We start from the raw sequence: 288358 nt of genomic DNA, 5'->3' as shown, positions 1-288358 counted from the left end.
AAACCATCTAATCTGGCCTTACATCCATTACCATACTTTCCTTTAACTTTTCTTCAAACTTCTCTGACACTCCATGTTTTTTACTCTGACATATTTTCTTCCTCTCATTTGGGATAGATTTTTCTGAAAATTAACCCAAGCTTCCTCCCAAACTGTCCTGAATTACCCAACAGGATATTCTCAAATGATACAATGCCCAAAGAGCTGTCTAGATTATGGGCTGGTAAATAACAGGAATACAAACATGTAACTTTTTGAACCCTAATAGAAGATTATTTGAATCTTTCTATGGTACTTGTTATATTTTACCTTTATTATAATAATTAGTATAATTTTCCTATTTAAGATTATAAACTTTCAGAAGACAAATATTTTAAGAGGTTTTCAATTATGGAGTAGCTATTGAAAAATATTTTTATTTCACTTTAATTGAAACAGTTGTATTTTTCTGACCTACCTTTAAACTAATAATGTATTTTTGTCCCCAGCATTTAAAGAAGTTGGGAGGTAATACTTTTAATTGTGATCATATTTGGGTCTGTAGTACAGTCCTGTGGCTATTGCCCATGAGAATACAGCTTCTGGGAAAGCATTTTGATTTCTGCTTTGTGAGGCCCTCTTTTCAGCTAAGTGTTCCTGAGCAACAGGTGCAGGTGCTGTCAGTACAAGTGACCTAGGCTGGTCACCAGGGGTGTTTGAGTCCAGATCTATTGGTCTGCTCTGGTCATGTGACTCAACTTTATCCAACCAGATCTAAATCTGAGGGTCTGTGGTGATGGGAAAAGGCATTCTTTTGATACATTTTACTGAAAGGATCTGGCATAAACCTAAAATCTTCTTGTTAACTCAGTGGGAGGTTCTGACAAAACAATTCACAGCACAGTGAAAAGCAAAAGAACAACAACAAAAAAACAATTTGAGGCCTAATCCTGATAACCTGTGTGAGTTCCTGGGTGAGCCATTCCTGAGTTTGTCATCCTTGGATTTCTCAAAAATAAGAAACGTTGTTATTATCTAGGCCAGTTTTAATTCATTTTCTATTACCTGAAAATAAAAAGCTTTAGCCAACTGTAAGCTGAAATTTAGAACACTTACAAATGCATTCCCAAGTCTAGTCATATATCACTTATTTTTAAGTTATAGAAATATGCTTCTGGTATCTAAAGAGTTAAATTCAGAGTATTACATGACTTTAAAAATAAAACTATAAAATAATTGATAATGTTAAATATTTTCAAAGTGTAAATATCCAAAAATTATAAAAAATAATATCAAAAATTATTATAAAAATAATATCAAAAATTCAAATATCTAAATTCAAAGTGTAGTGCAATTATTTTTCACCTGCACTATGAAAGTTTATATTTCTTCAGAAATATGTTAGAGAAATGTAAACTCTCTGTTGAGTCCTTCGTGGAGACACTCTCAACTCTCTTTAAATACTACAGGCAGATCCAATGGTGATAAAACACTCTACCAGCTGAGTGAGGTGGTGCACACCAGTAATCCCAGTGGCTTGGGAGCTGAGGTAAAGAATCACGAGTTCAAAGCCAGCCTCAGCAAAAGCGAGGCACTAAGAAACTCAGTGAGACCCTGTCTCTAAATAAAATACTAAATAGGGCTGGGGATGTGGCTCAGTGGTTGAGTACTCCTGAGTTCAATCCCTGGTACACACACACACAAAAAAAAAACAAAAAAAAAAACTCTGTCACAAAATATCTCTCCTCCACTATTTGCCATGGCATCAGAGTCTTCTCTTGAAACTAAAATGCTGGGGGTGGGGTGGGGGTGGGTGCTGGGATTGTGGCTCAGCAGTAGAATGCTTGTCTGGCACGTGCTTCAGCACTACATGTAAATCAATAATATAAAGGTATTGCGTCCAACTACAGCTAAAAAATAAATATTAAAAAAAAAAAGAAACTAAAATGCTGGAGTTTAATCCATAATTTGTGTCCTGTCTGTTAAGAGAAACTGTTGAGATTCTACTGGGAGCATAAGGCAAGGCCTGACAAGGATGCCAAGGCTCTACAGCCTTCTGTGAGAGTGGGTTGTTTGTATCAAATTTCCTAAGTGCTGGAAGATGGGACAAGCACATTTTAGAGGCAATGGGAGTGGAATAGAAGGAGCAAACTGGGTGTACACTTCAAAGTACCAAAGCTATGGCCCTCTAAACCATTGACAGTGCAGGCAGCTCTACACAGAGCACTGAAGACAAGCACAAGCACAAATATCACAGACAGGCTTTCTCCTTTTTGAGTCTTGCTGAATGCTAGCAAAAGCTTGATATTCTTTTAACAAATCAGCTTTAAAATGACTTTCCAATTGAAATTGTTCTCTATTGTTTTATTTCCCCAAAACTTGGTTCCTGTTTACCCATGTAAAAGTATTATGATCTAATAATCTACAGTAACTCATTTATGTTGACAATCTTAACCCATTTTGTCTCATCAGTCCAGATATGAAACACCAATGACTTAAATATAGTACATAATATAAAATATAATTATATAATATAAATTATTATATATACTAAAAAATAATATGTAATATATAATTATAATATATAAATATTATTATATAAAAATATAACTGTATTATAATGTAATATTAATTCATATTAAATTACAGGATATTGATAATCAATATGCTAATATTAATTTTATTGTGTTAATTAATATTAATTTAATAATATACAAGTTCTAGATTATGACTTTTAAACCATTTCAATAAGCCTGTGTCACTGAAATATTAATAGAATTACAAACTTGGGACTTATTGGGTTAAGATTACATCTGAACACTCAGGAGATTATTTACCACTTGCATTTAAAACAATTCAGAAAATATCATAGTTTACCTGTTACCCCAATCATTGCTTTCTCCAATCCATTCCAAGCAATTCAATTTATGCCTAATTTTATGCCCTATTATATATATATATATACATACACACACACATATATATGTGTGTATATATATATTTTTTTAATTTTATAATTTCTTTAGGAAATACTTATTTTTACAAAGAATTTGGTTCTTAAAAGTATTAACAGTTTTAAGAACTTTATGGACTTTTTGTTCATGTCAGATGATTATCAAGATATTCATTCTTATAATGTGTAAGTACCACATGTGTTTATTCATGTGGTGTTCTTTCATAATACAATGAAATAAAGTAATAACATATCAACCAAAATTATCTGAATTATACAGCTTCTATAGATGCAGAGGTTCAGAACCGCAATATTGAAGACAGATTCAAATAGTGCTTTCCATTGTGAGGAAATGCAACAAATTGAAATTCTAATCAGAATATCAAAGCAAATACATATTACCAGGGTCTTCTAATACTCTAGCAATAAAAATCAGTGTTGGACACTATGTCCTAATCTCTATTTTTCCATAAGCATTTGAATAGTCAACAAGTAGCTATCTTCAGTATTGACAATTGAAGAGTTCTTAAAATGGAGTGTGCTAGTATGCCTAATAATTTCCTACTAAATTGACCATGTCAAAAAACATTTATATGTGTCTTTCAATAGAAGACAATAAAAAAAGAAACTGTTGTGACTTATCAATCCTATAGCCATTTTTTAATAATACAAAAATATCAGTGTTGTGGGGCCATCATTTCTTCCATCTAACAGCACAATAAAAATAATATTAGGGAGGAGTGGATTATATCTTGAGCTTTTATTAAAATTCTTTTCAAAATCTATATTCAAATTCATTTGAGACATTTTCCTTTTAAATTGGCAGTAGTTAGAGTTTCTGCACATAGAGCACATAAAATATTTCATAAAAGCAAATACTCAATAAAAATAAAAATTTTTGCTATTTTATGATTAACAAATCCTCTAAATTTCTAAGGTTCATTATTTTTTAGTATCTCAAATAAGGGAAATTATATAATTACTTTTAAAAACAAAAGTACATCTCTAATTTGCCTCTCTTCCCAAAAGTAAGCTCTTCAGTGAGATTGGTTGTGACGTCTCTTTCAAACACAAAGTTTTGTTTATGAATTAGAAAATTGCCCTGCATTTACCATAGGTCATAAATAAAATTTAGGGAAAAAATCAATCATCATGAGATAGAATATTTTTTGTATTCTAAAACTTGCTTTTCAATGGTGATTTAATATGGTCCATATTTAAGAACCTTTTTAAAAGGGCTTTTAGTGCTGCCTTTAATACAATGTTTTAAGGCTGGTAACTTTCACACTGAAATTTAAGATGTTGTTTATTGTTGTTATGAAATACCTTTTTCTCTCTCATATGTGGATCTTAAATAATACAAACTTTTATAAAACAGTCAAAAGATACATAATCCCACGGTTTTTTTCTAGTAATTATTTATAAAAGCACCTTCCAACTATACTGTACTATGTATTTAATATTTTAGTCTAAAGTCTCAGTGAATGATCATAGTATAATATTTTTGGTAAAGGACTTTAGAATTTGATAGTTACAAATATGAAAAGAACATGCTTTTCTACACCAAAGGAAACAGGCGAATGTTTTAATAACAGGTAAAAGCATAACATTTTGTAAAACTGTTTATATGTTCACACCAAGATACAGGAGACTCTGCCACACATTTTTCAAGCTTAAATTCCATGAATAATATAAATTTAAAACTTACTTACCTTTTTTCAGTGATGACTTGTTATTGAAACTGCCATCAACTCCTAACAGTTAATGACTGAACAAAAACGGAAAACAGTAAAGTCACATGTCTTAAGAGTAGGCCTATGTTAGCTGCTGCTTAATTTCAGTACTGCAAAAAAAAAAAAAAAAAAAAGGGCGGGGGTTACGGGTGAGCACAAAACTTAAATAAAACCACTTCCTGGGTTGATCCGGTTAACCACACACATCACATCATTACTTGATTTGAAGAAATTGCCTTGTATAGTCAACAATATCATTATTTTTCAATGCAATTGTTGACTTCAAGACATTCCACATTTATATATGTTTCATCAAGTTTCAGTTAATGGGGCAAATGTGTGATTAAAAGGTTAACAGTGGGGAGAAACAGGTTGCTAAAGGCTGAGGAAACTTCCCCTTTCTCTGCCTTCTAGCAAGGGCTTTAAAAGGGTGTCTCTGCTGTGCTTGGTGAGCTTAGCCTGTTCCAATGCTATCCAGAGGTGTTGCATATGGACTTGGGAAACCAAGAAGTCACTTCTGATTCACCCAGCTGGTGCTTTTGTCTCACTCATGGATGAACCCACAAAGAGCCCTTCCAGTCACCAAGTTCATGGGGCTGTGGGCAGGTTGCATTAGAACTTCTGAGAAAGGGCCCAGAGCCATGAACCACTCTGAGCATCTCTAAAGGGAAGAAAGGTGCTCAAGAGGCACATGCTGTGGCATATGCTGACTGTGGTTCTCACACTGCTGTGCTCTCCCTGGCAGTTTCCTAAGCAGTTCTGAAAAGTGTGAAGATTTTTTGATCTAGATGAATAATTCTTTGTGTGGTTTGACTTAAAAAGAAAAATAAAACAAAGGTTCTAAAGGCTATCATTTTGGTAAACTGCTATGTGCCCTCCTATGTCAAACTTCAACCGATCCAAGACATGAGAAATAGCAATAGGACATGCATCTTTACTGAGCCATGGAGTTCAAGAAATAAGCTCCTGGATTTCCAAGCTTGGTTGGTTTTGTGAGATTTGCAGGATATTCACAAAAAGAAATTTTTCTTCCAAATAGACAAAAAAAGATATATTCCATTCTCTTGTTATACAAATGAATTAAGACTAAAAAGTGATATAATAGAACACAGTGGTATGGAATGTTTGGCACATAAAAAGATAAGCTTTGAAAATATAGTTGACATATATAACCCAAGTTAAGGATGACATTCCCTGATAGTTTATCTAAATTTCTCTAGGGATTTTTTTTTTTTTTTTGTACTAGAGATTGAATCCAGGGATGCTTAATCACTGAGCTACATCCCCAGGCCTTTTAATTTTTTTTAAATTTTTTTTTGAGACAGAGTCTTGCTGTTGCTGAGGGCTTCATTAAATTGCTGAGGCTGGCTTCAAACTTGCTACCCTCCTGCTTTAGCCTCCTGAGTCAATGGGATTAGAGGCATGGGCCTCCACACTCAGCTAGGACTCATTTTTTTTAAAACTATTAATTGCTATTTGTCTTCTCACATTTAGGACTATTCTTTTTAAAATCATTCAGATTGATTATTAAATTTACAATCAATAATTATTTACAGGATATTTACAGTCCAAAAACTTTTTACTGAATGTTCCTTAACACTGAGAAAATGGAAAGACCTTGATAGTAAAAGTGAGATCTGAATTCAAGACTCAATTCTGACTCTGTTGAAACTTGGTCAGGTCACTTAAGTTTTCCAAAATTCAGTTTGTTTATCCATATAACGGCACATAGAGATGGAAGAAAAAGGCCTTCCATTCCAGGGCCTATAATAAATAGATTTAAACATTTTGTACATCACTAATAATTATAGACAGTTGCATTAGCATGAGCTGGAAAGTGCAGATGCCGTCTAAAGAACATCAGAAAAATTTAGTATGTCCCAATGGATTTAAATCTTTGTAAATTACAGTCAGACTCACAAGGGATATAAATTAGGCCTTTTTCCTAAACAGGTGCCAATATCAGATACAAAATGTAGAAAAAGTATATTTTGTCCACAGCGTGGGAGGTGAGCCACTTAGGCAATGATGTACTTGGGTTTGATCTCCAGAAAACAAGATACTCTCTATGATGCAGGCTCTGGGTTAGTGCTTTGACACCTGTGGCTGTGTATGCTCACTCTTTAAAGTTGTCAGTGTTTATTGAATATTTGTTGTAAGCCAAGCATTGTACTAAGGACTTTATGTTTTTTCTGCCCTTTAATCTTCACAACATCTTTGTGAACCAGTCAATATTATTATACTCTTTTTTACACATGAGGAAACTGAGGTTAGTTTATTGCCCAAATTAGTAAAGAGCAGAGTGAAGAATCAAACCCAAAGGCTCTGACCTCAGAGCCCTATTGTAAATTATTGTGCTGTTCCTAACCACTTGTTCTCCGGCAAAACTCTAAGTAATAATAGTGAGAAAAGTTTCACTTCTGGTATTCCTTTTTGCCTCTTCCCTGACAAGAGTGCTAGACTTAACAGGTACAAATGATTCCTGAAAGTTATACAAAATCATGTTCTCAAAAAGTTTTCTCAATAATAAGTCTATATCAAAGAAATTAAAAGAAACTCAGTATAAACAGAAATACGCTATCTTCGTAGATATAAAACAATGGGTATATAGCAATTTGCCCCAATTATCTATAAAAAAGTCCAATAAAATCCCAGTTTTAATTCCAACTAGATATTTTTGAAGAATGAACAAGCTCATTCCAGAATTTCAATATAATAGCTAAGAATACTTGAGTTCTTTTTGAAGGAAAAAAGAGCAAAGACTGTTGACTTTCTCTATTAGATACATATTCCAAAACCACAGTGTTAAAAAAAAAAATAATGTAAGCTCAGGAGCATCTCAGAAAAAAGATATTTATTTGATAACTTAATACATGATAAAGAAGGCATCAAAGATGAATAAAAAAGAACAGACTGCTTTACGATATGGTGTTGGCAAGCCAGACACATTAAACATAGGAAAATAAACTTGGATCTCAACACTAGACCACTTGCAAAGATGGACCTAATGTGAGTTAAAACCTAAAGTTTTGAAGGTAAAACTTTGACGCTGGCTGATATAATAAAATTTTTTAAAAATTGCAAAATGGAACTTTCATAAACAGTATTCTTTGAGCAAAAATATAAAGATTCGACTACCCAGTAATTAAATAATTTTGTTAAGTGTATTACATCGTACACAAAGATTACAGAAAAATAAGAAGCTGGAAGATAATACCTATATTTGCAAAAGATTAATTAAAAACAAGAGGTAGGCTAATTGGGAAAAATGCAAATGAATTGAATAAATGATTCACAAAAAGGAAAATACTCTAATATCCAATCAGTATATTAAGAGATGCACAAACTACAGTAATCACAGTAAAACAAGTTAAATCAGATCCTTTTGTACTGGTTAAAAAGTCTGGATGAGAATGTATGGCAAGAAAACCCTCTTATTCCCTGCTTGTGGGATTGAAAACTGGCAAAACTTAGCAAAGTAAAATGCGGGCAAGCAGTATGTTCCAGCAACCCCTCTAGAACAAATACATAGTCCAGAGAATTTCCTCAAACTGAGTTGTTTTCCCTACTTGATCACAACAAGTAAACTTATTGGTTGTTGTGGCTCAAGTATTTACTTACATTGTGTATGTTTTTGTATATTATTAGGGTGAATAACTGAAGTTTCTGGGCCCTCTGGATAGATGATATGATTTAGACACTCAAGAAGAGTAGAAAAGGGAAGAGGGATTGGCTTCCCTGAGAAAGATGTAGGTTCCCTGTGACAAAGATGAAAGAGAGAGATGGGTTTTTCTCATTGGAGAAGGGCTGTGCTCTACTCCCAAGTGGATGCCCAGCATTAGCAAAAGCTTTAATCTGAAGGCAAGAATTTGTTTATTGGACACTTACTTATGCTAGGAAATTAGTATGTTTTAGATTTAGTGTTGTTATGGATTGAATGTTTGCCTTCCCCTAAATTTCTTATGTTGAAATCCTATTCTTCAGGGTGATGGTATGAGGAAAAGGGGACTTTGGATATGAACAGGCCATTTAGGTAGAGGCTCGTGAGTTGGATTACTGCCATTATTAAAGAGATCCCAGAGAGCTAGCCCACCCCTTCTACCATGTGAACCTGCATCCATAAGGCATCCATGAGAAAGAAGACCCCCATCCAACATAGAATCTGCTGATACTAAAATCTTGGACTTCCCTGAGCTGTGAGGGAGAATTTCTGCTCTTTTCAGTTTATGCTATTTTTTATATTATCCCAAAGAGACTTAAAAACTGTACATTGCTGAATATGGTGGTGCACATTTGTAATTCCAGCAACCAGGGAGACTGAGACAGGAATATCACAAGTGTGAGGCCAATCTGGGCAACTTAGTGAGACTCTGTCTCAAAATATAAAATGGGCTTCAATGTAGCACAGTCGTAGAGCTCCCCTGAGTTCAATCCCCAGTACAAGGGTTATGGGAAAATGCCTATATAATTATGTATTTGTTAAAAAGGGGAGAGATAATTGGAGTATCTATAAGATAGTAATCATTACCAAAATGAATGCAGAGAAATGGAACATGCAAGCTGAGGAAGTATAAAATTATAAACTTGTTTGTCATGTGAATCTAGCAGTGGGGGACACATCTCCAGGGAGAAGGAATACCAAACACAAAAGCTGTGGATGAGTACTGGCATAATTGTATAACTACAGGGAGTTCAGTGTGACTCCAGTGGAGTGATCAAGAATTGAGCACGGGGACAATGCCAGAGAAATAGTAGATGACTAGGCCATGTGGGTCCTTTTGTCTATTAAAAATATGGTGATAATGGAAAATATGAAGGTGATTTGACTCATGGCTTTACAAGATCACTCTGTTTTATAAAGAATTGACCGAAAAGTGGCATGAGTAGAGTCAGGTGATTATTTGGCCAACTATTGCAATCATTTGCAGCATAAATTATTGGAACTTAGACCAAAGTGGCAACAGCAGAAAGAGTGGAGAAATGGTCAAATTTTGGGTGCATTTTGAAAGGAGACTCAATGAAATTTCTCTGGATTAGCCCAGGACATATCATGAGACAGAAATGATTTTAGAGAAGCAGATGATGTGTTTGGGGGCTAATTAGGCTGCATTCAATATATGTTAAGTTTGAGATGCTTATTTGTCCTCTTAGTGGAGATAAGCAATATGGAGTTAGATATGAAGGTCTGGAAGTCAAAGAAAGAGTCCAGGTCAAAGATGTCAATTTGGGCCAGATGTAGGGGCATACATCTTGAAAGGCTGAGGAAGGAAAATTGCAAGTTTTAGGTCAACTTCAGTAAGTTAGCAAGGCCCTTGCTCAAAATAAAAATTAAAAAAAAAAAAAAAGACTGGGAATGCATCTCAGTGGAAAGGTGCTCCTGGGTTCAATCCTCAGTACATTGAAAAAAAAAAAAAAAAGCCAGAGCTGAGGATATAGCTCAGTTGGTAGAGTGCTTGCCTTGCATGCACAAGCCCCTGTGTTCTATTCCCAGCACCAAAAAAAAAAAAAAAAAAAAGCCAATTTGGAAGTTTTGGCACTTACTAGCATGAGACTGAACTGTGATACCCTGCAGAGTGAGTTGTATAAGAAAAAGAAAGGCTCAAGGACTGAACCCCTGTGCTCAATTTGAAGATTAGGAGAGAGAAAATTAGCAAAAGATAGAGAAAAGGAGTAGACAGGAATGAAGGAGAAAAAAGAAAAGAAACAACATGGAGGTCACTGTGACCTTGACAAAGGCAGTTTTGGGCAGAATATGGGTGAGAAAATTATCTTATTTTATCAAATTGAAGACATCAGGTATAATTATATTTTAAGGAGTTTTACTCCACAGGAAAAAATAGAAGTAGTAGAAATAATACAGCTCTCAGAAGGAGAAATGGAGGCCCAGGGATTTACATCTACTAATTTATTTTATTTGTTTTAGTTGGGAAAATAGTCATTTGAGGATGATTTTAAAGAATGAAAACTGATGATGCTATAGAGAGAAAATAAGGGAGGCCTGTCCTCAAGAAGGGGAGAGGGCCGGGTGCAGTGGCACACACCTGTAATCCCAATGGCTCAGGAGGCTGAGGCAGGAGAATTGAGAGTTCAAAGCCAGCCGCAGAAAAAGCGAGGTGCTAAGCAACTCAGTGACACCCTGTCTCGAAATAAAATACAAAATAGTGCTGGGAATGTGGTTCAGTATTGAGTGCCCTTGAGTTCATTCCCCGGTACTCCACCACAAAAAAAAAAAAAAAAAGAAGGGGGGGGGAGCGGAATCTAGTTTTTGATGGGTGGTATTTTCAGCCTTGTCCTTGGAGAGAAGTTTTGGCAACTCAGTCACTGAAACAGTAATTAAAAACAGCATTCACTGGCAAGATACCATTAGACAGGCAGGTATATGTTAGGAGCCAGTGATACTCCCTTCTGATTGCAACAATTTTGTCAGTAAAATAGGAAGATGAGAATGAGAATTAGAATGAGGAGAAATGGGGCAAAGATTTAGAGGTTTGAGGAAAGAGGAGACAAAGTGAAATAATGCTGCACTGAGAATCTGTGATGCCAAATCCAAACCACTTTTCTCAACTTGTGACCCTGACCTTAGGGAACATTTCAGATATGACCATAATGGCCTGGGAGCTCCCTAGAGGCACCTGGGAATTCCCTCATTGATCCAACAAATATATACAATAAATTTATTTTAGATGGCAGCAACATTCAGGGCTGCAATTTCTTAAGATCATTAGTGTCATTGGGTATGGTAAAACAGACAGTAAACAAATTTAAAAATAAAGCTTATTAATAAATAATATGTCCATGAATAGTAACAGTCATGAAGAAAGTAAAGAGAAGTCAGCATATAGCAAGTAAACACAGATTCTTAAAAAAAAATCATGATCTAGAGGGAGGCTAGACATGAATTCAATATAGTGCGCCTTGAGGTGAAAGGGGGCAAGATTATTTTTTTATTACAGTCTTATATGTAATATTTTGGTTCATTTTGAACAAAATTTACATACAAGTAATTTTATTTCGATCTCCATCCCTTCTCCTCTATTCTCCCATCTTCATGCCCCTTTTATTTATATATTTATTTTTTTATCATATATATGTATATAAAATGATTCTGTTATATTTATTCCACATTTCCTCTACTGATCTTCTTTTCATTCCTTTATTTAATTAGTTATTTATTTGGTACTTTTTACACATACATAGAGGAGATATTCCCTTTGGTACATTTGTATATGTATACAACATAATTCTGTTAGTTCATTCTGTATTTATTTCCCTTTCCCTTTCTCCCTCCTATCTCCTATTTCTGCTCCACTGACCTTCATTATATCTTTATGATATCCAATCCCTTCCCCCCATTGCCTTATTTTGCTTATTTTTCTTTAGCTTCCACATATGAGAGAAAACATTCAACCCTTGATGTTCTGAGATGGCTTATTTCCCTTAGTATGATTTTCTCCATTTCATCCATTTGCCAGCATATGCAATTATTTCATTCTCCTTTATGGCTGAGTAATATTCCATTTTGTATATATACCACATTTTCTTGATCCATTCATTTACTGATGGGCATCTGAGTTAATTCCATAATTTGGCTATTGTGAATTATGCTTCACTATATCAGTATAGTATGCTGGGTTTAGTTATTTTGGGTAAATATCAAGGAATGGAATAGCTGGGTAATATGGTGGTCCCATTCCTATTTTTTGAGGAATCTCTACACTCTTTTCCAAAGTGGTTGTGCTAATATGAAGTCCCACCAACAATGTATGTGTGTACATTTCCCCCCACATCCTCACCAGCATTTATTATTATCCATATTCTTGATAGTTGCCATTCTAACTGAAGTAAGATGAACTCTTAGCGTAGATTTGATTTTTATTTTCCTGATTGCTAGAGATATTGAACATTTTTTCACACATGTTGGCCATTTGTGTTTCTTCTTTTGAGAAATTTCTATTTGGTTTCTCCCTAATATTTATTTTGGACCAGGGATTGAAAGCAGCAGCAGTGCATAACCCCTGGGCAACATCATCAGCTCTTTTTAAATATATTTTATTTAGAGACAGGGTCTTGCAGAGTTGCTTTGGGCAATTAATTTGCTAAGGCAGGCTTTGAACTTGTAATCCTCCTGCCTCAGCATCCCAGCTGCTGGGATTACAGGCATGAGCCATTTCATCTGGCTTACTCATTTATTGATTGGGTTATTTGTTTGTTTTGGCATTGAGTTTTTTGAGTTCTTTATATATTCTGGATATTAATCCCCTGTTAGAGGAGTAGCTGGCAAAAATTTCCTCCCATTATATAAGCTCACTTTTAACTCTTTTAATCATTTCCTTTGCTGTGCAGAAGCTTTTTATATTGCTAGTGTCCCACTTATTCATTCTTGGCTTTTATTTCTTGAGTTTAGGTGTCTTGTTGAGGAAGTCGGAGCTTGAACCAATGTGATAGAATGTTGACCCTGTTTTCTTCTAGCAGTTTCAAAATTTCTGAACTAATTTTTTAATTCTTTCAGTTTGATTTGACTTTTGTGCAGAGTGAAAAATAAAGGTCTAATTACATTACTTACGGACTGTTTTATCTAATTCTATAAAGAATGTCTTTTATGTTATTTTATTTTTGGGCACCTGGGATTGAACCAGGGATGCTCAACCACTGAGCCACATCCCCAGCCCGTTTTTATATATTTATTTAAAGACAGAGTCTTGCTGAGTTGCTTAGTGCCTTGCTAACTTACTGAAGCTGGTTTGAACTCATGATCCTAATGCCTAAGCCTCCCAAACTGCTGGGATAAATGTGTACACCACATCTACTGTGCTGTCATTGGTATTTTGATGGGGATTGCATTGAATCTGTATATTACTTTTGGTTGCATGGTCATTTTGATTATATTAATTCTGCCTATCCACGAACATGGGAGGTCTTTTCTGAGATATTCTTCAATTTATTTCTTCTGTGTTCCATAGTTTTCATTGCAGAGAACTTTCACTACCTTATTTAGATTAATTTCCAGGTATTTTATTTCATTATTTTAGGACATCATGGAGGGGATGGTTTTCCTGGTTTGTTTCTCAGCAAAATCACTATTAGATTCTAGAAAAGCTATTGATTTATAAGTGTCAATCTTGTATCCTGCTACTTTATTAAATTCATTTATAAGCTCTAGAAGTATTCTGGAAGAGTTTTTTGGGTCTTCAAGATGTAGGATCATGTCATCAGCAGTGATAATTTGATATATTTATTCTTTTCCTATTTGTATCCCTTTAATTTCTTTCCTTTGACTTATTGTTATGGCTAGAGTTTTGAGAACTACATTAAAAAGGCTTTCAGTTTTTCTCCATTCAGTATGATGTTGGCTTTGGGTTTGTCATGTATTGCCTTTATAATGTTGAGGTAATTACCTTCCATCTCTATTTTCTCCAATGTTTTTAAAAAGAATGGTCATTGTCTTTTATCAAAGGCCTTTTCTATGTCTACTGAGATGACTATATGGTTCTTCTTCTTAATTCTATTTACATGATAAACTACATTTATTTATTTGCCTATGTTGAACCAACTTTTCATCTCTGGGATGAAACCCACTTAGTCATGGTGTATTATCTTCTTAATGTATTTTTGAATGCAGGTTGTTAATATTTTCTTCCCTAGATGTGTCTTTATCTGGTTTTTCAATCAGGGTTATATTCTCTTCAAAAAATGTATTTGGAAATGCTTGTTCTCTTTCAGTGTCATAGAATAATTTGAGAAAAACTGGTGCTAGTTATTCTTTAAAGTTCTGGTAGAACTCAGCTGAGAATCTATTTGTTCTTGGGCTTTTCTTTGTTGGTAGGCTTTTAATTGCTATATCAATTCCAATACTTGATATTGGTCTGTTTGGTTTGTCTATATCTTACTGATTCAATTTGGACAGGTCACATTCTGTCTAGAAATTTATCAATGTCTTCTAGACTTTCCAGTTTGTTGGAGTATAAATTTTCAAAATAGAAATTTATCAATGTCTTCTAGACTTTCCAGTTTGTTGGAGTATAAATTTTCAAAATAGTTGCCCACGATTCTCTGGATTTCAGAATTGTCTGTGATGATATCTCCTCCTTCATCTCTAATTTTATTCAGGTCTTCTCTTTCTGGTGATAAACTGGCTATGGGTTCATCAAATCAATCTTATCTTTTTGAAGAACCAACTCTTTGCTGCATTGATCTTGTATATTGTTTCATGTTCTCAATTTCATTAATTTTGGTTGGGATTTTTATGATTTCCTATCTCCTATTGATTTGGAGTTAGTTTATCAGTTTTCTAAGGCCATAGCTTACTTATTTGGGATCTTTTTTTTTAATGTAGGCACTCATTGCAATATTTTTTCCTCTTAGTACTGCTTTCATACTATTCCAGAGATTTTCATATGCTGTATTTTTGCTTTCATTTGTTTCTGAAGATTTTTTGATTTCTTCTCTCATTTCTTCTTTCATCCATTATTCATTTGAAAGAGTAGAGTTTATTCTCAATGTGCTTATGTGGTTTGTATTATTTTTATTGCTACTGATTTCTAGTTTCATTCCATTATGGTCCAATAGGGTTAAACGTAATTATACTGATTTTTTTTTTCTTTTGTATTTGGTAGACTTACACTGTGACACAGAATATGGTTTATTTTGGAAAAAGTTCCATAAGCTGCTAAGGAGATAATTTCAGCTGTTTGGGTGTCAAATATTTGGTAGATGTCTATCAGGTCCATTTGATTTATAATAGTACTTAGGTTGAATACATCTTTATTCATTTTATGCTTTCTTGACTTATCTATTGGTGAGAGAGGTATGTTGAAATCACCCAATATTATTATATTATGGTCTATCTTGGATATAATGTCAAGGAGCATTTTTAAAAATATATAATTGGTGTGCTCACATTAAGGGATAAATAAATGTTTACTATTATTGTATCTTCTTATTGGATTTTTATCTTTATCAGGATGTGATATACTTCTTTGTCTCTTTTGATGATGATGATGATGATGATGATAATTGCTTAAAATCAACTTTTCAGATATGAGAATAGCTACTCTGGATTTTTATACACTCCATTTGCATGGAATATTTTTTTCCATTCTTTGATCTTCAGTATGTGTCTTTGCTTATGAGATGAGCCTCTTGTAGACAATATGTAGATGAATCTCATGTTTTTGATCTATTCTGTTAATCTGTATCTTTTAATTGAGGAGTTGAGACGATTTGTATTCAGGGTTATCATTGATAGGTGTGTGATTTATGGACATTTTGTTTTTTATGTTGAATTCTTTTTTTTTTTTTTTTGGCCTGGAATAATTCAATATAATTTTTTTTCTTTTTTTATTGGTTGTTCAAAACATTACAAAGCTCTTGACATATCATATTTCATACATTAGATTCAAGTGGGTTATGAACTCCCATTTTTACCCCAAATACAGATTGCAGAATAGTTACACATCCACATTTTTACATAATTCCCTATTAGTAACTGTTGTATTCTGCTACCTTTCCTATCCTCTACTATCCTCCCTACCCTATCCTCCCATCTTCTCTCTCTACCCCATCTACTGTAATTCATTTCTCTCCTTGTTTATTTTCCCATTCCCCTCACAACCTCTTATATGTAATTTTGTATAACAATGAGGGTCTCCCTCCATTACCATGCAATTTCCCTTTTCTCTCCCTTTCCCTCCCACCTCATGTTAATCTTTTCTTCCTGCTCTTCCTCCCTGCTCTGTTCTTAGTTGCTCTGATTATATCAAAGAAGACATTTGGTATTTGTTTTTTAGGGATTGGCTAGCTTCACTAAGCATAATCTGCTATAGTGCCATCCATTTCCCTGCAAATTCCATGATTTTGTCATTTTTTAGTGCTGCGTAATACTCCATGGTATATAAATGCCACATTTTTTTTATCCATTCATCTATTGAAGGGCATCTGGGTTGGTTCCACAGTCTAGCAATTGTGAATTGTGCTGCTATGAACATCGATGTGGCAGTATCCTTGTAGTATGCTCTTTTAAGGTCTTCAGGGAATAGTCCAAGAAGGGCAATAGCTGGGTCAAATGGTGGTTCCATTCCCAGCTTTCCCAGGAATCTCCATACTGCTTTCCAAATTGGCCGCACCAGTTTGCAGTCCCACCAGCAATGTACAAGAATATCCTTTTCCCCACATCCTTGCCAGCACTTGTTGTTGTTTGACTTCATAATGGCTGCCAATCTTACTGGGGTGAGATGGTATCTTAGGGTGGTTTTGATTTGCATTTCTCTGACTGCTAGAGATGGTGAGCATTTTTTCATGTACTTGTTGATTGATTGTATATCCTCCTCTGAGAAGTGTCTGTTCAGGTCCTTGGCCCATTTGTTGATTGGGTTATTTGTTATCTTATTGTCTAATTTTTTGAGTTCTTTGTATACTCTGGATATTAGGGCTCTATCTGAAGTGTGAGGAGTAAAAATTTGTTCCCATGATGTAGGCTCCCTATTTACCTCTCTTATTGTTTCTCTTGCTGAGAAAAAACTTTTCAGTTTAACTAAGTACCATTTGTTGATTCTTATTATTAACTCTTGTGCTATGGGTGTCCTATTAAGAAATTTGGAGCCCGACCCCACAATATGTAGATCGGAGCCAACTTTTTCTTCTATCAGATGCAGAGTCTCTGATTTGATATCTAGCTCCTTGATCCACTTTGAGTTAACTTTTGTGCATGGCGAGAGGAGGGGACTCAGTTTCATTTTGTTGCATATGGATTTCCAGTTTTCCCAACACCAATTGTTGAAGATACTATCCTTCCTCCATTGCATGCTTTTAGCTCCTTTATCAAATATAAGATAGTTGTAGCTTTGTGGATTAGTCTCTGTGTCCTCTATTCTGTACCATTGGTCCACCCGCCTGTTTTGGTACCAGTGCCATGCTGTTTTTGTTACTATTGCTCTGTAATATAGTTTGAAATCTGGTATCGCTATACAGCCTGATTCATACTTCCTGCTTAGAATTGCTTTTGCTATTCTGGGTCTTTTATTTTTCCATATGAATTTCATGATTGCTTTATCTATTTCTATAAAAAATGCCGTTGGGATTTTGATTGGCATTGCATTAAACCTATAGAGAGCTTTTGGTAATATTGCCATTTTGATGATGTTAGTTCTGCAAGCAATTAGACAGACGAAATAAATTAAAGGCATAAAAATAGGAAAAGAAGAACTTAAATCATCACTATTTGCAGACGACATGATTCTATACCTAGAAGACCCAAAAGGGTCTACAAAAAAACTACTAGAACTAATAAATGAATTCAGCAAAGTGGCAGGATATAAAATCAACACGCATAAATCAAAGGCATTTCTGTATATCAGCGACAAAACTTCTGAAATGGAAATGAGGAAAAACACTCCATTCACAATATCCTCAAAAAAAAAAAAAATACTTGGGAGTCAACCTAACAAAAGAGGTGAAAGATTTATACAATGAAAACTACAGAATCCTAAAAAGAGAAGTAGAAGAAGATCTTATGTTGAATTCTATCTTGATACTCATTTAGATGATTAGTCTGGTATTGATCTTCATCTAATTGGGAGTTGGGATTTATTTTTGGGTTCCTCTATGTGCCATTTGTCTTTGAGAATTCTTTGTAGTGCTGACTCAGTTGACATAATTTTTTTTTTTTAGTTTATTCTTGTTATTTCCCCAGTCAAATATGAAGAGCTTTGCTGGGTATAGCAATCTTGGTTGGCAACTGTCTTTGTTTAGAGCTTCATATATCATTTCAGGCTCTTGTTGCTTTCAGTGTCTGAATTGGAAAGCAGTGAGCCCTATTATTTTGCCTCTAATATGATCTGATGTTTTTCTCTTGTAACTTTTAATATTTTTCCTTATTTTCTATGTTAGATATTTTGATTATGACGTTTGATTATTATATTTTTGGAGAACTTATCTTCTGATCATGTCTATTTGGGGTCCTCTCCGCTTCCTGTATGTGGACATCTGTCTTCATTCTGATATAGTGAAAGTTTTTTGTAACTATCTCATGGAAAATGTTCTTAATTCATTTTGCTTGTGCCCCTATGTTTTTCTTCTATCCCAATGATTCTCGGGTTTCATCTCTTGATGTTGTCTCAGAGTTCTGTATATTCTGATCATGTTCTTTATTTCCCATTTATTGCATTCTGTGTATTCAAGTTTATATTCTGTGTCCTCAAAGCCTAAAGTTCTGTCTTCAAGGGCTAACATCCTATTTTCTATATAATCTAATCTGTTAGTGATGCTGATACCACTGGTTATCCGTGACGATTTCTGCTCCCTTACATGTTGAAGTCTGAACATTAGAGAAGCACACCAAGGCAAGCATATAAAGCAGGGTTTATTTAAAAAGGGGTAACACAGACTTCTCCCAGGAGGGAGAAGGGGGCCATAGCTGGTATCCTGGTATCCCTAGAAGTTAAGGTGTTTTGTCTTTTCATATGTCCAAGAGTTCCTTTGTTCTGCTCTCTCTCCTTCCTGCAGAGATGCTTAGTGGGGTGGCCAAAAGGTGAGAAGAAGATGGGCTAGGGAGGCCAAGTTGGAGTGGTCTGGGTAGGAAGTAGGTGTAATTAACAACTCCCTGTAGGGAGAGACAATACCCAAGACAGGTTACCTTAGCAACATGTTGGAGCAGGGGCAGGTTATCTTGATTAGGGTGGAGGAAGGGCTCTGAAGTAATTAACATTTCAATTCTTCCATTTTCTGGGACCCTTGCCTATCTGCCTAATTCTGGCTTCAAGCCTTTCACATAAATTTTTAATTTAATTGGTTGTGTCTCATTTCTAAGAGTTCAGGTTGGTTTGTTTTCAATATTTCTATTTCTTTAATGAAGTGGTCAATCATCTTCTGTATTTGCTCTCTTAATTCATTCCTTAGATCCTCTTTTAGTCCACTGAACATTTAAATAATCAATTTTTTATAATCTTTCTCTGGAATTTTGTACACCTTAACACTCACTGGGTTCTTTTCTTGGGGGATTGTGAATGGGGTGAGGGCTTGCCTGTTTCCTCATGTTTTCAGAGGTCTTGGATTTCTGCATCAATTCAGATGGATTCCTCTTCCTCTTTTTTTTTTTTTTTTTTAAATGTGTGACCTTTTGTGTGTAATTATCTTACTTGTTCTGGGACTTTGCTGTTTTGGATATGTGAGTAGATGTTAAGGGATGTGATCTGAAGTTCCTCTCTGGTTGTCCCTCCTTGGAATGTGGTTTTTGGTGTGGGGTTTTTGTCTCCCCAATTATATGAGTTGAAGTTATCTTTAGGCTCAGGTTGGTCTAGATCATGTGTGGGGTGAGATTTGCTATTCTTTGGCTGAGTTATGAGTGATTATTGGAAACAGTATCTGTACTCTGTAGTCTTGAAGTGTTCTAATCATTTTTAGCCCCTCTTGGTGGGAGTGGTGGGGGTAGCCAGGAGTAGCACTAATGTCAGCCACAAATGCATCCTTGTGAGATCAATGTCCAGTGACTACTTGATATCTGTAACAATAATTGCCACATATATAGAAATGGTGGGTGTGAGCATTTAACATCACTACCAGCAATACAAAATTGTGGACTTGATCAGGTTTTTAACATCAAGTGTCTACTATGTTATCTACTATATTACTAATCACAGCAACATGTATAGGGTATGAATTACATAAACTATATAATTCTTTTATTTAGTGGACTTAAAGTTTCTTAAGCATCAAAAAAATATGGTGGTAAAGTGAGAGAAAATTTGAAAAATTAAAAAAAAGTGTTTAAATGTCGCTGATATTGGCTGTAAAGAAGAAGGAATAAAAGATTTACAGAAAGCAACAAAATATAGAAAGATGTGGAAACAGAAAAAATTGGGGTGTTAGTGGGGGAAAAGAGTGATTTAAGCAGAGGGAAGAAAAAGAAGGAAGGTATGGATTGTAAGATCAAGACAGCTCAAACTCACATATAATTGAACCCCACCTAAGACAAATTGAGGCTAAGTAATAACAGGTGTCGAAGGAAGCAGTTAATGTGAAAGTAAAATTACTTGAATGTATGTATATTTTTCAAACCCATCCCTGTAGTGAGTACATACACACTGGCAAGTGCAGTGGTGCACACACGCACATACAAGCACACACACACACACACACATAAATGCACACAAAATCCTAAATCGTGGAAAAAAGTAAAAAGTAATACAACACAATGAATTGGTGTTTGAAAAAAAAAGTGAAACAGTTAAATTTAAAAAAATAAATAAAACTGTAAGTATGAAGAAAAGGAAAAGGAAATGAAGAAAGAAAATATATAAATAAATAAAAGAGAAAAGAAAAATCTTGCTGAGAAAATAAAGGACTTAATTTTGCTGAGATAGTGAAAACTGTTAGCAGGGATGGATTTTCATTCTTGGTATTTGTTTTGGGCTTTCTAACCCTTAGGTCAAGGGCTGGGGGTTGTTAAGTCCAATGTCTTTTGTGTTCCTCTCTTGACTGCCAGCCTTTTTGACTGGAAGGCAAAGCTGGTCGTAGCAGATCTCTGGCTTCCAGTCTCCCAGCATACAGTGAAATAGCACAATTTGGACCTTGACAAGCTGTGTTTTTGTGTGGGGTGTTGCAGAGTTCTAAACTTGAGATTCTAGTAATTGGGGTTTACTCTAGATAGAACTCTCTAGGTGGGTGTTTGAGAACTCTCCCACACCCCTTACTGGAGGAGGGATCCCTAGGTCTCTACAGGATACCTGGATCTCTAGGGCCTCTGGTAAAATCCACTTTTAAGTCACAGGAATAAAACCTCCACCAACCTCACCTTCACTGCCAAGAATATGAGATACCAGGTTCCTGCCCTGGAGTGCAGAAGCTCCTGGGGGACCCTTGCAGTGCCCGCAACAGGGGTAGCCTTTTCCCTTGGGATCCACAACCTGAAGAGTCCAGGAAAACTTTTCTTTGTGCCTGTTTCTGTCTCCCTGGTTCAGACATTTTCTGGGAGCGTTTTGGTGGTGGTGGTGGGGGGGATCCTGGCGTCCTGTCTCCTAGTGGCAGAAGTGCTGGGGCAGGGGCTGTAGGAGGTATACTCTTCCCAGCTGGGAACTCACCAGGCGGCAGCTTTCTCAGGCCGGGCGCCTACACTACAGGCTGTCACCTTCTCTGTTGGGGCGAGCCTGTGCCTTCCCAGCCGTGGCAAGTGCCTCCGCGGCCGGGCCCCGGAAGCCGAGCGGCCATTTTCGGTGCCTAACCTGCTTCTCCTTCCCGTGGAAGTTATTTTTGGGTCTGCTTTCACTGAAGTGCATCCCCTACTGACTCTGTGTCTATTAAGATCAGCCTTCTTCTGTATCTTGGTTACCCCAAGGCAATTATGTGTCTCATTTTTTAATCTGCTGGCTCCGCCATCTCCTCGATTTTTCCGGCCTTGCAGCCCTTCTTCACTACCCCTGTCGGCAGCCACGCTGGGGCCGCGCGGGCGCTTCTTAGGTTCACATTTCTGACTTCTTTGACACAATAGGTTTTTTTTTCTTTCGGTTATTCAGTTTCAGTTATTTCCCTTAGTTACCTACCTTGTTGAGAAGCTGTCTTCCCGCTTTGAGGAGCCACCTGGATAAGCACCCTGCCTCAAGCCCGCCATCTTTACCTGCCCAGGACTTTGGGTTGTTTTTTTTTTTTTTTTTCTTTTTTTCCCCCAGGTGGAGAGCAACAGCTTGATTCCAGGAGAATTTGTATGAGGTAGTAAAGAGGAAGATTTTGTTGCCGTCAAAGAGAAAAGCAAATTGCTGGTACTCAAAGGGAGTACGTGAAAGGCCATATTAACTTTGCCACACAATCGTTGATCATTTATAGTAACAGGAAGAGGAGAGCATCCAGAGGAAGGAAGGTGGATGGGCATGGCATTTGCAATAAGATGACATTTGATGCAAGACATGAAGAAACTCAGATGTGTATTTTGGAGAATTGTGGTCCAGGAAAAGGAAAGAGGAAATGCACATCTAGAGCATGCTTAGCAATTTGAATATTAACAAAGAGGTATATGTGCCCCCCCCCCCAAAGTAGGGAATGAGGAGGAAATTATGTGGGGTATTGGATGCCAGGTAAGAACCCTGTTTTTTTATGGATGTGTGTAAGTTACTTTGCTAGATAGTGAGAATTTAAAGGTGAAAATATTCAATTTCTTTCTGCCTCATTCACCTTTATCAACAGCACTGTAATTGCATCCTGGCATAATCTACTCCTGTCATCCATTTGCATTTTACATCAAGAACAGGGACACCTTTCTTTTATTTATTTAAATGTCCACAAGGAGAAATCTCTAAGACTTAATCAGGGCGTAGGAATGTACTTTTAGTGCCAAGAAGCTTTGGGTATCTGCACCAAACCCAAATCCCAGGAACACAGGACTTACCTCCTGACCTCCAGCTCCATTTTGAGAGCCTTAATTATATCACTTTCTAGTAAGAGAAGCAGAAAAGGAAACAAGCTAGGAAACAAACTAGCTATTATGGAAAAACTTCCTGTTCTAACAACATTGGCCACTGAGCTGATGTAGATCTGCCTTCACTGCAAAGAAATGTACAAAAATAAGAAAAAAAAATTAAACACATAGCTAAGCCACCTGGAAAAGGAAGTAAACTCACTGAGAGAAATGATAAAGACATTACTAATTAAACATGTAAACTTCCAGGCTGATGCTATGGAGGCTAAAGGACACAATCTCTAGGATCAGGGTTTCCATGTTCCTTTAGGGAAAAAAGAGATAACATTAGGCTTGACCAAATCAAGGTGTTGGAACCTATTGTACTTAAAAAAAAAAAAAACATAGAATGGCTATGCAGCAAAAGAGGAACTGAAATAGATAAATCAGGAATGTTTGTGTATGCCTATGATTCTAAGTGGAAAAGAATTGTGAGAGAAATTTAAAATTGACTCATGCTGAAGATCTAGAATTGCAAATCTCTTCTCCTATATTCGAAACTGCAAGGCTACAAATTCATGTGAAACTAGGTTTAGACCAGTGAAACCCTTTGGAAAACAAATGAAAACCTTTTATTCAGCAAACACTGCCTCAGCCCAAAGTCTATGGAAGCCCAACCATCCACATTCCCTGAATAAAGTGCCATCACAATCCAAAATGACACTGTATATTGAGAAGCTATCAAGGTTCACATTTGCAAAAGCAGCAAGAAAAATAAACATGACAAATAGAATTTGTCGGAATTTGAGATAATAGAGAATCTGCAAGTGTCTATATAATGAAGAAATTTAAGCTGAATAAAAAGATTAAAAATAAAATAGGTGCACTGAGGAAAACCAGAGCTTTAAAAAAATGACTAGCAAATTTTAATAAGAACCAGAAATAAATGCTCTTTAAAAACATAGTAAGGTCAAAAATTCAAAAGATGTATCAAATAGCAAATCAATGAAATTGTAAAGAGAGGATTAGCAAAATTGAAGAAGGACAAAAGAAAAAACAAAGCCCAGTGCCGAGAGCCATTGCCAAGTAGGAATGACGCATGGAAATTTTCTTGTCAGCCTACCCCATGTTGCTTAGAGGAAGGACTCTCCATTGTGGAAATGGGCTTGCCTTTGGACCCAGGTCATTTGCAGTGACATTGCATGTATGCTTGAATAAAGTGACCTTGCTCAAGGACCAGAGCGGATCCGGGTTTAGGGCGGATCAGGTTTTAGGGAGTATCCTGCTCCTTGGGTTTAGGGAGGTTCCAGGTTTAAGGTGTACCCTGCTGGGAATAGGGAGTATCCTGCTGCCTCAGGCACACCCGCTCCTTGAGTTCCCGTTGAGTTCTGTGGGATGCTGAGCCAAGTGGAAGTGTGGATTTTGCCCAGAACGTGTGTAGAGTGCCAGTGTGAGTTCAGGAATAAAGAATTGCTGTTTGAATCTACAAGGCTGTGAGTGGCTCCTGATTTTGTGCCCAGTCAGACTGCAGCAGCCCAGAATATGGCAATGGTTAGAAGAAGACACAAACTATAAAAGAAGAAATAAAGGATATTAATAATAAAATTCATTACAAGGAAGTTCAAAAGGAAGGGAATAGAGAAAATGGGGAAAAACAAAATACAGAAAGGGAAAGCCTGAGAATTACCATGAATGGATAAGAAGACTGGTAAGCCCTGGATATGGTGGTGCACACCTATAATCCCAGCAAATGAGGAGGCTGAGGCAGGATGATCACAAGTTTTAGAACAGCTAGGGAAACAAGTATCAGTACCACTTGAAAAAAAAAAAATACTGAAGACTGGTGACATGCATGGGAGCATATACAATAGAAGGTCAATTGTGATGGGGGGAGGCTCAGAAATTGCACCCATGGGCTGAAACTCTGCTGAATTGAATTTTGAAGAAACATTCTAGTGAGTTCTCAGAGTGTATATGTGCACACACAGAAGATATTGGCCAATGACATACCTACTGCTCTGGTGAATATAGTAACTTGCAAGTCTCATATTCATCAGCAATGAAGGACTTTGCTTATTCTCTTTGAAATTATGTAGCTGTCATCATACCAATATATATATATATATATATATATATGAAATGACACACCAAATTGTAGCCTTTTCATTTTCTAAACAGTCCATATTACAAATGGAAAGTAAAAGTAATTGATGATGATATTTAGTGGAGTGCAAAAGCTGGATAAACTGACTACTGAAAGGGTAAAGTTTCTAAGCTGGAAAGCTTGAATGTAAAAGATTAGGTATTAAGTTCCTCTGTTACACCCAGAACCTGGAATTCCTGAGATAGTTAAAACAACGCCCTACTGGCCATTTAGCCTAGGGCCCTGTGCAGTTTGTCACAGGGCCCGAACCAATCAGTTTGAATGTGTAACCCGCTTACAAATGACCAATCACCCCTGCCCGAGCTGTTCCCACCAATGAATTTGCCAATCACCTCTCAGAGTTGTTGTTCAATTTCCCCGCGCCTCATGATGATTTGTTCTGATGTATGCAAAGCCCACCGCCCTCTCCAAAAAGTGTACTTAAGCTCTGCTTGACCTTTGCTCTGGGCTCTGGGCTGCTCTCCCTTCTTGAGTGAGCACGGAGCCCCAGCACGCTGGAACGGATCCCCAATAAATCCCCTTTTGCCAATTGCATGGAGTAAGTCTCTTGTGTGGTCTCTCCCTCCGATGATCCGCCGGACCCCCCCTTACACTACTTACAGCTTATAAATTAGCAATTGCTACAATTTGGGGCATTAGTTTTTCAGAGACTTGGTTACTTAATATTTATCACAGCCCACTAAAGCTATCCTGTATTTATGGAATGAAGTAATACAGTACATCAAAGCAACTGTCTATTTATTTATTACTATGTATGAAAGTTTGCATCAAAGAAGTTTTATTATTGTTATTACTATTTTTTTAGAGAGAGAGTTTTTTTAATATTTTATAGTTTTCGGTGGACACAACATCTTTATTTTATTTTTATGTGGTGTTGAGGATCGAACCCAGCATCCCACGCATGCCAGGCGAGCGCATTACCACTTGAGCCACATCCCCAGCCCTTATGACTATTTTTCAAATTGGAAAGTAATTTTATTTGTTTATAGTATACAACATGATGTTTAAAGATGTACACATTGTGGAATGACTAAGTCAAACTACATATACATATACTCATATATAAACCATGTTTTTTGTTCATTCATCCATTGATGCTATTTAATAAGTATTACCTCACATACTTATTATTTTATGTGGTAAGCACACTTAAAATCTACTCTCTCAGCAATTTTCAAATATACTATATATTGTTAATTAGAGTCACTATGAGACACAATGGATCTCTTGAGCTTATTCCTTTTTGCTGAGGGCCATTGCCAAGTAGGAATGACGCATCAAAATTTCCTTGCCAGCGTACCCCATGTTAAATGGACTTGCCTTGCAATTTCGCTGTTGACATTGCATGTAAGGTGACCTTGCTCAAGGACCAGGGCGGATCCGGGTTTAGAGCTGATCAGGTTTGAGGAAGTATCCCGCTCCTTGAGTTTAAGGCGTTCCCGGTTTAAGACAATATGGGTTATAGGGAAGTTGGAGGTTGAAGATTATTGTTGCTGTGAATAGGGTGTTCTTGCTGCTTGTTCCCATTGAGTTCTCCTGAGATTCAAATGGGATTTGGAAAAAAGCCTCATGGAGTAGGTGAATTGGGCGGGCAGATTTTGGATTTCCCCTGAACGTGTGTGGAGGCTGGTGTGAGTTTGGGAATAAAGAATTGCTGTTTGAATCTACAAAGCTGTGAGTGGCTCGTGATTCAGTGCCAAGCCGAGACATTGGCACCTTTTGTTAGAAATTTTGTATCCTTTGGTCAAAATCTCTCCAGTTCTTTCACCCACTATGTTCTCATGCTTTTAAAAGTTTGATATTTTTTATACTCATGTATAAGTGAGATCATACAGCATTTGCCCTTCTATTACTTATTTATTTCATTTAACATAATGTCCAAGTTTACCAATGTTATCACAAATGCTAGGGCCTTTTTCTTTGTGAAGGTTGACTGTCCTGTTGTATATATGTATCACATTTTCCTTATCTGCTCATCCACTGATAGATAATTAAACTGATTCCATCTCTTGGCTATCAGGAACAAGGAGTGTAGATATCGCTTTGACATTCCCTATTTAAAAACACCCAGTAATAGAATTGCTAGATCTCAGGGCACTTCTATCTTGATTTTTTTAATGAACTTCCATACTTCTTTGCACTATGGCTATACTAATTTACATTCCCAACCACAGTGTACCCTGTTCTGCATAAGCTCTCCACACTTGTTAACTTTTATTTTTTTTGATAATAACTGATCTAACAGTTGTGAGGTGATATCTCATTAAGTTTTGATTTGCATTTCCCTGATGATTAGTAATGTTGAGCACATTTTCATATAATTATTGGCCATTTGTATCTCCACTTTTAAGAAATACCTGTTGAGGTCCCATGTCCATTTTTTAATTAGTTTTTTTTTTGTTTGTTTTCTATTAGATTGTTAAAATTCCTTACATATTTTTTGGTTTAACTCCTTATTAATTGTAGGGTCTGCAAATATATTTTTCATTATATAGGATCACTCCTCACTCCATTGATTGCTTCTTTTTCTATAAAGAAGTTTTTTAGATTGATGTAATTGGATTATTTTGTTTTTCTTTGGTTGCCTGTGTTTTTGAAGCCATATCCAAAAAATAATATTTGCTCAGCCTCTTTTCCTGAACCTTTTCCCCATGGTTTTTTCTAACCATTTTATAGTTTCAGATCATACCTGTAACTTCACAGTTCATTTTGAGTTTATTTTTATGCAGTAGGGGATGAATGTCTAATCTCATCCTTCTACATATGGGTATCCAGTTTTCCTAACATTGTTTTTTGAAGAGACTACCTTTTCTCCTTTGCATCTTCTTGGCATCTTTTTTGAAAATAAAATTGGCCATAAATCAGTGGGGGTTTTTTGTGTTCCATTGGTCTATGTGTTTGTTTCAATGTCATTACCATGCTGTTTTGATTACTACAGCTTTGTATAGATTTTGAAGTCAAGTAGAATGATACCACTAATTTTTTTTCATTTTGTTTAAGATTGTTTTAAATGTTTGAGATCTTTTGTGATTCCATGTGAATTTTAGGACAGATATTTTTTTAATGTGGAAAATAACATTGTAATTTTGGTAGACATTGCATTTAATCTGTAGATCACTTTAGGTAGTGTGGACATTTTAACAAGATCAATTCTTCCAATAAACAAACTGGCTATCTTTTCACTTATTTGTATTTATTCAGTTTATTTCATCAATGTGTTCTAGGTTTTAGTGTATAGATTTTTCACCTTCTATGTATTTATTTATTACTACATGTTTAATTTTTGTTAGGTATTGTGAAAGGGATTTCCTTGATCGCTTTTTTAGATTGTTCGTTGATAATCTCTATCCTCTAATCTACTGGTATCTCTTCTATTTTCATGAGATGATAAAGCCCACTGATTATTGTATGTTGATTTTCTCTGCAAATTTCCTGAGGGGTGTGTGTGTGTGTGTGTGTGTGTGTGTGTGTGTGTGTGTGTGAAGTCTGTAGGATTTTCTATTTGTGAGATTAAATCATCTGTAAACAGAAACTTTAGCTCGTTTTCTCTATAGAGTCTCTATTTATTTTAGTTACTCAGCTGCTCTCACTAGGACTTCCCATTCTATGTTGAATAGAATTTGCAAGAATGGTCATCATTGTCCTGTTCCTGACCTTCAGAGGAAGTTTGACTTTTTTCATGGCTGAGTATAATGTCAGCTATGAACTTATTGTATAAAGCTTTTATGATACTGAGGTACATTGGGTCTATACCAAATTTCTTGGAAGTTTTTAATCATGTATGGATTTTCAGTTTTGTTGTATGGTTTTGAGCTTGAAAATGTTCTATTCTACACACACGTACACACACACACACACTCTCTCATAGATTGTATAACTTTGAGAAATAGTGTTTGGGTTATTATTTCAGTGTTTTAGGCTATAATCTAACAGAAATGTATTGCGCACTGAAAAACAATAAAAGTGTCTCTGTCTTGTTTGGTTAAGATGTAACATTAGGGTGTCTGTGAAACAAAAAATAATGAGGTCAAAGAGCTTTGGTTTTGTTCACTACAAGAAATGGGAATGAATAGGATATGGAAAAAAATATAAATAGTGGCCTAAAGCTGCTAGGCTTGGCAACCACCACAATGATTTTTTTTTTCTAAGACAGTAGTAACAGATAAACAAAAATAAATTAATGAGAATATTTAAAACTTATCTTTAAAACATGTACAGCAAAAAAAAAAAAAAAACCACTTAAAACTATTCCCAAATTACTATGTCTTTGTAAGTTCACCTTGGGTCTTATAAACATGCGTGTCTTCTAAATCCAACTAACTTCTTGTTTTAACCACAAATGCCGAGAAGAGTTTTTAAAGATCATGTGGAAGAGTGATTGGTACTGATTCTATTTTGCTCTAGTGAAAAGAACTATGAAGACACGGAATGGCACAGTGTTAGAGAAGTTCTGGTCAAAACTCCTGTACTTCTGTATTCTGTCGTCAACCCTCTATTCTAGAATTTGCAGTGATCTGTAAGTCCAAGTCTTCAGTAACCTTTAATAAGTACTTTATTGGTGTACTGTAATTATGCATAGTGGTGGGATTCATTCTGATATAATCAAACACATACAGCATAATTTCCATTAATCTTCTCTTATCTCCTCTTTTGCCTACCCTTCTTATCTCCCTTGAGCTCTGACCTCTAATCTACTGGTATCTCTTCTATTTTCATGAGATGACCACACCCACACATTTTTTTTTTCTTCTCTGTAGCCTCCACATATGAGAGAGAGCATATGACCCTTGACGTCTGGCTTTAGTAGCTTTATTCTGGAATATTTTCTCAAGAATTTTCTATAATAAATAGTCTTGGAAGATAGAGTGTCTTACTATGAACAGAGAGGTTTATTTATTTATCTTATTTAATTTAGCTGTTAAATTTAACAGCTACATGTTTTCAAGGATTTGCTGCACCATTTCCTCCTTTGAAGGGGATATTCTCTCTCTCTCTCTCTCTCTCTCTCTCTCTCTCTCTCTCTCTCTCTCTCTCTCTCTCCCACACACACACACACCCCTTTTGATGTGCAGGGCCATTTAAGTCCTCCATGCAATTCTGGAAAACTAAATAAACATTTCTGTTCCAAAGTAAGACACACTGAGGATAATAAAGATTCTGTCTCCCTTTATGGCATAGGTTAATTGGGCAGTTTTGCCTTTATGTGTTTTGAGTTTCCCAATTTCAAGTTTCCTCAACTATGACACAGACCTCCACATGAGCCTGTACCTGCATTGCCTACAGGAGACCTGGGGGACTAGGGAAACTGATGTGAACCTGAAGCACATGATACCTGCTTTGCTATAAGTAAAAGTCATTTGTCTTTGACCCGGGAGACTCCTCTCTTCCGCCACCATCTTTGAAACTTTGGAAGACATACTTATTAATTGGTAAATAGAACAGAATCCCAGAGTCGTCACAATTCTCCACATTTCCAAGCCTTCCAATTTTGGCTTTTCTTTTTTGTACTTTTCATCATTTCTATCACCAGTCAGTTCATCTTTTCTTTATTTCTACTCTGCATCACTTTATTTCTCATTCTTCTTTTTTTACTCAACCTGGCTACAACTTCTGTGTGTGCATAAAGCACCTAATACAGAACTTAGCATTTAATCTGTATCTGTGGAATGAACAGTTTTCAAAGAGTTTTCTATCTCTAAAGATCATTTCTCCCTGAGTTTATCATTGACAGGTTAAATTAGAAGTGTGTAATGTTAGTTAATTCAGTGTTGGATTTCAATTGTTAATTTCCTTTTAAATTGAAGGATATAGAATTGATTATAGCAATTTCATGAGCTACAGTTTTCAAGGGTTTGCTGCACAATTTCCTTCTTTCTAGGGGATTTTTTTTTCTCTCTCTCCCTCTTCCTTTTGATGTGCAGGACCATTTAAGTCCTCCATGCATTTCTGGAAAACTAAAACTCCAAATCTAAGCCTGTTGAACCTCTTGTCACACAAGTATTTGAAAGAATGATACTTAAGGGAAATAGAAAATGACACTTTTCCACTCATCTTTTGAAGACGAAATTATCCACCCCCCCTCAATTCTACCAAAAGAGATTCCCAGCTCATTTTCCTTAACAAGAGCTTCAAAGTGTAAAAAACTCATCAAACATCTTTTCCTCTGAGACAATGTCATCTGAGTTCAAAGGATGTACACAGCTCTGCAAAACTGCTGTCTTGTTTCAGTGATAAGGCCTTGGCTTTCATTTTATGTTTGATTCCAGGAAAATCAAATCTGTTTTTATGTACACTATGACTATAACTAAATCAGGAAATTAGGAAAAATAATCTATTTCTGCAGACAGCTGGGGGGATAGTTTCCAGGTTTTTTTCCCCCCAAACTTGTAGAGACTCTTTAGCTAGGTTACATATTCATTCTCTCCCACATATTTGATTATTTAGACTGCACTTCTCCTTACATACAATGAAGGAAACCTCACCTATGTTTTTTATGGCTTTGGGAAACATTGTTGTCTTCTTTCCATAGTGGACTCTTAACTAGTTACCTAAGATTGAGCACCTTCTTTCTTATTTACTCATTTTCCCAAAAAAATCTGGTCAAAACACATATATAATAATGAACAGAATTTTAAAAAATATTTGTAAAAACCCCAGTGTCAGTGATCTACTAAATCATAATTTGGGGGGGGGCACAAAACACAGAAAACCTTCATTTAAAAAAACATTTTAAGGCAATTTTATGTCAGCATATTCTAACCTATTAGATGTAAGGATACCCATAATAAAAGGTCTGTGGTACATTTTACTGATTTCTTAAGTAATTTGAAGATTTTAAGCAAGAAACTACACACATCTGAATCATATTCAAAAGTGATGAATTGCAACACCCTAATTCATTTCCCATCATACAACCATGGAGATTGGGCAGATTATTTTTATTTCTTCCAAAGTAATGATATATAGTAGTAGTTGTAGCTACTTTTTAAATATATATTTTGAGGTAATCTAAAAATATTAGGATAATTTAAAAGCTACAAATAAAAATACTTACCAAAATGACATGTTACCACTGTTTGTTTTAGATGACTAATTTTGTATATTTTAACCTTAAATATCTTATTACATAAATTTAAAAAAATTATTCTGTGAATATGTGCTGATAAATTATAAGTAGATTTTCTGAGAATGAAGGAGGATAACTACTTGACTTTTCAAAAAGATTCCCCATTTTTTTCAATAAACTTTACTAAAACTTATTTAGTATCTGAGGAACATGACCAGGCACATAGCAGAGTGAAGACAATATAGGAAATGGCCTTTGTCTCACATCATCTTAGGCTTTTCAATCCCATTTATGGATACAGGTGAGTTTTGTTAGCACTCTAAAACATGAATTAAAATTAAAACTGAGGATGTGAGTTTAACCTTGAAAAATATTACAAGTTTAATAATCTATCAGAGTTATGAAAGAACTCATCTATTATTACTCAGTTATTATACTTTGGCTCATAATAAGGAAAGTATTGTCAGTAACATGTTACAGATACAACTTCAAAAATCAAGTATTTTTAATCATATGGTATTTTAATCCTTCCACTTAGTCATTATTATTTGTCATTAATTATACCGATATGATTACTTCACGATAGTTATAATAATATTTATTTGTTTCCAGCAGATATTTCTGAGCATTCATGACATATTAGGTACTTTATTCTTTGTTCATTACACTATGTCCACTGGACCTGGTTTTCCATTTCCTCAAATGTGTGAAGCTTTTCCTCCTGAAGGTCTTTATTCTAGCCACCTGCTCCACATCAGAGGCTCTGCACCCACTCCTCATGTCCACCTTTCACTTTTTTCCATAGTTAACTCCAACACATCTCAGCTTCAAATGCAGTCTCTCTTCACTTTATGTAGCATCCCATGGCCCCAAGTTCTATATTGTTATTGTGTACCTTTTTCATGGTACTAAATTCTTTCATCTAATTTTTCATTAATCATTCACTTTATTGAAAGTGGGTACCTCATTAGGTCAAGTAAGTTTTTATGCTGCTTACAATGTGTATCTCCAATGACTAGTTCAGTCTGGTGGATAGTAAAAGCTCAATAAATAGTGACTGAATTAATTGCATTTTTACAATGCTCAAATGAGATAATGTTTGTGAATTCATTTATAGATAAAAAACTATGCAAGTATTAGTTCAAATCATTTCAAGAAATCTTATTTGGGGTATCTATTTGGGGCTGAGTTTTAGAACATCTATATGTTTAAGACATATATAAAGATGATTGATATTTGTTCTCTATATGGGTTAATATTATATTTCATTACATATACAAAAATTCTAAATACCAGTGCCTTAAACACAGAATTGTTTGTTTTCTTATTTAATAAAAAATAAAGAAATAAACAGTTGTTGGTATTGTTTGCATAGCTGAGAATATCAAGGGTCTAGGTAATTAGGACTCTTTTAACCTTGCTCTCATGGCCTCAAGGTGGGTGCCTTAACCCCTGCATTCATATCTAATTTACTTGCAGTACAAAAGGAGGATAAGCAAAAAAATACTCACTAAAATGTTTCACTTAACAATTTCGTTATTATCTTTTGGACACTACTGACCAGGAAAAAAAATTTGTTTGTTTGTTTGTTTGTTTGGGGGGGGACATGGTTCATTACTTACAGCCCAAACTAAAATCGAATCAATTACATAGGAAGAAGAAATTGATGACTAGATATCACTGTTGTCAGTGTTCCAAATAAAGAGTTAAAAATCATATTAATTAATGTGTTAATGAAATCATTAATTTAAAACAATTTATACAATTATTATTATATTTTTACTTTACAGATCAAAAAAATCTAGCAAGACACTTTATTATAGACAATCAAAGCATACAATTAATGAAAAAATAGTTCTTTGTTTCTAGAGTTTATATATATGAGCATATGTATATGTATATGTGTGTGTGTGTGTATATAGATGTATGTGTACACACACACAATTTAAGGAGTCAACAGAAGGCGAAATGCTGTGATTAAGCCAAGGTCCAGTTTGAGCTCATGTAATCATGTGTCATTTTTTAATTTTTAAATCAAATGATGTAAACAAACATTATTCTGGCATTTTAATTTCAGATGCTTTCATTATTCCATTTCAAATAGGAAACTACTTCTTGAGATAGTAGGTGATACATTGCAATCAGAGTAAGAAATGGTGACCAACGTGGGAAAACATAACATAACCCTTCTCCAGGGGGAAAACTGCACACAGACTTCCTTTACAGGCGGTAGATGTTCTGCTGCTGAAACTAAACTTGCTATGTATCTTTGACAACTTTTAAAACATAATTATTATATCTTAACTAATTGTTCTCACCAATTCCTCTGCATGTTTCATTTATTCTTCGAGTACAATCTAAGATAAATTGGATCCAAACAATAATAAGGCTAGGGAAATACTATTGTGAGGTTAACGAATGACATGTACTATTCTGTCCTCTAGCCACCTGGAAGGTCTGAGAGAGCTACCTGAAGAATTCAAATGGGAGTCGGTTTTATCTATGGTTTGGCGCCACCTTGTGGCACTCGTTTGGATCAGTTTAAATATAGATGGGAACCATTCTGGGTTTTGTGGCTGCCTGAGATTTGCCATACATAGGCAGTAATTTCACAAATCTCTCAGTAAAATGGCTTTATAGTTAATTGCAAGCTTGTTTAGTTATACCATCCAAATATCGAGATATTTAGTTAGAAAAAAATAGTCTTTCTCCTGCGTCTGGGTTTCCTGTGCAGTAAATTAACTCACTTAATGATGAAAAACAGAATATCGGAAGACCAATAACAATCTTTTTACATCTGACTATAATTTACTGAGAGGTTCTACTCTATTTAAAATATATCTCCCAGCCAGGCACGGTGGCACACACCTATAATCTCAGTGGCAAGGGAGGCGGAGGCTGAGGCTGGAGGATTGTAAGTTCAAAGCCAGCCTCAGCAAAAGCAAGGCACTAACAACTCAGTGGTGGAATGCCTGTGAGTTCAATCTGCAGTACCTCCCACTGCCAAAAAAGAACCTATATATATCACATATCTTCCTCTTTCTGGTGTACAGCTTGTTGAAGGTTACTTGATTACTTTCAGATAATTTACTTTTCCCATATGCTCCAAAGGCAATGAAAAGACCCTAAAAATATGGATGATAGTCAAAATATAAATACTAGTAAGGCATGGACATTGACTAATTATTAATATGCATTTCCCATACACAGCAGCAATTGCTTTGCACCCATTCAGGCTTGGTGTTGGCTCCCTCTGCAGGCTATTCTCCAGGTTTGGACAGAACAATAAGAGGCCCAATCTTTCCTAATTTTTGTCCTTGAATTACAATGATCTTCCAGTTAAAGACACTGTGTTTTGAATGGTCCCAGGATGTTAGCAAATACACTCATGATGAACAGTTAGTACTGAAGCACACACTTGTAATCCCAGTGACTCCAGAAACAGAGGCAGAAGGATCATATTTTCGAGTCCAGCCTTGGCAATTTAGTTAGACCCTCTCTGAGATTTAAAAAAAGAAAGAAAAAAAGGCTTTGGGATGTAGTTCATTGGTATAGTGCCCCGGGTTCATTCAGAATAACAACAATAACAACAACAAAAGTTAATACTGAGAGATTAAAGGAAGAATAAAAGGAAACTTAAAAGACATATATCTGGGTTTTCTTCCTTTTCATGTTTCTATTTGTAATTTAATTAACTAGGGTTGCAGGATTACTGTCATCTCTTATTTTCTTCTTAGTAGAATTTCAACTATATTGTAAGCTGAATAGGGTTTTGCTGACCCATCTAGCAATGGAGTTGCCATTTTTCACCTTCCAAGTTCCAAATAACCACATTACAAGTGAATCTTCAAAATGGAAAGTTGGAGACATAATTCACTTCAGAAGTGGGAGGATATTTCATACCAGAAGGATTATTGTCATTGGCCACTGACACATGAACATGAATGACTTCAGATTGCCTTTTTTAATAATTAATTTATTTATTTTACCTAGATATATATGACAGAATGCATTTTGATTCATTGTACACATTGCAGTACAACTTTTCAATTCTCTGGTTGTACATGATGTAGTGTCAGATGTCAGATCATATGTGCAGTCACACATGTACCCAGTGTAATGATGTCCATCTCATTCTACCATCTTTCCTGCCCCCATACCCCCTCCCCACCCCTTCCTTCCCTTTGCCCAAAGTTCCTCCATTTTTCCCATCCTCCCTGCCTTTATGGATCAGCAGGATCAGCATCCACTTATCAGAGAGAAAATTTGGCCTTTGTTTTTTAGGGATGGCTTACTTCATTTAACATGACATTCTCAACTCCATCTATTTACCTGAAAATGCCTTAATTTTATTCTCTTATAATGCTAAGTAATATTCCATTGTGAAGATATACCATAATTTCTTTATCCATTCATCTATTGAAGGGCATCTAGGTTGGTTCCACAGATTAGCTAATTGTCAATTGAGCTGCTATAAACACTGATGTAGCTGAATTACTATAGTATGCTGATTTTAAGTTCTTTAAGTATAGACTGAGGAATGAGATAGCTGGGTAATTCCATTCCAAGTTTTCTAAGGAACTCCATATTCCTTTCCCAATTAGTTGCACCAATTTGAGTCCCACCAAAATTGACCCTTTTATGTACCCCAGCCAAGGGGAGTCCTTGTTTTGAGATGAGTCTCACATTATAGAGGGCTTTGTTCTTGTTCCTGTTATTATTCTCAGAGGGAGGAGCCTACTGGGGCATGAAAATGTGCCCAGATGGAGTCCCTGTCTTTACTTTTACAGACAACTCCAGGTACTGAGATTTGGGAATTTCCTACCCAAAGATTTCTGTGGCTGCTTCCAGAATATCTTATAAAATCTCTTTCTCATATTCACCTTTCCAAGGGCAGGCTACATTGCCAGATATATCCACCACTAAGTTTCAGGGTTGATGAGAATGAAGGATGTTTTGGTGGTAAGGGTAGGAAAAACCTTGGACATGTATTCAAATGAGTACCCCTGAGCTGTGGAATAGAACTAAGGGTGGGAAGAGAGAAGGGTTCAAACTGAGTGCCAAGGCCAAATGCTCAACCTTCCTGCATCATTATGATGGGGTAGACTCCAAGGAGCATAAGAATGCTAGTTTTGAATTGTGTATACCAGGTAGGGCAATGTTTTATTTAATCGTTTTTAAATGTTTCTTCTGCAACTTATAAATGTTTAGTAGTATTTTATAAGGGTCCCTATTTGTAATCCCATCTTAGGCTGTGCAAATGTTAGGAGTTGTCTTAAGAGGTGAGTGGGGATATGGAACATTATTTTTCCAGGTCTCTAATATCAAATATCATCTGGTGCATTTGGATACAGAAAGCAAACAAATTGTTATATATTTCCAAAGGGTACTTCACCTCCCTTCTTGCTCATCTCTAAATTCAATCAATCACTTCTAAGTGCATCATCTTTTTTAAAGAAATAAGCTTAAGAAAGAGAAAATGGCAAACTAGAATTTTAAATCACAATAAACAGAGACACATAATCTAGAGTTAATAAACTTCATAAAGTTTGACCAAATTAAATTCAAATATAAAATGTACCCAAAAGATCTCAACTCAAGCAAGAATCTAAAACTCTTATAATTGAAACATAAAATATCTTCTGAAAAATAATGAATAGTCAATTAAATATCTATGTATATGTGTTTTGTCATATTATGAAAATTTTCTTAAGTTATAGTTTTCTTTATTTTTTTTTCCTGCTGGTTTTGTTTTTGATTCTCAAGATCCAAAAGACCTTGGTAGTTTTTAATAATTCTGCAATATAGGGAAAAGTTGACTGGGTGCATAGGTTTAGTGCTTAATTTCACTTTTTCTCTATAAACCAAATGATATAGGGCATCAGTACAGTTAAATGGCATTAAAATGTAAACAACAAGATTTTAATTAAAACAGATCCTACCAGCCAAAGACTGCAACTTCTATGCAGTTAGAGAAATAGGTATTGTGCCAAACTATGGGATGCTTCCTTTTAGTTGGCTATGATACTTAAAAGGAGAAATGTTGAATAATGTTATGCTATTATTCTGGAAATTGATCTTAACTGGAATTTTTATCTTCAAAAATTTAGTATTGGTATGCAATATAATTTTTGTAATATATAAAAATGAATATTGTTCCAGATAAGTCCATTCTTTAAGTTATTGACCAACTTTCTCAATATGCTTTGATAATTGACTGAAGACACAGTGAGGACCCCTGAGCTGTGGAATAGAGCCAAGGGTGATAAGAGAGAAGGGTTCAAACTGAGTACCAAAATGGAGTATTTCTCTAATATCAGATGGAAGTAGTTTTCATGAACATGTTTTCCATTGCAATCCTTTATAAATATTCCCCCTGTGTATATAATTTTATGAGCTGTGAGTTATTCTTAGTTTTCATTTACTCTATTTTAACTTTGTATGTCATGCCACTGTATATTGTGGTCTTGAAAACTTTTGATGACACTTTGGTAGAAATACAGAGCCATAGAAATGAAAGTGCTATATGTATAAATCATCCATCGACAAAGATATCAGCTTTATGTAATGAAATAGCAAATGTAAGATCTGTGTTTTACTTTTAGCCTTTGCATATTGTTTAATTCATTACTTAAAACTGAACTCAAATACAGAACTTTGAAATGCATACTTTAGAGTATTAAGAAATACTCAGCTATTGTAAATGTGAGAGAAAAAAGACAAAGATCTGGTGAACTCTCTATTTGTAAAAGACTGAATTGTTGCTGAATAAAATTACAAATGCCACTGAGATAATGTTTGATCCTGAAACCAAAAAATTGTCATGTCATTTACTTGCTGCGTGAATTAGGGCTCAATAGTTATGAAGTATTGTTCTAGAAGTAATTTAGAAATGTGGGACCACCAAGTTACTGTCCAGCTCACTCTTGTGTCATAATGTCTTAAGTTAGAAATTGTCCAAGAAATAATATGTTCTAGCCATTGCAGTCTCTTTTTCCCCCTAGCAAATTATAGCACCATAAGTTTTCATTTTCCCCAATGTCTTTTCTGCTATAATAATGGCTTGAGGATTTAAATCCTGTGCTGTTATTGTGACTTGAAAGCCTTAAAACTGCAATTGAATGAGGCAGTTCATCTGTCATTATTCAAATATGAAGCAATTATGATGAAATAAAGATAAAATTCCATTGAGAAATACTCCAATCAATTTTCACTTATATTTAACTAGAAACATAAAATGATGCTTAGAAGGGTAAGTTTAGGTAATAAAATTGAAGAATAAAAAAGCATGAATTACTTATCTATAACTGAGTCATTTGTGAAGGTTTCAGGGCATGTAAATAAAATGTGTCGCCAATATTGAGTGAAAGTTTGTTGTGTGATAAAGACAACACAAGAAAGCCAAAAAGAGGTGGTGGGGGAGACATTTAAAAATCTCTATTGCTTACCTAGCCAAAACAACATTGAAACTTGTTACCCACCTGAAGACTCTTTTAGAATACTCACACTCACCTGGTCAATATAAAATTCAGTGAATCTACATGATTTTTGTGTTTTTTTTTAGAAAAGATGCAAATGCCATGACAGACACATGCTTCATAAAACATTTGAACTTCTTATTCTGGCTGAGCATTTATATTCCCTCACACCAATGGCACTGTTTTAGATTTCTTTCTCTGTTATCTTTGACTTTAACATTGCCTTTTTTAATCTAAATTTCAGTTTTCCACTTGCTTAAATTAATCAAATTGACCCCAAAGTTCATCCAATAGAACAGTAAGCTGTGTTCTAAAAGGAACTAGAAATTTAGAAGTAAAACATGTAGTATTACATCATATAAGAATTTTATAAATATGAATTTTATGAACTATTTCTGCATTCATTTTGCACAATTTTATTAATCTTATTAAGTTCTCATGCCAGTCAAGTTCATACAAACATAATATTCTACTTTTAGTTAGCATGATTTATTATGTGCTCATATTTGGCCTTACATATATAACTTCTAATATATAAAGAACCTATGAAAATTTTGTGTTTCAGCCATCTATGATTTTCTACATTAAATGAATAATAAATATGATGAATTAGTTTAATATTTCAAGGAAACATATATTTTATGCATGTGTACAATGTTCCTGATCTCTGTCCAATACTTGGTAGATAGGGACCAATACATGGGCAGAAGTAAAAACAGAGAAGTACAAAATTACATAAACACAATAAAAGGAGACCTTAATTTTGCCATGAGAATCTTTAGATAACTCATATAACCCTGGTAGAGCAAATAAAGATCATTCCCATCAGTAAGCACCTCATTATCAAGTTTAGACTTGGCTGAAACTTGAAGAATGAGAAAGAAGTAACTAGGGAACAAGCATGAGAAACATTTAAGCAGAGCATGGCTATACACAAAGCAAAAGAAAACATGACTCATTCTTGCTGAAGCACAGTTTTTGGAAAAAGGTGGATGGTGAATTATGAAGCTTGAAAGGACGTCAGAGTGAGCTATGTATTTTTTTCCAGGAATATCTAGAAATAGTGACATCCTTAAAAAGGGACACAATCAGAATTCATTTGCCTTTTAAAATATAATTTTACCTGCAATGGAGACAAGTCATAAGTTAATATTATGGTTTAGATGTGAATTGTCCCCCAAAAACTCATGTGTGAGACAATGCAAGAAGTTTTGAAGGAGAAATGATTATAGCCTTATCCTAATCAGTGAGTTAATCCCTGATGGAATTAACTGCAGTGGTAGGGTGTGGCTGCAGGAGGTGGGAACTGGGGCAATGCTTTCGGTATATATTTGTTCTGGAGAGTGGAGTTTCTTTCTCTCCTGCTTGATCACCATGATGTGAGCTGCTTCCCTCTGCCATACACTCTGCCACGTTGTTCAGCCTCACCTTGAGCCCTGAGGAATGGAGCTGCCTGTCTATGGACTGAGACCTCTGAAATCATGAGTCCCCAAATAAGTTTCCCTCCTCTAAAATTGCTCTTGTCAGTTCTTTTAGTCACAGCAATGAGAAAGCTGACGAAAAAAGGATATGATACAAGACAAAAAAAAAAATTGTAAGAGATTGTTAAGAGATGCATTTTATTAATTCAAAATAAATGCATAAAAATACTGATTAGACATAATAACAGGAATGGGGAAAATGAACAAAATATAAGGATGTTAGGAGGTAGAATCAGTAAAATTTGATGATTAATTTCATGTGAAATCTGGAGGGAAAGAGATAGTTAATAATGTATATGTGGATTGGGAAAATTAATGAGTGGTGCTACATTAAATGAGATACAAGATGAAAGAAGAATAGAAAGAATGTTTATTTGGGCAGTTGGAATGATAGTTCAATTTTAGCCTGGTTGACAATGAGATGTCACTAAAGCTCTACAGTAGACCTGTTTGAGAAGGATGAAAGGAGTTCTTAGGACTCTTGGGTAAAAGGTACTTGGAAGGTAAAGGGTACCCACCCAAAGTGAACTGGAAGGACATTAAGATCAGTTTGGAATATTTTACATTTTCCCAAATCACTGATCCAGTGTGAGGATGTTATACTTAAATCAGCGTAGTAGGGGAATACAAGGGCTTTATTAAAGGGTTCTTTGAGAATACTCAGCATTTGGACAAGAAATGACTTAAATAGTAAGCAGTTCAGTACTCTTTCTACGATCAAGGGAAAGGCTCTGTACTTATACTAGTGAAATCAGACACAGTAGTCTGGCTCTGATACTCTTTTCTTTGACAGTCCCCTTAACTTCTTTGGTGTCACAACAATAATGATAGATAATAGTCATATAGCCTATCTTGAAAGGCTTATTGAAAGAGTTATTGAAAGGTTTAGTTAAAGAAAGTATTTGGGCATGTCTGGTGTATTACCTGACTAATACCTAGTACTACATATAACTGGAAAAAAAAATGCCCAGTGCCTAGCAGAAATAAATAAATAAATAAATAAATAATATTAAAGGGTTGCTTTCCTTCCCCTATAAAACATCTCTGGGATTTTAAGTGTTCCTTTTTGTGTGTGTGTTTATTTACTTAACAATGACTTTCTTAGAACCTACACTGTGTGTGGAGTGATGTTGAATGTCACCAAGGTGCCCCAAACAATATAAAACATATTCCCTGTCTTGGAATAGCTTACAAATATAGTTAGTTATATAGTCCTGCAAAGATGAAAAAGCCACATAGCAATAAATGGCCATTTGTGGATATAAGGAAACAAAAACTTTAAAAAAAAAAGGATAATGAAAGAAATAGTGGGCCACCTCTATGAGGCTTAGATGCTACAGTTTAGACAGATCATCACTTTCTTGGTTGCCTAGAGCCCTCAGGTATAGGATGCCTTTTTTATTAAGTCATTGCTTATGTAGAACAGAGATTAAAGAGGTTGGCCCTGTAGTTCTATTGATAAGACTTCAAATTCTGATTCCACCAGTATTAGTAACCATGGACATGTTACTCAGGCTCTCCAAACACTGGTTCTAAAGTAGGGGATAACTATTATGTGTAACATAGTATCATTTAGAGATCTAAATGACTACTGTAAAGCTATTTTGAATTGTGTGTATAACTCAGTGGTAGAGTGCTTCCCTAGTACTTGCTAGGCCTCAAGTACAATCCCAGTACTAAGAAAAAAAAAAGACAATAGTCCATGGCCTATTGTAGTGTCTGACCTATCATGAAATCAGTAGGTGCTAGTAATTAGAAAAATAAAATAAGCCAAAAGCAGCCTAAAGGGAAAAGGAGGAACTAGAAACTGGTAAGGGAGAAATGAAAGACAGAGATCAGGCAGAGATACACACAAGAGTTTATTTGCCAGCGCTGACATATAAAGGCCATCTTATAGCGGAGAGAGGCAAAACAGACTTGAGTTCTGGAACTTTTGTGTGATAGGCTCAGAAATCTGAGCTGGGCGGGTCCTAATGCAGGCGGTTAGGAGTTGTATTGGTAAGAGGGAGTGAGTGCTGAGCCTTTCTCAGAAACGCTCCTGGGCGGGAAAGCAAAACTATTTCCTTAAAATGGCAGCTGTCACTTAAGATGGCTAACCAGATGTTAAGCAAGGACTTTATACGGCCAACAAACAATTGTAAGTTCATTACAATGAAAGTTTATAACTATTATCTAGTTAAGTGTTCAAAATAAGCTGTGAGTCAGTTAATATTCTTACTGGGCAGTGAGAAATATAAGGTTTGATGACACTGTTTCCAGAAAACAGAAGCAGAAACTCAAGAGCTTAGAGAAAAAGCAATGTCCACAGAATGACTTTGGTAATTATGGCTCTATAGTCACACAGATCCAACAGAGACATATGGAACTGATTGGACATCTTCTTGTATAAAGATATCTAATGATATAGGTATATGTAGACACATATATATAATATATATATATATAATACATGAAAACAATAAATAACAAATATATAAAATAATGGTGTCTACATATACCTATATCATTAGATATCTTTATACAAGAAGAAAAAATATCTGGCAAAAGATCAGTGCATTCTTAAATATCTATCACTCAGTTGAGTGGAATGAATACTGGTTTCCCAGAAGAGGTCTTAACACCATTAAAAGTTTATCTGAAAATTGCTTAAGCCGTTTCTTAGGGATGCTAATTTCTTCCCAGAATGGGGTGGTGATTTAATAGATTTGTCCAAGGCCAGGTTAGGAACAATTTTCCCTTTACCCATCTTAATTATTAAATTTATTTAAAATTTCTAGATGTACATATGGAAAATGATATTTTTGAGCTGTTTCAAACTCCAGAATTTACCAAAGAACTTGTTTTCATTTCCCTTTCTTGTTTTTTAAATCAAAGCAACTTCATATTTGACTTTCAGTTACCCCAAAACACCTGAAAGGACATCACCCCCAAAAGACCACAAAAGTTTATCAAGCAGAATCAGCTCTCTACATAGATTTCCACATGTATGTCTTTACAAATACATGTATATTTCTCTGTGTGCATATATATAATATATATTTATACACACATAAGTATATATATAATTAAATTACATTTTACAACATTTTTATACGACATGTAAACTTGTCATGGCTTGCCACAAAATACATAATGCATGCATATATTCATGGACCAGCCTCATTATACTACAAAGATCAGAAGCCAAGGAGAGAAGGGGAAAGATACAGGATTCATCATTACCCTGTCCCATTCCTCACAGTTAAGTTTGATATCTCATATAAGCCTGTGCATACAAACATCAGCAAGTGGAACTATTACTAATTTTTTTTACTTCAAGCTGGGTTTTATTCCTTCTCAGAATTGAGGAATCAATAACAAGACCATGCACTGATTGAGCAGTGAAGGAGACTTTTATTCTGGGTTAAGAATACAAAAAGTGGAAGATAGACTCACAAACCAGCTTCTCAACCCTTGAGGTCAAGAGGTTATACATATTGGGTAAAATAATTGAAGGAGGTACAGACTAATAAAAGGGAGGAATTTCATGTGTTTACTAGGAATGGGGAGGGCAGATTTTCTGGTAATTCAGGCAAACCTCTTTGTTGCTCTTTTTATGGTTCATTCCTGTCGTGGTTCTGGCAATTGTCAACTGTCAGGGCACTGAGGGCATCACAGTTAGTATGCAGATGAGATTATCATGCACTTAGAGGTTGACTGAAGGTCTCTCCAGTAACTGACTTAAAACCAACTGGCTTCAGTTAACCCATTTTAAGAAGAACCTCTGGCCTATAGGAATCCTATTTCTAATATAAATAAAATTAGGGTATGTTTGAAATTGATTGAGGTGACCTAGGCATTATCAAATTAGGAATGGGGTAACAAAAGTGTATAGAAAATACTAGACTATTTTAGCTCTAATGGCTCCTAAATATTTCATCTTATTTTCAGTCTCAGACTTCTGCCTTTTTTGACTCCGATGCCTAACCTCACCTTCAAGACTAAAATATTCACTCTTCATAATATTTACTGTTGGGAATCTTGGGAACTGATTCCTATCAATGAATTTCTATGTTAATTTGAACTCAGCCTCCCCGGAAACACACTGCATTAGCAGATATAGGAGCCCCCATACGATGGACTTCAGTTGAAAGACATTCTGAAGTGTTACCCCAGCCTGAAGCTCCTGGTGGGGTTGACTGAGAACTTTGTTATGACTGTATTAAAATTACTTTTTCCACATAAGCCTAATCCTGCTTACTTTTCTTACCCCCTCCCCCAAAATTGTGTTATTCTTAAGAGCTTTTCCAACAAACCTCCCATATACAAATCTCTATTTGAGTCAGCTTCCTGCAACAATATGTTTCAAATAAAACATGAATGGTAAGAAAGCCTGTCTTCTAAAGGAAAATCTAATGTTTTAGTTAGCTTTTTCATTGTTGTGACTAAAAGGACCGAATGAGAACAACTGTAAAAAAGAAAAAGTTTATTTAGGGGCTAATGCTTTCGGAAGTCTCAGTCCATAAGAGGTTGGCTCCATTCCTTGAGGCTCAAGGTGAGGCAGGACATCATGGTGGAAGAGCCTGGTGGAGGGAAGCAGCTCACAAGGTGAGCAGAAAGGAGAGAGAGAGAGAGAGAGAGAAACTTCACTCTCCAGACACAAAATATATACCCCAAAGCTGTGCCCCTAGGAATACACCTCCTCTAGCCACACCCTACCTGCCTTGGGTTACCACTCAGTTTAATCCCTATGGGAGATTAATGCACTGATTGGGTTGAGACTCTCACAACTCAATCATTTCTCCTCTGAACTTGCTTGCATTGTCTCATATGTAAGATTTTGGGGGACAAATCACATCTAAACCATAAAATCTAGCTTTGTTGGCTGATGGCAAATGGGAGATGGAGGTGGAAAGGTAGAAGAATACCAGGGATTCTACAAGAGGAAGAGAATGATCAGAAACCAATTGTGGGTAGCAACATAATGACTATGCCCAAACTTTAGTCCCAGAACCTAAAAGCAGGTTATCTTACATAACAAAGAAGACTTTACTGGAGTAAGTAGAATTAAGGACATAGAGATAAAGAAATTATCCTGAATTATCCAAGTCAGTCTAGGCAATTGTATACAATTATGTAACCCCTTAAAAGCTGAGAACATTCTCATCTGTGTTTGGAGTCTTTGGAGCACTGCCTAGACAAATACAACATTGCTGCCTTTAAAGGTGAAGGAAGAGACCAAGAGCCAAGGGATCTTAGCAGCCTCTGGAAACTGGAAGAGACAAGAAAGGGGATTCTCTCCTCAAGCCTCCAAAAACTAATAAAGCCTTGTCAACACTCTGATAGTTTCCCAATGAGACCTGTGTGGGACTTCTAACCTATAGAACTATAAGATGATAAATGTGTGTTGTATTAAGCCACTAAATTTCTAGTAATTTTTTGTAGCAGCAATAGCAAACTAATACTCCAACCTAGGGAAGAACTTGAAAAAAATTCAAATGTTAATTGAGGTGGTGATGAATTAAAACAATAAAAGGAGATGGCAAATTGGAAGTTGGAGCAAGAATTTGGGGAAAAAACAGATGTCACTTCTCATGTAAATTCTATTCCAGAGGTTTAGGAACAATAGTTGTTGCTAGTAAGATAAGTGTGTGTTTTTTTTTTCCTCTTTGGCTTCCTGATTATGATGGATCTTAGAATCTTCCACATTTCTGATGCTGGCAGGATATTAAAATATGTGAGAAGGACCTGGTTCTTGAATTAGTAGAAAGAGTTATGTCTGGATACAATAAGCAAACATGTAAATGAAAGATACTAAATAATGAGCATGAGTAATGTGAGGCTTTGAAATCTCAGTGAAACCATCCTGGTCTTTCTTGTCAAGGAGAACTAAGTAGATAAAGACTAAGAACTAGATGGCTATTTAAAAACAATTATTCTCCATTTTGTTAATTACAAAATCTACCAAGTATATAGCTCTCAAGGAGAAAATAATATCCCACTTAAAGAAGGCAAATTACTTCTGCATGGATGCCAGTTATGGAAGAAATCATTTTTTTCACTTGAATAGTAATTAAATGTATTAAAAATCTATTGTTTTAGATTGGATGGAAGTTTTATATAGAATGATAGTATGTTTTTTTTTTCTAATATCCTGTCTATACATTCTGTATAAAGCTCGATGGCTATGTTAATCAGATTTTTGTCTTTGATAAAAAAATACCTGACAAGAGCAATTTAGAGGAGGAAAGATGTCAGTATCAGAGGATTTAGTTCATTTTCGGCTGCTTTTCATGGCAGACACATCATAGTGGAAGGGCATGATGGAGAAAATCCGTTCAGCTAATGGCAGCCAGGAAGCAGAGAGAGAGAGGAGCCAGAAACAGGACATCGTCCCCAAAGACAAATCCTCATTGCCATACTTCTTGCAGCCACTTACCTGCCTGCAATCATTACCCAATGGTCAAATGGATTAATCCACTGATGAGGTTATAGCCTTCATGATATAATCATTACCTAAAAGCCCCGCTTCTGAACTTTTCTGCTTTGGGGACCATGGATTCAACAAATGAGTTTTGGGGAACATTCTAGATCCAAACCATAACATTGGGTTAGCAAGAAAATGCATGAAATCAAAGGAAGAAAGAACTGTGTTCACTGTGTGTCCCTAGGCCTGGGGGACTTCTAATTTAACTGGGGAGTACTAATATTTAGAGAATCTCCCATTCCATTAGTATTCAGCATCTCAGATATTAATAATTTATTCTCCTCAAATTTAATATAAGAACAATGGAACCTACAAATGCTCACACAGGTGTGTCTCTTCCCTTCCTAAGGTAGCATGTGATCAGGGTTGTTCATGTATTTCTGCAAATGGTGGATAGAACCCTCTCTCAGTGCTAATTATTCTATATTTTAGTTAGGTATATCATGAATGAAGTCAGGGAATCTTCTGGGGTACTATTCTGCTTTCTGCCTGGAGAGGAATAGATTCATGAAGACACTTTAGAAGACACTTTTGATTTACCTGCAACCAAGCTACCCTACTGAGAGGGATTTTGGACCAACTGAGAATTGTGGAATCTTTACAGAAACACATTGCAGAGATAGAGGGGAAAATAGCAGAGTTAGAACTTAAGGATTCTGGAGCTTGCCTGTTTTGGACCTTAGTTTCTACATGTAAAAGGTGTGGAAATGAAGGATATCATGGCCCTGGGAGCCTAAGTAAATTGCATGTCTTCAAGAGTGGTTACAAATTGGAGGCTTATATTCTGTAATAAATGCAGAGTGGGTGGTTTTTTGCTCCGTTATTGGAAAATATGATACTTTAGTTAATTTCCAAATACAGCATCTAAATTATATTTTGGAAAAAAAGTTCTTGAAAAACCAACCTCATCTTTGAGTACTAGAATACCATGCAGTGTGGGACGTGCTTGTTCCTAAGGAGGAATGTGTGTCAGTTGTCACATTCAACTCGGATCCTCAGCTTTCTGAGTAGAAGGGAAGACTGCATCAGCTACCTACACAATCTAGGCTGTTCTTCACTTTTTATCTTTTTTGACTGAGCCCTTTTAGAGTTTTTGAAAGTGAAACTTTCTGTAATACAACAATGACAACAATGTCCCTATACTTAGATGGCACCATTTCCTCTCTGACTCACTTATTCCTTCCCTGAAAGAAATCCTGTGAAGTTGAGTCATCTGAGGATTTCTAGAAACTAAAAAGGAGTGGAAGTCTCCATTTATTCCCTCAATTGGGATTAAACCTCTCCTTCTCACGTTCATAAAATGTGATAGATATATTTTTATTAGCTAATTTTAAATTAGATTTAATTATATTGATGCATTTTCAAATTCTTGTTCTTTAATGGGAAGTATTTCTCTCCATTTCTATATCTATTCCTAGTATTGTATGCACTGCATTATAAAATGTTAAATAAAATGGGACTTTTAACATTGGAACAATTAAACCAGCCTCTTATACTTGTGCAATGATGTTGAGTCCCACTTTCTACTTTAATAAAAATATTTGGAAAACTTAGCCTGGATATGATTTCATATATATATCACCTTTATGTGGGCTTCCACAGTGTGACTGTTCAGACTTACCATCAAAATGTGCAGTACATCTCAGGGATCTGGGCTAACTCTGTGACTTATTTTAACTAATGTATATATATGTAAGTAAAGCCATCTTGGGTATTTTGATCCTCACTGCCATCTCTGTCAAATGCAACCTTATGAGAAATTTCAGATATGACATATAAGCAGATGAAACAAGCAATTTTTCCCCAGCCACTAAATTTTGGGATAGTCTCTTATGCAGAGACAGACGATTAAAATATATAATTAATCAGGAGAAATGTCTAGGAATGCAATTGTAGTAATAGTTCAATGAGAATGATATTTCTGTAAAATACTAAGCAGAGAAAAAAAAATTTTAAAGTAATGGTTCCGGTAAGTTCTCACAGTAGACTTTAATGGTTTAGGGAAAGACAGATATAGCCTAACAAAATTAATTGTTCAACTCTGTGAAATTAGGATTTTCTTGAGTCTTCACTGAAACTATAGTCTAAAAACTCAAGGACTTTTCCAAGAGGTAAAAAGTTTTTTTTTTTTATATCTTCCAAAGTTCACCTAAAGATAAAAACAGATAAAGCAGCAGTTTTTGAGTTGGGTGTAGTGGTACAGGCCCGTAATCCAAGCTATGTAGGAGTTTGAAGCAGAAGAATTGCAAGTTTGTTTGAGGTCAGCCTGAGCAACATAGCCAGACATTTTCTCAAACAAAACACACACACACACACACACACACACACACACACACACACACACACTCACTCATGCACATAAAGGGGCTAAAAATGTTGCTCAGTTATAGAGTGCCCCTGGACTCATTCTAACAGTTCTGGTGGTCCATAGTTATTAATAAAGTATTTTATAAGCTAGCAGATTGTAAACTTTAGCATGCATCAGAATAACTTAGATAATTTATTAAAACACAGATATCTGGACCCCATTCACAGAGTTTCTGAATTAGCCAGTCTAGAATAGAACCCAAGAATTTGTATTTCAACAAGTATGGAGTTATTGCTCTTCCTGTAGGCCTGGGGACCACATTTTGAGAAGCATCGCTCTAAGCCATATCAGAAAATAATGAGAATTCAAAGCATCTACTAAGATTAATCTGAAGAGAGCTTAGAAAACTTTTTGAAAATCTACTGAGAGTTCAAAGAAAGATTGTACTGAGGAGAGAGGGAACCTCGGTCAAAGGAAGGAAGGGATGTTTTTTGCTTTGATCCTTTTTTTAGAACTCTGAGGGGAAACCTGTACAGCATAATGATCCACACTGACCTGGGGTGTCTATGGAAAAGCAGAAATAGTGGTGTGGCATGTTATGTGGAGAAGGAGAGACTATGGAAGTTGCCCATTGACACCTCCAAGCTAGTCCTGGTTTCCCCACAGATGGTTGTTGGCATTCATAGGCATGGATATTAACACCTCTCTCTAGGTGGAAAGCAGAAGGTAGAAGAGAGTAAAAATGTTGCCCAGATTTCCCATACTGGACCTCAGAAATCTTATGCAGTAAGATTTATCCCCAGCTAGGGGTATAGGGTATCTTTGCAAAATCCAACAAGGACAAATACGTGGTTAAGAAACACTTCCACCCATGTACCATCAGGACATTTAAATTTTGTTCTAATGCTCCTTAGCTAAAGATAAGTCTGCGGAAAGGCAATAAATTGTGATGATATTATGGTTTAGATATTAGGTGTCTCCAAAAAGCTCATGTGTGAGACCATGCAAAGAAGTTTAGAAGACAAGTGATTGGGTTATGAGAGCCTTTATCCAATCAGTGAATTAATCCCCTGATGGGATTAACTGAGTAGTAAACAGAAGGTGGGTAGGTTGTGGTTGGAGGAGATGGATCACTGGGGGCTTACCCCTCTCTCTCTCTCTCTCTCTCTCTCTCTCTGCTTTCTACTTACCATGTGAGCTGCTTTCCTTCACCACACTCTTCTGCCATGATGTCCTGCCTCACTTCGAGCCCCTGAAAAATAGAACTGGCTGTCTATGAACTGAAACCATGAGCCCCCAAGTAAACTTTTTCTTCTCTAAAATTGTTCTTGTCAGGCCTTTTGGTTATAGCATTAAAAAAATCTGTCTAAAAAGATGATGATAATGAAAAACTAACTTATTAAGCTTTCACTCTATGCCAAATATGTTTTTTTTCTAGTTTCTTTGTTTTGCAGTGCTAGGAATCAATTGCAGGACCTTCTATGCATGCTAGTTCAGTATGCTACCACTGAGCTACATCCCCAGTCCATCCAGATGATTTTTAATGAATATACATGTATACACTCATTCAATCTTTACAATAGTCTTAAAACAGGAATACAATTGTTATCTCCATTTTAAGGATGGGGAAATTAAGGTACAGAGATATGTAATTGTCCATAGCATTAGTAAGAGGCAGGATTGAAAATTGAACCTGGAAATCTGACTCCTGAGATTATACACTTAACCATTATATAATATAGATTTTCAAACTTCTATCTGAAACTTTTGAGTCTGCTTGTAACAAAAAATTTTCTAAGTTTACAAAGTAATGTAATACATACATATACTGTATAATACATAACACAACCAATGGGGCTAGGGCAGCACCACTTGCCACAATATACTTGAAACAAAATCTATAAATTCAGTATTTGCATTAAGTTTAATAAATAAAAACAATAAATAGCCTGATGTGAATTCACTTCAAATGAATTTGTTTCAAATCAGATTTTGCTATCAAATTAATTTTAAGTTGCTTCATAGTGCTTCTGAACAACAGAGATTTACTGGGAGTGGGGGACAAGCACATAATATTTTTTTCATAATTGCATATAATATCTAAATTTTGCTTTTTTGCTTTACCACCAAGTCATAAGTTGAATAGCAATATAAGTCTTTTTTTCCTACCACTACATGTAGTCCACCAACCTAGCATAGAGGTCTTAGGGTCCTGGGGATTCTCACATGGTAGCCAGTCTCCCCTAGAGAGAGTATTCCAAGAAATAGAGTGTAAACTACAGTGCTTCTGAGACAGCCCAAATGGCCCACATCCTATTGCTCAATGATGTCACTGAAGTCAATTCAGATTCAAGAGGGAGAGAGATTCCACTTCTCAATGGGAAAAGCAGCCAAGAATCCCTGACCACTCTAATCCAATAAATTCATTCGAAAACTGGAAGAAAACTAATTTTTTAGTGATTACTCTTCCAACCTCAGTATTTCAATTTTTACTTTATTTTTTGCTAGTGGGGTTTAACATTTTATTAAGTGTTGATTGTTCATATGTAATGTTTGTGTACATACGTATATTATCTTTTTATGTTCTTTGCCCTGTATTTTACTGGGTGTTTATTTTTCCCTCAATGATCCATTTAGGTTTAATATAGTTTTTATATCTTTATGGATCCTTCTTTGCTTATATGATGCATATAGACAAGGCTTAAAGTATGAAATAAATAAATGCTAAAGTGAACTTATCATTTCCAGAGAGATATCAAATTATGGAATAGATTTGATCTAATTTAATCTCTGATTCTTTGAAAAATTATCTCCAAATTGGTGATATAAACACAAATAAAAGGTCTTTGAGATATACATAATACCACACAAACACATATACACATGTAATTATAAGATTTTGTATGATTAAATGATTAAAGAAAGATTTTACTTATTTATTTTAAATATAATCTTCATTTCTCCCCTAGAGAGAAGTTTTTCTTTTGTCCTTAAGGTCTCAGATCCTCATGTGGCCTTCAAAGGAGTTCTTAGTGCCAAATAGGCAGGTCTAAATCCTAGCTGTCTTCTCACATTGAAGAGATTTATTCCTGGCCACCTTGTGAAAGCCTCTATCTCCTGAAGACTGTATGCTGAGCCTTTCCCACATGTTCTATTAACCCATTTATGCACACTATTTTAAAGACCACAAAAAAACACAGGAGATGACAAGAAGGTGCTATCATTTGGAGTCTACATTGAGCCAACCACTTTGACAAATGGCTTATGAAAAACAGTTTTAGGTTAGTTAACCCTCATAGAACTACCTCCCACCAGTCCCCATAGTAGAAACAAGATGATTTCTCACTCCACTGGAAACAAACAAGAAAACAAGGCTTCGACAAAGTTAAGGAAATCATACCAATCACAAGAGCGTTTCATCTCTGATTAGGAATTTATGCTCAGAATCCTTTCCACTTTCCTATAATGTGTCCCTAGTATTCTCCCCACAAAAACACTCTGGCTCTAAGTGTTCTGTATTTTAAAATGTCATTGAGATCATTATGTGGGACACTTGGAAGATTCTTGTTAGTACCACGTTAAGATCTATTTCTACTCACAGGCATGTGGCAAAAATGCAGCAGCAGACACATAAAAAAATGATAGAGATTTTTAGTGGTAAGATTTCATGATTCTGTACAAATCATAAATATCGCTTAAAAAAAATCACAGAGCCCAGAATAACAGGACTTGTAATTTTCTAGTGAAAATGCTGCCTGCAATCATGGAATACATTTTTTTATTGACACACAGTTACTACATAATATGTAAAATACTGACACCTAATGTTAACTTTTTGAATTATAATTTCAGAGGATTTTTCAAAATCCTATAATAACATTTAGGAAACTATCACAGAATTAAGATTAAATTAATTGTTTTCTAAAATAAAGTTATTTGATTGTACTGGGTATTAATGGGGAGGATATTCTTAAAGATTAAAGATAGACTGGTTGGCTTAGAAAGAGCTAAATATCTGAAAACATTAAGAACAACTTTTTAGATGACTTTGTTTGTATTTGTACTGTAACTTAATTCATGAATGAACAGGTAAGAAAAACCAGAAATAGATTATTTATGACTAACACTTTTCCAAAATGATTAAAATAATGGAATGACAATATATAATAAAACTAATAAACAATAGATATAACAATCAAATAAATATAAGGGAATAAAAAAGGTAAAAATGCACATTTATATTTAAAGATTACAATAAAATATGTATACAACTAAATCAAATATTACTGGTACGAGTGTTATTAATAACACCTGAACAAATAAAGTTTATTTCAGGGGTCAGTAAACTTTTTCTGTAAAGGAGCAGACAGTAAGTAATTTAGGCATTGTCACAATTGTACAACTCTGGCACCAGAGCAAGAGAGACCACAGACAGTACACAAATGAATGGGTATGGCTGAGTTGAAAAAAATATATATATATACATATATATATATATGTATATATATATATACACACACACAATTTGAAGTTCATATAATTTTCTTGGGTCATGAAATATTCTTAAATATTGTTTTCACTATTTGGAAATGTACAAATATTCTTAGTGTGAGAGCTGAACAAACACAGGTGGTGGTCTGACTTTGGATATAGCTTCACTGGTCCTTTTGCAATACATTTTAGTTAAATGGTCAGCCTAGGACCAAATGAAGAAATATTTTTCTCCCTTTGGGGTAAGGGTAGATGAGATAAAAGGAGCATTCAAAGATCAAGTAGATATTTTGGTTGATGGTGTTTCAATCTGATGGTGCTCTCTAGGCTTTTTTTTACTAAAAGGGTTAGCTACAAGAACTAATTAGCTAACTTTTAAAAATTACACTTATCAAGTTACATAATGTTTAACTGGAAAGGACCTTAGAAAACATTTTTGAACTTTTAAATAGCATACGTTGAATATTTTATGGGATACTCAGCAGTATGAAGCTCATTTAAACATGAAACCATTCTACAGCACAGGCACTGTGCCCTTTGTTTAGAAAGCTCTTTCCCTAGTGGTTTCCATCTTCCAGGTCTCATTTAAATATCATGCCCTCAGTAGGGCCTTCTCTGAGGACTCTATCAGTAAGTTTCCCTTTGCTAACCTCTGTTTTTATATCCTGTTCTTTGTCTTCACAACCTTTTCTAAGATTTGCAATCCTCCAATGTCTCCAGTGTATTAATTTTATGGTTGTCTCCACCTACCCCAGACTTTGAGTAACCTGCAAGTAACCTGTAATGATGGTGCCATTTGTGCATCAGTCTATTCTCTGTGCCTTGCTCAGACTGTATTTCTGGAAAGATAAGTGTGTAAATCAGATAAAACCAGATCTGCTTTGATTGAGAGCAGTGATGAGAGGCCAGGCCCTTCACTTTCTCTGATTCTTGCCCTTCCCTTGGATTTTAAGGGAATCAAAGAACATTATATTAAGATGAGAAAACTAAAGTCCAATAAATCAATGTTCATTATTCAGTTGCATAAACTACCCTTATAAGGCAGGCTTGCTTCTTCCTTTTATGAAGGCAGAATTTGAAAAAACTTAGTATGATTAAGACTGCATTTACTAATACAAAGGAAGATGCTTGAGAAGTTATGGCAGGGAAGTAGCAAGATGATTATAAAAGATAGGAAAGGAAACCTGGGGATATCAGATATGAACAAAAGTCCTCATGAAACAATGCCAGACTGTATAAAATGCTTCTGTTTTTTTAAATTTTAACTTTAATTTTTAGGTGTGATTGGAGTAAAAGTCATTTCAGCTTATTTTACATGTAAAGAAATGAACATGCAGCGTTAGCATTTTAAGTTACATGTATATTGTGAAAGGAACATGAATTTGTGAGCAATTAAAATAAACCAAATTTTCAGTGTGCTCAAGAGAGCGTAATCTTTGGGGTAGTAAATATTACATATTGGTTAAGAATGTGAGCTCGGGAGCTGACTGACAGGTTTGAATTAGTTTTACCACTTTAGAGCTATTTGATCTCGGATCCATTCCTGACTTCTGATCCATCTATAATATGAAGATAATATTATCTTACATGTTATTGTACTTTGTAAAGTGATGATAATATGTTTCTTCTTGAGTTTGTTAAATACAATTAAATACATAGTTCTTAGAAAAAAAACCTGGTACACATAAAGCATACAATTAATTCTAGCCACTACTGAACTATAATTTGCCACACAAGACAATGATAACTATTAAAGAAATATTTGAGGGGTTTAACTTATGAAAACTCAATTGAAATGAATTGTAAAGGAGCAGAAGTAGTCTTTAGTTGTACAAAAGTTTACCTTCATTTATTGAATTATAATTATTTGAAATCTTCATATCTGAGAGTTTGGACTTCAGTTCTAACATGGTTTATTTATTTATTCATTTGATATTTTAAGTATTGTGTGAAGTTTGAGAGTAAAAAAATAATAAGCCATTTTTCAATAGTTAGTTAAGTGAATAAAAATTACAGCAGAATGCAATAAGAACATTAAAAGAGATATTTTCAAGTGTGTGAATACATTGTAGAAAGTATTCAACTTGGCCTAGAAGGTCCAGGAAATTTTCCATGCAATGTGAAATCGCTGTTGATTTTTGTAAGGTAAATGAAATTAATTAGAAGGATAGATGTTGAAGAGCATTTCAAGAAGAAAGAACAATGTGGAGACAGTGGAATGGAATAACAGGATTGGCATATGTATAGTGTGATAAAGGGGTGAGGGAAAGTTAACAGTCTTGGGAAGGAAGAGCCATATCTAGAAGGGCTTTGAATTTCATTCCAAGAAAAGAAGCATTTTTCTTAAGTTACAGAGTTATTGAAGGAATGTGTAAGTTAAAATGTATTTACAGATCTATATTTTAGAAGTATTTTAGTTAAATGATTGTTCAAAATATACTATCCCAAAATGTAGTGGCTTCAAATAGCAACAATTTTATTACTTCTGGGATTCTACAGACTGTTTCTTCTACTTTACATGAAGCTTCTACACTGGTAAGAAGACTCAACATGATTTCATCCATATGTTTATCAGGTGTGCTCTGACTTTTGGCTTAGAGCCAAGTTCTGACTGTTACTACAGCCTTTGTTAACTCAAACTGCTTCCATAGTTGATTAGGCTTCCTCAAAATATGGTAGCCTAATTCAAAATGGAATCCAAGTGGCAAAGTAGAGCTATATGTCTCAGGGCTCAGTCTTCAAAGTTATACAGCCATTTCTACTGCCTTTTGTAAGACTGGGTAAAGGGTTAGCTTAGATTGAATATGAAACTGGATCACACTAGGGCATCCACATCAGGATATACCATCTTGAGAATAGATATTGGAGTTGATCCTCTAGCTTCTAATACTCAAATGTTTTCAAAATGCAAATAACTTCTTATAATAACCCCAAACATTCATTCTATTTTGGCATCAGGACAAAATATGCTTGATAGCAATCTTCATGTTATGATATGGTTGGTGTGGTGGAGTCTTCTCTCAATCTACAACATGTATGTTGAAGAGACACACGCCTGACATAATATAGTGAACGTGAGGATAGGAAAACCACAATGGACATGTGAATTCATAAAAGGGAGATAAATCATGCAAGGCACATAACAATCAATGGTCCACAAAAATCTTGAAATCCAACTGGCACATGCTACTAATTCTTTGATTAGGACTCAGTTTTACTCTCTTGTTGTTATCATTCCACCTTCAGATTTTTGATTCCACTTTCCAAATCTCATTCCTTTTACATAGAGATGGGGTAAGTTTGAAGCTGAGTAACTTTCTTAACCTACTTCCTCCATGGATAACTGTGTTACAAATTACCTGAAATCTTACTAACTTAAAATGATAAGAATTTATTACCCTATAGTTTCTATAGCTCAGAAGTTCAGTAACAGATCAGCTGGATTCCCTAAATCTGATTTGTCTAAGAGGCTGCAATCAAAGTGTTCTCTGGGGATATAGTGTCTCTAAACTCAGGAGTTGGGGCTTCTTCCAGCTTCACAGGGGTTGTTGAAAGGACTCAGTTCTACATGAGCTGATGGACTGAGGGTCTTCATTTCTTATTGGCTGTTATTTGGACATCTGTATTAGTTCCATGCCACATGGCTGTCCGCATAGAGCAGGTATCAATGTTGCACCTAACATCCATCAAATAGAGAAAGTGCGAGGAGCAAGAAAGGAATTACATAAAGGGATGAATATCAGGAAATGGGGATCATTCAGAGGCTTGTTAGTGGTTGCCCTGATATTTTGTACAAGTTTGGGAAGCCATAGGCTTTCCTTTCATTTAACCCATGTTTGTGTGTTTAAGTTTAACTGATAAAATTCTTTTGAAACTGTGCAGATTGTCTATGTATCAGATGATAATTCACTCCAGTACATAAAAATGACATCCACAGAGATACCATTCCATACCGTGCAGAGAGTTTAGTGCTATGGAAAAACACTGTTCAGACATTCAGAAGCTATGTTGTTCAGCTGGTCTACAAAATCTTGGCACAGAATCTTATAGCTGCATCTTTTCCTCTGCTATTGAGTCTGAGACCATGTTTAATGGAAAGATTTGATCTCTACTCTCAGGTTTTATTTTTCTTGGATAATCTTCTCCAGAATGAATGTTTTTAATCAACAGATCATTTATTTTCTAACCCTAGAAGTCCTGGTTCAAAATCTTCCCTTTATGTTCTGATTGAAAATTGAACAGTAGTTCTTTATTTCATCTTCTCTATCTCATTCTAATTACATGAGAAACAAAAAGCACAAAACCAAAAAAGATGCTGTATCTGGAAATCTTAGCTAATTACACAGTTCATTAGATGTTTTTTTTTTTTCTCACTTTCACATAAACTCTTGTCACTAACTAATATGGGTCAACTTTTCTCAATCTTCCAATATCAAAGCTCTTGTTATATTTCCAATTTCCATTAAGACTCTTTTAAAAACTCATGGACCCCACCTATTCTCTGGACCTAAAACCAATGACAAATATTTTAGGCTTTAGTACATGATTACCCTATTTTTGATACCAGTTTTTTGTTTCAATTATCTATACTGGTGTAATTAACTAAAAGAACGTAGAGGCTTAAAGCAGAAAAAGGTTTATTATTTCTCAAAAATTTGTGAATTGAGTACGTGATTCTATTGCTTACTCCAATATAAGCTGAAGTCTGACACAGTTTAAATATACAAAAAGATTCCAACATGTGTGGTAACTGTTGCTGACTGCTATGGTTTGCAATGTGTTTTCCAAAAGTTCATGTGTTGGAAACTTTGTCCCCAATGCAGCAGTGTTGAGAGATGGAACATTTAAGAGGTAGGAATACCACTAGGACCCTTGGGAGAGCCTGCATGAATGGGTAAGTTCATTCAAACATAAATGGATTAATGAGTTAGCATAGGAGCATGTTTGTTATAAAAGGTCCCTTTAACATTCTTGCTCTGTCTTACAATATGTCACTCTGTGCTATGTTATAACAAAGCAAGAAGACACTCACAAGGTGCTAGGAAGATGCTGGAGTCATTTTATTAATAAATTCCTTGGAAAACTGGGAATAGAACCACCATTTGACCCGGTTATTCCTCTCCTTGGTCTATACACAAAGAACTTAAAAACAGCATACTACAGGGACACAGCCATATCAATGTTTATAGCAACACAATTCACAATAGCTAAACTGTGTAACCAACCTAGATGCCCTTCAGTAGATGAATGAATAAAAAAATTTGGCATATATACACAATGGAATATTACTCAGCAATGAAAGAAAATAAAATTATAGCATTTACAGGTAAGTGGAGTTGGAGAAAAAATGATAAAATAGACAATCTCAAAAAAAAACCAAATGTCAAATGTTTTCTCAGATATAAGGAGGCTGATTCATACATAGTGGGATAGGGAGGGGGAGCATGGGAGGAATAGATGAACTCTAGATAGGGCAGAAGGGTTGGAGGAGAAGGAAAGGGGCATGAGGTTAGAAATGATGGTGGAATGAGATGGACATAATTATCCAAAGAACATGTATGACATGAATGGTGTGAAGATTCTTTGTATACAACCAGAGATATGAAAAATTGTGTTCAATATGTGTAATATGAATTGTAATGCATTCTGCTGTCATATATAACAAATTAGAATAAAAATTAAAAACATAAAATAAATTCCTACTACTTCCAGTACTTCCCAGTCGCCAGAACTGTGAAGCAAATAAACTCTTATTTTTCATAAATTACCCAGTCTCAGACATTTGTTACAGCAGCAGAAAAGCAGACTAAAACTTGACTCCCACTTTGATTCTCCTCCATGTAAAAATGTGCAAGAGTCTGCTTTGCACAGAGCATAGTAACTGGCTTCAAGGAAAAAAACATTGAAAGTGATAAAAATTAAAGCTGTACATTTCTTAAAAAGAAGTTTTGGTGGTTATAAATACTGTCACGTCTGCTACATTTCATTAATCAAAGCAAGTTACAGGACCAGGATCTATTCTTTGTGGAAATGAGCTGCATAAGGCCCTGAAGAGTAGCAGGCATGGTTTATTGGGGGGCATCTTTGTAGATTACCTCCTACGAAAGTGTATTGGCAGTGGAGTAAAGTACGGGCTTGAAGGAGTAACAGAGAGAGTAGGAATTTATTAGCCTAAATCAGGCAAGAAGTGTTAATAGCTCAAACTGAGGCACTTGTAAGTGTATGGAGAGAAAGCAGACTCAGAAGACATTATGGTACGTTTCTCTTTGTTCCACTAGTATCTGTGAAACTAAGGTGGTGGCAAGCATATTGAGCTATTATCTATTCCCCAATCTAGGACAATGTTAAATAGCTTTAATATGATTAAAGTTTGTGTGATTTGCAACAGATTATGGATCAGATTTAGCTGGGGAAGTGCATGTGTATCTTTACTTAACATATAGTTTGCCCAAGTCACATGAGTTGCCAACTATAATTTCATTCATGGCTCATTCTAATCTTGCAAGCTATTGAATTCACAACATACTTTATAACTGAAGGAGTTTAAATTCCAACATTGAGATCAGAATGGTGATTATCTTGCATAATATAATTAATAAATCAAGAAGTTGACATTAATACAATATACATAAATTGTTCATATTTCACCAATTATGCATGCTTTCATTATGTGTGTGTATAGTCTATGAAATTTAACACATGTAGAATATCATGTAACTACCACACGAATTAAGACACAGAACTATTTATTCACTCCCAGGGTCCCTAAAGTATCTCTTCACAGCTAATTTTCTTTCAATTCCTTGCCCTTGACTCCTGGCAAACATAAAAATGTTCACCATATCTAAAAATGTGTTATTTCAAGGATGGTGTACAAATTGAGCCACAAGATGTGTAATCTTTAGAGACAGGCACTTTTACCCTTGATAACAATTCCCTTGAGGATAATCCAAGTGTTTACAAGTGTAAAAAGTTCTTCATGATATAGATATACTATTGTATATTTAACTATTCATCCACTGAAGAACACACACCTGAGTTGCTTTTAGTTTTAAAATATTATAAATAAAACCACTGTGAGTATTTGTACATGATTTTATATTAACATAGGTTTTCATTTCTAAGGCACAGTTTCCCAAGTATAAAATTGCTATGTTCTAATATAAGCATTTTTTTTTTTTTGGTTTGAGAAGGAACTCCAAAACTCTTTTGCATAGTACATGACAGTGTACATTTTAACCAGAAATATATGAGTGATCTAGTTTCTTTGCATTCTCACCAGAACTTTGTGTTAGCACTAGTTTTTTTTTTTTTTTGGGGGGGGGGGTGGTTAATTTTATCTATTCTTATTAGTGTGTATTGATACCTCATTTTGGTTTTAATTTGTTATCCTCATGGCTAGTAATGTCAAAGATGTTTCATGTGCTCATTTATAATCTTTATTTTTTTTTTAGGTTAAATGTTTGGTTTTGCCCATATGCTATTTGGAGTATTTGTTTTCTTAATGTTGAGTTTTGAAGATTCTTTACATATTCTTGGTAAAAGTTCCTTCTCAAATATGTGGTTTGAAAAATATCTTCTCTCTAGTTTCATGTCTTAAACACGATCTTTCTTAGAGCAGATGTTTTCAATTTTGATAAGATTAAGATCAAATTTATTAATTTTTCTTCAGAGAGATTTTTTTTGTATCAAGTCTAAATATATTTTGCCTAGCTTTAAGTCCCAAAGATTTATCCATATGTATTTCTATAATAATTTATCATTTTACACTTTACATTTATTTCTGTGGTTTTTATTTTGCTCACCTTTGTGTAAGGTGTGAGATTTACATAAAAATTCATTCTTTTGTGAATGAGGGTCCTGTTGTCCCTATGCCATTTCTTAAAATGGCTGCACTTTGCTATTTAATTGCTTTTCCACTTTTGACAAAAATCTGTAGGATACTTTAGTGGTGTGAATCTGCAGCTTGATTGTTTATATGTTCTATTAATTTATTTTCCTATCCCTACACCATATGTACCATTGGTCTTTATTACCTACACAGGGAACCTTAATGTTCAGAAGAGTGATTTTTACATTGTTCCTGTTTATGCAATCTAGAATACTTTTTGCTTTTGTGAATACTTTGCCATACCATGTAATTTTAGAATAATCTCATTCATGTCTACAAAAACCAAACTTGAGTTTTGAGAAGAATTGTCCTATTCAGATCATTCTAGGGAGAACTGTCAGGTTTATTATGTTGAGTCTTCCAATCCATGAACACAAAATGTCTGTCCATTTATTTATATCTTTGATTTCTTTCATTACCATTTGATAGTTTTCTGTATAAAGTTCCTGTGCGTGTTTTGTATAATCTTTAAATCAATATTTCATTTTCTTTGAATAACTTGTAAAAGGTACGATGTTTTAAATTTTGGTTTCCACCAAATTGTTATTGCTTTGGTGTCTACAAATTTTCATTGTTAGATGAGAAATGCAATTGATTTTTGAGTGCTCATTTTTTTATAATTTAAAATAATCTATTTACATTAATAAATGATATTTACTCTTTCTTTCCTGATATTAGTAATTTAAGCTTTATCTCTTTTTTTCTTTGTTTCCATTCTAGTCTTTAGTATTTATTTGCTCTTATTTTTTTGATATAATCTTACTCTTTTCTAGTAATTTAATTGTTATTAATTAAACAACTTTTTTCTTTCTGAAAAAAATGGCTGTTTCAGCTATCATTTCTCTATATTTTCTGTATTTCTTAACATTGATGTGTTGTATTTTGTTTTTGTTCATTTCAAGTATCATATAATTTGCTTTTTAATTTTATTTTTCGACTCACTGGTTATTGAGGTGAATTTTTACGATTTTCTTCTCATTGATTTTTAATAAAATCCCATGTTATTGGAAATGTATTTTGCATGATTTCAACTCTTCAGTTTATTGAAGCTTGTATCATGGAATCACTTGGTTTATCCTCAAGAAGTCTTTGGACTCCCGTGGGGTGAAGCATTCCCTAGGTAGTTATGAAGACCATTTTGTCTACAGTGTCATATAGCATTATATTTATGTGTTGATCTACCACGTGTTGAAACTAGGTTACTAAAATCTCCAACAAATGTTATTGAATTTCATATTTATCCCATCAATTCTATTTGTGCTCCATGTATTATGTGGCTTTACTGTTATGTGCACCCTTGCCTACAAGTCTTATGTCTTCTGGATTAGCCCCTTAATCATTACTGAATAAATTTCTTGATTCTAGTGGCAACTTTGTATTAATATCTATTTTGTTTGACATTAGGATATTCATTATAGATTTATTTTGGTTACTGCTTGCAATGTATATTTTTCTTCATTCATCTAAAGTCAGCCTAATTGTGTCTTTGAATACAAAATGTGTTGTTTCTAGACAACATAGAAGGGATCATCTTTTTAGATCTTTCCTGCCAGTATTTGCCTAGTCATAGGAGTGTTTAGTCCATTTGTATCTAATGTAAACTGATGATAAGGTAGGACTTACAATCTGCCATTTTTACTCATTTTCTTTGTCTCATGTCTTCTTATTCATTTTCTATATAGCTTATGTTATTTCTTTCCACATTAATGTGTTCTTTTATATTATATATTTACATTATATAACAACATATTGTATAAAATGTGTATTCATTTAATATGTGGTAATTATATAAGTTATTAATTATTATTAACTCCCTTGCTGTTTCTTTTACTACTTTTTAAATAGTTTCTTAGTGATTATACTAAGAGAATACAGATAATATCTTAGGGGTGGGAATTTGGCTCAGAAACAGAGTGCTTGCCTAGCTTATGGAAGATCCTGGGTTCAAGCCCAGTACCAAAAACAACAATGGTAGTATCTTAACAATCTAGTTTGGATAAACATAATTTTAATAGTACATGAAAGAATTGTTTCACTATAGTGCCATTCTCTTCTCCCTTCTTTTCCTATAGTTTCATTCAAATCATACCTTCACACCTTATAAATCTATCAACATAATTTTGTAACTACTACTTTATAGAATTGTCTTTTAATTATGATATGAGTTAATTCATTTAGGAGGTGCCAATAAAAATAAAGTCATGTTCATATATTTTGGTATGTACCAGCTTTTTTGTTCCAAATGACTTGTCTTCTATTCATGAAACCATTCTTTAGAATGCATATAGTCTGCAAATCCACAGTGTAATTTGAACTGGATACCACTGTCCTACATTTTTTCATTCTAATGCAGTACTTGAGACAGTCTTCAGGATTATTTTTATTTTAAGAAACAAAGTAGATGAAGTAGAATTAGATGTTCAAAATCTTCAAGAGAAGCAATTTGTCTCCTTTATAATTGTTCAGCCAGTAAAAATATCATGTTACACAACTTGCACATTCAATACATAGTGAATTTTTTGATAAATAGCTATTATATACAGGATTCTATAATAGAAAATTTTTAAGTAAAATGAACTGAGAGAGAGAAGGCAAGAGAGGGCATCAGAGAGGGGGTATATGATTAAAGCACAATATGTTCATGTATGGAAATGTCATAGTGAAACACATTAATTTGTATAAATACTATGCATTAATAATTATAATAAAAATGAATTAAATTTTTTGTTATGACAAGTATTTCAAAAAGAAAGTATCTCTATACCTTCTCTCTCCTACTAATCCATTATTCTCCTTTCTTTTTTCCTTTTTTTTTCTCTTTCATTTTTCCCTTGTTAAAAAATGCAGAAAATGATTTTAAAATGTTTTGTAAGTTTAAGTAACACAAGTAACTAAATATAAGTTGAATGAATAGAGGACAATGCAAATAATTTTTCTTTATCATATAATCTCAGTGTACCTAATTTTTTTTTAAAATTTGCTTTAATTAGTTACACATGAAAGTACAATGATCCTTACATATCATACATTTGAATCAGATAGGGTATAATTTCTCATTTTTTCTGAGTGTACAGGTTGCAGAATCACAGTAAAAATGTCTTTGAGTATTGTTATTGGTCTGGAATTAATGACCTGATCATTCTATTTCCTTTGAAAGACTTTGTTATGGTTTGGATGTCAGGTGTCCTCCAAAGGGCTCCTATGGTAATGCAGGAATGTTCAGAGCTAATCAGTCCATCCCAGTTTAAACTGGGTGGTTACTATAGGCAGGTGAGGCAAAGCTGGAGGAGGTGTGTTACTTGTGGTATGGTCTGGAAGGATTGTTCTTTCTCAGGCACCGCTCCCATCTGTCTCATTCCTGGCTGTCATGAACTGAACATGATGTTGCACATTATCATATAATATCTCTTCTTTGTCTTCAATTATGTATATTAAAGTGAATAGAAAATTTATTATTTCACAAAATGACCCTCAATTCTTCACAAATAGCATAAGAATGGTGATACCCTTATACTTCACAAGACTATTTTGAGGATTATATACAGTATTTTATGTAAAGAATGTAGTAGGATGTTTTGAGTTGGTTAATTCCCAAGAAAGGCTATTTCTAACTATACTTTTATGTCTGAGGAAAATCAAATGAATAAATCAACTTAAATAGCAATTTTAGATGTTTTATTATTTAGTACTTGGAAACATAAAAGATGGTATAATTATCTGGCTCTATTGGATTCTTAATTCCACCAAACATCCATTTAAAATATTAGTATCCACTGAAGACTTAAATCAGTAAAATGGGATTTTCCTTTTTCCTTTTTTCCATTACTTGTTGGTCTTTGAAAAGCAGATGGTATACATTGGAAGTTGAAAAAATAAAGTCAAAAATTCATTTATATATCTGAGTTTAATACATCTAAAGTATGGATCATCATAACTTAGTGTCACAGTATACTCTATAGTATCAGTTGCTTACCCTGTGGTCACATGACTGAATAGGAGCTGTGCCTCACTGCCTGTGCCCAACATGGCTAGAGAGCACCTTACCACATATATCTAGCCTAGAAGAACAGCAAAATTCAAAATTTGAAGTATGATTTCCACTGAATGCCTATCATTTTCACATCATTGTGAAGTAAAACTAACATAAATCAACCATTATAAATCATGGATTATCTATATTTCTCTCTCATTCACAGCTTCAGTTTCTGCAATTTCAGTTAACCATGGTCAAACCCCAGTTCAAAAATATTAAATGAAAAATTCCACAAATAAAGAATTTATAGTTTTTAAACTTATATTAAGTATATTAGTATAATTGTTCTATTCTATTATTAGATATTATTGTTAATCTCTTACTGTGCCTATTTATAAATTAATCTTTTTAATAGTTACATAAGCATAGATTTAAAAACAGCATACATTAGTATTGCCCATTGTTTAAGGTATTCGCTGGGTTTCTTGAATAAAGGGAGACTTACAATATTAAGCTAACTATTAGAGTTGTGGCAATGTGACTTGACAAAATTGAAAAAAGTATAGCTGCTTTTCTATTTCTGAACTTCTTGAAGCTCAGTTGTGCAGTCATCAATTTAATTGAAAATAAAAGGAAAACTCAACATGGTAAATAAGAAACCCAAAATAACTGGATTTGATGCCTTATCCTTATTTTAACATATGAAGACCTGGCTTAAGATTTAGACAGGCTATATCAATTATTAACTGGCATACCTTAAGATTTTGTACATATCATTCTGACCAGTAATTAAATTGAATATGTGTATGTGTCCCCCAACAATGCTCTTTGTACACTCTATGTTCCACATAGCTACACTTGTCTCTTCAATTACCTTTTGCTTCAACATAGAATGTGTTCTGCTTGAGGACTTGAGGCAAAGAATTGGCCCATGCATGGAAGAGCAGGTTTCTATTTATACAACACCATTCTTCCTCAACTCACTCAAGCCTGGATTGCAGTATGTTGTCTAGCTTCTCCAGAAATCTTCCTTTTTCATTTGCAATAATAAAAATTCAATTTTTTGGTCCACATGTTTAAAATGTTTTGAAGCTGCCATTCAATAACAGCCTTAGTTTAGTTACACACAAACTGTTTGACACCAGAACTTCTTAAGCTGCCGCTTTCTCCCTAATTATGAGCCATACATTATTGTCTATATCATCTGTCGAATAAACAGCTTTTGTGCCTCCAGAATATCTGGAGGTGTTCTTATTTACATTGTAGGTTGAAAACACAAATAAAAACACAAACATGCCTTACTGCATGTTATAATTAATAAAACCACCATGATCAAAACATTATCTGATTTTCCCTACTTAACAGAATCTCTTGAGTTGATATTTAAAAAATAAAAAGTCTTACGCTTCTATTGAAAAGAGAATAAAACATTTAATACCAGTTTCGCAAAAATTTCAGATTTACTGTACATGAAAGAATAGAGCTGTATTATGACATTTTAAAATTGCAGGAATTTATTATGTTAAATTGAGATATAGAGGGCATATCTGCTACCATAAGAGCCTATCCAAAGCACATATGGTAGTCATATTCAACAGAACAGAAGAAATATTATCCTAAGAATTAATTATCCTCCTGACAAACATTGTTAGTTTGAAATCCATTGTTTTGTCTTCATTCTTTTCAGTGAATGAATTTCTATTTTCAAGAAGCCTATTTTAATTCATATCTTAGGAGACATATTACCTACTGATACTCATACACTGATAGTGGACACACATTACTTTTTCATGTTAAGCATAATTAATAATTTTGTTATATTTTAGATATTAGGAAGAAATATACTTTTGTAGTTTAAGATTTTTGTAGTTTATTTCATTACTAAATATTCATCAATTGCCAGCTTTTAAATATAATAATTCTTATTATTTATTTACTACTTTCAATGTGTTCTATTTAAAAATTTTTATAGAAATAATTTGTGTAAACAGTTAACAACCACATATGACTGCTAATAATAATAATTGTGCCAGGTATTTTTAAATAATTTCAAATAGTAACTCAGTCTGTAAGATGGGCTTATGAGATAGCACTATTATTATCTAGCTTTGTAAACAGGGGGATAAATGCACTGTGCATTTAAGGTACAAGAGCATAACTCATAGGTGGTGAAAACCATATCTGAACATTGTATTTTGGTTCCAAAAGTCTGTGAAATCAGCTCCTGAAGGGCATTTTTTTGCACAGTTCATCTCTTATGGCACAGACAAGGGCACTTTGACCCATCCACACCTACCTTAATTCCTGCTAATAGGGAGGAGGCAACTTCTTTAAAGTTTATTCTCTACTTATATTTAGTGCATATTTTTTTTAAAAATGAATTTGATAGCTATTTGTTTTCACATATTCTATATTGCTGTTTTTCTGACCATGGCAACAAAGACTTAGGTATTCTACATCTCCCTTTCCCACATTGTACATGAGTGCACACACCCATGCATGGACTTTTTCATTCTCCAAATATAGTGAGATCATGACTATATTACATCAAAATCTATTATTTGCATGTATGTGACTACATAAATATTACAATTGTGTACATATGAAAGTATTGGAACATATGTTAAAATACATTGAAACAGTATTTTTAATATCAAATATGGCATATTTTGTATGCTACATGATTAACTCTGATGTTTTTTACTTTATAATCTTATTTTTATAATAAATAATTGTCCTCTTTTACATTTGCTCAATATTTCTGTCTCAACATTTATTTACATCCTTAAATTAATTCTGGCTGAGCTTAAAATTCTTGTCAGAATTAAATTTATCAGGCATGGGGCACAGTTCAGTTTGTATGTGTGGGTGGGTAGAGGCTGGATAATAGAACGTAGAGAGATCGGCAGAGAGTCTTTTTATCCTTTTGAGAGCATAAAATTTCAGTGTTTTCCCCTTTTTGTCCACATGATTCAATGGTTCAGGGATTTTATTTTTATTTTTTCCAGTATTGGGGATTAAGCCCAGGGACACTCTACCACTGAGCTATATTCCCAGCAGTTCTTATTTTTTATTTTGAAACAGTCCTGCTAAATTGCCCAATCTAACCTTTAACATTAGGTCCTCCTACCTCCAGAATCACTGGGATTACAAGCGTGCACCACAACACCTGTCTCATGGGTCAGTTTTTAAGTATCTTTCTGAGAAGAAATGGGAGAGAACTATTTGAAGATACATCTTATGTGAAAATAACTTTTGTCTACCTTCATATTAAATGATAGTTTGACTTGTAATAGAATTCTAAATTGAAAATCTTATTCCATCTGTTGGCCTTTTGTATTTATCCCAATTATCTATTTTTTTTTTTTGAGGTAGATTTGAGACAGTTTAACAATTTTGTCTCAAATTTTCTTAGAAATTTTTGTTTTGAATCACATTTTTAACTTTTATTTTATTTTTTTTAGGGTTTTTTTTTTTAAAGAGAAAGTGAGAGAGGAGAGAGAGAGGGAGAGAGAGAGAGAATTTTTAATATTTATTTTTTAGTTCTTGGCGGACACAACATCTTTGTTGGTATGTGGTGCTGAGGATCGAACCCGGGTCGCACGCATGCCAGGGGAGCGCGCTACTTGAGCCACATCCCCAGCCCACATTTTTAATTTTTAAAAGCTCTGTTTTATTTTCTATATTCTTTAAAACTCCTAGTTTTCTTCCATGTTTTTCTCTGAACATATTAATTTTAGATGTTTTCCCTCTGCTTTTTCTTCTTTGTTTTTATTGTATTGTTTTCTGTTTGTTCTTTTGTACTTCGTCCTGTATTTGAAGAATTATCATTTGTGTTCCTCCTTTTTTTTTTTTGGTACATGAAATTGAACCCAAGGGTGCTTAACCACTGCACCACATCCCCAACCCTTATTTTGAGATAGGGTCTCACTGAGTTGCTGAGAGCCTTGCTAAATTGGTGAGGCTGGCTTTGAATTCGTGATCCTCCTTCCTCAATCTCCTGAGTGGCTGGGATTACAGGCATGTGCCTCTGCACCTGGCTTTATTCATTTAAAACTGGAATTTTTAAAAACCCACACAGAAACATTTGTTAAAGGGCAGTACTTTTTGATTGGTGATCACCATAGTACTACAATGAGCTCCATATAAGGATCTCTTATCAATTGGACATGGTTGAAGGGTGTGGTGGTCAGAAGTGGATCAAGATATCACACTAGAGAAATACATAATCATCTCCTGGAGTGGGCTAGAGGGAAAGTGGGCAAGAGCCTGCCCAGTTTTATGAGTAAGTTCTTGAGATCCAAGTGGGAAAAGGAGTTGGGACTTTCACCAATTAGAATGGAAAATTTTGTTGAATCACACCAGTTTTCAGCAAAATGTCCCAAATGTTTCATCTGTCACATTGGCTATATTTGTGTCTCTAATCCCAGAGCTACACCAGTTTATTCTCTGGAGAGTTAACTCCTGTTGTTTTGGGTGTGAAGAAAATGCAGTGTTCTGGTTGTACTGTCTGAAGAAGGAGATCTAGCTCTATGTGTTCATTGTACAGATGTTCAACCACCTGTCTTCCTTCCCATCTGCATCCTGGCCTTAAAAGATAACTGGTACCACATGTACCCTAATATTTTGATTTTTTTTCTTTACTTGAATCAGATTGCCACACTTGGTTATCTGTTCCCTTCCCACAGAAATTGTATTTCAGCCTTCTCTACCATGTAAACAATTTCCCTCTACTTCTAGTTTTGAGTTCACACTATCATGTTCCTTAACATTTGGGAAGAGGGACTTTTGTATGTTAATGCTATTTGTTTCCATCAGCTTTGTCATTACTGTGACCAAAATATCTGACAACAACGTATTTACGGAGGAAGAGTTTATTCTGGGGCTCAGGGTTTCAGGGGTGTCATTCCATAAATGGCCCACTCCATTCCTCAAGGTCAAGGTTAGGCAGAACATCATGGCTGAAGGGTGTGGTGGAGGGAAGTGGCTCAAGACATCATACCAGGAAGTAGAGAGAGTGCTCTTCTCAACAATGACAAGACACACACATACCCAACGAAATGCCCCCAATAACCTACCTCCTCTAGCCACAACCCTATCAGCCTATGGTTACCATCCAGTTAATCCTTAACAGCAGATTAATTCACTGATTAGGTTAAGGCTCTTAACCCAATCATTTCACCTTTAAAGCGTCTTCCATTGTCTCACACATGAGCTTTTTAGCAACACCTAATATTCAAATCATGACACTAGTTTTATCTACTCACTCCCTATTCTTGGGATAGTTAGATTACTAATATTACCTGGAAATACAGATTATTATAGAGAAAAAATTTCCCCACATAAAATAATTGCAAGTTACACAATTTTGCCAGGAAAAGGATTTTAAAACATTTATTTTTCTTGTTGCCTTATTTCATTTAAATTTTTTTGGGGGGTCATGAGTTCTGTATACATTTATATTAATGAATTTGAGACTTTTGATGGATGTGTAATCACACAAGAACTGCATGTTAAACAGGACAGAGTGCCTGAATAGATCACAGTGAACCTGTCAGCTTTGGTTGGACTGAAAACCATTCAAAAGAAATGTTCCTTTATTTTTAAATTGCTTTCCTTCAATCCCCTAAGTATTGTTGAGACAAAGAAACATGGAAAAATATAACAAATATAGCTACAAAAATATATGTAACAAGTTTGTTATGAAATAAGTTAATATGGCCACCAGCATAACCAAGTAACAGTTATAAAATAGCAATATTATTTAGCATTCAGCGAAAAATGTGACATTTGGAGTCAGTTACCAGTTTCAAGCAGTCTGGTTCTGTTGTTGCCACCTAAAAAAAGACTGTCTGTGATTCTCTCTTTCTGTTCTTTTTTTCCCTCTTAATTGCCATTTTTTCCCAGACCAGCTGTAGCATCTATGTCCTGACTTAGATCCAACTGCTTACTTTAACCCACAGAAAATGTCTCCCATACACTGTGACTATCACTGCGATGTCTCCATTCTTGACAAGTTTGCTGTTTTAACACAATAGAACGAAGGAGAGCTGCATGAAGTGAAGCTCCCACGTACCAAGAAAGAGAAAAGTTAAGACCTTTCTTGAGTAAATATTGGCACACAATGCAGTTCTTTTCACCTAAAATAATATTGTAAGTATATGAGATTAAAATTTCCATGAAGCCAAGCAATCGAATATTAGCTTGTTTGCCTTTTCTGAGAAGAAGTGAATCAAAATGTTTTTATTAGATTGATGACGATGAAGCTTTCTCGTATTTGGTCTCAGGTAAGACACTGAAAGATGAACTTCCAGGTCCTTCTAAGACAAGGAAAACTGAAATGTGATAGTAAATTTGAATAATCAGTGTTTCGATGGCCTTGAATCTAAAAATTTTTAAATTATCTCCAAACTGGATAGCAATGAAACCGAATTTGTACATTTGGAAAACTGGTAGCTTTTTTTGTTAGGTATTCTATGTAGCATATATTCCTCCTATATTCTGGGGGGCTCAAGTCTGAACCAGATTCAATTATAAAGGATATTCTATGAGCTTCTTTTTGAGGCAAAGGCCACACTGGGTGCCTCAAAGTAAATATGTACAGCAGATATGACTTGTTAGAGCTGTACATTTCTTGTTAATGACCCCCTGGTGTGGGGCTGATTATGTGTGCAGCACAGTGGTAAGTTTTGAGAGCAGTTCAAGAAAACCAGTGCATTTACCATATCATTGAGCAGAGTACATTACGGATAGGACAAACACATGTACATGTACATAAATACAGTGTAGGACGTAATGCTCCTTTCAAAATTGTAGTGAATTCTGATAATTTTATGTTGCCTTGTCATTCATTTTAAATATACGTTGGACTCATGCCAGCAGCAGGACTCAGTCATGCTTGACCCACTTTCCTGTTCTGTATCTCATTTCAGTTCTTCAGTGTGGGTGATCCAACTTCCTGCTAGACAATACCCTCCTATGGGACAGCTAGATGCAAGTTACTCAGCTCTGCTGGCCACATTCCCTGCACGGGCTGTGTGGATATGACCTTCCAACCACCTTTTAATCACTATGTGACTTCTTGGAACTCTTTTCCACTTGCTTTAAATTCACCAATTAAAACTCACGGTGGGAAACCCATTTGAATAAAGCTCAAATCCCAATAAAGCCTTGGCTCATGGGGCCTCCTTCTCTATCCATTCGCCCTCTGATGTGTGTGGCCTCTAGGCATGCTGTGTCCTCACTCAAAGACCTGTAAGTAACAAATTATTTACATGTTGTTTTCCTTCTAAATATTGGTGAGTGCTCTCCATCTTACATACCCTAAATTAAAAAATTAAAACAAATGATCAACATAAGAAAATTACAGATAAAAAAATTTTGACAGCTGGCACAGCGGTGCACACCTGTAATCCCAGTGGCTCAGGAGGTTGAGGCATAAGGATTGCAAGTTCATAGCCAGCCTCAGCAAATTAGCAAGGCCCTGAGCAATTTAGTGAAGCCCTGCCTCAAAATAAAAAATATTAAAAAGGGCTGGGGATGAGGTAGAGTGGTGAAGCACAACTGCGTTCAATCCCCAGTAACACCCCCAACCTACTGACATATGGAGAAGGAATTATTTCCATCATAAAAATATATGGTGGGAAAGAGGATGTGTGTGATATTATTGAAATCATATATGTGAATACAGGTGCAATTGATTCTTATTTAAGTCATCACTGTTTATAGGTTTTTCTTAATTTTCAATGGTTAACAAAAGTAAAATCTTAAATATCATCACCAAGTTTGCAAATTTATCCAGATTTTATCATCTTTTCTTCCTTCCATTCTTCCTTCCCTTCTTCATGTCTTCCTTTCCTCCCTCTTTCTCCTTCCCTCTTCCTTTCTTCCCTCCTTCACACTTTCCTTTTTTCCCTCCCTTCTTTCCTTTTTCCTTTTCTCACTTCTTTATTTTCTTCTTTTTTAGTAAGAAGGCTAGTGACATCCCAAAATATGCAAGTCTCATCCAGATTTATGGATATTTATGTGTGACACTGATCATTTTAGCTCAAGATAGATAATCCTGGATCATGTAATTGGATGCATCTACAGTGTGGATCTTATGTCTCCCAAAGGTCGGCGTGTTAAGGGCTTTATTTCTTCAGAAGTGGGACTGGGAGATGGTGAAACCTTTGAGAGCTGCTTTCTAGTAGAAATTAGTTCTTTGAGGGTGCGCCCCCAAAGGGATTGGAAGATGCCCCCAGCACATCTTCCTTGTTCTCTCTTTTGGCTTCCTGGTAATGAAGTAGGTGGTTTTGCTTCACCATGTGACCCTGCTGCCATGACACAGGCCCAAAGCAGGGGGGGCCAACTGACCATGGACTAGAACCTCCAAAACTGAGATCCAAAATAAACCTTTTCTCTTTGTAAGTTGATTGTCTCAGGAATTTATTATAGTGATGGAAAATTGGTTAATACAATAATTCCCATTGAAATCACAAAGATTCATAAAAACAGGAGGAGGAAGAAGAATCAATTTAGAGGGCAATATGACTATGAACAATGGTCAGAGATGGGTAACAATTCTGCTTTGAAGAAGCAGGAAGACCATGAGCCAAAGATAGTGGGCAGCCTCTAGAATTTGGAAAAGTTAATGAAGTGTGTTTTTTCCCTAGAGCCTCCAGAAGGGAAGATACCCTGCCTAGACTTTGTTTTAGCCAATGAAGACCCATGTTATAGTTCTAACTTACGAAACAATAAGATAATAAATGTATGCTGTTTTAAACCACTGTCTGTGGCAATTTGTTACAATAGCCATAAGTAACTAATGAAGTGCCTTAGTTTATTCTTTGATATTTTTACCCCAAATTTTTAAAACCAATTCTGGACTGCATTTCCCTTCACATCTATGTACTTAGTGTTAAAGACAGATATCTAGAAATAATTAATAGCTTCTCATTCCCACAATTCTATTATTGCAGTTAATGATTTGAATAAAATTGCCATTCTTGTTAAAATTTTTTCAATTCCCTCAACAGTGTCTTTATATAGTTGGTCTTAGAATCAAGATCTTAAACAAGCCCACACATTACAATTTTTAAATTGTGTTTCTTCAGTCTCAAACTCAGGATAGTTCTCCTTTTGTGCCATTCTAGTTATGTCACTGGCTTGTTGACTAAACCAAACCAGCTGACATGTTGAATGCTCTGCATTTTCTTTTTTGTAGTATCATTTAACTTGTTCCTCCCTACTTCATTGGATCCTGGGTCTGAGCCCCTAGTAGAATAAGTGGAATTTTTATAATATGCTCCTATATTCTATATTCTATCCTAGAAAGTTTTATATATATATATATATATATATATATATGTGTGTGTGTGTGTGTGTATAAAAGTATTACATATTAAGCATTGATTGCATATATTAAGCATTGATTGCATATATGATTAATCCTTACATAATATTATACATAAATCAGTATATATGAATAACAAAGTAGATTTACCTACTGTATCAATATTGATCAAAATAGTTTTTAGAATAATCATTATCATCAGAGATAAACAACTTCAAAATTCATCAAGAGAACTTTAAAATCTTAAATGCTTGTGTACTAAGTACATAAGTTCATAAGTGTGTGTGTGTGTGTGTGTGTGTGTGTGTGTGTTTATGCCTATTATATATATTATATATTGAATTCTAATACTCATGGGGCTAAGGCAGGAGGAATAAAAAATTTGAGGCCAGCCTCATTCCAACAATTCTGTTATTACAGTTAATTATTTGAATAAAATTGCCATTCTTGTTAAAATCCTGCAATCTAGCAGGACCAACCCAGACCAAAAATAAAATGAAAGGGGCTGAAATACAGTTCAGTGGAAAAACACTTACCTAGTGTGTGTGACTCCCTAAAATCAAATCCCTCTACCACAAATAAAAATCTCACAAACAAAGGAACAAAAAATCGTAGGAAGATAAAACATGGGAAGATGCTTATACATGGAAGAGAATAGAATACAGGGAATAGTAATAGATTCTAGAGCTATAGCTCACGTTGCAGATTTTAATTTGAAACCATCAGAATATTTTACCTAATGTAGAAATATTTTTTAAATAAAAAGGAGACCATTAAAGTTATGAAGAAAAATGCAAATTCTAAATTTTGCATCTGATGAGTAGCTGTAAGTTTATAGGAAAAGAACGATGTTTTTCCTACTCTATCATTCAGCAATCAGGACAAAATGATTCACTTCTGGTCATCACAATGTGTCTGGGAATTTCTTTCCACCTGCATCCAATTCTGAAGTTGGTATCCTCCGGGTGTCCTCTAATTTAATTCACTTCTAATGCTATCAACCTGGAGACAGTATCAGACTCCACAGGTTGAGGCCTCAGTCCTAAAAGGCTGCCTCTCACTTCTGATGCCAATAAAATGCCGTAGGTTGTTTTACCTGAGCTCTGACCAAGGAGCTGCACCTCAGTTCAATTAACTACTACAATGTCTCATAGAACTCAGGGAAACAGTCATGCTGCTGGTTCATTATAAAGAACATATTACTCATTATGACTTTGAGACTAATAATTCTAAAATTGCATATGTGAGAATGGCAACATATAATGAAGCCAGTAATTAAACTAATATAATAATTAGAACTAACCTTTTCAATATAACAAAAATATAAAATCAAATGTTAATTTTTAAAATTTTGTTATCCTAAATGAAATTTAAAATGTTACTATGGCATAAAAATCTTAACTTCTTTTTAAAAAATATGTATTTTCTACTAACTAAAAAAATCTTGAAAACAATGATCAGGCCAATTACATAAAGCACTCTTACTGTTAAGATTTTGGTTTCTATGTACCATTTTTTTTTTGAAAGGAACTGGATAATATTAGAGAAATATGTGATATCAAGTCTGTGCTAAAAATATTCACAAGGAAAACCTTCCACCTTGCCATTTCATGGGCAACAAAGTTATCAAAAATAGCTGGGGTTATGTTAAAAAAGATTCAAGAGTCACTCTAAAAAGTAAAAAAAAAATTAGAAAATTGGAGAATTAAAACAATTATTGCAATGAAAGAAAAACATCAGAAATATTTAAAACCACAATTTCATAATGATTCATTTTAATATCTTGTTCTCTGAAAATACATCGTACCTAGATTAAAATGTATGTTATTAGTGTGCAGAGGGTATATCATGCACACCATGCAGATAATATGCCCCATATAGTATCAAATCCATATTTAGGGTATACTAATACAGAGAATCCCAGGTGGGTTTTATTGATATGATTCTTCTCAGGGTGTTTTCAGGTTTCTTTCTGAATGTTGTTCAAATCCATTTACTTAAAAAAATAATCAGTGCTTTAACAACTTTTGCTTATGGAACAAATATGTAATTTGAACATAAACCTAGAGAGTAAGTTGAAAGATATTCAGCAGAAACTAGCTTAGTAGAAAGAGCTTAATAGAAAAAGTTTATTTAAATTGTAATTAAGTTAATGACATATTGACTATATAGTGTGTACTTGAGTCAGTTTTTAAAAATAAATTAAAGCATTATAAAAAAGTATAACAATGTTTCACAAATGGACCTATCTATTATAATAGCCCCCAAGGGCATCACAAGAAAATAATTTATATTTTTATAAATTTTCTTAAGTTACTATGATACTAAAATTCATTTTTTACTATACTACCTAAGAATATTTTTATTAGAAAACATTTTACGTTTTTAGTCTTACAATGTTTCTTGACAGTTTGGCAAGTTGTAGAGGATTGTATACCAGAAAAAAAGTAGTAAGCTTTTTAAAATAAAATGGGTGTGGTGGCATATGCCTGTAATTCCAGCAGCTCTGGAGGCTGAGGCAGGAGGATGACAAGTTCAAATCCAGCCTCAGCAACTTAGGGAGACTCTAAACAACTTAGAAGACTCTGTCTCAAAATAAAAAATAAATAGGGCTGGGGATGTCACTCAGTAGTTAAGTACCTGGTACAAAAAATTTTTAAAAAATGAATAAATAAATAATTGAAATTAAATGGCAAGAAATCAAAATTATCAGAACCCCAATGTGAAATGAAATCAGGAGGCAGGAAAGTAGTCACCATTCAAAGCCAACTTTCATCTGAAGAGTTTCTATCAAATCCAAAAAACATTGAGCTTCTTTGGTGTTTATCAAATAGTCTATGAAAAAAACCTGTGATTGTCCAAGATGAAAAAGTTGGTAGAAAACCCTTGCATAATACTGGCAACCAAAGGAATATGGAACGGTTCAGCCAAAGTAGTATCTCCTGACAATTTGTCACTACCTATTCACTTTCACATGGATTCATGTATTAAGCTTCATGGTGTTCATATAGTCTGAAAAAAAACCAAAAATCACTTTAAAATTTCTTGTCAGTAATCCTTGGCAACTGGCAGAAGCAAACATAAGTAAGCTTGGGAAAAACAAATTTTAAGTCAATCCTCAAAGCATTTAAAGGAGTCAATACAAATGAAACAGCTTAAAGTCAACAATCACAAAATATGGAGGAAAAGGTGGCATTAGATGTGAAAATCAATGGCAACTGAACTGTATATTCATTATATATTAGGTAACAAGTATAAAGCATTTATTATTACTAGAAATAGAAGAGGAAAATGCTCCCTTATCTTGGATCTCCAAGATATAGAGCTTGACACTGGGATTTGGATATCTAGAAAATCTGGAAAGGAAAGAGTGAAGAATAGTGAAGGGAAAGATCAGAGCAAGGTAAAGTCTCAGGTATAATTCTAGTCTTGGCTTAATCGACAAGTGGAAGGAAGTTTTTGAAGCAAATACAGCAGTGTGAAGATCTGCACCACTCATTGATGCAAATGGGTAAGTTTTTTCCATTTTTACTTTTTTCCCAATCAATGATTCTATGCATCCTGATCCAATGGGAAAAGGGAGGCAGCTGGAGGTGATTGGCAGCCACCGCACACAGCAGCTGGTGAAGGGCATCTAGATGTGCACCCAAGGCCTGCTACAAATGTTTAAAAACAGAAGCAGGTTCAAACGATTGAGAATGCCCAACTAATTTGAAAAAAGAGTACAATTAAAATTCTAGAAACTTAAAAATATGTTTTAAAATTTTTAATCAAGAATGCAGGAGAGGGCTGGGGATGTGGCTCAAGCGGTAGCGTGCTCGCCTGGCATGCGTGCGACCCGGGTTCGATCCTCAGCACCACATACCAACAAAGATGTTGTGTCCGCCGAGAACTAAAAAATAAATATTAAAAATTCTCTCTCTCTCTCTCCTCTTTCACTCTCTCTTTAAAAAAAAAAAAGAATGCAGGAGAGAAATAAATTCAAAGAAATAGAAAATATAAGATTAAAGACCTGAATGGGAGTAAAAAAAGTCTAACATACATCTTATTGAAGTTTCAATATGAAATAATAGAGAATAGGACATGGAAGAAATGATAGCTTTGAATTTCCTATAACTTAAAAAGAGAACTAATTCTGAGATTTTGGAAGTACAGCAAATTAAAAAAAAGAGAAAAGAAAAATAGAGTAAAAAACTTCCTAGGCAATCATAATAAAACTGCAGAGCAATAGATGAAGGAGTGGCTGAATATTTAACAGCAATAATCCCAGCTAAAGTATAGTGAGTCAATATTTTCTATTTCCTGACAGAAAAAAACTGTCAACATAGAATTCTGCAAGTGAAACCATTTTTAAGAATGAGAAAAATATTGAAGTATTTTTCCCCAAAGACTAATAGAATTTACTGATGAATAATTCTCATTAAAATAAATTCTAAATAAATTTCATCCATATTTGGATGAAAGAGGACTAGTCAACAAAGTGTTCAATGTGTGTATATAGATGTGTGGGAGTGGGAACTGGACCAGAAATGCTATACTGTTAAAGCACTCAATTCTCAACAGATTAAGGGAAAGATAACAAAAAGGCTAATTTAAACTTTGTCATCCGTGCATGTTAAAACATCCAAAGTTTAATAACATAACAAAGAATAAGTACTTCTACATAGTAGAATATCAGATTGAGCACATGCACACATGCACACCTCAAACCACCAGAAGAAAAATAGAAGAAATAACAGAATTGAAAGGGGAATGAAACTGTGCTGATTCACAGATAATGAATATTGCAGATAAAAAGAATCGATAGCTAAATGATTAAAGAATTGTACCTCTGATAAAAAAATGAGTACAAATGTATCAAATGTGTGTATGTAGTCAGTTAAATACTACATTTATAAAAGATATGTGAATAATAATGCACTTATAAATAGGAGTATGTTGAACTATAAATGTGAAGTTCCTTAATGGAGAAAATAAAACTTTTTGAAAAACATTAAAGAAGTCATAAATAAATGGAGATAAATGTTATGTTCTTGGGTAGAAAGGTTCAACATTGAAATAAGTCAATTCTTGTGAAACTGAATTAAGATTTAATTGCAATTCAATTGCAATCCCAGCAGGAGTTTTTATGGAGCACAATAAATGTATTCTAAATTTAATTAGATATATTCTAAATTTATAACTAAAAATAAAGGGGCCCAGGATAACCAAGGCAATCTTTACAAGAAGAAACTGAGACATTTAATTGAGCAGATGCCAGACCATACTAAGTTATAGTAATTAAGGCAGTATGGAATTGATGAAATACCAAGCAAATTAGCCAATCAGAAAGTACAGATACCTCTGAAATACACACACACACACACACACACACACACACACACACACACACACACACACAGAAAACTGACATGAGAAAAAAATAAACTACAGATCATACGAATAATCTTGATTGGGGAAATAAAATAGAATTATCACATCCCACCTTTTATAAAAAATATTTTAGTTGTATTCAGATGTAAAGGTGATTTAGGTAGTTTATAATTCTTCTCTAAAATATTTGTAAAACTTGGAATATTAGAATAGAATACTATTGAGCAATGAAGGTGACAACTAATGGATGAATCACTCCACCAAAAAACAGTAAACCCACAATGTTGAGCAAAAGCAGAATATACAAAATTTGATTACATTTATGATCAGGCAGAGTTAGTGAATATATTTTTATGAGTATATATAGTTGGAAAATTTTAAAAACATGAAAATTATGCACATAAAAATATAATTCAGTGGTTATCTCTGGTTCTTGAGAAGGAAGTGAATGTGAGCTGAAAGGAAAAGGTTTCTAATGCTCTATTTATTAATGGAACAATGATGATTATTATTCTTTGACTGCTTTGTATGTATAACTTGATATAATTTTAATGTGATTAGTATGAAATAGCATATAATCTTAAAAGCACCTTTGTATACTTTGTCACTCAGCCATCTAGTTAATATCATCAGTTTTCTTACTCAGCATCATCAATTCATCTTTCCTAGAAATTATAATTTGCAATCACATAGTTGGGTGTTTCCATGTTTAATATCTGTTTCTCCTACTAAGCTATGTGTTCCTTGAGAATGGGCACCTGCTCTGTTTTGTTCATCCTGGGGAGGTTTAAAAACAGTTCCTCCTATATGGGGCCACTCATGCTTAAGTTTTAAGGGTTAGGGAACTCTTCCATCTCTGAAGATGAATTTCACCTTGTGAAGGAGTGGGAGATTTACTACAGGCAATTATGTAATCATTCATTTAAGTGATATAGCATACATAGTGTATCACAACACGGTGCATGACAAGATGTTGATAAATATGAGTAGTTGTCAGTGTTGGTAGTTGTTGATGTTGGAGTTTTATGTCTTATTATTTAACTCTACCCTCCAAAATAGTTGTCTAAGTCAGTTTATTTTATTCAAATTTATTTAATTAAGAGGAATCATAATATATGGGCCTTTTACTGCTGGTTATGCACTTTCATGTTTGGTCAATTCATAAATACTATTGTGGCTTCAATAAGGGAAAACTTAACAGAGGTGAGTGTAACTTTAGTTTTTACAGTAGATAAGAAAGGTCCAAAAATTTGGGATAAAGAGGTTGAAAGATGCATCACTCATTTCCTAATTCCCCTCAATAGCAAATATTCACTACTTCAGAGACAGTAGTATCTAATGTCAGGGGACATTCCTATTGAAAGAATCTAGAAATAATGATAATATAAATAAAAGACCATCCTTGAAAAGTACCAACTAAGATCAAGTGTAGGTAGGGAAATCGATTGAATGATTTATAACAAGCATTTCTTTTTGGGGGGAGGTGGGAGTAGGGGTACCAGGTACTGAATTCAGGGACACTCAACAACTGAGTTATATCTCCAACCCTTTTGTATTTTATTTAGAGACAGGGTCTCACTGAGTTGTTTAGGTCTTGCTGTTGCTGAGGCTGGCTTTGAATGTATGATCCTCCTGTCTCAGCCTCTAGAGCTACTGGGATTAGAGGTGTGTGCCATCATGCCCAGCTACCAGCATTTCTTGAATGAGATAAAATAAAGTAATAAATATTAGAGAACAGCCAAATAACTTATGAATATTTTGTAAGATATACTATTTTCTAAATAAAATTCAAGATACTATATATTCATTGTGAGAGATCATAAAAGCATGGCTAATGGTGATTTCAGAAGCTATTTTTTGAAAATAAAAAGATATGTCCTGTTTCAGAGATGTTCAACATGACAAAAATGTCTTAGAATCAATAAAACATGATGTACACATTATAAATATGGATCTCTGATATTAAATATATTTCTTATTATAGATTGTGGCTAAAAATAATTGAAAGCTATTTCCCAATAGAATGTATTTTTTTTTTTTTTGCCTGGAACTGGATGGAACATTGCAAAATCATATATATAACAGACAGTTCAATCTCGGGTCTTAAAATATACTCTTTGATAAATTAAAACTAATACATTTCCAATACTAACACAAGAATTCCATAAGAATTATGCAGTTGTCAAATTATAAATTAAGCGAACAGAAAATATTTCAATAACCATGATATGTGATAGCTAATTAAGACTGTGTTCCTAATGGTTGATACACATAGTCTTTGATTCCCCAAATTCCAAGAAACAGGACAACCATGTGGATTTCACAAATGTTTTGAAAAATAACATCTTTTTAAATATAAAGCATGTGATTTATTGCCATCTACATGAAATCAATTTTGATCTATTCCTTCCATGGGGGTTGGAGGGAAAGGGAGGGGGCAGGGGATTAGCTAAGATGGTAGAATGTAATAGATATCCTTATACAAAGTATATGTATGAAGACACGAATTGGGTGTCAAAATACTTTATATACAAACAGAGATATGAAAAATTGTGGTATATGTGTGTAATAAGAATTGTAATGCATTTTGCTGTCATTTATTTTTTTAAAGAAACAATAAAAGAAATCAATTTTGAAATATTTTTAATAATTAAAATTTATTTTTAAAAATTAAAAATTGAATAGTAGTAAAATAAGGCATCTTTCAGTAAATTTGTGTAAGTTAATAATAAGAACATCGCTACTTTTTTGTTTCCACAGAATCAATTACAGAAGAAAGCAAATTGATAAATTTATAAACATCATGAAAAGAATTGTAGAGAGGAACTGGAGCCACTCGAATCCCATTTGGTTCTCGCTTGTCACACTGGAGGAAAAATAAAATAATATAAAGTCACAAAAATTTTAGCACATACTGAAAATGTCCATTCAAGATAAATTTCCATAAAGCATTCATGCTGACTTCCTTGAAACTTAATGCATAAGCAATTTTTCACTTTCAGTAAAACATGGTGTTTCTGTAATTTGAAACTTTCTTCTTCATAATGAAAATAACAATGGTTTGGGCCTGAGGTCCAATCAATAATTAATCTTCTCTCACCATCCAATAGAACATATATTCATTTTTTTTTTCTGTGGGGAAATCCTGGACAGAGTAGAATCCATGGACAAATTTAAATGAATGATTTTCTTACTGGGAGTGTTAGCAAATTTTCCTTAAATTAATTCTCTAATCCCTGATCTTACAGATAAGAAGTTGGCTATATGCAGGAACGCTGTACAAATAGAAAATTTGGCCTGACCCTGAAGATCACTATAGCCTACTTCAAGACACAACATTGTAAGTCAAGGAGATAATATATAGTCTATGCACACTGTCCTATTCAATTCCCATCATTTGTTGTTATTTCTCTTCAGGAGACTAAAGTCCACATAGGCCCAGGGGTTAAGAAATTATATATTCCTTGCAATGTTACTACTCTTGAGAATTGTCTCCAAATCTTTTTGACAAGGGTAAAAATAACTGAGTTTATTAGGCTACTAAATAAGACCAATTTATTTCTTATCCTTCACTAACTACTTTTGTTTCATAGATTAAATAAAGGTATACTGGAGTTTTCTTGAGTTAAATCTAGTGAATTATAAAAAACATATACTAATGCATCATAATGAAATAATTTCTTTTTGCACTATAATTTAAAAAATGAGTAAATTATATAACACCATTTCTCACAACAAAAATTTGTGATATCTTCTCTTTTATTAGAAATGACAGATACATCTCTGTGCCCTACAATTAGCAGTGCGCTGAAAGCTTATTTGGCACAAAATTTATCCTAATGGATTGATGTGAAATGACATGCAAGTATGAATAAACCAACAAATCCAAAATTTACCCCCAATTGCAACCCATACAAATAATCTGGTAGCAATGGGAAAAATATACTTACAACAACTCCTCTTTTTTCTAGTTCTTCAAAAACATTTTTCTTGGGAATAGAAAACGTTAGTGTCAATTGGCAGCCCCGATCCTCTATATTGGATGGAGTAATTATATTCACAATTGGTTTCTTGGTTCCTCCTATGTCTTTGTTAAAGTAAAGCTTGATCATGTATTCCAGATAACCAGTTAGCAAAATGGATTTTTTCCTCAGTGCTTTTATAGTCGCTTGCCTAAAGATCTGCCAAATGAGAAACAATCAGGTTAGCAGTATTTTATTGATCTTCAAAGAAGCCAAAATTAAGTGTAAATCATGCATAAAAAAGGAGAAGCCGACTTTTGGCCTATCCAACAAACACTCAGTTTTAGCTAATCTTTTTTTTTTTTTTTTGTAAAAACATGTCCTCTTCTAAGTGTTTTTCCATCAAATATAAAGGCAAATTTCCTTGAGAGGAAAACTGCAAATATCGTTTAAACAATACTTGTGAAAGAAGAAAAATTGAGTTAATACATATGACTTCAGAGTTATTTTATATTAATTTAATCACCAAGTAAAGCATAACTTAATGCATTCAAATATTTTGAAATTTAAACTTTGCTCTCAAAACCAATTAATAAAATCATAATCAAAAAGACTTTTTCTAGGGCTGGGACTGTGGCTCAGTGGTGGAGTGCTTACTTAGCATGCATGAGGCACTGGGTTCGATCCTCAGCACCACATAAAAATAAAATAGTAAAATAAACATATTGTGCCCACCTATTTAAAAAAAGACCTTTTTTATTCTTATATATGGTTTGGTTAGAAAAAAGTACAATATGAGATAAATATATGTGTTTATGTGAAGGCAGTGTTACCAATATTATCTGTCATTTTTTAACTGATTTGTTAGAAAACAAATAGTTAAATAAGGAAGCTACATTTTCTTGGACTGAGAAGCAAACAACGTCACATAATACACTTATTATTACTGAAGCATTAGGATAGTTTGTTTCTTTATTTCTTTTATTTTATAATTTTTTTCTTTGATAAGCTCAAGCACTGTTGTGAAAATAGTACCATTTGCTGCCAGAGATGTCATACATTAAGATGAGTGACAAGGACCCACAATACCAAATGTTGGAACTTTAGGGTAAGAACAGACATGCTTTTCTGGCTTATCTTTGAAGGTTAAATAAAGTTTAAAAATATATCCTATGCACAAGAATTGAATAGACTTCAAACAGCATGATGTGCTGGCATGACACTTAATGTTCCTTTTCTGCACTATGAGCAAAACTATTAAGGAAATAGATAGGGTCGTGGTGATATTTAGAGTTCCTCAAGTCTACGAATACAGTTTTTTTTTTTTGTATGTACATGTGACATGTGTGGATTGGCATTCTAATAGGGCTCAGTTGAAGGTATATATTTTCAGGAACCACACTGTTGGAGCTTATGAATTTGGCTGAAGGAGAAGATGGGAATTGTATTAAAAGGTAACGGTGTTCTGCTGCATCGATGTTCATAGCAGCACAATTCACGATAGCAAGATTGTGGAACCAACCTAGATGCCCTTCAATAGATGAATGGATAAAAAAATGTGGCATTTATACACAATGGAGTATTACTCTGCATTAAGGAATGACAAAATCATAGAATTTGGAGGGAAATGGATGGCATTAGAGCAGATTATGCTAAGTGAAGCTAGTCAATCGTTAAAAAACAAATACCAAATGACCCCTTTGATATAAGGGGAGTAAACAAGGACAGGGTAAGGTCGAAGAGCTTGAGAAGAAGATTTACATTAAACAGGGATGAGAGGTGTGAGGGAAAGGGAGTGAGAATGATATATAAGAGGAAAGGAGGGGTAAGACAAGATAATACAAATGGAAGAAATGATTTACAGTAGAAGGGGTAGAGAGAGAAAAGGGGAGGGGAGGGGAGGGGAGGGGGGATAGTAGAGAATAGGACTGACAGCAGAATACATCAGACACTAGAAAAGCAATATGTCAATCAATGGAAGGGTAACTGATGTGATACAGCAATTTGTATACGGGGTAAAGTTGGGAGTTCATAACCCACTTGAATCAAACTGTGAAAGATGATGTATTAAGAACTGTGTAATATTTTGAACGACCAACAATAAAAAAAATAAATAAAATAAAAACAAACAAACAACTATAGATTTTTCTGTAAAATATATATATATATAAAAAAAGGTAACGGTGTCTAAAAAAGTGGGGGTGGGGCAGAAAAGACAAAATGATACCATGTCTCTCCAACCACACCTCAGGGACCATGTTTATAGGCCTGCAAAGGTAATCAGCTACCATTGGATGCTGATACTTTTATTTTCAGAAGGACAATTAAGATCTGGATGCAAGCAAACTGCTTCAAGACTCAGGTGACCCAGATTGCATGGAATTTGATAGATGGTATTTCATCATTTCTTTATGTAAAGCAAAATGTAGGCAGACTTCAAGCAATGAAAACTCAAGGGAACTCAATAAGTTTTGGACTAACATAGTTCCAGAGGACAGGAGCAGAGCCTCACAAGTCAGGGCCAACAATAAGTCTTGCTGGATAAGTTTGGAGTAAAAAAATATGAGAGAGACGAAAAGACTCTTAGGAGATCAATAATATGCTAAGATGTTTTAATTAATAAATAATTCTAGAAATATTTTTGGTTCTACTACAGGCCCCATAAAACACAGATGGGTATAATGAGTGAAGTGCAGTTGTCCCTTGAATCTATAGGGGATTGCTTCCAGGATCACCCTGCATAACAAAATTCACAATACTCAAGTCTGTTGAATAAAAATGGTGTAGTATGTGCATATCACTTATGTACTTCCTCCCATATAATTTAAATGATTTCCAGATTACCTTCAGTACTCAGTATAATGTAACTGCTGTGTAACTAGTTGCGATTCTGCATTATTTGGGGACTAATGACAAGAAAACAGAAGTCTGTACTTATGCAAAAAAATTTTCATGACTATTTTCAGTCAAAGTGTGAACTCCATAGATGTAGAGTCTGTGGATATGGAGGGTTGTCTGTATACTTACAATGATAATTAATTTGTATTCAAAGGTTTGTAAAATTTGGGTACTATTTACTTACATTTATAAAATTTTAAAGTGAGTTAAGAGATTTCGCTCTTCTAGATTACTCTTGGTAACTAGAAATCATTTTTTAAATGGCAAATAATCTTGATTTTAACATATTGTAGAATGTATGAACGTAGAATGTTAAAATGTTAAAGAGTTGCTACTCTTTAATAAGAATATAACCTTTAATTTAATATTTTCCACATTACAACCACAACAAGGGCAAATTGTGTTTTGAAGCACTTTTAAATTTTTCTCACAGAATATAAAAGTCTATTATGAGTCCTCACATAAAAATACTATAGAGGCTAATAGAAGTTAACAGGGAAATAAAACAAATAATCTCTTTTCTTTTTGTTTTTTGTTATTTTATGTTTTCAGTATTCAAAAATATTTTTTTTGGAAAAAAAATTAATGTAGCTTAAAAATGTTCAGCTTATGAGAATTCTTGGCAGAGTTTTAACTACTTGGGCTATTTTGTTCTTACTGAGTAAAATAAACAGAAATCTGGAAAAGATAGATAAGATTGACTAAAAATTGTACACATAGTATGATGTTTTTAGTTGTGATACTTTTCTCTTAAATTCTTAAAATTAGGTCCCTAATGCAGTGTGAAGAAAGACAGTGTGTTTCTTTCTTTTTTTGGGGGGTGGGGTGGGGTGGATTCTGATCTTCTGTGCAAATTAATTGTTTTAATTTTGTATTTTAAAACAATTTCCTTCATTATGAGTTTATATATTAAACAGATCTAAAATTGTCTGTTGCTGTATATAAATATGAAACTTCAAAATATAATATATATAAATTTCAAATAAGTAATTGGAAGAGTGAGGGAACTTCTGAAGTAATCAACTCTAAACATCCTCAGAAAAATGAGGCAAATGAATTCAAGAGCACTAGTTTCGTGTTTAAGGTCACATTTAGTGACCACTATTCAATAGAGTACTCACTTGGGTTTTAGCTTCAAGTTACTTCCTTTCATCCACAATGTTTTTTAAATACTGTATAAGTCATTTAAAAGCCCGGATATAAAGGAAAAGACAGTTTGAAACTGACAATAAGTTATGTTTAATGGAATTAATCATCATGTGCACACGTGATTGCACTCATTATTAGTCTCTTACAAATTCATTGCTTTGAAAATCAGAGGTCATGTCTATGTAATATTGATTCTTGAGTACAGAATCTTTCTGTACAGTTGAAATTTGAGTATGTATAGTATTTTCTGAAAGGAGGGTGGAAACAAAGGAGAAAGTTGAAGTCATGCATATATTTCACTTACTTCAACTTCAACTTCAACCATTTATCTCCTAAAATGCATTTACTTTTTAAAAGATAGGTAAATACCACTATGTTTAATTCAATAATACTGACTCACAGGGTAAGCTCAGACATGTGTAGAAAGCACACAATGTGGAACATTTATTACTTTGTAATTTAAACATTTTACAATTTATAATGGCGAGGATTTTGAACAATCCTTTCACAAACATAAAGCTTGACTAACTAAAGATAATTATGGTCAGAACATAGTCTTACAAGTGAATGACCTTGATGGGAGGCTCTAGAGAATTAATAATTAAGTGATGACAAGTTCCATGGATGTCTATATTCCCCTTTTAATGCTTTTAGGGTCCTTTAGTTAGGTTTAAGTTTATATATTAAAGGGAAAAAATCAGTCTTCAGAGTCTTAGAATAAAATTTTGTCTAGGTTCCATTAATGCAGTTTGGTAGGAAACTAGTGGTAGAGAAAAACAAGAATCATCTCTTTTTCCATAGAACAAAGGGTGACTATTGGAGTAAAGACCAGCTTACTGCAGAGGCCATACCAAAAGGACAGTGTATAAAAGAAAATTTCTAGTTGTCTGAAAAATTATTTGTAAAGATAAAGAAAATCAGATAAAATCATGTTATTTTCTAGTCTTTCTATGATATGTCTTGGTGTCTTTCAGATTGTAACTCATCTTCCTGATACAAACTTGCAAAGTAAACTGAAATTTCACTTTGTTTTAAAATGTTATTTCTTTGAGAAACAATTTTTTTCTAAATGGATATTATAAAGCAACTCAAATATTATGAATTACTAAGATATTTACTTAAAAAATATAAAAGTGTCACTGTCTGAAAAATCTTGTAACTGGGTGTGTAATCCAATTAAAAAAAAAAAAAATCTGCCCCAAAGTGAAAACAGCTCATGCCCCATCAAGTGGTGAACCTGAGTAGGTGCTTTCTAAGTTGTGATGAAATGAATATAAGGCAATTGTCATTGCATAGTGGTGAACTTGAATAAAAACAAAGGAACTTGACATTGCCATCCAGTGGTCATAATGAGAAACTGCCATGAGTGTTCATGAAATTTGACAATTTAGGGCATAGAAGGGATTTGGAAGTCTTTATTCAGTCACTCATTTGATTTTAGTATTCGCCACAATTTGATTTCCAAAATATCATGAGCTTGATGATTTTAAGAGGCACCGAAGAAAAAATAAAAGCTTTATTTGAATAGCTATATATATATATATATATATATATATATATGACCTCTATTAGAATAGGTATGTACATTTACATATAATATATTTTACCCAAATATTTGTATATACAATATATAATTTAATTAATATGTGTATTAAGATTGTTAGTCATATAGCATAAAATTATTAACAATCTATATTTACTCAAATAAATTGAATCTGTTCCTAAATAATATCAAAAAAATCAGTTTGGTTTTATATATATATATATATATATATTATCATGTAAATATTAATTTATGGTGAAACTAAACTTAAACAAAATATTAATTTAAAGGACCATCTTAAGTCACAATAGTAGAGATTATATAATGGCATAGAAGCCTCAGGAAAGCAAGAACTCTTGTCTAATGAGGAAATCATACAGAATCTTTGATTTACTCTAATTATTATTATTTTATAGAAGAGAAAAAAATTTATTTTTTAAATTTTATGCATCATAATAATTTATATATAATAGAATTCATTTTTCTAATTATTAATAACTCCCCTCACCTGAAGGTAAGTCATTTATAGCTTTGTCACCGGGCACTTTGTCAGTTCACTGGCTCACAGAAGTAGAAGAAACAGAATCCCCAGAAATCACAATAGTGTCTGGCACATAAATATTTTCTCAATAAATACATGTTGCTTGAGTGAATTACTGAAGAATTAAACACTGGACTCTAAATTATTTATATAGAGAGAGAATTTCAAATAACTTATTCAAATCCACACAGATCTTAAGTGGAACCAATATATGTCTCCCCAGCTGAATTCCATTTAGTGTTTACTACATTCCAATAATGTGCCAAGCACTGAGTCTGGGGCAGAAAATGTAAATGACAGGTGACAATCACCATATAGTCACCTTTCCAATAGGAAGATGCTGCCTTTTTTCTTTCCTTTATGTACAGTGTACATTTATAATCTTGCTTATTAGCAGAGAAAGTACTACAACCTGTGGCAACCAGGTAAGGAGAAAAAGTAAAGACAGGAAAGGCTGACATGCAGATCTCTTACCTCCAAACTAGCATGCAATGAACAGACCAACAAAATGGGAGGATTGGAAATACGGAATCCACTGACCCCAGGGATTAACTGTAGCTCTGAAAAATTAATATCATGTCTTTATTGAAGAATATGCTTTCAAGAGGGTCAACAAGACAAGAAAGAAACAATAAAATATTAGGACTTAAATATTTTTATTACCCAGTGGGAATGCCTGAGATATTTAAGAGAAACTCAATGAAGTGAAAATACTGGCATATTTTCTTTTCACTGGAAATTCCCATCTCTCCTTTTCCTGCCTTCTGAGCAAACTACCAATCAATACAGCCCTTATACACAAAATGAATGTGGTGTATTAATCTGAGCGGAGTGGCGCATGCCTGTAATTCAAGTTAGTCAGAGGAGGCTGAGGCAGAAGCATACCAAGTTCAAGGGCAGCCTGGGTAACAGGGCAAGACCCCACCTCAAAAACAAACAAACCTAACAAATAAACAACAAAAATAACCTCTTCTGGGAAGTTTTTACTGACTCTGTCCTCTGCCTGTCTTCCACCTTCCAAGCCAATATTCCTGTTAAACTCATGCTTTGATTTTCTATCATGGAGCAAAATATCTTTCCTCCTCTTCTCTCTCCCCTCCTTCTCCTTTTGTTCAGTTCTTGGGATTGAAACCAGGGGCATTCTACCTCTGAGCCATATCTTGGCCTTTTTTATTTTTATATTTTTGGAGCAAGCTCTCTCGCTAAGTTTGCTCTGACTGGCATTGAAGTTGAGGTTCTCCTGCCTCAGCCTCCTAAGTAGCTAGGATTACAGGCGTGATTGAAAAAGAATATCAAGATATGAATGCTAGGTAATTGTAATGTCACCCAAAGGCAGAAAAATGAATAAAATAAACTGCAAAGGTTATTTTGAACTTCAGGATATTAGGTCAAGTAGCTTACTTAGGAAAAAGAGGAGAGCTAAGAGGAAAAAAATTTGCCTAAGTATGGCATATTGGAAATATTAATTGATAACAAATATTATTCCAGTTAGATTAAGTACAATAAATTGTAGCAAGCTAAATACAACGGGGCTAAGATGGCTAGGACAAAATTAAAGTAAAACTAAGCTTGACCAAGAAAATATTAAAAAAATAAAAGGTCTTTAAAAATTCTTCTAATCTGGGCCAAGTTTAACTGTGACCCCTAGGTCAAATCCAATCTACCACCTATTTTTTAAAAATAAAGTTTTATTAGAACATCGGCATTACTATGGTTTGATTCTGTAATGTACGCCAAAGGCTCATGTATTTAAGACTAGGATTCAGTTGATGATGCTTGTGGGAAGAGTGGGACTGAGTTGGAAGAGGTGGTCACCAGGGATATTTCTTTGAAGTTTATTTTGTTCCTAACCTCTGACACACTCTCTTTCTCTGCTTCTAGATCACCAGGGGTGAGCAGCTTTGCTCTACCTGCTATTTGACCATCATATCCTGCCTCACCATGGGCCCAAAATTCATGTAACCAGCCAACCATGGACCAAAAGCTCTGAAACACTGAGTCAAAATAAATCTTTTCTCCTTTAACTTGCTCTTCTCAGTTATTTTGTCACAAAATTGGAGAGTTGATGAATATAATCAAAATCATTTATCTATGCATATCTATGGTTGCTTTAGCTCCACAATGCAGAGCTGAATATTTTCTCAGAGACAAATATAACACAAAAAAACTTAAAATTTTTCCTATCATGTATTTTGTGATAGAAAATGTTTCTCCTTACTTAATCAAATTTCTTTATTTACTGATAAGAAAACCCATCTCAAAGAATTAAAGAATTTAAGTAACAGTCATAACAGAGCTAATCATTCAACAACCACATTAAAAAAAAATAAAAAGCTTTCATGATTTGATTAAAGTTGTCCTCTGGGATCCTTTGCATTCTAATTGTTGCAAATTCAAATATATACATAAGTTTGGAAGCACTCTGAAATATTTAGTTTACAATGAATCCTCAAAGCACTTACAATGCTTTCTGTATTGTATATGACTAAAAATAGGGTCACTTAGGAAACAAAATAGGGCACTCTTTGAGACAAATATACAGCACAGTTTTATTTTTATTCACTGGGGTTAACATCACTCTTTGGTACATGGCAAAAGCCATAAAAAAATATTTGGAAAAACAGGGTAAAAAATGATCATATTTAAAAGTACTGCTATATGCTACTTGGTTTACAGTTTTGAATTTGACTTACCCTTAAACAAGACCCTGAAATAGATATTATTCATATTAGGTATATGGAACAAAACAGCAAGGACACAAGATGAATACTGTGATTTGCAGCATCACAAAACTATTACACAGTAAAGACCCAAGACTCTCTGGGTCTGACCTTTAGTACCCAATTCCCTCTTGTTCCCACTGTCTGATGTTTTGGGCACTCCATATTGAGAGGATCTGATCAAGCCACATGGGCCATAAGTTAAATTTCATTTCCTTTTATCTCTCTACAAATGAATAGGCTCAAAATTATGCTAAAATCTATAAACACTCTTACATACTGAAAATGTCATTTCTTATTTTAAAAAATCTCAGTGACATTTTCAAAGTGCAGTTTCCATGGGGCATGTATATTATATATGATATACACATAGATGAAAATTAAAATGAAGTTAAAATAAAGTGACTTATGAAATAAAATTGAATATACTTACTGTTATCCATTTTAAATCTGGTGCTGAGTTCATGGCCAAACCATCCCACTAACCTAAAATATAAGGTACCCATTAGATGTTTTGGTCAACATAAATGGCTATTAATTTAGGAATTTGCCAGCATATTAAAATTGCTCATGTTTTAAGTTATGAAATATTTAAATAGATAAAAAAGGTAAATGATAGAAGGCAAGGTTGTCAAAAGTAAGGATAAATCAATTTAATTTTATACGGCAAATCATCTATTTAATGTAGTTTTTTCTTACTTAAAATAAATTAAAATGACTTGAAATGTTAAGGAGTATGTTAAATTCAAAATAAAGTTAAAATCACAATAAGGTAAAACATTAATATAATATTTTCACAAACTGTAAAGAGAAATGGTAGCTCCAAAGTACTATTTACTCATTGGTATTCTAAAACTGAAGTTCTAAAGAAATTGGTTACTTTCATATTGTTAATAAAAATGGTAAGGCCAGGCCTGGTAGTGCATGCCTATAATCCCAGAGGCTCCTGCAGCTGAGATAGGAGGACTGTGAATTGAAAGCCAGCCTCAATAATGGCAAGGTGCTAAGCAATTCAGTGAGTCCTTGTCTCTAAGTAAAATACAAAATAGGACTGGGGATGTGGCTCAGTGGTTGAGTCCCCCTGAGTTCAATTCCTGGTTCCAAATAAGAGGTTAATTAGCCAAACACAAAATACACAATATGTAGGAACATCAATACTTTGGTATTGCTAGATAGTATATAAAGAACAATTCATAACATTACATCTCAGAACAATTTCAGGAAATTGAAATAAATCAGTGAAAAAATTGAAAAATTTATTAAACAAGAAAAACTGAAACCAAATAATGAGTAAATTAAGAAAAGTCAAAACTGATTGTTCCAAATAACAAATAACAATTATGTTGATACATAGATCAAACTTCAGTTGTGGTGGGGGAGAGATGTCAGTTAATCAAGATAATACAAGAAATTGTAAGCATGAAGTATAAACATTTTATGGAGGGAAAAATCATAAAATAAGGAAAAGATGAATATCATAAAAATCATATTAATTTAATAAAACTAAATAAAATTAGTACTTTTAAAAGATGATATTAATATTCAACTTAAATCTAAAATGAGAGAAAATCAAAATCAACAGAGTATAATAGAAGCAGCAGATAAAATCACAAACATCTAAAACTCCTAAAATTAGGTGGTCTCACAGAAAAATTCTACTTACACTTTTCAGTTAATCCCAATGCTTTTTAAAAAATGTTTTTATTAGTTTTTGATGGACCTTTATTTATTTGCTTATATGTGGTGCTGAGAATCAAACCCAGTGCCTCACACATGCTAGGCAAGTGCTCTACCACTGAGCTACAACCCCAGCCCAATTCCAATGCTTTTTAAATTATTTCAGTGCACAGACAACAAAATACAAATCAAAACAGTGTTATAGAAAAAATTAGCATATTTGTGATACTCATATTAATGTTAATGTTAAACCATTTTAGAATTGCACGTATTTAAAAATATAAGCTAATTTTGAGAATATTAATATAAAATCTTATATAAAATATTAGCAATCAGATTTTAACAACACATTAAAATAATTATACATTATGAACAGTGGAGTTCATATCAGGCATACAAGAGTAGCTCTATACTAGCAAATTTATTATTATGCAATTTATTATATGTGTTAGAGAAAAATCATAGGGTTATCTCCACAGACCCTATAAAGACATTTACACCCTTTCAGAACAATTTTTAATTAAAAAATTAAAGAATATAATAATGGAAACTACCTATCTCAAACCTTAAAGTCAAACTTAGCCACAAAATACCAAAGGTACTTTTGTTAATAAGAAGAATTTACTTACAGATGCAAAAAATAGAAAGAGGAAGCAAATTATTACCATTTTCAAACTATGTAATTTTGTGCCTGCCATGAACAAAATGTTGCATTTTGGTATAAAATAAATATGAAAAATTGAATTTAAAGTCACTACCAAGAAATGTTTAAGACTTACATCTTAAACAAACAAAATCTTGAATAACATTCAACATTAAGAAAAAAGTTAAATATCTTTAAATTAATGTATACCTTTAATATAATCCAAGTAAAAATGAAAGTAGATTTTTGTTTATTGTTTTTTACTTATAACTATAGAGAAATGGATTCTAATATTATATAGAAAAAAACAAAAGATATAATAAGAATTCCATAAAACCATAAGAATAATGGTGCTAGTATATAGTAAACATTCTAATTGGAAACACTGTGGTGTTGTGTTAACAAATCCAATAATATGCAGTCCTTTGTACTAACAGCTCTAAAAGGAAACTAGGTATTGTTTCCATAGATCAATGAATAAGGAGAAAATAATGTCAAGCAACAGTCTATTTAAAAAATCATTTTCAATTTATATTGTCATGTATTAGCTAATCTTCTAGGTATAAAAACACCTAGATATAGTATTCAGCTTTAAGAAAGAATTAAATCTTGACATTTTCTGCAACGTGTATAGACCTGGAGAACATCATGCAAGTAAAATAAGCTGAATACAGTACCATATGATCTCACTCATTTGTGAAATATAAGAAACTGATTTCAAAGTGATTGAGAGTACAATGGTGGTTATTAGAGGCTGAGAGTACAGGGAAGGGAGAGATGAAAAAAATGTTAATCAATAGATACTCAGTTACTGTGAGGCAGGAGTAAAAAGTTCAGATGGGCTGTGTACTGTATACCTTAAAATGCTAAATAAAAGATGTTGGACATTCTATCCATAAAGAAGTAATATCTATTTCAGAAGATATATATGTTTAACCTGATTCATGATGTATAAATGAATCAGAACATCATGTAGTACCAGACTAATATGTACAATTTTTGCACTTTTCTTTATCAGTTAAAAAACAGAAATGAAAAAAATATCTTAAGATTTGCCTTATGACAGCACCCAAATATAGGCCAAAGATCTGAATATATCACTTATAGAAAAAAAATGACTCTTAAAATATAAAAGAAAAATTATCAAGCTACTAATGATAAGAATACAAGATAAAACTACAATAAGACAACATTGTTCATCTCTAAGATTGACAAAATTTCAGAAGTTTGATTAATATGCTCCATTGGTATGACTATGAGGAAAAGGAAAATTCCCGCATATTATTATGAGAGTATAATTGGATGCCTTCCTGTAGGGAACAAATGAATAAAGCCATAAAAGGATAAATACATAACAGTTAACCTGGAAAATTCATGTTTGGGAATTTACTCTGGAGAAATACTTACATAAGTATGAGGTGAATTATGTGTTCGTAGTCATTGCATCTTTTTAGTGATAATCCAGGATTGAAAGGAAACTACATTTTCTTCACTAGGAGGCTGATTTTATAAACCGTGGTAATTTTGTATAATAAATACTATGCAATTTTAGGTTAAAAGTGAATGAGTAAGAATTGTGCATACTGATAGGAAATAATTATAAGGCACAAAATCCAAAGAAAGGTGTAGAATAGAACATATTATATCATTTGTTCATACTGAATAATTGTTGCTTTATTTGCTTGTCTTTTTCTTCTTCAGCTACAATGTAAACTCAAGAGCTCAGAGACTTACTTCTTAGTACTTATTTGTAGGAAAGGGTAAGAGTGATGATGGGATGTGATATGACAAACAATTGACAGGTGAAACACAAATTAGGACAACTGAGCCAGCCTGGAGATGGACAGGGAGCAACCCTCCAGATCTTAGCCACTATCTGTACATGTTTTAGAAAAATAGGAAGGACGCTCTCTCCTCCTTTTGCTACATGGTCAGAGCAGCATTTTCAAGTTTACAGAGCTGAGAAAGGGCAAGCAATTTTGGTAGTTAAGTGATCTTCCCCAAACGGATGACTGCTGCCTAGCATGTGCAATGTCCTTGCTTTGAACATCAGCACCACAAAACAAACAAGCAAAAATGTACACTCCTTCCAAAGCAGACTTCTCCATGTAGTATAAATGGCAATTATGCCAACCATGAAAAATGTAGTCAGTATGTATTTAAGAAAAATTAATTGAAATACATTCAACAATTTTTAAAAATTGCTTTTAACTTCTTAAATTAAAGTCAAACTGTAAAAGCAGAATTATCCAGTTTTTTGTTGTTGTTGTTGTTGAATAGTTAGCAGCGAAGTCAGAACTTTCTCAAGTGTAATATAATATGAACAGAAGCTCATAAAATTCCTTGAACTTCCTCATTATGATAAAGGAGGAGAAAAATATTATGATAAAATTCTTCATATAAGATGTTGAAGATAATTACAATGGATATTAATTTTGAAAATAAGAATTAAAAGTCAGAAATAAAATGTATCTGAGTTTTTTCTGATAATGATTTATTTATTTATTCTTTCTGGTAATAATTTATAATATCCATGTTCACATAGAACATTATAAATTTATACTGTATACATAGAAGAAAGAGCTTTATAATCCTATTGAAATAACCAAATTGTTTTCTAGTTTACATATTTTTTAAAGAGAGAGAGAGAGAGAGAGAGAGAGAGAGAGAGAGAGAGAGAGAGAGAATTTTTTAATATTTTTTTTTTTTTAGTTTTCGGCGGACACAACATCTTTGTTTGTATGTGGTGCTGAGGATTGAACCCGGGCGGCAGGCATGCCAGGCGAGCGCACTACTGCTTGAGCCACATCCCCAGCCCTAGTTTACATATTAACACTGAAAGATGCTTCTATGAGAAAAAGAGAATTGAATTTTGGCTGTAGAGGAGATCTTGCCTCAGATGTGAAGAACTGTTCTTTCCTTCTAACTGAAATGATCTTGTAACTTTGTAAAGTTTAATATTAGAGCCACTAACTTAATACTTTACATATATGTCCATTTTCATTTTCAGTTTCAGGGCAAGCTTTATTTTCAATGTTAACTTGATAAATATTTCAACAGATGGAGCTTTGAGAAAAAAGCTATATTCTAGAATTAATTGTTGTTTAGATTGATAGGCAAATAACAGATTTTGAATGATCTGGAGAAAAAAATAAAGGATGTCAAAAGTATTTCAGATATGAAGAAATAGGCAATTTGGAAATTGAAAAATATGAATTTAGCATTATTCTAATTTTTCATATTTTTTAAAAATTTAATTTTTAAAAATTTATTAAAGAGAATTATTTCTTCTAGTCACATATCCCCCCCCCAAAAAAAATACAGGACTGCATACATAATGCTTTCTGTGGAAACAGAGCCAAAATTTATCTCTTGGCAATTTTTTTTTTCCTATTAATCTGAGGCAAAAATGGTAACTGAGACAAAGCAGGGAAAAAAACATAGCGACATGATTTTTTTTCCTTTTATGTTCAGTGGGATCAAAACAAAAATTGGAAGAGAGATTTCAATCTTCTCTTATTTAGTAAACTTTTTCTTTCATATTTGTGTGTTCACTGAAGAACTGGGTATTTGTCATTTCAGTTTGTGGAGTGATATTAAAAATTCAAGAGCATGAGTTATGATGGCTGCTGGTGTATCTAACAGAAACATCAAAGACCTGGTGTTCCAACACTGTATCACAGGAGGAAATAATAGCTTGTTTTTGAAAATACAAGATGACATGTTCATAACCGGAATATGAAAGAAACAAGGGATTGCACAAAGGGGGAGATGCATTACTCTTAGAGAAAAATCTCAGAAATGATTTCTCAACTAAGGCCAAGTCATCGTTTTTTAGGCTTTATTTACTAAAGCTGTGAAAGTACTTGAACTACATTTTAAACGTACAAATACAATATGATTATGTAGAAGGGAAGAATTTCAAAGTTGTTTACCTCATAATTTGATGTTGGTATTTCTCTTTTGTCCTGATTCACTAAAGAGATTATATTTTTCTTTCCAATGACAAGAGGAGACCCCGCGACCCTAGCCCAGCTCCACTGAAGATGTTAATTGTTTGTCGTCCATCTCCTTTCCTGACACTCACAGCACTTGGATCTATTACCCCAGGAAGGAAATTATAGAATCCCACAGAGCATTAAGGAATGGTCTGGCCAATTAGGTTATTGGTTCTCATGCCCATAAGAAATCCTCTTCCAAAGGCATGATTAAGCAATGTTCTTGAGCAGCTAACTAACAAAGGTTTTCTGGGAAATGGGCACAAGAGTTTTCATGTATTCTAGCTTAATCTTGGTATAATAACAACTTAAAATAGAAGTCATTTCCACAATTTTAGAGTTCAGAAAAATAAGGATTAAAGAAGTTGTGTGACTCCTCCAAAGGGACACAGCTAGCAAAACCCATGATGAGCAGGAACACTCACCCCAAGCTAGGAGCTGTGGTTGATACAATATTTTCAGAAGGAAGTTGAACAAAATCTCAAAGTCAGTATCTGAACAAGCAGGTTGAAGAGGAGATGCTCAATCCCTGGGAGCCGAGTAGAGGACAAGACATAAACGGCAGACTTCGATAAAGCAAAATGTAATAATGGTAAATTAGGGAGGGTTTTTTTTTTAGCAAGGGTAATATTTTTATGGTTTATGCTCTTAACTAAAACACCCTTCTTTCCTGAGGACTATTATATTTTTCTATATTTCTTTAATTACTTCTTTAGAACAGTTAATAGGATCCCTGGCTAGAAGCCAGCTACCCCTACCACAAGAATCTAAGGTCTGTTGGGTGGGAGTGTGGCTGGGGGTAGTGGGCAATTTAAACAGGCATTAACTCAGCCTAAGTGTGGTGGGCAGACTCCTAAGGAGCTCCCATCCCTGCCTCCTGGTGTTTGGGCCTCTGTGGAACAACTATCCTCCTGACTAAAAGCAGAACCTCGGACTCCACACCCACAAAACAGAGTAAAGGGGGACACTTTGAGCTAGAAAGAATGAAGAAAAAGGTAACGTAGTCAAAGCTAGATGTAGGATATTGAACTATACCTAAAGAAGGCAGAGTTGGTTGCTGACATATTCAACCAGGAGAGAAATATTAACTCAGCAGTTTAAAGTCCTGAAAGAAATGAACACAGAAACTCAGGAAGATAAGATGTTTTGGTTTCATGAATATGAATACTGAGTTATTTTATTTGAGTTTATTTTGGGGGTATTTGGGATTGAACTCAGGGACACTCAACCACTGAGCCATATCCCCAGCCTTATTTTGTGTTTCATTTAGAGACAGCGTCTCACTGAGTTGCTTAACGCCTCGCTGTTGCCAAGGCTGGCTTTGAACTCCAGATCTTTCTGCCTCAAGAGGGAAGTGAAGTAAGAGGAATAGAAAAAAAAATAATAGCTCTCTATAGAGATTATTTGTTTCAAAAATAATTCGCTATTTATAAGTAGTAAATAGGATCGTATCACTGCAAATCAGGATAATAATAGTTTTCTTTATAACAAGACTGAAATATTAATATCTTGATATGACAATGATGTCATTGAATTCAGCAGTCAGAGCAATTAAATATTTTTTTTTAAAAACCCTTCAATCATAGATGCGAATCCTTGCATTGTTTTCTGCCATGTAGTACTCAAAAAAGAAGGGGTAGAGGGATTTTCATACTCTATCTGCTATAAAGTTCTAGGATTATTGGTGGTCCACTGGTTTTTATAGGATGATTTTTCCTTCATTTGATTCTTTATTCTGATATATAATGTTAATAATTGCCTTGTTATTTTAATCACTGGTGGTATATAATTTTTAATCTTAATGAAATTCTAAATGTTATTTCTTCTGGAAAAATTTCAACTTCCTAAGATTAATTGCTGTACATTTTCACTTGATAAAAAGAAATTCAACTATTTAAACCATGTACTCTAACAAGAAGATGCCATTTTTTATCTTATTAAAATTTGCTTTTTTCCCCCCCAGAAACTCCTGTTGGATATGCAATTCTTGGCCTGTCTTCTTTGATGTGCAATATTTTCCAGGTTATTCAGCATATTTTCATGAAAAACATCAATGATATGATACTTTTAATTTAAGTGGTCATGATAATATATGGTAAACTAGCTGCAAGTTTTATAAAATATTATTAATTTAAATAAAATTAGGAAACAGAATTCTATTTAATAAAACCACATGTGAAGAGATCGAGTCTGGCCCCCAAATTATCTTCCTATGGAAGAGAGCCAACAGCCCGAACTTGGGTGATTGATGACTCCCCAAACATTTAATCAAGCTCTTATAAAACAGAAAAACAGGCTGCGGTTTTATTTCCCTGATTTAGCTTCTTTTAGTTGTTTAGTGATTTTAAGAGCAGAAAAACCAAAAATCAACGGAGCTTTCGTTCTAAGTCAGACACTACTCTAAGTAGTCGCTCCATCTTTAAAATACTCCTGTGAAGTAGATACTACTATTCTCCTCATTGTAAAGATGAGGAAGTGAGACTCCAGTGGCTTGATGAGTAGCCTAAGATTCCTCAGTTATTAATTGTGGAAGCCCAACTGTAGAGATTGACCCTAATCATCAGGATATTCACATAAAATGCAAAGTCATGTAGGGCAGACATTTTCAATGCCCTAGTAATTCCATGGAAACAACATCCCTGGAAAGCCTAAGTGCCGCACTTAGGATATTGAGGGGGGAGAAGGCCAGACGATTGACACAATCTAGATGGCAGAACTCCCACAATCTTTTTAGTATGAACAATGTGCCCTCCTAAAATAAAACCTGCTCTTTGGACCTTCTTTGTTCTTCCAGAATCTCTGTAGTCAGTTCTCTTTCTTCAAAATGGGTAAATCTAGATGTGTGATCTAGTGAACTTGAATAAGCATGGTCACCCCTAGGTTATACCTTCAAGCCTACTAAAGGAAATAAGGACTGTTTAAAATCTTTCAAAAAAAAAACAAACAACAACAAAAACCCAAAAAACCACACACACACACATAACTGTTTCAAGATACATTCACTCAAAAGGTACCACATTTAGAACCTAGGAAAACATTCAATTCGTTATGAGCCCACTACTTGGAATGTAGAGAAGGCAAAATCAGAACAAAATAGAAATGTAATCTAACTGAAACCTTAGCGTGGTTTTCACAACAACAGCAACAAAAACTCAATGTTATAACCTAACAATGTAGAATGAGAAAACAGTAAATTAGTTTTAAGTAGCTATTATCGTAACAAGCTTAAATCATTCCTAAAAATTGAAAATAAACAATAATAATTAAGATATAATCTCATTGAACTTGGAAAAGAAATTCAAATCTTTTTTTTACCAAAGATTGAAAAACAAGCAGGAATTTAATTTACTTCTAATGGGGATAATTAACAGAATTTTGGGAGAAGTGAGGTGCTGGAAGAAAGCCAGTAAATAAAATGTAAAGATCATGATATTCTTTGTGTTCTTTGAACATCATAAATTACATAAAAGGAGTTGCAAATAAATGTTAAATGAACAGTATGACTTGTTATAAAGGCATCTTTGAGGTATCACCAGATTCAGTTACAAAATGAAACAGCCAATCTTGATCTCCTCAACAAACCTTTAATGGCCCAACTTTCAGCATGAGTTTTAAATCTTTTGTGCATTGAATTAAATTATCTTTTAAACCCCTCACCTTTGCTCACCCCAAACCTCAAAAAAACTAAACAACATCCTAGTTTTTGTTACTTGTGTTAGAATAAACATCTAGTTCATCATTGGGGCAAAACTCAAAATGTGATAAAACCAGATATTGTTTAAGAACATATTCAAGCAAGGCTAATTTCATGATATCTCTTAACTTGACATTTTATGACCACACACTTAATATTTTCTGTGTTTAAGAATGTGAGCATGACCAGGAGTCTTTCTTTTTCTGATCTCTTCTCTGTCTCAAGATCACAATTTAAAAGTAAATAGAATAGTTTTACTACTTTCACAGCTTTTTAAATGTGTTGAATCAGACAAATTATTATAGCACTACAAAATCATGGAACATGTGGGGTACAGCATAATTGTTTAACCTTAATATAAACAAAATCTGTATAAGCATTTAAAGATAAGTTAGAATGTCTGTCATTCTAGCATTTTCGATAGCTAACCTCAAATCTTCATGTTTCATGGAGTCAAAAGTTCAAAAAAGGTTGTTTTTCTTCAGATAATAATCATAAATTTACTAATTCAAATATTTTTTAAAAATATTCTTCTTCTTCTTATTTTTTAATCCAGGGATGCTTTATCACTGAGCCACATCCCCAACCCATTTGTTTTGTTTTGTTTTATTTTTGAGACAGGGTCTCACTAAGTTGCTGAGGGTGGCCTTGAACTTGCAATCCTCCTGTCTCAGCCTCCTAGTCCTTAGGATCACAGGTGTTCATCACTGAGTCCAGGTTCATTCTTAATTTTCATCATAAAAACATTGGCAGGTTTATTTTAAAAATATCTACATGCAAAGAGATACCTGCACTCCCATGTTTATTATAATGCTATTCACAGTAGCTCAGGTATGGAATTGGCTGAAATGGCCCATGAGAAAGAAGTGTCCATGAATAAAGAAAATATACACAATGAGATATTATTTGACCATAAAAAATGAAATTTTCTCATTTGTGGTAACATAGATGAAACAGGAGGACATATGTAAAATGGAATAAGCCAAGGCATAGAAACACAAATATAGCATGATCTCATACATGTGTAGATGTTAGAAAAGTTGAGCTCATAGAAGGGAGAATAGTATAGGCTCAGAAAAGTAAGGAATAAGGGGAATAATTGGGGTGTGTATGATGGGTACCCAACTAGTTAGATGGGAAGAAAAATTCTGGTGTTCTACAATACACAGTTTTACTGTATTCAATTAAAAATGCATTGTAGCCAGAAGAATAGGATCCTAATTTGAATAAGTTATACTTCATGGATGTATAATATTTCAAAATACATTCTACTGTCATGCATATCTTAAAAAGAGCAAAAGAAAGAAAAATGAAAAAGAAACAGAAAGGAATGCATTATAGCCAGCCAGAGTGGTACACCTGTAGTCCCAACACACAGAAGCTGAAGCAGGAAGATCACTTGAGTGCAGGAGTTCCAGACCAGTCTGGAAAGCATGGTAAGACACTGATTAAAAAAAAAAAATAATACAAGTATTGCATTCTTCAAAATAGTCAGAAAAGAAGATTTGGAATGCTTCACCACAAACAATAGGAGATTTTTAGCATTAAATATGCTAATAACACTAACTTCATCTTAACACATTGCATACATGAATCAATCACAGTGCATCACTTCAATATGTATAATTATTATGCAGCAAAATAACAAAGCACAATCACATTAGTAAAAAACAGAAATATATAAAAAGTACCTTTCTGTACATGAGTAAAGCAAAAAGCTGAGTATATCAGAGTTTAGGATAAAGTTTTCTGAACACACTTTAGAAAAGTAAAGGGAGAATGGAGAGAGTCATCACAGCCACAGATATGGCCAGTGGCTCACAGATTCCAGCCATGTTGGTTTTAATCTCAGTTACCACAACCACTAGTTTACCTTAACCTGATGCTTCACTTTTAACACCTGAGAATCACAAAGTTTAAAAGTTAAAAAAGATCCTTTCAGAAATGATCTATTTTTTTTTCCATAAGCAAAGAAAGACTGGAAGATGAAGAGTGCTGAATTTGTAATCTTTTTTTTTTTCCATACAAAGAGTGGCTCCCCTTTGTCCTTAAGATAAAATTAAAATTCCCTTCTTGGAACATAAGAACCTTAAAGTTCTGCCCTTTCTTAAGATGCATGTGAAACCACCCTGTCTCAGGCCTCCACTATTCCCTGTTCCCCTTGAGCCTCACTGAGTTAGCAGTATGTCTCCAGTCAGCATAAATGCCATGTTGGCAAAATTAACCACATTTTCTCTTGCCTTGTAATGCACACACTGAATGGTAAGTTCCAGAATGAGAGGGTTCATTTGTTTTCAAAGATTTCTTGCCTACTGTTCTGCACATAGTAGATGCTTAAGAAAAACATTTCAGAGTTAATAAGTATCTGATATAGGACTAATGACTTTGTATTCTTTTGCACAAACATCAAATTTATTTTTATTCTCCCATTCTTGTTCCTCTATCCAAATTTTTCTCCATGTCCTTTTCATTCAATTTCCTAATAACTGTCAACTGTAACACTTTCTCCATCCCATATGCCATTACTGCATTTTAGATGTGAGCATTTCCCTTTTGTATTATTGCAAAGACCCATCAGTTAACTGACATTCCTATTCCTATTCTTTTTTTCCATTTTAATATTTTATTTACTTTTAAAAAATCATGGTAAGAACATGTAACCCTATCCTCCTGACAAATGTTAAGTGTACAACACTGTGTAAAACTACAGGCACAATATTGTACAGCTCTCCAGAATGTAATCGTCTTACATAAATAAAACTTCATCATGTTTCTATTTTTGAACTCTGCAAAGACTGCTATATATCTCAGAATAGATTCAGAGTCCTACCACTTCTCTTCACCTCCTCTGCTACCCCTCTGCTTTGAACTCATCTCTAGCCTGTTTTCCACAATAATGCTTTGGCTGGTCTTCCAAAGTCCACTCCTAACCCTCATCCCCTGGTGTAATCATTTTAAAAGTTTTTATGTCAGGGTCACTCTTCTGTCAACATAGGCAATGGATCCACTTCTCTGTATTTCCAACCAAGGGCTTGCATCATTTGCCTGTTTTTATCTCTTGTCCATCTGTCTCCTGCTCCTTCAATCTATTGCAGCTTGTGGATGTGCTTTTCTTCAAGCACCCAAGATGTACACTTATCTTAGAATCTTTGATAAAATGCTTCTTCTGCCTAAAATTCTTCCCACAGGTGAATGCTTCACCCTCTTTTTCTTTTCTTCACTTTTTTTATCTGATTCTTACTTTCTCAATATGATCATTCATGAATGCCTTTTTTAATATTGCACATTGATAAGCATGCCACGTAGTATGTTCTGATACCTCCTTTCCCTCTTATACTTTTAAAAATCATCTATAAGTCTTACTGATTTTTCAGACATCATGTTAGTGACTCTATTTTGTGGGGTTTTTTGTTGTTGTTGTTTTTTTGGTATATTCCAAATGCCTTTAAAAAAATTCCTGGAGTGTTATAGTAGATGCTCAATAAATATCTGTTTAATGAGTGTAAATGTTGCACAGGGGCATTATGAAGCTGTGATTTCAAGAAATAAAACTCAGAATTCTTAGGCATCATATGGTGAAAATATCAACTACTTTCATGAACAACATTTTAGACTTATTTGCTCTTTCTTTTTGGTTGATCCAAATTCTGTTTTCTATTATTAGCCAAAGTGATCGATAATCAATCCAATTTGTATAATCAAATGTACACAAATGTGGGTTTGAGTATAATGGAAGTCTGCTTCTGGCAAGCATTCAATATGGTAGGGTTTGGGCTCGGTTGCATAGCTACATAAATTCCCTGGTAAAGTTCTTCAGCCATGACCTCATGGCAGGGCATTAATGTTGTTAGTCTACCTTTTGAAGTGAGTAGAAAGGTTTGGAAAACAGAGACACACTTGCTACAGTTCAGTAGATATTGGAGTTTAGAAATAACAGCAGTTCAAACACATATAAAGAAGGTAATGCTAGTCCATATGAATAAGGACCAGAGGGCATTAGGTTAGAACTAAAACAAGATGGAAAATCACAATAGAAAAATCTGAGAACAAGAGCAAGAAGAATTTAAAGCTAGGAAGTTGTAAATTAGCACCTTGGTGAGGAAAGTAAAAGCATGGCTAGGTGATAAATACAGATTCAAAGGTCCTAAGGAAAACAAACAAACAAAAAATCTTTTAAACTGACAAAATAAGTTAGTTCAACCGATATGTTGTATACTCATCCCTAGATACCAGTAGCCAGTTATAGGCATATCTGATATAAGGCTTGACATTGCATGACAGGAAGTAGGTGGAATCACCTCACTCCTTGCAGAGAGAAGATCTCTATCAATTTCTATTTTCTAAAAAATATTATTGTCTTCTTCTCATGCTCTTCTTCCCTACTCTGTTCTGAGTTACTCTCCTTATATCAAAGAAGACATTTGGCATTTGTTTTTTAGGGATTGGCTAGCTTCACTTAGCATAATCTGCTCTAATGCCATCCATTTCCCTCCAAATTCTATGATTTTGTCATTTTTTAATGCAGAGTAATACTCCATTGTGTATAAATGCCACATTTTTTTATCCATTCGTCTATTGAAGGGCATCTAGGTTGCTTCCACAGTCTTGCTATTGTGAATTGTGCTGCTATGAACATCGATGTAGCAGTGTCCCTGTAGCATGCTCTTTTTAGGTCTTTAGGAAATAGACCCAGAAGGGGAATAGCTGGGTCAAATGGTGGTTCCATACCCAGCTTTCCAAGAAATCTCCATACTGCTTTCCAAATTGGCTGCACCAATTTGTAGTCCCACCAACAATGTACAAGTGTACCCTTTTCCCCACATCCTCGCCAGCACTTGTTGTTGTTTGACTTCATAATGGCTGCCAATCTTACTGGAGTGAGATGGTATCTTAGGGTGGTTTTGATTTGCATTTCTCTGACTGCTAGAGATGGTGAACATTTTTTCATGTACTTGTTGATTGATTGTATGTCCTCCTCTGAGAAGTGTCTGTTCAGGTCCTTGGCCCATTTGTTGATTGGGTTATTTGTTATCTTATTGTCTAATTTTTTGAGTTCTTTATATACTCTGGATATTAGGGCTCTATCTGAAGTGTGAGGAGTAAAGATTTGTTCCCATGATGTAGGCTCCCTATTTACCTCTCTAATTGTTTTTTTTTTTTTTTTTTTGCTGAGGAAAAACTTTTTAGTTTAAGTAAGTCCCATTTGTTGAGTCTAGATATTAATTCTTGTGCTATGGGTGTCCTATTGAGGAATTTGGAGCCTGACCCCACAGTATGTAGGTCGTAGCCAACTTTTTCTTCTCTCAGATGCCATGTCTCTGATTTGATATTAAGCTCCTTGATCCATTTTGAGTTAACTTTTGTGCATGGCGAGAGAAAGGGATTTAGTTTCATTTTGTTGCATATGGATTTCCAGTTTTCCCAGCACCATTTGTTGAAGATGCTATCCTTTCTCCATTGCATGCTTTTAGCCCCTTTATCAAATATAAGAAAGTTGTAGTTTTGTGGGTTGGTTTCTGTGTCCTCTATTCTGTACCATTGGTCCACCTGCCTGTTTTGATACCAGTACCATGCTGTTTTTGTTACTATTGCTCTGAAGTATAGTTTGAAGTCTGATATCGCTATACCACCTGATTCACACTTCCTGCTTAGCATTGTTTTTTTCTATTCTGGGTCTTTTATTTTTCCATATGAATTTCATGATGAGAAGAAGACTAACATTAAACAGGGATGAGAGGTGGGAGGGAAAGGGAGAGAGAAGGGAAATTGCATGGAAATGGAAGGAGACCCTCAGGGTTATACAAAATTACATACAAGAGGAAGTGAGGGGAAAGGGAAAAATATTACAAGGGGGAGAAATGAATTACAGTAGAGGGGGTAGAGAGAGAAGATGGGAGGGGAGGGGAGGGGAGGGGGGATAGTAGAGGATAGAAAAGGCAACAGAATACAACAGACATGAGTATGACAACATGTAAATCAATAGAAGTGTAACTGATGTGATTCTGCAATCTGTATACGGGGTAAAAATGGGAGTTCATAACCCACTTAAATCAAAGTGTGAAATATGATATATCAAGAACTATGTAATGTTTTGAACAACCAATAAAAAAAGAAAAAAATAAAATAAAAAAATATATTGTCTATTCACAATTGCTGGGCTCTGTTCTAAGCTGTGTGATTTAACACTACTCTAGAAAGTAGTTTGAAGAAAGTTTACTAAGTTCAATTTGTTTTCTTTTTCTCATTTGCTCACCCACTTGTAAATACATGGGGGGCTCATACTCAATTGTCTTCTTAAATCCCACTCTGCAGAAAAGCCATTCAAATATGTCCAGTGAGCTAACAGTATGACAAGCATACTCATAAAAATGCACTTCCTAAAATAAAAAATTTCTGATAATGAAAATTGTTTTCTGAAGTCTTGGGATAATATGTTGTTCTTATAAGAACCAAATTAATATTTTTTGGTATAACTCCATTACTAATAAAAAAGCATTTGGCTGGGCACGGTGGCATAAGCCTGTAATCCCAGTTGCTTGGGAGGCTGAGGCAGGAGGATTGCAAGTTCAAAGCCAGCCTTAGTAACTTAATGATGTCCTAAGCAACTTAGTAAACCCTGTCTCAAAATAAAAAAGGTCTGGGGATGTAACTCAGTGGTTAAGTACCCCTGGGTAGTTCAATCTCTGGCACACACACACACACACACACACACACACACACACACAAAAGCCTTTGAAATTTTTCTGAATATACTTTTTGAATTGTCTTATCTTAAAATATTGGTTTATAATGCTTTGAAATAAATACAGATGTTCCAAGTACAAAAAGAGAAAGATGTCTCAGTCTCAGACTTTAGAAAGAACTATACGAAGCTAGGTTCAGTGGAGTACAGCTGTGATCCCCGCTATTCAGGAGGCTGAGGCAGGAGGATTGCAGGTTTGAACAGGCCTGGACAATTCAGTAAGACTCTGACTCAAAATAAAAAATAAATACATAAAAGAGCTGGGGGAACCCTTTGTGGTATAGTACCCCTGGATTCAATCCCAGTACCACCCCCTCCCCCCAAAAAAGGGACAATGTGATTTGAATTTTGTTCATCAATGCTGATTAAAATCTCATGAAGAATTTTAACTATGTAGCTAATTTTCATGTATATATTTGGTCTTCACAGAAGCATATGGAAATGCATATTTAATTTGTCAGAGTTTTGCAAGTCACACCCCCCTTCAGAATAATGTGCAAAGCAAAAATCTTCCATATGCTGGAAAATGGTTAGTCTATTATGCTGAGAGTAAAGAGGCATATATTTAACAAAATTCAAGAGAAAATTCTTGATCATTATGGATTGTTAAAGAAATATTAATGAAAATATCCCTGCATGCAAAAATTTAGAATTGAAGGTTTAAATTTATAATCAATTTTTCAATCATATTACCTAAAATAAAGTCTTACTAGGATCATAGTCCCTTATATTAAAAAAGTTCCACATACTTTTTTAGGCATATATTGCCATGGTCAATGTCAAATCTTCTGAGCCCTGACCAAAGCTGATGGGAATAGGAAATGATGTGGGAACAAACAGCATGCTACCTATACAGGAGCTGATCATAAAAGTGATGGATTAAAGGGTAATTCCTACCCAAATTATATTCTTTGGAGAGTAAAAGCAGGTGAACAAAGATAAAATGGATCCCATAGTTTAGATGTTTGTCCCGAGCAATATATTCCAAGTGTCCTGTGGTCTGTTAAGCTAACCCTTCCCAGTCTCCGATGTCTCAGGATCCCCACTGGTCTGTATGTGAAGAGTCCACATATAAGAGTCACCTACATACAAGGTACATGTGACATGACAACAAACCTCTAGCCTGGCTCCTTTGGCACTCATAAAGAACCAGATGAATACATGCACTTTGTAAATAAGAATGTATTAAAAATTAGCAAGTTAGTTAAAAAAAAAACCCTGTAGATTTCAAAGGTCACTTTCAGAACAAAACTTGAAGCAATTAAAACAAAAGCCGAAGCTCTTTGATAAATTTTACTTTTAATGTCTGAAAAGATCATTGACCCCCATATATCTTCGGAGACACCGGACTGCAATTTTAGAACAGAAAGTAAATTTTGAGGTTTCAAAGGATTTCAGTGTTCTTGAATTAATGATCATGTCATTATTATCTGAGAGTAGTGATTTGTGAACAGGAGTGGACTTAATGTATTTTTTAATACAGATAATTACTATTTTGGCTTAATTTAAGAACTAGGATTATTTAATCTCCTGGGTAGCAAAAACAAACAAAAAATAGACTATTTACTGAATTTATTTTAAACTGTGATCACACTTCCAAACAAATAAGTTATTTTTATGATCGAAGCCTAAACTCACCATACAGGAAAATTATTTGGATAATTCTACATAGTTGAAACTGTCAAGCCAAGAAAACAAGAAATCCTTTCCTAACTATTTTCATTAAACAGTTTCTGAATAAAAATAAGTTTAGGTTATGTGTTATGATGCCACAGATGAGTGTTCTTTAGGTAAGTTGCCCATTTCTGGACCCCTTGGAGGGACAATTTGAAGACCAAGACAGAGGATAGATGTAATGCATGAGTGTGGCTCTAGAAATACGTGAGAACTTAAAATCCTGATTTTACCATCATGTATAATTTCTAAAATATTGTAGAATAGGGATAAAGGGCAATTTTATGATAATGAGGCAAAATTTAAAATGTTAAGTCAATAACTCAGATTCCATAAAAATTCTAGTAAAGAGATAAAGAGGAAAAGATCACTTGACATATCCCTTTAAGAAATGCCATTTAAATAATTCTTTCTTCTTTTTATATCTTCTGAAATTTATGAAATTTATGAAGTGAATCTCTCTTATAGGCAACATTTTCAGCTTTCAAAGTAACAGAGAGTGAATTTATTCACTTAGTTAACACTGTGTTCTATTTTACAGAGGATTCATGTCTTTAGTTTCCTACCTCCTTGCTCAGGCTTTTCCCAAGAACCTCTGAATTAGTCATTTTGCCTCCACAGCTACTATGGAAAAGTTAGTCCGAGAATTCTCCAAGCCATTAATTAGAGGTTGCCTTAGGACACATATTCTAATTTTGTGTTTTCTGTCATTTATCTCACTCTTTGACTATTTAAATAATCTCTCTCCAAAAGGCCAGTAAGATTTAAAAATCATAAACAATAACCTCTTTTTAATTCCATCAAGAAAGTTTTACTTATTTAAAATTTTTTTTTAGTTATACATGGACACAATATCTTTATTTTGTTTATTTATTTTTATGTGGTGCTGAGGATCGAACCCAGTGCCTCACATGTGCGAGGCAAGCACTCTGCCACTGAGCCACAACCCCAGCCCAAAAGTTTTATTGTTTAAGAAAGATTTTTGCACAGAAGTATTTGTTGGTTATATTTGTTTATGCTTTCTTAATCAATTAAGGATTGTTTCCTTTACATGAACAATGACCAGCTTAGAAAAATATCTGTGTCAGAGTAAAATGTGAGCTTTATCTTATTAAATTTTTGAAATAGAAAATAGACACACACACATGCACACGTGCATACACATATGCACACATATTCATATGTATACAGACATACTGGAAGGTCTCATCATCTAAAGACAAATGGGAAAATGTCTCTTAATAAAATCAATTTTAAACCTAGTAAGGAAAAAAAATTGTCTCTGAGATGCATATTAAAATATAAAGTTAAAAATTATAAAAGATTTAAACTTATAATTTGACAAAATTTAGACTAAATTTATAATATGCTCATCTTAAAAAGACCGTATGGTAAATATAGGCTTCATTTTTTGGCATGTACTTTGACAAAATGATACTGTAGCAAATATAATCCACTTCATATTATGTTTAACTTTTCATCATGACCTTTAAGGTAATAGTTTTTTTTAGTTATTCACCATTTTGTTTATACTATTAATATTCAAGTCATATGCTTTTGAAGTACCTTATCAAATCTCTTTTACTTAATCTGCTAAGGACTCCTTGATAAATTCTCATTTTGTGATTCAGCAATTTTCCAGCTTCACTTGCCTCATGAAATCCCAGGTCTCTTTAAGAATCTCACTTTAAAATCTATGATTATTATGTTTCATTATATTATCTTATATGTATAGTATTCTGTGATCAGGAAGATATTATTTAAAATAATTCATAGGGATGAATGCTCGGTGGTAGAGGGCTTGCCTATTGTTCCTGAAGACTTGGGTTTGATCTTCAGCACTTCAAAAAGCAAAAACCCAAAAGAAAAAAAAAAAAAAAGAGGTGCTCAGGTAATGACTAATTTTATAAATGGGTAGTTCATTAGCAAATATTTTTTCTTTTAAGACAATCTTTGCTTTCCTTCATTGCCTGTATCTTTGGAGACAGGGATAATGTCTGGATAATGAGAAATTCTTACAAGTTGCAATCAGATGCAAAAGGGCTAAAAACTGGGCAAGGGGCAAATCTGGAAATGTAGATTAGTGTCTTCTACAAATATGTACAGCTTAAATCATGACCATCATGACTGCGGATGAGACGCTACTAGGCAAGAAGAGCAAGAGTTGAGACTATGAGAGAGTTAATAAAAAAGTGAAAGAGAAATCTTACAAAATACAGGAAAATACTTACCATTGGAGCAGAAGCAAAAGACAATATTATCCCAGATGCTTAGAGGAGTAGAGAATAAATGTTAAAGTTAGAGGGGCTGGTCAATTACAAGTGGTAGCTGAGAAATTGTCCATGTTAATACTGAACTCCTCATTCCTCATTCCAGAAGAGCCTACATAGAACAGAGGCCTCAGGAACTCTCATCATATCAGCTGGGATTCTGAAAAAAATGCTGATATGTTGATGGTATTGATCTATCCCACCTGAGAGCACTGGAAGCCTTTCGAATTCCCACCTCTTGCCAATTCCACCTGTCTGCAATGGTTCTCTGTCTTTACACAGGGAGAACTTGTGTAAGTACTAGATTGGAACTGGATAAGTAGCAAGTCTGAAAGAACCACCAAGAAAGTAAACCAAGGTGTAGATCGCAAGTAAGTTTGGGGCAATGGTGGCCTTAACACGTATGTGGAGTTGAAATATATCTGGTTAGCATTCCCTAAAACAAATGACTATAAGTTATCTCCCCAAAGAACATTAATTATACAGTTGGGCCAAGAATACTGTAAATTCATGATTTTTAAATCATTTGGCTGAAGATTCTTGATGTGAATTTTTATTCTTTCTTGAACTTTCTGAGATTTCCTTGCTGGCCATATTTTGTAGTTGCCAAATGATAACAAGTACATGCATTTTTAAATAACAAAATTTGCCTTAGTCATACACTGAAGTCAGCTAGCATCTTTAGCTTGTTCTTTTAAACCTGTTAATTACCTGTTAATTACAAAATCAAGCCGTTTATAAAACCTTAAAAATGTCATCTGTAAACTTTTCAAATACTTCTCACTGATTATGGAAAAGTGTTGGCCTGAATTAAAATTAGAGCATTTTCATGAAACTTATCAGTAGGCCTTACTCTTGGCCACTCAAAAAAAGTTCAAAACCTATCCCAGGGTAAATGAATATTTCAAAAGATCTCATATACTGGGGACATTTGGAGGTTTATTATGCTAGAGTGAAAGTAAGTTTGCCTGTACACATGATTTCACTGAATAATAATAATAATAATAATAATAATAATAATAATAATAATAAAGCAGTTCATATGATCCACTCTTATTTTCATAGTAGAGACTTTCAAAAAAGCAGGTATAGTATTGAAAGGCAAACTATGGGATCTTATAAAAGAATAATCTATGAGATTCAGATATTTTTGAGTCCCCTAGATTAAAAGTGCAAATATTGATCTGAAAAATATAGAATAGAAAAGGTCAATATTGATAATTCAACAAATTATTTACATTTTAGTTATATATTCTTGAATGTTAAAATCATACAATTAAAAGTATTTCTCTCTATATCTTGAGGAAATAATTAACTTTGTCAACTACACTGAATACTGACCTGAGGGGGAAACTCCTAGCAACTCATTTATTTACAATACTCATTTATTATAATTCTTAACTACAAACTAGGTTTAGGATATGCCATTTCAACATTAAAATGTGATGATGAATTAGGAAAAGGTTAAATTCTAGTTGAGAATAACAGTTTGAGTTATGATACTTAATGCAGTGGATTGACTCTGTCTTCTAATTTACTCTTTCTCTTTATGGGCAAAGGGCTCAGTTTTGAACAATGGCCAATATGCCTGTTTATAAAAAAATGAAAGTGAAATTTCTTATACAGATGTAATCTCTCAGATGCTAATGGAAACATTATATCAATGTCAATTTCAGAATCACATACCAATTTTAAACTCTCCAATTCACTGTTACTTTGCTGGAATCCACTCTGCACCTGGGGGCTGCCCATTCCCTTAATACTTTTCTTATCTCAGCCTTGATGAGGACCTAAGACTGCTGTTTAAGCACACACAAGGAATTCCCCCTTCCGTGACTCCCACCTTCATCCTACTCTTCCTCTTTCTTCAAGGCTTTAAATATGAAATTCTTGTACTATTAAACACATAGTCAATCATTTAAACACTCTCTCTCTCTCTTTTCTCTCTCTCTCTCTCTCTCTCTCTCTCTCTCTCTCTTTCTCTCTCTCTCTCACACACACACACACACACACACACTTTAAAGTACTTGTTAAAGGGTGAATGACTAAAACAAGAAACGTTATTTGGATACCATTTCGTTGAAATAATATATTTAGCCACTAGATGTCACCCTTCTTTAAGCAACAAAGATGACTTCACAAAGTGTAATATATATATGAGCAGTTACATTCATTCTGGTATACTCGATGTTCTCCATATGGTTCTCAGCTATCATACTGAATATTTTAACAACACAAACTCTCCATAGTCTCTCTAATGTTCTAAGAAAATTGAAAAAAATTACAAGTAGTGGAAGATTTGTTAAACATATTTAATTAGCTGATCCTCAAAACCTAACAGCTAAAATATAATTATTAACTGGCAAGAGTTAGTCCTCATACAGGAACTTTTGAAGTTTAAGTTGTATTTAATCTCTGCACTATACATATTTTCCACAAGAAATGTTTCTTCCCCTCATCTTTAAAATAAGTTTGCTTATTGAATATTATCCTAACATCTAAACAATGAGTCTTGCTCAATGTGATATTTTTGACTTTCAAGTCTTCCTGTTGCTTACTCTTACACTCTTGTGGAAGGTGATGTTTATTTGTAGATTCATAAAGAAGTAAAATACACTATGGAATACAAAGTAAAGTTTGGCAAAGCATTACTTTTTCTCTCATGGATACTGAACAGATTATATGAAAATAGCAGATCCTTGCCTTGTATAAATAAATCTGCTACTTTCCATCACTAATTAAAAAGCTCTAATTCTCTAACACAAATCAAATACATTGCATGATACCTTGTAGAGAAGAGGAAATTAAGGATAGAAATTGGCAGCACTTGAAGTAGTCACTAGGCATCACGTTAAGAAAATTTAAGAATATGAGAAAACAACATGAAAAAGCTCCGAACAGGGTTTCCAGCCAGGTGCAGTAAGTAACCCACGCCTGTAATCCTAGTGGCTCAGGTGGCTGAGACAGAAGGATCATGAGTTCAAAGCCAGCTTTAGCAACTTAGGGAAGCTCTAAGCAACTCAGTGAGGCCCTAAAATACAAAAAAAAAAAAAAAAGAAAAGAAAAAAAAAGAAAAAAGACTGGGGATATGGTTCAGTGGTTGAGAACAGGGTTTCCTTTAAGGCAGAATTTACTAGTCAAACCTAATTTGAGTCCCATCAGACTCCAGAGTGAATTGGATAAAATGCAATGCATGTATTTTCAAAAAAGCTAAAAGCATGGCTCTCACACAAATACAAAGTGAACATGCAAGAAATATCTCATTCAACTCAGTAATTAATGGGAGAACCAGTGAGATGAAAAGGGCAGTAAAAAAGAAAGTTCAGGAATGGGGATTTATACAGTCAATTTGGGGAAAGATCTGTTGAAATAAACTTGGTGATAGGCAAAAATTATTTAAAATCCTATAATGTCACAAACTATAACTCTAGGGGTTATCTTTACTGCATGAGAAAAATGATCTCCAACTGGGTAGAAGTCTATATGTTAGTATACAAATTTACAATGAGTAAACACAATATCTAGGAGTAAATATTAGATAATTACTGAATAACATTAAATAATGCCCCAATGACATTGTTAAAAATGTCACCCATCATGTTTTTTAAATTTCTCTTATTTTGGATTTTTAAAATATAGCTCCACATGTATCAATCACATATAGTAAAATGCTTAAGTGTTTACAGTTAGTGCTTTAGATATATCATCTCATTTTTTTTCTCACAAAATTTGACTATGAGGTAAGTGCTGATAATATTTCCATTAAGAAGCCTAAACAGATCAGCAAGAAGTCAAGCTAGAATATGAACCTGGTCTACTATAATTTAAGTAAAGGGAGAATAAGTAAAGGGAGTCATCACACAAAAGCAGGAAACATCTTGGGTACCACCTGTGTGGAAAATAATTGTGCTATGTGAGATGCTATCAATGGGATTTGCTAAAAATATAGAGGAGGACTTTTAAAATATGTATAGTAACCTTATAATATATACTTGATATTGTTCTCTGAGTATTTGAGACAGAGAGAAAAATCTAATGTAGTAACAACAACGAAGATGAATGACTTATTAAATGTCTGTCTAAAAGAAATGTGCTCTTTAATTTAAAAATTTTAAAATTGTGAAGAAATTTTAGACACTATTAAATAAATTATAGAAAACCATTTTAAATTCCTAGGATTTATATATGCACATAACTTCAGAAATGTGAGGTGCTGCAAGATCTATTACTAATTCCACTTCAATTCCTGTAAAGATTATACCACTCAGCCAGTGTCTGAAAGGATTCAGAAAACTAATCAAACATTATTATGTTATCTATTGGGAGTCTAGACAGTCTCCCCATCACACACATTTCAATACAACAACAATAAAAAGGCTTCCCCCCCACTTCTCAGAATATTATTCCTTTATCTCTATACCAGATAAAAATAAAAGGAACAGTTATAAGTTCCTCAGTCAAATAAAAATGTGTAAATGTGTTGGTGTATTACATTTGCATTTATACTTGCTCTAAAACATAAAGAGAGTTATATAAAATAGAAAAATACTACTTTTTTTATGTCATCAGTGTTGTTCAATGTTCAGCTTCTTCAGGTTTCATGGAAGATAAAATCTTTTAGGACAAAAGATATTCCCTACAAGCCATCCTGTAACATTTTATAGCTTTAAAGGTAGATTTAATTTTAATAATACATGCCACGTTCAAGCCTCTATTAGGCACGGCTCTGGTTTTCTTTGATTTATTCATCAGTGTGAGGAATCCAAAATTTTCTAAAGTCTAATTTTTGAAAAACCAAATTCAAGCAGTCTTTTTTTCATATAACCATTTGCTCTAGTTGATTGCAGTGGCTCGTTTTAGCATTGAAGCTTCCCTTTTATGACTAAATTTCTTGTTCAACCAATTGAAGTCTTTCAAAAGCGTTTATTTTTGATAAAGCATTTTAATGTTAATAGAGTAGTAAAATAATTGCAATCCAATTCTGATTCCCATTGGATAGCATCTTAGAAATTTCTGTAAATTTTTCATACTATGAAAATGCATTTATTTGTTCATCGCCAAAGAAGGATTGGAAGATGGTACTCACGTAGGTTTTATTGTGTGGTCATGCTTTTCATGGACAAAGGCACCAGCAAGACCTCCTGCTCCTGCATTTAAATACTGAATGGAAAATAAGTTAAATTTTATGAATTTACCTAAATATATTAAAAATAAACAATATCATAGTTTTTAAATGAAAATATAACATTTTACTTTAAAATTTTTGAACTTTTGAAATAAAACAGAATCTTGGGGCACCTTGTTAAATGAAAACCTAATGAAAATTTGTTTTGTTAGGTTGATAACAAAACTGCTCTTTTTAAAATTTTGATCAAATTTTTCCTCTGTTAGTAGATAGCTCCATTGAGGTCTAATTTCAAAGCTCCTATATTTAAATTATTTTAATTTTAATATTGAAATAATAATAAAATTATCACATTTTAAATACCTATATTAAATTTGTTTTATTTTCACCTATTAATTAAATTGTTTTCAAATACCAAGCTGATTGCCTAAGAATTATATTTACATATGAAGAAATTTCACAGCTTACTAACAGTAAGAATCCTAATCAATTTGAATTAAGTTCTAATTGTGGAACTCTTTCTCTAGAACCTTTTGGTTTTTTCATAACAGCTTAGGAATTAAAGAAATAAGTTCTCTGTAATGATGGAAGTGCTAAAATTAAATATCATATCATTCTTCATACAATTCTACTTATAACTAAAATCAGACCATACAGTAATGAAAGAAATGGAGCAAAGTAACTTCAATCTTTGAAATTGACCCATGGAGCCAGTTTTTCCTTTAGATTAATATCAGTGTGAAATAAAAGGCTATAAATAAGTTAAATTGTTTTTACCTTGTAGGAACACCAGCAGGCAAAATCGACTCCCCAGTCATGTAAGTGGAGTTCAACGTTTCCAACTGCATGTGCCAGATCAAAGCCAACAAAACAACCCTAAGGAAGAACATGAAAAAATCTGAATTTACTGCAATGATTAAAAATAGTAATACAAATATCTTTAAGTAAATCTATAGCAAATTGTTATGCCATAAGTCATGGTCCATCCTTTGATTCACAAAGACTATTTTCCCCCCTCTTCTTCAGTAGGTTGACATTTGCACCAACAATCTAAAATCTGGCACCTTAGCAGAACACAAGGCATTAGCACCAGACAGAATCAGAAGTCACTGCATTTGTCCCACCACTCACTAGGGGGAAAGAGAGGGTTCACCTAAAAATATCCTTACTAAAGCTACAAAAAGGATCAATTTTTATTAAATAAGAGTGACTTATTTCTCATGTTTTTAAGGTTTGATGTATGACCACATTTAGAAATAGGATGGTGACCACAAAGGAATGCACTTGTGTAATTGGTTGAGTTGTTAGCTCAACTAGTCACTTTAAAATTTCATGGATGGAGAACTAGTTTTGCATGAAAAAGCAAGTGATAGACAAACACTTGTGATTCATACTGGGTATCTGACAGACATTCTTTTGAAAATGTATAGTTTCACTTGAAGGAAAATAGCCTGTAGTATTTTTACTCAAGTGATAAAATTACTTTTCTAAACCAACTAGAATTGTGGAAAACTGGTATCCACTTCTATAAGCATGATTACTTCCCAGTATTGAGATATTTCTGATAAATTTAGTCACAAAGTATAATTTTTAAAATGTTTATAATTAAATGTCAATATTTAGAAAATATATATAATTCAATGAACTAAATATTTTCCAAATAATCAATGCTTGATGTTACAAATCATGTATAAATAGAACTATTCAATATATAATATATTCAGTATAATCATATTTAATATATATCAATAGATTTTAATATAATAAGGTACAGAAAGTTTAGTGATTTCAGTGATTTTTCTTCACATTCCACAAAGCAACTCCTAAGAAGTTCTCACTTGTCAAGTTTTAGTGCGATATCAAAGAAAATCCACAATTAACTAAAAGGGCTGTTAAGCCATTTTTTGCCTTTTACAACAATATATCTGCATGAGTACCAATTATTTTATATGCTTCACCATGAAGAGGAAAACAAAGATTCAATGGAGAGGAAGTAGGTATAAAATGTCAGCTATTATTTGTCAGATGTTAATGAATTCACCAAGGACTCTTTTTTAGCTTGTTTGTTCTAGAAAACATACTTTTTAATAACAATATACTCTTTTATATTGAATTATATATTTTTTAGTTGTAGTTGGACACAATACCTTTATTTTATTTCTTCATTTTTTATGTGGTGCTGAGGATCAAACCCAGGGCCTCTCATGTGCTAGGCAAGAGCTCTAAGGCTGAGCCACAACCCCAGCCCAAAAATATATTTATTATGTTAGTAAGTAATATGCTTGCTGTTATTCTAAAATAAAGACACTTGAAAATTCTGTTTGAATTGCAAATACTGTAAATATAAATAGATCTAAACACATCAAGTCCTCTTTGAGATCCTTGATGATTGTTAAAAGTGTGTGATGGATTGGATATGAGGTGTCCTTCAAAAGTTCATGTGTGAGGGAATGGAAGAGTGTTCAGAAGTGAAATTATTAGATTATGAGGGTTGTAATGTACTCTGTGGATTAAACCACTGATTCGGAATCACTGGGTGGTAACACAGGGTGTGGCTGGAGGAAGAAGGTAAACAAGAGTATGCCTTTTAGGTTTATATTTTGTCCCTGGTAAGCAGAGCAATCTCTCTCTCTCTCTCTCTCTCTCTCTCTCTCTCTCTCTCTCTCTCTCTCTCTCTCTCTCTCTCTGCTTTTTGATCCCATGTCCTGATTTGATTTTCTCCACTATGCCCTTCTGCCATGATGTTCTACCTATTGGCCACAGAGCTATGGAGTCAGCTGATCATGGACTTAACCTCAGAAACTATGAGCAAAAATAGACCTTTTCTCCTCTTAAGTTGTTTCTGCGGGGTCTTTTGGCCAGAATGATGCAACAGCTAATTAAAACAAAGTATAAAGGTTTTCCATTTGTAAAAAGCTTCAGAACTCCTGCTTTAGTACAAACAAGTTATCCAAGTACACACACTGTGGTCAGTTTCGCTAATGGTTCTGATGCTTTGCTCTTTCTTGTATCCAAATACTTTGCTCTATAACTTTTCAGTTACTTCCACTGAGGGCAATGTGTAATTTTCAGCTGGTGGTCTCAGTCATCTGATTTGTTTGACCAAAAGAATAATGTTAACACATGTAAAAAAGCAAAACAAAACAAACAAACAACAACAAAAGGAGTCTCCAAAACCACCTGTGTGAACTGGAGTTGTAGCTCAGTGGCAGAGCATTTGCCTAGTGTGATGAGGCACTGAGTTTGATCCTCAGCACCAGTAATAAATAAATTAAAAAATAAACAAACAAATAAATAAATAAAGGTATTGTGTCCATCTACAACTAAACATATTTAAGAAAGAGGAGGAGGAGGAGGAGGAGGAGGAGAAGGAAGAGGAGGAGGAGGAGGAGGAGGAGGAGGAGGAGGAGGAAGGAAAAACCACCTGTGTGACTTGGCTTGCTGCTCTCTTAGGGAAGGACTTGCTTTGGTCAATCTGCCAGCCCATAAGGAAAAGAAATTTCTTCACCTGAGCTCAGCCTGTGTCTCCTGCATTACTACACCACTTGGTTGGCAGCAGATGCATAAATGAGGTTAGCTGACATTATCAGGACCTCTCCAGCCAACTCCTGAGTAGATTAGCTGACACCAAAGTGACCCATAGATGAATGATTATTATTTCAAGGTAGCTGGTTCTCAAATAGTTTGTTACACAGCATTTTCATGGCAAGAACTAATGATACATACACTCAGTCCAAAAAGGGCAAGACATAATTTACCTGGTCTTAGGAATTGTAGCTGACATTCCAAGATGATCATAAGATGGGAGGTTAGAATCAGTTACTCTTGAATTCCTTTTAGTTTGCCTGTTGGGACGAGCATTTATCTATGCTCATCACTAAAGATATATATATATATAATACAGACCCTAAAAGTTGTTTTATCTAATCTTCAATTTTTTAAAAATCAGGACCTTTCTATTCAATGGTAGAGGGAAAGTTCATATTGTTCGGGAGAGAATTACAGAGATAATTTTGACTCCATGTGATTTCCTTATATATTGGCTCTAGACCCTAACACTTCTTCTTTAAAAAAAATTTCTTTATTTTCTATTTTTTCCCACATTTTTAAATTGGTACATTAGAGTTGTACATAATGAAGGTATTTATTGTTACATATTCATATATGCACCCGATATAACAATATAACTTGGCCAATGTCACTCCTCAGCATTTCCCGCTTCCTTCCCTACCTCCCACTCCTTGGTCCCTTTCCTCTATTGATCTTCTTTTGATTTTTAGGAGATCCATTCATACCTTTATTTTCTTTTTTTTCCATTCTAGCTTCCTCATATGAGAGAAAACACACAACCCTTAACCTTCTGATTTAGACCTTTTTCACTTAACCTGATAGTCTCTAGTTCCATCCATTTTCCTGGAAATGTCATAATTTTATTTTTCTTTAGGGCTGAATAAAACTCCATTGTGTATATAGACTACGTTTTCTTTATCCACTCATACACTGTTAGATACCTAGGTAGTTTGACTATTGTGAATTGTGCTGCTATTAATATAAGTATGTATGTATCACTGTAGTAAGATGACTTTAATTCTTCAAGGTAAATACCCCAAAGTGGTATAGCTGTAGCCCCTAACAACCTCTCAGGCTCCAACTGTTCTTGGTTATTTACTTGCCTCATGGTTTCAAGCATTTTGAGTGTATTAGTGGAAATTCACCCTGATATAGAAAAGAAGCCAAATTTCTTTCTACTAAATTCCCAGACAATGGAACAACAGATAACTACTATCCAAATTGTACTTAAGTAGTAACTTTCTAATTTAATTGCATATGATCAAAATCATTTGACTTTCTCCATACTGAAACATTAAGATTTTTTTCTAGAAGACTAAATGATTCATTCCATATGAAAATCACCTTATATATGAACTTGAGTTTAAAAAGAAAAACTGATAATTCCTTTCTGTTTTATCTCTGGTTTCATCCACTGTTGGTTTACCATTAGCACATGTACACACTAAAACTTTAGATTTCCTGCACCATCTAAGGAAAACTTTTATTGACTGGGATGATCTTCATCTCCTCCTCCTCCTCCTCTTCCTCCTCTTCTTCCTCCTATTCCTCTTCCTCCTTCTCCTCTTCCTTCTTCTTAAAATCAGGGATTTAACTCAGGAGTGTTTTACCAGTGAGCTACACCCACCTTTCTTTTTATTTTATTTTTTAAAATTTTTGAGATAGGGTCTTCCTAAATTGTGTAGGGCTTCACTAAGTTGTTGAGGCTGGTTTGAACTTGCCATACTCCTGCCTCAATCTCCCAAGTTGCTGGGATTACAGGTGTGCACTACCATGCCTGGCTGAGATAACGTTCTTGATGTAAATAATTTTGCAGGATCAATTTTAGAATTTTTCAAACACCATTTAAGAATGAATAACCCCCATTTTTTATTACAGGTGCTTTCCCTACAGAAGAGATATGCAGACAATAAACTATTTGTATATAAAAAATTATATTGGAATACCATGAACACCAGTCTTGCCTATTTAATACAGACATGGTTCCTTTATGGCAGTAGAATAACTACATCAGACATCATAGGATCCACATGGCCTAAAACATTTACTATGTTGTCTATAACAGAAAAAAGGTGCTTTTTTTTTTTAAAGAGAGAGTGAGAGAGGGGGACAGAGAGAGAGAGAGAATTTTAACATTTATTTATTTTTTTCTTAGTTCTCGGCGGACACAACATCTTTGTTGGTATGTGGTGCTGCTGAGGATCGAACCTGGGCCGCACGCATGCTAGGCGAGCGCGCTACCGCTTGAGCCACATCCCCAGCCTGAAAAAAGGTGCTTACTGCTACTCTGTGGCATTCGTTTCTCAAACAAAAACTCAATATATTGTAAAGTTGGCTAATTAAAAACTGTACTCATTATAATATGATGGCATCTAGTATTTCACAGGGAAAAAACGTTCTTAACTGGCTTTATTATTATTGCTTTTCTGGGGTTCTGGATAGATTTGTACTTTTTTCTTACCAAAAAGTTGAACTATACATATTAATAAGAGTGGTTCTCTGTGCTTATGTAACTTTGAGAATGATAGAGAAGAAATACAATTAATTTTCATCCAGAATTAGAGGTAATCAAAGTTGTAGAACAATATTGAGGCTTGATAGTCATTATATATTTAATTAGTTTGTGTTTTAAGATACACAGGTAGTACTGGAATTCCATTTGAAAAAAAGTTAAAGCTTTCTCTGAATTTGATATCCTTTTCCTACTTAATAACATTTCTAATAAGAGCAATGATATTTTATTAAGCACTTTTAAACTAAACTTTTCATAAATATGTTTTTTTACAACTCAACTTTTCTTAGAAAACTCAAGGATAGTGCTTTTATTTCATTTTTAATTATTTATAAAAAAATGATACCAAGAAACCACAAAACTTCACCTAGTAGATCCCATTATTAAAAGCCCTGTAGCCACAGCTGTGGCATCACATCAAAAAATCACTTGAAGCTTCTACAATATGTTTTAATGCATGTATAGTCCTTTCCGTATGGATGGCAGAAAGCATGAATTATTAAAACGGGACTGTTTGGAAGAAAGGACCAGAAGATACAAATTTGAGATTACCACAAAGTAGTTTTACAAATGTGTCACTAGATGGCAGCATCTTAAAAAATAAAGAATAAAACTGAATAACTCCCAAACTACAGTCATCCTGGTAGATATTTTCATTATTTTACCTGTAAGAGTAGTTACACCATGTACATAGCCACAAACAGATACTCTGCACTTGATTTCCTCCTTTATGCAATTTTTAAAATAAAAATATTTTTCAAAACATTTTTATTTATAATTACCCATAGGTGTTTATACTCACATCGATGCAACCCATAATAGCATAGCAGTGTTCAGTCAACACATTATCTCACTCTATAGCCAATCCCTAAACTATTGCAGTAATTTTTCAACTAATCTGTAAACTCACAACCTGTCTTATTCTAAGCAACTCTCTAAATCACACATTTGAATCACACATTATATATAACTAAATATATAATGACTATCAAGCCTCAATATTGTCTTATTCTAAGCAACTCTCTAAGTCACACATTTGAATAGAAAGGATTCCCAGATTCCAAGAAAGTGCCTGCATTAAGTTCTAAATGTAACTCAAAAGCCTTGGTATGGCTCTTTATAATCTTAAATCCTGGTCTCTTCTAGCTCTCCTGCCTCAGAGTCCCCACACCACCCTCCCTTAATTTGCAAAAGTGGCTTCTTTTTTCTCATTTGCTAGGTACTATGTTTTGAATATCTACAATGTCTATATGTGTTGGGAACTCAATCCCCAAATTCAAATTAATGATATTTGGGGGTGAATCCTTTGGGGGTGACTATAATTAGAGAAGGTCAGGAGAATGAGGCCCTCATGATTGCATTACAGGCACTCTAAAGAGAAGAAGAGACACCAAAACTGGCACACTTGCTCTGCCTTGTCATGTGATGCCCTCCACTATGCTAGGGTGCAGAAAGAAGGTTCTCAGCAGGTGCCAGTGACTTGCTTTTGGACTCCCCAGCCTGCAAGAATCAAGAGTTGAATAAAGCTCTATTCCTTATGAACTACCCCGTCTATAGTTTTCACAGATAATGACCTAAGACACACACCTGCCTAACTCAGGTATTGTTCACAAGATAATTTCTACGGGGCAGTTCTTTTGCCATCTCTCTCCTCTCTGTCATCCTAGAGCTCTGTTTGTTTATCTCTCTTGCAGCATTTTATAATCTCATTACCTCCTACTTTCGCACAATATGTACCCAAAGTATTGAAAAATAGGTAAACGAATGAACAAATAAATGTTGTGAGCCATCCATGGGCTGTGTGTGTGAACTATGCACATTTGAGCATATGAGGAGATGGTCTGGCATTGCACGCTGATAGGGCTGTGTGATGCAAATGCCTTTCCTCTCTACCGTAATCCCACACAGTATACTGAGATGGGTATGACTTGCCAAGATGTCAGTCTATCTTCTGACCATATAACATCACCAAGCAAGACTCCACCCTTTGAAACTCTACCCCTTGCCTTATTTGAGTGGTATATTCTATCAAAGGTCTTCTCCCCAATAAATAGGGAGTTTCGGGGGCTGGGGGTTCACTCTCTTGTTCTTTTCAACACTGCCCAACGTGGAGCTGACCCTTGGGGTAACTGAGCAGTCCTACCCTGACCTTAGAAACTCATGTTCGTGTTTTGCATGGTTTCTTTGCTGCATCCAGCTCCTTTGAACCCAGCTCATCTTGCCAGCCCAGCCAGCTGGCAATTAATAAAGCCATGCAGTTATCAACCGATAGTCTTTCAACTGATGTTAAACTTTAAAAGAAGATAATTTGAGGCTGTACGGTGGCACTCACCTGTAATCCCAGGTGCTTGGGAGGCTGAGACAGGAGGATAGCAAGTTCGAAGCCAGCCTCAGCAATGGTGAAGCACTAAGCAACTCAGTGAGGCCCTATCTCTAAATAAAATACAAAAAAAAAAAAAAAGGGCTGGGGATGTGGCTCAGTGGTTGAGTACCCCCAACCCCAATAAAAGATTCTTTGAGATCCTGTCTTTCTGATGCTATTTTATTATATACATTACTTGTTCAGATGTTGCTTCTTTTAAAATAAAGTATCTTGGGCAAAAGAGTAATTAAAAATATGTTCAAAATTCCCCTAAATAAGGAATCACACACATGCTTTGCTCTTGCCATCTTCCTTATTGCAGCACCAAGGTTTCTTCTAATCATTTGAATACTATGATACATAGGGATTGGGCTAAACTTTCCAGGGGAAGAGCTTATACATTCCCTCTCAACTTTGACTCATTATTTTTCTATTTATTAAAATAAAATATGAAATGGTGCAGCCGACATTTTTTTAAAGGTATTAAAGTTTGGATAATTTTACTAATTCTGTAACAAATTGACTCTTGACCATTATTATTCAGTTAATTTCATTCTTCACCTTAAAAACATCTCTGAATTCTAAAGACCATTAATAAGTGGCAGATTTAATTATAAGGGTAAATATGCTTTGGTATGCTTGTGGATTCTTGAAAAAAAACCCAAAATATTAAAGTAGGTAAATAGCCTTTGTTCAAACCACTTGATTAACCACCCATTACTGTAGCCCTGTGGTCCCTGGGAGGTGCCTGCAAGACATGCCTATGGCTATTCATAAATTCAGTCGCTGAATATACACTGCCCAGACTATAGTGGATGAAATGGTCCTCTCATCAGTTTCACTAATTTTATGGTGGGAAAATTCCAGTTTCCCCATAGTCCCTTGGATGCTATTAATTTCCACTAGATGGTACTCCTATGTGACCTTCTTATGACTGAGACTGCAGCTTCTACATCATACCAACAAACAAAGTCTTTAGGTATTCTTTTGCTTATACAAAAGCAATAGGAAATAATGATAGGACTACACTGCTATAAGTTCAAAAAGTATTATTTTAAGAAGAAAGGGTATGATGGAAAATTTAAGGGAATGTTTTTTTTTCCAAAGTTATAGGGAAACCAGATATGTGGTGTACAACTAAAACCCAGCTACTCAGGAGGCTGAGACAGAAGAATTGCAGGTTTGAAGCCAGCCTGGGCAACTTAATGAGGCTCTGTCTCAAAATAAAAATACACAAAAGAGGATTCCTAACATATGCAAAGCCCTTGGATCAATCTCCAGCACTGTGGGGGAAATGTTATAGGGAAGTGTGTGTGTGTGCACTTGACATGCTGGTTGACTCTATATAAATGAGTAGACAAACAGGGTTGGCTAGTCAACTCTGATATTAGGACTTTCCTAAGAAGTCCACAATTAGGGATTTGCTGGATGATGTTAGAAAGAAAGGAAGAGTACGACATAAGGTTTCTTACCATATTTTAGAGCATTTAACTTTTCAAAATACACTCAGGTGTTATGGTTAAAAAGTGTACATAGATGCTACGTTAAAAACAAAAACAGTCAGGTCGGGTAAGAAGGCTTCTAGCAGCTCATTAAATATCTCATTTCTGAGTGAATATATTAAAAGTACATCCTTTCATGAAGACTTCATATATCAGTGCTTTCAAAAACCCCTGTTCTTTTTCCTTTTATTCTGACTCTGTTTATAAGCAGCAACTAAGTATTATTTTGTATTAGGTTCATTCTGTACTAAAAGTCAATGTGTTATATGGGTCACAGTTTCTTTCCAAAAATTAGTTTGGAAATAGAAGATACTGTTTTCTGCTACTTTTTAGTGCTTTATGTTCAGCCTTTACTTATTTATGCCAATAGCTCAGTAAGAATAGGAAGTCTTCCCTATTAAAATAGAAAACAATACAGAATGAAATAAACATACCAAGGGAAAGAGACAAGGTTACAATCTTTCACGAAGAGCTCCAAGAAGACTTTAGAAACCAAACAGCATGGCAGCCAGAATCAAAGGGTAATTTTCTGCAAGGCAGAGCTCTCATGCTACTTGGTTATATTAGTCCTAAGGCTCTTATAGATAATACATGAGACCAAAAAAAAAAAAAGGATATCATAACATACATTGCAGAAAAAATAATCCACACAGTATTTTATCCAGGAATCCCACTATGTGATAATTTTAAATGTTTGTAATGAAGTTCAGGAGCAAACAGGAATAGCAACAAGGTAAACCAGGACAGCGGACAAAGTTTCACTTTCATACTTTTGATGAATTACTCTAAGATTAAGGTCTGATAGCCAAGTAAAGTTAGGCATGTCTGTAATCCCAGCTACGCAGGAGGCTGAGGCAGGAGGATCACAAGTTCCAGGTCAGCATGGGCAATTTAGCAAAACTCTCTCTCAAAAATCAAAAATAAAAAGGCTGAGGATGCCTCTCAGTGATAGACTCTACCCCTTGTCATTAAAAAAATAGATTAAGGTCTAGTAACTTTAAATGTATATCTTGTGTGTATAAAGAAATATTACAAACATTATACACAATAAGTTGACTAGAAAATCCTTTGTCCTTGAGCTACTGATTGATATCACTTAGCATGCGTTAACAGAGGAGACAACAGGACTTTATAAAGTGAACAATGTTCATTTACACACACATGGGTTCATGCTAAGGAGTTAGCTGCTGTGAATATACTTGGGAGTTTCCAGAGAGTTTGATTTTAAACATAAGAAATCAAAAAGAAGAGCAATTTGAATTAAAAAGCCTGTCATAAAAAAGTATAAATAGAAATCTGCACAGAAATCAAGGGACTTGTTGTATTAAAAATTATAACCTATAACTTGGAATCAGAACAAAGTGAGGATAAACATTTTAACCTGGTGATTTAAAAACTCTGGTTGTATTCAAGGATAAGTTAAAAAATGAAAATGAAATTCTTCCTGAAGTAGGCACTTATTTGTCAACCTGTGCAAATTACAGTAACATAATATTAGAGTAACATAGTATTAAGATTTTATTCCTTATCAAGCTACATCCACCTATATCAAGCCATCCTTGATATTTTTATAAGGTGCAGTAGCTTATTGCTATAGTTACCATAAAAGAAAATATGATGGAAGTTTCCTGTTGAAAAATAAATCAACAGGGCATAAGATGTTGGAAAGAAAAGAGAGGACAAAAGCAAGTCAGGGACCTTGACTTTGGATGAAAGCCCTGGATTCATGAATGAGGATGGTAGATTTTGACTCAGATGTTGAATGTGGCCAAGCTATCACAATTTCTGGAGAACTTTCTGGGCTCAATTTATTTGCCAAAAGGGTACTTTTGCATATTTTTGAAATTAATACATGTAATCTAAGAGACTATTTGATTTTTAGGAGTCTACCAGCAATGAGATGTACATAACTAGTCAGTTACACTGTGGGAAAAATTGGTATGGAACAATCTGGCACCAACGTTACGTTATGTTCCCTAATTATGAGAAAAGATGCCACCAAAAGGAAATAAAAGCTTTTGAACCTCAGTGGGAATGTATTTCCTTGAGCCAATTCAGAAGATGTGGTTTTGGACCAGTCATCAGGATAAATGAATCTGAACATGCATAACTATAATTTCTGTTGTGTTAAACTAAGACACATTAGTGGATCTTTCCTTAAAGCAGTGTTTGAAGAAATTTCCTATGTATCTCATCAGTCAGAATCTGTGCTTTTTAAAGGCAGAATTTTTTTTCTCATTCCCTATATTTATCTCTCTCTTTCCCTTAAACCCAAAGCCTGACACAAAGTGAGCAGACAAATATCTGTATCAAAGAATAAAATTTCTTTAGAGTACTGTGCACCTCAACTACTTGGAAAGCTTGGGAATTTCTACTGGAATTCTGTCCAGAGTCATGTAGATTGGTTTTCCAATTATACTGAGACTTGCAAGCTGTTTTAATTAAAGACAGAGCTATTGCAAACACCCGAAAGGCACTAAAGAGGTGCTCATGGGAGTAATATTATAGCTGTCAGTGCTGGAAGCTATTGTCAATGGAGCAACTAGCCTGAGAGACCACCAAAAAAGAAAGATGGAGAGGCCAGTGACTTGGGGCCTCATAAATTAGGAATAGTTGAGAGAGGTAGGTTTGAGGCTCTGAGAAGGGGCACTGCTTCATGTTGGCCCTGATCAGAATCTCATGTGGAAATGAACTATCTTTGAAATTCCCTAGGCATGAAATGCAAATCATGTATTTTCCATCTTTGTAAAAGCAACAATTATATCAACTATAAAGACAGAGGTCTCCAATTAAAAAAAAAGGTAAGAAAAAAGGGAGGGTGTTATATATTTTTTTCTTTGACTTTTATAAATACTCTTTGCCATTACATGATTAGTTTGCATATATAAAAGGAGACAATGCAGAGAAAAGTTCTCTCCCAGCCAATGCAAAAAACTTGGGCATCAGCATCAGTAGATTCCAGTTCCAGGTTTCACTGGCTGGTTAAGTTGCCAAGCAAAAGTGCTTCACCTCTCTCAGGCTCAGTTGTCTCTGCTGATACATAGGGCAGGCTGTTAACTATTAAAGTCGCTGGAAAAACTAGGTGTAGTGTGGCACATGTCAAGTGTCTGCAGCTCTGTAGGTTATTAGCAATAGCTAGTATTATTGCCATTTGTACAATGTATGATTTCAGAAATAGATCTTCATTTTAGTTCTATTTTTAAAGTGTAGATATTGAGGGTGAGAATATAGCTCAGTGGTAGAGCACTTGCCTAGCTGGCATAAGGGCCTGGGTTCCATGTAGGAGAGAGGGAAGGAGGGAGAGAGGGAGAGAGGAAGGAAGGAAGAAATGAAGGAAAGAGAAAGAAAGGGAAGAGAGATATTGATGAGACTGGCAAATCCAGAAATAAGAAGTGAGAGAAGGAGAGAAGGGGAACATTTTCTTAATGAAATTTAATGTGTAAATTTAGAAGAAATGAGACAGAGATAATAGCTGTGTGGAGAGTAAGAATAGAGGTTTTGGGAGACCTGAATAGAAAAACCAGCTGTATGAAGTGGCTTATACTTATAATCCCAGAAACTCTGGAGGTGAGGCAGGAGGATTGCAAGTTTGGGGCTAGCCTAGGCAATTTAGTGAGCTCCTGTCTCAAAACAATAACGTAATTAAAAAAAAAAAAGGCCTGGAGAATGTAGTTTAGTGGGTACAATCCATAGTCATACACACACACACACACACACACACACACACACACACAAGAGAAAGTAAAGCAAACCAGTCTTAAGACCTTAAAATTATACTTAGAAGTAGAAAAACCAGGAAAAAAAATTTCTGTAGGACTATTTGATTATTCTCTTCTACAGGCTTTTTCTGGCCTTTGAAGAACTTCACACAAAATAGAGTTTGTTTGATTTATTTCAGAGGTCCAAAATGGGGAAATAGCTTAAGGTAATTTTCCGAGCATAATTTAGTTCACTTAATTTTTAATGACTTAAAAAAATCAGTATGTCCTAACTGAGTCAAAGAATACAAATGGAATTTGAAGAAATTTACAAAAAGTATCTCAATTTTCAGAATAATTAGCCATATAAACCATTCTGCAGAAATTTCAAATTATATTGAATGAACACAGTTCTGCTATTTTTGTTTTGTTTTGTTTCATTTTATTTTGTTTTTGGAACACCGTGATCCATCAAATTAGCCTGACCAACACTTTTGCTGATATACACACTCTTACCCATTTGCTGGCCTAAAAGGTACAGGTACGTGTTTAAAGATAAATCACTGTGGACAAAGCACTGTCAGGAGTCTGTGAGGTTCTCAGGGTTCATCCTTAATCAGTCACTGAACCGTCTACAGACATAAGCTTTCTAAATTGGAGAGTTAACATAGGCACAGCAATAATTATAAGGCAATGCAAAAAGTAGTCAGTGAGACATTTTCCATCATGCTATGGAAGTCCGACAGGAAGATAAATTCATCTTGACACAGGAGTAAGAAAATTTTAGTAATGAAGGTCAAATGTTTCACATTCAGATTTTTACAAGAGTCAGTCAAGTAAAATACGAGTTGGGCCTGTAAAATATACTTCACTTTGCCCCTTGCTGCAAGACTGCCACAACATAAGCATGAAAAACAAACATATATTTTATGCTTTTGTTTTGTCATCTCTCTATTTTTTTTTCATGCTTTTGTTTTGTTGCTCATAAACAAAGACACACAAACACACAAATACAAAACATGGAGGCAGAATGTCTCTTATCTGGACATTCTCTGTGTGTATAGATGACATTCCCAGGCCCTGGCTTTGATGATACACAAATTATGTGACAAATTATGTGAAGAAAAGCAGTGGGAAATATGATATTGACAATTTAGATATATGCAAAATCACAAAGATTTGGATATTTATGCCACAAGGGTGGCACAAGTGGAAGAGTGATGGTCATCAGCTGAGACAGGTGAGTTCTAGGAAATTCAACCAGGACATGTATTTAACCTATTGCAGCCCTCCTAAGAAAGCATAGCTGAATTTCAGATGCATGATGACTTTTAACATTTAATTATCAATGTGTGCCAGTTTCATTATAAAGTAGATTTAAAGCACCTATTTAATCTACCCATGATAATTATATAGATGGTATCGATAGTTATGTATGGAGACAGTCCCATTAAGTATGAGATCAAAGTATACTCTCCCCATAAAATATTTTTTCTACTGATTACTTTATCATTCTCAAAAACCAATTCCTCAACCAAATCTGTTTTTTTTTATATTTAATTTACGTCAAACTTGACAATATTGCATGAAAGTCTATGGGATAATTTTTGAAGATCTCTCTCTTAAATTTGTCCACTTAAAAACAGTTTTTAAAGACAATAAGATAGTTTCTTCTTTTTATGCTACTTTCCGTAGGACAGATTATTTGCTGGGAAGATATGTTCTCCTCAACTCAACTAACTTTTGCCTAATCTTGTTGCCTAAATAATTTAGTGAAAGAACTAGAGTGTGAAGAATTCTACTGGAGAAATCTCTCATATTTTATTGTGAAATATTTTTCCCATTTAAGATCATTTGGAATTTCCTTTTGATTGCTATGACATAGAGCCTCCTTTTCCATTCTTAAAGAAGTAAGTGAAAAAAATCAGATGAGTTGTAGGAAATTCAACCATCATACATCAAATGATGTATACATTTCATATTGAAACACTTTCAATTTTTCAGCTTAACATAGACTTAGCCTTCCTTGGTTTGTTAAGAGGTGTGAAAACTGGAATATTAGAGAAAATATCCTGGCCCTTAAGGAACTAATTTTTTTTAATAAAATACTCATCATTTACAGAAACTCTATATGTAATATCTCCTTTGGGAGATACTGAAATTAGATGTTATGAAGCTTGATAAAGAGAAACAGTTATCCTTGATAGCACTGAAGAGAGTGGTTGCAAAATCACAAATTCTGATTGACAACTAAGTGGCTTGATTTTCCCATATCTGTAATCCTAAAACAACATCTGGATTCCAGGTTTCTCTTCCATGGAGAATTAATAATTCTTTCTCCCATGGTTCATTTAATCAAATCTTAAGTAAAACACCTGCTGAAAACTTCTTAGCAATAGCTTCAAAAACTTAGGTTCTTGGGGACTGAGCCTCACTAACATATTTCAGGTTATTGATGTTTGGCTCCTGCATGGATGAGTTCAAGGCCATGGGTAATTTATTATACATCTTCTCTTTTCTTTTTTTGGAATACTAGAGATTGAATCAAGAGATATTCTGTCATTAAGTTACATCCTCATCCCTTTTTTCTTGTTATTTTGAGACAGGGTCTTCCTTTTATTTTCCTTGCTGATAAGACTCCTGCAAATATGGTGAACATTCTTAAGATCCATTGGACGTTCTATAAGAAATGTAGTAAATGTCAATGCCATAAAGTGACACAGTACAAGAAGGGCAAGAATTATCTGTACGCACGAGGGAAAAATGGCATATGACAGGAAACAGAGTGGCAAAAGGCTAAACTACAAAGAAGGTTGTATTGAGGCTTGACTGTGTTGAGCCTAACTGCAGATCTAAGAGAATACTGGCTATTAAGAGATACAAGCATTTGGAACTGGGAGAAGATAAGAGGAGAAAAGGCCAAGTGATTCAGTTTTAAACTTCATTGTTACGTTATGCTAATAAAATGTTGAGGTTATCTTCACTTAAAAAAAAAAAGAGGGTCTCACTAAATTGCTGAGGCTTGTCTCCAATTTACAATCTCCTGCCTCAGCCTCCTAAATAGTTGAAGTTGGGATTATAGCTATGTGCCACGGAGCAGTTTGTTGCTAAATTGCTTGGGTTGAACTCAATATTGTGATTTTCCTACCTCAACCTCTGGAGTCTCAGGGATTACATTCATGTGACATCATGCCCAGCAAGGTTAATTTATTATGAGTAGAAATCCATAAACCATGCCAATTCTTACTATATTTACATACAGTTGTGTTTGATAAAAATTTTTCCTAGCCAATTCTTTGCTCACATGGATATCATATGCCAATATTTTTGATACTCTTCTATAAAAATAGCTCATGAGAGTTCACTCCTTATTTTTAGACCTGGAAAGATAATAGCCAAGCTTTCTGTCAAAAGTTTGATCAGTCATTTATTTATCTCCTAGAAGAATTTCAAAAATTATATTTTCCTTTAAGTAGATGGTTCATTGAGGCTAATGTTTGTATGTGAAGGTTATATGAATATTACCTGGGTGTCTTTGACTTTACTAAAATACCTTATTAATCATGTCTTCATTTATATTCTGCTGCTGCCTTTTTTATTTTTCTTTAAGAGAGATTTGCTGACCGCAAATTCTTGGGATCAAGTGATCCTCCTTCTTTAGCTATCCAAGTGGCTAGAACAAGAGGTACATGTCACTGTACCCAGTACTTTATTAATTTTTTTTCAGACTGATTGGGCCATGACTGTGATTACTATTCATTAATAATTTAAATAGCTGAGCCAGGTGCAGTGGCACATACCTATAATCCCAGTAACTCAGCCACTGAGGCAGGAAGATTGCAAGTTTGAGGCTAGCGTCAGCAACTTAGCAAGACCCTGTCTCAAAGGGGGAAAAAAATACTTGGGATATAGCTCAGAGGCAAAACACCTGTGGATTCAATCCCCAGTGCCATAATATAAATAAATAAATAAATAAATAAATAAATAAATACAGATTGTGGTTGAGTCTAACTGATGTTTGCACTCAAATAGAAAGTGCCACAAGAACCAGTTAGAAACCATGAGATCCTGCGGCTGCACAAATGGGAAACATTGTGCCTTATCAAGCCCAAATATTTTTTCAACCCCTTTTTCCTAGTCCTTCTCTCCTATGGGGCTATAAATGTGAACTCTTTCTTCACCCATGTTCTTTTTTAGCTGCCACTTCAGAAGGCAGTGAGTCACAAGAAGGAATCTGCTAGGTTTTTCTGGGAAAGCTTTAGCACTTCAGATGAAAGGGACAGATGAAGCGGCTGCACTGATACTTCTCCCTTCTTCCTTCTCTTTTCCTTAAATAGAAATGGGATGTCTGGATTTGGGACAACCCCACCTTAGGACTGTCATGTGAAAAGTGTGAGAAAACTGAAGAGAACTCTGGAGATGCCAGTCAGACTATAGCCTCAAGTCTTGTGTGATTAGAAAAGGAATCTCTGCTTTTTGGTTGATTTTGCTGGGATGTTGTTTACTGCCGCTGAAATGCTTCCCACCTGATTCAGGAAGATGAAGGGAAAGACAGACTCTAAGAGTGAAATTAAAAAGTCATTGGTTGAAAGATTAATGACAGGAGAGATGAGATGAATGGTAGTATAAAACAGTAGGAACATTTTGTGGGAGACAAATCTATTTGAACCAAGCTGATCTCCAGGTGCATATAGGATAGGACATCCAGGTGTAGCAGGTACATGAGCATGGGTGACAGTTTTCTGCTTTAAGAGTAGCCTAGAGCTTTCTTGCAGTAGTAGTAGTAGTTGAGTTGATGAGTAGTGGTTAAATCATTAGGGATAGGAAGGCAAAGATCAATGAGGTGTATCTACATTCAGATGGTATAGAAAAGAGGTGTTTTGTACTCTATATTTGCATACTGAATTTGAGGTAGATGCTATCTCAGATTAGTATTTTTAAAAATAGAGACTCAGAAAAGTCAAGAAACTTGACTTTATCATATAACAATTAAATGACCTAGCCAGGATTTAAACATTAGACAGTGTGATGATGCCGAAATCCATGGCCTTTCTTCTCTTTCTGTCTCATATCTAGGAAGTTTAATAACATGTGCATGTATATATACTAAGGATCAGGGACTGGTGATTATTTGCATAACATTTTAAAATGTGATGTTTTTTATTGGCCTCCCTTTATTTGGGTGCTTAACATTTAATATCTAAATTAAAAATACATTATCTTTATATCTTTTGTACTGCACCACTTTCACAGTTATCCATCAAACCAGTTGGAAGTCGTGGTTGGGGATTCCTAGAGACTGCTGATAACAGTGCTAAATTTCTTTTCATTAGTTCCACTCATTAGCTTCAATAACTGAATATATTAACTAGACTTCACATATGTATGAATCCCATAACTTATTAATGTCCAGAATAAAATTCCATTGTCATCTTTTTAAATACATGCTGAATCAAATAGAATTCTTACTTTAGAATTTTAAATGTAAATTGTGAGCATTGAATTTTACTCCCTTTATTTATTTATTTATTTATTTTGTTAGGGAGATAAACACCAGAAGCACTCTGGGCAAACACTTATTTACAAAAAAGACACAATTTAGAAGTGGTCAAATATTTAAGTTTAATGTAGTAATGTATAAGAAAATAAAAACATTCTTGAGATTCTTAGAAATTAAATGGCCTTCCTAAGTACCTTGAGTGAATACTCAATTTCTTGATAAAGTTTGATCCTACATTTCTCCATCTTTATGTATCTAGGGTTAAGTGAGAACCAATTTATATTTAGGATGAATTACAGAATAGCAAAGTAGCAAGGCAGAGTTTCTATCAGTCCTCACATGGAGTTACAAGGCTGGGTGTTTGCTCTGCTTCCTGCTGTCTGAGCAGCTGAATTCCAGGGACATCACCTGTGGGGAGCTTGCCTGTGCTGCTCACTAGAAGCAGACCTCAGACAGCAGCTGTTCCTAAGTGAAGGAGACCACAGACATGCAAAACTGGCTTTTTAAATAGAGACATCTAAAGCAAAAAAAGAACAGAGTGCATTTTAAAAAATTTATACAAGCCTTACTCTTTTTTAAAGAAAAAACTTCCTTATAATAAATTCACAGTGCCAGAAACCAAGGTACTTCACTAGAAGTGCAGGTGGAGGAATGGTTGGGTGAGCTGGAAGGAGAAAATAATGCACATACCTTTGCTTGTCCAGCTTTTGTAATGGCAGGCATATCGAAGAGCTGTCCAGTGTAAAAATGCAGCCCGCTGAACAGGATCACTGCAATAGAGTCTCCTTCCTTCTCAATTACTTCAAGAATATCCTCCATCCTTAATATTTCTTCTCCCTAAGTCAAGTTAGGTATAAGTTACATAATATTGACAATAATACTCTTATCACATATTTATAATTTCACCATGAGCTGTCTCACCATAAGAAAAATTAAAGGTGAAAATTTTCCACTGCATTAATGCTCTTCAAAACCTGGATAAAGAGCAGAATTTGAACTTTTTTTCTATAAGAAATGACAATTTAAAAAGAAATTATAATAAAATATAAGTTTTTTTTTAAAAAAAAGTGCAAGTCATTACAAAAGTATACTTGCTTATTTGTTCTTCAAGTTTTAGGTTAATCTTTACTATTTGTATACCTATTGGTTGTTTTCTCATCACACCCATCCAATAAAACACCCCAAAGTGCAATTCCATTGAATATCATATAGCAAGAGAAATCTGTTGGAAATTAATATTGCATTTGTCAATATACTATTTTTCCCCAAAAGCATCACTTGCATATCTTTCATCTGAATAGTACCTAATATTTCTAACTTAAGAGTAAAATATTCTCCAAGTAGAAAGACACTGATCCAAACATAAAGAAAAACAATTTACAAATAATTAGTATATCACCCTATAACTAATGATGATTACTTAGTAAAAAATTTGAATAAATCTATATTTAGACTTGTAAACAACTTGAGCTGAAAGAAATCAGTTCAATACTTGTAGCCTAACAATTGTGATATACACCAAGTTTTTATCAATTTTGTGCAGTGCTAAATTTGACTTCTTTTAAAGTGAATGTAGACTAATTACATTAATATTGGAGGAAAACTCATTAATAAAATTTTCTTTATTTTATTTTATTTTTATTGGTTGATTATACTAAGGATTAAACCGAGAGGCACTTAACCATCGAGCCACATCCCCAGCCATATTTGTACTTTATTTTGAGACAGAGTCCTGCTAAGTTGCTGAGGCTGGCTTTGAACTCATGATCTTTCTGCCTCAGTTTCCTGAGATGCTGGGATTTTATAGGCATGTGCCACTGTGCTAACTCCTTCCATTTATTTTTAAGTTTTTATAATTATTACTATTTGTCAAATGTCTTACCTGTTAAGTGTGTGTGTGCGTGTGTGTGTAATATACTCTACTACAAGAAGACTGGAATCTCTAAAAAATGGGAATATGATAGATATTGAAATCTCTGAATTAAATGAAATGTACTTATATGCTATAAAGCATTTCAGTAGTTATTAGAAAAAAATCTAAGTTATATAAAAATTTGGTAATTCAAACTCTTTATTCTTTTTTAATATTTATTTTTTAGCTATAGGTGGACACAGTATTTTTATTTTATTTTTATGTGGTGCTGAGGATCAAACCCAGTGCCTCACTAATGCAAGACAAGCGCTGTTTCTCTGAGCTACAACCCCAGCCTGGAAACTCTTTATTCTTTAAAAAATCAAACAAGGTTTAACCACCACAATTTTAAGAAGAAAGAGTAATGGAAAGTACTATATAAATTAGTTCATGAGTTATTTCTTTAAAGAAGCATTAATAAGTAAATAAGAAAAACTGTTTTCCATGATAAGACATGTCCCTCATTCATGCTAAGTTGTTATCATCTAGTAATGCTAAAAGATGAGTCCCAAGATTACAATTAACTCATAAGACTTCAAAATGCTGGTCACTTTCAACTAAAACCTCTGATAGTGACTCTATCATTTATGCAAGAAATAAGCAATTCATGTAGGATGTGTGAAATAGATATCCTCTCAGTGGTGCAAGAACTTTTCATTCCATTAATTTACTGCATGTTGGCAAGTAGAAGAGAAGAGAGCAGGTCTTTAATTTCTTCACAGTAATTATGGGCTGAAAGAAGTAATTGTTCAAACATTGGCTTAATAGCCTGGGAGCATCATATGTGAAATCTATAATTTATTCTGTGTGACTTTCTTGGCGCCAAATTATAGAAGCTGCAGGGGTTTATGTGTCAAATGTGTACAACTTGGCCTTACACTTCTCTTAAGGTAAAATACATGAGAATTTAGACCTTGAAGATATGGTTAAGTTGTATCAAATGTATCTTTTGTTATCTGTTTGAATATAAAGGAGTCTCAGACAGATAAATAACTTTAGTAAAATCACACACCTACTAAGTTGGAGAGGTGGGATTCTACTGGGTATGTCAGGCTGTAAAAGCCAAGATTTTCCAAGTATACCTCATCCTTTCTCCTTTGTTCAAAGACAATGGACAATATTTGATACTTAGATTATTAAGGGCCAGGAAAGATAATCACTATTTAAATTCAACAAATACCACTGGTCTTTTACCTGATTTTAATGGCACTCAAGGGCAATAAAATTTAAAATTAAAAAGATACACCCAATTTATCATCTTCATCCCATTTCCTTGTATACTCTGTAGACTCCAGTAACATAAATAGAAGATTGTTTGCTTACCAGATGGGTAGCCCGTGAAATATAAAAATAAATACAATTCTTGAGTTATTCACTATTTTAAACAAAATGAGCTGACAGTAAGAGAAGTATGAGTCTTTTGTACTTTCTTGAAAGTTCCATTACAGTAATGAAGATAATAAACTTTTGAGGAAAATGGATAAAAAAAATCAATAGTGAATAGAAGCATGATGAATATTTATTTCTTTCTCATATACCTCTCGTGGCTTTATCATCCGCATACTTCTTTCAACATTAAGTCCGTGAAGTTGAAGCTGTGACTCTATAGCATACTGGAAAAAGAAGTTATTTATTAAATCAAGCCCAAAGCATAGAAGGACATTAACATAACAACTTGGAAAACAAATAATAAAATATCAATGAAAATATTATTATATGAAATCCAAAGTCAAGGTTTAAAGTGAATAACTCATACATCAGAGAAAAACTGCTTAATCTGATTTAAATAGGAATCCGAACACTCTGAGATACTACAAATTATAGCCCAATGGAAATGTAGGGGTGATTTAGACTTCTGGAGTTAGGAGAGATTTTGCTAATCTAAATCACAATCAGAATCTGCAGAAAACCAATGTGAGCAGTATGCACTTTCTTCAGGTGTATGGAGGATACAAAAATGGCTTAACCTAGCATGAGTAAGTTAGTGAAAGGAAAGAACAATAGGAATTGACTTTACTGAGAATATAAGATATGACTGGGAACAAACAATTGCACGGAGCATGATTTTTCTCAAGATATTAGAGTTTGATTCTTTCAGTAAGGAAATGGCTATTAATTCTGACATAATTACATGCCCTAAAATTATGATATGTGCACTATAGTTAACAGTCATAATATAATGCAGAAATCAAGTTTCTCTAATACTAAAATTGAAATATGCCATGTACCTTTTTCTGTGGATGTGTCTGGAACAATCAAATTTTATCAACCAAATTGCTGATAAGATATACTACATGACATTTTAGTGAACCATGAGAAATATTTTAAATTTTTATTAGTTTTTTAAAATAATAAGGCATGAAAAATTATGCTATTCTGCTGTGAAAAGGTAGGGGCAAATGCAGGTTTAAATTGCAATTTTATATGGCCAAAGGGTTAAGCAGTGGGGTTTGTATTGATTTGATCTTATAACATAAAAAGGCAACAAGAATTAATAAAAAATTTATAACCACACTTCATTTAGACCAGCGGTTTGTTCAGTGTCTTTTTAAAAAGCTAATAAATCAATGTTCCTATTCAATCCTTCCCTCCCTTAACACATGTTTTACTTGAACAAAAGAAATAAATCTACAATCTATAAAAAATTCTTAAATCAAAAGCATTTGAAAGATCTCTTTAGTGTAAGTTATTCAGAAAAGACTAGTGAATAAACATTCAAGTCAGGCAAATGATGTCCCTCTAGGAAGAGTAGAAAGAACATAAATGTAATTTGAAGAAATCCTTACATGATCAGAAGGGAAGGCTTTGGCTTCTAGAAGAATTTTATGCCGTTTTGGTGTAGGCTTGAAAAATGATAACTGCAATGAAATGGATTTATTGAGAAAGCATTAATATACAATTTCTGCATTTGTTCAGTTGATACCACACTTTCATTTTAGAATCTTGAAAATTTAAAGGCATTAATTAATTATACATCTAAGATATCTGTCAGGGGTAGCTTTTCAATTAGCCCTGTTTCCAATGAATTATGAAAAGGAAGAAGATATCAGTTCATTATGTTTATCAATGGAATAGCAAATTCAGGGGGAAATGTAAATCAGATAAAAACAAATTCCCAAAGTATACTTAAATGTTAGTTGAAAAATTATCTTCCCAAAGTATTTATTAGTAAATTCTCTAGTATCAGACTGAAACATCATGTTCTCTGTGTGTTTTATTTACAATGACTTATCTCGCACTACCAATTTTGTTTCCAATACATCACCTTTCCAATGTTATTTTATGGCATTTATTTTAGGTCCAACTAAAACTACTTCAGCTTTAACATGAAACAATTGTCTTTCTTAGAGGCACTAGCACAAAGTACTCATTTGGCCAGGGGGCCCTTTCATTTCTCCACATAGTTCTTAGATAATGAGATTGACAATAATAACGAGATTGACAGCTGCTGTTAATTATTGGCCCAGGTGCTAAATAAGTTCTTACATATCACATTCAAACCTTGTGCAGATCTATGAGGTAGGTATTATTGGCATTTTTAGAAAGAAGAACTTTAAAACTTACAGATGATGAAAATTTTGTCCAATCTCAAATAGACATTAAATAACATACCTGGGAGTCAAAATGAGTTATGCCTGAACTTGCAGGTATATTTTCAAATCATACTAAAAAAAGTGAAGTCAATTTTTTTCAAAGCATCAATTACAATAGACACTACATACCAAATTCAGAATACATCTGACATTCTGAGATGAAATTATTTATTAAATATTTAACATGTAAGAAGTACTTTAAATACAGTAGCTCATTTAAGGTACTATATTTCTTTTCAGCAGTTTACTTTCTGTGTTTCAGGTGTTTTTAAGCTTCTCCTCAACCATTGCTATACAAATGTATACTGATCCATAATCTCTCTCTGCTAAAGATCTGCATACTAGATAATGTCTTTCTGAAAAACTCAGTGCTTTGCTGGTAACTATACATCTTTGCTTTGTGTTCTTGCAAGCAGTGTTTCTTTTCATCCACTATGACTCTTTTTTTAATGTTCTGAGCTAAGAACTCTTCATTATTCTGAATTTCTTTGTAAGAGTCAACTTTTCCATGATTATGTAGAAACCATTATGTCATGGGCCAGCATTTCCTGGTAAAAATGAACATAACCTCACAACATATTTTTAAATAAGCAAACCATCAGAATCTCATGAATTAAAGATAGAAATACATCAGATCCCATAAATGAATGTATTCTAAACATTGGTGGGAAAAGAAACTTACAAGTAGGAGATGTAAATTAACGGTCAAAGCATTCATTAGGGCTATTTCTTTCTCCTTAGCTCCTGCAAAATAAACATATCAAAATCTAGTTTCTTTATTATAAGTTCCAAAGATGCATGAAAGTTAAACAAGGTAGGAGGATTTCTTCGCTTCCTCCCTCTTACTGATTTTAGAGATAAGGACACATTTGATGTATCATCATAAAGAAATGGAAGTTACCCACATGACTCATTTTATCAAATGATATCTAGAGTCACAAACATATAACTAGCTAAAAAATTGTATTCCTTTTTGAAGTTGTAAGTAGCAAAAAGAAATAATGAACCATTTTATTTTGCTTGAAAAAAAGGATTTATCCTACTATCAGTGAGTTTGAAAAATTTCCAAAGAGAACATGTATTTTGTCATGCATATATCTTCAAAAGGAATCTAAAAAGATAAAGGTCAATCACATTTTAAAACTTGGTTGCTTCCAATATCAAATTAAAATGTACCTTTAATAAAAGAAGACTACCTTGCCAAACATATTTCCTTGCTATTATATTGAGATAGGTAATAATTAACAAGACAAAAAAAGCTACATAGCAAAATACAATAGCATAAATGGTTTTGGGATCTATTCACATGCACTAAGATATAGGTAATATAGATATATATTTTCCAATGAGAAAGCATGCAAAGATATCATATTCACTACATAATCATAGTCTGATCTAATTCCTTTTAGTGAGGCCTCTAGCAGTAGAAAGAGACTCAGAGACAGAGAATACAATAGTCACTTAAGAATTCAGAGTGCAACAACAGTAATGATGCCATCATTGTTCTGAGTTCTTATGGTGTCTCTTAAAGGTAATTATACTTGTGTAACAGGAATGATGTTTTCTTACCAACACTAAGAAAAATAGGCAATGTACCTTAATGTTTATAAGGCTGCACTAGATGTTAAGGAAACACAATTCACATTTTATATCCAAAGACATATTTTTGATAGAGTTCCATTTAAAAATAATAGACAGTAAATGGAATAATAAATCAATTAGATAGATTCCAGGATAAGGTTAGTCAAGGAGAGGCCATTGGAAATATGTAGTCAATTTAGGAATTTATGATTTAGCATAACCATTTAAGGAAGGGATCATCTTCACCTCGTCAAGGAAACATTCCTATCCTATTTCCACACTTATTTTTCCCTTTGATACTACAAGGTGGTGAACAAGTGGTAGGAATTAAAAGGTGCTTCCCTGGTCATCGCAAGGTGAATAATGTCTGAAATCAAGGCAATGAGAATAGTCTCCTTTTACATCCCCGGCACTAAATAAAATCCTGCCCCACAAGGCATACTAGATGGACACAATAAGCTCACATTGCTTGAAGTGGCATATGCCTTTCCTACAGTAAGAAAATTTCTTTGAAGTGTGGTCAAAAACCAAAATTCTGACAGCTTTATTATAGCTGATTCTTCATATTATGGTATGAATTCTTACTGCTATTTCTGAAACAAAATATTATCTAAGATGTCTAATCTGGTTACATTCTTGAATTCCTATTAGTTCTTTATACACATTTGTTTGAAACCATTTATTAAACAACAAAAATAGCAGGGATAATGGAAATAGGAAAGAAAGCAATTTTAGTTTTCTTGCTACTGTGGCCAAAAGAAAATTTTAGGACTCCATTACTTGGTGGGTGGTGGGAGGCAGAAGAGTATAGGGTGGAGGAAAGTGGTTCAGGACATCCTACCAAGAAGCAGAGCACACCAAATATATATCCCGCCAAGACGTGTCCCCAGTGATCTATGTCCTCCAGCCACAAATTACCAGCCTATAGTCACACTCTGTCAACATTCCTATCAGGGAATTAACACACTAGTTAAATTTCTCATAACCTAATAATTGTACCTCTATGATGTCTTTTATTGTCTCTCACATAAACCTTTGGGGGACACCTCATATCTAAAACATAACAGGAAGAAAAATCAGGGAAAAAGAGAACAGAATTAGTATAAGAAGGATTTGAAATGGGAAGAAGAAAATATGTTGGTTATCACAAGATCAAAACCAAACCCTCATCATTATACAAAATACATGTATGAAGATGTGAGAAAAAAAAAAAGAATAGTGTCACCTTAGATTGGGTAGAAAGAGGAGATGGGAGGGGAGGGAAGAGGATGAAGGGGAAAGACATTATTATTGCTGTGTGTATATACGTGGCTGCATGACCAATGTGATTCTGCAACCTGTACACTGAGAAAATGAGAAATTATATCCCATATGATGATTCAAAACAAACAAACAAACAAACAAAACAAAACAACAATAACAACAACAAAACCCAGAAAAGGCAGTAAGTGGGAGTGGTGAGATTTTCTACTGAAGTTCAATCTTTGAAGCTCAAACATTATGTTGTGATTAGAATTATAGACTCCTGGGAAGTTTTGGCTCTCTGAAAAATAGAATGTTCACTTTAGATCACCTAAAATTTTTCTGGGATGAGAATATGGTAAATCTATGTGCATGCCCACCTCCAGATGTGTGGGGCTAAATAAATCTAGAGTGACATTTGGCATCCCTCATCTTGCTTTTGATGTCATGCTCACATTTGAATCAATTCTTTTTCAGTACTCCCTCACTGAAGTTAATAATTTGTTTGCCTATGCAGAAAAAAAATCACAATTTAGACCACTTTAAATTAAATTCAGCACTTCAAAAAATGCTGTGTTTAGTTACTACTGAACTTTGTTCAAGGATAGGATCAATCTGCTTGACATGTGTGCATGAACACACAGGTATATCTAAGAGTGATGCTAATAATACAGTTTCAAACCTTAACAAAAATGTTTATTACAAATGTAACCTAAAAGCACAACACACACACACACACACACAAAAAAAAAAACCATTCTTAACATCAAAGCACCACTGATTGAACTGATTTTGGGTTTATTTTCAAAAGAAAATTTACCTAATTGACCTATTTCTTTGGGTTCAAATTGTACTTCTAAAAACACTGTTCTTCTAAGAAATTTCAATATCATCAGCATTCCATAAGAAAATAAACCTTTATTAAAAGTAAACTACAATTCTTTCAAGTTGGTTTTCTTTGTTCCTTCTCTTTTTCTTAAGAGCCTAATTTGAATTAATGTGGTAGCATCAAGAACTACAAGTATTTAGAGGCAAAATTTTAAAAAGCTCCCAGAAAGCTTAATAGGATTTGAAAGGATCTTCATTTTAGGAGATCATCTATGATTCACTGCAATAAATGTCAAGATCTGAATCACTTCGTCTGAGATGGGGATGAGCCATGGCTTTCACTCAAAGAATGCTTTCCTGCTTATTTATTTATTGAAGATTGCTTTTTGCTTTTTCAGAAGATAAAGCTTAGTTCAATCCAAACACTGCCTTCTTTCGTTGAAGGCTGGCAAGCTGATAATTACAGAGCCCTTACTCTGTGCCAACACTTCTAAATACATGACTTGCACTGTGAACTGAAGTCCTCTGAGGAGCTGCATCTATAAGTAAAGATCTTGCAGACCAGTTGTTATTTAATCTTGGCTGATTAGAACATTGAGATTGTGGAGAGATGGGGTACTATAGGTTGAAAGACAAAATTATCTTGTGCTGTCATAGCCACTTGAATAGCCATGTGCCTAAGTTTGGTATCTGACCTGACATTTTCATAACTATCAGATGAGCTTCTCAGAATATATTGCTAAGCTTAGCAGACCTGTAGCTTCCACTAAACTTAAAGTTAAGTATGCTATAAAACCTATACCTGTGATTTCCCCATCTTGCTGTAGTCTTCCTCCTAGACAGTCGGTTCCACCAATAAAATTGGTAAATATATTTATTTAAGACTTTTTATTTTTTTTGCTCTCTGACTATAAAAGCTTATCTGTCCTCTTCCATGTATATGAAAACATGCCAATCAGTGTCACTTGAATCAATATTCCTGTGATATGGTCACTCATATTTGACTCAAGTTAAAATATTTTCTTGTATCCATTAAAGCAGAGTCATTATTTTTTGTCAATAGTATTATCTCATACTATCCTCAAGGCAAACTGATGAGATATATACTTTGATATTTCTATTTTCATTGATGAGAAAACTGACATCCAAAGAGAAAAACTAACTTTCCCAAAGTTTTGCAGAATTTTTTTTTTTTTTGGCTCAGAATTACTTTTGGAAACATTGCTTACAAGATACTCTTTATAAGTCAAATATAGGAGATCCAAACTCATAATAAACTTCCTGTGTGTCTTTCTAATAGTAGTATAATTTCAAATCTTTTGCAAAGTAAGATAACAAAGCTCCAAGTTGCTTATTGTTTGATAAGAGGGTTCATTTGTGGTCTCATAACCACCATACCATATTCTGTATATTTTATTAAGCAGATGCAAGTGTTATTTTGAATTTGTCACATTTATAATTAGGCTGTCAAATAATTTAAAACTTTATTTTTCAAGTAGCAAATTTCTGTGGCCTGTAGAGATGACTAATGTATGGCAGAGGATCTATAACTGCTGGGGTAGAGCTTCCAGGGATTACTGAATTTCTGAGGGTCAACCACAAAATACATAAAGAAATTTATGGTCACATTACAACATTTTTATAAGTTGAAATGCATGTATCTAGCTCTTTGTGATTTTTTAATGTACCCAGGGAGAAGTAGGCTTGATAATAATACTAATAATATTCTTCAGCAATTCTATTTCTAGCATCTTGATAATATGACATTAATTATAATGGAAAGTTATTCAATGTTTTGTGGAATTGTTGGCTCTATGTAAAATGTTTTATTAATAGTTTTTCTTCACATTCAAAATCAAAATTCTTTTCTATGTCTATGAATAAATATGGTTGTTCACTTTCTTTTTCTTCTCAATACTCTATTAATTTGTACACATAATAATTTTTATTATTATCTTGCTCCTTCTTTTTGAGAAATTTTTGGTAAAAAAAAAGACTATGGTTTTAAGAACCTGAAATATTCAATCATTACCCAAATTATACAATGTATCTGTCCATGACAGAGTTAGATTACCTAGCAAGTAGGAAAAAATACATTTGACTTTTGCTATAGCTTACTATTGCAATATTATTTTATTTTATGACTTAAATTTTTACATTTACTTCCAAAGAAATTTCCAAAGAAGTTTCTTGCATTACACAATGCAAGGCAGAGTGAGAACAAATAGTAATTTAGGACTGGAGTGGGACTTAGTCATAGAGTTCTTACCATGCATGCCATGGCCCTGATTTCTATCCCCAGCACCACATTAATGAGAGAGAGAGAGAGAGAGAGAGAGAGAGAGAGAGAGAGAGAGAGAGAGAGAGAGACAGAGAGAGAGAGAGAGAGAGAGAGAGAGAGAGAGAGAGAGAGAGAGAGAGAGAGAGACAGAGAGAGAGAGAGAGAGAGAGAGAGAGAGAGAGAGAGAGAGAGAAGCCAGTGTAATGGCTGCACACTTATAATCCCAGTGACTCAAGAGGCTGAAGCAGGAAGATTGCAAGTTTGAGATCAGTCTGGGTATTTTAGCATGGCCCTATCTCAAAAATAAAAAAGGGCTGTATTTTAGCTTGGTGATAGACCATCCCTGGGTTTAAACTCCAGGACCACCTCCCCCCCACCAAAAAAAAAAAAAAAAAAAAAAACTAAACAAAGGAAGTATGATATGTGTAGATGAGAAATTGAAAGCTACTAAATGTTTTTCTTAATTCAAACTTGATCAAATTTTTCTGAAAACTTTCCATTCCTAGAAACTAAAGCAAGAGAGGAGACTGCATGTATTATCAACAACAAAAAAGGAATACACTGTTAAATAAACTTACAGGAAGCTATTGTTTTGGACAAAGCTTCTGTTCTGAGCCCCAAAATATCAAGCTAAAAATAAAAATGGAGTCACTTATGCTAATGTTCCAAGACACCAAGTGAAACTAAGCAGCTTATCTGATCTGAGAAATCAGGATTAAACAGAGAGCCCAAAATCCCAAACTGGCCACTTTCGATTGGCATGACAATGAAGTGCCCTTTGCCTTTATCCTTTCACAAGAAAAAAGTTAGCTACTTTAAAGTAAGCTGGCATTAACCAATCAGTCTGTCTATAGTCCCTGCCTTTCAAGGAAAGTAACTTTGACAGGAACAATTAATTTTGTTTCTTACTCCTGCTTTCTTCAAACTTCTATCTGTAAAACCCAATTCTTCTGTTTAACTCATTGTAACACTTATATTATTTTATGAAAGTATTACTCAAATCTAGAATTAAAAAATTAAAATTTAAAGAATTTAAAGGAATTTCTAAAAATGTAGATTAAGATCTTTAAATTATAATTTTGTTCACATACATACACGCACATATACACAAACAAACATATGTTCTTATTAAAGCAAGCAGCGAATTACTTTTTTAATTTGACTTAAAGAATATTTCTTTAATATATACAGTTTTAGAAGTAAAGAGATAAATAATTACTGATATTTGGGAGATAAATAATTACTGATATTTTAAAAAGTCAAGTTTAAAAATATTGCTTAAATTCACTTTTATACAATAACAACAAAACAACAGTGATATTTTCCCTCATAAGCTATAGGGAAGAAAATAGGTATTTAACAACAAAATCATTAACCAAAAAGAACCTGTATTCACTGAAAATATTTTATATAAAACGTAAGAATGCATTTGTCATATAACATTTGAGGTTTTGGAAGTTACATATGTAGATATTTAAAATATATTTCATTAAGTTTTATGTATACAAGGCAGATATTGTACATTTCAAGAAACAATTATTTCTTTTATGTCCTTTATTATATTTTGGAGCCAAATAATCTTTCATTTCATTGATACAATATCCAAAACCAAAACACAAAATCACTGAAACTAAAAGATTCAGAGAGCTTCGGAGTTGAAGAACATATCTGAATGCTGATATGAGGATTCTATAATATAGTCACATGTGATATAATAAATAATTGGCCTTTGTTACCAATCCTGAAATGTATGGATCTTCCCCAAATGAATAGAGTCCCTTTAGAAAACATTTAGATTTATGCTGTTGTGATGACTCCAATGAAGTTTCTAGATTGATTAAGATGGGACTGGTCGCCAGAATGACTAAATAATTAGATGGTTGGAACATTCAGCCTCATCTACCAACCTCCTCCTGGGATGGGAGGGTATCTGGAGATTGAGCTCTATAAAAACTCATAAATGAGATTCAGAGAGGTTCTAAGTTGTAGAACAGATCTAAGTGATGAGAGATGACAGGCTTAGGGAAGGCATGTGTGCTCCATACCTCCCACCTCTCCCAAATGAATTTGCTTTCTACATTTCTTCCACTGGTTGTTGCTGAATTGTAGTCATTATAATAAGTTGATCAAAGTGAATAAAGTGTTTCCCTGAGTTTTGTGAGCTGCTCTAGCAAATCATCAAGCCCAAGGAGAAGGCATTGCAATCCCTCAGTATGTAGATGGTCAGTCAGAGGAATGGATTATTCCTCAATTGTGACTGTCCTCACAATTGAGGGCTGTCTAGAGGAGCTGAGCCCTTGATCTATGTGATATGTACCAAATCTGGGAAGTCAGTGTCATAATTAAACTGAATTTTTGGACATAGAGTTTCAGTGTCAAAATTGGTTGCTAATGTTGAAAAAAACCCAGAATGTGTATTGTTTGACTTTATGAGGAAGATAGATGAAAATCTCAGTTTAATTTAATTTTCTTTATATACTTTTTGAAAAAATAAATCCTTTTACTTTTTAAAATAAACAATATTTATAGTCCCCTTTTCTTTTTACTTAGTAACAATAAGTGCTGGCTGGTTTAAAATTTGGGGGATCTTTATGTGACATATATGTACTTTTGGGGCAACAAAACACTTGCACATTTAATTAGTTGCAACAGAGCAATAAACTTTTAAATGGTGAATGAAAAACTTTTTATAGGGTTTACTTGCTTCATAAATAAATCTCACTACAGAATATCGCCTTAGCACTTCCCTGTCCTGTGCATAAACATCTTAACTCCTCTTTAGGGGATAAGTATTAAGCACAAAATAACAGGATTAGAATGCAGTTTATGTTCTCAAAGAAAAAATCTAGTAAACAGAAGAAAAATCCATCGGTAAGAAAAGCATACATACATTCAGGTCAAATTTTCCAAGATTTTTTTCTAGTTTTTTGTTTGTTTGTTTATATATTAGACATTTTTATGAATAAAACTGGTTTTCAAAAAATGAATGCACATGAAGGCTTTCACAATTGACCCATCCTTAAGAAAATCCTGATTTGTTCAGATTGTCCATAAAAATATATACTCTAGGTAATTCTGACAGTTGGATCAAGTGTTCTGTGACCTACTGGTATGGCAGGAGATACTTGGTTTTGGATTTTGGCTTTCAGTTCCCAACAATTCTTGCTGTGGGCTCTAGATCAAGGAATCATGGCAGCACAGATTCACCCTAGGGTTTCTTGTGAAAATCTTTGACTCAGGTTCTACATACTGAGCATATACCTTCATGCATAATCTCCCAAATACTTCATATCCAAAATTCTCAATGTTCTGTTCAATATTGGCTACGTTTTTAGCCTATGGAAATCTATATATAATTACTTTTTTGCTGCTATCATAATCTGTTATGTTAATATTTTGATTCTATAATGTAACTACATTAAAAAATTGAAATTTGTATAGTGTTTATTCAATAATTACTGACTGGCAAAAGAGTAAGCTTTTGCTTGAAACTCTTCAATTAAGGTTTTTTCCTTCTAAATTTTTGAATACTTTTCATGTTCATGAGATCAACAATCCCAAACCAGATTGTTCTTAAAGGTTTTTTAATTTGAGCATATTAAACTTGAATGCCTTTGCAAACATGGTAGCTATTGTTATTTGCTTATGAGTTATCCCTCCAAAGCTTCTGTGTTAATGAAAGAATATTCAGAGGTGAAATGATTAGATTATGAGAGCTGTAATCTAATGAATCCATCCTATTTGAATGCACATACTGGATGGTAATTGAAGGTAGGTATGGCATGACTGGAGGAAGTGGGTCTTTGGGGGTATGTCCTGAAAGGGTTTATCTTGCCTGTAGCCTCTTATTCTTTTTCTGTTTCTTGGCTACTATCAATGGAGCAGTGCTTTTCCACTATGCCCTTCTACCATGATGTTCTGACTCACCTTGGGTCCAGAGCAATAGAGTTGACTCACTATGGACTAAATCTGAAATCATGAGCTAACAAACCTTTCCTCCTCTAAGACATTCTTGTTGAATACAATAGAGACAAAAAGTTGACTCATACAATGGGGTTTGCTGTAAGCAGTCATGTTGAGTCATTGTGCTGGGAAAACTCCTCATGTCAGATAACCCAGTAGCCTTGTCTAATCTCCAATATGAATTCTGGAAGCTAAATTAGAACTCATTTATTTATTCTTTTTCTTTTACTGTGTAAATGTTATGGACTGAATTGTTTCTCTCCAAATTCATATGTTGAAATCCTACTCTCTAAAGTGCACTGTTACGGTTTGGATGTGAGGTATCCCCGAAAAGGTCACTCATATGTGAGACAATTAAAGGTTAGGAGAAATGATTGTGTTATATCCTTAATCATATCAGGGATTAATTCATTGATTAGGTTAACTGAGTGATGACAGGAGGCAGGTAGTGTGTGGCTGGAGGAAGTGGTTCTTAGGGGAGGTGGCTATGGGGTATATATTTTGTATCTGGAGAGTGGAGTCTCTTTCTCTCTCTACTTCCCTCAACCACACTCTTCTGCCATGATGCTCAGCCTCATTTTGAGCCCCAAGGAATGGGCTCTGTTATCTATGGATCGAGACCTCTGAAACCATGAGCCCCCAAATAAACTTTCCCCTACAGTTGTTGGGGTCCTTTTAGTTACAGCCGTAAAAAACAAAAACAAAACAAAACAAAAAAACAAAAAACTGACTAAATCATTCACGTACTTGGAGATAGTGCCTATTCATTGGTAATTAATGTTTGTGAGGTTGTAAGCGAAAGTCTTAATCCAATAACAGAAGCTGCCCCTAGGAGGCATCCATATCCCAAGTATTGGTATTCAGCAGTGGGCATCCTTAAAATTTGTTTCCAATATTGCTTTTTCTCCCTTCCCCAGAGACTAACCAGGCTTCTCCTGGAGAAAGGTCTAGGAAGATTCCCCTGGAATCATGGAGTACCATTATTATGGTTTTGATGTGAGGTTTCCCTAAAAGCTCATGTATGAGACAATGCAAGAAGGTTTAAAGGAGAAATATTGGGTTGTGAGAGCCTTAACCCAATTAGAGAATTAATCACCTGATGGGATTAACTGAGTGGTAATTGAAGGCAACTAGGGTGTGGCTGGAGGAGATGGCACCATGGTTTTGGATTACATATTTGTATTTGGCAAGTGAAGATCTCTCTCTGCCTTCTGATCATCATATGAGCTGCTTCCCTCCACCACACTCTTTTGCCATGATGTTCAGCCTCACCTTAAGCCTCAAAGAATAGAGCTGGCTGCCTATGGACTGAGTCCTTTGAAACTATGAACCCTCAAATAAACGTTTCCTCCTCTAATATTGTTCTGTTTGGGTCTTTCAGTCACAGTAGCAAAAAAAGGTGACTCAAACAGGTTTGTTGGTATTCTAATTACATTTTAGACAGACTTTCCACAAATCTGTTTTTATCCTGTTTTCACCTCCACTTCTAGAGGTGCTTAATTTCAGTAATTTCCAAGCCTTTGACAGATCTGAAAGGTAAAGTTGGTAGCTTTCCATTTTTCACCATTGGGAGACTTAAATTTTATTTACTTTTTATTTATTTATTTATTCATTTTTGGACCACTTGTTCTCTTGCAAGCTAACTCATAAAATGTCACTGGTACCATTCCCTTTGCCTTTCTATTTAGTTCTTTAGGGATTTACTTTAAAAAGAAAAAAAAACTTTTTGTTTTTTTTTTGTAGATGGATAGAATGCCTTAATTTTATTTGTTTATTTTTATGTGGTGCTGAGGATCAAACTCAGTGCCTCACACATCCAAGACAAATGCTCTGCTACTGAGCCACAACCTCAGCCCAGGGGCTTACTTTTCCCCCCTAATTCCTTTAAGAGTTTTGTAAGATGTCAGAAAAAAAAAGTAATTAAATACATGTTCTGTCTCCATCAACTGGAGAATTATATGTCTTTTTGTAGCATGGGTTCTCATGATTCATGTTGTTTCTTTGTATTTTACTTGCTTATGTATGTGTGCATTTTGTGTTTCTTTGTAACTTCCTTTACTGGGAGTCTCATGAGAATAAAGATACTATTCTTTTCATCATTTCCTTTCAGGGGCTACCACAAGTCCTGGCATATAGTAAAGGTGCAATATTTCTTTTCTGAAGAAATAAGATATTCCACAGATTTTAATGATTTGTCCTAATTATTTCTGTATATAAGTCCTATCCTCCACTCTAATTTTTCTTTGTTTTTGAAGTAGGGTCTAGTTATGTTGCCCAGGCTGTTCTTTCACTCCCAGATTCAAGTGATCTTCATGCCTTAGCCTCTCAAGAAGCTAGGTTTATAGGTGCATACCACCATACCTCGCTCCTGATGACAATATTGTGTGTGTGTGTGTGTGTGTGTGTGTGTGCACGCACATTAGAATGAACAAGGGCCTTGTACATAGAAGGCAAATGCTTTACCACTGGGCTACATTCCCACTCTACTTTGCCCACTCTAATTCCATTCATCCTTCATGTTTGTTTAATCATCTGATTACCGGCCTGAATTCGAGTCAGGTGAAGCAATGTGAGTAACACCAATAAGGATATTTTTATACTTGTAAGGAAGTGAGGCTTTGCAAAGCATTTTAAGTTTCTTAAATTCATTCAAATATTTACAAATAACACCAATTCCATTGCTGAAATGTCATTAGTTTTTGATCAGTACTCTAAATTTCAATTAAGGTTTCAATCAATGCTGGATATTCAACCCAACTAAATGAGTAACTTTTTCCAAAATATTAACAATTTGCCATCCAAAACTATGATTCATACCATCAATAGTATATGTAATTCACTTAAATTCATGTGAACATCAAAACAGATCAGCTGTATTATCTTCAAGTACACTTGGCTTAAATTTAAATAGATCATCAGGAATTAAGTTGAAATGATCCAAAATATGAATGGTAGTTTATAGTTGTAACATGTGAAACTTAGTGTTTATTTTATTATGTAATGATATTATATACAATTTAGTGAAATTTATTTTTATAATTGTACTAGGATTGAAACCCAGGGCCTCAGGCATTTAGCTACATACATCCCCAGCCCAAAATGTGTTCAACTGTAAGTTAACAAAATGAACAAGTTGTAAATGGGTGTATATTAGCTTAAAGATATACAAGAAAATATAATAGGTGCATTTCATTTTGGTGCCAAATAACCTGGTTATTTTCATCATAGCAATCTTTGAATGAACAAATCTAAAGTTATCATTATCCTTTTTTTGCTATGGGTTAGGGTAGAAGTTCAGTATATTAATCAATAATATTTTGACTTTATAACTTATGTTTATAACTAAATGACACTAGTGACAATCAGAGTGGGGGGATTCTTTGAATTATATACTTACCTACAATGTCCTTCATAAGGCCTACAATGATCTCATCTCCTACAATCCAAGGGCGTTTTCCTACATCATGCCCATAGGCTCCCCTAAAATTGAAAAAAGACAAACATTTCTTAGCTTTGTGTGTGCATGTATACATATGAATATGTTTATGTCTACTTTTTAAAATATCAGGGATTTTTTTGTACTGTTAATTTAACCCAAGTGTTCTACCACTGAGCAACTTCCTCAAACTTTTCTTAAAAAGATTGACTCATGGACTGGGGATGTGGCTCAAGTGGTAGCAGCTCATCTGGCATGCGCTAGGCACTGGGTTTGATCCTCAGCACCACATAAAAAATAAAGATGTTATGTCCACCGAAAACTAAAAAATAAATATTAAAAAATTCTCTCTCTCTCTCTCTCTCTCTCTCTCTCTTTCTCTCTCTCTTTTAAAAAAAATTGACTCATAGTGGGGTAGAGACGGGGAGCATGGGAGGATTAGATGAATTCTAGATGGGGAAGAAGGGTGGGAGGGAAAAGGAGGGGGCAGGGGATTAGCAAGGATGGAGGAATGTGATGGACATCATTATCCAAAGTACGTGTATGAAGACTCGAATTGGGTGTCAGCATACTTTATATAGAAACAGAGATATGAAAAATTGTGGTATATATATGTAATAAGAATTGTAATGCAAAAAAACCCACAAAGTACATGTATAAAGGCATGAATTGCATAAACATACTTTATATATAAAGCTATGAAAAATTGTGCTCTCTATGTGAAATAAGAATTGTAATGCATTCTGCTGTATTGTATTTAAAAAAATTAAATCAATTAAAAAAATTGAGATAGGGTTTCGCTAAGTTTCCCAGTTTGGACTGGAACTTACAGTACTCATGCCTCAGACTCCAGATTGGCTGGGAATATGGGTGTATGCCACCATACTTGAATTAAAATATCAGCATTAGCAAGTAGGCATTTCTGTGTGGGCCTTCATAATGTTTTAACAATTAAATAAAAGTGTACTATTTTAAAATCAAAAAGTAATCCTTTAGGGACTAAAAAAAAACTTGTCATTTTAAAAATGGATTTCCTTTTTGTTGAGGAATAAGGAAATTGCCCACATATTATTTCATTATTTTGCTATATTTTATAGTCTTGGATGTTCTTTTGTTTTCTCTTTTATTTTTAAAATTTCAAGACTGTTTGAACATTCTACTTGTGTACTTGAAGCATATTATAGTGTCTATACTAAGACACACATACTGTTTTTTAGGCTGGAGACTGAAATGATTATAAATTTAGTTTTAAAACATAACTATTAATTGAATAGAAGTATATAAAATTTGAATACAACACTACATCCTGACCTATGTTCTAGCAATTCAACTGTCAAATTCTGGTTTAACTTTTATTCTAGTAAATATCCTAGTAGGCATAATGAAAAAACACAAGATACATAATAGTCCTTTGAATCTCAAGAAGTTTTCATCAAATGAGGAGGAAAATACACTTGAAAAATATACAAGAAATTATAAAAAGGATAAAGGAAAGTATCTCAAGAGCTGTTATGTACTTATATTTTAGGAAACTCTGTTAGATTGGTCTTTTTTTTTCCTATTTACACCATTTTTTTTAAATTAATGCCCTTTCAATATTTTTTTGGATAATTTAATTTGGGATCATTAATTTGTTTTTTATGATAATATCTCACATTTCTGTAGCACATATTGCCTAGAAAGTTCAAAGAATTTTGCTCAAAACTTCTCACTGGTTTTGATTGAAATTCCAGGATCTAGGCAAAAGGGTGATTTCATTGCCCCATTCTTCATTAAAAAAAAAAAAATTATTTTGCTTTTCCCTGGTATTTGATGATAGAAGCCACTCTTTGATTTGGGGAATCTTTTTAAAACTGACTTTGTTGATAGCAGAATGCCTTAAGATTCTTATTGCACATATGGAGCACAGTTTTTCATATATCTGGTTGTATACATCATGTATTCACACCAATTCGTGTGTTTATAACTGTACTTTGGATAATAAACTTCGGAGACTTGAATGAAATAAACAAGACATTCTTTTTCTGTGTGTAATACTAGCCTGGATTTGAAACCATGAATTAAATTTCAGTAAGCTGGCAGTGTGAGCTAGTACACCTAGTAGGAGAGAGAGAGTGAGATCTGGGAATGGAAGCCCTATTCATCAGCCTTTACTACTGTTCTTGGGGTAAATCCTCCCATGATAGCTGATTTCATGTTACCAACAAAATTCTGCAAATTTAACAGTTGGTTTTATCATCTAGTGTAAGCCAACTCCAGGTCTCTACTGGTGTTGAGACCACATTTATGAGTAACTCACAGGGCCTAACTGTTCACATTTGTAACAGTAAATGAATGGTTATATGTACCTTAAAGGGTTGCCATAAAAAATAAATGAGATAACATATAAAAGAGATGGATGGGTACATAGGACCCCTTTGCTGAGTCTTCTTTCTTTATGTAAATCTAATGCTAAAACTCCCTTCATCAGCATGTGGTGCATAACACAATTTTAAACTAATATTTCCATTACCATATAAACTAAGATGAAGGAAAAGGATTTCCAGAATAAACATAGACTGCTAAGGACTAAGGAAGAAGAGAAGGGTAATTTTTAGTTATTATTATTCATATTATTATTAGATAGCCTGCAGCTTGCCTCTTTCTTGACTTCCAATATAAATGCTAAAGACAAAAATCATTATCATTAAATGGTAGTTAAAGACAGATACTTGGATCCTTTTTTTATTTTAATCACATAGAGCTCCATGGCCTTTGCTGAAAGCACAATACATCTTATTACATTTAGGTAGTAAAATTCTATGTTCTGCCTCAGAGAATTTATATCTCAGAATATTATGCCACCTACTCCTCACTCTGGTAGACATCAGGGTAATAATCTTTAAGGATACGCTTCTTTCTGCAATGCTTTTGGCATCTCCATCCTTGAAAATATCACACACCGAGTCTGCTTCCTCATTTTGTCAGCCTACTAGCCTGAGGTAGTGAAATGTATTTAGAAAGTGTTATCCAAATAAACCCAAAGTAAAGTGGCCTGTCATTAGAAAGAGTTGATGTAGATTAAAGTGCAGTTACAAACATATATATTAGAGTTAAGAAAAATCTTATATTGCTTTCATTCAAAACTGCTTAAAATAGTTGTTGCAAAGCTGCAATCTTCTTTTACAAATACTGGAAAGGAAAAGAGAACATGAGAGAGAGTTAACTCGTTACTACAGCATAAGTCATTGCCATGAGTGGGGTGCTTTCCGAGATGATTACGAACAGCATTTGCTCATGAAATTAGATTGCCATATATAAAATCTAATTAGGAATTTAATAGAAATTTGGATCTCTTTAAAATTGGGCCGTGTTTTTGCCATTCTACAAAAGAGAAAATGTCTGTACTTTTAGAAAATTTCTCTCAAAAGGAGATAAAATTTCATAGCCTTCTTTAATGAGGTTACAAGCTTCCCCTCCCACATTAACCAATGAATGATAAGCCAACCAGCATGTTGGCCATTCTTTGTAATATGTCATGCCCTGTACTTTCTTATACATATATCTTTAAAAAATAAAATAAATAAAATAACAAAGAAAGAAATGTTTTCATTGAATGAAACATGTTTCCTCAGTGCCCTGACTGTACACACATGGCCCTATAAAGTAAGTCACTGTTGACCAGTCAGCTGGTTTGTTTCTGATGCGTAATTCGATGGGCTACTTTTCACTTTAAATATTCTTCCCTGAGTTGACAATCTCCTTATAAGAATTTCTATGAGGACATAACTGTGGCAGGTGTCTGCTTCTGTGAAAAAGAGAACACTACTTATCTAGCAGATTTTGACAATGCATGTGACAATGCATGTGGTTCTGTCTTAGGGACACAATATCCATTGTAAATTCACACTGTGCTCTTCAGGACTTATATAGTATTGCCTTCTAGCTGAATTTTATAAGTATGATTGTTAACCTATGTTATTCCCCTTTAAATAATCTGGGCCATTTATTTTAAGACAAACACACAGGTAAATGCTTCTACGGAAACTATTTTCATAGCTTTGCCTTAAGTGAATACAATTTTTTAGAAGATACCTTTTGGATCCTACTATAATCTGAATATGTCCTTTTGAAATCCAGAAATTGAAATGTGATCATCAATGTGACAGTATTAAGAGCTGAGGCTTTTAGGAGGTGATTCAATGATGATTATCTAATGAATAGGATTCATTCCTTATCAAAGAGTTGGAATGAAGGTGTTTGTCCCTACTACTTAGTGAGGACTTAGCAAGAAGCCTCATCTTTGAAGTAGAGAGGACTTCACCAGACACTGAATCTGCTACACCTTGATCTTGCAGAATTTTGAGAAAATGGATTTCTGTGCTGTATAAGTTATCTAGTGTCAGATACTTTGTTGGAGCTGGAGTAATAGACTAATACAGGTCCTAAAATATTTTTAAGTTTTTAATTCCCAGTACAAACAACAAAATATTCTCAGTATACTCCTATCCTTGACTTTCCTTTAGTGTCAGTAATCAAGGATGGTGATTATGTGAATTCTAAGATCAGGTGGGTGCATCACAATCCAAATGGTTTATACTGTAGACAACTTTAATAAGCAGTATGTCTGCAATAAGCCACAAAAAGTGACGAAGATGAATCCATGAGTGAAATGGCATATCCTACTTTACAGGCCCTGGATGGTCAGAGTCTTGATGTTTATGTCCCTTAATAATTTTCCTGTTTTATCAAAGCACACTAATTTTTAATATTATTGTAAACACATTGTTAATTTTTTCCAACTAATCAGTTAACTTCAATTTGTATTAGACTGTTTAGCTAATGTTTAATCTCTTTGAGTAATAATCTTCCAATGGTCAAGAAAGGAAGGCACAGACCAACCTCGAGTATCAGCCAAGAAGTAAAATAGGAGTGGGTGGGATTGAAGGAGGTGAAGAGGAATAGGTGATCAGTTAAAACCACCACAATGAGAAGTCCTGGATCTGGAGGCAAACTGAACACATATAGGGGAGATTTACTACAGAAAACAAAGCAATAGAGAGAGAGGGGACCCAGTGCGCACCCAAGTGCCAGGAAGACTACCCGAAACTGAAACCTCTGGAAATACAAACTATCTAAACCTTAGCAGAGCCTCCTAAATGTACAGCTGTCATTCATCTATCCTCAGTGGGAAGATGAGGCCTCTTGTGTGGAGGCACAAATTCAGCTGTCATTCATCTCCTTCCTGGAGAGCTCCCAGTCAGGAAGACACTGCCCATTGGCATCAGCATCACTATGAAAAAAATCAATAGAACCTTTCACATTTTCCCACTGAAGCCCATTAGTTAAGCTGGATTATAAAACCTTCACCCTGCTATTGTGAGAGCAGAAACCTGGGTGAGAAATGAATCTTTCTCCAGTTAATCTGTCAGTTGTCAGTTGATTTCGTCACTGTGAACAAAGTTCTAAATTGGTGAAATTATTTTCTTCTAACAGAGCCTTAGCTCAAAAAGATGAGAAATAGGATTTATTTAATTCATTCTATCTATCTATCTATCTATCTATCTATCTATCTATCTATCTATCTATCTATCTATCTATCTATCTCTGGGACTGGAATTGAACCAAGTAACATTCTACCTCTGAACTACAATCACAATTCTTTTTATTTCATTTTGAGACAGGGTCTGGCTAAGTTGCCCAGACTGACCTTGAACTTGCTATCCTCCTACCTGCCCAAGTGCCAGGGATTACAAACATGTGCCACTGAGCCTAACCATTGAGGAGCAAATAAATTATAAACAATTTAGGAGCAGGTGGGGCCAGGATGTTGACTAGGCCACCACAGGGTAAAGCAAGAAGGCTTGGTAAAACACACGTAGCAAGGATGGAATGGGTATCTTTTGCTCAAAATTCTTTAATTCAGTTTACATTGCCTAAAAGAATTAAAATGCATCTCCTTTCTGAATCATCCAATGAAAATAAGGTAAAACAATTTAAGACTATGACAATAGAAGTTGTTATGGAAGAGAAGCATTTTCTTGAAGTATAATTTTAATGTCCTAGAAGTAATCAACCAATCTCTTGCTAACATACAATAACCACAAAGATATCAATAGAATAGCAGGACAGCATCTTTTTTAAATGCCTAGAGGATAAAAACTCACAACTTTGCTGAATGAATATCCAAGAGGCAAGGACACTCTCTAAAGTTCAAATCCATTCAATCTAATTCTCTGCTCTCTCTTACATTAAGGCCAAAAAATGCATATCAACCATTTTTATTAACTATGACCCTCATTTATTAAATATTAAAACCTGCTAGTGCAAAATGCTTCCTAATATGGTGATATGTGTTTTGCAATTTACGCATAGAACTTATGCAGATAAAGTTATAGCAGGCTTCATAAATTATAAACACTTATGTTACTCTTGCATTAATTTGAAAACTTTCATTCCTTCACCATGAAAATTAAGAATGTTGCAGTGTCACCTAATAGCCCCAGCAGTAGTCATTTGCACAGTCAGTATAAACAAAACTTTAAAGAACAATCTTCCCAATATGAATGATGAGTAGAATGGAGAATGAAGAATGCTAAGAAAACATTCAGAGTTCCTATGAGAGCCAAATCTCTTGCTTTCAGAATTCTTAATTGGTTTGGTTTTATTTTTCTGAAATTTTGTTTCCTGACCTTCAGTTTGGCTCATATATATTGATTTTTCAACTTTAAATAAGCAGAAAATATTTTTAAAATATTTCCAGTTTTTTAAAAAAATATTTTAACACATTTAAGCACTTCAAAATTTATAAATAAAAACATTTGACTATTTAAAAAATAATTCTAGTTTCAACTTTGTCAGTGATTACTGGGGAAAGTTAGAAAATACACAAAGCTAGGTAATTTTTATCCAGGGTTTTAACTATAGCTAACAATATAAAACTAGTGAAAATAGGTATCTCTCACCTGCCTAATCAAGAAAGGATATTGATAAGTTAAATACTTAATGCCTAAACAGAGGAAAGTAATGAATTCTAGTGTTCTACAAAACAGTGGGGGAAACATAGTTCACAATAACCCACCACATACTTCATGAATAACCAGAAGAGGAGAATGCAAAGTCTTTCAACACATAAATAAGGATATAGAAATGTTAATACACCTTGAAGTAATTCAGTACATACAAAAAAAATGGAAAAGTTTTTAAGGAGATGGAAGAACAGTAACATTTTGGGAAGGATAATCAATGTAGTGAGAAGGTTGGACTCACAGGAGAAGGTCAGGAAGAGAAAATGTGAAGCACTTCACAGTCAGAAGAGAAAAATGGCACAGAAGAGAGACCGGGAGAATGGTCCCTACTGCTTCTCCTCATGGTTAGCAAGCCTGCTTAGGTAAGCTGCAGTGAAGCATCTTTCTCAATGCGTCAGGCTCTTGGGTAGAAAAGTACTCTCTGCTCATCAACCTCTTACCTCCACAACAAGCTTTGGTTCCTTGTTTATAAACATAAGTTTAGGTAAGAACTAATCATAAAAAAGGAAATTCCTCAATATCAACTACTTTGTTAAACACTAAAGAAATACAATGACTACGTATGATGTAGATATGTGAACGCAAAGGAGATTTAAATGTTTATATGTTAAAAAGTTTTACTCTTGACCTTGACACTGACTTGCCACTTCACCTTATTCTGATCATACATATAAAAGTTTGAGCAGCACAATCCCTAATGTTTCCTTCTGCTCTAGTCCAAATATTACATAACCATCTGTGTGATGTTTTAAGTTTTTCATGTGAGATTTAGAATCATAGCTTTTAAAATAAGAACCAGGTGCAGTGGCACTCACTTATAATTCCAGTGACTCCAGAGACTGAGGCAGGAGGATCTTAATTTCAAATCCAGCCTCAGCAAATTAGTAAGGTCCGAATCAATTTAGTGAGACACTATATCAAAATAAAATATAGAAAAGACTGGTGTTTTTGTCAGATTTTGCTGCTGTGACTAAATGACCCAACAAGCACAACTGTAGAGGAGGGCTCATGGGTTTCATAGGTCTCAATCCAGAGACAGCTGGCTGTATTCCTCAGGGCTTAAGGTGAGACAGGAACAACATGGCAGAAGAGTGTGGCAGAGGGAAACCTCTCATGTTGGTGATCAGAAAGCAGAGAGAGAGAGAGAGGTCTCCGCTTGCCAGATACAAATCTATTACGAAAAGCCATGACCCAATTCCCAATTCCTCCAGCCACACCCTACCACTTCAGTTACCACTCAGTTAATCCTTATCAGGGGACTAATTCACAAAACATGTGGCTGAGAAGGTTGGACTCACACGATTAGGGTCAGGAAGAGAGAGAATGTGAAGCACTTCACAGTCAGAAGAGAAAAGCAGCACTGAAGAGATACAGGAAGAATGGTCCCGACTATGACTCCTCAGGGTTAGCAAGCCTGCTTCGCTAAGCTGCAGTGAAGCATCTTTCTCAATGACAGAGTCTTGGGTGGAACATTAAAGCACACAAAAAAAGAGAGCTTTAACCCAATCATTTCTTCTCTGAACCTTCTTGCATTGTCTTGCACATGAACTTTTGGGGGACACCACATCTAAACCATAACAGCTGGGAATTGTAGCTCAGTGGTAAAGCATCACTGGGTTCAATCCCCAGTACCAAAAATAAATAAATAAATAAAATAATACTCACATTTTGGCCCATTTATCAAGTTCTTCTTCAAGAAATGTTTTAACCAATTTTGGTTGAAGGCCAAGAGAATTCCCCAAGAAATAAATGGAATTTTCTTCCTTATTCACTAAAGATAAATCAACTGAAACACAGGGAATAAAAAAAAAAGTGCTTATTCAATTAACAGGCTTCTATTTGTCATTGTTAATCCAGGGCAAACAATTAATAGAATTAACTCCAAGAAAGATAATAAATAACTTACAATTAGTATCGAGGAATACATCAGATTCTCTGAAAAGTAATTAACCTTTTGCATTTCTATATTGAAACATAATTTAAACTACAGAGGGAATTGTGATGATCTTTCATATTTACTGTGGTACAAGAGGAAATTTAAATTAGTAACTACTCCCAGTCATAAACAGCCAAAGGCAATCAGAATTTATATCAAGTACTAACACTGAATTATTCCATGTTTGTAGACAACAAATTTTGAAAACTTGAAAGATTATAATATGAGGTATATATATTGGACATATATATTTTTATAATATATCGATACACATATTTATAATAAGAAGTGTAGAAACAAAGATTGTTCTCTATGTCTACCTTTTATTCAAACAAATCAGAATTTCAGTGATTTTTTTCTATCTTATACTTTACCCTAGACTGCATAGAAACAAAGTAACAAACAAGCAATCCTTGTGCTTCAAACAGGGAGAAAATACAAGCTGATCATCACAATTGTAAACTACTGAATTTTCTTTTAATTCTTTGGGGAAAATGACTCAGCACCTTGCTGATATTTCCCTGGAATCATGGAGAACCATACTTTTTTTTTTACTTCAAATTGCTAAATAAAAGCTTTAAAGACATTTTAAAGGCACACCATCTATTTGAACCTGATTTCTTTTATAGAACAGAGCCACTTGTTTATTGGAATCTTTTAAGCCTGACCCAATAAAAGAAGTGTTAATATTATTCATCCATTTAAGTTAGATTCACTGATAGTTCTTTGTTGACTTAGGGAACAAATATCAAAGGATTCATTTAAAATTTGGAGCTTTCAATTGGTGTACAAGATTCAATTTAGCATTCAAACAAGCACATTTGCAAGGCTGAAGAACCTCCCTGTGTGTCAGCCCCACTGATGACTCAGGATATCCAGAAAACCATCAGATCTCTGCCCCTACTGCCTTGACTTCTTTCATTGCTCATGCTTTCCCCAAGAAATAGGTAATGGGCTGCTTCATCAAGAAACTCATTTTTGAGTATGTTCAATGTGAAAGTAAGGCAGAATTCCCGTCCCAGTTATCTCTCATTCCATGCCATCCAACAGTGTGGTCATCCATTGCCTTTTACTATGTTCTTTTTTTCTTGGCTGAATTGTTTGTTTAATAAATCTCAGACCAAATACATTTCATGAACACATACTCAATATTATATAAGGTAGTAAAATAGAGTGTGTTTTGCAACAACACAAAAGAATGAAAACCTAACCCACTATTTTCCACCCCAGTTCCGTGTGATTTGTATAACTTAAAAGACAAGCTGAACCTTAATCCTTGCATTCCTAGGCTTTTGTTGTGCCAGTGGCAGGGTCAGCAAGTTTTCTATTAAAAGCTGAAGGTGGTTCAGTATAAGGTCCCAAGAAAGAAGGACAGTGACCCAAGGGTTGAAGAGAAAGCATGTTCTCCCACTTCATAGAATGGTGCCTTCCATAAGACTTAGGGAACAGAGGAATGTACTCTCTGAAAGTGGCTCCATGGAAGACCTCAGACCCTGCTAATGGCATTTGCCCTGAGTATGTGTGGTGACTGGGTAGGAGACTTATGGGAGAAAGGGTCTGCTATCGGTGAAGCCACCTGGGCTCATATGGACAGAGAAGTTGGCTCAAAGGCAAGGAAGAGATCTTTGTGGTCTCACAGATTTCTAAGGACACCAAGAGGAGGCTGTGGGAAACCTAGCAAAAAGGAAGAGAAATTCTAAAATGAAGGAATCAAATTATTTTATTTTGAGACAGGATCTTGCTAAATTGAGCCAACTGGCTTTGAATTTGTGATCCTCCTGCCTTAACTCCAAGAAGCTGGGCTTATAACCATGAATCACCGTGTTCTGCTAGGAGTCAGATATTTTAATCAAATCTAGTAGTATCAAATTTGATATTGTTTTGAAAATAAAAATTATATTCATTGCTATAAAGAAGATAGTAATGACAGTGACAAATTGTACCAAATAAAAGATCCTCTTCCTCATATTGACCTCTTCAATTTTTTTTTTTTTTTCTGCTGGTACTGGGTCCAACCCAGGGCCTCACACATGCTAGGTAAGCACTTAACCAATGAGCTACATCCCAAGCCTGACCACTCCAATTCTTAACTGTACTAAACACTAGAGCTAGTTTATTTTATGATTGGGTTTTGTAGAATAAATTGAAATGAGTTTATTTTTTCCCACATTACTGTCCTTCAAACAAGTTCAACTTATGACCTACTCATCCACCTGAATGGTGATTCCTGGAGTGTCACCCACTTGTAGGTATTACAGGTTCATTTCTTCTTGTTCTCTATGATAGCATTGCCTGAGTGACTTCTTAGAGCAAAGACAGCATGAAGTTAGCTCTGTGAGGACAGCTGAGATCAGAGGTTAGTAAGAACAACCTCCCATCCTCATACATAACCCACTGTATGCAACTTCTCAATAACTAATTATGAGAGAGGTTTGGAGGGTGTGGAGTCAAGTTAGTGAAGAGCCCTTGACGTTGTGGAGAGGCCCCTTAGATAGCAGGTAAACAAAGAATACATCATGCCCATAGATGTTTATAATTATATATATCATGTTTTTCCTCCTTTTTTCCTTTCTATTCTTTGTTGTTTGCTGCAGCCCAGCTACTCTTTTAATATTTCATATGCAGAAAGAAAAAAGTAGATTAAACATAGCATTTCCCAAAAAAATTCCATCAGACCTTCATCTATAGCCCCCTGGATATAGTTAATTTTGGTGGGTGGGGGTGTCCTGGGGATTAAATGCAGGGCTTCACCCATGTTAGACAAGGATTCTGCCACTGAGCTAAGTCCCCAGCCCTGGATATTCTTTTTTTTTTTTAAGAGAGAGTGAGAGAAGAGAGAGAGAGGGGGGGGGGGAGGGAGGGAGAGAATTTTTAATATTTATTTTTTAGTTCTCGGCGGACACAACATCTTTGTTGGTATGTAGTGCTGAGGATGGAACCCTGGCCGCACGCATGCCAGGCGAGCGCGCTACCGCTTGAGCCACATCCCCAGCCCCCCTGGATATTCTTGAATCAAAGGATTCTTTTTATTTCCTGAGTGCTGGGTTTTTTGTTTTGTTTTGTTTTTCTGTGTTTGTGCCAAGAGGATCCCCTTGGTTAGGATACTCACTATTTGTGGACCTCAGAGTCAGACATGACTGGCTGCTTCTCATCCTCAAGGTTGTCATGTCAATAGTCACTGATTATCATCACATTGATCATGACTGATAATCACCTGCTGTTTACTCAACCTGTAGTCCAAATCTAGAGTCTCCTAGAATATCTCTGTGTGTTTCATGGCTCCTGTGCTTTCTAGATACAATCCTAAAGAATGTTTGGGTTCTAAGTGCACACAAACTTCCTAGTCCTTCAGAGCCAGCTACCTGATCTTGTACAGCTTGACATTTTTAGATTCTGCTGGATGACTTATTTAATATTTCATGTTCATGGACTGGGAAAAGTCCCCTTCCTGAAACACTCATTGTTTTTATTCTTTTCTTCTGAAGCTTAAGTCAGTATTGATGTATGCCAGTCATTTTTGCTTTTCAGTTTATTTTCTACTGTTGACAATTTATTTTTTTAGCATATTGAGGATTTGATGTTTTGCAAAAAATATTTATTGTAGGATGACACTGATGTATTTCTTTTCTTTAAAAGTAGAATTGCCAACTAGGGCATTGGAAAGGGGTATATATCCCCCAAAGATAAACTTAAAAATAACCCTTTTTACTCTAAACTTTTTAAATTTGGATTCTTACATCTGCGACAATGATTAACCAGGATGCTTTTTTCAATATCTCTTTTATTATTGCTTTTTCCCACATCATAAAGTTCTATTTTATTTTTGAGCTCATACAGACCTAGGTTAATGTTTTTCTGATCAGTTTTATTTTTTGACTGTGGAGTTTTTAAACATTGCAGTGGAGATTTCACCTAGGTAAAGCTACAAGGCCTTTACTATTGTCTTATGTGTTGTATGTTACGTGTGCACACTTCTGTTTTGTGTTGTATGTCTGTATGTGCGTATGTCCATATATCACATATGAGGAGCGCTCATGAATAAATGGATCCAAATTTTTTTATTATTCACGTGATTTTAATGGTTTAATTTAAATTGGGTAAACAGCTGTTGAAGATTGTTTTAATATGTGTACAAATAAGCAGGTTAACAGATCTGTTTGTTTACTTTCACCTTTCCTTTTCATTATATTTAATAATTCTGTTCAGGATAATGTAAATTGTTCAAAAAATTGTTTTCTTAGTACCTGTAGAAATGTTACATAATTTTTTTTTAGCATCATTGTCAGAATTCCTATCTTCATCCCAGTGCCGGTGAAGACAAGATAAAATCAAACTACAGTTTCTTTGATAGTTATCACAACAAACTGTATAAACTGATGCATCAATGAATAATAACTCAACAAGTAATGCTCAATCACTGAGTCGATTTATTTTGGGAGGAAATGGACATATTGATAGATTCCTCTGCTTTGAACTGCTTACAAAACTTGCCTGGACTATGTATCACTTCTATGCATTGTGCTCTATCTGTTGATGCAGCAAATTATGGTAGTGCTGGAGTATCTTTGCTGATGTGTCACCAGTGTTGCAATTTTTCCTAAAGAACCGTCAATTGACTTGGTGTCGTGGCATTTCTGTATCCTCCTCCCTTCTACTAGTGATGGTCTAATTTGGGGGGCCAACAGAGGTGAGGCAAAGAATCTCACCCCCCCACCGGCACCAAGGCCAAATTTGGGGGCCAACAGAGGTGAGGCAAAGAGCCTCACCCCCCCACTGGTGCATAGGCCTATCCACAAGTATGGCTATATGCTGGACTGGTAGTCAGTGACGGGTATGATCCAATTGCAGTGGTATCAACCTAAGACAGGAGACTAACACCTAGAGGTCAGTTTTCAGATGACGGGTAAGAACCATATGTTGAATTGGACAAACCTAACAGACACGGTTCCTAGCCAGATTGCTTGTTGCTTAATTAAACAGAAGAGGGGAGATACTAAGAGCCACAGCCAAGTAATATGATGCATGGCATTTTTGGTTGAAAGGTGATGCCAGCTAGCCATTGAGATGAGATGATTATGTTAAGATTTGCACTCATATGGATATTGGACTCCTGCTGTCCACCTGGGCCTGCTACAGGACTCCTGGAGAGTTCTCATTGGTTGGGGAAGTGCAGTAGGAGGGATTTCCAGAATAGGAACTTCCTTTTAGGATCCAGGAGAACGCCATGTGGGTCGATCGGGATTCTTCCCGGGGGCATACGGGCATTGGCGGCAGTTTTCAAAAAATAAAGTTTGTTCCTGCTTGAGTGGCTCATGATTTTGTGCCTACCTAGACTGCAGCAGAGCATAAGATTCTGCAGTTTCTCAGTGGTCCTCTTAGTTTTCTCTGCACATCAGTGTCCTTTCCACAAAGGTTGTGGAGTTTGCTCTAAAATCCCCCTTTGAAGTAAAATTTTTTAATGGGCCCCCAATTTTGATTAAGTCATATTGCTTCAAGATTGTCACTAACTCTTCTTGTTGGCATCACCATTTTTCAACTCTTTTAATGCCTTTGCTTCTTTGCTTCTAGTTCACTGGGGCGGGGCTGGCTGTGGGGTCTTCCTCTACTGGGTTTAAATGAAGTATCTCAATTTCTTCCTGTTAATCCAAACTGTCTAGATCTATTCTGAGGAGACACTGACCAGCCTCATTATCTGGGGTTCCTGTGGTTTTGCTTCCAGGTCAGAGCATTTGCTGACTTGACTTTGTCAATCTCCAGTAGGCAGGACCCCTACAAAGTATTCTTGTTCCAGGCAGGGGAAGGCAAATTTCTCCTTTAAAAAGTCCAAAGGTGAGTAGTTTTGGCTTTGTGAGTCATCTAGTCTCTGTTACAAAGCCTCATTTCTGTCATCATGGCACAAGAAAAGCCATAAATAATGCAAAAGCAAATATATTTTGTTACCAAAAGAAAAAAAAAAGTTGTTGAGCTCTGTCCAACGGTCACTCTCAAATCCTAGAGGATTGGGCATGGTCTTAATTTCCTTCATCAGCCAAGTATCTACGATCTATGGATCTATGATTGCTCCTTGAACTGGTGCTGCAGTCCGGCTGCAGCAAAATAACCTGGGGGGGGGGGGCGATGACGAGCAACTTGTGTACATTGATACAGCAGGAGTGGGAGCGGTTTATTGTAGGACAGGAGGGGTATATATATTCCACACAGCTTATCTTAATTAACATAAACCAGATACAGCAGTCAACCAATAAGGAATCTCCACACTTAATGGCTCCCTGGCGTTACTTCACAAACCACTCCCTCTGGCAAAATGCCAGGCACCATCCTGACTTGTTTACAGACTCTAACAAACTGGGAATGTTTGCTTCTTGTTATATGCTCTCTCAATTTGTTTGCTGTGGTTACTATAATAATACTCCACAATCTTGATGGCTTAAACAGCAGAAAAATATTTTCTAATAGTTTTGGAAAGTTTTAGAGGCAAGAAGCCCCAAACCAATTTGTTGGCAGGGTTAGTTCTTTCTGATAGATCTGTTCTAGGCCTCTCTTTCTGTTCTATAGATGGCTCTCTTGTTCTTGTTGTTGTTCTTGTTCTTCTTCCTCTGGTTTGTGTGTGTGTGTGTGTGTGTGTGTGTGTGTGTGCGTGTTAGTTACTGGAGATGGAAGCCAGGACCTCCTAGGCAAGTATAATAAGTTATGTCCCCCAATTCTTTTTTTTTTTTTTTTTTGAGATAGGGTCACACCAAATTGCCCAGACTGGACTTAAACTTATGACACTCCTGCCTCAGCCTCTGGGGTAGCTAGAATTACAAGTGTGAACCTCCACACCCGGCTCATTCTTTTAAAATACAGTTTAGTTTTGATATATTTTTCCTTTTAGCTATAGAATACCACTTCCTGCCTTTCGTTCTTTAGGAGAAGTTGAGAACACAAAATGATGTGAAGAAGCAAATCTGAGTCAAACTATGGCCTGTGATTGTAATACTCAAAACTTGCTTGGTTCACCAGCATCTTGGGGCAGGTTGTCATGATTGCTAGGGTGTCCATGACATGTTTCCAGCCTGCAAATTTGGAAAAAAAAAAAATCTTTGTGAAGGTTCACTCATGAAAGAAATATATTGTTTATTGGTTTTGAAAGAATTCATATCCAACAGATCTTTTTCTCCCTATGTGTATGAAAAGATAACACTTTATTGAATGTCTGTGTGACAGGTAGATATTATTAGATGCCTCATTTAGAAAATTGAGAAAAATTGTGTTTCTGCTTTTGTTTTTGTTTTAAAATAAGAAATTCCTTTTTCAAATTAAGAAAAATAAAAGAAAGAAAAGAAAGATGTTCTCCAAAGATATGCAATATTTTTGCAGGTTAGTGAGCATGAAATTTTTGCTGATTGTATTATAATTAGTAATGGAAAGCAGAGGGATTCCAGCTGTGTTTATTTCATTGTAGTTTGATTATTTGGAGCTGTGGTATTATCAAGAAGAGCATAGGCATTTAATATAAATCGGTTGGGTAAGAACTGGCTAATTGCAAAATTGTTCCCATCTTAATAATCATGTTACTAATGTAATTGACTTTTTGTTGTTGTTATTGTTGGCAACATTGAATTGCATTTTAGCAATTTGGAATAGCACTTAACTGGTATTTATACTGATGTTCATAAATCTAAGACATAGTCCTCTGAGAAATTAGGTCAAAATTTTATCTGTACACAAATAAGACCCAGAAACAAACCTGTAGGGAAAGTATTACTTTTTTAAAATATATGCTTTCATTACATAATACACATAGTACTGCATGTCAAAATTCCAAAGAAGCCATTCTGTTTCTGGTCATTAGCATGAAAGAACAGTTAGCTAATATTCGGCATTTATTTTAAAATGTTTTTAAATCAAAGTCCCTTCTATTTAGAATAATTTAGACTTAATTGGTATTTTTTTCTTTAACTATGAAAAGCCTTCCTTTTATACTTCAGTAGAAGTCAGAGACAACTTGACATGGTGAAGCACACTTCAATATGACACAGTAAATGTAACTGAAGTGCACTAAGCAGCTATCTGAGGATTCTGAAAAATAGGTGGAAACAGGAACAAACAGTCCACCCATTTTCATGGTTCAACTTATGCTTTTACCTTTACTAATTTTACTAATTTTTTAAAATTAGTTTTCTAATTTTACTTACTTATGGTTTTTTTGGACTTTATGGTGGTGCAAAGACATACATGTCCTGTAGAAATTATACTTCACATTTTCAATTTTGATTTTCTCCTGGGTGTCGGCACACTCCAGAAGCAGCCAGGCACAGCATCCAGTCAGCCATGTGACCATAAAGGTAAACAACTGATACTCTAAGGTGTGTTGTGATGCTTAGCTATGGTATTCAGTAGGTTAGGTGTACTAAGTGCATTTTCAACTTATGATTACTAAATTGGAATATAACTCCACTGATTGGTCACTGAGCATCTGTGTTTTGGAGGGAAAACATTAGAACTCAAAATACGACTACACAGGCATTGGGTTTCCTGTTTCTTTTCTTCGTCTCCTTCTTTTGTTTTTTTTTTTTTTTCTTTCATCTCTGGGAAATTCAAAGACAGCATGAATTCAAAGATAGCCAGAAATTCCAAACTATCAATAAAGTGAGACTGTAAGAACTCCAAGAGAATTCCATTATTCCTACTTCTGATTGGAGTAGAAGTAAGTCCTTAAAGATTAGGAAGAGTCAGTGGAAGAGATACTGTAGGTTTATTTTTTGTACATTTTACTGAAGATTTCTTTATTTTTACTCTTTACTATTGTTCAAAATGTAATGAGTGAAAACATTTTGTATTGCTGCATGCCTTAGTATTGATATTTCATGCAACAATAATACCTTATTAATGTTAAGGATAGTTCAATAATATTTAATTTCTTGGTATTGTACTGAGGGAATACTGGTACTTTTTTTCTTCATAGGAATGTGAGGCTATGCTCCCCCAAATCTCATGGGACTTTGAATATATTTCCCAGAGGGATATTGACAAAAAATGCTACTACAGTCCATTTGCAGAATCTCCTTTGTCTTGTCTCATTGTGAACATGTTAGTCTTCTCTGAATGGTGAGTGAAATCTGTTAGGTGCAGGACAGGCTGAGTAAGTTGTCTGTAGGGCTTGCCAAACAAAGTTAGCTGCAGGGTGACCTGGACACTCAAACCCTCTGTCTGGTTCTTTATCACCTGTTTGCTTCAAGCCTAAACACCCAAGCCCCCACTCAAGGCTGAACACTCAGCCCCCCTTGTGCCAACAAGGCAGCTTGCAGACCCAGAGACCTCATTAGATTTGGGCTATAAAAACTCTCTCCTGCCGGGCCCCTCTCTCTCTTGCTCTCTTGCTCTGTCTCTCTCTCTTGCTCTCTCTGTCTCTCTTGCTCTTGCTCTCTCTTTCTTCTCTCTCTTTCTTCTCTCTCTCTCTCCCTCTCTCTCTCTCTCTCTCTCTCTCTCTCTCTCTCTCTCTCTCTCTCTCTCTCTCTCTCTCTCTTTCTTTTCTCCTTTGTTGCACTGCTGCAATAAAGATCTCTTGGTTGCTCCGAGTGTTGTGGTCACTTTCCTTTCAAAATCCTTTTTGATGAAAGGATGTATTTTACATTTAAATTTAAACAGGATGTAAACAGGAATTCTCCACGTGCTTGAAAATGAAGTCCACTTAGAAAATGATAGGTAAGACCAGACCTTCCCTAGGCAAAGACAAAAGAATACTGGGTCCCAGTTTTTCATTCTGCAATTGAGTTCTCGTGGCAAAATTGCCAGAAGGATGCAATAGTTGGGTGAATTCCTTAGATTTCTTCCTGAAATTTCAATCTGAATCATGTTGTCTTGACCATCAAGGTCAAAACATCCTTTGAGAACAAAGATTGTCTTCAGGAATTTGCATTACCTTAGGTTCTTTAGTTCCTTGAGCTGAAAACATTGGGGTGGACAACAGATCCAGTATAGATCCTGCTTGGCTGAAAAGCATCTCTCTGTCTGAGTGTTTGTGATTTAGTCATCTTTCTCACTGCTGTAACTAAAAGATCCTACCAGCACAATTATAGAAGAGAGAAAGTTTATTGGAGGCTCTTGGTTTCAGAGGTCTCAGTCAATGGACATCAGGCTCCATTTCTTAGGGCTCAAGGTGAGGCTGAACATCATGCAAGAGTATGTGGCAGAGAGAAGCAGCTCACCTGGTGATCAGGAAGCAGACACATATTCCACTCTCCAGATTAAAAATATATACCCTATAACCATGCCCCCAATTAATCACTTCCTCCAGCGACAACCCACCTGCCTTCAGTTACCACTCAGTTAATCCAATTAGGGATTAATTAATTTCTTGGGTTAAGGCTATGATTCCGTTATTTCTCCTCCAAACCTTCTTGCATTATGTCACACATAAGCTTTTGAGAGATACTGTATCTAAATCATAACAGTCTATTTGTCTCTCCCTCCATTTTTCAATGCACAACCATAATCAAGCCCCTATTTTCCTTGAATACATCCATACATTTTGTTTTGTCATAGTTTTCTTCCTTTTAAAGCAAGGGTTCTTGAAAGAACACTCTAAAAACCCAGTTTCTAACATTTAACTCTTTTAATTACATCTAGAAAAATATAATTTCCCTTCCTGTTATTCCAATAAAGCTAAGTTAAGCTCACTAAATAAGCTCTCCTTTGGCTCAGGATGGAGCTCAGTGATGGAGTGATAGCCCAGTGTGCATGAAGCCCTGGATTTAATCTCTAGTACCATATAGAAAAAACAAAAACAAAAACAAAAACAAAAACAAAACAAAACAAACAAAAAACACCACCAACAACAACACCAATACTCCCCTAATTGCTAAAATTAGAGGATCCCCATACAAGTTTTCTGATAGCTGATATTGATGCTGACATTCTTTGAATTTTCTCTGTACTTGGTTTTAGAACAATACCTTTCCAAAAGCATGAAAAGAGAGCCTACCACATGGGAAAGAATGCTTGCCAGCTACTCTGTCAACAGAAGATTAATATACAGAATGTATAAAGAATTCAAAAAGCTTAACACCAGAATAAACAACCCAATCAATAAATGAATTGAACAGACACTTCTCAAAAGAAAAAATACAAGTGACATAAAGTACGAAAAAATTGTTCAACATCTTTAGAGATTAGGGAAATGCAATCACAACTACACTGAGATTTGTCTCACTCTTGTCAGAATGGCGGTCATTAAGAATACAAATAATAATAAATGCTACTGAAGATGCAGGAAAATGGACACTTAATATACTGTTAGTATGAATGCAAATTAGTGAGATCATTGTGGAAATCAGTATGGGGTTTCCTCAGAAGGTCAGAAGTAGAATTGCCACGTGATCCAGTTATACTCCTTAGTATTTATCCTGAATACTTAAAGACAGAGTTTTATAATGATATCTGCATATCCATATTTATAGGAGCACAATTCACAGTACCAAGTTATGGAACTGACCTAGGTATTCACCAATAGATGAATGGAGAAAGAGAATGTGGTACATATATATAGTGGAATTTTATTCAGCCATGAAGAAGAAGTTAATTATATCATTTTCAGAAAAATGGATGGAATATGAGAGCATTATATTCAGTGATATAAGCAAGACTCAGAACTTCAAGAGTTATTATCTGTTTTCTCTCATATGTGGAAGCTAGAGAGAAAAAGGGGGAAAAAGCAGGAAAAATATGATGAAAATAGAAAGGAGGACAGTACAGTAGTGTAAGGGGACAAGGGAGGGATAGAGAGGATGAAGGGGAGGTACTAAGGGGTGAAATTGACCAAATTATGAGCCTGTATGTGTGAATAGGTAACAATTAATCCCACTATTATGTATGATTGTAGTGTACAGATAGAAAAAGAAAAATAATAAAAAATTTCCTAACTGCTAAAATGAAAGGCTTAACATATAGGCTCTGTGACAGCTGATGCTGATGCTGGTATGCTTTCCCATTTCTTTGTCCCTCTGTACTTGGTTTTAGAGCACTATATTTCCTTGTTCTATATGTCCAACTCTTTCTAGAATTCACCTTTGCCACTTTTTAAAATTTGGTTACCACCAACTTCTAAGAGTGGGCAAGATGCCTAGATCACATCATCCACACTCTGATTTTCAACTCTAAATGCTAATGATTCCCACATTTGTGTCTTTAAACTAAACCCAACTACTAGCCATGCCTAAGTTCCGTTCTGTCTTTCCCTTATAGGAATAGAAGTATTTGCTTTGTGTAAGACTATCAAGAACCCAAATGATGGTTTACACTCAGCCTTTTTTGCAGATAGGTGGGGTCATGACCAAACACTGGGCCATAGGATATGGGTAGACATATTAGGAGATAGCATCTAAGACCTTCCTTAGAGGAGAGCACACGCACGCGTGCGCACCACACACACACACACACACACACACACACACACACACACATGCATGCTCACTTTCCTTCTTTGTCCCTGCATGCATACTATGCGATTTGAGACATAGCTGCTACCTTCCTGGACTCAGAACTCGAATCCACAGATTGCAGAACAACAAAAATGAAAAGCAACTCTAGGTTCTCCTTAGATGAGGAGTTCCCCAAGGCAAGCCAAATACAACCAGTGAATATTCACCAGGGAGCTTGGGTCATTCTCCTTCTCTTAATATGAAATCATATTAAGGGTTATTTAATAAGTATTTCCAATTTTTCTTGATTCTTTTTCTTCTCCTCCATTACATTTACTTCTTCATCCTTGTTTCCTATTACTACTTTCCACTTATTTGCTACCTATCCTATTATACACCCTACTAGGTACAATTTACCCACATCCTTTTACTTACATGGCATACTTTTGGGAATGCAAAACTTAGTGACCAAAACAACTTCACTCTCTTGTGTCTTTGCAAATTCTTTTCCCTCTGAGCAGTGACCTCTCTGGTACCTCCTCCCTAGGGTCTTCCTAGGAGACTTTCACTCATACATAGGGTTATAAAACAACTCTACACTTAGAAGCAGATAGTTTATCAAGACTAAATTAAAAATAAATCCACCCAAATGAATCCAAAAGCAAGTCAGGTGCAGTGGCACTCATCTGTAATCCCAGTCACTGAGAAGGCTGATACAGGAAAATCACAGGTTTGAGGCTAACCTCAGTAACTTAGCAAGACCCTTAAAAACTTAGGGAGATACTGCCTCAAAATAATAATAATAATAATAATAATAAATAATTACTATTATATAATATATAATAATATAATAATATTATTGGCTCAGTGGTAAAGCTCTCTTAGATTCAATCCCCAGTAACAGTACTGAGGGGACAAAAAATTCAAGAGACAGAAGCAGTTTAAAATGTCTACAAATTTAAACTTCTAACTATAGAAATATTCTGAATTGTTCTTACAGAATCTAAATAAAATCAATGTGATTCAAATCACATAGTCATAAAAATATGTCCTTTTATAGCTGGATAAAGCTGTTTTATTTAATATTGTGTTAACTATTTTTAAAGAAAGGGTTCTAGTTTATAGAGAAAGGCATACTTTACCCTATTTTGTGCATTGATAGCTCATATCTGTCACAATTTTCTAAGCCCAGAAAGAGTTGAACTGAAGAGGGTCTACTACTTTATGGAACCTCTGGAGACAAGCTCAAGCCTAAGCGCTTTGCTATGCCACTTTGATCTCAGGCCAGATGCTTATATATGCAAAGTTAAAGTGAAACTGGCTTAGGGGGTTTTACACTGATAATTATTTAACTTACTGAAGTTGGTTGTTGATTTACTGATCTCAGGGATATGTGGTAAGACTGAAGAAAGGGAACACTTGACTATGAAAGAAACAGTGATAGAACAGTTTAAAAAATCTCCACACACAGTTTATAGATAAGGACAAGTTTTTGAATTAATGATCTATATGCAGCAAAATCATAAAAGGTTCAGTAGATTACCAGAGGCCTGGTTCTGGGTTGGGAAAGGGAAAATGAAGAAATGTTCTAAACTTAGATTATGATGGTTGAACAACCATATACACTTATTAAAAATTATTGAATTGTATACTTAAAAATAAGAGGAATTTATGGAGTGTACATTATATCTCAATAAAGTCATTTTTAAAAAGTAATAGGTTTGAGTGAAAAGATTCAGACCAGTAATAACAATATTTGGAAACTATTTCTGGTTCTAATGACCAGTTATGAGGACTGGATATTTTAACTTAAAATCCCTCAGAAAAATGAGAGAAAGAGTTTCTATTCTTAAAGCTTAAAAAAAATAAAAACAGAGTTAGAGCAAAAATATGTAGAAAGGCTAGATTTAATACAGTAAGAGGAAAGTAAGACATAAATAAAAGCAAATTGGCTAAGAAGTTTATGAAAAATTGTCCAACACTGATCTAAGAACTGTAAATGCAAACAAAGAAGGAGGAATTTTTGATTATCTAAGATTTTTAGAAGGGACTAAAGGTCATTAAATTAGCACACCTGGGCAGTTCACTTATGGGTTGCGGGTGTGGCTCAGTGGAGTGCTTGCCTTGCATGCATGCAAGAGGCCCAAGGTTTGAGCCTCAGTACTGAAAAGAAAGGTTCTGTTATGTGCCTTTGCAAAAACAATATACCTTAAAGGGCTATCCAGTATGCTTTCAGAGATTTAGGAATAATGATGTTTAAAGAAGAAATATGTACAATTTCAAAAAACTCAGGTTCCTTCCAAAATATAGGCCTTACATTTCTCTTACTCACTGCCTTCTTCTCTTCCCACTCCCATGCTTCCCTACCCTTTTCTTTCTGTCTCTTGGCTATGTGTATGATTTTCAGAACAATGCTGAAGATCACTGCATTACCAGTTAAGTGAAAATATTTTTGACCCTTTTCATAATACCATCTCAGAAACGTTCTAACAGTAGAAGAAAACTTAATTATTTTGATAAGTTTTCTATTGGAAATCCAGAGCACACATTATATCTAATGGCAAAATATCAGAAAGCCAAAGACTATGCCTGTACTCTTTCCTTAAAATTGTAAAAAGTGCAATATTGGACTTCATGTTCCTTTTATTTTTTTCCCCAAACCTGTTAATTTCTTTGTTTCTCATTGTTCAGGGTTGCTATAGAACAATATTTGGTGTACTGTTAGTTGCTTAAAATAATTTGAGATTCTAATCTGTTATGATTTGGATGTAAGGTCTCTCCCCAAAAGCTTACTCACACATGAAACAATGCAAGAAGGTTTGGAGAAGAAATTATTGGGTTATAATATTAACCTAATCAGTGAGTTAATCCTCCTGGGATTAACTAAGTGGCTAGAAGAAGTAGGCTATGGGGGAGCATGTCTATGGGGCATATGTTTCATATCTGGAGAGTGGAGTCTCTCTCCCCCTGCTTTCTGATCATTTTGTGAGCTGCTTCCCTCCACCACACTCTTTCACCTTGATTTGAGCCCCATAGAATGAAGCCAGTCTTCTATGAACTAAGACCTCCTAAATTATAAGCCCTCAAATAAACTTTTCCTCCTTTACAATTGTGTTAGTTTGGTCTTTTATTCCCAGCAGCAGAAAAGCTGGCAAAAATCATATCTTAGTTAGATCACCTTCAAAGGTTTGAACAAGATAGGAAACATTAATTTTTTAATGAAATTTCATCTTGTTCAAAATAGATAAATTGAAAAAGGAGGGAAACCAATATAATTTGCTCCTGAGCTTGGACTCTTGTGTTTGCACAGTACAAACTGGAGCCACCGCCAGACTCTGCTTCTGTGTCCCCACAGGGCTTACTTTTTGTCCCTTGTTTCCACCCCACTCAGATGCCATCCTATCAGTGTTTCTTTCCCATGGTAGCATGAGCAAAATAACATGCTTATACTCACAACCTATAGCACTTACAGCATCACCACATAGAGGAACACATATTAAGTACCTTTATTATCTATCTCCTTATTCTGGATATGAACTCAACTATGTTAAAATTTTGCTCTTTAGTTCACCGAGCTGTTCTGAGAAAAATGTGTCAAAGATTAATAGTATGGTTGAATGGAAGAAGTAACTAGAGTGAGTGAGAATAGTGTGTGGAGGTTAACTCATCCAAATCTATGCTACCATCCGAATTTATCTAGAACAGATGGCTGGGCCTGACCCTGAATATCTGTTCAGTGATTCTGGGGCAGGATCCAAGAACTGCACTTCTAATAAGATCCTTTTTGATGTTTATGCTGCTCATCAGAGGACTATGCAAGGAAATTTTTGTACCATTTGAAATTGTTTTTAAACAATTATTTAAAATTTTTATTGAATAAATTCATCTTTTTCTTCTTAAGAACCAGCAATGACATATCCAATGTATAATTCCTCGAAGCTAATTTCAGTGACCACTAACCAAAACAAATGTTACACCTCTAGTCAGGATACTGGAGTCAACTCTTAAGTATAATGGTAGTAATTACATGTATAATACTTTTTTTAATTAAAATTTTAAAAATATATAAAAATGTACTCAAATGCACCTAGTATAAAATTTACTTTCTTAATTATTTTTCAGTATAGAGTTCTAAGGTAAGTACATTTATATTGCTGTATAGCCCGTCTCCAGAACTGTTACAGTTTGCAAAACTGAAACTCTATGCCCATTAAATAACTCCCCATTTCTCCCTTCCCCAACCTCTTGAAACCACCAGTCTACTTTCTTTTTACATCAATTTGACTATTCTACACTTTATATAAATGTAACCATACGCTATTTGGCTTTCTGGTGACTGGCTTATTTCACTTAGTCTAACAGCCTCAAAATAAATACATGCTATAACAGGTCAAAATTTCCTTCTTTTTAAGAACTGAGTAATAAATACTTCATTCTATGCATATACCACATTTTTATGTATTCATCAATTACTGGACCTTGAATATGGGTGTCCATTTGCTATAAACATGGGTGTACAAATGTCTTTTGGGACACTTGCAATTCATTTGAATATATACCCAGAAGTAAAACTGCTTGCTTGATCATTGGTAAATCTTTCTTTCTTTCTTTCTTTCTTTCTTTCTTTCTTTCTTTCTTTCTTTCTTTCTTTCTTTCTTTCTTTCTTTCTTTCTTTCTTTCTTTCTTTCTCTTTTTCTTCTTCTTCTTCTTCTTCTTCTTATTATTATTATCATTATTATTTTGGTTACTGGGATTGAAACCAGCAGTGCTTTACCACTGAGCTACATCCCCAATCCCTTTTATTTTTTATTTTGAGACAGGATGCCTCAGTTGCTTAGTGACTTGCTGAGGCAGAATTTGAACTTGTGATTCTCTTGCCTCAGCCTCCAGAGTCACTGAGATTACAGGCCTGTGCCACCATGCCTGGCTTCTATTTAAAAATTTTAAAGGACACAATGTTTTCTATAATAGTTGCATTATTTTACATGATAACCAATAATACTAAAGAGTTTCAGTTTCTACACATCCTAGTCAATAGTTGTTCTTTTCTTTTTTTTCTAATTTTTATTTTTGTACTAGTCCTCAGAGTGAGTTTGAGATGATATCTCAATGTGGTTTTGATTAGCATTTCCCTAATAATTAGTGATGTGCAATGCTGTTTCTATTTGTTTATTGATTTTTGTGGGACTGGTGATTGAACCCTTGACATGCTAGGTAAGTGATACTACCACTGAACTACATCCCTAGTTCTTTAAAAATTTTATTTTATTTATGTTTTTTTTTTTTTTTTTTGAGATTAGAGCTTGCTAAATTACCCAGGTTGGCTTCGAAATTGTGTTCCTCTTGCCATAGCTTCTTGAGCAGCTGGAATTCCAGTGGCTCTGGAGGCTGAGGCAGGAGGGTTGGCAGTTAAAATCCAGCCTCAGCAATTTAGCAAAGCACTAAGCAACTTAAGGAGACCCTTTCTCTAAAAACAACACAAAAATGGGATGTGGATGTGACTCAGTGGTTAAGTGCCCTTGGGTTCACTAATCCCTTTTATAGGAAAAGAGAGAGGGGGAGTATTCAAATAAAAATGCTCTTTCAATTCTAAATTGTAGATTGACCTAGAATATTTTTTTTCTTTGTTGTCTCAGATCATTTCACTTATATCCTTATCTTATTTGATTCTTATAGCTGGCATTTGTACCAATGTCTCCCTTAATTAATATTAAATAGATTTAAATAGGATACTGAATTTGATCTCTAATCTTTCCAGATTTTGGGGGGGTACATGGAATAATCATCAAAAATGAATGGCTGTAGGTGCATATTCCAGGAGAGTGTATCCTTGTGTGTTTTATAACATATGAATCAAATGAGAGAGCTATATGGCCCATTCTTATCCTAATAATATTAGCTGATGATCTTGGTTCTAAATACCCCAAATTATACCTACTTTGTTTAACCTGAGGAAAAATAGAAATCAGACAGTTATAACACATATAAGGCTGATCATGGTGAAATAATTCCACTTGATCTTGTAGCCTTTTTCATAGATGTAAAACAGAGTATAGCTAAATACAACATTTTTTTTTTCACATTTTAAAACTGTGGTACCCATGTTTCAAACCCAAACCCGCTAATAGTCAGTTTACTGTATTGTGTTCAGAAATGCAGAATGTATTTCTTAGGCATTAATTTTTTTCTTTTATTTTTTCTCTTTCTTTTTTTTTGTAAGATTTACACTCACCATCTTTACTTAAAGTATGCAAATATGGCTATTTACATAACATCCCTTCTAATGTACTCAGGTCACACACCAAAAAATTCCCTTTAGGATAAACATCATGCTATCATCAATTAGGTGTCACAAAATAAAAGATATTTTAATATTGTGTTGCAAAGAATTGCTTTGAGCTCTAAGTGCTTGGAGAATAATAAGTGCCTCTGCATATAATTTTCAATCAGTCACTGTATTGTTCAGAGAAGTAAATGACAGTATAAGCACCTGTAAATATTTTATTCAGAGGACTATAGGAAACAGAAAGAATATTAGGCTAAGGTAGGTGGACAGGTTGATTTAGCACCAACAGTGGCCTGATATTTTTCAGGTGCAATTGTAATAACTCTGTTATTGTAGGACAATGATTTTCAAAGATTTATGATAAACACATAGCAAAAGTAAATTAATTAATAAATTGATTTAAAAAAAAAAACTTTCCCAGTATTCTTACTTGGAGGCAGATCCTGCATTTTGGGAATATAAAAACACTCCCTGAAATGCTTCAGTGTATCTTCCTCATCTAGGCGTAGAGCCACCTGTTCATCTGTTGGGTGACATCTGAGCTCAGCTGCGATGCGTTGCACCGTGTCAGATGGCAGCTCAAGAGGTGAAGGCTCCATCACAGCTGTTCTCTAAAAGAAAGAGATAGTAAAACAATCTAGCTGCCATCATTTTTCTGCAGAAAATTAGTTCTTTAGAAACTATATATTTTAAGACCAACCTTCCCATTTCTTAATGACAGAAGTAATATAATTTAATATAATTAATCAACCAACCAGTAAACCACATGCCTGAATTTTTCTCATATATAAAATAAAGAAAATATTAGTAAGTTAGGATGTTGAAAGGACCAAATTAATAACAGTGTTTAGGACAGAATAAGTTTTCAATAAAAGTAAGCTCCTTCTTTCTTTTCTTCCTTCTTTAACCTGGTGGGCTCTGCTGTTCAGGCTGACCTCAAACTTGCCATCCTCTCTCCTTACCCTTCCCAGAAGATAGGATTACAGACATGAACCACTATGCCTGGCTTTTTAACATTTTTATTGTCTGGAAATGCTATCTAAATGTTTATAATTTCATCCCATTACCTTAAGATATATTACTAGGAATTGACAGTTAAAATTCCTTTGTCAGAGAAAACATTCAGCTATTGTTTCGGGGGAATTGGCTAACTTCACTGAGGCTGACTCATAGTGGGGTAGGGAGTGGGAGCATGGGAGGAATAGAGAAACTCTAGATAGGGCAGAGGGGTGGGCAGGAAAGGGAGGGGGCAGGGGGTTAGCAAGGATGGTGGAATGTGATAGACATCATTATCCAAAGTGCATGTATGAAGACGTGAATTGGTGTCAACATACTTTATATACAACCAGAGATATGAAAACTTGTGCTGTATATGTGTAATAAGAATTGTAATGCATTCCACTGTCATTTATTTTTTAAAAAATCAATAAAAATATTGTATTTTTTTTAAAAATGCCTTTGTGTAGATAAAAAGTGCCCCACCTAGCTTGTCATTCTTCCTATCAGTTCTGCTATCTCAATCCCACTGGTTTTTGAACCACAGTTTTAAAACTATAGAAATATTGAAACAATAAATTTTTACTGTGAATTAAAATGATATTGATAAAAAAGTAATTTTACTTTAAATGTTAGTATTTTTGCCATATGCATATCAAAGATATCCACACACCTACTGATAAGGAGGAGAAATTTATTCCTTTCCAACATCATAAGTACCATCTTAGAACAAACGGGACCCTAAGGTATTTCTTGAAACTACATTTTCTTCTGTTCCATCATCATTTAACGTTTCCCACCATTTGGGAAAGAATACTTAATCTTTCTGAAGAGGCTAAATTCATATATTATTATTCACATATTTTTAAACTTCACTAAAGTTTCTTTGCTTGTGTATTCATTTATATTTCCCCCCAATTTTAGTATATATTTTTGGATGTTGAACAAGGCATGTGTTAGTAGAGAAAAAAAATCCTCAGACCAACTTTATTTACATAGTATAGTTCAGCTGACTTCATACATGCCTTCATTTAAATTCTTGCAATGAATATTTATTGAGCCCCTACCAATGTGATCCCTGCACTGGTAGAACAACAGTGTTAAGATAGTATATAATTGCAAACTCCTGCACAGTTTACTTTTTGTGATAGAAAAGAAAAGTGAGCAATGCAATTTTATGTTTCAAGTTCTATAAAAAACTCAGAGCAGAAAGTCCTTGGAATGATAGTTATACTGGTAAGAGAATCCATGTTTTTTTGTTTTTTTTTTTCTGAGGAAGAGATACATGAGCCTTTCTGAATCATGTTATGAAGCGAGCCATGTGAAGACCTGCACCTAAAAAAGATGACAAATGCAAAGGTCATGGGGAAGAGATTGGCTTAGCCTATTCCAACAGCATAGTAAGTGAAGCAGGGGACAGGGTGGGAAGGTAGACCATGATGTAGAGTAGGTAGAGGGAGAAGTGAATCTTGATGAACTTTTAAGGCTGGAAATAAGTTTGGATATTTTGTAAATTGAATGAGAAAACACTGGAGAGATTGTTTCTGGTTGTGATTTGTTTTTGTTTTTATTCCTCAGTAATGGGATTGAACACAGGGTCTTGTACATATGAAACAATGGCTATACCACAGACCTATATCCTTAGCATAATATTGGAAACTTTTGGGTAGCAAAGTGAAATGACATAATTTTACACTAGATAAAAACCATTTTGCATTGTGATGAAGTATAAAAATTGAAAAAGAGAGATAAATTAAGGCTATTATAGAAGTCTAGGGTACCAGGGATGGTGGATAAATTTGATCAAAAGGGAAAGACATATAGAAGAGTGTGACTGTAAGATACATTTTGTAGAAAAAGTAGATAGGAGTGTGGCAGATTCTCTCTGATGAAGACAGGACAGTGGTTTATTTTTAGCTTTAGGATCTGTGCAAATATGTGAAATGTGATAAAAGACATACCTGGGGAAGAAAATTTTTGAGTAGGAAAATCAGAGTTTTGAGTAGGGAAATCAGAGTTCTACATAGGGCATACTAAGTGTCAGATTGTTATTGATCATCAAGGTAGCAAAGTCAAGGTATATGAGCCTGTAGCTTAGTGGAATATTAATCACAAGATATGTGTGGCATTTCTCAACTTACACATGGTATTGCATCTACATCCTGGGAGTCCAAAGTCTAGATCCTTGTAGACCAAAACTCATACAGAGATAAAGCTATGATTTAATCATCTTTGTGCTGTACTCCCTTCCCTCTTCCCATTCCCAACATACAGGGTTAGAAAATAGTTGCATATCTCATCATTGTACAATGCCATTAAAATGGACATTCTTCCTTTGTTATGAGCCAGGCTATATTGGCAATGGCTAAAAAGACTCCATTTTACCCTGAGATTGCATGTCATGTAAGAAATGCTTCTCCCATTGGAACACCCCAACTCTGTACCCATCAACAGTTGCTTAGCATAGCATGTTTGGCAACATAAAATGGAATTCTTATACAATGTAAGATTGTTCTCTTTTTGGTTTCCATTTTTTTTTTTTGACAATGCACACTGTCAGAGAATGATGGTCTAGATACTAGTAACTCTTCTTGAACTTGTCTAGATGTTAGTAACCATTCTTAACTTGTACTCAACTAGGGTACTTTTGACCCATTTCCCTTTCTGCTTATGATTTTAGATTTCATAATATTTGTTAATGGTCTTGATTCACAGCAACAGTCACTTATGATTAATGTACTGACATGCTTTACTTATGGTATAAAAGGTGGACTCCATCCCCTGGAGGGTGTCAAAGGGTATAGACTTGCAGCCCCTTGGCCTGTCAGCAGGTGAATAAAGATGGTTCTGACTCATTGATTTATGGCAATCTCGCCATAACACTGTACTCTAATATAGATTCTTCTAATTGTTTGATCTTTTCCTTCCTCATTATTCACAGAGTCCTAAAGATCCATTCATTTTATTCCTCAATAAAGGTACTTCACTCATTCCTGTTTTTACCTCTTTTACAACTGCTTTTGATATCAGTTGAAGCTCCAATTCATGATTTTACACTAAAGTCAAAGATTCTTTTGTTGATGTTTGTGGTGATTTCAATACCTGTTAAATTATTATTTGTCCTTCCTATGAAAAGTTCTATTTCTGTGGATTTCTCATGCCATTTCATTTGCATATAGTTTTCTGCTTCCACTTCTGTGTTCAGATTTCTAGACACCTTTGAAAGCCCTAGCTCAAAGCTACATTTTTCATGAGGCCTTTCATGAGAGCTCTGCTAAAAATAGTCTTTCCTCCTCTAAACATCTGTAACATTTATGAGCACACCTCTTATGATAAACAAAACATTCTGCCAGTTTCTATATTTATTCAGGAGCATGTGTGGGTGGGAAAAATGAAACATGCTTTCATGTCCACAGCTTGACTTTAAAAGGGTCCCTACCTATAGTTTTCTGATGAAGAAATTTATCTTTTGATTAGAGATTGCTATGCCTTTACCCCTTGACATGATCAATTGCCTGGTGAGAGTTGATTAGACCTCTGCTGGGCCCGTGGCACACTAAAGACTATGTACTCTCTAGTCAGTGGTCTGTGGGTGAGTTACTCTGAAGCCTCTAACCAAACAGTGATGATGCGGTTTATCTGAGCATATAATCAAATTCTTTCAGGAATCTGAGCTGTGAGATATATTCATTCATTCAGTTAGAAACAGGAGTGTGGATTTAGAAGAATCAGAGAAGAATCTATAAAATGCTAAGTTCCAGAAAGAATATTGCTCCGAATTACTCATTTGTCAGAGTAAAATAGAGCCACTGATGGTCGCAGCAAGGAAAACATGATTCCTATAAGTAAAATCACTTAGGTGCATAATGCCTGGAGATTGAATAGCTATGACTCCCCCCCAAAATGACAGGACAATCCCATCTTGAAGCTCACTGAATCCTTACATGCAACAAGCTCTGTGAAAGGCCCTGGTTTGTCTGCTTGGCTAGTTATACCATTTCATGAGATGGTTTTCTGCCTTACTACTAAGAGTCTCCTTACTGTAAAACTGTTATCTACAATAGCTTGAGTGAGTTGCTGATGGACTCTACTGAAGGATATTCTACCTGGGGCCTGACTCATATTTCACTGGTCTTTATGGCCACCCCACTGCTGAGCAGTGTCTTTTAGTTAATGAAACTGCCCCCAAATGACAGTCAGATAAGAGAAGAAAGTAAAGATCTTGGTGAACTATTTGGCATGCCTGACAGCCTACTCCCAGAGTTAAACTGTCTCCCCTTCTGACCACAAAGGTTAATAATTAGAGAAACATTTCCAGTGAAACTCAGAATCAAGAGAGTTTGACTTATATGTGGGACCTTCTTTGAAAAGTTGTTCTTTGCATGATCTTTGGAGGTGACTTTATATTTTAAGTGAGTTTACTCAAATAAATATGAAGATTATATAAAATAAAATAAAGATTAGTTTACCACCATCACACTGAGTACAATTTGATTTTCCTTATTTAATATATATTCATTAGCTTCTTTATATTTATATCTTATTTAATCCTGGTTAAAGTCATGAAGAGTCCCAATCGTATCCACTCATTTGGAGACCAAACCCCGGAAAAAAGACAGTAGAAATATAAATGTTGGGTATAAGGATAACAGAGCCTGGTGTTTGTTACTGAACTGGGCCCACAAGGCTGAGTCAACTATCTTCTCTTGGGAAGACATATAGCAGATGTATGGAGAGTTCCTACTCAGAGACTTGAACCTCTTATTTAGTATTTCCTTGCATCTTGATGCTGATTTTTTTCAATGCTGATTATTTCTTTAGCTCATTCATTTTTTTTTTTACCTTTGTGTTCTTTTTTCAGACCTACACTCAGTCTACAAAGCATGATGTAATATATAGGAATCTATGTGCTCTTTTTAAAAAATTATTCCAAATCCTGTTTCAGCCAGGCAAAAATCAAAGTGGCTGGTTCCACTTCTGGGCTTGTCAAACTAGGATATGAAGATGTACTTGATAGGACATTCTTCACTGAAAGAGTGTACCCTCAGCCAATCTATCATGATGCACGGCCTCCAACAGACTTAAATGTCATCTTCACAAAATAACACAGTGCCCTTACTCCAAGGAAATAATTATTCACTTAAATATTTTACTTAAATATTCACTTTAATATTTTATTTGCTTTAGAGAATAAAGTTTAAAACAAAAACCTCCAAATTTTATTTCAATATTTAGCATTAATTTCATTAAGAAGGTAGACACATACACATTGTGGTCTTAGGCATGTCACATAACCTCTTGGTGTATTACTGTTATATAAGATAAAGTTAAATTGTACTTTATGAGATCATGGTTGGGATCAAATCACAGGAACATTTATAATAAAAGTAAAAAAAAATTTTATGATACTTTTAAATATCAACACTTTCAGGTGGGAAATTGACATTTTGCCCTCAATTTAAGCTTTGATATTTTGTAAATTGTGTCTTCACAAGTTTATTATGATAGCTAAGTCTTTAAAGCTGAAACTTTTTAAAAGCTGATTGGGGCTGGGGTTGTAGCTCAGTGGTGGAGTGCTTTCCTGGCATGTTTGAGGCACTGGAGTTGATACTCAGCACCACATAAAAATAAAATTAAAAAAAAGGTATTGTGTAAAACAAACAAACAAACAAACAAAAACAGCTGATTGTATGAAATAATAGAATGCAGAATGTTCTACTAACCTCTTGTGCTAAGGTTCAACAGTTAAATAAATGACTAGAGTAATCAATAGTTAATTTGTACATGGTGGAGCTTCGTTTCATTACTGACATAAGCGAATTCTACTCTGAGTTCAAAGTTTATAACATGATCACACATATTATAATGGTGATCCTCTTTATGCTTCAAATATAACCCTTGCAACTCTACCACTGCAATTTACTTTTTAAATAGATATGTTTCTTTCTTTTCCTCTCTCCCTGCTCCTCCTTAACCCAACTACCCCCCAATCTCCAGGGAAACATGATTATTATTCTTTCCTTCCCTTAGCAGAGTTATCTGTCCCTGAGTACACATCCACCAGAGGAACAAAGTAATCCATCCAGACTTCAGGGATGGTACCAGAAGATCTCAGAAATGACTGTCTTCCAAGTTAAGAAGGTAATTACAACTGCAAATGGAGAACACATGGAATGAAGCCTTTGAGTCACCTCTTTAGAAGCCTTCCATTCCTACAAAATCACAGCCTCTGGCACAAGAATCCCCTGTGTTTCTCCTTTACTGGCAAAGCAATAAACCTTTTCCCTTTTTCTCAAAACCATGTCCTAATTATTGGATTGGCATTGGGGACAAGGACTGGTTTTCGACAACTGTGTGCATGAGGACATGTGTGCGTATGTGCATGCGTGCGTGAGAGAGAGAGAACGAGACAGCATGTGTATGCTCAAGAAAGTGTGTAGCGTTTCATTGAGAAAGTAAACTTATTGAGCATATGTGGACAGAGCAGACTTCTTTGAGAGTATCAGTGGGAAATGAGTGACATTGCAGTTCACCTTTAGGATTCCAACAGCTCCCTGAACTTCACAGTAAAATCATACATGCATTTGCTCCAGTGTCACTACCAAAATAATACCCCACCCTCCTCAAAATAAAAGCAGAGAAAAATGTATCTACTTTCCATTCCTAGGCAAATGTTTCACAAAATAAAAGGGGAAGAAACTGCGCCCAAAGAATAGATGTTTCACTTCTCTAAACATTTACTATGACTAATAACAGCATGAGACAACTAGAGTTACCAGAAAATAGAAGATTTATAGTTTATCTAAAGATATCTTTCCCTTATCTGGATTTTGATCTAATCTTAACATTTCAACTCAATTACTTAACTTGTCAAAGGTAACCAAGTTTAGTAAATGAATTGTCATGTACTACTGACACCAATTCTTTTTCATTATATTGCTAAATATCTCTTGATTTATCTGTTTTTAAAGGGGTCTTTTACAGAAGTTATGCCATTATTGTTCATGAAGATAATTTGAAGAAGGAGAAGGAGAAACCTCTAAAGCACCGTAACAAATACTCTAGCAGAGAGAATTTTCATTTGGAAAAGTCACCCGAGCAGAGCACACATTTGTGTACAGAGTACACATCACAGCCTAAGTGCTTACCAGATGGGATTTCCACGGAGGCCTCAGTTTCCAGGACCCCTGAAGAAACCTTTCAAGAATTTTTTGCAGCTTTATAGACCAGAACATAGGGTGAGAAGTTCAAAGAACTGCTAAGACTCCACCCTGTGGGGAATTTAGATTTTTAGTTCCTCCCACTCCAACTAATCTGATTGTCAATCTCTAGTTACTGACAGAAATCTAAGCAAAAAGCTGCTCTGACGCAGAGGGCTCCTCCCTCCAGCCACTGCCCCCAGAGGCATTTGTGATCTTTAGACTCTTGCAAATACTTACTTCCTCGCTTTTTGGATCTTTAGTGTGTGAGCTAATGATTTTGTGCTGGAGCTAAATTCCAAAACTTGAACTCGTTTTTTTTTTTTTTTTTGCTTTGGGCTCTGGAATTCTCTAGACTGGAATCTCAACTCTAGAGGCATTCTCCCTGGATTTTGAGGTAGAATTCTAGAGTTACATACATTGTGAGTTTTTAGTTACATGACAGTCTGTGACATTCACTGGGTAAATTCTTTTAGTCAGAAGTTTAAAACATTTTTTTTTTAATTCCATTATCTAGTTGGTTGTCCAATATGGGTTTAAAAAAACTCCTACATTAGACAGGAACATTACAGCATGCCCCTGTAATCCCAACAACTCAGGAGGGGAATTCACAATTAAAAAAAAAAAAAAAGAAGAAGAAGAAAGAAAGAAAAAGAAAGAGAGAAAGAATAAAAGAAAGGAAAAAGACTGGAGATGTAGCTCAGTGACAGAGCACCCCTGAGTTAATTCCCCAATACCACACATACAATACAACACAACAACAAAAACTGCTTGGACATAAATCTAGACAGATTGATTACACAACAATCGGAAAAAAAGAATTAGGGTTTGATGATCCACATAAAAACTAGTCTTGGAAACTTCATTAATGTGAATTATTCCCGTAAGCCTATGAACTGTCTATTGTTATAGCTATATTACCTTTTTAGGCTTATTCCTGAGCTTGGGTCTTTCTTTTACAAAATATCCTTTTAGATATAAAAATTAACAGCAAAGATTGAAAATTTTAGACTTAGGATTCAATATTAAGATGGGGTCTGAGTAATTAAATTGCTTATTTGTACCTATTCTTTGTTGAGTATCCACAACTTACAAGGGAAAATATTTCATTTTATTATTTCTATCAAGTGGTCACTGAATAACCCTAGGAAACTGACTTAACAGGTGTTAAGGCTATCTCCTGTCCACCAATTAAATATAAAAATACTGTCCTTATAGGATTGTTGTAATAAACACATGGGAAGCTATTATATTGTGACAATAAGTGACAATCTTTTTTTTTTTTTTAAGTAACAGATCAAAAGTACTACCCATCTGTCTCCAAGGGAGTGGATGGAGCATGTGAAATTATTTTAATACAGGTAATTGTCCAGTGAAAAAGAAGATTGATTCCATCTCATCAATCCTATTCTTACCATATATCAAGTTGTAAGAGTAACAAAGATAAACAAATGATAGAAACTGATATATCAAGGTCTTTCTTTCAATTTTTTTCTATAATCCTTTAGTAATGCTATTAAAAACCATTCCATCTTTCTTAAAAATTATCATTTAACATTTCCGCTTTTAAAGTGCCTGCATGGGAGTCTATGGCAGTATCTATACTTCTGTTTCATCTGTTTTATAAATTCCTCTCTTTTTGTTGACTTCATTTATAAAAAAATGTATCGAGCATATTCTTTGCACTAGGCATAAAGCACAATGCCAGAGATATAAGGGTAGGCAAAATCTCTATGATAACATAAATTTCTAAAAAATATAAAGGAATTCCAAGATCACACATCATAGGGAAGAGATGAAAATAAGGCTCATCACAGGGCTAGCTGTGGAAGTAAAGAAAAAACAGAGTGAACTTCTATTCTCTTTTTTTTCTTTGAGATAGAAAAGAATATATGGTAAGGTTGTACCAATTCAGAGCTGTCTATTTCCACCTGTTTCCTAATAGCATGATATGTCTCTGAGAGGCAGACTGTAAGTTTATCCTCAAAATGGATTGACTATGAGTGAAGGTAAATAAACACCTATAGAATTGCTCTACTTTTTCATTAAAGATTTAGTGCTTTCCATCTAAATTGAAGACTGGGAATTAAGGAAAGTTCTGTTCTCTCAAGAGACAATTCCTAAATCATTAACTTTATTAAGGTTTAGAAATCCACATAAAAACTAATGTGGGAAAACTAGTCAGGTTGAAATGGAGATGAGAATAAGGCAGGGTCACATCTGGCCAATCCAGATTCCATTATTGAAATTAGTGACTAAAACTGAAAGAAAAATCTCAACTTTGTTGACAAGTTGGAGAATGGTTACAAATTTGTAGTCTCAACCTCAAATATATAGGGCATTTTACATTATTTCTTCTTTTTTTTTTTTAAATTACAACTTTTTAAGAGATGTACTTTTCAGAAGGAAAATTTAATGTGTCACTACTGGAACTCTCCTTCTGTCTTCCAGGAGGTGGAGGGAAGTTCCCTGGTGATTTACAGCAGGAAGTGGTCTAGGGGGTCAGCTACTTCTTCTTTCATCTGTGCCTTTCTCCTCTCCCCACCCAACTCTGCACCCTCAAGCACTCATTTCCCCTTCCTCTTGGGTATAACAAGTATAAGGTAACAAGTCCCTTCCCCTTAGGCATAACCAGGATGATGTAATAAGAGCTTTCTCAAATGTCAAGTCAGGAGGTCACAGTCAGGTAATTTTTATTCTGAAGCCAAGTAACGCAGAATCTTCTCTATAGGGAGGGGAAATTCAGCCATTGTTCCAAATCCCTGAAAAATTGGTTCCATCACCCCTGGTGGATAACAGAACCCTTGGATACTCAAGTTCCTTAGGTAAAATGGAATGGTTTTTGCATATAACCTGTATTCAACCTGCCATGTATTTTAATTCATCTCTAGATTTACTTAGAACACCTAGTACACTGCAAATGCTATAACTAGTTAATGAATAATGACAAAACCCCCCATATCACTATAAATCCAATTTCATTTTTTCCAGTACTTGGGGTGAACCTAGTGGCTCTCTACCACTGAGCTCTAGCTCTAGCTCTTTGTTCTTTCTCCCTCCCCCTCCTCCTCCTCCTCCTCCTCCTCCTCCTCCTCTTCTTCTTCCTCCTTTTCCTCCTCCTCCTCCTCCTCTCTGTCTATTTCTCACCCCCCACAGTCTCCCTTCCTCTTTCTCTCTCTCTCTCTCTTTCTTTCTTTCACAGGGTCTCCCTGCACGGCTGCAAGGCTGGGGTTGAGTTTCCATGTACCACAGCATGGAGCAATTTGTTTTCCAAATGTTTTCTATCCAGAGTGGGTACACACAGATGTGGAGGCCCAAATACATGACTAGAACACAGGAACATTAGTCTCCACTAATGTTCCATTAGTCTCCATTAGTCTCCCCCCTTCTCTTTCCTTTACCCACCCCTCCCCTTTATGTTACTCCTCTCCCTCTCTTTCCCTCTCTGTTCCCCTTGATTCCCTTTCCTTCTCCTTTCTCTCCTTCCATATCCTTCTTCTTTTTCTCTTCTTTCCCAATCTCCCCCTTGCCCTTTTCCTCCCCCCTCTTATTTTCTCCCTGTTTTCTTCACTTTCTCTCTCCTACATCCTCTTACCCTCGCCTCCCATCTCCTCTACTCTTTCCCAGCTCTTTTATCCTCTCTTCTCCCTCTTTCTTATTGTAAAACAGTGAAAGCACAGAAAATGAATATGCTAATAAATCACTAAGCTCTCTTTAGAGTATCTGTTCTCTCTCTCTCTCTTTCTCTCTCTCTTTTTTGTGAGGTGTGTATTTTGATGATTAGAAGAAATTTACAGGGCTGGGGATATAGCTTAATGGTAGCAACTTGTCTAGAAAGATTTATAGATAACATGCAATGAGTTTCCTGTACTCTACATGAAGTGTTTTCAGTTTTTCAGAGGAAAATGCAAAGGCTCGTTATAAGCCAATGGCATTTTGCTAATTGGAGATTAAAATTCATTTAGAAACTAAAATTTCTATAACCATTCACTTCTCCATCACTATTAAAATCATAAAGTAGAATTTAAGGCAACACCTACTTTGTGTGTTAGCAGGGGAAACTTAGTAGCTTTCTGTTCTGGGTCTGTGTGTCAATTTGTCCAAATGTCTGATTTTTTTTACATGAGGAGTTAGTTGAATTAAAATAGTCTCATTTTTCCCTTTGTATTCAAATAGTAAGCTGGTAGAGCTACAGAAAATTTCCAAATTAATTTTGAAATAGGCAAATGCTTTCAACATTGCTAGCCATATTTTACTGAGTCATTCCATCTAAATATATAAAACATGAATCACTTAGTAAATAATGATCCAGATTTAAAATCCTCCACTAAAAATCAAGGGTTTACTTTCAAATTAACTATTCTGTAATAGTAGTATTTGTTACTGTGTTTAATAACAGTTTTGCTCAAAGTGATATTGTTACTGTTAACATCCTGTTGATAGGTACAAGTCCTACTTATAACTCTCAGAAAACACAGAATAGTTTAGGTTTTGTTGACATTGTTGACTCCATAACAAATTATTGACAGTGATGACACTTTGCCAAGTGGGAACAAACAACAGCAAATGTTCCCACTTGAAGATAAGAGTTTATACAGCAGGTTTCTTTTCATAGAATGAATTACAATACAGATGCCCTGTTTTTACTTACATTTTTTTTCATTTTTTTTTTTTTGGCAGTATTGGGGATTGGACACAGAGTCTTGCAAATAATAGGCAAGTACTCTATCACTGAGCTATATGCACAGCCTGTTTTATTTTGAGACAGGGTCTCACTAAGTTGCCTAGTCTGGGGTCCAACTTGTGGTCAACTTTTTACAGACACTTGAATAGTGGAAATTACAGGTGTGCTCAGTAACATGTGATCACTAGCTCAATCTTGAAGATTAGGAGCTTCCCATGTCATTCAGACTATTCTACACTATACAAAAAAATAACCATCTCTTTTTACTTTCTGAGATTATTATAATCTTACTCCCAAAGCTTAATAAGAACAGGAATCTGAACAGAAAAAGCAGCTTTAAACTTTTTTTTTTAATTACAAAATTGTGTGGCATCTTTCATCTGACATATTTTCATCAGAGCCAATTTTGTTAATATTCAGAATATATTAATTATAAACTATAGCTACTTGCTGCATTGCTTTACCATATATTTTTTTTTTATTTTACATGGCTTTGGACTGATTTTTTAAAACTTCCTTTTCCTTTTTCTTTTCTTGTGTTAATAATTAAAATCAGGGCTTTGATAGGCAAGTTTTCTACCAATGAATTACACTCTCTGAACCTCAACTTGTTTTTAGTTTTAAAAATGTATACTTTTGCATGAACTATTTTTAGGGCAATTTTAGGTTCAGAGCAAAATCGGGAAGGAAGTACAGAAAGCTCCCGTATGCTCCCTTTCCCTTGACATATTTTTTAATCATCAATTTTTCAAATCTCTTGTCTTTTTCAATTAGCTGAAATTTATCTCTTGTATTTTCTTTTCATAATATTTTACTGTAACATTAATTCCTCCTACCATAGCACACTGAGGGAGCAGGACCATAGCTTCCCAGGATATAATACATTTCATAATCACTAGTTGGATCCTACATCAAAGGTAGTCAGAGCTGTGGTTTATAAATTTGTGTTATTTGTTTATTCTAAGTAATATAAGTTTAAGTGATGGAAATATTTTCTTTTCATCTGTAAATTTTATTTTTGGTTCTGAGAATTGAATTCAGGGGCACTTAGCCACTGAGTCATATCCCCAGCCCTATTTTGTATTTTATTTAGAGCCTGGGTCTCATTGAGTTGTTTAGTGCCTGGCTTTTGCTGAGGTGCTGGTTTTAAACTTACAATTCTCCTGCCTGAGCCTCTGGAGTCACTGGGATTACAGGAATGCACCACCATATCCAGCTCATCTATAAATTGTGTGCTAAACTAAGCCAGTTCTTCATAACTCCTATCTCCCTATTCTCGGGTGGCTCAATGATCTGTCCCCTTTCCTGTGCATCAGTAGGGTTCTTAACTTCATGAATGTTGTAGGTTCTCTTCAATTCTCAGAACCAAAAATAAAATTTACTTCAGTGTTCCTGAGCGTCTAGATGTGATGATCCTAATTCCTCCCTTCATGCCTTATGTTTTTAGAGATGTATTTTATAGTATCAATCTATCTATTTTTTTGGGGGGGGGGTCAGTGTTTTGATTGCTATGCCCATAATACCAGGAAAAAAAAACAAGTTTAAAGGAGGAAAAATTATTTAGTATCTCATGATTTCTAATGTCTCAGTCCACAGACAGTGGATTCCATTGCTCTTGGTCCAAGGTGAGACAGAGCATCATGGTGGAAGAGCATGGCAGAGGAAGGCAGCTTAGGACGTGGTCATAGGAGGAAGAGAGAGAGAGAGAGAGAGAGAGACAGAGAGAGAGAGAGAGTGAGTGTTCTACTCATTGGGAACAAAATATTATTCCATAGGTATGTCCCCCATTGACCTACCCTACCAGCATACAGTTACCAGTCTGTTAATCCATATCAGGGGATTAATCCACCGATTAAGTCATGCTTCATAACCTAATCATTTTTCCTCTGAATGTTCTTGTATTGTCTCACACATGAGCTTTTGGGGGACATCACATATACAAACCATACCATTCTGCCCCCATCCTCCAAAAGCTCATGCCCATTTCACAATACAATATTCAATTACTCCATCCCCAATAATCCCATAGTTTTGACATTTTGCACTGTCCAAAAACCAAGTCCAAAGTCTCCTCTGAGACTTGAAGCAATTTCTCAGTGTGAGCCCCCGTAAAAATCAAAGGCAATTTACTTATATTCAAAATATTACGGCATAGAATAGTTTTCCATTCTACAGTGGAGAGATTGGGGTATATAAAAAGAGATGCAACCAAAGCAAGACCAAAATACAGCTAGTTGTTCATGACGGTCTCTCCAATCCGTTTGTGTAGCTCTGCCTCTGTGGCCTTGCTGCTTGCAGCTCACCTTGCCTCTCTCTTGACTTTTTCTGCTCTATTTCTGCAACTTTCCTCAGAATATGTTCCACATTATTGGCATCTCTTAATCTTGGGGTCTCCACTGCAGCTTTGGCTTCTTCACACATCTTCATGCATTGCCCTTTCAGGGGCTGCCTGCAGGGAGTCTAACTTTGCTACTCTTTGCCTGGCTTCCCATGTCTTCTTTTGAAATCCCAGGAGAAGTCTCTAGGACCTCCTAACTCCAGCATCCTGCCTTTCTGAAGAACCAGCACTGTGTGGTTGCTGCCAGGGTCTGCCACCGTCTCAAGAATTAGCTAAGCTTTCTAGGACCATGGTAGTAGTGCCTTTTGAGTGCCTGGGTGGCTGAGTATGATAACAAACAAACAAACAAACAAACAACAACTTCCTAGGCCTGCTGTGCAAGCAGTGTGCCTCCCACCTCAGGGTCTCTTTTGAAGGTAATTTCTGCTTTTACATTCTTGAGCCTGAGATGGACATGGTTTTGCCAATCCATGAGATGCCCTTAAGCCATCTTTTCTATTCTGTGCAAACCTCTCTGCAATTTCTTTAGTGAATCTACTGTCTTTAACAATTAAACATCCCTAGTCCCAGCTTTATTCCCAGTTTTCTGACCAAACTATGAGTTTTTTTGAATCTTTTTACTCTACTGTTTGGCCCTAATTTTCACAGTAAGCTTGGCTAAAAGTCGCCAGTGATATTGATGCCACTGTCTCAATGCTGTGTTACCTTGAAATTTCCTCTGCCAGATTAATTAGTCCATCACCTTTAAATTCAGCCTCAAGAAAAAGTCTCAGGACATGGGCAAAATACAGACAACTTCTTAGCAAGAACATAAAACGATTGGCCTCCAGTTCAATTTTCAATATAGTCCTCCTCCTAGGAAACCTCATGAGCCCAATCTTTGCTGTTCACAGTGCTCTCTGAATTCTGATCTTCTGAACTACAACCAGAATCACCAGTTAAACTCCTCTTACAACATTCTAAAGCTTTTTCAGCTTATATCACTTAATTTTTAAAAATTCATCTTCCTGAAAACCAGCTCAAAAGACTCCAAACCACATGGTTAGGTTAGTCACAGCAGCAACCACTTCTTAGTACCAATTTCTGTTCTAGTCAGCTTTATGGGGCACTGTGACCAAAAGACTTGACAAGAACAGCATATAGGAGGAACAGTTCATTTGAGGCTCACAGTTTTCAAGGTCTCAGTCTATAGAACAGCCAACTCCATAGCTCTGGGCCCAATAAAAGGCAGACCATCATAGAAGAAGAGCATGATGGAGGAAAGATCCTTGGGATATGGCAACAAGGAAGAGAGGGTGAGTTCTGCTCACGAGGGACAAAATATGAACCCTAAAGGCACACCTCCAATGGCCTACTTCTTCCAGTCATACCCCACCTGCCTACGGTTAAACACGATTTATTCATATTAGTGGATTAATGCACTGATTAGGTTGTGGCTGTCTTAGCTCAATCATTTCACCTCTGAGATTCTTTGCATTGTCTCATATGTGAGCTCTTGTGGGACACCTCGTATCTAAATCTTAATCCCTATTTAATTGTCTGTCTACCCAACATCTACCATCTATCAATTATGAAATATTTTAACTGTTACATATTAAGATATTATCAGGATATATAGGCTGCCATATTCTTGAAAATTAAAGTTTTTATTAGCTATTTCATGAGTACATGTTTTTACTCTTTGGTTGATTCTTATTTAGCTGGATGTTTTATGATTTTGCATTCTACCTGATGACTCTTCTTTGCTGTGCTTACGCTACTATTATTTGAAAGCAAAGTATCAATATTTTCACTCACCAGCCTCACTGCTACTTTCTTTAAGACTGTGTCCTGCCTACAACTTTCCCTCATGAAAAGCGATACAGTTAGAAGATTTTCACCAAACTCTTCCTTACAATGTCCCTGTTTCCAGATAAAAACTTTGGAAGGTTTTTACTTCCCCCTTTTACAAGACCCAAAATTCTAGGCTTGCTAAGACATTTTAGCAGAATTTCCATTAGAATTTCACTACTGTTTCAAAAGCCTTTACTGAAGATATCTGTTATACTTTCCAAGCCTGTCATTGTCCATTAGCATATTCACCGATGTACAGAGATATAAATCTTGCATGGTTTATTATTTTCCATTGTATCTTCTTAATATACTGTTTTAAAGTCTCTCTTTGGATTAATTTTTATTGGAACATTCTTATGGAAGATCCAAAAAACTCCACCAGAAAACTTCTAGAATTAATTAAGGAATTCAGCAAAGTAGCAGGATATAAAATCAATACCCATAAATCAAATGCATTTCTTTACATCAGTGATGAATCCACTGCAAGAGAAATTAGGAAAACTACCCCATTCACAATAGCCTCAAAAGCAAACAAACAAACAAACAAAAAATAACTTGAGAATCAACTTAATAAAATAGGTGAATGACCTCTATGGTGAAAACTACAGAACACTAAAGAAAGAAATTGAAGAAGACCTTAGAAGATGGAAAGATCTTCCATGCTCTTGAATAGGCAGAATTAATATTGTCAAATGGCCATATTACCCAAACTGTTATACAGATTTAATGCAATTCCTAATAAAATCTCAATGACATTCTTCATAGATCTAGAAAAAGCAATCATGAAATTCATTTGGAAAAATAAGAGATTCAGAATAGCCAAAGAAATCGTTAGCAAGAAGAGTGAACCAAGGGGCCTCACAATACCAGACATTAAATTTCCCTGCACAGCAATAGTAACAAAAATGGCATGGTATTGGCACCAAAATTGACACATAGACCAATGGTTCAGAATAGAAGACATAGAGACAAACCTACCTAAATACAGTTATCTCATAATAGACAAAGACACCAAAAACATACTCTGGAGAAAAGATAGCATATTCCAGAAATTATGCTGGGAGAACTGGAAATCCATATGTTACAAAATGAAATTAAACCTCTATCTCTCACCTGCACAAAAATCAACTCAAAGTGGATCAAAGACTTAGGCACTAGAACAGAGATCCTGCGTCTAACAGAAGAAAAAGTAGGACTAAATCTCCAGCATTTCAGTTTAGGATGGAGCGTTCTTAATTATTTTTGCAGGGATTAGAGGTATGACTCAATAATAGAGCACATGTGTAGTGTGCTTGAGGCTCTGAACTCTATTTTAATACCAAAGTGTACAAACATACATGTTTTTCACAAATTGTATACATGCCAGATTAGTTGTATTTTTATGTATTTTGAAATACTTTTTATTGTTGTTGTCCAAATTATAAAATACTATCTTAGCTAGTGATAGCATGTTGAGACAATACTTTTTCTCTCTTTAATCCACTTTCTCTTAGGCCCATGTTAGAAATTAGATGTCAAATGTTAACTTATTTCTTTTATATGTAAGTTTATAATGTTCAAATGTCTCCTTATGGTCAGGAACATAAAATAGCATAATATTTGCATAATACTGAGGCAATCCTCCTCTGTACTTTAAATCATCTTTCAAAACTTGTAATAACTAATACAATGTAAATATTAGTAAATAGTTATAATTTGTGTTGTTTAGGAAATAATGACATGAAAAAAGTCTCTATTTTCAGTAGAGATAAAATCCTGTGAATATTTCAAGATATAATTGGTAAAATCCACAGATGTGGAACCCACAGATACGGAGAACCAACTTGTACTTATCTTTTCTGTTACAATGGTCTTCTTTTTGTGAATCTGCTTAACATAAATCATGTCTTTATAAACACAAGTCTCTCTAGCACTCCCCCACCCCCTACAGGCTTGCTTGTTATCCAATTTATTCAAGGCTCTATATAGTTAATTAATTAGATCTATTTAATTTATTCATGAATGATGACACATAAAATATGTTAATTTTTACTTAATTAGAAGCTTATTAATTCATCATAATTTTTGATTTTTAAATTTTTATTTTGAAATAATTTCATTCTTATGGAAAATTTGCAAGAATGAGGCAAAAAAAAATTGTGCATGGGTCACCAAGATCCAGCAATTTTTAACATCAATACGTTTGCTTTTCTTTCTTATCCTTGTGTCTTATACATATTTAACTCAGGTCACAATTTTTTGTAACATTTCATTAGTAACATTGTGGCTTTCTCAGTTTACTGTATTAAGAGGCATGTGAGGTCAGTTTGTACCATATTAGTGTTTATAATTTTGATACCCAAAGCTTTCTGCATTATGCCAAAGGGATCTTCTTTAAGCTGGCTAGTATTACATTTTAGTCCTTATTTTTTACTACAACTTTAGTAAACTCAAAATACAATATCAAAATTTTTGATAATCTTGCTTTTCAGTTTTTGTAAATTTCTTTCCAGTGCTAAACAAAAATTTTATATTACATAAGTGAAGACAAAAGTCAAATAATAAAAATAATTGGAATATGTAATATACATTTGGGTTGATGTACTTTAAATCATAAAACTATTAACATTCATGTTCACATAATACAACAAAATAATCCCATTTTATCATGTGTATTTGTTACTATGAAATTAACTTTTATATTAAGGTGTGTAGTCATGCTTTTTTGTTGACATTTTCCTTGTATATATATTCTTTTTCAACCATTTTTTTTGTCATTTTCTTTTGGGTGCCTTTTAAAAGTCATACAGCTAGATAAATATCTACATACTACTTTATATTTACATATAAAACCAATTGATATACATTGAAATGTCAATCTGCTTTTTGAGAAGAAATTAACCATCTCATATTTAGTCAAATGCTGATGTATTTGGAAGAGAAATTTGAGTCTGGAACTTTGTAGTGACAATATGCAGAAGTGTCAATGATAGAGGTCTGTGTGGTCTGGGTGGCTTATCACAGAGATGCAGACATCAGAGGAACATTGGTATATACCAGTGTGATCAGTGAGTGCCATATTCTGGACTCTAAAGGGACATCCTAAAAATGTGGTAGTAGCTACTTCTCATTGGCTGTCTCTGGGATTCCAAAACACAGTTTTCCATTATAGCTGCTCTTTGGGCACAAGTTTGGTCTGATTGAAACTTTCTCCAGTGCTTTCACATCAGTCCCATCAACACTCTAACTAACTGCTAAGTAAATAGAAAGATTTGTCTCCATATAAACCTAAAGTCTAAATGTTTTCCCTCGTGTTTAATCCCTCTCTCTTTCTCTCTCTTTTCATACAAATGTGTATGTGTTTTTATATAACACAAATGTATTTATATGTGTGTATACATGTGCAAATATACAAACACAGGAGCAAGATTACATGTGATTCCCTGAACATTGAGTTATCTATTCGGTTTTTTAAAAATCAGAGACCCTAAATGATGCAACTGGGTCCTACCATCCACCATCAGGTGAAGCAGAAAGTTTGTATTTTGTGAATCAAAAACAATTTAATGTCTTCAAGTAATTAAGATAAATTTCTATCCTCCCATCCTAGACTACCTAGGGAAAAAATAAGGTTAAACTAACATCATAAATTTACACTCATACAGATAATTTCAATTATCAGGACAGATGGAAAGCAAAATTTCTCTTCCATTTGAAAGTGAAAATGGTGTTAAAACTTTCTCAGGAGAAAATGTTAGGTAAAAAGGCAAAAGGAGAGAGACACAGAAAAGCTTGAGGATTGCTCATTTTACTGCCCCTAAACGTAAACCTTTTTCTACACAAAGATCCCATCGATAGTCTGTGTCGATAGTCTATGTAATGCTTGGCAGGAATAACAGAATAGTGTTGACTTTCAATGCAGTGAGATTTGATGGGGAATACAGAAAGTCTTTGGTAGAAGATGGTCTAGAACATTCAGTAAGTTTGTGGAAGTAGGAAATCAGGTGAGAAGGGATCCCAAGTATTTTTGCCCTCTCTCTTCAGATATATGTATTATTAGAGCCAGAGAAGGCTCGTCTAGAATAAGAGTATCAAATCTGTGTCCCTGATACTTAAAAGAACAAGGTGACATCAATTGAAACCCAGGTGAATTCTCAGGAACCTTAAAATTTATGTCCAACAGCACATGTGAACTACATTTGGCTCTTAGTGAATTTAGCTTTAGAGCTTCAATTTGACTTTTTACTCTGGCATTAATTGAGGGAATAAAACAGGAACAGGCATGAATTTCACTTTTTTTTTGTTTGCTCTAACTTTAGTTTTATATATGTGGATTCCTTTAGTAACATAATAACCAACTTTAAAGTGAACAATTGTCATCCAAGGACAGAGTACTTTCTATTCAGATTTACTTTTAAATCTAGGTACAATGCTAATCGTTTGAATTTCATAATTCACACGCTTTCTTCATTGGAAAAATATATGAATAAAATCTGTAATCAACAAATTGCTTTTTAATTACCAGGTACAACTCAGCAATTCACTTCACTTTTCTTAAACTGTCACAAAAAAAAATCATTTGACTATGTTTTAAAATGTATTTGTTGTTCTACTTGAAAGCATGATGTGAAAATGTGAAACTAGAAGAGAAATGTCTCTTAGATCTTTGTGTTTAGAATGTATGCAGAATATGGTCCTCTTTGCTTAGACTGCGTGGGAAGTAAACATCAACATTTTGCTCCAACATGAGTGACCTTAGAAGAACTTTGGTTTATATCACTGCGTTTGCACTTCTCTTGTGTTTACTATAATTTTTTTTGCATCAATATTAGTTTTGTTCAGATTACGTGTGGCTTATTTCATTTCAATATGTAAGTTTCTCAACCCTTGCTAATAGTAAGTTATAAATAAATATATTATTGTTGCTCCCATATAAAATTCTCCATCTCCCACTTTTGCTGGACCCTGGTTGCTTCTTTGTAATCTATTTGCCTCTCTCTCTCTTTGATTCAGCATTATTTTCTAGAGCATCTGCATAAGATATTCATTCTCAGGATCCTTCATCTGAGGAAGGTTTTAACAAACTCAGGTTTCTATTATGCTCCCTGTGTTGATCCAGAGCATCCTCAGCCTATTCAGCATAGCATGGTGGATTTATGGTTTGGATGCTTGTTGTGGTATAAAACTGGGGGAGTAGTTCTAGAGTGTCAGCTTCTAGCTTCGTTTACTGTGCTAAAAGTTTACATAGGACCTACTTCCAGTAGAGCAAATGGCATATCCCCTGACTTATAACTTTTCAATTGTGTTTATTTTTTGTTGTATTTGTATTTCTTGGAAATATTCCTCTCATGGGAGATCTCTGGCTCTTCACTGTGTTTACAACAATGGACCTTTGTACTCACTGCTCTGACTCTAGGTGGATGAAAAAATAGGTTAATGTTTTACTAATACCAGTGCATAGACAGGCAGAACACTCTAAAAATCTGAATTAATAAAAGGACGCTAATATAGAACACAAATATGGTCAGCAGAAAAAATATATACGAGAGGAATAGTTTCTTAACTTCTTCTTACCCATAATTAAGATTAAGATCACAGAATTATCATTTTGTGTATTTTCCCAGAAAATATGGAGCCCTCACTCTGACCAAGAACTGCCTGTTCATTCTTTCCATCTCATTACACTCTCACTGCCTGTCCTGGGTTTAACTTTTATCATTTATGACTTCCTTTGGACAATCTCCTAATTGCATCCCTGTCTCTATATTTTTCATACAGTCTACATTCCATTTTATCCAGATTAATTTTCCTAAACCACAGATTAAATCAGGTTTTAAGTGTAAAAAGCCTTCTGAAGTAGTATTCTGAAAAAGATGGCGTTTTTAACATGACACACAGGGCTTCTTAGGATTTGGCCTGTGCCAAGCTGTAGGGTCTGATTTGGGGATCTTTGTCCTTATGGATGAATCCAGCTCTATTAAATTTACTATGAGAATGTGACTGTTCCTACTAGTTGAAATATTCTTTTCTCTCTGGATTGTCTTTTTTTTAATCCATTTTAGTTTTAAATTTAACTCTTAAGTTATTTCTTTATATTCCAGTCAGACTTTTTTGTATCTTTTATAATGATTCTCACAATATTATATTTAACTGCCTGTTTTTGTTCTGAGAGAAATAAAATGTTCTATAACTCAAAAATCACGACCAAAGTATCCAGGAGGTACAAGGGGATTTATCTACTCATTATGGACCAGTCCTTTTTGCTATTGTTGAAGCAAGAAATCAATATCAAGATTAGCACGATGTCTCAAAGCCTTTGATGTGTTTAGTTAACTTGGGTAACTCTGATCATCATAGGTAAAGTAAATTTTACTCTATGACCACATTGGTTAATTTTTTTAAAAAATTTATTGATTGTCTTACTGGGGTTTGAACCCAGGGCTGCTCTTCTGCTGAGCTACAGCTATTTATTTATTTATTTATTTATATTAATGAAAGTATTTCACTAAGTTGCCCAAGCTGGCCTTGAATTTGCAATCCTCCTGCCTCAGCCTCCTGAGTCTCTGGGATCATAGGCATGTGCTACTGAGTCCACCTGCAATTTCTCATTGTAAAGGATAATCTATGTACTTCTCTTTATATCTCTTTCCAATATTCAGAGAAGAGTGGAATTTAGAATTTGGAGATTGCTTCCCAGCCTATTCAAATGACCATAATTTCCATTCCAAGTAAGATACTCTTCAGTGTGTCACCTAGGCCCATATCACCTGCCATGGCTCACGGGAGTTAAGAGTGCACTGTCCATATCCAACCTCCCTGTGCCTCATCTCAGTTCTATTCACCAGCTATTCTTCATGATTTGTGGTTAGGATTATAGCGATTGCCGGTTTTATTAAAAGATACAATTTTCTTGTGAGTTTTCTAAAAATATTTCTTAGTTTTCTTTTGGTTTCAAGGGAAAAAGAAGTGTGGAAATACTTTTAATGTGCCTATGTAATTTCAGGTTCCCCTTAAATCTTACTTTCACTTCCGGTGTGCTACTCAACCTCCCTCCTCTCTGGCAAAGCTCTGACAATTTCCTAATCGACAAACCAAACAGCCTTCTTTGCTGACAGCTTCTGCATTGAAACCTCTTGTTCTTATTACTTTTTTTATGGTGCACCTCTCAGCTTAATCTCTATTGGCATTCTCTTCTGCTTCTCTTCTCCTCCAGTCTCACTCTTTATTCTCTTCCTTGCGTTGCCAATGAGAAATATATCTTTTCCTTTTTGTACTTCCAGCTCTTATTGTACTGCTCTTAATAGCTCTGGCACAGACCAGGTTCTTCCTTTCTCTATGTACATAATGACTGCTACTGTTTGAATGTCTGTGTCCCTTGAAAATTCCTATGTTGGAACTTAAGCCCCAAGGTGATGGTGTTAAAAGTGTAAGGACCTGGAAGGTAATTAGGACATGGGGACTTTGCCTTCATGAATGGAGGCCTCAGCCTCCCTCCTCCCATCCTTTTCTGCCCTGTGAGGTGTGAGGACAGATGACTCTCCCCTTTTCCTCAGGAGGATGTAGCTAGGAACTTTCTTGGATGCAGAGATCAAGCCTTTACCAGACACTGAATCTGTTAGCACCTTGAACTAAACTTCCCAGCTTCCAGACAGTGAGAAATATATGTCTTTATTTTTTCTTTTTGTAATGAGGAGTGAACCCAGGGGCGCTTTAGCACTGAGTTACATCCTCCATCTCTTTATTATTATCATTTAATTTTTGAGACAAGGTCTTGCTGTGTTGCTAAGGCTGGCCTCAAACTTAAAATCCTCCTGCTTTAGCCTCCCATGTTTCTGAGGTTACAGGCACTGTAACAGAACAAAAAAAGATATTTATATTATTTATAAATTATTCAGTCTCTGACAATTTGTCTGAGTAGCCTGAGCTGAGAAACAAATCTGTGCCAAGAAATGGAGTTTCACCAAATATCTAAAAAGTGTGGCAGCAACTTTTGAATTAGAATATGGATAAAGGCTGAACCATAGAAGTCAATACTGGATGAGGCTCAGAAGAAAAGATATAGAGAAAGCCTTCATCTTCTTAAAGAACATGTTGGTGGTTGTAATCAGAATACTAACAGCAACATGGAGAGTGAAGGTCATTCTGATAAGATGTCAGGTGGAAAAGAGGAATATGTTTTTAGAAATGGGAGGGAAAACCATCCTTGTTATAAAGTGGCAAAGAATGTGGCTGAACTGGGTCTGTGTCCTAGAGCTTTGTGAAAGGTAAAATTTATGAGCAATGAAATTGGATATATGTCAGAAGAAATCTCCAAAGTGTTGAAGGTTCTGTGTGGCTTCCACCGACTGCTTATTGTAAATTGTGAAAAGAGAGAAATGAATTAAAGATGGAATTTATAATCAAAAGGGATGCAGAACTTAAAGATTTAGCAAATGTTCAGCTTGGCCAGATGATTAATAATAAAAAGTTGTGTTCATGAGAGAATATCAATGGTGCATTCAAATAAATATTTGATAAGGAGATTATTATGGATATATGGAAGGTGGGTACAATTTATCAAGAATACTAAAACCAAGGCAAATGGTCGTCTTTGAGACTGCCATTGCCAACTCAGGCTTAGAGTACGGGGCCTTGAGGGAAGAATTGTTTTAAGGGATGGACTCAGAGTAATCATGAGACTTTGGGGTTCATTTTCTAGCAGTGCCTCAAGTCTCTGTTCCCTGTATTTGGATGCAGTGCTTGCTGGATATTTCAGCTATGGCTTAATTGGAGTGAGGCTTATCCCTTTGGGATGCAAGAGCCAAACATGGATGGCATCCATGTGGTGCTGACTGTAAGTATACAGAGGGCAAGAGCTATGGAGGCATGGCTACTGCCAAGTGGATTTCAAAAGATGGGCCCTAGGTAGGGAAAAGCCACAATGGTAAGGTCACTGAGAGAGCCCCAACTTGGGAGGTATCTGTAGAGCCATGGGGGCAGAGCCACTCTTGAGATCTTATAATTGTAGGGCCACCAGTGGGTTATAACGGCCTGAAAGAGCTGCAGATGCTCATCTCCAAACCATGAGAGCTTCTGTGAGGGAGGTGGCCAGCAAAAATGTGGGTGTGAGGCCCCTTAGGACATTAAAAGGCAACCTCTGCCCTAGTCCGTGTGAAAGTCTGGAAATGGAGGAGCTAAATAAGATTATTCTCAAGCCCTAAGAGTTAATATTGTTTGCCTTGGTAGGTTTTGGTTTTAGTTAGCAATGGTTACCCATTTCTTCTTGCCTATTTTTCCCTTTTGGAATGTGAATGTCTGTCTTCTTCATGTCCTAAGACTGTATCAGTTAGGAAGCACCTAACTGAATTGAGTTCAAAGTCTCACAGCTAGGGGGACATTTGCCTTGAGCTGAATCATACTCTGAATCTCTTCTATATCTGATGGAGATGATATTTAGAAGACACTTTGGACATTGACTTTAAAGTTGACACAGGAATGAGTTAAGACTTCTGTAGCTATTGGGATGGGATGAATGTATTTTATATGAGAAAACCATGAAGTTTGCGGAACCAGGAGCAGAATGTTTGTGCCCCTTTAAAATTCATATGTTGAACTTACCTCCTAAGGTGTTGGTTTTAGGAGGTGCTGTGCTGGAAGATGACTAAACCAAGGTATCATGAATTAATGGCCTAATAAAAGAGGCTCAGAGAACTGCTTTTCCACTTCCATCCTTTCCACTGAGTGAGGACTCCTACCTGGTGACAGTCTATGAGGAATTAGTCATTTCCTCATTCATTCCCCTTTGGCCATGTGGGGACACAGTGTTTGTCCCTTTATCTCCAGAGAATACAGCAACAAGGTGCCAATCTGCCAACAAACAGCAGAATTTTCTACTGCATCTGCCAGCACATAGATCTTGGATTTTCCAGACATCAGAACTATGAGAAGTAAATTTCTATTACTTATAAATTATTCAGCATAATGTATTTTTTTATAGCCACCTGAACTGACTGGACCCTTACCTTTCTCCCTAGAGTATTTGTTCCTTGAGTATGAGGTTTTTATCTTTCTTTACTCCCTTTACTATAGGAGGTAACCAAATATTTTCTGAATTCATATTAAATTATTTAATTAATTAGTCAGATGTGGTGTCACACATGAGGCAGAAGGATCACAAGTTCAAGGCCATCCTGGGCAACTTAGTGACACTCTGCCTCAAAATAATAAAAAACAGACTGGGATGCAGCTCAGTGGTAGAGTACTCACCTAGAATGTGCATAGGCCCTGGGTGAAGCCCCAGTATCAAAAATTTTTTAACTAATTATACTGCCTCTCTGACACTTCTATTTGTAAAGATCTTATATTGACCCATTATGTTGATTAATTAACTATAATAATTAACACCAATTGAAATCAGCATTATGACAATGAAAGAGGAAAATTAAGTCAGGCTCCCGATGAGCACCTGTACACCCAGCTACTCAAGAGCCTGAAGAGACAGCATGGTTTGAGCTCAGCAGTCTGGGTTCAGCCTGGACAACATGGGGGGAAACTGACACAAAAACTAAATAAGTCAATAAGAAGATAAATAAAATTCAAACAAAATATCCAACAAACAAACAAACCAGTTGTGAACTATGAGCCCGCATACCTATCCATTTATTATTTAGACTTAGCATTTTCAGAAATAAGCATGAGGTTCTAGAATGAACAGGCATAAATCAAGTAGAAAAAGGAGATATTCCATATAGAATATCTATATTTATTTCTAAAATACTACTTTGAGTGTTCCCTAATATTCAAAGATTTAATTTTGGTCTTCAACTAGGAAAACATGTCAAAATGCAAACAACATATTTTCAGTCATTTTTCTGAACAGTTTATTTTAGGCTATATTTTCACTACCACAGAGTTTTGTAAGTGAAACATGACAGAGATATTCCATTTTAATTAAAACCGTGGAAAATTTCCCCAAGAAAACACATTTTTTTGTGAAGCCATCACATTAATAAAAATGCCCAAGGTATTGAACTCTAGCTGTGGAAGCACTGTGAAAAGGAATGTGCTTCATCAGAGCTTTGTTTTTACACCCCATAGCCTACTACTTCAAACTGAAGTCGTTCTCACTAGAGCAGTCATAAGGATGGCTAGAAACATACACAAGTACCCACACAGAATTAGCACTGATGTTTTCTATTGCATGCCCACTGTGGATAGGGATAGGGGGGAATCATGTTACAATTTTAGCTAAAGAGATTTTTGTAAAAAGCCTTTTTTCTTTGCAACACAGCCTCTTAGCCTAACAGTTGACCAAAGTCTTTGCTTATTAAATGAGTCCTACTTATGATTTATTAGCTATGCCTCGTATATCTATTACAATTTCTTCATGTTCTCTGTAACTTGATTATAATATGATTACAGTACAATGCAATAAAAGGGCCATTTTTCATTATGATTGTGAGACCTGTGCCTATTGACATATGTTTAAGGAAGAGCATGCTATCTAATAAGACTTTAAAAATCCTAATGCTATATGAGCACATCTTATAATGCTCATCGAATTATATAAGAATGTTTATTTCAGTTTGGAAATTTCTAGTATGCGCATGATTTCTAAGTGCATAATACCTAGTAATCTACTTGATTAATATACTGAATTTATTGATTAATGTAATAAAGGTCCAGAGCTAATCTGAAAGTATCTAAGAAAAGTAGTCATTTTAAATTTACATTTGATATATTAGGTCTCCAGAGAAAAAGATTAGGTTTGAGTCATTCAAAGTATTTTGAAAATATATCCCCATTGAATTGCCAAGAGGCAATGACTATTCAGCTTGAGGAAGTGAGAGAAGATTCTAGAAAACAAGGCATTAGGCTGCTGTCTTCTCCCTTGCCTGTCAGTCAACGCTACAGGAGCTCACACAACACTGTTTGCTTTGTGCCTGGACATGGCCTTTTGGCCTTTCCACAGAACATTCCAGACATGGATTCTAAGGTAGGAAATGTTTTTGCCAACTTAGGCTGAGTGTACACAGTCCTGGGACAGTGTGCACACATCTCAGACTAAGCTGATTTATATAAGCGAATGTAAAATGCTCTGCAGGACTCCTTGCTAGTAAGGATTTGAGAAATATTGATTGAGAGTGCCCAGAATGGTCGCTGGAGTGGGAATTTACCAAATGCTAGCAATTTACTTTAAGATAATTTCTTGAGAACTTCTGAAACATTTTCAATACCTAGGAAATTTATTTAGCAACTAAAAGGAAAACTCTTTTATAGGACAAAGTACCGGGCACTTAGAACATTTGAATTGACCCATTCTTTTTTCATACCTATCTCTGTTTGTCAATATCTGTAATAAACATTTGAGAAAACATGTCTTGCCTCATAAATTTATGACTGATTCTATTTATTATCATGACATTACCAGGGCATTTTTCCCCCTCTAAGTTTGTTTTTCTCCACTTAAAAAAAAATCAGATACAACTTAGACTTTGTATTTCATAATGCCTCTTTTCAAAATAAGTTTGACATTCTGGGTGATAAATCATACAGGAGGTACAAGAGTAATGGTTATGAAGTGCTGCAGTTTTGAAAACATAAATGTATAGATTTAGTGGATACCATTGTGGACCCTTCCATCACCCCAGGTCAGGTGCTTGGTGCAGAAAGCAGGTCAGCTCTAAGGGCAGGTTCTCCATCCACGCAGATAGGAGTGCCAGGCTAATGTGAGTTCAAGAGGAAAGTAATGGTTTCTGGTTTCCCAGCTGCATTCTCCTCCATCTATCAGATAAAACTATAGAGTTTACCTCCCAAACTTCTGATGCCCAGTCTGAGGCTTCAATTGGGACTAAATACAGTATTGAACAAACCATTCAATTTAAATCTGAATAAATAAATATATATATTTAATATCTATATGTGTATATATATATATAATAACAAAATTACTTAGAAATTGAATAAATCACCGATATGAATGAAAACCTCACTTCATGTCATATGTTGTACTATGACTTTGTATTTATTATCTCATGAAATACAGGGGAAAAATAGTGTCAGAAAACTATTATTATTTCTACCTTACAAAGTAGGAAACTACATAAAGATAAAAATAGATTCAGTTAGCAGAAAAGTGACACTTAGGGAAACAATATTAAGAAACAATATTTCAAATATTTAATGAGCTCTTCAGGAAAAAGAAAAGACAAAAGAAAACAGGGCAAGGGATTAGAACTAGGGATTCACAAAGGGAAGCCTGAATAGCTGAAAATTTTTCAAGAAATTGACAAATACTTCAGAAATCAGAGAAGTGCACATTAAAAATAATGACAAAAATCTTCTATAATCAATCGTGTTTATAAAGATTAAAAATTCAGGTAACAGCTAAAGCTGAAAGAAGTAGAAAAGGGGAAAATATACTGTGCACTTCAGTATAGGAAAAACATTATGGAGACTCTTTTTGCAAATTTATTGGAATAAAATAGGAACATACTCTGTGACCAAGCAACTCCATTACTGGGCATATATCTATATTGTTTTCTCAGATCAGATATTTGAACAGATGAACTAGACTCCACAGTGCATGTCCACTTGGGGCTTTCATTTAGAGAAAGCAGGCAAGCATTAGAGATCTCAAAGATATCTACAATATGAGCTCCACATGGAATTTATCTTTGCATGCTAGGACTGGGATGTGTCTCTCAAACTGCAAAGATCTATGCCAAGAATTTATCTATGAGAGGACTCCTCCGAAGCTCTCAATGACTCTCTAAGTAGTCGAGTCAGGCTTATGAAATTGGTTAGACAAATGGCCATCAGTGAAAAAACTAACCTTGTGTTTTCAGGGGAGCCTTAAACAATAAACAGAATATCATAAATTTCACTGGCCTTGTTTTTTCTGAGAATCAAAAGTCAGACATTCTAGGCATCCCCAAAGTTGATGATAGAGCTCTTTTTCCAACAGGAAATCAGCTCTAGCTTCACAAAATCCTGCTGAAACACTTCTACAGTTATACAGACCAATGTGGGCTGAACCCATCTTCACATGCTTTTCATAGTAAGGATTTGAAAATATAGTCAAAGAAAATAAAGTGATATTTAAAAGGTGTGGTATACATATGATGGACACTATGTAAGGGTGAAGATTATGTCTACCAACATAGACTTATGAAAAGTGAAATGTTCAGTAAAAAGCAGAAATCATTAATTTTTTATGAGATGTAGTATATAGTAAATTTTATGAGCATAAAATCACACAGAAACATACATAATAAACATTGTTTAAAAACCCACATGGATATAAATATGGATAGTGAATTGTGAGGGATACACATTATGAACAAAAGAATTGATGCTTATGGTGAGAGGGAATTGGAATTAGGCAAGGGCCAAATAAAATAAAGTAGTGGTCTGTGTGTGTGTGTGTGTGTGTGTGTGTGTGTGTGTGTGTGTGTGTGTGTAAGAGAGAGAGAGAGAGAGAGAGAGAGAGAGAGAGAGAGAGAGAGAACAGTGAAGACTTTAGCATAATATGACAACTCTAACTTGCAACAAATAAATAAAGAAAAAAATCATAGTTTCAATAAAAACATAAGACAAACTTCCAAATTTCTGTGAATAAAAAAATGAAAAAACAAAAAACGCTCAGCATGGTGGTATACCACTGGAATCCTAGATACTTAGAAAGCTGAGGCAGGAGGATCATCAATTTGAGGATAGCTTGGCAGCCTAGCAAAACCCTATTTCAAAATAAAAAATTAAAAGGGCTGGGTAAAAGGAGTCTTATTAAGGAAGTTGGGGCCTAATCCCAAATGATGGAGATAAGGGCCTACTTTTTCTTCTATTAAACACAGGGTCTCTAGTTTTATTCCTAGGGCATCTATTATGAATACAAACAACAATAAGTGTTGGCAAGGATGTGGTTAAAAGGTACACTCATACATTGCTGGTGGGACTGCAAATTGCTGCAGCCAATATGGAAAGCAGTATGGAGATTTCTTGGAAAATTGGGAGTGGAACCACCATTTGACTCAGATAGCCCTCTCCTTGGTCTATATCCAAAGGACTTAAAAACAGCATACTACAGGGACACAGCCACATCAATGTTTAGAGCAACACAATTCACAATAGCTAAACTTTGGAACCAACCTAGATGCCTTAAATAGATAAATGGATCAAAAAATGTGGCATATATACACAATGGAATATTACTCAGCAATAAAAGAGAATAAAAAAAAAGAAAAAAATCATAGCATTCGCAGGTAAATGGATGGAGTTAGAGAAGATAATGCTAAGTGAAGTTAGCCAATCCCCCCAAAAAACAAATGCCGAATGTTTTCTCATGTATAAGAAGTCTGATTCATGGTGGGTTAGGGAGGGGGAGCGTGGAAGGAATAGATAGGACAGAGGGTGGAAGAGGAAGGGACGGGGCATGGAGTTATTAATGATGATGGAATGTGATAGACATTATTATCCAAAGTACATATATGAAGACATGAATGGTGTGAATATATTTTGTATACAATTGGAGATATGAAAATTGTGCTCTATATGTGGAATAAGAATTGTAATGCATTCTGCTGTCATATATAAATACAAAAATATTTTTTTAAAAAAGGTCTGTGGATGTAGCTCAGTGGTTGAGAACCCCTGGATTTGATCATTAGTACTATAAAAACAAAACTAAAAATAAACAGCAGCAGCAGCAGATCAGTGAGTGGGGCCCTACAGGGCTCCTGATCTGGGTGAAAAGAACCAAAGTCTCCGTCTGCACTAATTCTCAGTCCAATTTTGCACAGCCTAGAATTACTGAATTTATAGTTCTTTTTCTTAGTGTCTCCATTTTTTATTATCAAGATCTTAGTTCATTTTCCTTGTACATTCATGTATTTTTGTTTTAGTATATTATTTTTTAGTTCTTAAATAATTTAAACATACTTCTTTCTATTACCATAATTTTATATGGAATGGAATTATCATCTGGGTGTTTCATCATGTGTTGGTCTTTCTTGGTGCTATGCAACTTAATAGAATTGAGAATTTGCTCTGTAGACATACTTTGAGAAAGAAGTTCATGTGATTATTAATATTCTTCCCCTTCTCCCAACACTGTAATTGCCTGATTCAAATTATACCTTTCCATTCATTGCTCTCTTTCTACAAAGCAGGAAGAAAGTGTCAGACTCTGGGGGACCATCTGATAAAGTACACCCCTTTTTTTTTTCTCCTACAGGAACCAAAGTTTCTTCTTTTCACCTAGATGAAGAGCATGAAGAGCTCAACAAACAGAATATCTGCTATATTTTACATTTTGATTTCCACAAATTTTGAACATCCTTTACTCCCTAACTGGGGAGATAAAACTCACTTTTCTGCATTGGAGGGTCTCTTCTGCCCATAGTCCTTTGACAGCTGAGAAATCTGTTCTAATTGCTTTGCTTTGTTATTTTCTGGCTTTAAATCCATTCTTTACTATTTCCTTTGATGGGTACAGAAAATATGGTTTTGGACATTTGTGTATCAACAGATAGTTTCTTTTCTTTGGCAGGTGGATGATTCAGGGCAGGGCATAGATTCTTGAATTGCTGTTCTTTTCTCTTGATTACTGTGTCACAACCTGAAATTGTGCAGATATTTGTCTTATATAATGAAATCTCTTCAGGTGAATCTTGTCTTCTAAAATTTATTTTGTAATTTCGGTGCTAGGGATCAAATTTAGGATCTCCGCAGACCAGTTCTGCTGAGCCAAATCTCCAGCCCTCGAGTTCTTTCTTTAATTTAAAATTTTGATTTTTGTCTCAAAACATACTTAAACACTTCTATAGATAAAATCACAATAAACCTGCTTTAAATGTTAGAAAGAAATTATATAAATTGAACAAAATCCTCTCAGCCATAGTTTATATGTAGATCTTATTAAATACCCACCTTTTCCCACTCGTGTTATAAAGGAAAAGCTCTCTTAACGATTAATTAGATTTCCTTTGATAAATAACTTGTTTTGTTTTTGTTTTTGTTTTTTTATCTGGAAGCTTGTTAAGTTTTTTTTTCTATTTTTTGGAATTCAGACATTTTGCCAAAGCATTCCTGGATGTGTATGTGTACATATGATGAAAACTTCTTCTCTATAATTTTTCTAGTTATTTCTCTGTTCTTTATGTCTCCCAACCTCTTTGATTTCATTAATATTCAGCTCCCATATTTTTTCTTCATGGATATGTTTGTTTATCTCTTTATTTTTCTCATTTTAAGACTTCAGGATGCTGAGGTACAGCATTTGCCTAGCATGTACGAGGTTCTGGTTCAATCCCTAGCACCATTAAAAAAAAAAAAAAATTCCTTTAAAGCTTTTAGGATAGTGATTTCTTTCTTAAGAGTGACCATCGACTTCTTCAATTGAGTTCGATGGTCACTGTTAAGGAAGAACTTTCCAAATTTGGTCACTGTTAAGAAAGTACTTTTCAAATTTGAAACTTTTGTTGTTAGCACTTGAAAGCCTATTGTACAATTGAATCCATCTCAGTGTTCGTTTTAGTTTCATTGGACGTTGTCATCTTTTTCCTCCAGATTTGATTTCAAGCCTAGATTCAAAGTTCACATGCAGATTCATATTCACTTAGTCACTAGCATCTGTTTGCCTGCTGGGTTGTTTGGGTGGATCTTCTGGTCTCTAGGTGCTGAGATCCGTTAAACACACACTTGGCATTACTTGCCTTTACGCTGCCCATCAAACTATTGAGTTAAGGAACAGGAGGTGCAGCAGTGTCCACAACTGCACAGTGGTCATATTCCAGCTGGCAGTTTGTCCACCTACCCTCTGTTGAGGTTTCTTTACATTCTCTTTTATTGAAAAATTTAGTATTCTTCAAGACTTGAGTTACACTGTGCCAAAGATCTACTTCTCTGACTTGTCTTCCAAGGCCATTGTACTCCTGGGATTATGTACTCGCACAGATGCCAACTTCCTTCTCAATGGCCATATATTTCTGCACAAGTCTTTCACAGATTAACTCACAATTTAATTTTCACCCTTGGACTCTAGCTAAAAGAAGACAAACTTTCTGCTGTATTTTGTCTTTGTTTCCCTATCCTAGTTTAAGGTTAGCTTTCAGTCTGGGCTGGTGTTCCATTTTTCTGGTTTCAAGATTTCAAATGGAGAAACTTCAGCCTAAGTCACACTTTTTTTTTTAGTTATACGTGGCAATAGAATATATATATTTGACATATTATACACACATGGAGTAAAACTTCCCTTCCTTGTGGTTGTGCATGATGTGGAGTTACACTGGTCATTTATTCATATATGAACATAGGAAAGTTATGTCTTATTCATTCTTTTGATTTTTAAGTCACATTTTTTTTGCTTGTTTGTTTGTTTTGTGGTGTTGAGTATCAAACCTAGAGCCTCATATGCATACTAGGCAAGTACTCTACCACTGAGCCACACCTCAAGCCCTGACCACCATTTTGCTCAACTACTTCCGAGTTTTCTGTATTGTAGAATGCTAACTTATAGAAAAGTTGAATTTTGTGGCTTACCCTTGCAGGGGGTGTATCAAACAGGTCTCTGTCTTGAAGGAGCAAAGGCCTATACTTTCACTGGGGTTGGTAGATTTGATGCATATTAGTCAGGTAGGAAGTCCAATGCCAATGTCTAATTGCTCTCCCATTTCCTCAAAACTCAGCAGAGCCTGAGACATTAGCAATATACCCAAAAGCTTCATTCAAGAGAAGTGTTTGAGAATATGATTAGAACCTGGAGGAATGTATACTGTTCTCAGCAATATACATTCATACATTACTTTTTTAGAATATTTTAAGTTATCACTTTTTCCTTGATATTTATAGAGTTCCATTCTTTTTTTACCCAACAATAACAATATTATCTGTGTATTTTTCATGGAGGGGTACACTGTTGTCATTCAACTACTTCCTTCACTCATAATTGCAGAGAAAGCATTCATATATGAATTTTCAAATCTGTCTTTCTTCACTTGATGCAAAGGGATGTTAGTAAGTTTTCCATTACTGTAACAAATACTTGAGATAAATACACTTATGAAGAGAAAAGATTTATTTCAGTTCACTGTTTTGAAAATTTTAGTCCATGTTGACCAGTTCCATTATTAGAGCCTATGATGAGGGAGTCTCAAGTGGAGCAAGAGACTTACTTCATTGTGGTTCAGAAGTGAAAAGAGAAAAAGGAATAGGTTGGTTCATAAAATTTCCTTAAAGAAAATGCCCTAAAGACCTAACTTCCTCTCACTTAGCTCCACCTCTTAAAGATTCCATGACCTCTAAATAGCAAGCAAGTCTTTAGTACATGAGCCTTTGTGGGACAGTTAGAATATAGACTACAACAGGGGTTATGGTTAAGCCACCAATATTCATTATAAAAAGAAATGTTTAAAATATAGCTTCCAAAATATGCTACCAAATATTTGTCAATTATCCTTTTCAGAAATAGTTCCACAAAAACATGAATACCACTCTACAGCACATTTCTGTAATTATGGACGCTTACTGCAGTCCCAATTTATGCCTCAACCTCTGAGACTAAAATAATCTTATTCTAGTATTACTGGCTTTATTCTTTAATCATAAAATTGCTCATGTAAATCGTATGATTTATGATTATATTGACCATTAATTTTAAAGGAGGTCTTTTTGATGTTTGATAAATATACTATCCATGCCTTTCTGAATGTAATTATAGGCAGTACTATAGAAAACTCTGATTACTGATTCATAACCTAAAATTGTTCAGCTATTTGCTTTATATGCTGCAGCATTATGAGAAGAATTTTATCTTACATCAAAAAGTCATTATTTAAAAACTATTTGTCTTAGTAACTCACTTTGAGTTCTTTGTTCAATTTCAAATTTTGATTTTCCCCCCAGTGTTCAAAACATACTTAAATGCATCTGTGGATAAAATCATAAATAAGCCTATCTAAACTGTTACCAGGAATGAAACTGCATATAGATACACAAAAATCCTAGCTTTAGTTTATACAAATCTGTTACCTTAAAAGCCAGATTTGTTACAAACACTGTGGAATGTTTCATATAAACTCTTATTATTGGTAGAAAATGAGTTTTACAATGTAGGGAAATAAAGCACAAACATAACCTTTTTGCATCAATATTCAATATAATATTTTCTCTTAAAAGAAAACAATTTACATTTAAAATACATAAGCATTGGATGCATATGCAGAGACATAACAGCACCTGCTTTGTACCCTGAAGAAAGGCATTGCAATTTCTTCTAATCTGTATTACAATCTATTATCTAGCTCCTTTATAAAAACAATTTTAGCAATGTTATTTTTAAAATTAAACTATTATAATAAAGCCCAAGCAAATGATAGATCTTAAACTCAGTGTTCTGAGTATGGTCCTCTAGCTCTGAGAGAAACTGAGAAAACTAGAGAAACTAAATTTCCAAAGCAAACATATTTGGCAGAATGGCAGCAACCTCAGCCTAACTTTTAAGGTGACATTTTTTTTTTCTCCTAAACAATACTTTGTCTAGCTTCATTTAGAGAGTTATAAGGAATGGAGACAGACTGACCAGTGAGAGACACTTTTAAAGTGGTTTTAATTTTAAAGATCTTTTTGTTCTTTGTGTCCTGAAGTGTGGCCCTTTTTCTATGCTAACCTCCACATTTCCAATTGCTGAATAGATGACCTTCTTTTACTTCAGCTGTGTTGATGAAGGCTTGCCTTAAGTGAAATCTCACTCTTTCAAGAATACACCAAAGTCCTTCATCATCCTATTTGCTAGTCAGTTCCAACATTTTACAATACTTTCCATACTTATTCCTGAAATTCCTTTTCTTAAATCTAGCTACAAAGTATTTACTGACACCCAAAAGAGAAAGATCTTTCCTAAAACTTTTAGCCCTAGATTCCACATAACATTAATATTTAACATTGTTGACGTCACAATTTGCGTTTAGATATTTAATTATGTAATAAATATTGGTATATTGGAATAAGTATATGAAGTATTGATGACAAAATTTCAATTCAGAGAATCACCTCCCCCCCTCAATTGAGGTCTTCTAAGGCAACATCTGTGTCACCTCCTTTGATGCCTGGCAAAACTCTAGTTGAAGCACAGTATACCAGTATTGACACCGATTGCTCCTCCTAGTTGTCACACTATCTGTCATTCCCATTTGACAGGCAACCTCTGCATTTGCTCTTGCTATTTGTCTTTTATATGCACCATATTGTAAGTTTGGATGAAGGGCAGATTTGCTCAGCTTTGTAATCAATCACTTAAATTTCTCAAATTGAATATTGTCTCTAGGTATGGATAAGATGGTATAGTCTTAAATATTTGCTAATAAATATGCAAACTTTTGGAATTAAGTAGTTAAGTATTATGTTCTGAGCATCTTTACATGTTTCTAAGATTGGTAGAAAACCAACATGGCATATTAGCTTTCTTTTTTTTTTTTTAGATTGACACTATTTGTAATTTCTTTCAAGAGATATTTAAAATCTTTTCTATCATTTCAGAAATCTGAGGCTCAAAGGACAAGACCATATATGGGACATTCAAGTTTAAACAGCAAAACTAAAACTTCAGGAGTGATTAAAGAATTAACGAGAAAACATTAAGAGCTATTTGATGACATATAAGAATCATGCAACAAGAGGAAGAGGCGCAGGCAAGAATCCAGTATGATTGCTGGAAAAATTGTGGACTATGGTCCAGAATTTAATGGAGGAATTAAAGTAATAACAAAATCCACCACAGAGTTGTTCTAGTTCATTGGAACGTGGTGCTTGACTCTCATCATCGATATGGTTCAGCTAGTTACTACATGTTCTTTATTTCTCTTTGTATAATTCCTTCAAAACTGGTCTCAAGGTTTTGCTCTATATAGATTCCTGTTCTGGTTGGTTGCTGACTTTCCCTTGGTTTCATATTCTGTTAGTGTGAAAGCCATGGGCTCCCCAGAATTCTAACTTAAAGATAATGAATCCTGCCTCAGTGTGCTACGTGTCTCACTGTGCCAAGACTTCACATGGAGAAACACAAATGCAGTCAGAGTATGATAGGCAATAACCTCAACGCACTTTTTAGTTTTAGAATTATCCCTTTTGCTCCATGACATGAGCCATCTCAATGATACTAATCTTTCAATTGCAAAAAATATCCCTCCTCCTCTTTCTTCCCCGACTTGCACCCCACTCCCAACATGGACCCAGATGCCATGCATTCATGCTCTTTTTGTCTTCTCTGTCCCTGCTTTCCTCACATGGTTTCTCCTTACCACTCAGCACATCTATGCCCTGACCATCCTTCAGGAGTTGCTGGTCGGGCGACACTTGATACTGAGGAAGTTTATTCTTGTCAGTCAATTATATCAGACACAGCCAAGCAGATGAAAATAGGACACACTCAGTCAACTTCATGGTGATTTATTTCTTTGCAGATGGTATCATAAAAGCAGAGACCATGCACATGAGCCAAAAGTATGATGTCTGCTCTACTGAGTCAGTTGGGCACTGCTCCTATCAGAATCCTGTCACTCATTAGGGCACCAAATGATTGGTATGAGGAGATGTCATTGTACTTGATGCAGACCTCAGATGTCAAAAAAAAGAGCTTCAGAACCACCATTGTTTTCCTTGAAAATGTGTCTGAAGCTGTCATCATGCGTCAGTTTAAGATATTTATGATGCTATTTATGTTTATAAATTGTACAATCAATTGATTTATGAGCAAGGTTAAATAAAGGGGATATCATAAAATAGGAAGTGTATTTCTTAGCATCGTCCCTCATTCTTCTCTGCCTCCCAGCTCAATTTACTCCGTGTTCACGTACCACTGGATTTTCTAGTTATGGGTGCATCTTGAGCGATGGGAAGGAAATGTCTAACATGAATTACCACATTATTAGGATTGGTAGAATTTGAAACTCTCTGGTCACTGGAGAATATATGAAGACTTTTAAGATGTTGTTAAATTTTAAAACATTTCATCTATCCTCTTAGGTTAAGTACCTGTCAGCTTGTGAATTAAATTGCTTAACAGGATTTAAAAAAAAAACATGAAATGTAATTAATGTTTTACATGCTAGGAGTTAAAAGAAAGGAAGTGAAAAATAAAAAAAATTATATATGTAATATAAGCACGCATGCTCAGTATCTATTTTCTTTTTCTTTTTTCTTTTCTTTCCTTTTTTTTTTTTTTGTGCCAGGGATTGAACTAAGGGGCACTTGACCACTGAGCCATATTCCCCACCCCTATTTTGTATTTTATTTAGAGACAGGGACTCACTGAGTTGCTCAGTGCCTTGCTGTTGCTGAGGCTGGCTTTGAACTCATGATCCTCTTGCCTCAGCCTCCCAAGAGCCATTGGAATTACAGGCTTGTGTCACCACACCTGGCAGGATCAAAGGAAAGGAAGGGGGATTAGGCTTCAACGGACAAGCAGTCTTGAAAAAATGGCAAGTATATGAGTGAAGATAATGGTTATTTTAGTACAGACTATTTATGCAAACTCATCTTAATGTCAACTTTCTGTTCCAGTGTCGAGGGCTCTTCTTTTCCAATGCAGGGAAGAGGGAAAATTAAGAGAAGGGCAGAAGATTCTTCATACATCTGTTGATTATCACTTGTCTTCAGCTCAAAATAATCTTCCTTCCAGAGTGGCATATTTTAAGATGCCATTTTCTGATGCCATTTAATGGTTTACTATCATGACTCACTTGTTTCTATCATTTTAGGACTATTTATCATTTCCTAATTATTGCATGAAGGGATTGAGTCTTTCATAGGAGGAAATGATGATGCTATGTTATAAATAAGACCAAAATTTCTGAGAGAACAGAATAACAGAATTCATCAGTGGTTCATGAATGCAGTGTATTGTAGTGAATAGTTAAGTAAAAATAGTGGAATTTAAAGATTTATGTTCAACTCCCATCTTCTAAACTTAGCATGAGCATTATTTAGGTTTCAAGATCTAAGTTAATTTTTTTGATCTATGCATTATAGATAATATGCTAATATTATGAGGTTCAAAGATATTAGCGAATATAAAAGTTCCGAGAAATACTAAAACTTTACAAAATATTAGGTTTTACACTTCTGTATTCTTTCCCCTGATCAAATAATTTGACTCTGTGAATGATCTCTCTGTTGATGAATGACAGCACTCTGATCTTTCCAGACCGAAAATCGGTGCATCCTGCTCTACAGATGTCACCAAGCTGCCCTGAGGTCTGCTCTGGGAGCTAACACCATGTGGAGAATAAAACATGGGCTTTAAAGCCGGAACTCATGGAATTATATTAAGAATCTGCCTTTTTCTAGTTTATAGCCTTTGGCAAAAGACAACCTCTTCAAATCTCAGTTTCCTTATTTGAAACGATGCAACAGGTCTACCTCCCTCACAGGCCTGCTGGGAGGATTCCGTCAGATTATATGTGTACAGAGATGTGCTAAGGGAGGCTCAGGACATGAGTGCCTAGACACAGGAGGGTGTATATGCACGTATTCATGGGTTTTCCCTCCCGCCAAATCCCATATATCTCAATACAATTTTCTGTGAATTTGAATGGTGAAATACTTGTTTTGAGTGGAGAAGTATGTACCCAGAAAGGACTCACCTTTGAAATGTGAGCAACTTTAAAGAGCTTTATTTTTAATTGATAGATGATAATTGTATATATTTATGGGCCACAATGTGATAGTTTAACATATGTTTACAATGTTGAATGATTTAATCTGACAAATTAACAAATCTATAACATCACATTTTTAGCACTATTGTGGTAAAAGCATATACTATTTAGTTATTTAGACATATACGATATATTACTATTTATTATAGTCACCATTCTATGCAACAGATCACTAAATCTCATTTCCCTGTGTAACTGAAACATTGTATACTTCAACCAACATCACACTTTTCTCCTCTGCCTCTCCCCATCCGCTAGTAACTACCACTGAGGTCAAAACATGTTTAGATTTCAAAATTGATATTGTATGGTATTTAACTTTCTGTGATTCACTTAGTGTAATGTCTTCTGGATTCATGAATACTATTGCAAATAAGATTTCCTCTTTTAACAGCTGCATAGTATTCCATTGTGTTAATACAGAATGAATTTTTTTACTATAAGTTCCTTTGAACCCAAGAGCGTGTGATATTTTGATTTTGCTAATATGAAAGTGATCACGAAACAAAACATTACAATTTTATTGCATAGTAATTTATACCTCTGATCAGTGGTTGATGAATATTAAAGATTTTTATTTGATTTTTTTTTCTTTTTTTTTTTTTACCTTTGGTGAAAGTAGGAAACAGAGAAGATGAATTGTGTTAAAGCAGTGCCTCATTACAGTGTGTTTGCAGAATGGTAGTCAAATTGATGTAAGTTTGGCTTTGGATGAAATTTCTTTAAATTCAGCATATAATAGGAGAGTAGGAAAGAAGTAAATCTGTGAATGTAAGCCTGCTGTAATCATACTTATGACCTCTGGTTATGTTCCTGTCCTTCTCAGTCCACTCCCTAGACCATCACCCCAGCCAACACAAACAGCCAAGATGTGCCCAAGTTGCTTCATATCTCTAGAGATACTTATATCATTTGGGGGAGGTGAGAAACCATATTTTTGTTGAAGTGGGTAAACAGTTTTACTATCCCAGTACCATTCTATATTTATAAATCAATGGCAAAATGAGAAAACAAAAGAATTTCATTATTTTCCTGCATGTTTGGTGAAATATGGTGTTTCATGTGATCATGCCACATCAACAAATTCTCTCAAATCCACCGATTGCTTACTACACACACACACACACACACACACACACACACACAAACACACACATACACAAACACACACACAAACACACACACACACACTTTAAAGGTGATAAGTAAATAGTGTATGAACATGGAATTGTGAGTGGTGTATAAATGTAAACTTTCTAAAGTAAGCTTAGGATTTTTACCCAAAGCTATATAATATATTATATAATATTTTGAATTTAGTTCTCTGGGAAAAATTATTTGAAATCAGTATGTGAATTTTGACCATATGTTTATATAATAATAGGTCCCTAAATGTGAAAGATGGGGTAATCTTGCTATATAAGATTTTTTTTTTTCTTTTCAATTTTGGAAAAGTAAAGTTGGATGAACTAGTATACAAAAGTTCTCATACACTTTAGTAGAAATGCTGGTTCAATTTTGGAGAAGAAAAACAGATTAACAGGTCAAAATTAAATATCAATGCTAAACTGACTCAAAATGCTAAAAAGATGAATGAGTACAAATGTAAAGAAGAGCACAGCAGCATACTGAAGAAATCATGAAGAGAATTAGAAGTTGGTAAGAAACAAACTGTGATCGATACAAAAGAGCATTAGTAAAAATGGCATTTAAAAACTATTAAACTTTACAATGGAAAATATCACAGCAGCAGTTACACACATATATAACCAAATTAATATTGATTAATAGTCATTAGGGTCAGCTAGATTTCCACACTTTATATTAGGGAAAGAAAGCTGGACAAATTTTTTCCTATACTTTCATTCATCCAGTAAAAAAATATTTTGATGTTATCTCCAATTGTCAAAATATTGGTGCCAATGGGTCCTTATATTTTAAATGATTTTTTACTGGAAACTTTATAAAAAATGGAAACAGTGTCTCTGGAAATTTCTCTTGAAATTTTCATCATTTAGACAATTAAATCTTGGGAGAAAAACTAGTTTGAGAATTGCTTTAATCTTCTACTTTATTTGCTTTGGTAGATAAAGGATACATTTACACATTACATAGTCATTAGGAAATTGTCAGAAAGCTCATAATCAGGGCTATTTTTTTTTTAGGTGGGGCAGGGGGAACCAGAGACTGAACTCAGGGGCACTTGGCCACTGAGCCACATCCCCAGCCTTATTTTGTATTTAATTTAGAGATAGCATTTCACTGAGTTGCTCAGCACCTCGTCTTTGCTGAGGCTGGCTTTGAACTCTCCATCCTCCTGCCTCAGCCTCTTTTGAGCCACTGGGATTATGTACAGGGCTACCATTAAATGGAAAGAATGAGTTGAAGAATTAGTAAAACCAAAGAACTTCATTGCGTAGATTTAGGGTTAATCTTGCACTAAAGGAGGTGACTAAAAAGACATTCACAATATATTACACTTAATTGTGTTTGAATCGCAAATTATATTACCTCCTTGTGAGTCTGCCACTGGAAGCTCACAGACCCCAATTCCAACCCTCAGTGTAATTAATGATGACAGTTTTCCTATATCTACTTGCTGATGCCGTCTATTGCCTGTGATGTCTCACTAAGATAAATGACTTAGCCAATTGAGGATAAAAATGTTTTCCATCAGAAGTAGGCTGTGACACACAATGGCGAATAAGCTCAACCTGACTTTATGAATGGTAAAAATTTCCTTGCCAGAGTGTGCAATGGCAAATGTTATTGTTAATATTGATTTCTATCCATACAAGAGTAACAATGTCAACAAGATCAATTCTTCTAGTCACATCTGTTGTTGCAGGATAAAAAGTATCTATTTACTGCCAAAAGTGAATTTAATACAACATTGTGGCTTACATTTTAAATTTACTTCTGCACATCAGGTTTTAGTTTTTTTTAGGAGGAGTAAGAAGTGAAATATTGATGATTTTTACCCATTGTAATCATCCAGGGTTCATGTGCAATTTCACTTAGGATTGAAGTAAACTAAAATTTAGGGCTACTTCTTTAGAAATGAATACCCTTGACCTGAAATTACTGTCATTAAATTTTCTTCCATATCCAGAAGGGTTCAGTTTAGTTCTAAAGACGTGAACACCTAAAAATGTGTCTGAAGACAAAAATAAATGACAAAATCAAAAGTTTTATATTTACAATGCACATGAGTAAAATTACCATAAAAATGTGACTTTTAAAGCATAGCAGGCAAGACGTGTAGAATTGTGATAGTAAATCAATACTACTTTGCAGTTACATGTTCTCACTGAGAAATTTAACAGGGAAAAGAAAACCGTGTGTGATGAAGATATTTTTCCCCATGAGTGCTAGCCTATTTTGGTACATAGTTGGAATGTCTTCTAAAAGTATGAATTAACTGTGGTACATGCACCATGAAACTCTCCAGCAAATTACAATTGAACAAGAAACAAAAGCCAACAAAGTCCTACATGTTTAGTTTCTGATATTTTTCTGACTCCAACTTACAGCCTATTTCTCTTTTCTCAGTGATCTCCAGGCACACTGACCTTCTTTCCATTTCTCAAACGTGCCTGCTTTGCTCGTTCATTGTTTTATACTCGATCCTCACTGGCTAGAATGCTATTCTCTCTAATCATCGTATAGCACATGCAACTTCTTCATTCTGGGCCAACTGAAAAGTCATCTCCAATGCAGATCCTTGATGCATCCCTTGCCCACAGGTGAAATCCCCATTCTTCCCCATCCTATGTTTTCATTACATTTAGCATTCTCTAAAATTATTCTGTTTGGACATTGTGCACATGTATTTCCATGATGACAGAAAGATCACCTTTAACTTTTAGAGAATGGATGAATTCTTTGACCATTTTCTTAAAACATTTTAAAAATCCTTATGCTTTCTCATATAAATTACTCCCTTATTCTTTATTCACATTATTTTTTTCTAATTTATTAAGAGATCCAAGTAATGGAAAGATCTTCAGAAGAAACTATATAAGATTTCTGTAATTGAAAGTTAAAGAAGATTAAATGGGCCCATTTGTCTTAAGTTTGCCTTTAAAAACACAAATACAAAGAAATAAAAGCATGGTTGTACACACTTTGAATCCTAACTACTTAGGAAATTCACCCTAGCACACATACCACATTGGTAATTTTCTTTACATATTCAATTGTTTTTATTACTATCATTTTCATGAAACTTTTATTACTACCACTATGTATGAAACTTTTCTTTTTTTACTATTTTTTAAAAAAACATTTACCCAGATTTTTCACTGTTCAGACAGAATGGAGACAATGGTACTATCCAAAAACAAGACTGACCTAGGAACCACATCATTGCTAGACACAGCAAACAGTGACTGAAAGGAACCCACGCTCATGCCATCTGTTGTGTTTTACACTGTTTCCTGTCTCTCTCTTTTACAAAGCATAGTGTTCTACAGTAATGCTCTATTAAAAAATAAAACATTATTATTTCCATAATACTAGACTTTGGGCTTCAGAACACAGATTTATATATCAGCAATTTTTTAAAGATGTTGGGTGTAGTGGTACACTCTTTTAGCTCCCCATAATTGGGAGACTGAGATGGGTGGGTCACTAGATCCACAAGTTCTAGACCAACCTAGGCAACTTAGTAAGATCCTATCTCAAACAAACTAACAAACAAAAATTACCAAAGGGGGGAAAAAAAAAGGCTCAGGGTGTAGCTCAGTGATAGAGCACATGTTTAACATGTGTAAAGCCATAGGTTCAATCTCTAGCACTAAGGAAGAAAAAAATATGTATTTGTTTTTATATAGAATGTCAACCATAAATAAAAATGATTTTGGAATCATTGAGTTCCTTTGTAAAAGTTTACAATGTCTCTATTTTTTTCAACTTTTTCTCTATGGGAACTGAAATGTTTGTTAAACTATACCACGCAATTCAGATGGAGAAACTAAATATACAGATTTGAAACATAAAAATGTGTATACTTGGGCTGGGGATGTGGCTCAAGCAGTAGTGTGTTCGCCTGGCGTGCGTGCGGCCCGGGTTCGATCCTCAGCACCACACACAAACAAAGATGTTGTGTCCGCAGAGAACTAAAAAATAAATATTAAAAAAATTCTCTCTCTCTTTTTCTCTCTCTCTCAAAAAACAAATGTGTACACTTGGTTGATTCAGGTCTTTACTGACATTGTTCTGGCTTTTGCTTGGAGGAGAAGGCAAGAGGAAACAGATGGTAGAACTACTTCTTTCTCCAGAAGACTCAGAATGAATGAAATTACATTAAACTGTATTATGCTGTAGAAATAAAGAGTTCTTATTGAAAATGACAGGGGAAAAGGTGGCCTCTTGGCAAGATCTGAGAATTCTGACTTTTGTTTGTTGTGATGGGAGGATAATTCTCTCTAGGTCTCATCATAATTGAACATAGAAGAGATTGCTCCTCTGCTCTTTGATGGTGACAGCTCAGCTGCCATGGACATTTGAATGCATGATGTCAGCTTGAGTGCTAGACTATTAAGGAATCCATGGGTATAAGCCTGGGACAGTGGGCACTGAAATGAACCATGTACATTAATTGTTGTAAATAACCACTAATTGCATATCGCCTGTTTCTGTGTGGACTTTCAGCTCAATGTGTTAGAAGTTGCGATTCATTCACAATACTTCAGAGAGGGGTTTCTGGGAGGATCTATTTCACTCATGTCAAAAGGGTAAAGTGGAAGCTTTGCTTTCCCCATCACCATGGCCCTCCTCCCACCTGCCTTTAGGTTCATAACTGCAATGGTCCAAAGGATTGGCAGGAGGCTGGAAAGGGAGCAGAAAGGCCAGGCACTCATGCACATGGAGACAACAGTCACACTAAGAAGCAAAAGAGTAAAACTGTTCATGTTCATCAAATGCTTATTCTGTTCTAACGGCTATTAGTGTATCAACTCATTCATTTCAACCAACTCTCTGAAGCAGTATAATCAATAATGTGTGATTCATAACCACAATAAAGGAGGGAAGAGAATCTCCAATAATGGGACTGTAGCTCAGTGTCATAATTTTGATAGTAACAGAAAAATGTCTAAGATAATTTTCAATAGCTCATAAAGAGCATATGTGCCTGAGACATTCTGTATGTTGAGGTTTCTCTGGAAGAGCTGGTGGGCAGGGGAAAATGAAATACCAAATCCTGGACAAAAAACTTCTGAACATCCTGAGGATGGGTGAGTTTGTCAAATTGTATTAGAGCATTAATTTTATAAAGGGCTAAGCATTTCTGAGAACTTTTTGTCTTAGTTGCTAGATATTTTGCACTTACCAATCTCCCAAGAGCTTCTTTGTGAACTTTCTGGAAGACTATCAACTAACACCAAAACTATAACTTTAACTATTATTTTCACCCAGAAAAAGTTATTGTTTAGCTCTCAGATCTTTCCTGGGGAGCTGACCAAGTCACTCTGAGTACAAGAAGGGATGCCTGGGGGATGGAAATTCTGGTATCTTTTGAGCTTTACCCCATAGGGAAACCAAGAAATTGCAAGGCAAAGCTGCATCTTCAACACTACCCACCCACTTTAGCAGGCCTAGGGAAAAAAGGAGGTGATTTCATACTGAAACCCAAGTGTCAAAATTAGGCTATGTCACTTATTTCTCATGAAATATTTCTAGAGAAAAGAAAGGAAATGAAGGATAGAGTGACAAAGAGACTCCAGTGTGTATGGCCATGCCTTTCTAGACTAGACAGCTGCCCTAGGATGCAGTATAGTCAGAGGGATGATTCTGACTGTCTTTAATATTGACATCAATTGCTATCATCAAATGGATTTGACAGTGATATACTGATTATTAAGGTAGCTTTGTAAGTAGAATCATCTAAGCTTTAGTGATTTTTGGTACATGTTCATAAATCCACCTATTTATTTTCATTTTCTTGGCATTTTATCAGGGGAAAAATATGTGCTTATTTTCTGCATGCGCTGAACTAGTTTAACCCCTTCGTAAGTAAATGCAAAATAAAAGCATTTGCTGCAGAAAGATATAAATATCAATCACCAGGCATTGAAATGGATAATCTCAAGGGCCTTCTAAGGTTATAAGGGTGAGACTTAATGGAGCAGACAATTCATAAACATTCTAGAATAAAATATGAAATGTGATGCTCAAGTTGACAAGTGTGTTGTGAAGCTTTTTGTTTGAACTCAGTTCTCCAAACAAACAATATTTCAGGAAATTTAATGGCATACACTACACATACATTAGGAATAATACCACCAAGGGCCTTCTCATTGTTCATGTTTGAGCTTCAATGTAAATTTTTCTTGGCTTGCTAATTGTTCTTCTCTGCTTCTGCATGCATCTTGGCCCAGTGTACGAAAAGTAAAACCTACTGAAGAGCCTGCTCTCAAAGTTTCCCTGGAGATGCCCCCAGCGTCTTTCTGCACCACAGCATGGAGTAGTCTGAAGTATATTCATTATTTTTCCTTTCTTTGTTTCCTTTGTTATCATATTCTGTGCTTATACTATTACTATGTAAAGAAAATAGATATTTAAAAAATAGTTAACCTAAACATCTTAGTGGTGCTAAAACCTATAGAATATAGAACTGAATAATTAGGTTGCTACCCCCACAAACATATCAATCCTTTTGCTTCAAAATGAAAATTTAAAACAAAAAAGAAGAAAAAATTAAAAAGGATATGCATATAATGGTTAATAGTTTAAAATATCATGTTTTATTTTTTCCACAATTAAGCCAAAAATCATTGTCATAGGACCCTGGAAGTCTATTTCTATTGGATTCCTGAGCATCAGAGAGGAGTGTCTCTGCTGTATTGATATTTTCTGTCCAGTGTCCCTGAGGGGAAGGGCCATTGTTCTTTAGCCAAAAAGATAAACCATGAGTTTCTGGATCTTATAATCTTCTCTCTTCTTAGAAGTTTTAATTTTTTCTTGATGGTTGAATACACATTCCTCTGATTTGATTACTAGCTTTTTGAAACAAGAGACTTATTACATCTTATACTTCAGAATACACAATAAAACAATAAGAATTTCTACAAGTAAATAAAAAATCATGTACTAATTGCTGATTCAACCTAATTGAACATCATATGTGTCATAAAAATTATAAAAGAGTGTTTTTTATCTGTGTAATTTTATTTGTACAGCTTGGACAAATAGCTCACATTTTAAATGCCTTCAAATATGTTTTTCAATCAATCAATCAATATTTACTGAAAGGATTCTGTGTTCTCAGTACAGCACAGGATGAATTATAATGGGTTTGAGCAAATCCTTGAAATCTACTTTTATCCCAGTTCTAGAGAAAACATTTCTTTTCCTATTTTTATTCCAATCTCCAGATGACTGTGATTTTATATCAAACGTGAGATTTTTCCTAACATTGTTTGAGATAATCACCTACTATTGTGTCATTTTTAAGACTAAAAAAAGCAAAATATTCAATAACATCTGAAAAGAAGGATGATAAGTGCTTTGTCTTCAAACACACACACACACACACATATATATATATATATATATGATATTTATTTAGTTCTAAGTATGATTATATATGTTGTATTTATTTATTACCTAAATTAAACATGTTAATATACTATATAATTTCCTAAATTTCTTTATATGTGTATATATAGTATACTTACATGTTTTATATAATATATAGTATGCTACTAAGTAAAAAAATGATACTATATAATATATATATATATATATACACACACATATAAATAAATTTAGGAAGTTATATAATATACTTACATGTTTGATTTGTTTACTAAGTAAATCTTAAGTAACACTTTAATGATAATATGATATGTAAAGTTATTTAGTTTTTCTAGATAGATGGGGGTCTTGTTATTTTGTGTCAAATTCCTGGGCTCAGGTGATCCTCCCGCCTAGCCTCCTGAGTGCCTGGTACTCCAGACACATGGCCATATAATATGTAATTTAGTTCTAAGTATTCAGCAATTGGCTGTTAATTAGTAATATTATAAAAGTCAATAGATACATCAATGGAACAGAGAACGATTTTAGAAGCAGATCCAGGTGTGGGTGTGAGCATGTACATGTGTGTGTTTTTACTGAGTTCTTATCTATACATGTGTTCACATATTTATTCGTTGGATTTTTAAAAAAAATTGACAACTTAAAGCCAGAAGAATAAAGGTTAGACTACAATATTTCGCGATCTTTGCCTGACATTTAGGAAGTATTAACTTATATTTCTTACTTTACCACATAAGACAAAATAAACCTAGATATATTTAACATGTATTAGGAATAAAATTTTTAGATGGTTTAAAGAAAATAAGTGTATCTTAGGGTTTGCAAGTCCTTTCTAAGTATGATATAAGAGGAACAATGAAGAAGCAAAATAGATTTAACTGTGTAAAACTTAACATTTTACTAGGGCAAAAAAATTAAAATAAAATATTTTAAAGCTATGTACAACCTATGTAATAAAGATTTATTAATTTTACTGCAAAATGAATATGTGAAATACTTTGGAGACAGTTTATAGTTGAGAACAAAAGACTCTTCATTTTACAAAACAGTTGAGCACAAAGGACCTGATTAAATGTTAATTTTCTTCATGTGCATAAAAGGAAATGGGAAGACACAAAGCAAATTTGGATTAAGTACTAATAAAAATACAATCATTTTATGTTTTTGATCTTTCATTTGGGATTGACAATCAAATTTTACAAAAGTATATGAAAATATGGTTTGAGTAAAAAATAATGTGCTTATAAATAGTAAAGTGTTTGGGGTACACAAAAAGCTCCTAAAAGCTGAAATTCATTTAATAAATATAGAAATGATGTTCAACTTCTCTTTTAATCAAAATGAGGTGTAATTTTCCACCAGCCTCATAAAAATGTTGACAAGCAACAAAATCTGATATTGGAGAAGATGTGACACAACACTGGCATTCTTCCATGATACCGGTTACTCATAAATTGAAACATTCCGTCTTAGATTATTTTGACAATTAGAATAATAAGCCATAATAATGCACTTACTCTTTAAGTCAGAAATTTTAGTTTCTGGTAATCTACTTTTTAAAAAATAATCATAGAAATTTAAAAATGGCATTTTCAAAGGCTCAAGAACACCTTTAGCCATGGTAGTTAAATCGTAGAATCAACCTGAAATATTCTATCACGCAGGCGGGTTTAAATGTGGCTTCTAAATATGGGTCTGTAAATGCCTATTTATTGATTTAGAAACTGGTCTGAAATATATTAAGTGAAACTAAGACAACACTTTGTGGAGAATTGTCTTAAGCCCGTATTACTGCTCATTTAGAAGATTAATGACACCGTGAATGCAAATCTCTGTCATTAGAACACCATAGAATGTGGCTTGCATCCATAGCTTCCTTCAATTTTCTTATCTTCCTCCAAGGTACTTTAATACTTTCAGTGGTCTCTGCATGTAGATTGACATTGCAGGTGTTGTATTTGTATTTTTACCTTCTCTGCATTGGTAAATTGTACTCATTTTCCTTCACTTGCACGGGTTTTTGTGCATGACTTTGCCCATGATTTATTATATTAGGATATACAATGAAAGAAGAACAAAACAAAACAGAGTTCAGAAATAGTGAGTAACAAAGGAGAAAGAAATTATATAATATGGCCAAGGAATACCTTCCTAAGAAGGTCAATCATGGGAGGGAGGACTCATGCAGTCATTCATAGAGGACAGGCAGAGAAGAAAGTATAGCACACGTGGCCACAAGGCAGAAAAGGACTTACCTTTGAAGATGTGAACAGAAGGACTTGTAGTTAGATTACAGTGAAAACAGTGGGACTGTGGCTGTGGATGAACTAGTGTGTAATAGGAGAGGGTAACATTTCAGAACCCTTTTTTAGGCTAGATATATGAATTTGTTTAAAGTGTAGCTGGAAGGCATTGAAAGGGTATAAGAAACAGGGGTGTTTACAGGGGTTGCTCTGGTTACCTTAGGCCTAATCACAATGTACCTGAAAGCAATGATTAAATATGAAAAACATGATTAAATATGAAAAACAATGATTTCATATCAACAGTTGATAGAAGAAATTAGAGAGTAGCAGAGACAGGCAGGATATGAGGCTCCCCCCCTTTTTTTTAACCTAAAGAAGACAGAAGGGTGCTAAACTGGTATTTTATCTGTTTTTCTGATTCCATATTCCAGTATTCAGTTCTTGGGAGTCCATTTCAAACAGAAAACAGACAAGTTTACAAGGATGAGCTTGGTATTTGGAAAATGGGTAGGACTTGAAGGGGGAAAAAAATCTATGAGAAAGAACTGCTGATAAGTTAGTACAAAACCTGCATGCAACTTTCTCTCAAATAGTAACTGATTCTTGAATTCAATGACTTAAATACCTGCATCTGGGATTTCCATTGGATAAGTCCTTGAGCTATGCCATTGCAGTATGATTCTAAGAAACCCAGCAGTAAAAGTAGCTAAAAGCCAAGCAGGTGAGCAGAAATTGCCAAGTTAGTGTTGAAGAGGCAGATGTTGGCATAGATCCCTTTCATAGAGGAAGGGTCTTGTTAAATTGCATGTGTTTCCAGCTGAGACCCGAGGATGGTCATAATCTAACAATAAGGATCTGTGGTAGGAGCACAGCATAAAGATGATAGCCTAGCAGTAGAGACAAAAGAAAAAAGAAAAATACCTGCTAGACTATAGACTTAATAGAGAATAGTGACTCAGAAAGTGTGTATATGTGGGGGATAAGTCATTGGGCTCAGTTCAATGAAGCTCCAAATTTGATTTCTCTATGGGTAAGAATATTTAAGATTCATAAAGAAAATATATAATGTTTTAAGCTATCTTTGAAGGTTGCATTCTGAACCTTTACTTGGAATGAAACTTTTGGCTTAAAGAATTTCCTTAAAGAAATAGCCTGTTGATTCTAGGGAATTTGCTTCATATGATTTGAGATTATATATATATATATATAAATCTTTTTTATATATATATACCAGGGATTGAACTCAGGGGTGCTTAATCACTGAGCCACATCCCCAGCGCTCGCTCGCATTCTCTCTCTCTCTCTCTCTCTCTCTCTCTCTCTCTCTCTCTCTCTCTCTCTCTTATTTTGTGTTTTATTTAAAGTCAGGGTCTTTCTGAGTTGCTTAGGGCCTCACTAAGTTGCTGAGGCTGGATTTGCACTCACAATACTCCTGCCTCAGCCTCCCAAACCACTGGGATTACAGGCATGTGCCACTGTGCCAGGCTACTATTTTCTACATTTGAGTTATGAATTAGGATTCTCCAGAAAAACAATATCTGCCACAGTCTGGCTGGGCACAAATCACGAGCCACTTGAAGATTCAAGCAGGAAGGAACTTTATTTTTAGAACCCACGCCTCACGCTGTCCACAGGAACTCTGCAAGCACTCAACTGGAACTCAACTCTGGAACTCCATCCACATGAACTCTCTAGGAACTCCTGGAGAGCTCAAAAATAGCGGGCACCTGAGGCAGCAGGAACAACTCCTTCTGGCAAAATGCCAGGAACCATCTTGACCTGGCTGTGGCTCTCAACAAATATCAATAGAATGTATGTGCATTTTCTCTTTCTCAGTCTCCATTTCTGTCTCTCTCTTATCTTAGATAGATATTTATTATAAGGAAATTGGATCACATGATTTTGGAGACTGACAAATCCAATATCTACACTGTAGGCAGGCAGCCTGGAGACCCAAAAGAGCCAGCAATGCAGTTCCAGTTCAAAGACTGCTAGGCTAGAGACTCAAATTCCATGGTGTAGATAAATTTTAAAGGCAGTCTACTAAAGAATTGCTTCTTGCATGGGGATGCCTGTCTTCATTCTTTTCAGGCCATCAAATGATTGGATGAGGTCCAGTCATGTGCTAGAGGGTAAGGTGCTTCACTAACAGTTTATCAATTTAAATATTAATCTCATCCCAAAACACCTCCATGTTGATAGATATATTGTCCATCGATAGGTATAATCTGTATAATATGCACATACAGTAAGTACTCAGTTGAATGAGTTTTGACAAATACATGCTCCTATTTAGGCACCATTACAGTGCAGAACATTTTTCTCACATCAGAACGTTTGCTCATGCAGTGTGCATGCAATCTCTATCTATGTCAGTTAAACATTGATATTATTTCTATTATAATTTTTCTCTGCTCTCTGTAATTAGGCTAACAGATTTGAATACCTGGCATTTTTTTTGCATGGCATTTCTGTGAGATTCATTTATGCTGTTGTGTCCTGTGATCATAATTATTTTTCTAATTTTCTGTTAAATAAATATCCACTATTTGTTTACTAATTGCTTCTTGGATGGGGATTTGCATTTTTGTTTCCAGTATGATAAAGTTGCCATATGCACTATTATTCAAATATTTGGGAAAATGTAAGTTTTGTTTTTTCCTAGGAGTGAATTTGCTTCATCATTAAGTAGGTATATTTTAACTCTGTAGTCAATATTTTAAGAGTATGGCTAATTTGTGGTTTTCTAAGTTTCTTTTTCACTAGAAATATGTATAATTTTAAGTAGGTCTACATGTTTACCACCATTTAGTATTGCCATTCTTTTACATTTTGGTCATTCTAGCAAAGTAATTACTTACAGTGCTTACTTATAATTCTATAAGGGCAATACAGGACACATTTTATGTATTAATTGGCAAGTAGCATGTTCTTTGGGAAGTTCTGACCAAATCTCTTGCCCATTTTTATTGTGCTTGATTTTTTATTATTTAGTTTTAAGGGTTTTTAAAAAGACATATTCTGGTATAAGTTGTTTGTTAGATATATGCATGGAAAGTATCATCTCTAAATCTGTGGCTTAGCCTTTCACTTCTTTTAATAATTCCTTCCTATGATTACACACCATTATGTGGTGAAATCTTATCATTTTGAAATTGTTAAAAATTTCTTTTTACTGTAAGAAATACTTGTTTATCTTAATAAGATAAATATATTCTTCCTTTGCTCTGGAAATTTTATATTTTTGTCTATTATTCAACCTTGAAATATTTTTCCAAAGCTTTATTGAAGTTTAATTGGTGTACATTAAACTATGCATAAAGTGCAGAATTTGAAAAATTTTGATGTTTATCTCCAAGAAGCCATCACCACAATCAAGATAATGAACACACTCATTAATAAATATTTTTTGGTCACTGAAGAATTTGTCCATAAATGGCACTGATGAAATTGTGCAAGAAGTTAGTTGTGGCATCCCTAAGAAGATCCAAGGGTCTCTGTTTAATGGAAGTTGTGTTATTACATTTCTTATGGTTATAAGCACACACTTTTCAATATATAATAGATGTGCATTTTTTTCCACCAGTAGCATGCATGTGTACTTTCAAGTTTATTCTGTCTCTTATGCCAAGTTTTTCTATGAGACTTAAAGTTTTCATCTATCCTACTTGAAAAACTACTCATCAGTTAGGGCTGTAGGTTATTGTGAGGACCAGTGTGCTTTTCAAATCCTCCATTACTGTTTCTCTTTTGAATTGTGGTAAAATAACCACAAAATTTAGAATTTGAATCATTTTAAATGTGTGATTTATTGGCATCAAGCACATTTGCATTGAAGATCAACCATTATTTTCTATCCATCTCTAGATGTTTTCATCACCCCATTCTGAAACTCTGTACCTGTTAATCATTCTCAAGTTTCTCTGTTTCCCAATCACTGATAGTCATTGTTCCACTTCCGTCTCAATGAATTTGTTCATGAAATAACTTTTTATGCATCCTGTGTAATAGAAGGAAATACTTATTTCCCCCACATGAATACTCAGTTACTCTGGCCTCTTAATCTTTTATTTTTAAACAGGGTCTTGGTGAGTGGCCAAGGGTAGCCTTGAATGTGTGATTCTCCTGCCTCAGCCTCCCAAGTCACTGGATATGCTGGCACCTTCTAGCTTACCAATTTTTATTAAAAAAAAAAAAGCTTATTTTGGGATCATTGGTTTGGATGGTACTGAATCTGTAGATTAATTTGAGGAGAACTAGGAGCTTAAAATTATTGAGATATCCAATCTGCAAATAAGGAAAATGTTCCTATTTATCTAGCTCTTCTCTAGGGTCTCCCTTTTGATGGTCTTGTGAACAGACATTATAAATACCTCTGTCCATTCCTCATTTTTGTTCTACAGTGTTTTATAAATGTAAAAAACAAACAAAACCCCCAAAATCTTCTGTCTTTAATGACTTATTTCTAGACAAACATTAATTTTCAAATATGACTTCTTTAAACTCAAGTTTAAAGAAAACCATACTGTTTTATAGTCAGCTTTTTCACTGTTGTGACCAAAAGACCTGAAAAGAGCAATAAGAGGAGGAGAAGCTTATTTGGGGGCTCATGGTTTCAGAGATCTTAGGTTCCCTAGTTGGCCAACTCCATTCCTCTGGGCTCCTGGCAGAGGAAAGTGGCTAAGCACATGATAATCAAGAAGCAGAGAGAGAAAGAGAGGGGGAAGGGGAGGGAGGGAGGGAGAGAAAGTTCTCCTGACAAGGAAAAAATATAACCTCCCAAGTGCATACCCCTATGAACTCATCTCCTCCATCTACACTCTATGTGTCTATAGTTATCATCAAGTTAATTACTATCACGTTATTGATGCATTGATTAGGCTAAACCTCTTACAACCCAATCATTACACCTTTAAACTCCTTTGCATTGTTTCATACATGAGCTTTTGGTGGACACTACATGTCTAAGCCATAACACCACACCACATATATGCCTCTTTTAGCATACTTGGAACAACTATTTTATATGTCTTTAACAAACATGCAGGAAAGGATAGAGAGGTTAAGTTGTTTTTCTAGAGTTTTACATTTAAACCATTAACAGTGTCAAAAAAGGACTCGGACCTGCTGACTCCTAGCCCAAGATTTTCATGGAGGAGAGTTTATAAAATATTATTTTAAGCAATATTAATATGGTTTCCAACTGAGATGTGATGTTTTCTGGTAGATGGAAAAGACTGAAATCCTTTTGATTTTACTTGCATAGACATGCATTCCCTTTTATAAATATTCATAATATTTAAAGGTCCTTTTGACACGAGTTTCCCGGTTAAATACAGAAATGCGTTTACAGGCCCATTATCACTGGGAGTGCTATCATCACTGACATCTTGTGTTCAAGAGGACATTTTCATACTCTTGTATAGGAGCTGTGAAAATAAACTTCAATTAACTCTGTAGTACTCTATTCATGCTTCTGTTTCTAAAACTTTCTATCAAAAATAAGAAATTTTAAAGTATTTTGCACAATAAATCAGCAATCTATTTATTGAATGAATCACAGTATTTGAGAAACAATGGAGAAACAAAAGAAGCTTTGTCTCTCCATTCCCATACAGATTTAATAGAGGTAAAATCTTCGAACCCTGATTCTAGGTAGGTGTTATGATTTAAGTGTGGTGTCCCCAGAAAGCTCACATGTGAAATAATGTAAGAAGGGTTGGAGAAGAAATGATTGAGTTCTAGCCTTAACCTAATCAGTGACTCAATTCCTGATGGCATTAACTGAGTGGTGGCTGGAGGCAGGTGGGGTGTGGCTGGAGGAAGTGGTTTATTGCGGGCGTGGCTATGGGGTATATATTTTGTATCTGGAGAGTGGAGTCTCTCTCTGTCTCTGCTTCCTAATCTTTAAGTGAAATGCTTCCCTCTGCCATACTCTTCTGCCAGGATGGAACTGGTTGTATATGGACTGAGACCTCGGAAACCGAGAGCCACTAAGTAAACTTTTCCTCCTTTACAATTGTTCTGGTTGGGTCCTTTAGTCTCAACATGATAAAGGTGACTAAAGCAGTAGGTCTGAGATGTTTTCTACACAAACAAATAAAAAAATAGTTTAAAAGTTACTTCAAATTAACACAAAGTAAAAACATGTCAATTCAACTTAGACAGTAGTCCAATTCCATATAAAACTGAGAACTTTGAGCTAACTTTAACATGAGATCTTTTCCATCATGCCTGACTGAGATCTATTTCAGCTGAAACACCTGCAATATGGAAGAGCTAGTGTTTGCTTTTCCATGTGGCCCTTTACATCTCTTTCTGAACTGGCCAAAACGTGGTTTCTGATACTGGGGGAGGATTTCAGGGAGAGAAAGAAGAGAAAGATGCCTGTGGAGAAGAGAAAAGGAAAGCAGGGAAATTTGTATTTGCTGCTCTTATAAGCTGGCACTTTATTTCCTGAGACATACAGACATTTAAAACTGCTTTTCTTCTTCTGAGTAATTTGTGTCTTATTCTAAGACCTCTGAATACAAAAATCACTGTGTCAAGCCACACTTACCGTGGATGACTGCATCTCCATGAAGACTAATGCACAGTTCTAAACATGCATCTCTATTCCATTTCTCTTGGATCCACTGCATTAACTTGTAGGAAACCCTTTTCTGGGGATCAAAGTTGATCTCACAATAATTTTCCTTCATGTGCATGGTCTACAATTGATTCTTAGGACATACTCATCCACCCTTACCCAGAAGACTCTGATAAGACGCACCACTGATGCTAATGCAGCCATTTCTCCATTCATTCAGTCTTGGTAAGGGGAAGTGCTTATTTCACAGGCTCCAGGCAATAAAAGACATGAATGAATGAATGAATTTTGTAAAATTTTACAAAATGCATTCCAGATTTCCTCTTAATCCAATTGTACTCCCTCCCTCCCTCTCAATCAAGGAGTCCCCACTAATCAAATTATAGGGGCACACATTACAATCTGTAAGTGAACTCTTTTTAGTAAACTATTTACATTTCCATTTTACATTCTCACCAGCATTATATGAAAGCACTGCTTCTCTCAGACTTTATGTAGTCATTCTAATAGATACATGGTGATATTTTAATGCGATTTTCATGTAATGACTAATGATGATGAGCATCTTTCTTGTATTTCTATATCATTAATATATCATTTCAGTGAAATGTTCAAATCTTTGCATAGTTCCTTAAGCAAGTTTTTGGATTTCTTATTGTCATATTTTGATTGTTCAATATCTATATTATGAAATACACTTTCCATATGCTTTTCAAATCTGTGCCATATTTGTTATGTTAATTTCTTTTCATTTTCTTAACAACTTCAAGGAGCAGAATATTTTAATCTTTCATTAAAGATTGTTTGGTGATATCATACTTGATAAATCTCCTAAATTTTTTTTACATAGATTTTTCTCCTAGAAGTTTTATCTTTTAAAAAAGTCACATATATTACTATGGCTTGGTAACTCATTTTCTTCTTTTTTCTCCTTTTATAATCTTCTAATATATGTTTTATATATAGTATACAGAGTTTGTTATTTGTACTTAACAGGAGATATCAAGGAGAGCACATTTTCCATCTTTCTTGATGTGGAAAATTACAATTATTTTCAAGATAAAATATTAAAAAACATAATGAATTAGTTATGATTTTGGATATTTCCAACCCTCTTTGTGTAGATGCAGTGTTCCATATGGTTTTGTTTTCTGGTTTGTTTTTTCCATTTGAAAGATGCCCTTCAATATTGCTTGCAATACAGGTGTACTGATGATAAATTATTTTAGCTTTGATCATCTAAAAATAACTTTATTTGCTTATAAAATACACTTACTCTTAGAATAGAATTCTTGGTGGGTGTTTTGTTTTCCAGTATTGTAGGGATACTGAGGAATTGTTTTCTTAATTTTATTTTATCTGATTCAAAATTTGCTGCCATCATCATAATGTTTGTTCCTCTACATGAAATGTGTCATTTTTCTCAGACTACATTAATTTTATATAGCAGAATAGGAATTTACAGGAGAAGTATTGGTAACTTAAACAGTTTTTGGAAAAATAGGAGGGAACCAAGAGAAGCTAATAGAGGAACCAATTGTGCTGGATTTTACTGCTGTTAGAATTATTATTGCTGAATATAGAACAGCACCATGTCAATAATTTCTTATCCTTCCTGTCTCTTTGCATTATTTTCTAGAGATGCAAAGCTTTTTCTCTTTTGCAATACTGAGGATGAAACTTTGGGGCTTTATCCATGGGCAATAATTCTGCCACTGAGCTACATCCCAGACATTTAAAGAATCACTAATTTTTTTACAAGTGCATTATACTTTTCTATAAGAGTGAGGTTCATTTTGACATAATCATACATGAATGAAATTTAATTGGCTCAATTTCAGTACCCAGTGATTCCTCTTTCCTTCTCTTCCTTCCTACCCCATTCCACTTTATATACTCTGCTATACTAATATATTTATTTGTACATTTTTTAAAAATTGATGCTTTTTAGATTTACATAAACATGGAACACACCATTAGTGAATGTGGTATTTTCACATGGGTACATAGTAAAATTTTACAAAATTCATTCCAGAGTTCCTCTTAATCCGATTGTACTCCCTCCCTCTCAATCTACTTCTTCTACTCCACTGATCTTTCTTATTTTTATATCTACCACTTTTCTCCCTTACTTTGTTTAGCTTCCACATTTGAGAGAAAACATTCAACTCTTGACTTTCTCTGTCTGGCTCAGTTCACTTAGAATAATATCCTCTAGTTCCATCCATTTACCAGCAAATGCAATAATTTTATGCTTCTTTATGGCTGAGTAAAACTCCATGAAGATATATCCATTCATCTATTGGCAGAAACCCTATCTATTGGCAATTCCCTAACTTGGTTATTGTGAATTTCACTGCTATAAACATTAATGTGCTTGTATCACTATAATTTGCTGATTTTTGTTATTTTGTAAAAGTACCAGGCAGCGGGATAGCTTGGTCACATGGTAACACTATTCCTAATCTCTTGACAAATATCCATAATACTTTCCATAGTGATTATTCTAATATTAAGTCCAACTAAAATGCTTGAGAGTAGCATGGTATTGGCACTCCCCAAAGATATGAAGACCAATGGAATAGAAGATGCAGAGACAAGCCTACATGGATACAGTCATCTGACACTTGACAAAGGTTCCAAAAATCAATGGTGCTAGGAAAACCGTGTAACCATATGTAGAAGAATGAAATATTACCCGTTTCTCACCCTGCATAAAAGTCTACTCAAAGCAGATCAAAGACCTAAGAATTAGACCAGATACTCTGCAACTGCTAGAAAAAAAATGTATGTATATTAATCCAACATATTGACAAGTGCAAGAAATAAAACCAAGAATCAATAAATGAGATGGCATCAGATTAGGAAAATTCTGTACAGCAAAGGAAATAATTAAGAGCAATCAGGGAAAACCTATATAATGGGAGAAGATCTTCACCATCTGCTTTTCTGACAGGGAATTCATATCAAGAATATATAAAAAATTCAAAAGACTTTATACACACACATAAATAAATGGGCAGAAGAAGTAAACAGACACTTCTGAAAAGAAGAAATATAAATGACAAATAAATACTTGGGGAAAAAAATCAACATCCCTGCCAATCAGGGAAATACAAATCAAAACTACCTTGATATCTTATGTCACTCCAGTCAAAATCACAATATTTAAGAATATACTAATAAATAGAGATGAGATGTGGGGGAAAATGCACTCATACATTGTTGGGAGGACTGTAAATTAACGCAACCACTCAGTATGGAGATTCCTCAAAAAACTGCTAATGGAAACACATATGACACAGCTCTCTCACTCATCAGTATATATCCAAAAGATGTAGAATTCACATACTGTAAGGATGCAGCCATATCAATGTTTACAGCAGCATAATTCACAAGATATAAAGCCAGACTAGGTACCTTTCAATAGGTGAATGGATATGAAAAATGTGATATATAGATATATATGATTATATGTATATATAATACATAAATGCAATTATATATGTTATATGTATACATATAACATACATATATGAAATAGAGTATTACTTAGCCATAAGGAATGGAATTGTGACATTTGCCTGTAAATGGATGGAACTGGAGAACATTATGCTAAGTGAAATAAGCCAGATCCAGAAAGTTACAGGCAGGTTGAATGTTTTCCAAAATAAGGGTGGAGTGTGTGAATTCCATTAAAATAGAAGAGAGCTCAGAGTAATAGAGGTAGGAGATAGGGAGTGTAGGGGATGGATAGGAAAAGGAAAGAACAGAGGAATGAATCTGACTTAATTTTCCTATGTGCATATATAAACATAGCACAGTCAATCTTACCTTCATGTATACCACAAGGCACTTATATATATATATATATATATATATATATATAAACTTATATATATATATATATATATATATATATATATAAAACTTTAAAGAAACAGAAGAAATATCAGTACAGTAGAGGAAAAGTAAGATGGAGAGGGAGAAAGGAATTGGAAAAGGAAAAGACTGGGGACTGAATTAAAGCAAATCACATCTCATTCTTGTATAATTACATCTAAATGAATCATATTGTATATAACGAAATCTGCCTAATACAAACAAAATAAAATTTAAATAAAAAAGATAAAAATGTTATCTCTGAGTAACACTATTAAGATCTGAAAAGGTTATACATTTATTGAGAGAGAGAAGAGAATATTTACCTTTGTTAAGTAATTGTAGAATTTTCTTTGTCTATTGATATTCTGTTGAAGGCAATCTTAGACTTTGAAATGAGGTTAAATTTGGAAAATTATGAACATGAAGTAAGCATTCTTTAATGTCTCTTCTGCATTAGATTCAATAGTATGAACAGCAAATATATAAAAACTGGGTTTTTACAAAATTAAAAATTTTGATCAATTCTCTAACTGTGCTTATGTACATATTCAAAAACAAAATATACTAATAACCTAATAGTTATTGATAAAAGTTCAAAGACCAATTTATGTAAATGTCAACATATTTATACATGCTTTTACTAACTGCTTTTTGCAAAATTATTTATTTTATGTTGAAATATATACCACAAACACAATGGCATATAAAGTTATTTCTAATGATTTCATATATGGCTGATACAAATATCTAAATTTAAGGAAAAAGATTAAATGTTAACTTTTTCATAGATTACTTAGAAATAGATTAAAAATTTTGCTAATATCTAAAACATATTTTAAATGTAAGCAAGAGGTACAGTCATGAAAAGCAAAAACTTTCTAAGAGTTTATGATAGAAATATACAATGATAGCAATTCAAAAGACTACAGGGTAATTTAAGTTTCAGTAAGTATGATATAAAAATTACTTCTAAATTCATCTTAAATCCATCACCAAATTGTTTCATGTCATAGAGTATATGACATTAATGTTTCTCTTAAACTATGTCAGAATGTGATAGAAAACAACAAAAACCAGAGAATAAAAGAAAGATCAAATCTAATCGCTTTAGTCCTTGCCCTATCCTTTAAGCTGAAGAAACCTACTTCCCTAGACATGGTATATAAGTGGCATTACGCCCAAATTAGTATATCTATCTTATAAATTTGTGCCTTTGAAAATATATGTAAGTTGAGGGACAGTATTTTCTCATTACATTCATATATAGTGCTAAGAATTTTTACTCAAAGCTTGTTCCAAATCCCTAATTTATTCATTCCTTAAATTAGTCAGCTTTCAATCTCTATGACAAAATACATGAGATAAGCCAACTTAAAGGAAAAGCAACTTATTTGCTCAATTTCAGAGTTTTCAGCCCATGCTAAGTTGGCTGGATGGCTTTTGGCCCTATAACAAAGCAAAACATCATTGTGGGGAGCACAAGGTAGAACAGAGCTGGTCACCTCATAGGAACCAGAAAGCAGAGAGAGCTTGATTTTATAACAAAACCCTTCCCTGAAAACCTATTATGCTATCAACCTAAAAATGGATTAAACCATTTATGAGGTCAGCGCCTTTATGATCCAGTCACCTCCCAAAGACACGGCCACTGAACATGGCTACCCTGGGGACTAAGCCTTACATAGGTTTTGTGGGGGGGGAGCCCACAATATTACTCAAATGCTTATTAGAAACTACTTATATCAGGCACTTTCTAGGGACCAAAATTACAGCACGAAAGTAACTTGACCAGTCTTTTGCTGTCATAGAAATTATACTCCTGAGAGAGAGAGAAGGACCATAGAATATCAAGAGCAATGTAACCTGTGAATAGAACTCATGCTATGATCACAGAACCAGGTCATATGCAAGAGCAGGTAACAAGGAGTGGCTTGGATGTTACCTTATAGAGACAGAAAAATGACCTTGATTCAGTTTTTTTTTCCTTGACACTAAGGAATAAACCCAGTGGTACTTAACCACTGGGCCAATTCTCCATCCCCCCACCCCCCTTTTTTTTTATAGGGTAAAGTTGCTTAGGGCCTCACTAAGTTGATGAGGCTGGCCTTAAACTGGCAATTCTCCTGCCTCAGCCTCTCAAGTAGCTGGGATTACAGGAATGTGCCACTGTGCTTGGCAACTCAGTTTTTATCTAATTGAAATTATTTTTTTATTTATCTATCATCAAAGAGATGAACAGACATATTTTGTTTTTGTATATTTTCTAAAAAGACAATATTACCTCTGGTCCCTGAGGAGATAGTGATGTTGACTTAAGCTCTTAGATATTTAATTCAAAAGTTATAATTTTGAACTACATCACTGTATCTTTGGTAAAATGATTACTAACACATTATTGCCAAGTGGATTAATGCTTTTTAAGGAGCTATTACCAAAAACAAACAAACAAACAACAACAACAAGAAAGAAAATACAAGAAAAAAAAGAAAATCAATGAAAAATTTGGGAGATGAAGTGAATTTACACACTACTTGGACTAGATAATTTATTTTCTAACAAATTGAATAAATTATTTCTATTTCTTTTGCATTAGTAGCCTATGAAATAAAACTAAATTTTATTGCCATTTGATATCTTCTAGTAAGTTAGCAGCACAGCTAGACATCTTGATTACCACTCAATGTGCATCCTATGCTTCATAGTTTCTAGAGTTGACTATATCTTGAGGCTAAAAACCATCGCTGTAAGTCATATGTTCTACTATATTGGCTCTAAGGCACTATTGACTCTAAGATGCAACGTTACTTCTACAAAGATGCTTGTAGTTAAAATATTGTTCAATATTTATTATAATTTAGGTTTGTGTTTTGAATTTTTTGTGGAACCAATCTGGAAAGCAGTATTCTCAAAACAACTACAACAACAACAAACTAGAAATGGAGCCACCATTTGACTGGTTATATCACTGCTTGGTATATATTCAAAGGAGTTAAAATCAGCCTACTATATGGATCAGCCACATCAATGTTTATAGCATCTCAATTCAAAATAGCTAAGCTATGGAACCAACCTAGGTGGCCTTCAGTAGATGAATGGATAAAGAAAATGTGGTATATATACACAATGGAGTATTAATCAGCCATAAAAAAAGAATGACTTTATAACATTTGCTGGTAAATGGATGGATCTGGAGACTATAATGTAAGTAAAATTCACCAATCTTCAAAAACTAAGGTTGAATATTTTCTCTGAATGCTGTCACACAACATATATAATATATATATATTATATGTGTTTTATATATGTTATATATGTGTGTACATATATCATATAAAGGATGATAAAAATAAATTATTTTTATTTACATGACTTGCTCATGTAAATTTTACACAGACTAAATATTCTGAATAACTTTTAAATTTAGTTATGATATCAAAATAAAAAATATGGGTGATCCAGCATTTCATAAAATTTTTATACAAAAGAATCTCAAGATAACTTTGCAATAATCAACATCTAGATGACTTTTAAATATCACATCAGGAATTTTTCTAAACAATGTCTGATTCAATTTCTTGCTGGTGGTTTCTAAGAGTCTGAAAGGATGCTTCAATATTATCTCTGGACTCTTTCTGAACCACTTGCTGTCTTGTGAAAGGTTGTGAGCTAGCATTTTGATGGTTGCCCATGCTTAAGTTATATCAACTATGTCACAATTGTTCCCTGGCTGATGGCCACTGTGAGACATAGCTAAATAGTACTCACATCAAATTTGAATATTTTAAGTGAAAACCAGACTGGTATCTTATAATTGATGAGAGAACATAACAGAATCACAACAATATTTAAGTGTTACCAGCATAACAGGAGGCTTTTACATCTTATCATTTATAAGTTAAAGTTTATTTTATAAAATAAAAATGTATAAGTTTAAAAAGTGTTAAATTTCAAAATGCAATAATATGCTAGCTTTATAAAAATATTCATTTTAGGATCCAAATAAAATTCCCATATATCCTAGATTTTCTTTTTATTCCATAAAATATTGCAGATATTGATGCTTATCTTTAAAATTTCAAATTGTATATTTACCCTCTTATGATATTCTCTGTAGTATAATTTTCTTGCAAAATCCACTACTTCTCTATGTTTTATTTTCCCCAAGGTTTGTAAAAGCTTTACGAAATAAAATCTTCCACAATTGCTGGTCTAGCCAACCACAGTGAAATCTCAAATGAGTTTCCCTGGCTAAGAAAGTTTTAACTTGTTTAATCCTTGAACTTTTGAAGCAATAAACGATAATGAAGTGGACTAGGGTATGTGGAAAGTAAGCTGAAGGTGACTGTATTTACTAAGAATGCTTCTTTGTGCTTCAACTAGGGAAGGTGTATGTGAAAAGCCATCACCACAGCTGCAACACAAGGTCAGACGCAAAGTTCCTCTTTTGTTACTTTCTCTTTCCTGCTTAATAAGTCTTGCTAAATAAATACCCTTGGAAGGTACAGTTGAAGTGTGTTGCAAATGAGGAAATCAATTCCACTTGGGGATCTTTAAGGATCATTTTAACATGGCTCTGAAAATTTTACTCAGAGAGGAATAAGAAATGAAAGAATTTATTATACTCACAGGTCCAAGAGACAGGAGAAGCAGCAAGCCAGGCAAGGGGCCATATGTGAGAAGTGATCTGGGAACCAGTTCAACCAAGCTGGTGGAGGGGAGAGAAGAATGATCTGAGTCCTTGGGCTAAGTTCTTTTATTGGAGTCGAGGGTGGGTGGAGGACACAGCAAAAGTGTGAGGGAATTTCATTGGTGCATTTGAATGTTACTAGGTCACAGTTGAAGAAGGCAAGAAGGGGAACTTGTGGTCACCACCAGCCTTATCACACTAATGCACCTGAGCATCTGAGAGGAGTGCTGACTATATATTTATGAGGATGTTGAGGCTTCAGAAAAATATGAGCTTAAAAAATTATGATACTTGTTCCCCTATCTTTTCTGAGTTAAGTAATAGATTAATTATACTATAACTTAGTGACATATTTCTTCCACCATATTCTTGAAGTTTGAAAGCAGCAGGTTAATGCTGACACATAGATCTCCCTAGAAAATATGTGATAAGCTGGCTGACAGTTACAAAGATAATAAGAAAAAGACCCTCTGCTTCATTACGAATCAAATTCATGATTACGCCTCTGCATTGATAAAGGCACTATCTTGTAAAGAAAGAAATACTAACTACATTCAAAAACAATGATTAATCAGCATTTCTAATTTACAATGAGACATAGAACAGTCATTCGTTAAGCGATAACTAACTCAGCCTTAATGTGTTTCACATGGCTGCTTTCCATCTACCCCAACCTGCTCCTCCTACAGTCTTACCCTTCTCAGTTTTTATTGATTTTCATCATTTAAACCCACCTTCTTAGACTCATCTTTGACATTTCTGTTTCTCTGCACCTGCACAACCATCCTACAGCATGTGGACTCTGCCTTTGAAACACATCTAGATTTTCTTATATTCCTGTTACCACTTTGGTCCCAATCCTCTCTTACCTGGATTGCTGTAGTCATCTTCAGAGTTTGCACCACTTCTATACTACTCATTCTGTTTTATTGTATTATTGACACAACACTGAGAAAGATCTTAATAAAATATCCTTTGCTTAACACTCATGAAAAGCTTTCCATGCAACTCAGAAAATGATTTAAAACCTATTACACTCATGATTCTGTGTCCAGCTTTCATTCCCAATTACTACCTCAAATTTTATACACTTCTTTTGGTTTATTTTTTCATGATGTTTACTACCATCTAACATTTTTACATACTATACTACAATAAAAGGTTCCTAAGGTACAACTGTGGTCTGTTTTTTGTTTGTTTTCTTGTTTTCATTGTCACATTTCTATTATACAGAACAATGACTGGTCAATAGTAGGCATCCAATACTCAGGGAACAAATGAAATTTATTCAGTTAAGCTAAGCATACATTTTTTGGCAGCAGCTATCTAAAGTATAAGATGCTGCATGAACATAGGCTAAGCAGAAGAGCAATTATTTTTATGTTCCATCTTATAATAACACAGTACAACCATTCCCATAAAGAATCATTATGTACTTCATTTAGAGTTGAAGTTGAGTGTGTGATTGATGCTTTTACTTCCCTGAAAGCATTTCCTTGATTTTGTTTACTTCTATTTTTATTTTTCAAATTTTTACTACACAAGTAACATGTTACTGCATTGGTCTTTCAAAATATTGAGAACAACTGAAGCTTAAAACCATTTTGACTACCCTCTTGCCCTCTTCCTATTCTTGCTTGAGTTTGATGTGTATTCTTGTAGCAAACATTTGAAATTTGTTTGCATTTAAATGCCTGAACAGATAATATATAAAAATTAGATGCAAATTTTTATTTTTCATAAATAAGACCATGATGTGCCTGTCATTTGGAATTTACTTTTTCACTTATACATGTTTTCAATTGTCTATGATAACTTGTACAGGTCTAGTTTATTCCTTATAGCTGTTATATATTATTCTGTAAATGAACCAACTAGATTTAAAAATATTCCTATTGTTGGAATTTTTTTGTTGTTTTAGTTTTTAACATCAGGCCAGCTTCATAAAATGCCTTGTTCCATATACATATGTGCATTTACTTACTTTTTCTATCTTAGATACTTCATTAAGATTATTTATTCAAAGTATATTTTCAATGTTAATGGATACAGTATTGTCAATTTTTTTATTTACTCATGTCAGCAATGATCAAGAGCACTGTTTCTTCACAATTAGTAAATATATTACTGGCATATTTATCTTATTTTTTTTAAAGTTTCAAACCTGATGGATAATCAAGCAATATATTATTATTTTTATAAATTTGAATTTCTATGAGGGCCAATGATAAATAATACATTTATATGTATATATATATACATATATATATATAGGGCATTTGAATTTCATCTCCAACAAAGTACTTACTCATTCTTTGCTTAGTTTTTATTGCTTGTGGTATTTTTATGTTCATATTTTATTAATAATATATAAAGTGTTTCATCATCTCCATTACATCTTTAAGAATATTTTCAGTCCTTTTAATCTAAATATTTAAATGTCAAATTTGTCAGTCCTTTCTTTGACACATGCATATGTGATAAAACCATTTTATAATGAAAAGAAATGATGATACAAAAATCAGGACAGTGATAAATTCATGTGTGATTTTATATAACCACAGTATTTTTGTGGTTTTGTTTATTCAGGTGTAGTTTGTCAGTTGAAGCATATTTTGTATGTATTAAATATTTCAAATTTTTAAAAACTCACTGTCTTCACATCCTCAATTAGAATTTTTTTTTCTTTCAGTTTTTCAAGGCTGGTCTGCTTTCTGTCAAGTGCATCACTAAGCTATATCCAGATTTTGTTTTCATTTTTCTCCTGCTCTGGCCTGATACACATTCTTCTCTCTGTGTTGTCCTCTGCAGGAATCCACTCAAGAAAACATTTTATTTGCCTCTATCATTCACAGAACAAATATATTTATCTCACTTCTGAGATTTATTTTATGAACTGGTAATTGAGAGAGGATGTGGAGAACGAAAGACAGTAAATTGCTTTGAAAAGATCTGAACAAAACCCTAAGTTATTTTGTGACTTACGAGTATTTAATGCAGGAGAAAAAAAAAATCAGTTCTTCCTACATTTAGAAGGTTTACATTTTCCTCTCTGCACAATGAGTCCTTTTTCTCCTATTTCTGTTTCATCAGCCTATTTTCTGCCTGGGAACTCTATGTGTGTCTGCTCTGCCCTGGGTCACTTAAAGAGTTTTTTTCCCCCCTTAGGCAAAAGAAATGTTCTCCAATTGTAGTCTTTTTAAGGACAAAGGACACATCTTGTAGTTTTCTTTGATGAATGTCTGGGACAGCATTATGGTGGTGAGGATTTTCTTTGATTCCCACTGCATCAGAGTAAATAGTGGTTATTAAATCAGCATAAATTTCTTTTTCTCTTTCTGTGGTAATGTACCCAAATACCAAGATCTCTATTTTCCTGGAAGGTATTAGGAACAAGTCATGTTTTTAAATCTGATTGCTGCCTTCATGAATTTAATATGAACATAGACAGAGACAAGACTTTATGAACATCAAATAGCTTTATCCAATATTTATTAAACATATTGTGTTGGGATTTCCATGGAAATCAAACTGCCATAAAAACGATATTTATTCTATTTTAAAGTACTAAACTCAATATAAGAAAAATTCAAACACTCTACTAGTTATGGGGAACCTTATAAACAAAATGGTTTTCTATGTCTTTGGAGCTAATCCATACAAAAATAAATTAAAAGCATGGATTTCATGTGTTCCAACTTATGACTTACTCAAATAGGAAAAATGGATTTCTTAACAAATAATTCCCATTAATAGAAATATCCAGTCTTAGATGGAATGACCTAGGCATAATTAATATCCTTAATGGAACCATAGGTGAGGATCCTAGGAAATGTACTGAAGAGGTTGATCATTTCTTTCTTTTTTATTTTTAGTAGTATTTGTTTTTGTTTTTAGTAGTACTGAGGATTGAACTCAGATTTTCACACATAATAGGCAAGTGCTCTACCACTGAGCTATATCCTCAGACTTATTTTTTTTTAATTTTATTTTTAGGCAAGTTCTTGCTCAGTTTCCCAGGCTGTTCTCAAATTTGTGATCATCCTGCCTCAGCCTCCAGAGTAGCTGGCATTATAGGTGTGTGCCACCATGCTCAGCTTAATTGTTTCTTTTCTATTGCTCATTTTCTTTGTTTCCATTAAAGAAATCCCCCAACATTCGTTCTCTGCCCTTCCACATGGTTCACAAAGATGAACAAGTTTTACTCTATCAACCAAGTTTCCTACCTACATGTATTTTCTATTGGAAATATGTGAGGGAGGAGTTGCTCTCAAAGTCTAGTGTGCATCAGAATCATATGGAAGGTTTGTTAAGACATAGACTTCTGATCATCATTCCAGAAGTTCTGATTCATTAGGTTTGTTTCTGAATCTGAGAATTTGCATCTTTGGCACGTAATAAGGATAGGAAATCACGGACCTAGAGAAATTCTGAGCTTAAGTAAGGTCAAAATTCCCCTTACAAGAAATCTGGAATTGGGAAATATTACCAGTCATCTTGGTATCATATCTGTGAATCTGGGACTGAAGTGACTATAATGGGGTTATGTGGAAGTAAAGAAAAAAAGTAATTTTGCATAGAAATAAATACATCAGATAGTTACTAAGCAAGATAAGATTCATGAAGAATATAGCTCCTGTAAGAAAAAAATGAAGAAAGTAGTTGTTTTGATAATTTCTAATTTTCCAGTTTCAATCATTTAATACATCTGAATACAATTCTTATTGTTGGTGTTGGAAAGTTACCTATTTGTAACTTTCTAATAAATGCTGAATTGTTTGACTTCAGCTATTCTATAAGGCACAGCAATTAATTTAACAAAATTACTGCTGAATGAAATAAAGCTTTTTCTATGGGCTAGTCTTCTATAAAAACAATTGTGTTACACATATATATTAATATCACTGACTTAGTCTCTATTAGTATTTACCATAACTGTGACAGAAAACCAAATATATTTACTGATCATGGGGTCTCTAATGGAAAAGTATATTGTGTTGTTGATTTGTTTGTATTTTAGAGTATTAGTTAAAGTCTAGAATGAGTTTAGGGAACTTTATTTGTTTACTTTTGCATTCCTCCACCCAAATTGAAATAATGATGAAGAATGAACAAATGAACAAATAACTAATTAAAAAAACTATTCTAGGAAAATGCAATACTTGTTTTGAGAGTTATTATTTTTTTAAGAGTGTTGGATATGTATAGTCATTGCTTTCTATGGATGCAGGTCTTCAAAAACTAATGACATTTTTATTTTTCAAGGTCGTAAATGAAATCACCAGATGTTATTTATCAGGTCACAACAGAGGGGAATAGTCATGTCAGGGAGTTATACAGATATTGATCTTAGAGATTATCCATGTCAACAACTATGCAGAGAGAAGTCAATAGAGTAGGAAAAGTGAAGATATGGTAGAACACTATGATATTAGCAGCTTTATCTGTATGTTACTCTATTGCAAAATCTGAATGACAAATGACAGTTTTTATTGTGATTCTCACAGATTGTGGGTTTGCAACTCAGCTTCATGTTACAGGTCCCCATGCGTGCTGGGGCACTTGTGCTCCAGGCATATTTGCTCTGAGGACTAATGGAAATATGAGTTCATTGAGCGAGTGATCAGAAGCTCCACAAGAGGTTGACAAAAATAGGTGATGCCCCCTGCAGTCTAGGCTTACGGCTTAATGCTGTTACGTGCCTCACATCCTATTACAGGGCCATCCTCCATTTCTACAGAGAAGAGAAATATATTCCTCTATGGAGATTGGGAGGGGGATTCATTTTTTGTTCAACTATATTCTACTTCATTTCAAGCACCAATAAGAAACAAACAAGTTGCTGAAACTACTCAAAATCTTATGGCAAATACAAAAATCTGTTATTTCATAGACTACACAGAAGTGGAACTCAGATTATTTTGCATAGCGTTGTTTGGTGATACAGCCCCCATTCTCGATCATGTTGAAGAATTTAACATGCATAGGACCCTATTGGTTAACGTTCAGTTGGTGAAAAGATTGACTGTAATAACTTAGAGGAAATATGGATAATGTGCTAAATAAGTAAAGAACAAAAGAGTAAAAGGATGGTATATCTTACAGAAGAAAAAGTGATGAAACATCTATAGAAGTAAGATATGATAATCAATGATTGAAAGTTGCAAAATCCTCCGGGTGGAGTCTCCTATAGGGAATTCTTACATAGGTGGTCACGTTTGAGCCACCAGTTTTGCATTTGATCAAAATAGAACTGACACTGAAAATGTAGGTGCCTTTGCCAGATGGTTCAAGAAGAGTATTTCACACAGTATCTGCATCCCTAACAACTGGAAACAGCCACCACGCGGAAGAAGTCAGAAAAAGAAAGTTTCTCCCTTCTTCCTACTTTCTGATTTCCTCCTAATGATAAGAACTCATCAAAAACCCATCTCTTGGGCTGGGGATGTGGCTCAAGCGGTATTGCACTTGCCTGGCAGGCACAGGGCACTGGGTTCGATCCTCAGCACCACATAAAAATAAAATAAAGAGTTGTGTCCACCAAAAACTAAAAAATAAATATTTAAAAATTCTCTCACTCTTTCTCTCTCTCTTAAAAAATATCTATTTTAGGAAGCTTAGGGGATAAAATGGGATGACTCCAAGACTCCTAGAACACTTACAAAGTCAGGAATCGTATAGTTTAAGGGTCAACAGCAAATAGATAAATGATCCACACAAAGGATTGTTGGTTTAGGGTGGGATAAAGACAGATTTCTGCAAGAGGACTTCAGGAATGGAGAGGAAAGTGACACAATTATAGATATGAGGAGACAGCTTCTGTTGCCCTACCAGCTAGTGGGACAAGATTTGATCTCTGGTAAAAAATAAATGGGCTCAAGCTGAAGGCTGAAATAATTTGGTTCATGAACCGAGCTCTAAGACCTCAGGAATGAACCATGGTGCTTCAGGATCAATGCAATACTGTGCATGAAATACAGCACTTGCAGACTTCAAGGACTGGAAATGAGTCTCAGGACAGACTTGGCTTATTGCCTGGGAAACAATGCCAGAGTTGACAAAATTGTACTCGAATAGTCATGATACATGCTAGATACCACTGACCTTCATGTTCTTCACAATAACAGGTTGGGAAAACAGAGATTTTAGAAGGAATTAATTTCTTGTTTAAACTAATGAAGGTTTAAATTCAACAGGGATTAATGTTTAATGTCACATTGTGTTGTTACAGCCTGATGAAATCTGAGACACTTTATAAAACTGCAATCTAATAAATGGTTTGGAACTAGTACACCTGAACTAAGCTTTATTTCTTGGGATGCACACAAAGAAACACATTTCTGCTGGATTACATATGCATACACATACACATCTTGCAAATAACTTCAACAAAATCTTTGATAAAACCACACATAATCCTCATCATGTAATGTACTGTGGTATTTTTTATTTTATCTACTCTATACTGTTTCACTTCTTAAAAGTATGCCACTTGTGGCCCATTTAATTGATTTTGTGACCATTAAATGAGGCACAAAAATGATATCTTATCAAAAAGGTACTGATCTTAACTCTCACCTTAGGGGTAAGAAAACTGAGACTGAGTTTGATCAGTAAATCTCTACAAACTTCCTAACATTCTTGTGAACAGTTGCATCTGTTGTTTTTAGACACAACATCCTTTAAAAGTGAGGCAGGAGCAGCTGCATTTTATTCAACAGCATCAGGTTCCTCAAGTAATCTCTTAGGGAATTCCTCACAATGAGTATGTATTTGAATCACATTCTATGATGGGTTTAACTTAATCCCCAAGGTAATTGTTAGACCTTTAAAGACAGACTAATGTCCAATATTCTTTTTACTTACAGTAATAGCAGATTCTAAGTTTTTTGTTTGTTTATTTGTTGTTTGTTTTTTTACCAGGTTGGGAATTGAACCAAGAGTCTCATGGATGATAAGCAAACACTCTACCACTGAGCTATTTTCACAGTCCTGGTGTTATGGTTTTGATGTGACATGGTCCCCACCCCACAAGCTCTTGTGTTAAAAAATGCAAGCAGAATTGAAAGTGGAATGATTTGGTTATGAGAACCTGAACCCAACTGGTGAATTAATTCCCTTGTATGAATTAACTGAGTGGTAACTGTAAGCAGGTAGGGTATATTTGGAGGAGGTAGGTCACTGGGGGGAGTGCCTTTGGGGTACATATTTAGAGTGCTGAGCTTAGTGTCTCTCTCTCTCTCTCTCTCTCTCTCTCTCTCTCTCTCTCTCTCTCTCCTTCCTGGTGTGATGTTTGTTTGTTTGTCTGTTTTTAAAGAGAGAGAGAGAGAATTTTTAATATTTACTTTTTAGTTCTCTGCAGACACAACATCTTTGTTTGTATGTGGTGCTGAGGATCGAACCCGGACCCGACGCACACCAAGGGAGCGCTGCTACCACTTGAGCCACATCCCCAGCCCCCCTGGTGTGATGTTTTGAGCTGCTTCTCTCTGCCACACTATTCCATCCTGATGTTCAATTTCACCTTGAGCCATGAGAAATGGAGTCAGTGTCTATGTACTCAGGCATCTAAAACTGTGAGCCCCCAAATAAACTTTTCTTCCTAGAAAACTGTTGCTGTCAGCTCTTTTGGTCGCAGCAGTGAAAAAACAGGCTAAAACACCTTGTAACAGCACAACTTTAACTAAAAAAATTCTAGTCTTAATAAAGGTATTGATACAGAATGAATTATAGTTTTTAAATTCTTATGCATCTGAGTACTAACCAATACTTCCAAAAATGTAGATCATTTTGTTTTCTCAATACCTCGGAACTGCTGATATTTCATTCCTGTCTCCAATATAGACTGCTGATACAGTGACTTGAAATATTCTGGCTTTGAAGTCTATGACTATTAACAAAAGCTTTTTTATATTTATAAGAATAGAGTTTGGAATAGACAAGGCTTCACACTGTATGACCAGCTGACAGTTTTCTCGGATCTACAGAGTGCTGGCATACCTGAACAGCCCAATAGTTATCCAAGTTTCGTGTTCTGATAAAGTGTTTGGATTCCATGAAGAAAACAAACAGGCAGGCTTATTTTATATGAAAAGGGAAGAAAACAATCTCCACAGAGACCTTCAGTTCTGCCTTTCTATCAAATAAAAATTTTATAGCTTTGGCATAAACCCTTGAAAAGCTGGAATTTTAATAGAAATGCCAATGTAGTTTTAAATATAGTACCCCTGGGCTATGCTTGCATTACAGGGAAATTCAATGTCCCTAATAGCAACTGACTATTGGAAATATCGATGGTGGGGTTCCGTTCAATGTTTGGGCATTTGACAATTTTTCTGTTGTTATAAAATATATGTTACCATTTTTATTTGTAAAGTAGTGAATAATTTTTAAAATTGCTATAATCAGTTTATGCCTGTATACTTAAAACTACCACTTATGCAAGTCTAAGTTTTAAAGTGCATCAATATGGTGAAATATATTTATTGCCCTTGAAGTGTTATATTTCATATGCTGTGAGCCAGATATATTAAACAGTATACTGCACTCTGAGAAGAACACTTGGTGGCAAGAAGTAAATGTGGCATTCACTATCTGTAAGGTATTGACAGGTCAATAGTCAATTTAGTTCTTAGTATTTTCTCTGCAAAATGTGAGCAATAAAGACATTTTTTAATGGTTATTGTGAAAGTTGAGTGAGATCTAGGTGAGAAGTGATTTTTGTGTGTGAAGTAAATTAATGATGTAAAAATATATTTGACATTATATCCTGATTTAAAAATATATAATCATTGCAAATTTAGTTGTTATACTGTATTTTAAAGCATAAGGAATATTAAAAAATATAAGGATCATTAATAGGCTTATAGATAGTAGCCATCAGTTTACTATCTATATAAAATTCTCTCTATATTTCTTTTTTCATTCTTGACATATGTTAAAATAGTACAGCAATTTAAATTGAGAAAGTCATTTTTTGCTATTAAAATAATACCTTTGTAAATCAGTATGTGTATGTGTGCAAATATCTACAAGTATACATATATAAATATTTCTTGAGGAAAATACTTGAAATAGATACATTGCCACATTGGTGAAGTTATTTACAGTCACTTGCCCAGTATAATTTCATGACAACTTTTGATTTTACAATTGGTAAATTATAAGCAAATTTACCAACTTAAAAATCTTTGATAATAATTTTAGTTGAAAACTAATTTTATCTTTCAATAAGTATATTTGACTTATAAGAATAGTTAAATATTTTAACATAACTATTTGGCCTCCCATTAATGTTTTTTCCTTCATATTCTTATCATGGAATTAGGCTTTTTTTTAACAAATTCATATGATTAGTGTTTTTATTTAAAACTTTGGGAGAATAACATTTCTTCATGAAGATATTTTTATTGTTAAATGAGATTACATAACCTAGATTTTGGAGAAAATTACATCAGAATATCAAAGGTATCCAAGCTAATAAGAAGTAATGGAAGCTTAATTACCATGTTCACAGTTGATTTCTTTAATAGAGCTTTACAAAAGCAAATTACAAAAACACAGTCCTTGGGCTGGGGATGTGGCTCAAGTGGTAGCGTGCCCGTCTGGCATGCGTGCGGCCTGGGTTCGATCCTCAGCACCACATACAAAGAAAGATGTTGTGTCTGCCGAAAACTAAGAAATAAAATATTAAAATTCTCTCTCTCTCTCTCTCTCTCTCTCTCTCTCTCTCTCTCTCTCTCTCTCACTCTCTCTTAAAAAAAAAAAACACAGTCCTTTATATTACTTCCAAGATGATCTATATAGTTTTCCCATGTTTCTGTCTGGGAAGTTAATTCAACCAATAAATATTTATTAATAACATACTATATATAGTCACTTTGTAAGAGCTGAGCTATACAGGAGCACGTGTATCCAATAATTTTATAATATATGCTCATAATATGTATCATTCTAGCTATATCAAAAGTCAATTGTTAAATGTTCTTCTGTGCATGAATATGTGAACTAGAAATTATACCAAAAATATTGCAACTGCTAGAAGAAAACACAGGGTCAGCACTCTAACATATTGACATTGGCATTATCTTTCTTAGCAAGTCACAAAAATCTCATGTAATAAAACTAAGAATCAATAAATGAATGGCATAAAATTAAGTTTCTGCATAACAAAGAAATTTAAGGGAGACCAATAAAATAGAGAAAGGGAATTGAGCAGAAAGGAGTATGGGGAAGCACTGGGGAACAAAATCTACCCAATTATTCTAAGTCCTTGTCTGATTATATCACAATAAATTTTATTTTTATATATAGTTATAATGTACCAATTAAAATATTAATCATAAAAATAATAATAGGTGATCAATAGAGTAGATTAAACAGATAATAGAGGGAAAAGGAGAGCAAAAGTCAATATACTGGGTAATATGATCAATTGGCTTATGTTATGTCCATGTATAAATATAGTATAATGAATTTCACCATTATGTATAATTTAATGGGCCAATTAAAATAAATAAAAAAGAAGCTAATGCTTGCCACAGGGACAATATGATAGATGCTTGGAAAGAATGTTAGAAATTGAGAAGGCCACAGCCATCAGGTTAGAAAAAGTACAAATACCTGTCAAGCCCTTCCATTTGTGAAGAAATTCCCAGAGTACCCAGCTCATCTAGGACAACCAAACTGGCAAGACACTCAGAGGCCACTGCTCTAATAGGCACACACACAGCTTGTATTGTGGTAGGCCCTGGCATCCTTCACGTGATGCTGGTTTTGTAGACATGCAGAAATTCAAGAGTTAAGTGATCATGGAGGCTTCTACCAGGATTTCAAACAGAAGCTTGGGAGGTCAGTTCAGTGTATGTCATGGTTGAGATCTCTGCAAGCAGCCTCTGAGGGGGTAATATGTGAAGCTGTGAGAGTAAAGTCAAGGCTGCACTTGAGACCCCAAGAAACTTGAGATGCCAGGGATATGGAGTATGTATCCCACAAAGTTGCAGGCATCATGCAAGCCAGTCTAGATCCTAGGGGTGGGATTGACCAAGCTCTTGGGTGCCTATCTGACCACAATGTACCTCAGAGGCCTGACATTGAGATGTAGAATTTAATGTTTGCTTTCCTGGGTCTGATCCAATCTCTCCTTGCTATTTTTCTGTTGTCTCTTTTTGGGAACGGCATTATATACCCTGTGTCTGTTCTGCCATTATATACTGGAAACATGTAACATGTGTTTGGATTTTTACAGGGGCTTACATCTGAGTTTTTTCTTGTTTTAGAGTATATGTTGGACTTTTGAGGAATGGTAGAATTGTTAAAACCTTTGAGACTCTTGGAGATGAATTAAACACATTTTACATTATGGTATGGATATGAAACCTTTGGGTCTGGGGGAGAATGCTATAGTTGAAGTGTTCAATGTACCCCAAAAGCTGGGTCCCTAGCTTGGCATTAATGGAAGATGGTATAAAACAAGAGTTGGTGCCTCGTGATGGGAAGTTAGGTCTTTGAGAGAATGTCATTGAAAGTGGTGTTTGGACTCCAACATCTTCTTCCTTCTCTCTCTCACTTCTTAATTGTGATGTGAATGGCTGTTCCACCATGCAGTATTGCCATTACAATCTGGCACTCTCACCAAGATATGAAAGCATTGAATCTACTCAAACATAAACTGAAATCTCTAAAACCATGAGCCAAAATAAGCATTTCTTTTATAAGTGTTTGTTATAGTGATACTAGTCTGATTAATACACAAGTGCAATGGACTGAATTTAAAAAAAAATTCAAAGGGTTATATATTATATTATTCCACTTGAACAATAATTTATAAATCATAAAACATAGTGTAGGAAACATATAAGTGCTGAACAAGAGGAGGGATGCCTATAAGAGTGTTGCAAAGGGAGTTTTGTTTGGAGTGAGAGATTATAGTGTCCTCTTTGTTGTGGCAGATGTGGATCTATACATTTGAAAAAAAAAATATATAGAAAAATACTCACAAACATAGTGCTTATAAAACCTAGTGAAGTTTGAATAAAATCTTCAATTTATTAAATAGAGTTATGTTAATGTCAGTTTCCTGGTTTTAGTAACTCTACCATGGTTATATTAAATGCTAGGATTGTGAACAACAGAGTAAAGGATACCCAAGGACATTTTATTTACAACATCTATGAAAATATATTTTAAAAAGTAAATAACTGAATAATTCATTATTATTATTCCCTGTAGTTTCAGAGCCTTCAAGACTGTAAAAAATTATGATGACTAATATATAGTCAATTTCAACAAGGAAGGAACGATGCACAATATTTCACCACTCTATCTTCACAATGTAGCCTGTTTCCTAGAATATAGAAAGCACTCAATAAATGCTGCTGGCTAAATAAATTAACACAAAACATTCTGTGAGTGGGTGTATCCGAAATAAATAAGCTACTGCATATTATTTGAAGTTTAGATTGTTTCTATCTTTGTCTATAAACGTAACCACAGACAATATCTTAATTTACACAGTTGTCCTCATACCTAGTATTGTTTTTATACATTTTCCTCAAGAATCATTTCTAAGGCATGAGATAACTAGGTAAAACAATACAAATTTGGAGCTTAATGTTGATGAATTGTTTTCTAAAATTCTTGTTTCAGTTTACTTTTTAAAATATAATTTATTATAGCATTTTCTTGCAGCTGATTCATCCCCTACTTCATGCTTGAAATCACACTTTGTATCTGAGCCTTGCTTTATATCTTCTACTCAAACACTGCTTTAATCCCCCAAGCCTGAGTCTAATTTCAGTACTGCTCTTTGTGATAAGGATGAAATAAGGAGCTCAATTATAAAGATTGCATTGCTAGATGCATAGGTGGGTGCATGTGTGTGTTACATATGGGGAACTAATTAGATGGAGATAACTGTGAAATTCCTTTACAAAGTGCACCTTAGAAAGGTTTTGTTTGAACTCTATGTTAGCCAATTTAATTTTGTGTCCAAGCACCTAGTTTTGCTAACAATGCCAAGTTCAATCAAAATATCCTGAATACAACTTCAAGACGAATATTATTGGGGCTGGGGATGTGGCTCAAGCGGTAGCGCGCTCGCCTGGCATGCGTGCGACCCGGGTTCGATCCTCAGCACCACATACCAACAAAAATGTTGTGTCCGCCGAGAACTGAAAAATAAATATTAAAAAAATTCTCTCTCTCTCTCTCTCTCTCTCTCTCTCTCCTCTCTCACTCTCTCTTTAAAAAAAAGATGAATATTATTAACACTATTAATTGACACATGGAAGATTTTATTTTTTAAGGTAATTCACTAAACAGGTGTATTCAAGAATAGCATTGTTCATTGATCATTTTTTTCTACATTGTCTATCTTCTGAAACTAAATTGTTATATAACATTCAATGAATCCTCCTTGACAAAACAAATGAACAGATACACAAACAAAAATCAACTCTATTAAAGAGTTGTCTTAATAATCCTATCAATTTTAGAAAGAAACTGATGTATATTTTAAAATATTGATTTTAAAACCAGCTTATAATTAAAAAAAATAGAGCAATGTATAGTTTCTTTTAAAATGAAGTTTAGTTGAACATGATTTTGATCTAAATCAGAGAAACCTTTAATTATTGAGAATTTCTAAAATTGAGGGAAAAAATTACTGGAAATAGTATTTAGTTTTTTTGAGTCATGACCCTCTACTATCTGAGGTGATCTTTTTTGACCAGGACATTTAAATTAGCAGTTTAAAGTGATAGATGAGCGCAGGAAAATGAATTCCCTAGTAACATGCTAATCTAGAAAGCCTTTAAGAATTAAAGTTGATTCCAGTAACATTGTGTAAAAATCTACCTTTAAAAAATTTATTGCTTTCTTTAAGTGGGATTTTATTTAAAAAATAAAATATGTATGTAGTGCTCTTAAAAATCTACAGAAGACATTATTTCTGGTTTGTGTTAGAGAGATATTTAATGAACGCTTGACTATTTGGATATCAGTGACAGAATACTTGAAAATTAAGCTAATTAACTTAAAGCACCAGATTTTGTGCTGGTCTGTGTGGGCAGGATATGCCCACTCATTAAGAATAATGTCCCTATGAATTTGCTAACTGCAATCCTGATGTGGTCTAAATATTTAATATTATAAATTGAGATTAAGATTCACAGAAGGTAACTATAGGAATGAGCAATTATGTGCTCATAGTCATAACTGGATATTGTAGATAAATTCATTTTGTCTTCTTTTGAAATACAAGGGATCAAACCTATAGCTATATGCCCAGTAGTCAAACAATCCACCACTGACATATAATCCCAGCCCTCAAGGTAGATATTTCTTTCCATGCTCTGTGTTTCTAACTGTGACAATTGGTCTCTTGAAATGCACTTTATTTTTAGTGCAAAGAAATGCTGGGGTTAGTGAGTAGAACAACTTAAATAAATCAATATTAAATTATTAAATAATAATCACTATTGTTAATATAATTATTAAAATAATATGTAAACTTTGTTATATTTGATGGCATCACTTAGTTGTCATTTTCCTGTATGTAATATGACATACAGATGAATTCTTAACAGGATGACTCTACTGGTTGAAAAGTGTAACTGGGACACATAAATGCATGTTAGCACATAAGAGTCTAAATTGAGCATCATTGGGTAGTTTTTTCCTTATCAGCGTTTTGCATCCTCAAATTGGGGGAGTGGGGGAAGGCCTGAAGGCTTAAAGGCACTGAGTTGCCTTATGAATTGAAGTTTAATGCAACTCAGGATCAACATGTCTCTCTGCCAAGTTATATTTAGTCTGTTTGGGGTTAATAGTTTCATCTTTTTAGATAAATGGGATTATAAGAGATTTAAATTGCTCCTGTCCTATGTAAAATATGAATAATAATACTTATAACCTGACAACTTTAGAGAGATATAATGAGGAGGATTGATGAGGTACTTGCAAAGAGTTCCAAGCTTCTTGGAACAAAAGGTTCACATTTTTGGTAATATAAAAATAGTTCACTGTCAGTTATGGCATAAAAAATGTTACTGTTACTGTATTATAATATTAAACTCTATGTTCTTCTGATCTGAGACTTTTGCATATTTTTTCTCATAAGAATTCAATACTATTTTACAAACATGTCCAGTTGCTGCACTCTGAAACTATGTGCTAGTCACTATTTTATAGACAAACTTGTATTATGATATGCACTTTGTAGTGATTGCTGTTAGAAGGAAGCACAGATAAACATAGTTAAGCTTTTCTTAAATAGTAAAAGGATTTTTTTCTGATTTATATAAGGAGAAAGCAGACTTGATTGATATAGCATTTGATATAGCCTTTTCTATTCAAAAAAATGACTTGACGTGGATTTGACACAGCATTGTCTTCAGATAATACTTGATTTGGAGACTCAGTGATATTCCTAAAGAAGAGGCCACTTCTGACCCTCCACTGAGTTATGATGGTAATATCCTAGGACTCTTTCTCTTCATGACAGGAAGATGGCTACCAGAAGCTCGCAGGATTCTATGCTTTCATCTCAGACCTTGGTCTCAGAAATTCTTGAAAAATCCCGGAAATGGAATTTGGCTGGATCATCTTGGGACACACACATGTATCCCCAGATCCACCACTGTGGCACATAGACTGTTGTTTAGCTTAGTCCAGACCCTGTGTCTTCTCATGACAAAATGATTATTTTCCCCAAATGAAATAAGAACCTGTTGTGAAGACTAAGTGGAACTTTGGAAGTGAGAAAAGATATACATCTATATCTAAATCTATAGATATACATCTAGACTCAGATCTAGATATATCACTTATGGTTTTGATGTGTGAGAAAATGGAAGAAGGTTTGGAGGAAAACCTGAATAAAACAATCACCTTCAAAAGTTAGTATCTATCTGATTAGAGTTATCTTATTTTGTTTGTGTGTGAATATATGTATAATAATATTATACAATATATATACTATATACATACTATATATAATATAATAATGTAATATGTATTTTATATATTTTTTTCTGAGTTCCCCTTCCAATGAATTTCTGAGAAAATTTCTTATACATTCCAACAAGCAGTCCTGATTTTCATTTCCCACTTTACCCTGGCTCTGCTCTATTTATCCTTGCTCTACCTATTTGGTATACTGCTGTATTTTTTCTTAAGCCATGGAATTCAGTGCTCCTCTACCCAGAATGCTTTTTTCTCAGATTCTTATATGATTGTTATCTTCTTAAAAATTGTTCTTTAGGAGAAGCATAATTCTTTTGGCCATCTTATTTAAATGATGCCCTCATCACACTTTGTATTAGCTTATTTTATTATTTTAATAGCACTCATTATTATTTGAAATAATTTATATATGCTTTTTAAAATTGTGGATTATATATTTCACTGACTTCTTCACACTGGGATGTTAGCTTTATGAAATACATTCTCTCATTTATAGAGCATTTTGCTCACTATTCTATTCCTTGCAACTAGAATGATAGCTTGGATATAGTAGGTGTGACAAATATTTGAAGAATGAGCAAACATGTTGTCTCTGAATGTAATTTTTTTCTCTCTTGTCTTTTGTCTCAATTAAGTCATAAATTTTCCACCAAACTTCCACCAAGGAAGCTGAAAATTTAAAGCATGATAGAAGTAAAACTTAGTGTGTAATTGATAACTGGTACTAGATAAGTCAATCTCAGAGCTCAAAAGTACCATTTAAACTAGATCTTGCTATGAGGAGGTTTCAAATGAACAGCTCCTGTCCAATTTTCAGTGTATGTTTGTGTGGTATTAGCCCATTTCCCTTCCTCCTAATCCTTCTGCTAATGGAGCATTTTGAGCATGACAATCCTCCTATCCAGACTAGGGCAAACAACATCTCTCTTTTCTTCCTGTTTAAAACCCATAGAATTCACTTTCTGTTTCCAGTTTGACATCTTCCCAGTATGATTTTCATGAGTACTTTCACTTCCCCTAAGGAAAATCCTTCTCAAACCACAAAAGTGTAATCCGGCTTAATGCCTTCCAAATAACAATTCTTTTGGAACACAATAGTCCTACATCAGCTCCTTTCCTGACGGACCAATTCTTTATTTTCAATAATAATATTGTGAGACACCAACAATCTAATCCAATATACAATATTTAGACAAGCCCAATTTATTTCCAGTGGAAAATGAAAAAAAAAATTGAGTTTTTCTTTTTCAAACTCAAGTTAATTATGCATTTATATCTCTCCTCAAGTCCTTGGAGGTCTCTATTGCTGATATCTTGTGGCCATTGTTTTCACAAGAATTTCCCCCAAGGGCTTGCTATAATTTACAGACACAGCACATTCTAAATCCACACTTGGAAATTCCTCTAAGGGAAGCACAATCTGCAGATGTGAAACTCTACTTGCACCATAGCCAGCCTCTCTATATTATCTTACAAAGCAATTGCATTCCTTGGAGTCACATCGCTGCCTTACGTCTTCAAAATTAAAAAGCACTTTCTCAGGCCATGTTTTTTTCTGTGACAATAAAATAGCTTCCCTGAAAGTAGAAAAGTCTCTAACAATTGGAAGGCAGAATATTTTCCTGACTGTTTTAAGAGAGGTTGTTTAATGGAGTTTTTATCTGTTTGCTCCACTACTCTCTCAACTTTGTCTATGCCAACCTTAGAGTTCAGAGGAATTAGCATCAAGTTTGAATTGAAGTCTAAATAAAAGTATCCAATACTCCTTCCTCCACAGACAACTCCACTAGTCAAAGGTTTACTTTCAGTTTGTATGCTTTTCCAAAGATAGCTGACTTTTTTTTTCCTTCTAAGCTATGCTTACATTTTAACTAGCTAGTTACACCTCCTCAATGAAACCCTAAGTACAAAATAGGTCCAAGCAAAAGTGTTAGTGAATATCTTTGCAAAAACTCAGGAATCTGTTCTACTATTCTACAAAAGGGGAAATAACATCACAATTTATCTCTAGTTGCCTTCTACTGCATAGGTTCAGAATATTGAGAAGTGTGCAATGGAGAAATAGGACTGTAAGCATTTCATCATAGGAAGAAAGATTAGTTCATACATGTGAACATAACTTTGGAAACTGACTAGTCTATGGTGAAGGAGTTAAGCCAAAAATCAAGAATTACTATTTATTGAACTCAGTTTCTCTAGAAGGAATTCAGATATCTTTCCATATGCAAATTATGAGCACAAGTCTCCTCTAGGGATTACAGAATTGTTAGTGCTAGGCCTGATATAAGTCTGTTTAAACATGGGGGCAGATTTAAGAGTAGTTTTTCCTTAGACTTTTAATGATAAAAGCCAGATACTTGAACTTGGAATTTGCTAACCTTTAGGGCTAAAGGTCTTGAAAGAGAAGAGCCCGTGTTAATGGCTTAATGGAGAATAGTGGAGACATCTGACAAAGGACATTCATTTTAGTAGCACTTTAATGAAGTGAGAATTTGGCAGGAGGAGCTGCGAGGCTGACAAGTCAAAGGTTGGGGTGGTAATGGACTGGATGTCTCTTGAATTATTGGAACTTCACTCTGGATGATTTAGTAAAAGATATACTTAAGGCCATTATGAAGAGAGCACTCAAAAGTGTCATTATCTCAATCCCCTCAACTCCACTACTTCAATATGTACTTTTAGAAATAGTCACTTCCTCTCACTTATAGCTTTTCCCTTTACTACTTGCATAGACTATTACTATATTACCTTCCAAATTAGTATGCCACCTCCCATTGTTCCTTGCCATGATCCATCTTCAAATTCCACACAGATTTATGTTTCTAAAACAGAATTGCTTAAAATCATATATGGCTGATGAGAAGGCAAATTACCTCCACTTTAAGGGACAACTATGTGGTAATATTTAATCAAAATTAAAAATCCACACATTACTTAACCAAGTAATTCCATTTTTAAGACTTTATAGCTATACTTATCTATGAAAAAATAATGTACAAAAATATCCTTTGCTGGGAAATAGACATTGAAAGGATTTAAATGATAGCAATCAGTAAAGGACTAGATAAATAAACTGGTTAATGCATGCAAGGGAATTAAGAAAATTATGAAAAAGAAAACATCTGTATTATAAAATGTACTTTTTGTTAAATTTATTTACATTGGGGTAAAATAAAGTGTAGAACAATATATGGATAAAAGATTTATAGAAACAGTGAAGGAATACACAAAAAGTGTTCATAGCCATTATCTTCCAGATGGATTGAGGAGGAACAAGTTAGTGGGAGACTAACACTGATAACTTTTCACTTGTTCATAGATTTGAACTTAGTAGTATAATTCCTATTAAAGCACAATTACTAAAATTATGCAATAACTTTCTGTTTTCCCTTGGATAATCTTCAAAATCCTGTGTGTGTATAAATATATAACAACATATATGAATGTATATGTATATGATTAATATATATGTGTATATACAGAAAGATACTTCTGATACTATGGAGTTAGTATTATGTAATAATAGTTAGTTTTATGTAATAAAACATGTAATCCATGTACATCTACAATGCATAATTTATCTATGTCCAATAATAATTGTTATATAATTCTTATGATATTATGAAGATTTTTATTATAAACAAATATTATCTATCTATGAGATAGTGGTATGTAGAAATATTTCTGATTCCAATTCTCAAGGGAATAAAAGCAGTTTCTAATTTCCACTAACAGTGTTATTTTTAGTTTCCTACAAATCCATGTTGTTAGTGAGTTTGGTGGCCTTTGGTATAATTATTTTGGTATCATACCAAAGAGTTATTTAAAGTGGAAATTTTTTTTCATTTTAAAAAATGACCCTTTATTGTATATATTATATGATTGATATTATTGAGTTTAATAATTGATAATATTCTCAATACTTAATGTAAACATTTTGTAAGTGTGGAAATTGAGACTTAGAAGCCAGGCACAGTGGCACATGCCTGTAATCCCAGTGATTTGGGAGGTGGGAGCAGGAAGAGTGGTAGTACAGCATCAGCAAATTGGCGAGGCCCAAAGCTACTTAGCAAGAACTTGCCTCAAAATAAAATGAAAAATAAAGGGCTGGGGATATGACTTAGCCTCCTAGGTTCAATTCCTAGTACTGGAAAAAAAAATACTTAAGGAAAGGCAAATATTTATCCAACGTCACTTGATATGTATATGAAAGACTGAGGGTTCAAGACTGCACACAGGGGTTTATGGTCTTTCAAAAAGGAGACTCGTCTAGACATGATACAATGAGGGAACAGGAATAATACAGTGGAAAGTAAATTTCCTTAGGGAGAGGGTGTCATTTCAGTTTGACACAACTGTACGAGTCTTTATGAGGAAAGTGATACTAAATAAGTACAATATTGAGTTTTAATTTGAATAATAAGAACTCATTTTTGTAGGCCAAAAATTTCAAATATTGAAAATATCTTGTGGTTTAACTAAAATTTATTTGTGGCATTGCTTTTTACCAGGGCAAAATTTTTAAAATGGGAAGTTTTGATCTTTTCCCAGGATTTTCATTTTCAAGAGGACTAATGAATGGCAAAGAAACAAAGGAGAAGATCAGAAATATGAACAGATCTAAGTATGGGTATTTGGGGAAAAAAAGAACAAATCTTTATATTGAAGTTTAAGAATTACTTGTGCTGTGTTCATTAATACAAAGGAAATTTAAATTAGTTTTTAATTATTTTAAAATTTTATCATGCTAAAGATAGTAAACTTGAGATCTATCTTCTTAATAAACTTGCAAGTTTTCAAATGCAACTTCCTAAATAAAAACTTTTCCTATATGGAGTTAGGTCCTAAATGTATAATGTATCTTTAGAAACTATTTTTGTAAACTATTTTTGTATTGTATTGTAGACTTACAAAAAATTCACAAACCAAGTGAATATTATATTGCTATGGATTTCATTTAACCACCAAAAATATCAAAAATAGAATATAAACTGAACCAAGATGGCCACTTGTGCCACTTCTTGCTCAGTTGGTTCCTTTACTGATTTCTAACACCATACATTAGTTTTTCTTGTTTTACATTGTTTTATAAATATATTTGTATAGTATATGTATGTATATGTATACATATACATATACATATATATACAATTACATATGTAATAATTGTACTTACACAATTATATAATTATAATTATATATACAACTTTATACATAATTATATATAATTTTTTGGTATGGCATATTTCATTCCTCATTATTCTTTTAAGATTTATCAATATAGTTATATGTAGCAGGGACTTGTGAATTTTCATTAATAGTTGACATAACATATAAATATAGTATAACTTATTTGTTTATTATGAACATACATTTGAAAAACATCTGTTTTGAGCTTATTCATGATAATGCAATATGCATGAAAATACATGTCCTTTGATATATACAGGTGAGCATTTCTATATGAAATATGTGAATATACATATAACTGAGTATAGAATAGATATATTTAGCTTTATTAGATAATTTAAGTTTTCTATAGTTGTCTTTGTTCAATGTATGTTTCACAATTAGATTATGACAATTATAATTACTGTTAGTCCTCATTAATAACTGGTACTGTTGATATTTTGAATTGTAGTCATTCTGGTAATATATATATATATATATATATATATATATATAGGGAGAGAGAGAGAGAGAGAGAGAGAGAGACAGAGAGAGAGAGAGAGAGAAAGAGAGAAAGAGACCTTTTTTTAACTTTGATGTTCATTTTTTGGATGATTACTGAAGTCAACCATACTTTTATGTTGTTTGCACATTTGTTACTTTTTTTCTATGAAGCACCAGTTGAAATCTCTGCTTTACTTTTTTCTATTTTATTGACTGTGTTTTCCTCACTCTTTATAGGAATTCTTCAATTATGTGCTGTGTATATATAATTTAATTTTCAGATATGTATAATTAAAATATATTGTTATACTTAGTGAATTACCTTTTACTCACGTTTGATATATTTGATTGATAAAAGTTCTTCATAGTAAAGTTGTTCACTTATCATCAAAACTGGCTTCACTTTTAGTGCTTTAATCTTTTCTACTTAAGAAATCTTTGTCCAAGTTCATGACGATATTCTCTATTGGTATTTTTTAGGACTGAGTTAACAAACTGAACTTTACATGATGATGAAAAAGGAAGTTCTAAATTTGTGCTAATTATTTCTTTAGTCACGAACTGGCTATTGAGCTTTTGATATGTGGGTGTTACTACTGATATCAGAATTTAAATTTTTTAATTCAAATTAGTATAGCGACATTTTGCTAGTCTAGTTTATTGTGTTGGATAGCAGTTTTATTTGTTATTTTTAATTTTTTCCACTGTAAGATCTACAATCCATCCAGCATGTAGTTGAGTGTAAATTTACCCACAAAATATACTTTTGAAAGGGCTTCCTTTGTTCACTGGGTTTCAGTGATACTTATGCAACTATATATACATATATATGTGTGTGTGTATATGTATATATGTATACACACATGTATATATCATAAATTTGCACATATGTTCTTTCTAGATACTGTTAGGTTCCATTGGTATGTTTTTCAATCTTATTACGTTTTCTTAATTACTTTAGGTTTATAAGATTTTCTGACTTATATTATTTTAACTCCACCTTTTACTCCCTCTCTTTTTTAAGATTACTGCGGCTATTCTTGAACTTCCTAATTCTCTATGAATTTTCAAATCAACCTATTGATATGTAATAAAGTTGCTGGAGCTTTGGAATTGCATTAAATTTAAGGATATTTGGGAGTAATTAGCATTTTTAAAAATATTGTTTCAGTTTTTTAATATTTCAATTTTTTCCATTTGTTTATATTTTCTTAAATTTCAATCAACAATGTTTTGTACTTTTCTTTGTAGAAGTCTTGTACATCTTTAATTGTAAACAGTATGATTTTTAAAGTTTAATTTTATAATACTTTATTTCTGTTATATAAAAATACAGTTGAACTTACCTGTATCGAGTAATCTTGCCAAGTTATCATTTGAATTATTATAATTTGCAGATCCTTTTGGATGTTCTTCAAATGCACTCATGTCATCTGAACAATAGCACTTCTTGTTTCTTTTTCTGCCAACCTCTTATTTTTTCTTCCTCTGGAACTGGGTATGACTTCCATTTACATGTTGATAGCAGATATTGTTGTTCCTTCCAGATCTGAGAAAAAGATTAAAATAATTTATCTTAAAAATGATATTGAATGTAGGAAATTTTAGTTAGAGATTTAATTAGTTTCTTTTATGGTGATACAAAAAGATGCACACATACTAAGTATATGACCCACTGATTAGCAAATATAACTAAAAATATCATTTCCAGTTATTCTACATGTATTTATTGAACATGTATTATTTGTGAGACTATTATATGTCACAATTTTTAAGAATAAGCAAAGATTTTAATGGATATTTATCTAAAGAAAATATAGAAAATGTTTAATGAGTAAATAGACATTAAACAAATGAAAATTCAAACCACTATAATGGCTAAAATAAAAATATTGATAATAATGAGTGACAGCAGGTTGTGGAGAAATTTGAAACATTATACATTGCTGGTTTGACTTAAAAAGGTGCAGTGAATTTGGAAAACAGCTTCCTGAGAGTGTTAAACATAGAGTAATTCTGTGACCCTATAATTTTATTCTCAGGTATAAAGCCAAGAATACTGTAAACAGATACTCAAACAAAATTGTGGGCATGAATGTTCACAAAAGCAATATAACTAAAAAGTAGAAGCAAACTGAATGGACACCAACTGCTAAAATGAGAAACCAAATATTGTGTACCCATATAATAAAACTCTATTCAGAAAATAATAATAAAAAAAACTCAGGTACATGCTAAAATACAGACAAAACTTAAAAACATTAGCTGTTAATTGTATGCTTACATACAATTAAATTATGATTCCATTTACCAAAAATGCTATCAATAGAATGATTTACAGAAATAGAAGATGAGGCTGGTGGTGATAATGAGGGGTTGTTGATTGGGAGGTATGACTTTACTTTTTGTATAATAAAACTATTCTTAGATTATGATGAAGATCACACACCTCTGCAGATGCCATATACTAAAATATATTTTATTATATGCTTTTGTGTTGGTCAACTTTTCCTCATCGTGACCAAAACACCTGATAAGAACAAGTTTATTTTGGCTCATGGTGTCAGAAATTTAGTCCGTGGTTGGCTAAGTCCATTTCTCTGGGCCCAGGTTGAGGCAGCACATCATGACACAAGGGCTTAGCCAAGGAAAGATGCTCAGGAAATGGCAGCAAAGAAGCAGGAAGAGGGAATGAGGGAGGAGTGACAGGGAAGATGAATCTTTCCAGGGCATGCCCCAGTAACCCATCTCCTTTAGCCACACCTCACCTGTCTAGAGTTATTACCCAGTTGGTCCATTCAAACTAGGATGTATGTCACAGCTCTCAGAGTCCAATCATTTCATGTCACAACATTTCTGTATTAACAGGAGCTTTTGAGGCCCACCTCCCATCCAAATACACCATTAGGATTTTCAATGGGTGGTTTCCTGTATGTAAATTATATCTATAAAACTATTATTATCCATGTATTTATAATATGTCAGATGACACTCTACTTTCATGTATCTAAAAAGAACAAATAAAGAAATAAGAATTTTTTTTAAAAAGTTAAAAAAGTAAAGAAAAACAAAAGAATGAAGATCTTAATAAATGTCTATTTATTCATAACATTTTGTTAAAGAAGTGTTTAAAAAGTATTTAGCTTCTCAAAGTATTTCCCTTAATTACTTTCTGACCTCATTTGCAAATATTTTCTGTAGCCTATGAATTTGGAACGAGTTCTTTGTTTGACAAAACTAATTGCCTATTAATTCTATGAAACAGATGGCTAGAAAGAGTATATTGCTCTAAATTGATCAACGAAATCTCTGACCATTTTTTCTTCAGGTTAAGGAAGGACATTCAGTATTCACTTCCAAGTTTTATTTATTTTTAATTTTTTTTTGTTTTAGATAACTTTTCAATGTACTTGAGTCAGAAACCTCTGGCCATATTTTTCCCCTCAAAGATTAAAAAGAACACTTTAATCACACAGTTGTAAGAAAATTAGTAAAGTGATTAACTTTGAGAATTTTTATTTTTAAATGTAAATGAGAATTATATATATATATATATAAATATATATATATATTGACTTACTCTAGTATTTTTTTGTGTAGTATATAAGAAGTAATAAGAGAGGCCATATTAATTTCAAAAGCTGTATCTATTGGGGTTCATATGGTATTCTTTCTATGAATACAAAGAATTACATATTTACAAATTAATTACAAAAGTTTACATATCTACAACTCATCAGTGTAATGTACTAATAATTTCATAAGAAAAACTTAGATATATTTAGGATTTGTTTCTAACTTCATCATAAAATTTCACCTTCTGTGTGAAAAGTAATTCTTAATATTTCCAGGATTCTTCAGAGAAATGGAATAAAAATTGTATAAAAGGATTTATTATAAGAAATTGGACACAAAATTCCCTCTTGTTTTGAGAAGTTAGTCCTATTTTTCCAATCAACTGAATACATAAAGGCCATCCATAGTCTGTAGGATGAACTGATTCACCTAAAATTTACTCATTTAAATGCTAAACTAATCCAAGACATACTTTAAGTTGATAAGTAAAGTTTATGATTATAGCAGTATTTTATTTATGTTTTTAGTCTATCCTATTATTATTGTTATTTTAGTACTGGGGATTGAACCCACGTGTACTTAATCACTGAGCTACAGCCCCAGCTTTTTTCTTTTCTCTTTCTCTCTCTTTTCCTTTTTTTTTTTTTTTTTTTTTTTGAGACAAGGTCTTGCTAAATTGCTGAGGCTGGCTTTGAATTCGTAATTCTCTTACCTCAGCTCCCAAGTCACTGGGATTACAGGTATATTCCAAAATGCTCAGCTAAGCTTAGTAGTAACTTCTTAGAGCACTTGCCTAGCATGTACAAGACCTGGATTCCCATCCAGTATGGCAAAAACTAACTAAATAAATGATGATGATGATGATAACTGATGTTTTTGAGAGGGCCTTTGGAAAAGCACAATTTCCCCCAAAATTATATATTAATATTCTAGTTATTATTATCTCACAGATTTTACTTACCTACCATAATAGTTTCTAAGTAAATCTGTTTCTTTCTTCCTTCTGCTTCTCTAGAACTTTTGGCTTCTGCGATCCTTGTTTCTTTTTTCAATGCCATTAGCCAAATATATTAATAAAATACCATAAATGCTGCAATTTCTTGTGATTTTTTTTTATTCTACAGAGCAAAGAGACTCCAAGAAAAATGGTAAGTACTTAAATGAACAAAAAAAGTGGAAGAAAATCAAAAAGTCTAAAAATGTAGCATAAAATTAAAAATAAGAAAAAAGGAGCAGAAAAATAAGGGAATCTATTTTGTTTTAACAAATAAGTATGGAATGAATTGAATTAATTTGACATCTTTTGTTTTCTATTAAAACTAAAAATGGAAGATTAATTATAATTTTTAATGGTTCCTATTTATATCAGATCTATACCACCTGGTGATTAGAAGAAGAGGCATTACAGTAAGAGGGATATTAGGAGAAAAAAAATTCTGATGATTTAAACAAAGGATGTGAAACCACTGAGGATTGTTAAGGTTATGTTTAGTTGCCTACTTTAACTATAACATGCACAAAGTGGATTGGTGTTTGACAGATATGACTTGACCAAAAAACATTTCCTGAAGCTCACAAAGAAACAAAATACAAATCTCATAGATTGTTATAAAAAGATTTGATGCTAATACAAAAGACACATCTGCTATAAATTGCTGATTTACTGGCAAATATTTAAGAAACAGACAACTTTCTTAGTGGTGTTAGATTCCATAGAGCAACCCAATTTCTTATTACAAAGTGTTCTTTATTCTCATTTGCAAAGACTTAAAACAATTTCATATTATAAAATTCTATGATTATAATAAAATAAATCATCTATATATTATTCACACTTCAGAATTGGTTCACAAATTTTGTAAGATATGTTTTTAAACGTATTTAATATGGTTGAAGTTTTAAAAATCTAAGATTTCTAATTATTTTAAACCTTTGAAATAACACTATTTCATTCAGGTAGACTAAAATTTAATTTCAATTATTAGACTAACAAAGTAACATCCCTTTCAAGGAACTAATTTTTTCTTAGGACAGATCTCTACTAAATATATAATATTTAAATAAAAATTATAACTTTTTGCTATTGTTGTTTTAAATGCTGAAAAACAAATGCATATATTAAGTAGAATATGTATACTTTTGTTTAAAAAGGATGGAATAACAAAATATTTGTCCTGCTTTGACCATTTATTTCACTTAGAAATTCTTCAAGATTCATCAATGCTTTAGCATGTTCCAGAATGCCCTTCCTTCTTAAGGCTGAACAATATTCCATTGAAGGTTTAAAATATACAATATTTTGTTTATGTATTTATCCATTTTGATGCAAATATATAGAGGAACAGATACTCCAGGATATATATGTGTCTTGTTCTATTTTCTGCTATAAGTTATACTATCCCTAATATGTTAACATGGTTGATATCTGCAAAATTCAGAATGATGATTACAGTTCTGGCTAAATGTTTCAGTGATGTACAGAATATCAGATTATATATCACTGTATCTATTTTAATTTTTGATACCTGGAAACCAAATTAGTGTCACTAATAATAGTTAACAAATATTCAAATCACACACACAAGGATAAAATAAAGTTTAAAGAATCACAGAATGGATGTGTAGGGAAGAAGACATAATTCTAAACTATGGAGATTATCATCGTGTCCATTCTGCTTATTTTGACTTTTATGGAAAAAAGTCCAAAATATTTTTGATATCTAAGATTCAATGATTTTAATATTTAAAGTTATTGTTATAAAAGTCCATAATGGAATCAAATTAATAATGCTAATTTAAAAGGATGAAATGCCAATTTCTGCCTTTCTGAGTGAAAAAAAAAACCCACAATTGTATAGGGAAAGACTACTAAAAACTGCAATAATAGTACCTTGAAATAGAAAATGTTTGTGTTTTTGCTCACTATGACAAACTCAGCATTAGTCAACACTCTGATGGTGTCACTGAAAATGTCATCATCACATTGAATTAAACATTTTAATCAAAGTATCATGTCTGGATAGATGTTCACTTCTATTTACTATGTAGTTCATATTTGAAATATTTTCTGTAACACTGTATCCCACATTATAAGAGATATTGTAAATTAGTGTGCATTTGTATCAGCAAGTTTCTAAAAACTCTGACACATGTAAAAAGATTAAAAGATTGGAGGAATTTAGTCTGAAAATAAAAAAAAGACTTAGAAGAACCACATTTGAATATTTGAAAAGCTATTCTATTTTTTATTTACTTTTTATTGATTTTTCAAAAATAAATGACAGCAGAATGCATTACGATTCTTATTAAACATATACAGCACAGTTTTTCATATCTCTGGTTGTATATAAAGTATATTGACACCAATTCATGTCTTCATACATGTACTTTGGATAATGATGTCCATCACCTTTCACCATCCTTGCTAATCCCCTACCCCCTCCCTTTTCCTCCCACCCCTCTTCCCTATCTAGAATTCATCTATTACTCCCATGCTCTCCCTCCCTACCCCAGTATGAGTCAGCCACCTTATATCAGAGAAAACATTCAGCATTTGTTTTTTATGGAATTGGCTAACTTCACTTAGCATTATCTTCTCCAAAGCCATCCATTTACCTGAAAATGCCATGATTTTATTCTCTTTTATTGCTGAGTAAAATTCCATTGTGTATGTATGCCACATTTTTTAAAATCTATTCATCCACTGAAGAGCATCGAGGGTGGCTCCAAAGTTTAGCTATTGTGAATTGTGCTGCTATAAACATTGAGGTGGCTGTGTCCCTGTAGTATGCTGTTTTTAAATCTTTGGAGTATAGACCAAGGAGAGGGCTATCTGAGTCAAATGGTGGTTCCATTCCCAGATTTCCAAGGAATCTCCATACTGCTTTCCATATTGGCTGCACCAATTTGCAGTCCCACCAGCAATGTATGAGTGTACCTTTTCCCCCCACATCCTCTATCAGATATCCTTAGTACATACTTACTAGAGTTTTTATTTTTTAAAGTAGTCACAAGCTTTTTATAAGAAAGGTCCTCAAAATAGTGAATAATCTGCAGGAATAGACTAGGCAGACAGATTATATAGTGATTTCACCTTTATTACAATATTTGAGTAACAGATAATTCATTGTAGTGAATGATTGATAAGCACATTGGTTTAAAGAGTAGAGTATTCATAAATTTTAGAAGGAATTTGGGGAAAAGTGAAGTTGACCACATTAGTTATTTGCTGAAATTATTTTAGGGATTGCTCTTTAGTATTAAGGAAATATGGGGTCATGGCCTCTTAAAGCAGGAATGGGATGTGATTCTTGCTAATGTGTGTAAGCAAATCTGAGACCTCTGTTCATTATCAGTTTCATATATAACATGTCTACTTATAACATTTTGGAGAGATTAGAACATAAAGATAGTTAAGTAGTTCAGAGTTGTCAATGAATAAATAATTTGAAAAGGATGCAGACTTTAGAGAAAGGTAAACAGACAAAGAAAAAAGGTATTTTTAAGAAAACTGAGCCAGGCGAGGTGGCACATGCCTGTAATCCCAGCAGTTTAGGAGGCTGAGTCAGGGAGGTTGCAAGTTCAAAGCCGGTACCAGCAATGGCAAGGCACTAAGCAACTCAGTGAGACCCTGTCTCTAAAGAAAATACAAAATATAGGGGTGGGGATGTGGTTCAATGGTTGAGTGCCCTGAGTTTAATCCCCTGTACCTGAAAGAAAGAAAGAAAGAAGGAAAGAAAGAGAGAGAGAGAGAGAGAGAGAGAGAGAGAGAGAGAGAGAGAGAGAGAGAGAGAAAGGAAGGAAGGAAGAAAGAAAGAAAACTGTGTCATAGAAATGACTATTTTACAAGTAGAGGTAAAAACCCCTTTGAGAGTATAGAAAAGACTGTCGCCAGACCTTGATGTTAAGCAAGGTGATCTAAATAATGGTTTAAAATTCCATTATAGTTCCTTTGCTATTTACAGTTCTTAGTAACTTGTAGTAAATCCAGAGGTGACCTGAATCTGTTCCTATTGCTTGCAATTTAAAGAATTCTAATTAGTATCCACCTTTATGTTCAAAGGTTTAATTTGAGGAAGGTGAAATGTGATCACCATGATGTCTAAAAAAAGGAGATGTAAGAGCCAGGTATTAATAAAAACCTGAAATTAATGCTTTCTTAAATTCTCCAATTCCATCACCCCCCTTTCCCCCCATCACATTATGTTTATTTCTGTCTCATTAAGCAGTTTTGTTCTAATTTGGCCTTCCAAATAAAGCTCTCCTTAGCAGTGTACTTACAATTATGGCTCATGCAACACTTATATTAGAGTCACAAAGAGTATTTGTTAAAAATACATGTTCCCAGTCAGTATTCCTGAATCAGATTCCACTGAATCAGAACTATCGGGAGATGAATCCTAAGACTCTGTGTTTAAAGAAATAGCCCCTATAAATTTTATGCATGCAGAATTGGAGTCCTACTGTTCCTTAGAGAGAGAATATATGGAACAGTTAGTATGAGCAAGCTGCTAAATTCCAGGAGATAATTCTGGCCTTGAGCTCCACTGAAACCATCTCTTCCTGTCTCTTCCACCCTGTGTTGGAGAATGTAAGGGCTTTTTCTTTTTGATTACTCAGTGGTTGTTTTAGTCAGCTTTTTTCTCTGCTATGACTAAAAGACCTGTCAGGAAAAATTGTAGAGAAGGGAAAGTTTATTAGAGGACTTATGGTTTCAGGGGTCTGAGTCCAAAAGTGGCTGGTTCCATTCCTTGGGGCTCAAGGTGAGGCAGAATATCATGGTGGGAGAGTATGGCGGAGGACTGTAGCTCACATGGAGATCAGGAAGCAGAGAGAGAGACACCACTCTCCAGGTTCAAAATATATACCACATAAGCCATGCCCCCATTAACCACTTCCTCCAGCCACACTCTACCAGCCTTCAGTTATCAGTCAGTTAATCCCTATCAGAGGACTAGTTCACTGAATATGGTTCTCACAATCCAATCATTTCTCCTCTAACCCTTAAGGCTCTCACAATCCAATCATTTCTTCTCTAACCCTTCTTGCATTGTCCACACGTGAGCTTTTGAGGGACACTTCACATCCAAAGAATATCAGTTTTCTCACTCTCTCCTGTTCACTGGTGTTCATTAGAGTGTCATAATTTGTTTAGCCAATTTCTTGCATTTCAATCCTTCTGGTATATATATTCAGAGTGGTTTCTTTCTTTTCTTTTTTTTTTCTGGCTTCTAGTCTGAGACCAACCTTTGGGTAGCCCATGTTCCCTGATGTTATGCCCATTTAATCTCTCCTAATTGGTCTAAGAGTGATTAACATTAAAGCCATTTAATTCTTAGAGTCTAGGAAACTTTTCAGTTTCAATGGCTAAACATTGAAAATGTTGTGCAAGAAAGAAAATTGATTTAGTCAGAATTCACATGGCTATTCAACTTAGCTATATACAACTTAAATCAGAGGTGTTGCAGTTCTGAACAGGAGTAGATGTAATATTCTTCTCCCTAGCTCCAGTGTCTAGCCCTTTAACACAATTATGTAAGTTATCATTAATGTAAAAGACTCTGTTTTCCACTAAAACCCGATAGAGGTACTTCAGAAGCCTGAATGAGAAATGGAAACATTTCAAAGTTATGAATAACTAATCAAAGTGGAGGCAATCTTGACATTTTATAATCTTACCGTGTGCCAAAGAACATTTAATTTTCAACTGAGATCTCAGAGTAGAAGAGTTACTTATTTCTCATAGGTGCTATCATGTTTAAGAATGTCACCGTTATTCTTTATAAATCAACAGGAAAAATATGGAAGAATTATGTTTAAATTATTTTTAGTTTATCAAGTTAAAGCAAACATAATTGTAAGAAATTAAAGCATGATTATACAGACCTGATTTCTGATTGTCTTTAGAGAGGAGAAGAAGCTGTATTAAAAAGTGCTTTAGGACAATGAATTGGCCTTGCTTCATATGAGTATAATCATTCTTTTAAAAAGAAATAGTGAATTTATTTAATTAGTAGGCAATGTATTCAATGGTAAAGTTGCAAACATGACTAGCACTTATTTCCTGTCCAGGCAATTGACTGTAATTGATGATATTAAGAAAACAAATACAGATTGTCCTTTATCTGAGATTCTTTTTTTAAATTATTTTATTGGTTGTTCAAAACATTACAAAGCTCTTGACATATCATATTTCATACATAAGCTTCAAGTGAGTTATGAACTCCCATTTTTACCCCAAACACAGGTTGCAGAATCATATCAGTTACACATCCACATTTTTACATAATGCCATACTAGTAACTGTTGTATTCTGCTACTTTCCTATTCTCTACTATCCCCCCTCCCCTCCCCTCCCATCTTTCTTGGGGCCAGAAGTGTATCATATTTTGAATTCTTTTCATTTTTTAGAATAGTTGTATATACTTAATAAGATGTCTTAGGGAAGGGACCGTGGTTTAAACACAAATTCATCAAAATTCCATATAAACCTTATGCACATAGCCTGAAGGTAATTGTATGATATTTCTTCTCTGTCTGGATTTTAAATGCATCTATCACATAAGAGCAAGTGTGGAATTTTACTTGTTGTATGTCAGTACTTGAAAAGTAGTATACTGTGGAGCATTTTAGATTCAGATTTTTTTTTATTTAGGATGCTTAATCTGTAGTAGCAATACAAGTAAATGAATAAAATGATTTTTTTATATATCTGAAAGCATAAAGAAAGAAACAGGAAGGATATGCTACAATTGCCCTGAGGAGGAAATCTTGTGCACTGTAGACATTATAGTTAATATTATCTTCTAGCAATATTAAGAGTTCGGGACCAATATCCTTACTTTACAGTCTACTAAGAAAACCTCATAGAGATCAAATGATTTTCCATGTATATTTTTAAGTTTCCCTTAGGTCACACATTCCTTCTTCTGTGTTTAAATAACAGTGTACTCCAAGGCTCAGTCCTCACACCTCTCTCTTCTTCATCTCTACTTATTCTTTTGTCATTTGTCATGGCTTTAAATATCATGTCATCACTATGCTCCCTACTCTCAAATTGAATCTCCAGCTGAAATGACTTCTCTGTTCTCTGTACTTCTGTATCCAACTGCCTAATTGACATTTACACTTGGGTGTATGACAGTCACTTTAACTTAGCCTGTTTGAAATTGAACTTCTGCTGTCTCCGGTCTTTCAAACCACTTCCTTCTGTAGTAGTCACCTTTTATTAAATAAGTTCCTTTTTCTAGTTTGTCAGGCCCAAAACCTTGAACAATTTTTGATGTCTCTTTTCATCATAAAGTTCACATCCAATCTCCTTTATCTCATCAAAATATATCCTGATTTTTATCAATTCTCATCAATTTCCTTATTATCTTCTAAAGAGGATTTTTCTCTAAGACAGGTCAATGAGTCATTCATCTCTTTATAGTCAGGGCTAAATTTAACACATGTAGAGCCTCCAAGGATCCCAGTGTGGACATATCTGGATTAATATTCTACTCTTGCCATCTTGAACATTCTTGATACTTTTATCTTTGAACTTGTGTTTTATAAGTTCAGTGAGAAAATTGACCATGCTCACTAGCAGAGGAGATAACTGCATATGACTTGCATGCTGCCACTTATTGTCATTCCTTTTACATATAATTTTTGGGTAGAAAATTCCAGTACATACAGTGAGCTGAAATTTAGAGTAGTTTTGATTTGCATTTCTCTAATTACTAGAAATGTTGAACATTTTTTCATATATTTGTTGAATGATTATATATTATCTTCTGAGAAGTGTCTGTTCAGTTTCTTTGCCTATTTACTGATTGGGTTTTTTATTTTGTGTGTGTGTGTGTGTTTGTTAAGGTTTTTGAGTTCTTTTTATATCCTAGAGATCAATGCTAAAACTCCAATCAGAATAGAAGCTATTAAGAATACAAACAACAATAAGTGTTGGTGAGGATGTGGGGAAAAAGGCACATTCATACATTGCTGGTGGTACTGCAAATTGGTGCAACCAATATGGAAAGCAGTATGGAGATTCCTTGGAAAACTTGGAATGGAACCACCATTTGACTCAGGTATCCCACTTCTCTGTTTATATCCAAAGGACTTAAAAACTGCATACTATAGTAATACAACCACATCAATGTTTATAGCAGCATAATTC

At 34.4% G+C, this 288358-nt stretch overlaps 2 protein-coding genes and 1 pseudogene across 3 annotated transcripts in view; 1 reads left to right on the top strand and 2 right to left on the bottom strand.

Annotated features, from left to right (window-relative positions):
• Arhgap15 (Rho GTPase activating protein 15) overlaps positions 1-4737 on the bottom strand; it is a 591785-nt gene extending 587048 nt beyond the window's left edge. Inside the window, exon 1 of the mRNA XM_021723074.3 lies at positions 4645-4737. The gene's annotated coding sequence lies outside the window, so the exon portion shown is untranslated. The remainder of the gene's footprint in view (positions 1-4644) is intronic.
• A 78970-nt stretch (positions 4738-83707) lies between these two features.
• On the bottom strand, positions 83708-253015 carry Kynu (kynureninase). 2 transcript variants are annotated; one of them, XM_013358843.3, is made up of 14 exons: positions 252924-253015; positions 185746-185926; positions 166358-166478; positions 157647-157729; positions 145037-145098; positions 143548-143619; positions 142300-142374; positions 139540-139686; positions 120483-120581; positions 119667-119740; positions 94316-94368; positions 91637-91722; positions 85020-85250; positions 83708-83935 (listed from the first exon to the last, which is right to left on the bottom strand). In XM_013358843.3, exons 2-14 carry the CDS (start codon positions 185912-185914, stop codon positions 83810-83812), a joined length of 1398 nt encoding a protein of 465 aa, XP_013214297.1. In that variant the 5' UTR covers positions 185915-185926; positions 252924-253015; the 3' UTR covers positions 83708-83809. The 2 variants fall into 2 exon arrangements, with proteins under 2 accessions (XP_013214297.1, XP_040150202.1); XM_040294268.2 differs by lacking the exon at positions 252924-253015 and adding an exon at positions 193460-193658.
• LOC106144909 (large ribosomal subunit protein eL42-like) lies at positions 135998-136287 on the top strand (annotated as a pseudogene).
• Positions 253016-288358: the final 35343 nt, after the last annotated feature.

This window comes from Ictidomys tridecemlineatus, chromosome 7 (genome assembly GCF_052094955.1).
Source record: "Ictidomys tridecemlineatus isolate mIctTri1 chromosome 7, mIctTri1.hap1, whole genome shotgun sequence".
In the NCBI taxonomy this organism is placed as follows: domain Eukaryota; kingdom Metazoa; phylum Chordata; class Mammalia; order Rodentia; family Sciuridae; genus Ictidomys; species Ictidomys tridecemlineatus.
This window is presented reverse-complemented; position numbering and strand designations above follow the sequence as displayed.

Excerpts from the sequence above, each read along its gene's own strand:
- Kynu (XM_040294268.2), bottom strand. The coding sequence starts at position 193,546 with ATGTTCTGGTCTATAAAGCTGCAAAAAATTCTTGAAAGGTTTCTTCAG. Across the intron at positions 185,927-193,459 it reads CTCCGTGGAAATCCCATCTG|AGAACAGCTGTGATGGAGCC; the intron begins GTAAGCACTTAG and ends TCTTTCTTTTAG. Across the intron at positions 94,369-119,666 it reads GACCACACAATAAAACCTAC|GTTAGTGGGATGGTTTGGCC; the intron begins GTGAGTACCATC and ends CTTATATTTTAG.